At 37.8% G+C, this 227,835-nt stretch overlaps 3 protein-coding genes across 5 annotated transcripts; 2 read left to right on the top strand and 1 right to left on the bottom strand.

The window, feature by feature from the left end:
• Positions 1-3,735: 3,735 nt before the first annotated feature.
• On the top strand, positions 3,736-39,871 carry SNAPC3 (small nuclear RNA activating complex polypeptide 3). 2 transcript variants are annotated; one of them, XM_066180821.1, is made up of 9 exons: positions 3,736-3,973; positions 9,977-10,054; positions 11,276-11,360; positions 13,788-13,892; positions 14,406-14,555; positions 17,072-17,154; positions 18,384-18,548; positions 20,219-20,326; positions 39,779-39,871. In XM_066180821.1, exons 1-9 carry the CDS (start codon positions 3,738-3,740, stop codon positions 39,786-39,788), a joined length of 1,020 nt encoding a protein of 339 aa, XP_066036918.1. In that variant the 5' UTR covers positions 3,736-3,737; the 3' UTR covers positions 39,789-39,871. The 2 variants fall into 2 exon arrangements, with proteins under 2 accessions (XP_066036918.1, XP_066036917.1); XM_066180820.1 differs by lacking the exon at positions 39,779-39,871 and adding an exon at positions 22,061-23,413.
• Positions 27,955-62,875, bottom strand: PSIP1 (PC4 and SRSF1 interacting protein 1). 2 transcript variants are annotated; one of them, XM_066180818.1, is made up of 17 exons: positions 62,809-62,875; positions 62,121-62,307; positions 61,089-61,165; positions 56,842-56,980; positions 50,585-50,701; positions 47,711-47,818; positions 46,813-46,875; positions 45,819-45,918; positions 44,110-44,185; positions 43,083-43,308; positions 42,370-42,488; positions 40,031-40,086; positions 38,471-38,541; positions 34,632-34,733; positions 33,725-33,944; positions 30,806-30,917; positions 27,955-28,713 (listed from the first exon to the last, which is right to left on the bottom strand). In XM_066180818.1, the coding sequence occupies exons 2-17, from the start codon at positions 62,190-62,192 to the stop codon at positions 28,650-28,652; spliced, it is 1,722 nt and encodes a 573-aa protein (XP_066036915.1). In that variant the 5' UTR covers positions 62,193-62,307; positions 62,809-62,875; the 3' UTR covers positions 27,955-28,649. The 2 variants fall into 2 exon arrangements, with proteins under 2 accessions (XP_066036915.1, XP_066036916.1); XM_066180819.1 differs by lacking the exon at positions 50,585-50,701.
• Positions 62,876-69,683: 6,808 nt separating this feature from the next.
• CCDC171 (coiled-coil domain containing 171) lies at positions 69,684-222,861 on the top strand. The gene is made up of 24 exons (XM_066180817.1): positions 69,684-69,787; positions 76,125-76,257; positions 79,146-79,320; positions 81,812-81,993; positions 86,910-87,056; positions 99,027-99,119; positions 100,466-100,626; positions 107,695-107,833; positions 115,716-115,818; positions 121,584-121,687; positions 124,467-124,556; positions 126,394-126,594; positions 128,480-128,647; positions 130,486-130,674; positions 143,611-144,115; positions 144,866-144,982; positions 149,134-149,360; positions 150,074-150,253; positions 151,894-152,079; positions 167,067-167,212; positions 169,827-169,881; positions 181,914-182,045; positions 200,594-200,744; positions 222,745-222,861. The coding sequence occupies exons 1-24, from the start codon at positions 69,741-69,743 to the stop codon at positions 222,756-222,758; spliced, it is 3,645 nt and encodes a 1,214-aa protein (XP_066036914.1). The 5' UTR covers positions 69,684-69,740; the 3' UTR covers positions 222,759-222,861.
• Positions 222,862-227,835: the final 4,974 nt, after the last annotated feature.

The raw sequence follows: 227,835 nt of genomic DNA, 5'->3' as shown, positions 1-227,835 counted from the left end.
ATTTGGAGTTTTTTCAAGTCAGTCTCTATTCAGAACCTTTTCTTTCCTTTTCTTCCATTAATTTTTTAAATTATGCCAAAGTGTACAGATTAATATCTGGTGACTATAGCATAAAATAACTATAGAAATTACCCAGATGGTGCATTGAAATACCTTTTTGAAGTCAAAGATGGAAGGATATTATCTACTAAATTTCTAGGCTACTAAAATTTCAAGGCAAGTTTGTTGAAATTAGCTCGTTTCTTTAGGTTTCATGAATAAACTAAAACAGTTCAAAACACGGTATTTTTTTAGATAGACAAAGTCTTCTGTATTTCCAAGATAATGAAACTTACACTGATAACAAATGCATCTTTACTTTTCTTTGGAAGATAAACTTCTTTTTCCCGGCGAAGTATTGAGTACTTTTGTAATCAGCCCTGCAAACCTATAAAACAGAAATTAAACACTCCAGCAATCAGTTATAGATTTGTGTGAGGTTTTCTCCATAGTCTTCAAAAGGAAAGTTCAGAATTGGAGGGGACAGTTGCACATTGTGCAAATGAAAGATTTGCAAATGATAGATTATTACTGAGTCTTCAGCCCAAGGGAGAAGATGGATCAGGTAAGACACCTCGCAGAAGCTCAGAGGTTTGGTCTTAATCTTAGACTCACTGGACCATTTAGGATTGGCTTTTCAAAGTTGTTATATAGCCACAGTGTTTACTGACTGTAGCTGAAATTGTGAACATGGAAGCTCCGAAAATTAGCCTTTCAAACTCACAGGATCCCACAATACTACAAAATACAGGCTACCTGATTACATTAGGAGCACATTAGTTACAAATTTTCTTGATTCTTCTTGCAAGTGCAATACCTTTATTAGCTTGTTTTCCAGGTATCTTTTGTACTATCTTCACTTCTCTAACTCAGTGTACTTTCAATGCTCTTTGGATTTCAGCACTTATTAAAGACTTCAGCCTAATTCCTGTAAAGTTTATACTCCTTGAGTTGTTCATACATCCTTCATTGCTTTGTTGTTGAATTATTAAAGTCTTTCCAGCAGAGAAAAGTAAATACTTCTTGGAAAACTTGAAATGCCCATGTGCCTTATGCCTAATATATAAAGGGCAGATTAATTCCAAGCTATAAAAATAAACAGCTCTCTTTGTTCTTAAGAGGATTTGGATTGAGTGGAATGGCTTTATAAGTATATGATTGCTTAATACTGGAGTTTGGAAACAAAACAGAAAACCTATTATCCATTCACGGTTAAAAATTACCAGCTTCTGTATTTTCCACTTAGCTGTTCCTTGAGCTTCTCATTCAGTCTTCCTGCTTGAGGTCTGTGTACCTTACAGGTTTGGATTTTTTGAATGAATACAGAAAAACTCCAGCATCAAACCCACCATGAGGAGAAGGAAGAGAGCCAGTGAGGAAAATTCATATATTTAACTGAAAAGCCCACAAGATTATGCCAAAAAGCATGAATAATTACAGTACAGCAGCCTCTAGCTCTTTCCAAACCTCGTTCCCCTCTGTGACAGTCCTGTGGTTTGCAGTGACCACCCTTGTGCTGGGGAATTCTGTGATGTCATTTTCACATGGACTTACAAAAAAACCCTGCCCACAGATTTCCACAGTGTTTGGTTTTCTGAGGAAGGTTTTTGAAACAAGTATATTATTTCCTTTCTATGAACACTAAAATCCGTGATAGATTTCTGGAAGAGCAGGGTTTACTCCTGCAACTCTTAGCTGAAATTCCTCCCATCTGTTTATGTCAACACTGCGCTTAAATCAGTAGAGCCTGTCACTTCCACCCTAGATGCGGCTAATCAGATAAGTGATGGGGTGTTTTCAAACTTCAGGTAATGTTGCAAGTGAAAAGGTATGTTCATAAAATAAACAGACCATAGGCAGTACCAACAAACACATAACAAGGCAGGCAAATTGGAATGAGAATCCTCATGGGACAACTCATAAGTTTCAGGGAGGATACAACAGGAAGTGAGGGCAACAGCCCTAAATGAAGAGCTTCTTTCAGAGCCGAGAAGCGTCATGAAGCACAAAGGTGATGGATGAAGAAAGCAGAGGGTGTAACTGAGGAAGGAAACAGAGAGTGTCTATACTTACAGGAAAAATGAAGCTTAGTAAAACTTTCATAATGAGGAATAATAACTACAGTTAAGAGGCAGAGGTTAATGAGAGTTAATTAAAAAATTCAGCATTGAAATGCAATGCAAGTCTAAATATAACTGGGGGAAATATAAAGGCTTTAGGCCACATTGTTATTGCTAAGCAAAGCAATAACAATGCTTTCTTACATTCTTAACTTCCCCTATATTACTTTGCTTTGTGAAACTAGCAGGCAAATCTCATAACCTTCCACATTCTGCCCATTCCATACAGCATGCAAAAACCCAGTCTCCTTTCTTGAACTTTTTCAGGTCTTATCTTCAACACCATCTGGTAATATGGCTTTTTTTCTCAGCATTATTTTTCTAGTTAGTGAAGAACAAGAAACAGTTGAGAGAGCTGGAATTTTTCAGCATGGAGAAGAGAAGTCTTCAGGGAGATTTCACTATGGCCTTCCAGTACATCAAAGGAACTGAAATGGGAAAAGAGTTTTTAAAAAGGCAGATAGTGACAAAAGGTAATGGCTTTAAATTGAAAGAAGGCAAGTTTAGATTAGATGTTAGGATGAAATTCTTTACTGTGAGGGTCAGGCACTGGAGCAGGATGCCCAGAAATGTTGTGGATGCCCCATCCCTGGCACTGTCCAAGACCACCAGCCTGGACAGGGCTTTGAGCAACCTGTTCTACTAGAAAGTATCCCTGTTCTCAGCAGTGAGGGTTGTAAATAGAAGATCTTTGAGTCCCTTAGAACTCAAACCATACTTTAATTCTCTGATTCCATCAGTATTTTGTCTCTAAGCAAGTGCAAAGGCTATTGTTCAATGGGTATGGGCATCAGGTATAAAGGTTAGGGCTATCCAGAATTACTTCTGTTGTCTTCCTTAACAGGTTGTGCTCATGTTAGCTTTGTCACACTACTTCAGTGGGGAATTTCCAAATGGTTGGCACATATATATCCTCTTTAAGTGTTGGAATGAGCACTGTTAGGTAAAAGTTAATGTATCGCATTAGCCTTGTACATTGTACCAATGCATTAAGTTTTCACGTTGGGAGGAGAATAAGCATATTAAAGGCGCTTGTAGCCAGGTGGGGATTGGTCTTTTTCCTCAGATAACAAGCGGCAGAATGAGAGGATGGTCTTAAGCTGTGCCAGAGGAGGTCTGGTTGGACATTAGAAAGAATTCTCCACAGAAAGGCTGATTGGGCTTTGGAATGGGCTGCCCAGGGAAGTGGGAGAGTCACTATCCGTGGTGGTGTTTAAGGAAAGACTGGATGTGGCACTTAGTTTTGGCGGTCTAGATGACAAGGTTCGACCATAGGTTGGACTCAATGACCTCACAGGTCTTTTCCAACCTAGATTCTGTGATTCTGTGTGAAAGAGTTTGTACCGCTCTAGAACAGTGGACGCGGTGCGTTTTTTAATTAACTGAGAAGTTATTTTGGGGGTAGCGTACGTTTTGTTTCTTTGGTTTCTGTTTGCTTGTTTTGCGATTTTTTCCCGCCCAGCGAACGCGGCCCGGCCGTTCCGGCCTACCGGCACAGGTGACGCGGCACGCCGCCCGCCCCGCCCGCGGCCCGTGACGCGTTGGGCGGGGCCGGGCGGAGGGCGGGCCCCGGCGGTCATGGCGGTGGCCATGGCGGAGGCGGCGGCCGTGGCGGAGGCAGCGGCGCCCGACTACGAGTCGGAGCAGTACACGCGTGCGTTCCGCGTGGGCGCCCTGAGCCTGGGCTGGCGGCGGCTGCTGGGTCCGCCCGACCTCTCACTGGCGGCGGAGGCGGCGGAGGAGTCGGATGCTGCCGTGGCGGCGGCGCTGGGCTGCGCGCCGGGCACGGCGGCCGAGCTATTCGCCGTCTGCAGGTGGGGGAGCGCGGCTGTCTCCAGACCGGGATTTGCGGCTCCGGTGCGAGGGGGATGTCGGTGGCTTCCCTTGGCGCTGGTGCGGGGGAGGTGGCTGGCGCTGTCGGTAGACACCGCGGCGGTCTCTCAACAGAGGCGGAAGGTGCTCGGACAAAACCGCTTCGGAGGAGCCTCTTCCGGGCCTGCGGCGCGCGTTTGTTTCTATTTCCCGAGTAAATACAGAATCATAGACTGTCAGGGGGTTGGAATGGACCTTAAAGACCGTGTATATAGCTCCATGTCATGTCCAGGGGCACGTTCCACTACACCAAATAGCTTAGAGCTCCATCCAGCCTGGCCTTGAACACTGCCAGAGTTCCAGCATCCACGGCTACTCTGGACAACCTGTTTCAGTGCCTCACCACCCTCGCAGTAAAGAATTTTTTCCTGATGCCGAATCTAAATTTGCCCCTTTTTCATTTTTACTGAATGCTCCTTATCCTATAGTACAGTTCCCTATGAAGAATTGGTCACCAACATCTCTGTAGGCCAAATATACTGTAATGGCAAACGGTTTTTCTGGAGGGTAGTGCTCCGGTGGTGGAAACCTTGTTACATCTGTGAACTTGAACAGTTTGGTGCTTAAAGTTACATGGGTAAACATTTAGCAACGTGGTACTGGTTAAGTCCTTAAAAGTACCTGAACATCTTCATGGTTTTAGGAGACCCCAGTTGCACAATGAGACATATATCTTATATGAAGAGATAAGCCAGGCATCTGTTTGTATTAATGAAGAATCATAAAATCACAGAATGGTTTGGTTTAAAGATTATCTTGTTCCAATCTCCCTGCCATGGGGAGGCACCTTTCTCTAGAGCGGGTTGCTCAAAGCCCCATCCAGCCTAGCCTTGAACACTGCCAGGGTGGGCATCCACAGCTTCTCTGGGCGATCTGTTCCAGCCACTCAACACCTCACAGCAGAGAACTTCTTCCTAATACTAATCTAAGCCTACTCTCTTTTAGTTTCAATCCCTGAAAAACATCATTTAAAGTAGTTCAGGTAGCTGGCAGCATACTGTACCTGTTGAGCATCTCTTGGTCCTTAGCCTCCACTGACTTGTTTTCCTCAGGGTGGTGGTGAAATCAGAGCTATGTAAGCGCTTTGTGGGTATCGAAGCAGCAGCAGCATCTAACACACTATAGCTGAAAGGCTTTCAGGTCATGTGTATAGTGAGAATTTTCCTTCACCTGTAGAAAAGGCCTTATTTCAGGCAGTGATTCCTGTAGAAAGCATCACAGTTGATAATTTATCTGTAGTCCCTCCGTGAGGAAGACATGCCAGAGTTCTGATCCTGTCTGCATAGCTTTGTGCTTCAGCTGTCACAGTTCTGGTAACTAGCATAAATTTTTACCGTTACTAGACTTAGTAAAAATAGAGGATGGTGTTGGTTTAAAAAAATGTATTCTGGTGTGGCAGAAACTGTGACAATTACTCTGTAAGCTCTTCCAGTGTAGATGGTCCCTGATTGCTCCTCTGCTCCTTCTTCTCTGTGGCAACTCTGTTGCTGTTATCATTTGAATTCCAAGGAGTTTTTCCTGTGGTTTCTTTATTTTTCCCCACATTCCTTCTTCTTTTTTTCTTCTGTTCTGCTTTCTTCAATTTACAGCTGCTGCATGTCACTTGCTGTCTGCATTTGCTGGTGTTACAGAGCAATGCTGTCTGTTTCAAGCTGAGTACTGTGAACGGCAGGCATTTGGGAAAGAGAAAACGACTGGTGATCTAAGACACGGGGAGAGAACTGATCATCTGGCAGCCTTTTGTTGGCTTTGCAGGAGAATGAAACTACACATCCTGGTGTGACCTTTTCCCCTGTTCAGGCTGGAAATCCCAATCCGTAATCTCCATGTGCTTTTGCTCTTAAATTAAATAGCCCTAGCCTCTTGAGTCTCTCCTTAACAGTGACCAATCTCAAACTGATATCTTTGATCACTCTCACTCTCCTGCTCTGAGCTGCTCGTATTCCTCTGTTGAGGAGAGATGAGAGCACTGGGCTACACCCAGATCTGTCCTGTGATATCCTGGGATCACATTTATTACTGGTGGAAATAAAACTTTATAAAGTGAAATGCACACATAATGGAAATAAATACAGATTTTTCTGACTCTAATATACTTTTAAGGAAACTTTTTGACAAATTAAGTAGGTTTTTTGGGGGAGTAGAAGAGAGATAGGAAGATGTGGATGTTTCTACATCTATTTTTAAAATAGTGTTAGATTAAAACAATCTGTCATGGATTCAGGATGAAGTTTTTCAATAGCAATCATTAAATCTTTTTTAGAGTAGTGATATAGTGTACATTTAAGTATTTCTGACAATGTAGAGTCTTCTGGGGAATAGAAATGGTATCATGTTTAAATGCTGTTTAACTTTTTGGGCACCCCAGCGCAAGTGGTCATTGTGGGGTTTTTTCTGGTTGGTTGGTTGGTTTGGGTTTTGTTTTTTTTGGTTTTTCTTGGTTGTTTTGGGGTTTTTTTTAAATTTTGTTTTGTTGGTTTTTTTGCTGTTGTTTTGCTTGATTGTTTTTGTTTTATTATTATTATTTTATTCTGCTTTCTTCCTGTAATACATTCCTGCAAACAGAATGCTGGAAAAAATTTGTGTCTTCACTCACTTGCATTTGACTCAGTAAGAATGCCTTGCATATTGCTCAAGTTGTATGCTGGTAATCGTTATAGAGATTGCTCCTATTTTCATCAGATCTTAAAACAGGTGTAAAATTGTGTCTTTATCTGGAAGATTCCATCAGTAATTCTCTTAAATAACCAAGGTGTCATAAGAGTAAAATTCTAGGTTTTGTTCAAATGCCTCAGGGGTCTGTAAACAAAGAAGTGCTGGCATTCGTAATTGGTGCCCGGGTGACTGGAGTCCTTGAAGGCTGGAGATGTCAGTCTGTTGGAGCTGTGTTACTCTGTTTTGTTTTCTGTGTGTTTTGTTGCGTGCATGTACAGGGCAGCCTAAGCCTCAAATCACTGTGGGTTTTAGGTTGGTCAGGAGAGGTAAGGCTTGCAGGTACCTTATTCAACTTCAGCCCTAATTCACCTTATTGTTTTATTGGAAGGGGTAGTTGTAAATATCTCCTGGGATGTATTATAAAGCTGCATTAAGCTAGCATTAATGTATTAACATACCAGTATTTAGTGTCTTGTGGTATTAGTGTCTCAAAGGTGATGAAAGTACTACCTTTAAAATATGTGCAATATAAAGAATAATATGAACTCTGTATCTGCTTATTATAATTTTTCCAGCAAAATACTAAATTATCTTTGAATTTCTAAAAGAGAAAACTCATTGTTCTGCTAGAATATTCTAGGAAAAGTAAAGTCACAGTGATTAAAGGCTTCATTGGTAGTCTGTTTCTGCATTTCCAGAGAGTTCTCTTTGGCCTTTTTATTTCTGATGACCTTAAAATATCTTCATAGGGGATGTGAATTCATGTAACACTTTGCATTTAGCTTTTTTCAAGTGACACTTTCACCTATTGTTCCTTATTACTGTCCTGCACTTCACCTTGGTTTCCATTAAACAGCATGGCCAGTGTTTTCCCCTCTGTTTTAACGTGTGCACTGAGTGAATTTGTCATGCATGCAGGGAATAGTAATAGTCTCTGTTGGGACACAGTAGGATCCCAAGCTTGTGGCAGTCAGGAGTGGGGTGTTCCTAGTGCAAACTCTGTCCTGCATGTACTTCCTGTGTCTTAGGTGTCTGACATTGACTTAGCCTTTGTTTCTGGAGGGTTCAGCATATATTTCCTGTTTGTAAAACCTGGTTTCCTCAGGACCGTGGACCAAGTATTGCTTTTGTGGTTCCACTGGCAGCAGTGGAGTTACACAGGGGGAGCTCCAGCATGGCCCATGTGTAAGGCCACACAACAAAACCTTTTGAGACTTCAGTGCATGTGATACAATGACATATGTAATTAGCCTGATTTTTAATACTAAAAAAGGTGCTCTGCTTTTCCTTTAGAAATTGACAGTTTCTGACTTTTCAGGAGTGAGAAGAGGCAGTACCAGTGCTTGCAAGGTTCCATGGAACTTGTCAGGGGTTCACTTTACCCCGGCTACCTTTCAGTCCTTACAAGGAAAAAGAGGAAGCGGTTTTAATGTCAATTATTTTACATAGTGTCTGCTTGTAGCAGCTTTTCTGGGGATGTTAGCTTTTTCCCTGAAGCAGGCAGTTAAATGGTCATGGTGTGAATAGCCCAGCCAGAGATCCCACCTAGGGCTGTGGGAAGGAAGAAAAGCAGAAGTGTTGTTAGTTAAGTTCTGACATACTGTTGGTGGGTTCTGGCACAGAAGGAAAATGGGAAGCTGTCATCTTTGATGCAAGTGAAACTTCACAATGGCAGGTAATAGACATTTTCAGATCCTGCAAAAAGTACCTGTGATGTTCAAAGAACTGAGTACAAAGTCATTTCCTCAAAATGGTACATATTCAAGTGACTTGTGCTCTTTGGTAAATGGGATCACCAATCCATGTGCCAGAAGACTTTGGATGAATAATTTGGTCATATTATCAGTTTTACAGAAAGGGTCAGTTGTGAGTTGATTTATCTGTCAGGCGATATCTTTTACTTGATTATGTGGGCTGCTCATAACATAGCTGTATGCTGCCTGGAGAATAGCCCATCTAAAAGGCTAATGGTTGAACTGTGTTCTCCAAAGTGCTGCTCTCCATCTTTCTGTTAATTAAATTTCTGTTTCTCAGCTGTGTTTCAGTCTACATATGACACAGGATTCACTTGGTTTGTCTCTGCCTCCACTTCCTCATGTAGGAATCTAAGGATAAAGTTCATTCTGTTTCCAGGAGGTTGTGGCTCATTACTGCAAAGTTCCTTTTAAAACGGTGCGTCTGAAAGAATCACATTTTCTCAGTAACTTAAAAAAAAAAAAAAAAATCTGTTTGAGATGTGAAAAGTGTGAAACAGAAAGTTCAAAACTGTATGTTGCTGAATGGTAAGTAACTAAACAATAGTGAATTCATATTACTGTCAATACAGGGTGACTTTATATGGCTCATCAGAACAAAGCCATCTGTCCACAATCAAAATTTTGTCTCTGACTTTTGCTTATTGTCAGCTGATAACAGTTGATTCCAGACTTCTATTTCTCAATTACTTTGTATTCCTATGCAGTTCCACTCCAAAGGGTTATTCATTATTGCAGTGACATTATTGTTGACATGGGGAATGTTTTAAGATTATAATTAAAAAGAATATAATGAAATCATAGATATTATTGAGGATAAATGGTACAGTCCAACAGGTTTGCCTGGACTTCACCAGTGGTAGTTTTGTCCCATAAAGAGATGGGTTTGCACAAGAGTTTGCTGGGATTCAAACCGCAGGTGGACTTAGGCATTGGAGTAAGCCCTGCCTTTACAGAGTCCACAAAAGTGGACAGATAAAAGTAATCAAGTCTGATTCAAAGCAGGTTCTCTGTTTTAAATATTTTTTCCTCAGACTATCTTTAATCTGGATAAAATTCTATTGTGATTTATGCACAATGCTTCTGGGAAGGACTGCAGAGGAAGGGATGTGCATATGATGATTCCTCTGAATCTGGTGTGCTGTAGTGCACAACCTGAAATGGGAATTCGTAAATGGGACCAAGTGGTGAAAGCACCTCCAGGTTGCTGCCTCTTACACTTCTTCACAGACTATGAGAAATCACTGCCATGTCCAAAGAGGATAGCTGTAGATTTATATTAGATATCAGGAAGAAATTGTTTACTGTGTAGAGTGGTGAGGCAGTGGAACAGTTTGCCCAGAGAATTTGTGGATGTTCCACCCCTGGAAGTGTTCAAGACCAGGTTGGATGTGCCCCTGAGCAACCTGGGCCAGTGAAAGGTGACCCTGCCAATGCTGCTTGGGGGAATGGAACTAGATGATCTTTTAAGGTCCCTTCCAACCCAAACTGTTCTATGATTCTGTGATTCTATCTGTTATTTTTTTATTGTTCTAGCATTGATATGTTAATGCCTTCTGAAAAAGAAGAAGACCCAGATGTTATTCCTGAAGACAGCAGTCTGCTTACTCTTCGGTATGCTGTTACAGTGCTCTCACAGTACCCTAATTCGAGGTGGCGGGGAGAATCAGCATGGAAGTATGGCTGGCTGCTTGCTCCAGGCGATGCTTTCTGAAGCACCATACAAAAATACCGTAAAGGCAGAAACACTGGCTTATGATGGGGTCATTGGTATGGGTCTTCTGCTTGAATGTTGCTTAGGAATTTTTTATTAAGATATACAGAATGTGCCATCTTTCTTACCGGAAAAGGATTTCTGAACCTAGGTGCTTCTAAAGTAGTGCCTAAGTTTGGAGTGTGCAGGAGCCTTCTGATAATCATGTGTGTGAGGTTCCTCCAAAAACCTGTCTCATACATCTACTAACTCGCAATCATACTGTTACAACCAGAGTGTAAGTACTGATGCTGTACCCAGATAACCTTTTTATCTGAACCTACTCTGTTGTGTTGAATTTTGTTTTGTTCATGGAATTCATTGACACCACTGGTGCATTTCAGAGGTTAACCAATATATGTATGGTTTCTATCAGTTGGCGAACTTGACCAGTTAGGCCTTTGCTGTACTTTACATAGCTCTGTAAAGAAATGTGTTTAGGCTGTGATCAGTGTTAAGCCTGATTTTTACTAAAGATCCTTGGGGAGGTCTGGAGGATAGGTAAACTTGTCCTGGATGTTAAGGATTGGGTGTTCATGCAGTGGTTAAATACTTGTATTTTAGTAGGTATTCTACTTATGATGCTCTTTCTTCTACAAATGATAATGTAGGTTTTTTGGGGGGTTTTTCTAAAGTGTCTATGTTGTAGGGCTGAGAAAGAATATATGTGGGTTGCTTTTTCCTTGTGTTTTGCTTGAACATGAATTCAATTTTTTTGAAGCAGAAAAAATTGTTGAAACAGCTTCTTCAAAGATCACAAAGTGTTTTGTCCTAGGACAGCCTCTTCAAACAACATTTTGCTGTTTTTTATTGTGGGTGTAAAATTGCTCACAACCAACCTGTCATTTGCACAAAAGGGGGGAAAAGCCCACAAGCTGAAATCCACAAGCTGGCCTCTGCCCTATCAGGTTTTATGAGAATCAGGAGATGAGTATTTTAAGTTACTCTGTCCCACTAAGACAGACAGGAATCCTGCTCTTTGAAAGCTGTTCTGTAGTAGCTTGTGTCATTTAAAAATATGAAATGCTTGAAATTCTGCATGGAAATTGTTGAATGAAATTTTGTGTGTTTCTGCCCCTCAGAATTAGAAAGAAGGCCTTAGAGAAGAGAGAAGAAACAATTATTGTGGATCGGGCTTGTAGACAAGAAACTCTTACCTATGAGATGGTAAGTTGCCTGTCATCTTATAGGCTCTCAAGACACCTGAAATCCAGCTTCTGGTTGCTTTTTTATTCACTGCTATGAAATGTACCCTGTAAATGTTTGCAGATACAAGTTTGCAGGTAATTGTTAAGGACAGAGACATTTTATAGAAAGATAGGACAGAAAGTCTTCTCTTAACTGTCTGTTAATACTGGATGTAGTTAAGGAGGAACTCTAGCTCGTTACCACTGTATGACTGCTTTTTTTAAGTGCTGTGAACTTACAGCTAGACATAGCTATAGAAAAAATGTCTAGTGGTTTTGCTCCTTGAGTCCAGTGTTGAAAACTAAGCTTCAGTGTGTGAATGATTGTGAGCTAATTTCAGTAGGGCTGAAAGAAGAAAACTGTAGCAGCACAGTGATGGTAAATTCCTAATTCTGAGCTTTATAACCCAAGTTTTTCAGCCATTCTGAACTGCTGGGAACTAAGAGTGTAGTCATCAGCCCCTCAAAAGCCTTATTGGAATTTTTTAACTATGCTTAATATTTTTTTTTTTAATGATTTCTTTACAAACATTGAAGTCCTAAACAGCAAAACCTCATTTCATAAATGTTCATAAAATCATTAAGGCTAAAAGACCTTTAGGATCATTGAGCCCAACCATTACCTTTAACACTGCCAGATCCACCACTAAACTGTGTCCCTAAGCACCACATATACACATTTTTTGAACTCTTTCAGGGACACTGAAGTGCTGGAGTCCATGGCTTGAACAAGCCACGAACTGTTGTAAAAATTAGAGACAGAAGTGTTGTGAGGAGGGAACCTCATGTGACTATTAGACTTGTTTTTCCCCTTGGGGTTTCCTGGTCTGTCCTTAGTTATGTTTCAGCTGTTCAGAGACCTAGGCACATTATGTAAACAACATGATACAGTTACTCTGCTGGGCTCTTAGCCTGGGGAGAATCTGAGAAAATATTAGCAACAGAAACCTTCATAAAGGGTTTCAATGAGTGGAGTCTTACTGCTGTTTCTGAAGAATGAGCACATGGTCATTATTGCATTCTTTAAGCAAGCTGTGTCAGAGCTGTGATTCTGTGGTTGGGACCATGATGCCTTCATACAGGAGGAGAGCAAGAAGAAATGTGAGTTTGGAATGTGTCATGTGATGAAGGGAGATGCAAGGCAGAGAGCACAAGTATCTCTTGAGTGTCACAGAAGTACAAGTTTCTGCTACTAAATCTGAGGAATACTCCATGCTGATGGGAGGTGTTTGTGCAGGAAGTATTCTCTCTTGATTTATTGTGGCGCCTTGGGAAGGGTGGCCTGAAACAGAGACAGGACAGAGCTAGAGAATAAAGTAGGTATTTATTGAAAAGCCTCTAGGATACACCTTGGGCAGGACAAGAGCCTGACCAGGGCTACACCCAAGGTGGACTTAGAATAGTCACAAAATTGCTGTCTGGTCACGAGGTCTTACACTTTTATAAGTTTTGATTCATTTGCATATTGGGGTTTAATTGTCCAATTACAGCTACAGGTTGTGAGGTCTCATCCTTCTTGTTCCTCCCTTCAGTCCACTTGTTTATGCTGTTGGGCCTTGGTTGTCCTTGGTTCTCAGCAGGAAAAAGATTTGTTTTTTCTACATACTCTGTGAAGAGAACTTACTGGCACTTAGTATGAGGCTCAGAACTACGGCCCTAGGCAGCACAGAATCTGAAAAGCAGGAAAGCTAAAACTTAAAGCGTCAGTTGGAAAAGGAGGAAACCATCACAGAGAAGTATCCTCCCTCATTTTCACAGCTGGGCTGTGTCTTACAAATAAAGCAGGATGGAAATGTAGGGGTCCATTTAGTTATTTTCTAAAACCCAGTACTGTGGCAAGGGCATTGCTGGGTTTTGGGTTTGGATTTTGGAGAAATTGTGGCCTCCAGCTATGTCTAGCTTCTCTAATAAGAGGAAGTGTTGCACTGACTGTAATTTTCATATATTTCATTCTGTGTATATTTTCTAGGTTAGTGTTTCCCACTATTTTCTAGGTAAGTGTAAGGGTTGCAATTCCCCTTGACATATGACAGCATTCAAAGAGCATTTCAAAGCATTAAGTGGTAAAAGTTGGTAGCAGCTGGGTTCAATGAGGGCAGAATGACAGCAGCTTCTAATTCCTTTATGCAGGGGCTCTCAATACCAAGGAGCAGCCAGCTGTCTTGCAACAAAGCTGAGAAATGGAGGAACATGCTTGAAATCAGTAGCTGGAGCAGTTTATCACCTTTCTACCTTGGAGAAAGTAGGCTGTTTTCAATTCAGAATGCTACATAGTCAAAAATGAGTTAGAATTTCTCAGCATTTCTTGGACTGTTACCCAGTGTTTTTATATATATATATGTGTGTGTGTGTGTATTTATACACACCAATAGAATATATACATGTGTGTGTTTGTATGTTTTTCCAGGAGTCACATGCAACTGGAAGGAGGCCAGACAATACAAGAGATTTAACTGAGGAGGGAGAACTACTTTTAACTCTGAACATCTTTTATCCTATTATATTTCAGAAGGTTGGTATGAAATTCTCTGGGTTGTATTCTTATTTTTTCCTGTTCAGGTAATATCTTGCTCTCCCAAGCAGTTAAAATCAGTGAGTCTACTGAAGACATGTGGTAAACTCTTCAACACTGGTAATTTCTTAAGGCTCTTTTAGAATCTGGTTTTCATTCTGTTAGTTGTTTACATAATAAAACTTTTACAATAATTACGCAGTAGTTAATTTATTTTATAGAAAGCTCAAAACCTGAAACTAAATACATGAAACCTAAAGTATTCTGTCTGGATTTGGGATAAGTGAGCTCAGACTTTCTGTCTTTACTGCACTGTCTGGTGGAAAATGTAACTTTTGAATTTCTGAAAAAAATTATTAAGTGTCAGTCTTAGGAGAGGCTATGGCAAGATGCTGTTCAGAGAAGTGATGTGCCAGATGCTGCCAGTAATGGCCTTAAGGTGTCTAAGGAAGAGCAGTGCTGATGCTGACACGTTATAATTTATCTGAAGTTTGCATGCTGTGTTCTTTGTAGCATAAAGATCACAAACCCTACCAAACAGTCCTTGTGCTGGGCAGCCAGAAGCTCACTGAGCTGAGAGACTCAATTTCCTGCGTCAGTGACCTCCAGAAAGGTGGTGAGTTCAGCAGTCAGCCAGATCAAGCACCAGAACACATCAGCAAGGTAAAACTTTCTATGTGGAGCCCTCTACATGTATAGGAGTCTTGAAAACATAGAGAGGGAGGCATAGTTTTGTTTTGTTTTTTCTTCAGGACTAAATTCAGCTGCATTGTTTCTAACTGTTGGTTACGCTGCAAGTAAATACTTCATAGTAAATATCTAGATGATCTGTTTTGTGCAATATCAAGAAAAACATTATCATTGCTACTTCTAGGTAATAAAAACACAAGCAGTATATTTTGTGTAGATATATTCCTGTGAACTGATTTGATTTTGAGCTGTATTCTGAAACATCAGAGGAAACAGCTTAATCCCACTAATAATAATAAACTAGATCATCCCACTATGCTGTGTTGTTTGCAACTGGATGCTGATCAAATGTAGGGATGAAGATTATTCTTCTCTCCTGAAGTTGCTACATGTTCTCTGGATATGGGCAAAACAAGTTATCTGGTTGAAAATACTGAAGTTGAATCACTTTGATTGTACATTGTATGACATATAATATATGTCATATCATAGCATGGTTGAGGTTGAAAGGGGCGTGTGGGGTTTTTCTGGTCGACTCCCTCTGCTCAATCAGGGCCACCTACAGCCAGTTGTCCATGACCATGTCCAGATGTTTTTTGCCTGTCTCCAAGGATGGAGGTTGCACAACCTCCCTGGACAGCCTGTGTCAGTAAAGAAGTGTTTCTTGAGGTTCATGGGGAACTGTGTGTGTTTTAGTTTGTGCTTACTGATTCTGATCCTGTCACTCAGGACTGCTAAAATGAGCCTGGCTTCATCCTCTTTGCACCCTCCTTAGAGGTATTGTGTATGTTAGTTTTGAGCTTTTTTTGAGTTTACCTGAGCTTTCTCTTCAGGGTGTGAACTCACAGCTCTCTGAGCCACTCCTTTTAGGAAAGATGCTGCTGTCCCTTCATCTTCATGGCCCTTATGGGACTCTTTCTCCAGTATGTCCATGTCTCTCTTACACTGAGCAGCCAAGGACTGAACACAGGCCTTTAGGTATGGCCTTACAAGTGCTGAGGAGAACTGAAGGATCGTCTCCCTTGACCTGCTGGTGGTGCTTTATATAACGCAGCACAGGATCCCATCTTCTCCATCTGCTGTCTTTGCTGCAAGGACACCTTGTTCGCTCATGTTCAATTTGGGATCTTCCAGGATCCTAGGCCATTTGCCTAGCTGCTCTCCGGCTGAGTGGCCCTCAGCATACAGTGGAGCATCAACTTGTTTATCCCCAGGGGCAAGACCTTGCACTTCTCCTTGCTCAACCTCACCACGTTCTTTTTGGCCCATTTCTCTGGGCTGTTAAGATCCCTCTGGCTGGCAGCAGGATCATCTGGTGTATCAGCCGTTCCTTCCAGTTTGGTGTCAGCAGCAGAGAAGGTAACGGTAACAGACAGAAGTGAATCAAAGAGTCTGAATGTGAAACATGTTCCTACCACTGTGTCTTCATGCAGGTCATCTGAGAAGTTCTGTCTTTGGTCCTGGGGTCTGCTTTTCCTGTGTTTTGACAGCCTAGAGTTAATAGCTCAAAGAGACCTCTAGGCACATGGTCTCCATGTAGATGGCTTGATGTCCAAGTGGAGAGCAGTCATCAACCAGGAACTGATATTGGGACCAGTGCTTTTTGCCGTTTTTGTCAGTGACATGGACAGTGGCATCAAGTCCACACCTACAGCAAGTCTGCTGACAACACTGAGCTGTGTGGGGCAGTTGACACACTGGAGGGCAGGGATGGCATTCAGGGGGACCTTGACGGGAAGCTCAAGGGAGACATCATCACTCTCTACAACTGTCTGAAAGGAGGGTGAGGTGGGTGTAGCCATGTAGGGGGTCAGTTCTCCTGGGTAACAAGAGACAGGATGAGAGGAAATGGCCTTCAAAATGCACCAAAGAAGGTTTAGGTTGGATATTAGGAAACATTTCTTCACTTCAAGGGTGGTCAGGTGGCAAATAGGGAATAAATCTCCATTTTTTGCTTTGCTTCTGCATGCAACCTTTGCTTTTTCTCATTAAACTGCCTTTATCTGAACCCATGAGCTTGCCTGTCATATTTTGTTTCCCCAGTCCTGTTAATAAAGAGGAGCAGCTGGATAGGTATCTGGTACCTACCCAAAGTAAACACACTGCATCTTGCTAATTTTTAAAAATATTATTTTTTAAAGTCAGTGCCTTGCAATTAATGAATTTGTGCAGTGATGCCTATGTTCTTTTTCTGTGTTTTTGTAGAAGTCCATAACTGCTATGATGGGGACAGAATAAGAGAAAAGCATTAAAGTAACCTGTAATGACTTGAGAACAATATCAGCAAAGTAGCTGTGTAGATGGCAATCATAGGAGCCTAGTTGTCACATCAGTATCTACAGTCAGAGCAGAACTTTTCTTAGGCACCTGTAGAATGAGGTCTCTTAATGTAATTTAGATTCCTAAAATGTCTAGAGTTTTGGCATGTTCTTGTTTAAGGTGTTTATTCTCTCATGAGACTAATGGAGACTTTTCTCTCTGTCTCTCAGGATCACTATAAATCTGCCTTCTTCTATTTTGAAGGAGTCTTCTATAATGATAAAAGATACCCAGAGTGCAGAGATCTGAGCAGGTACAATATTTGTAGATGTTGACTTAAGGAAAACCTTAAGGAGCATGAAATTTGTTTCATTTTGTTTATGACTTGTGGTGTTACAGATACTGCAATGTCTAGAGTATTAAGCTGGAATGGACTTCTCCTACTGTTTTTCCATGATGAATTGGTTTTTACAGAGAAGTTTAACTTTACTTGCTCTACTTATTCCTTCCATTTGCTTCCCTTTTGAGAAGAGTACAACTCCATTTTTTAACCTGCAAATCCTGTTTTGCACCGTTGAGGTGGGATTTCTGTGTAAAGTGACAGGTGCCATTTCGTACTGGATTTTTAGATACCTTCTCTACTTGTGATGGCAATCAAAAGACTGTGAGGTAGAATATGGGTCAGAAAAACAATAAGCTCAGCTGTGTGGCAGTGGTTGTCCTGCTCAGTCTTGAAAATATGCTGAAGGCCTTCATTGTAAAGTCAACATGGGGTCTGTCTGACTGATCAGAAAAGATATCTGATATTTTAAGGAATTGTGGTCTTACTGATACACTAGTGAGATTTAGGAGATCAAAATGTTTTAAATGGCTGGTATGGAAGACCTGACTGTTGGACCCTGTTGTTTTGCTAGACTTTGTATGTGACTTCAGGGAAATTAATATTTTACTCCTTGTCTTTCTGTCTGTGAATAACAATGGTCTTCACAGAAGGGTTTGTTATAGCCTACACAGCTTGTAGAGTTAGATGCTTTGTGTGTAGGAGTGTGCTGAAAAGCCAAAAAGAAATTTACAGTGGCCAGTGCCCTTCCAGTGCTAAATTTTGAAAATGTAACTGCACTTGTCAGCTTTATGTTTCTCCTTGACAATTAAAAAAAAAAAAAAAAAAAAAAAAAGGTGTTTTGTAATACTTTAAAATGAAGTAATTGACCAAGGGGGCAAAATGACCTGCTAGTAACTTGAATTATTGGACTACTTAAGAAATATTGTGCTGTCACCTGGATGGGTGCCATCAGGAGCATACACTGACTAAAACTCCTCAGGAAGGACTGAAAGACAGATGTTCCACAAGAGCAGTGAACAGCTCTATAGTGTTGTAGTATTGCTGTGAAATCACCTAAAATTTTTACAAAATGTTGTGAACTGTTTTGATTTTCATAATTTAACTGTGTCTCAATAAAGAATTTTGCATATCCCCAAGGCATCTTTTCTCTGCATTCACAGTTCATAGCTTTGCCATGCTGATGGCCTTTCTGTTTTCAGAACAATTATAGAGTGGTCAGAATCTCATGACAGAGGCTATGAAAATCTTCAGTCTGTTAAGATGGAGGACTATGTATTTAATGATTTATCCCTCAAAATTGGCTTTCCATACCTTTACTGCCACCAAGGGGACTGCGAACACATCATTATAATCACAGATATAAGGTAAGTTATTATTCTTTGGCCGTCTTTAGGCAAATGGAAGTAAGCCTTCTCTGGACAAACTTCAGACATTAAATGCTGAATGTTTGTTAGACTAACTTACTTGCTTTAAGATTATTCTGCTGCCTTCTGCAGAGCTTAAATTTTTCTTCCATATACATGGGAGTATCTCTGAAAGAAGGTGATTAATCTTCCTTGCTTTTTTTCCTTTAAGTTTGCATACAAGGACTGCTTTGTAATTAGTGTGCTATGACTGCTGTATAACAGGAATGGCAACCACAGTGTCAGGATCTTTCTATGTCGAGCTAGTGTGTGGCAGATCTACATTCTGATTCTGGAGCATCAGGGAGCAGAATGTTGTAGGCTGTGGCTGGACTCAGCTGGACTATCAGTTTGAACTTGAAGCTAAGGGGCAGGAACTGAAAAGAGAATAGAGGAATGGAAATGGTGGGCTGAGTTGGATAGGCCAGAAAGAGAAGGTGAAAGTGACCATGAGGTGGCAACTACATCAACAGCAGAACTATTGTGTAGTCTTTACTCAGTGCATAACTAGAGAGAGCACTCATGTGGTTGTCTGTAGTGGATGACATTTTCTGTTCCCAGGAGCCTGATGTATCAAAGTATTGATAATAGGTGGTGGCTCCCAAAAGGAACATAACCCAGAGAAAAGCATAGATGTTGCACATGGATCTGAAGATTCACCTGGCAATACCTTGTTAGGAGATAAATAGCTCTGTATAGGAGATAAAAGCTTTAAAAAGACTACAGAAAGGAGATGGTCTGAAGATTTCTGAGTTACTGCACTGTCCTGGTTTAGGGCAAATTTGGGAGAAAAGGTCCAAAGGGGCCCCTCTAGAAAGCAAATTCAAGTGGCCCCTCCCCTAGCTGATTCTGGAAAAGATTTCCTTGGAGAAAAGTGGAAAAAACTGTTTATTTAACAAGCAAAGTGTTCACAAGCATAAAAAATGAATAATATTAAACAATAAAACCTCTCACTGTTCTGAAGAGATTGTAAATTCAGACAGCCCTTGTCATGGGTTGTAGCTTGGCCCACTCAGTCTCTTATCAGTCCCTCCTGCACTGGGAAATTCCACGTCCGAGGCCCTGGTCGGTCACAGGTGAGCTCTGGTGTTTTTCTCCATTTTCAGTCCAGAGCAGGCTGATCAGTTCCTAGAACAAGAAAAGCCACAGTCTGGGGAACTTCTCTACCTCAACTAGCTAAAACCTAACAAAAAGCAAAGGAGAGCTCTCTCCTGTTGTGCATGCTGCAGACAGCACAGTCCATGAGAAGGATGCAGGGGAGCAAGTGCAGTTTCTGAAAGCAAACTGCACACTTCTTCTCCCCACCTTCGCTCTCAGAACCAGCCATAAGGGTGCAGAACTTAATATCCAGCATAAACAGAACAGACAGCTGGGGATGCAGGTATCATAAAGTTGCCCCAGGACACTGGACAAACTGAATTTACTTGTGACCATAAAATCCACAGATGGTGCAACTAGTAGTCCATCTCCAGATCCTCACCTGTGTTAAAAAATGTTAAGCAGAAATCTGGTCATAGTGTACATGGGAATTTAAATCATACTTTATCTTCAATGTCCATGCTAATGTTCAAATAAATTTCAATATGACAGCATCTTTTTTGTATGTGTTGTATTTATTTATTTCCCTCAAGGCTTATTCATCATGATGACTGCCTGGATAGGAATCTATATCCCTTGCTAGTCAAGAAACATTGGCTATGTACCAGAAAATGCTTTGTGTGCAAGATGTATACAGCAAGGTATGCTACATTTTTGATCCTATTGTTGTCTTAATTAAGTCTTTCTAGGTGCTGCTACTAACTTTAAAAAATAGTAAAAATCAAAACTCTATATATGTATAATAATAATAATAATAATAATAATAATAATAATAATAATAATAATAATAATCTTCACTCTTCAAGCAGTTGACCTCTCTCTAACCAGGAAAAGGCTTCCTGCAAATAGTGTTCATTTGGAATTGATTCAGAAGCTTCAAAAGAACTAAATTAGTAAGAGATTAATTATTTGACTCATGTTCTTTTGCATATCTAGAGCTTGGATATCTTGTCAATTACTTTTGAAAATCCTGCTTTTGGGAGAAATGCTGCATCTTCCTCCTTTGCAAGATACGTGTTTCAAATTCACCAGAAATCACAGCACTTTTGTTTAATCTAGCATCTCCGCAGAATCTAGCATCTCTGCCGAACTCTAATATAATAAAATCTAGAGGTTTTTAAAAAGCATTCAACTTTCCCCACAGGAAACTCCTAACCTCTACCTGAAAACTGTGCTCTGCAGCTGTTCTTCAAGGAACTCTGTGATTTTCTGCACTTAAAAGAGCAGAACATGAATTTGGTGCTCTTTATACACTTTAGTGATGTTAATTTCTGTACAAGACAGACTTCCAATTAACAGTAGAATTTTCTCTAAAGACTAGGCTTAGAATTTTCTCTAAAGACTGGGCTAGATTCCCTGATTTTATAGATCTGAATGATTTATTTGCAAAAACACTGGTTGCCTTTTTTTCCCTCAGGACAGTTTATGCTCTCAGCCTGTTTGACGCAGCAACTATGTCTCTATTGTCTTGCTTGTTTGGCCTTAGACTTCCTAGAATCAGGCAAAAAGCCAATTCCCCGTGAGATGGGAGTCCATCCTAGTGTTCCTAGGAGAGCCCTGAGGATGCCTTCACAAGGGCCTATAATCTGTGAGGCATTTGGCCATAAGGGGAGGTGGAGCCAAAGGGCCAGTATGTGGGAAAGATGGGATGGGGGGGGCATTACCAGAGGTGATGTAAATGCATTAAATTAAAACCAGGATTAAGCACTAAGCTTAAGTGGGGACATGCTATACCACAGACAGCAGAGCTGCTTTGGCTAGCTGTCCAGTGTGTTCTAATCTGTGCAGATAGCATCTGTAATCACCAGAGGCCTTCAGCTGTCGTGACCTCTTGAGTGCTATTATAAATTCTTAGTGACATGGCAGGCCCTCCTTGTACATGTTAACTTGTATTCATGTTAACTTCAGTGCTTGCTGGAGTGTGCTGCAGTCCTCACCTTGTCTTGTGTGCATCATTTGGGTCCCGCTACTCCTAAATGGTTTTGATTACTCAGAGGAGCTTGGGTCAGTACATGTCTGCTCCATTTCAGTTTCTTGCATTAAGGGAAAAAAAGATTTTTTTTTTATGACTTAGATGGCCACAGGGTGGACAGAAGATTGTTGTTATTTTTTTTTATGCACAGTACCAGCTACGCAGGTTTGAGGAGTTTTTCAGGAAGTGCTGCTGTAGCTGCTGGGATTGACACGGAATGGGTGTGGAGTTTGGAAATGAGCTGTATGCATGGGATGGGAGATATACAATATAGGTAGCACCTTGTGTATATAAAATTATTACTGATGTTTGTTGTTGCCATCCCCAGTCCTGAGTAAAATGTTGAGATGTTTGCCACAAGTGTGTTGCACTGGTGAAAGAAATTGTGTTTTGTAACCTGCAGGTGGGTAACCAACAGAGACAGTCTGGCACCAGGGGATCCTTGTTTCTTCTGTGATGTTTGTTTTCGGATGCTCCATTATGATGCAGAAGGCAATAAACTGGGGGAGTTTCTTGCATATCCTTATGTTGATCCTGGGATTTTCAACTGAAACTGACATGCGCCAGGATTAATTTAGTGAATGACATTATGGAATCTGTTGTTCTGGCTGTTTAAACCACTGGAAAGCTTGAGGTTTGAGCATACGGCTGGGTTTCAGGTTAGGTGGGTAATCATTTCCTCTTTGCACACCAGAAGTCTATCTGGTGTGTTCTTCTGAGTAAGTAAGAACGATTTTACAGATAAGTTGGCATGGAAAATATAATACACTTTTACAACATCACAGTAGTTTGCATGCTATGGACTGTAAAATATGGATGTTTGACGATACCTGGGAAAAGAAACCCTGATCTTAAGAAGCTCTGTAAACCTCTGAGGATGAGAACATGGTCTGTATATATCTTGCCTTGAAAACTCAGGCAGTTGCCATATTTCAACAAGGGTGGATGGCACTTCATTTGTAGGGAGGAGAATGCTTTCTGAGAGAGAAGCTCAGATACTGGTTAAACTCTTGAGTCTTTCCTACAAATGAAAGCTTGCATCTGAAGGCTTCTGCTGTCCCTGGTTTCTGACTCTGAGGACTGATTCTGTGGAGAGGAAACTACATTTCACCATTACTGAATTGTAGCCTGCCTTTTAAATAATTCTGTCAACTGTTTACACTGTATGCAGTGTTCATTGTGCACCTTTTTAATACTAGTATCATTCTGTTATTATAAGTTTTTTTTTTAATTAAAATGTAATTTGTAATTAAAATGTAAATTGCCAGCACAAGCAAATTTGTAGTTTCTAGTCTCTTGTTAAACTGAAACTCTGTCAAGACAGGATATTCTTTTTATTCTAAGTCTTCTGGAATTAAGAGGATGTTAGTGGAGATCTTTGTTGTTTAGGCAAGTTAGCACTAACTGCTTTTCTTTTAAAACCGTCAGCTACTTCTGGTTGGGAGAAGATAGCCTATTCTGACAATCTCCATACAGACATGTGACAAACTGAATCCTGTTCAGGTCCTGTAGCTGCAGGTTGATTATCTTAGATGCCTTGAAACAAAGGTGTATGAAGCACTTGCAGGACGCCATTGATCACTCCCATATCTTACTGCTTTCTGGTGGTGTATTAAGTCATATGAATATAAATCTGTGCTTTTTTAAGGAACAACAATAACAAAAAAAAGTGGGTTGGTTTTTTTTTTCCTGTCTTGTAAACCAGCCAGCTGTTGACATGTGTATTTTAATGAGCTAACCACTTGTAAGAGCAGGAGGTGATAGTTCTCTTAACCTTCAGGAATCTGCTGAAAAGGGAGTGCCCTGCTCATCACAACTTTGACAAATGCAGCTGCTGGGGTTGGGCTGCTTTGTGGTGCAGCAGCAGCTGCTTTAAAGGTCCTCTACTATACAACTCTTGTTGCAACTTCAGCATTTGCCTCACAAGTTGCTACTCCTCATCTTTTCCCTATGTCCTCCTCTATCAACTGTCTCCCATAAATATACAGGCTTTCCAGTCCTCTTCGGTATTGGATTGGGGATCATATAGAGAGTTAGCTCAAGTTCTAAAGCAGCAATCGGTAGGTTTTTTTGTGGGAGCATTTTTTTATTCTTTCTTTAGCCATAGAGAGAAGGGAGTGGTAAAATGTGAGTTTACTCTCATTACATTAGTTTACCTCACATATGCAGTCTCTCACACAACGCATTTATCTTCTTAATTAAAAGTTAACATCAAATGTATTTCAAAATCAGTGCCCCTGCAGATTAAAAAATTTTAGTGGGCCAGTCCCATACTTTCAGTAAAGCCACAGTCTAGGTGTGGGAGTTGAGAGCATTCAACTTAACTACAACTTAACTACAAAACAGAAAAGAATTACATTAGAAGCTTCCTGTTTGTATGACACGGTCCTATTTAATATTCAGTAATTCTTTCAAATGACAAATGTAACAAAAAGGTTACACTAAGTTGTAGGTTTTAAAGATCCCAGAAGCTGTCACAGGAAAATTGTGTCTGGTCTTGATTTGATAAGTCTTTCTGAATGAGTCCTCTGAGTGAAATCCAGCATTGCATACAGTGCCCATTTGTAGCTAAAACTCTATGGCACCAGTTGGATATTGGTTTTAGCAACATATTAATTCCTGTGAGTGTTCTGATGATGAAAATGTCCAAGTAGGTTTATTACTTCATGACAAAAAATTAGAAAAAAATTCTTTTTAATAATCCCTTGTCTATGTGTTGCTAGTTGAATCTCAAAAACATTAGCCTGAATCTGTGGTTGGCTTTTGGATTTGATGTTTTTTATTAAACACTCAACGATTAGGCAGTATGGTCCTTTACAACTTATTTCAAACTTCCCAAATGTCTTGCAGATTCTCTCCCTAATGAAAGTTTTTGCCTTGCTGACAAGGTGATACATAACTGTTTTTTGTACTGACAAAGAGGAGAGGTCCCTCTGATTTGACTGTTAGTAGGAAGTTCCAAAGCAAAACATGATTCATATAGACAGTGCTATAGCACTTCCCAGTGCCATCCAGCCACTTGTAACATTACCACAAGAGTCCTCTACGTACTTGAATGATGAGCAACTCAACAGGGCTGCACAGTATTTTAAGCTGTAGTAAACAACATTCTTGAAGTAGGGGTGCTATTATTAAATTTAAATTTTGTGCATAGCTGTGTTTTCTTTATTAGGAAAAAATCAGCCTTACTCCTTGTGAGACTTCAAATGACTGTCTAGTCAGTCTCAGCTCTTATGTTTGTATCTTTCAAGAGATACAGTTTACGGCCACTCAGGCATCTTTGAAGGTGAGATGTCAGACTTTGTGAATTTAGGTTATTTCTCTTTGGAAATGGGCAGTAAATTTAGGCCGCAAAAGCCCAAGCAGCTGCATGTACAGAGTGATTGCATCACACAATCAGGACCTTCATCTCTGCGTCCAATCTCAATTAAGTCTTTGAAGCAGTGGCACAGTGACCCATTATCTCTGAAACAGTTGTGACAGATAAGTTAGCTTATCAATACTTGTGTGAAAACTAGGTGGATTTGGCAATTCAGCATCCTTGTGAAATATACAATACTTTTTTTTTCCTTTCTTTCTTTTAATAATGTTTGATAAAAAGGGATGATCAAAATTGAGAAATGCTTTATGTGAGGATTTCCAGTAACATCTTTACAGAAATACTTGCAAGGGTAAAAGTGGAAGTTGTTTGAGTTTCTTGAGGTTTCAGTAAAGTACATTTTATGACTAGCTGGAATGTGGAAATCCACAAAATCCAGCATATAGTAACTAACCTCTATTTATAAGCTAAATGAGAATGCTGCTATCTGATGGTCAAGCTGTACGGCCGTAACATCAGTCTTTTGTGCAGTGCTAGCAATTCCCAAAAGTCACAGTCTGTGGAGGCCAATCATTGTGGCCATCTGCCCAAGACAGTTCTATACTGGAGCTGCCATGGTAACTGAACTTGCAAGTTTAACTTTAAGTATTGTCTTGAAGATCTGAAAGCTGTTGAAATGCAGGAGCAGGCAACCTCAAAATGTCAGAAGCCAACCTGGCAAAGCAGGAGGCCAGGTTAGCTGAGTAGGGAGTCCAGGCAGACCAAGGTGTGTCCTTAGTGAAGCAAGGACAGGGGACATGGGAGGAATACGGAGATGGTGCTCCCCACTGTAGGGAGAACATTCATGTGGTCAAAGCTCAACTGGGGTTGAAGCTCCAGAACTGTGCGCAAAATAAAAAGAGGGCGGGTTTTTTAATATATCAGTAATGAAAGGCAGTGCAGAAAAGACATTGGTCCTCACCTACAGGATAAGGATGGTCACCTCACCAACAGGGACATAGACAAGTCAGAGATGTTAATGCTTTCTTTGCCTCTGTCTTCAACATGGATTATGGGGCATGGGGGTCCCACTGTCTTGAGCTGGAGGATCAGAACTGTGAGAATTATCAATTCACAGTGGACCCTGAATTTGTGCAGGATCTGCTGGATCCCTTTTAAGTCTTTGGGGCTTTATGGGATTCATCCAGCAGTACCCTAAAGAGCTGTCTGATGTCACTGCAAGGTCTCTAAATTATTTTTGAATGGTTTTGGGACTTTGGAGAGGTCCCAGTAAACTGAAACCTGGCTAACATTGTCCCAGTTTTCAAGAAGGGCAAGAAGGATGACCCTGAAAACTACAGACCTGTCAGTCTCACTTCAGTGACTGGTAAAATTATGGAGCAGATTATGCTGTGAGTTCTTGAAAACACCTGAAGGTTGTTGACAATGCGGGTTTCAGTCAGAACAAGCGCAGCTTTATGATGGGGAAGTCCTGTTTATCAAATCTAATTTTATGACAGGGTAACACACCTAGTTAATCAAGAAGAGCCAGAACATGTAACTTTTTGGCTTTCAGTAAAGCTTTCAATACAGTTTTTCCACAATATCCTCCTGGCAAAAAATGTCCTGTGCACAATGCAATAAATGCCTCCTGAAATGGGCGAGCAACTGGATCATGGGCCAGGCACAGGGGGTTTCAGTGAGGGGTGACAGCACACTGGTGACCTGTCACTACTGGGGTTCCACAGGGCTTCACCCTTGGCTCTTTGCTCTTCATCCTCTTCATTAACAACCCAGATGCGAGACTTGAAGGAATACTAAGTTTGCCAATGGTATTAAACTGGGAGGAGCTGTTGACTCCCTTATGGGCAGGGAGGCCCTACAGAGGGACCTTCATAAAGTGGGAAGGCTGGGAAATCACCAACCATATTAAGTTCAGCAAGGGAAAGTGCCAGATTCTGAGGTGTACCAGAGGTGGGACAGCCCTGGATGTATGGACAGACTGTGAAATGAGATGGTGGAAAGCAGTGCCATGGAAAGGGACCTGGGGGTCCTGGTCTGTGGCAAGTTGAACATGAGCCAGCAGTGCCCTGGCAGCCAGGAGGGCCAAACCTGTCCTGGGGTGCATCAGGCACCAGCATCACCAGCCAGGCAAGGGAGAGGATTGTCCTGTTCTGCTCTGAGCTGGGGTCTCTTCACCTCCAGTGCTGGGGGCAGTTTTGGGCACCTCAGTATGAGAAAGACATGAAACCATTAGAGAGTGTCTAAAGGAGAGCAATGAGGATGGTGAAGAGCCTTGAGTTAAAGCTGTATGAGGAGTGGCTGTGGTCACTTGGTCTGTTCAGCCTGGAGGAGACTGAGGGGAGACTTCATCAGAGTCTTCAACTTACTCATGAGGGGAAAAGGAGAGGCAGGCACTGATCTCTTCTCTGTGACCAGTGACAGGACCCAGGGGAATGGCCTTAAGCTGTGTGAGGGGAGGTTTACATTGGATATTCAGAAAAGAATATTACAACCACCAGAGGGTGGGTGGGCACCAGAACAGCTCCCCAGAGCAGTGGTTGCAGCACCAGTGTGAGAGAGTTAAAGAACTGTTTGGACAGTGCTCTCAGGCACGTGGTGTGACTCTTCAGGTGTCTGGTGCAGGCCCAGGAGCTGGGACGCTGATGATCCTTGTGGGTCCCCTTCAACTCAGCATTGTTCTATGTATAGTCTCAGGATTTTCAAACACTAATTTTTAACCTCTCCTCTGTCAAATACCACATACAAGTTGTTCTAGTATTGGGCAAAGCTTGTGTTTCAAGAAACTATTCAGAGAGATTTGTACCCGTTCTATTCCCTTTCATGCCTCCAGGAATTAAAACACCTTACCAGTGTTTCTGTTAAAATTGTAGTTAGGGGTCCCCAAGTTAATGCCAAAAGCAGTAAAATCAAAATAGTACTAAAACCAGACTCATGTTTTGCCTATGAATGGTTCTGTCTATAAAAGGATGTCTTAATCAGTTCAAAATTCTTTAATTTCATAAATTGTTCAAGACAGCATTTTCCAGCCATTCTGCATCAACAGGTTTTGTGAGAACACCACACTTTTCAGTATACTTACTATACCCAATAGCAGACCATAAAAGTCACATTGCAGTAAATTGGCACGACGTGTTTTGCAAGAACAGAACTAAACCAAACAATTAAGTAAACTCATACATTAGCATTGTAACAGCTATAAAAATGCCGCTTTCAACTCCTACAAAACACAGTGAAAAGACATCCCCAACAAGAGTTGAAAAACTGCACAAACAGAGGTCAGTATCATAGGAGGAGAGGAAGTTTTATACAAAGGAAGCAACTGAAGAGTTAGAAGTATTTACACTTTTTCCTGCTATTAACTAGACAAACATACAGTAGTAAGTTAAAAATAGACTAAAGCTCTAAGTCCCGTAACATGTAAGCATTTTCTAACTAGGATTTTCATCTTTTGAAATGTGTTACCTGTTAATACAGGATGTAACTATTGGCAAAAGTGTTTAAATACTTGAAAACCAAGATTAAAAGGGCCTTTATTCCACAAAATTTAACTTCAAAATACTATGCTTATAAAATTATTTAGAATTTCAGCAGTCTATAGATTTAAAATGCAAAACTTAACAATCCTCTTTAATCTGTAATTGAAAAAAAAACCAACAAAACTCCAGTGATGTCATTTGTTTTCAAAGGCGGAATCATCCGCTGGTTTTTCAAGCTCGCTCTCTTCACCACACATCCTAGAAACAAAATAAAGCCATGTTATTGACCACATACAAAGGCAGCAAGCAAGACTTATTCCAGGTGATTGTACAATCTGGAGCAAGTGATGCTGATGAACACTCATGAAGTCTGGAGAACTGAGGCTGTTAGCGATGCCAGCGCTTATGTTAGCCCAACGCCCTCAGATCTGAAGCTGAGCTGGCAATGAGTGGCATCACTGTTGATGTATGAGATGGGCTGTGAAGAGCAATCATTCAGAGCTCTGTTTGTATCTGTACGGTATGTCAGTTTAGGTGGAAAAGTGCTCTAGCTTAACATGCCTTACCTCCTGCCACTGGAATCCACTGTATCCCTGAACACTGAGGTAAACCTCATGCAGCAGTATGTACTTTCACCAAAAACACTATGAAAAATGTTCTTACGTGCCAGTCAGATCAGAAATTTTAAGTTACAGAACTTTTTCCAAAACTTCTGAATTACATCTTCAGAAAGGTACAGATATGTCTTGCCTCTAGCTGAGGAAGAAATGTTCAGAACTGAACATAGTCCTATGATTTAAGAGGTTTACCAGCTCTTTGCTTAAACTGAGCCACACAGGTGTTTTGGAAATTATTTATTTTGTTTACTTGTTTCTCACTTCTAAGAAACCAAATATTGCAAATACAAATGTTCAAAAAATACTGAATGAAAGGAAGTTTGTATGCTGTGGAGAGTCTGGAACTTGAATTTAGACACGTGGATGCATTTCTCAACACGCACTGTAATTGCAAGGGGTTTATTTAAAAATCTGCTTTGTTGCTGTTAGTTAACAGTCAGTTCACAGACCCTGTGTCCAAGTAGTTATACAGTATTTTTTTTTGGCAAATGGGTTTCTTTCTTTATCAGTCAAAGATCATTGGAGTGTAGAGTTCACAGCCACAGCAAACACCACACACATACTTGATAAAAATGTTGATTTAGTTTGTTTAGGCAGAGGGCTAGAATATAACCCCTATGAGAACCTACACTTGTAACTTCACTATGTTCCTGTGAACAAGCATGCTGCTTGTTCAGACCAAATGAGTATTTGGCCTAAGTGGTTGAAAACTTCCAAATCCACTTCAGTACCTCTGAGGCTGCCTCACAGTAAATACCAGATAAATTTTCATATTAAGGGTTTTTTTTGTCATTTTCTTGTGTTTGTGGTTTCCTTACTGTAAATAACAGTCAATATTCCACTCTTTTATTTTATTTCACTCAATTTTAACTTGGCAGATAGCCAAAAGATTGCCAGGCAGCTGCATTTTCTCCTGATATGCATGAAGACAGTGATGAAAGGAGCTTGCTCCAATATTTGCTGCTAAACAAAAATAATCTCTGTGAGCAAGGTGCGGAGTGGCGGAAGAAAACACACTTCAACAAAACAATTCAACTCTAAGACAATTCTGGGCCTCTTCCACACTTGTTACTAAATTCTAGTAAGTGTTTCTATTTCTATAAGAGATTCATTGCTTGTTGTTTCTGTTTACGAAACACATTTTTCACTGAAACCAAGTTTAAATAGTTAGTGCAAGACAAATTCAAGTAGTCTTATGGCTTCGTGTTTAAAATGGTAAGTGCATCCACCTCTAAAGCATTCAGACTTCTGGAATTTCACAGGTTTAAGTTCTAGCCTGCAGTTTACCCGCATTTGAGTGATTCTATAGCCAAATTGCAGAAAATTATCTAAAATGGCTTGTCTATGGATGACAATTCAAGAATTCACCAAAAAAAACCACCTCTTTAGTTGCTGTAAGACTTGGTTCAGGCCTCCTCTGCTTCCAACTCAATAGCCTAAAACACAGGAAAAAGCTTTTACTTTGCCTTGGTCTATCTCATGCTGATTCTCTCCAGTAGCAGGACATCCTGTAATGTTTTTTAAGTCTCCACCACAGCAGCGAGTGAAATAACATTTTAAATATTCATTCAAAACTTAAACAGAAGATTTGCACACTGTTACTCTCCAAAGCTGAGAGCAAACTGTGAAGAAAACAGTACCTCAACAAGATTAAGTAACTTCAATCTATATTCTATGTTACACGATGAAGCTAGAGCAGAACAGATTGTCTGTTAATAATGTTATTAACTCACTTTTTCTTACTTCCAGCTTCATGCCTATCTTTCTTTTCTTCAGCAGTTTCTCCATTGTGTTGTGACTGGTTGGTGTCCTGGGCTTCAGACCCTCCATTCAGAATCTTTGAACCTTTAAAATGAAAGAGTGGAAATGTGGTACTCGCAGGGGATAAAACTGTACGGTAACAGCCCCTGATAATTTCTTTACCTTGATCAAATAAAACATTATAAATATTTTCCCCTCACCTTGATACCCAGGTAGCTGAAACAATATAAAAGACACTAACTGTTATGGCTTCAAGCTTCTGATCATTTCATGCAATGTGCTTCTTCCCATGGTTTTAGCAATGGGAATTGAACAGTTTGTATTTTTCATGCAATTTCAAGTTCTTCCTGTGCTTGCTAGCCTACAGGTCATAGGCCTAATGCTTGTTTGTATTCTGAGCAGTGAGAAAATTATACTTCGGTGGTAAATTCTTTTTATTGCTCTAACCAGGTCAGATAATCTTTGGAGATTCTTGTTACTTTAACTGTAGAAGTTAATAGTTCCATCACATCTAATTTACTCTTGACTACAACAAATTACGTAAAATCAAAATACAAGTTATATAAATAGAAGTGTTTAATGATAACCTGGATTTTTCAAGCAGGAAAACAGCACTAGCTAGAAGGTGTATTTAGAGGAGTCAGTGCAGAAATATTTAACATGTTTCAGAATTTCTGTGATGACTATATGTTTTGCTATGGTATTATGGGCCAGTGAATTTTGTGTGAATTGTTGAGGAATGTCACTCTCTAACTGATGATCCATTTTACTTGAAGTTGTAGATTTACATAAGAACTCCTCTATTAAACTACTGAGCTACAGTAAGAAAAAAAATTACTCTTCTGAATTTTTACAGTTTATCTGTTTATACTCTCAGAATCAGTTCTGAACTCAAAGGTCACAGGAGGAATTTGATAAAACAGTAAATGCTATATTCCCTTGTTACAAAGCAGATAATCTGATGCTGTACATTAAGTACCATCAATTACAGCATCATTCTTTACTGACTATCATTGTGAAGATAGTCAGGGTTCAGCAGTTCAGTTTTTAAAAAGGCAAAAGAATGCCTGTAAGGATCAGATTTTCTTTTTACAGCAAGTAAAAAACCTACTTCCATAAAATATCTTTCTACTCTGACAGACTTTCTTCCCATTTTCCACGTGACTGGGCAACAACATGGTATTTCGCTGTGTTCTGCTGAAGTTGTGTTTACCTTATCTTCAGTGGCTTCGCTAGCCAGACTATGCCCAGGAAGTCTCTCAGTGTAGCTGCTTTGTTAGAAGTATTAGTTGTCCTGATCACTGGTTTGGGGAAAGATCTGTATGGAACCTCTACTTCATCATACATTCTCTCACCAGAAAATGGTTGGATTTTAAAATCATCCTTGTTTTCTTAGCAATTACAAGTAGTGACATTCTTCCTATAGTTGTCTTGAATCCTTCGCACCTCAGTTACAGTAATTTGTTTAGTCTTGATCTGGGTGGTGTTTTAAATTGTTTTCTGAAAAAAACCCTGCAGGTCCTGCTTCCGGAATTCAATTTCAAAGTAAATGTAGTTTCGGTGAGGTGCTTGTGGAGATCAAGGATCTAAATAATTTGAATAGATGGGTAGAACTCTTAATTGCAACATAGCTTTCCAGTGTGTCTGTCTCATTTTGTTCCTCTGTTTAAAACTGTATCTATTTTAGAACTGATTTAAAGTTATTACTGAGCACACTTACTACAGAAAGCTTTTGATACTCTGTTGTACAAGCGCTCATGATTGATGTGGAACTGTACTGTTAAGAACATTAATACATTCTTTTGTCACATATGATTATTTCTTTACTGTTAGGCTGAACTACTGAAGTTGCATGAGGGACAAAACACAGAAGTAGGTTAAAAGTTGCTGCTACACATTGTAGAGCACGCATGATATATAAAGAGGCTAATGAAGGAAACTAAGCAGTGTCAAGTTGTCCCTCAGTGGCAGAAGCTTAGGTACCAAGAAGCTCCTGGAAGAATAGAAGATTGTGTTGGTTTTGGCTGGGGTAGAGATAATGTTCTTCAAGGTGGTGAATATAGGACTGTGTTCTGGATTTGTGCTGAATGCAAAGTTGATAATACAGAGATGTTTTTGTTACTTCTGAGTAGGGCTTACACAGAGCCAAGGCCTTTTCATGTTCCCACACTGGGGAAGAAGTTGGGGTTGCATGGGAAGTGACACAGCTGAGACAGGTGACCCAAACTGACATTCCAGACCACATGGCATCATGTACACTAAGTGAAGTGGGGAGGAAGGATGGGGGAATATATTTGAGCGATGGTGTTTGTTTTCCTTTTATGTGTGAGGGGGCCCTGCTCTTCTGGGGATAGTGGAACACCTGCCTGCCCAAGAGAAGCACTGGATTAACTCCTTGGTTTGCCTTTATGTGCACAGCTTTTGCTTTCCCCATTAAACTGTCTTTATCTCAACCCATAATTTTTTTTCCTTTTACAATTCTGATTCTATCCCTGATCTACTGGTGAAGGAGTGAGCAAGTGGCTGAGGGGCTTGGCTGCCGGCTTGGGCTGAAGTGCAACAATGGTAGTATGTCATTCTACCTCACATTTAATGTTCTGGGTTTTTAAAAAATTCTATAACATTATCAAGGTAGGTAATTTACAGAAGTAAAATTTGCACGGCTTGATTTTTGCAAAAGCCATTTAGCAAATTGAGATAAAACTGCCATGGTAAATGTTACATTGAATTTGAAAGTTATTTGTAGCAGTACTGTCCTTGACAACTTCAGATATGAAAAGGTTTTCATAGACAGGTGAAACTCCTACATCAAGGATATTTTGCAGCTGGCTCAAAAATTAATGGAGACTAAGTCTTTTATGTGACAAGAAAGTAAAGCCACTGTGACTTACCTGTTTGGTCTTTCTCCTTTTCAGTTTTTTTGTTTGCTCCTTTCTTCCCCTGTTCTTTGGTTTTATTAGCTTCTTCATGCTGCTTTTGCTCAGCAAGTGATTTATTTAGTACTTGGGAAAGAACAGAATCTCCTTCCCCAACCAGAAACATGGTCTTGAACTTGTTATATAGCATTGTAGATTTCTCCATGATAACTTGGCTAATTTTGAATTTCCGTATCTGAAATCAAAGTAATAAAACAGGCTCCAATTAGGTCCTTAAATTTCTGTGTAATTTCATTACACACTAGCTTAAATTCTTCATTTAAGATACAATGAGATATAATAGACTTTTGCACTTGAAGTGTCACAGAAACACAGAACTGCCAGGTTGCGAGGGACCTCAAAAGCTCTCCCAGTCCTACCCTTCATGGGAAAGGGAGCCTGGGCCACATTATCAAGCACCCTTGATCCCATCGCATCTTGAAAACCTCCAGCAATGGAATTACACCACATCCCTGAGGAGGTTGTTACAGTAAAACAATTGTTCTTACTTAAAAAAGTTCTTTAGTATAAAAATAAAGCCTTTCCCAGTGCAACTTGTACCCATTGCCCCTCATCTTCGCATATGACTTCTGGTGAAGACAAAAGTCTCAACCCACTCTTTGCAGCAACCCTTAAAACTGCTGGAATAACTTGATGACTTTTCCAGGAAGGAAGTAATGAAACCCTTTAGTCTTTGGTTATAGGGCGGGTTCTGCAGCCCTTTGATCTTCTTGCGGGCCCTCCTCTGGGCCCTTTCCAGTCTGTCTGCATCATTCTTGATCTGTAGGGATCCAGACTGGACAGAGTACTCCCAATAGTAAATAAAGCTGGTGTCAATTTAAGAAAACATACACCTTACTTTAACTAACATTGAAAATCTCACCTTCTTGAGAGTTAAGATCATCTCCGTATGTTTCTGAGCTTGTTGCATTGTGACTTGAAGGGATGCAAGCTCATCAAGAGCCTCAATACACCTGTTTACATCCTGTATATAAACAAGAAATTAGTCTGAAGATTAGATGTAATCTAAGATTAAAGTAATCTTTAATTAGCCATACTAATCTAAATTCTGTGCTCAGTGACACCTTCCACAATATCCTTAATTAGACTATGTACTTAATTTTAGAACAATCTATATAGTCAACTTGCCAACAAAAATTTAATACCAGTTGTCTCTTAGCTACTCCCATAAAAGGCAGATTATATTTGACTAAGTTGTAAGATTTAACAATAATTTTATGCTTTCAGCATACATAAAGCAAGTTTTAGGCTGCTTTCGTGAGTCTCGTACTTCTATGCTTGAAGCTGATAGTCAGGCTTTACCATGCACAATTTTTCACAAGTGATGAACCACTGAGAAGGGAGGAAAGCACCTTAAGTGGATCATAGTTAATACAGAGAACTGTCCTTATACACTCCCTTTTCCCCAGTATGCTTTGCCCTTTTTAAAATAAGTTTTCACAGATGCACCACCATCCAGTCTGAGGGGCTCAGTCATGCCCTGCAGTGGTTCCTCCACTGGAGCAGGCTGGAACGGATTAAGTCTAGCACAAGGCAGTCCCTGCCACTCATTACCAGGACCTTGCCTCCAAGACCCAGAACAACTCTGTGTTTCCCTAGCTGGAACAGCTTGCTGCTCCTCATGCTGCCATACTTCTTCATTCACACTTATTTTCTTATCTTTGTATTTCATCCAGACTAAACACCCCCAGCTCTCTTGGCCTCCTCTGTTTCAACACATGCTCCAAGCCCTTAATCCATCTTTGTGGCCCTTTACTGGGCCTACTACAGTAGGTCCGTATCTCTATTGTTCTAGGGAGCCCAAAATACAGTCCAATGTCTCATCAGAGCCAAGTAGAGGGCAACCACCACATTACTTCCACTCTCTCTCTCTGCAGCCCAGAAAGCTGCTGGCCATTTCAGCTGCAGAAGTGTACTGGTGGCTCATGCTAAGCTTGGTTTCCATCAATACCCCCAGGTCATTTTCTGACCTGGAGGTACTGATGGACAAGCTGCTGCTATTCAGCCACTCAGTCCCCAGCCTGTGCTGGAGGCATGGGGTTATTGCTCCACAGGCTGTAGTACTGGAATTGAAGTTGATGAAGTTCCTGTCGGTCCACTTCTCCAGACTGTTCAAGTGTGTCCAGATGGCAATACTCCCATCAAGCCTTTGATTTCAGTTTTGTATCATTTGAAAATTGGCTATAGGTGTGGTTTGTATCATCATTCCAGTCTTCAATGTCATATTTTAATAGTATTGACTACTAGTGACTGGCCTGTTGCTGGACTCCACCACTGTTTAGTTTTTTGTGCCCTGCTGTTCAGCCAGTTTTCAATCCACCTTTCTATCTGCATTTTTAGTTCAGACTTTGTAAGTCTGTCTTTGAAGCTGTCCTGAGAGACAGTGTCAAAAGCCTTTTTAGTCTTAACAGAAACAATATCCACTCTTTCATCCATCAAACCAGTCATCTCACAAAAAGACATCATTTTAGTCAAGCATAATTTCATCTTCGTTAACCCATGCTGACAACTCTCAGAGCTCTTACTGTACTTCATATCATTGGAAACAATTTCCAGGAGGATTTGTCCCATCACATTTCAAGGGATTGGTGTGAGATCAACTGGCCTGTAGTAACCTAGATCCTCCTCCTGCAAGATGAATGTAACATTTCCTTTCTTCTAGTCCCTAGGAACCAGCCCTTCATCACCATGATTTTTCAAAAACAAAATGCAGTGGATGGACAATGACATCATCCAGCTCCTCCAGCACTCTTCCACTTATTCTGTATTGGGTCTCTGTCTAAATGTTCTCCAATTTGATCTTTGTCCTCTGAGCATCAATCTTTGTTTTAATCCCCCTATTGTCTCAGGGACCTAGGATTCCTGAACAGACTTATACAAGCAAACTGAGGTCAAGATGACACTGGTTACCATAGTCATCTCCTTTTTAACTAGAACACCTATCCACCTATCCTATTCAGCAGCAGGTCCACATTTTCCTAGACATTAAGATGAATCAACCTGGAGAAGGGGGTAACCCCTAAAAGTGAGCCAGATCTCCTTGTCCTGTCCTCCCTCTAGCATGCGCTCTCAATCCTTCCAAGCAGATCCCTGTAGAGGTCAAAGTCTGCTCTCTTGAGTCCAGTGCTGTGATCTTTTTCATCCTGCTCCCTTCTCCCTGAACTTCACTATCAGAGTCAGTGCAGCCAAGGTTGCCCAGGTTTACATCATATGATATGATGTAAATATGATTTACATGATGTTCATATGATTTACATCATATGCCTGACCAGATCTTTGCTGTCTGGAGGATCAAGTCTAACAGGGTGTCTTGCCATATCAGATCCTCATCATCTGTGTTAGGCAATTACCAAACTCCAGAAGCTTCCTGCACTGCTATGTTATCCCCACGTCCCTTCAGCAAATACCAGGATGTTTTAAGCTTCCAGCTAGTATCAAAGGTGTCTCCCCATTGTCTTAAGATGACTTAATTCTCTACTTCTCTTTAATCACGTGATCTGCAGTGGACATTCTCAGGAATGTCACTCATTTTGGTTGGCCCATTAATCCTGACCCGTAAGCTCCCAGCTGGCTTTTCAGCTGTCCCAATGCAAAGCTCCACACATTTCAACTGGTCTCCCACATAAAGTTATCCTTCATCCTGTCAACCCATCTTTCTTAAATAGCCTGTAAACGTATAAGGCAAGGCTCACCTCACTTCTGCCTGAATCTCTGATACCAGTGAAACCACAGCCCTGCAACTGCAGAGATGCCCAGTTCCCCATGGTTGCTCCTCACACTATATGGATTAGTGTACAGCCATCCCTAAGGAGAAACACAGTTGTGCTGGCATTCCAGAATGGTTATGAGAGTTTTCCTGATTATGCTGGGCTGCCAACAGTTCCTTATTCAATGTGCTGATGTTTGTGGTCATGCCACTTCAGTCCTGTTCTGCAAAGAAATTCTGTTGATTTACATCACCCTGCTGACATCTGTTTACATCTGATTGCCATCCTGTCCCACCATTTCCTCCTCTGCCACTATTCCTAGTGTGATGCTCTAACCAGGCTGGCCAAATCCCTTGGCAATACTACTTTTGGATGGTTCCTGCCACCTCCTAGCACACCTATCCATTCCTTTGGGGGACTTTTTCCTCAATAAAGGGATCACCACCTGAGTCCCCATACCTTTAGCATTACCCTCAGAGTCACACAGTCATGCTTGATACTTCCCAAGTGTCCCCTGACTGAATCACTGCTGCTCAACCTGAAAACCTGCAGCACCAAACAAATGCACATAAGGCCAGAAAGCCTCAAACATCTGTCAGTAATATTCCAAATCCAAAACCCTGACAAGCAGCAGATTTCCCTTGACAGTGAGTGGAGTCAGTGGACTGGAGCCCTAATCGCTTGCATCCTGCTACTGCATCCAATGTCCTGGTGTTTCCACGTAGCTCAGCAAGCTGATCTAGTACCAGATGTTGTATTTGACATAATTCTAGCTCTATGTTTCTGGTAAATAATTTATTATGTAGTATTTTCAAACAAAACATTTCATTTTCTGACACTCATCTTTCACTGCCCATAGTAACTGCATTTAAGCAGCAGTTCTCTCTCATATGGAAAAAATTAATTTTCAGAGTATTAATTAAAAACAAGAACACATGCCAAGTATTTCCTGCTGGAATTTGAAACATGAATCAGTTTAAAAAAATATACTTACAAGATTGTCAATTTTCAGGGAATTCTTTATTTCTGCATGTATCCTTTGAAGCCTAGAATCCACTGAAGTTTCTGAAGATTAAAAATAATACTCATGAATATTTGTTAATCATATTAGGTTTGCTTTTGCAGAAATGATTCCACAAGTATGAACCTCATACAGAATGCAGAAGAAAACAGGCAGGCATTCTACATGCAGATGCACACATAAATACAATCAGAACAAAAGTACACAGCTTTTTAAAACTGAACATTATTGGCAACCCACACAATTTTTTCCTTAGAAGTTACAGCTGAAAAGAATTTTCTATTTCAAAATACAGCTGTCACCCTCTAATTGTAGGCCAGCTTAACGTGAAGTTTTAATAAATATTAAGAGTTACAAAGCTGGAAGGCCTTCCATGACAGGACACCTGGATATTGACGGTTTGTTTTCAGTAAACTGGATTCAAGTCACAGTCTGTGGGAACCGACAGTGGTCAGACCATGGATTCTTAGGATCCAGGCAGAAGCCTGAAGCCTGTGGGAAAGCCAAGGTCAGAACTCTCCCAGTCTGGCCTGGGAAAACAAAGACAACCCAAAACAACCTTGTAGATACCATCCTCCTGACACTTGGTGTTTCTCTAACTTGTTTACTGGTAGAGATGTTTACAAAAAGGTGGTGCCCTAAAGGACCAATCCTATTCATTGTACCGAAACACTGTATAAAAGAATCTGTCTTTCAATAAACTCGGAGTTCTACATATTGTTACATGAGCTTTCCTGAATTGTAACAGTAACAGTCTAAATCCATCCAAACAAAATGTTCCCAGTACACATGCTTCAGATGTGTGAAGGATGAATGGACACTGCATTCCATAATTCACATCTGAATGCCTGCTTGGATTTGGTATGTATTCTGAACAATAATGTGAGCAATTTCCTTTAAGTCAAACCCATCTTGGATAGATTTGCGGTTTTTATTTGCTCTCTTGCTGCAACTTTGGGTTGGGGGGAGTCCATGCCACTGGATTTGTACTATACTACAAATTACAGATTACAGACAGTGGTTTGGATTGCCCTCAAAGATGGGAATACTGAAAAAGGAATTACTTATCCCCATGAAGGCCAGTCTGCGGGCATGGGTTAGCAGACAAGACCACAGAAATCTGAATCTAAGCCTCCTACTTAGTGAGAGGTAGTATCTAAATAGTTTCAAGAGGTCCCTCAGAGTACTGTGTTATAAGAAGATACAAAGGAAAAAAATGATGGAGTAACGGAAGTGATTTATGTTGAAGAATAAAAGCTTTTTTCTTGTGTTCATAAACAGAAGAGACTGAGGTTTAAAAGCTCAAATGACAGTGAAGTCAGAACAGCAAAGACCTGTTCTACAGCACTGCAGAAAGAACACAGAAGGACAAAAGTGCACCGTTTCACAGATGTGAAAGAAGAATCATGGATCAAACTTCTCAGACTCAGATCTCGCACAGCCACCCTCAGCAGTACACTATCTTATCCAGGAAGAAATTCCATTGAAAATATAAAATGACCAAAAAGTACTGTTTAGATTCTTTTAACTAACCTCTCTTCTTCTCAATCTTCTTAACTTCTGTTTTCTTGCCTTCTTCTTTATTCTGCCTATCAAAAATGTTGAAATGTTTTTACAATGTTGTAAAGCCTGTATTTTTTCCCCCAGTTTCTGGATGAGATGCAATATTATGAGGTATTATCTCACTAGAACATTAGTGTGCAAAAACCACAAAGAGCCTAACCCTGGTTTTCAAGGACAAACAATTTAACAAAAATTAATTATCTAAGATACTGCTGATAAATCCTCCATACTCAGAGCTGTATTCTTCTGGAAGCTGCAAATTAAAGGATTTTAAAAACAAATAATTTCCAAATTGCATTTTGGTTTTTGTTGCATATTAACATAACATATTAACTGGTAAAATGGCATTATACAGAACTAACTTATGGAAAGAAAATATTATAATTATCATGACAAAAGGAGTAAAATTATTTACCATTACCACAGGGAATTTATGGATAGATCAATTAATCATAATCGGTTCCCATACGACTATTTTATCAAATAATTAATTGTAATGGTATACATATTTTACAACTGGCCATAAATGCATCAGTAATAATTTTAAAGTTCTTGAAAGGAGTAGTAATACAGAAAAAAAAGATTTATTACAAGTGCAGTGAAACCTCCTTGATCTTTTCCCAATTGTATCACTGAAAATAAAGCTGAGACTCAAGACAAACTAAAAAATTGGTTTACATTTCAGTTATTGGATGAAGACAGGCAGAAATCTTTGAAACAAGCTTTTGAGCTCTTAATGCAAAGATCATGAACTTCTGTTTACCAATCCCTCAGTTTTGTCTGACTGAGGAATTTAAAAGGCTACTTTTATAATTTGTGTATTTCAGCATATCATGACTAAATGTCCTGTGACTAGTTTTCTTCCTGTCATACTAATGTGCCTTCATAAAACATGTAGGCCTTCCTACATCTCCCATGTTTCTTTCATATAGAATACAAAACTTGTCTGCTTCAACTGGCAGCACAATCTCAACAATAGATAAACTTTGTATATGTACTGAATGGTGTATAAAGCACATTAACTAAATACAAATGAAGTAGCTACCAGGAAATGGAAACTACACAGATAAGCAAAACAATCAAAACATGTATCAGCCTATACTAGTTTTACTTTTTGTCAGTATTGAGTTTTGTGGTATTAGTCATCAACTGTAATTAAATTCATTATGCATTCACTACTTCTCCTTTATCTCACTGAAATAAAACACTATCTACCCTCCAATTCATAAAATATGCCAGCTATTTTAGAGTAGAAATTTGGTTGTTATAACTAAACCAACATATGACAGTTTGATTCCCAAAATCAAATCAGCATGTGTTAAATAGTGATACATTAAAAGCTGCTAAGATGCTAAGGCAATTTAGTATCTCCGAAACTGGAAATGCTCAGGTTTGCACAAGTAGGTAAAGTACTTATGTCAGGTCCCCAGAGGAGTGACAGGAAGGATGAGGAAAAATGGCTGGAGCATGAGAAAAGAAATACCCAAACAAACTACATTTTTGTTAGTGAATGTGAAAATGACAGGATTTTTTTGTAACCAGTAAAGGGGACTTTTATTCTCTTTCTTTCCTCCAAATACCTTTTTCTCTCCCTTTCTTCTGCCCTCTCACCAATGGTGGGGATGAGAACACCAAGCTCTTGTGGTGCAGCTTCTTCACTCATTTGCAGAATAGCAAATGAGTCAGATTTCTTCCTATTGTCCTACTCTCCAAGTTCCTGGTGAGATCTTCTCTCAATTCTTATGTTTGATTCGAGTAATCTTCTATCTGTTCTTGGTATCAGGCTTTGCAATACTAGAGTAATTATTTTTATCTTATTCTGTTTGACAGCATGTGCTCCTACTGTCAGACAGAAAAGGAAATGCTTTCCTGATAACTTATGCATTCCATACATCATCAAACATCCATAACCATGGATTAATATCAGGTCTTAACAATTTAATCTAAAAACTTTTAGAAAAATATATGGCTGTCCTGAACAGTTTTTCACACTGATCCCTTTTCACATGGATATTCTTAAGTTAGTTATAAAAAGAACATACCAGCTGTCCCCTGCTAGAGATTGTACATCACTGAAAGACTGACATCACTTAATTTCTGTGTTCCATTCTTCCTATTCTCCCACAACAGAACATTTTGGTTCAAGAAGCTTTCCACCCTCCCCTCAAAGAGAAGTTAAGATAGAAAACCAAAATGGGCAGGGGGAGAGAACAGTAGAACACAGTGCAAACCAGTTTGGAAGTTTCACCTCCTGTTAGGTTCAAAATATTCCTACAACTTGTGGGCATCACATGTTAAAATATACTCACGATTCAGATTCTGTCTGTTCCTCTTGCTTACGCTTTCTTTCTGTTACTTCTCTCTCATGCTGGCTTCTCACCATGTTTCTTCTGTGAGCTGCCGGAAAGCTTCTTCCCCCTTTTTTCTTCTGTTTTCATTTGGCATTTAATGGAATTTGGAATGAAAACAGTAACATTATTATTGTTTCTGTAAACAGATGAAACTAAGTATCTTTCAAAGAACTTTACTCCACTGAGCAACCTGACAAACACCGGCTTTCCCTGTAGCTAAACACAATTTCATTAGTCCTTTCTCCTTTATTTCTTTTCAATACTAAGCACCAGAGGACAATGCTAAGTGAAATACTAAGCACCAGAAAAATGACAACATTACAAATTGTTGGCTAGTGAGAGTTTTGTACCTTTCAAAAATGTGATTTCAAGCCACCTGTTCTCCAGATACACCCAAGGAAAACAACATCTGTCTTCCAAGGAACATAGATTAAAAAAACCCCATAAGCCTCTTGACATTTAAATACTTTGTTAAAGGGTGTCTTAGAAAACACTAGAAGTTCCTGAAAGAATTATTTGAGAAAAATAGTTCTGAAACTTTTATTCTATATATCTATGTACTAGGCACACCAGACTCCTATCATCAGTAAGATCTAGCATTAACTTGAAGAAAGATCTCCAGTGATACTACTTTCCTCTATAGTAAATTTATCAGGAAAGCAAAATTATACCTTGTCCCCTTCTTGTTCTTCTCCTTCATCTTCAGAATCAGAAGCCGATGCAGAACCCACTTTTGCAACATTTTTCCTTTTTGCTTCAGCTTCTTTCTTTCCTTCCTTTTTATCAAATTCCTTCTTTGATTTCTCCTCTTCCTTCTGACTTTCCTCTTCTTTTTTCCCTTGCTTTTTGGGCTTTTCTTCTGGTCCTTTTTTCTTTGACTTCTCCTCCTCATTAACACTACAACAAAAAAAGTATTTAGGCATCACATGCATTATCTACAGCGACTTAAAAGAACAACATTCAAACTCAGGAAGCTGGATCTTTTTAACCACATAATAAAATGATGAAGATAATTCACTTAACTACTCTTCAAAAACACTCTTTCTCTGAAATTAAAACCCATTACCGGTGGGGGGAAAAGCACAGCAAATAAATATCAGTATGGAGGGCTTAATGAAGGTAACATTAAATAGGAGTGTGTAGATCCTAATCCAAGAAGTTCATTTTCAGTGAATGAAAATTTATAAAGTATACTTATTTAAGTTGTTCCTATTTCGAAACTGTCCATCTGCCAATTTATAGAAAACTAAACCTATGTTCAGCTTTTCCTTGAGTTACTAGAAGCACTAGATCTGACATAAGAACTTAAGATGGCAAACCCAAAATTCAGGTAACTAACAGTGTAGCAATTCCATCAGAAGAGATTTCAAACAAAAATATATGAAAAGGAAGACACTATTTTATTTTTGTGTGATGTTGTATTTTCTCTTAATAAATACCTTTCCTCTTCATTCAGCATACAGTGTTGTAAGGAATTTTGTACAGATTAGACAAGTTCAGAATATTAAGATCTTCTCTCTCCTGTTTCAGAAATGTCTTTCCTTGAATTACTCTGTATTATAAAAACATCTACACAAATAGTAACTTATACTGAACTCTAAAGGGGCAAAAACCTGTCAGGAGTAATAATCTTCAAGTCTTAACATAAGGAGCAACACAACTGACAGTGAAGAACCTTTATATTAAGAAAAAACTCACAAGTCACCCTCTGAAAGACACGATGGTTTCACCAACTTGGGTCTTCCTCTTGGTTTTGGAACTTTTACTTCAGAAGCTAGTAGTTATACAGAAGTAACAGGTTAGTCCACAGCCACCATCTGTTCCTTGTCTATGTGTCAAGATACTTACTCAACATAAGCCATGCTTAAATCAAAATATACACCCTAACTTTGTTACTGTATAGAATTCAAGTTGAGCACCAAACTTAATCAAGATCTCTTTGAAAAGTTAAAGAGTTGGCAGCGTTTTTAGCTGATTCCAGTGCTTTTTGCAATCTATGCAGTTGCAATTTGTTTTACATGTTGCGTAACTAAGATGAGTCTTAAATTAGATAATGGGAATTATCTAATTATATTAGATATGACATTAGAGAATGAAAAGCAGTTACTTATGTCTAAATTTGTTTTGTTGTCCACTAGTTTTACTCGTATCTTGGAGTTTCCATCACTTTTCAGGCTAACAAACAACTGTCAAGGAGCTTCCACCACCGCACTACAGTGTAGATCAAACCTCTTTGTTTCCTCAGATTGACCATATTGTTAGAAGTAAGGCAATTATATATCTCAAATGTTTGTCCAGTACCACAGTAACTATGCTGTCAGGAAACCTAATATTCAGTGTTTAAACCCCTGTTGGTCTTAGCACAGAGCACTTTTAAGCATCCTATGAACAACAGAGAAGGCTGCATATATTTTCCAAAAAGGTTTTTATATAGGAGGCAGAAGCATCTCTAACAGATCCCTTCCTGCTCTAGGAGTAGTTAGTGAAAAACATCAAAATTTTTAAAGATAAACCCACAAATATTAAAAATGCATATTTAGTAAATGTAATGAAATGGCAGGGGGGATGAATTAATACTTCATTTCCTCACAGCTTCCATGGCAAAAGTAATTAAAGTCTATTTAATTCTGATTCCACTGTTTTTATATTGTCAGCAAATACAGAGGACTGTAAATTACTCGTTTCCCTGACTAGGTGCCTATACAATGTACTTAACTGCTCCAAGAACTGTCTTCCAAAGCAGTAATTAGTGATCAAGAATACCTGCAAGCTTGCTATTGAAGTGAAAAAACATCATTGCTAATTTGAAAGAAACAAGGCACTACAGAATTATCACCAAATGGTTCTAACAGAAGATGCCAAAAATATTAGTTATATTTTCTTTTTATTTGCCCATCAATCAACACAGACCACCTTAAACATCTTTTTGAACAAGTCTCTTCAGCTCTTATTTTATTTTTCTTGTCCTCTGAACTCCACCTACGGGCTCCTTGTTCCCCCAATTCCCATCTTTGATAAAGTTAGAAGAAGCATAAGACACAAAGTATTTTACAGACCTTTAATGAATACAAACTTTTATGCAGGAAACCCGCCAGAGAGCTCCTATCATATATCTACACTTAAGCAGTATTCTGCAAAGAAGACTGACCTATTCTAAAAGGTAGTAATTGTACCCCAAACCAACCAGGCTTTAATTTAGGAGACTAAGCATTAATATAACAATTTAAATCCATTTATGTCCTGAACTCATCAGTCTGAGATGTTTTCTCACTACAATCTACTAGCAAAATCTGCCTTTAGTATGCAAAAATGCTCTGCAGTACTTCAGGGGAAGGAGACAACTCCCTGACTAATTCTACTAAAATATTTCTCTGGTGAAAAAAATTAAATCACTCTTCTGAAGTTACCTGCTGGTCTTCCTCTTTTGGGGCTTACTTTTGGAGACACTGGCCCAGTAGCTGCTGCTGCCCCTGCTGCTGCTTCCTCAGCTTCAGCTTGTTTCTGAGACTAATTTAAAGAATGAATTTCACCAGTGAAAAAAACACATGGCACCAATACCTCAATTACTTTCTCAAACGAACACCTTTAAACTTCTGGAAATATGTTATTATGTGATTGCTTGTACACACAAAAAGTCTCTGAACTTAGTAATAGGTTATACTTGAGTATTACTAATTTTACCCTCTCCAATCCCTAATGGAGAAAACAGTCAATAACTTAGTGTCCAGAATAAAGGACTACTAGAGTGCAGATACAGCATGCTACTTTTCTGTGACAAATATACTAAGGTCACAGATACTTCATACTCATCTCCATTGTTGGCTGAAACTTTGGAAGGTAAGGTTTCAAACATAAAATTAAGATCTGCTCTACTTAATTCTAGTTTTCAGTTGGGTCAGTGCCCTGATCTGGCTTGCTGTATGACCACAAGAACATTAAGGCTAGCGTACGCTGAGCAAGCAGCTGGAACTGTCTCTTTCAAAGCAACTGTATTCTCCCAGATTGTAGAGACCACAAAAAAATCATGGATTTGTGAAAAAGGGGAGTATTTCAGGTATTAGTTCAATAGGATGAAGATGTTAAAAATTTTTTTTCAGAGCTTCAACATATGCTATTTTATTAGCAGTTTACCAACACTTTATGTCTTATTTTTTCTTATTTGTAATGAGCTGTTTGGCAAATATAGGGACTCCATATTTAACATCAAGTTAAAAAATAATTGAGACTTGTAAAACACTCTGGGAAAACTTTTATTCCTGAAAATTTTTCAGACACTTGAAAAGGGGGAGTAGAGTGTCAAACACTTAAATTTATGCATAATCTTTTATTAAAGGAAATAACATCCAGTATTATTACATCCAAAAAATTCCAGTAATGTGAAGTAATTCAACGTGGTGTTACCTTTCTTTTTCTTCCTCTTCTGGCAGCTTTAGGAATAGAAGCATCATTTGTTTTCACCACATCCTGTGAAGATTAAGAATGTTCCTAAGAATCTTAATAAAACAAAGATATATTCCATTTATTCTATTTTTTTTTACACAACTGAAGCCTCTGACACACAATCTAGACAAGAATCTTATTATGTACATGAAGACACTGCATGCTTTTAAATTAATAAAATCCAAAATTAATAGACATAAGGAAAAAATTCTTTACTGTGAAGGTGGTGAGGCACTGGAACAAGTTGCCCACAGAGGTTGTGTCTGCCCCATCCCTGGCAGTGTTCCAGGCATGACAGGATGGGGCTTTGAGCAACCTGGTCTAGGAAAAGGTGTACTTGTCAATGACAAGGGGATTGGAGCCAAGTAATTTTTAAGGTCTGTTCCAACCCAAACCATTCTATGATTATGTGATTATCTGATACTTAGGATTTCTCCTGAGAGATAAGAAATAAGTACTAAATAATATTCTGTTCCAAATAAAAATGCTATGTAGTGATGTTTTGAATGTTAGTGATGTTAGTCTGTCTGGACTCTACCTAGTCTTTAAAAGAGGTACATTTGCAATACAGTAAGTGTAAATGGTAAGGGATAACATACACAGACTTCCAACTATTTTAATTGAACTTATAGACAAATCAGACTAGAAGTTTCCTCTCTGATGAAAACTTCCATTTCTGGGAGTTTCAGTAGAGAGGTATAAATGTGAGTGAACACACAGAAAGTTTTAGATAATTAAACACCTCCTGAAACTGCCACAATAGTAATAACTGTAGTGTTTTAATACTCAGTAATAGATTTACACCAATAAACAGAATATTACAATATTCTCTGTTACATAGAAAAAAATTCTCACATACTTCTTTACTGGTTTTGTCAGAAGGTAGATCATGTTCCTTTGAAGTATCCATCTCCTTTTGTTCTGTTTCAGCTTCTGTAGGTAAGTTATTATCCCCTTTAGGCGATAACTGCAAAGCAAGTCAACAGAGGATAAAAAAATGCATTAAAAAGTACTGCATAGTGAAAAGAGAACATGCTAATTACCATCAGGCTGCTCTTCACTTTAAGTAGTTTAAATCTGTAGGTACACGCATTTCTTAGGTACCCATTCAAAGCCTAATCATACTGGACTACTTCCTCTTATGAGAAGGGCCAAGGGAGCTGGGCTTGTTCAGCCTCAAAAAGAGATAACTGAGAGGAGCCCTCATCAATGTGTAGAAGTGTCTGGGGAGTGGGTGCAAAGAGGATGGACCCAGGTTCTGCTCTGTGGTGCCAAGCAACAGCACAAGAGGCACTGGGCACAAACCGATGCACAGAATTTTCACCTCAACGTGAGGAGAGCTTCTTCACTGTGCAATGACCAAGCACTGCTAAAAATTGCTCAGAGAGGTTGCAGAGTCTCCCTACCTGCAGATCTGGAGAACAATCTGCAGACAACCCTATCCAGTGTCCTCTGGGATGACTCTGCTTGAACAGAAAGGTGATCTAGACTAGGTTTCTTCCAGCCTGATGCACTCTGTAATTCTGTGTGAATAACCCTTCAGCCAGTTATTAAAGATACCAGTCATGGCTGTGTTTCCACTGTGGTTCTTGTGCACCTGCTCACTGACAGGGCGTGGGAAACTGAAAAGTCCTTGGTTTAGGATAAACACTACTTGACAAAAGCTAAAACACAGCACTGAGCCAGCTACTAAGAAGAAAACCAATCCTATCCTAGCTGAAACCAAGCCAAATAATAAACAAACCACAAGCAAGTTGTTCTATCATTTGTGAGATTGTAATTTGTGCACTTTTTCTTGTTTTGTTGGGTTTTTTTTTAACCTTTAAAATAATTGCTTTGGTTTGGTTTTGGTCTTGAAAAATCAAGAGTTTGTAATTATTTACTTGAAAATAATCAACATTTCCTTGCAACCTATATATCTGCATGTCTTTAAGATTACCAGTTCTTTCAATTTGACTACTATTGGTTTGTCCCACTTTCACATACCTTTTTTAAAATTCTGTTTTTAAGTAACTATCATCAATTAGGCAAATCTATACAAAAGGACCCAATCAGGATCTTCCATTTCATCATTACGTTTAAATGCTTCTGTATCTTCCTGTTTCTCTTACACTGTGCCAGCATTGAACAGCCTAAAAGCACTTTTGATGAGAAACATTAAGCTTAAATCATCGGCATCCCCACTAGCACATGCTGCTTGAGGCATAAATTCAGAATGAAGCAAACTGATTAAACTATCAGCCCAGTTTAAAATAAGTTTCCCTCTCACAGTAGCAAATCCTAAGAACAAATGTTTTTATAGGCAGCATGCATAGGCAACAGCAGCACTGGTTTGCAAACACTCTCTGGAAATTACATGTTTCAAAGCCCTGCTAAGGTACAGCAAATAGAACCCAAATCACCCTCACATTCCACACCTGCAAGTACTAAAATAAGGAACTCTAGGCAATAAGACATTGGGAGAAATAATCCATGAATAATTCTGCAGGCTCCAACTCACCAAAACCATTCACAACATCATCTATCAGTATACTACCAGTAGACTAATTTTTTTCCCCTCCAATCAAAGGACTTTTTTCCTCTTGAATAAACAGTTACTGGACACTAATCCTATTTGCCATGTACTTGATACATTGCAAATTCCTCAGTTGCAACTGTGAATCAGTGCTGAAGGACACGCAGCAACACCTACAAAAAAACTACATGGAATCTTGGCAAATAATCAAAATGGAAACGGAGGTCAAGAATAAAGGCAAGTCTATTCAAAATAGTCTGACATTTAATTTAAGGGCACTGCTCATCCTGTTGAGTAGTAATTTCCAGTAATGAGTTACAAATAAATGAGGTACCATAAATGTCAATCCCGCCTGCATGATAACGTTTGTCATTTTAGAATTCTACTCTTAAAACCACTGAGAAGGGTTGACAACACACACTATCTCTCCTATACCATATGAGAACTATCCCTATATGAACAAAACATTCAAGAATAAAGTTCAAAGCAGCGTACTACTGCTTTGAATCATTAAATGTGCTGTAAGCTAGGAAGCTTCACTTCTCACAGTATAAACAACGTACTGCACCAGCAAATTGAAACAAACATGTTTCAGACTGAAATGAATTTTTTGAAAGGTTTCTAAGGTATGCACACATTTACAAAGCAAAGAAGCTAAACTCTGTATAAACTACATACTGTTTCTACAGCTATGAGATTCTCTATATCCTAAGTAGTTCATTAAGGGTATGGTCTAATTCAAGCTGATTGTTATAAACTTTCTCTGGCAAACACACTTAAGTACCCTTTCACCCATGACAGACACTAATGCTCTGTTCTGCTTTTCAATATAAATGATCACAACTGAAAGTGGGTTATACCTGTCTATAATATGAAAAAGTCTTCAAAAACTGAAAGGGAAAAGTTAACCTAATTCTTGATGATAATTATAATTTCCAACTTCTCCTGCTTTGGAAGTAATGTATCAATTTAGTTTAAGTGTATTATCATATAGAAATACAGGCTGATAAAGAAATTCATTTTCAAAAAACATATAGCACCGTAAAAAGAAAACAGAAGGACAAAAGTGTTACTGTAAGTATACCTGAAAAGAAGAAAATGCAGGCAAGTTACAACACAAATACTTTAAACTAACAGTGGTTTAAAGTAAACACTTGGCAATATAGTTTTGACTTTAAAATGTTTCTGGCAGAACAAAGCAGAAATTCAGTCACTTACTTTTGGGACAGAACACTTTTTTCTTTTGGTTCCTGCTTTTTCTTCACTCCCCTCAGCAGGCTCTTGACTGCTTTCTTCAACAGTTTCATTGATAGCAGTGTTAATGGCTGGATGGGGCTTCAATTAAAAAAAAAATCAAAAAGGAGATCTAAATCCCCTCCTCACCTGAGATGTATTCTCCCAAATACAATACTGAAGAAAGTGTCATGTCAAGGAACCCCTTACTAGAAGAACAACAATATTAAATACATCTTATTTCAATAATTTCCAATTAAATTTTCAAACTCTAATGAGTTGCTGTAACAACTCATTTTCACATTACCATACTGCAATGTAAGTCTTTTTTATGTATAATATAACATATCTTAACATATCTGAAAGATTAAAAAAAAGAAAAAAAAAGTTTTGGTCAAATACAACATCTGGTGCTACTATAAAGAAGTGCATTTTTAAATACGCTATCAATCCTAACTGATTCAACTACTTGTTCCTAAAACATAAGCAGAAAAAGGACTACAGTAAGATTTAATGAGCTAAAAGTTATAACTATAGTAACAGAGGAGATAAAGCCTAAATTACTCTTTTTTCTTCCATTACATTGTGTCTGGCTTTCTCCCTCTTACATACTAGCTACTTCACATAAAGCTGGCAAAACTCCCCTGACTTTTTTTCCCCACTGGGGAAGTGGGTTTGGGTTTAAGCCCAACCTACAATCTCCTTTCTGCCCTCCAACTCCCTTCCTAGCAGTTACAAGCAACATCTGCAAAGTATCAATACTGTTCTTAGAACATTCCAGTTCTGGCAATGAAACAGAAAATACGGCTCTCAGAAGGCCTTACTGAGATAAAAAAATGCAGTGAACTGCTAGTAAACAATCCATTTTGACACTGCTTGGGTCCATCAGAGGGAACAGTGGCATTTACAAAGCAGAAGGAGACTGCAGCTTCTCGAGCCTAAACTGTTGACAGCGCAAACCAGGACACCCAGGTGCCGGAATGCTCTGCAGCCGAAAACGTGGTGCAGCAACAGGCCACTGCCAGGGACAGGGGTATCCCAGGAATGTCATGAACTTCAATGCATGTGCCATTATCATGGCCCCCACACTGCAGTGAAACTGCTGAGTCAGTGCCACAAAGCGCCACCGAGCCAAGACAGAAATGATAGAAATGAGTGGGCACCAAGTCCCAGCAGAGCTCTTCCCACCAACAGAGGAAAGGAGGATCTTCACAGGATGCTGCAGATTCCTGGTGGTGACTACCTTTCTCACTTTTTGTAATTCTTTCCTTTTCCCTACTTTTCTATTTTCTTCCTTGCTCAGTTCTTTGACGGTGAATAAAAGTGGATTACTATTTTGATCACCATCATTTGACCTCTTTTGTCACTTAATCTCACTCCTGGTATATTTGAATTTCCCAACCTCCATGTTAGGGTGGTGGATGGCTTAGGGCACACTCTCAGCTTGAGACATATGCCCAGTAAAAGGACAAAAAAAAGAGGAAAAAATTGCAAGTGAATGCCTCTATACGAAGAGCTGACAAGTCTGCCCCTTTAATATCATCTTGTATCCAGATTAAAAGCGCAATTTTGCCCAAACAGTCACGTGATCACCCACTTCTCTCTGACCATACCCGCTGCATGCCCAAACACAAAATTGCCTACTCATCCTGAATTTTTAAGCTCTGACTCCCAACTGTCTTCCCTGCTGCGTTTTTTTAAGTGTATAACTTAGCTCTAAGAATCTTTAAAATTGAGGAGTTGTATGAAGATAAAACATACAGATCAAAGAATATCTTAAGATACATTCATATCCAAGACTGCAGCTAAAGAAATGTGTCCATTCACTGAATAGTACAACATATAAGCAGATCATAATACATTATTCCACTTTAAAATATTGTTGGGAAAACAGTGTATTTACTCATCAGTACCTAGGTTAACTTTCCTTTTGGTTTTCATAAGCAGCTAGTTGCCATCACTTTCAAGATCCCTCATGCTTGTGGGCAGGTGCCGGTGACATGGGGAACTAAGTCCATCACTGCCCTGAGCTGATCACAATTGGTCCAGGGGAGGTGGCTGGCAAGGGATGAACTGAGCCACTTCAACATCCCACCTCACCTGGGAACAGATGGTGCCTTCACCCACATAGCAATAGGAGAAGGGGAAGAGGGGATAGAAGGACAGTCATGCACAGAATAAGATGCCTGCACAGAGCACATGGGGTTCTGAAGCAAAAGAGATGTCAGCATCAAGGAGGGACACTGAAAGAGGAGACACATAAACCATTGCCCAAGCCAAGCTCCAGCCCAGAGGAGTTCCCTCCTGTTGAGGAGTACATTTAATGAAACTAGCTCATGTCATTGCAGACTGAGCTGTGTATGGCAGGAGCTGGAGGCAAGAGATCTTGAACTTTGCATATAAAGGGATACAGTACCCAGCCAGGTAAGTGGACACTCAGAGACATCAGGAGCCAAGGACTCAACTGGAAGATCCAACAGTTTCCAAGCTTAGCCTCTAAGGGTATAAATGACCAGGGCTTCCTTTTCCAGGGTCCCTCCCAGGAAGTTATCTAGCTAAAACTGTTATTCTGTGATTGCATCAGAATTAAATTATTTTATGGACCCAGCTGAGACTGCTAAACAAAACTCAGGGTCCAGCCAGAAAGGAAACCTTGTCTGACTCTGAGTGTGGTGTGTGTGGAGGGAGCCAGCAGAGCACCCAAAAGGATCCCTGCAGCTGTCCACTGCAAAGGGCATCAGCCCCAGCTCAGGTGGTGCTGAGTGTGACTGTCACAGCGGCTCCTGGATGGTCACACCTGGATGCTCCCTTAACACCAAGAACTGGCAGAGGGGAGACAGAAGGTACCTGTCAGGATAGGGCTGCAGGCCACGAAAGAGCCCACACTGCACCTGCTGAGTAAGAAATAAGGAACTGTGAGAACAAAGTAACCACTTCACACCCAGGGGGCACACTGAAATGTGCAGAGGACACTGGGGACCAACAAAGCCAGAGCAAAGGTGGCTGGAGGGAGGCATGTTTCTCCAACTCTATTTTTTTGGTCTTTGTTTCTTGTTACCAGAACTAGTAACATAAAGTGTATGTCAACTGACTAAGCTGCACCAAATTGAATATTTTGTTGTGTATACCATACCCCTTTTTGGCAAAGATAGTGGAGCCTCAGAAACTGATTTCAAGTGTTGCATATAGTTAAAACCTTACCAAAAAAAGGCCTTCTAAAATCATGGCTCAGGCCTGCACATCAGTCTGTATTTGTGAGAATCAGCCTGCATATCAGCACGTTCCTGTGGGAACCAATTTGCACCTGTGTGAAAAGGGACTTGCACCTGTGAGAACTGATTCTGTACCCATGAGACAAGAATGTAAACATCTATAAAAAAGAAAAACTTTAGCAAGCACCTACAAGAGCAACTACCTACCAATGAACTGAATAGCAAAAAGTTACTAACCAATTAGAATTAAATACGATGCTTTTAGAAACCATATAAACTGTGAACAATAAAGTGGAGCTATTTATTGCATGAGGAAAAGGTATCTTCTCTGTCTCTACTGCAACTTTCAAGCACTCTGCCACCCTTAAAACAAATACCAGCTCCCTATAAACTCTCCAGAAGTCCCAGGTTCAGCTGAGATCGGGGTAATTCTCTTCTTATTAGCTGGTACAGTGCTGTGTTTTGGAATTAGTATTAGAATTATGTTCAAAACTTACAGATTTTGTAGTTGTTGCTAAATACTGTTTAAACCAAGGAAAACACTACATAGTAAAAACCAAAACAATGTTATCAACACGATTCTCATCCTAAAGAAAAAAACTAACTCTATTCCAAGGGAAATCAGGACATTACACGCTTAAACATCCATTCCTTCCCAGACTAAAATATCCAGAAGTCCTGTTCCTCAAAAAACGGTTAGCTGTTAAATGAAGCCTTTTGCAGATGTACTCTATTAGCATCAACAAGGACTATTCACAAGTAAAAACAAAAGCTGGCTAAAGGGCTTGATTTGCTCCAGCTAAAATTTGCTTTTACTAATGCCTAGCACAGAGTAGAAGACTATCAAAATGAAAGCTTTCTACAGTTAATGGATAAATTCAGGAACAAATTTGCATGAATCTATTGCTTAACTTCATTCTTTCTGTAACTGAAACTGATCCAACCACCTTCCTGGTCGAGCAGGGAAACCCACAGCTGGCTGACCAGGACCATAGCCAGATGACTTCTAGGAATCTGCAAGAATGGAGACTCCTCACTGAGCAACCTATAGCATTGCTTGGTGACCCTCACAGAAAAACAAACAAACAAACAAACAAACAAACAAACCCCAACCACCAAAAAGCTTCCTTTTATTTAGAGGGAACATCCTGTGATTCAGTTTGTGCTCTTTGCCTCTGATCCTGCCACTGGAAACCCCTAAAAAGGGTCTGACCCAGTCTCTTTGTACTCTTGCTTCACATATTTGTATAAATTGAGGAGATTTCACATAAGCCCACCAGGGCTGAGTAGTCCCAGCTGTCTGAGCCTCTCCTCACAGCAGAAATACTTCAGTGCATCACATCCATGGGCTTTCATGGGTCTTTCTGTTCAGTATGTCCATATTCCTCAATTTGTATTGAGCAGCCCAGAACTGGATCTAGGACTCTAGTTAGAATATCCCTACTAAGAAAAGTTTCTTCTTCCAGTAATTTTATGGCACACTTAAAGAAACAGGACTTAAACACGACCTGTGGGGAAAAAAAAACCTTTTTCTTTCTTTCCAGCAAAGAAATAGGGAAAAAAATGCAAAGAACAACCCAATAGCTCTAGACAGAACCAGACAAAGAAAGACAGTGCGAAAAGTGCTGAAGCTGAAGAACCTAAATGGAACTCAAAAGGTAAAAGGACTATCTTGCAGAAAAGCTGTTACACTAAGAAAACAGTCTGCATCTACCTCTTGGCAACATGTTTTGTGTCTTTTCCCAACTTGAGATGTATCTAGGAATGTCTCAAATGCTACTGAAAGCACTGCTTAACTGAAGTGACTGATTTCTGCAGTGAAACAAAATATTAGACAAACTTTTTACTGTTGATTATTTATACCCAGATTTTAACCTAGTTAGAATGACTGGTATAGCTCACAACCGCCTCAGGTATCCACAGAGCATCTCTTCTCAAATGTCACAATAAGGACAGTGAAAAAGTGTATCAATTTGTATCTTACAGTAGCAGAAAGAATCTGTCTCTTATTACTACAGTCCTTCCCTCTGGGATGTAGGGATTGTCTCTTTACTACAGTCCTTCCCACTGGGATGTGGGGATTAGTATCTCTCCATGTCGCAAAGAAGAAAGTGTACATCTGGAATACATCACCTTCTGACAATACTTTAGGAACTCTTTAAATCTTTATTCATGTTCCCCTTCAAACTAGAAATACAGTATGTGGGATATCTTACGAAGCAGGAATTAACTGGTACTGAAATGGGAACGTAGGATGCTGCGCAAAAATGGCAGATAAAAACAGAAGACAGCAATTCTGTTTATTATTGCAGCATTGCCTACAAGACCCAATGTCACCAAGGTCAGTATACATCCAGTGTACATACCAAAACCAAAAGCTTACATAATGTCCAGAGCAAACAAAGACAAAATGAGCAAGAGAATTTATTTGTCTTCATTTTAAATTTGGGTCCTTTTATGGGTAGCATTGCATAGCTCTTAAACTTGCATAGCTTCTCTTAAACTTAGAAGTCCTACAAAAAAGCAAGAAACTAGGAACTACTAATGGACAAAAACTGAACATGTCAAAAACATCACATGAACCAAGTCATGTGACCGGGGCTAAAAGGCAAACATCCCGTTGCTTCCAACGGCTAGAATGAAAATAGTGCACACTAAGAGACCATGCACTGAAATCTTACAAGGGTACGTGTGGACATAGGTATTTGGTTTTAGAATATGTAGGGCAGAGTGACACATGCCAAAAAATCCACCACTTTTCAAGCACAGTCACACAATTACAAAAGCATATTAGGAATATACACATAGTTGAAAGTATGTATCTATCTACAGTTAAACAATCCCCATCACAACTTATGCTATCCATACTAGACACCAGTAATAAACAGGATTTAAATTTTTTAAAATATATGGAATCTTGCCTAAACTGTAGTTAAACAGTAGCAATAAGTCATTACCCTGCGTCAGGGTAATGCATTTTCCCTCCTCCCCCCCAAAATAACAAAGATTCGTAGAGTCTGCATAGCTTACCTGCTGATGAGAGAATTTCACTTTGGGATTATTGTCAATTTCCCATAACCCTTCATTAAAACCCTTTCTTTTATTTGGTTTGCCGTATTTATCTTTATTTTCTGAGTAAGGGAATATGTCCTTTGGCCCCAAAAATGCCCTTAAGGAAAGAAAGAACAAAATTCACATTTTAATTGGTTAGTCATTTCAAAGAAGTAAGCACCAAGTGTTATTAAATATTAAATTCATTAGTACAGTAACCACTATTCTACTAGAGTCCTTAGTTTTCTAAACTTTGGCCTGCAACAGCCTAAGGTTCCCATTACTACCACCACACATAGAGAATTCCCTCCTTCCCAGAGATTGTGTATCTGGGCAAGAAACGCTCATCACTGCATCTTAAGATTGCAGCTAACAAGTCAACCAGGTACTGTGAACCAGTTCAATTAAAGACTAAGAAGCTTACAAACAGAAAGAGCAATTGCTTCCTTGTGGACGAAAACCATGCTTAAATGTTAAGAATAAAGCAGCCTTGAATATTTTTATTGTGTTGGATGTGAAAAAGCATCATCTGAATACACTGGCTGCCCACATATTTTTAAGAATGCTGTGTAAGAATGTAATTAATTCAGCATTAATTCAGTAGATTTTCAGCGTCTGACAATAGAACCTCACCACTTGATTTATGAAATTTAAAGAGTAAAGACTTTCTTAATTTAAGTTTATCCTCCAGTCATTTTCTTGATGAAGTAAACATGACAATTATATTAAAGACACTCTTGGAACATTCTTGCTGCTGCCTGTGTATCTCCTCCAGACAAACAAAAAAAATCTCCTATCCCTACTGTAAGCTGTCAAACGAAAGGTTTTACCTATTAGCTTTTCTCATATGACAAAATTACAGTATTCACTACTAGCACCTCCAAGTAAAAGATTTGGGAAAATGAGGTACCATGTTACTGAGAACCAATATTATGTTTTTTGCTGAAGAGCATCAAAGACTATTTAATTTCTGCCCTACCTTCATGGCCTTTTGAAGTTAGGATTTCACTGTAGCAATCTACCCACTGCTAACAGAAAAATGAACACTTCAGTGGTACACTCTCAGTTTCAACCCATGCCTAGACTTTGTATTATTGCAATTATATTACATCCAACTATTTAAAAAGTTACAGATACTTGCTTTCTGAAGTACCAGCTCATGGCAAAGTTAAACAGATACTTCTAAGCTCCACTATTTCCTTCATTATCCTTAAAAATAAAAGCAGCTACTTCAGACTTACAACCCACTAAAAGGAGGAGAAAAAAAAAGAAAAAACATAGAATCTCATGAAAGCTTAAGCATTTTCTCCTCCAGCAGTAAACACTCATCTATGTGCACGAAGTATTAAGTAAGCCATTGTCAGCTTAGACTGCAAACCACCCACCTCTTGGCAAGTCACAGTAAGAAGGATTCAGCCAGGGTGGGAAACATGCACCAGCAAAGCTTATTTACCCAGACCAAAAAGATGAGGAGGGAGACAGAGCAACTGGGAGAGACAAAAATAGGAAAAATATTGCCTCTTCTTCTCTATTCTCTGAAAGGAAGCATTTTTCCACTCTCTAAGCCTTTGCCCATATTGTCAGGCATTGAAAAACACCCAAAAACAGCTACTGTGAAAAGGTTATGAGGCTTACTAGGCTGCTGCAGTTTAATCCCCATGTACCAATAAAGAAAAAGGAACAAGAATAACTGAATGAAAAGAGAACCCTAATACAGAAAGTCCAGAAACTAGCGTTCAGTGTGACCTGTTTGTCTGTGACCACACAAAATTTGGACTGATATGACCTACTGCCACAACATATCCAAAAAGAATGTTTATTAAAATAGTATTCATTATATTACTTTCCCTAGGTAGTAACACATTCAATTGGGGTTTGTAACAAAACTTAAGAGAAAACAAAAAACTACGAAGTACAGGTTAATACTTATTTACAGTAATTTCATAAACTCAATTAATATTATTTCTAAAAGTGAAGTAAAAATTACTCCCAAGCCAGTCTTGCTTTCCTTTTCCCCCATGGTTCCTTTTTCCTGCTGTAACCATCCATGTAGCATGAAATACAGTCATCATTTATACTTTTAGAACTATAAACTGATTATGTGGATTTTCAGAGTTGCTACTATTTACAGGAAGACAGACTGTACATATACACCCTACAAAAATGCTGAAGGTAGAGTGTCTAACTTTGCACAATGTGTAAGTCTTAACTGTGAGAAGCACAGCACATAACAAGTTTACCAAATTTACTTTAATTCCCATGAAAAAGTACATGAAATTGTTAACTCTTCATAATTCCTGATGGATCACTGAAGTCACTATTTACAGCTAAAAACCCTAAACAAAATTACAGGCCATGGAACATCAGTCTCCTTCATCACCTGCTCAGTTCCTTTCTATTGTAATTTACAGATATCTGCTGTAAGGAGTAAGTGAGACAAAGAATTATAAAAGTTTCACCTATTATCACTCTACAGATCTTAAGATAAGCAACATGCTTAACAAACACCAGGAGAAAGCTGCATCATGGAACACCCTGTACATTGCAACACGTGTGAAACAGAAGCAAGAGGCTTCTCTGGTATTCTATGCGGTTCTGAGAAGTAATAAACTGGAACCTAGAGCCTAACAAAAACCAGATCACAGCAAAACTTTAATTTTTAACTACACCAGAGTGAGGAACAAACATTTCATATTACTCAGGCAAACTAGAAAAAAGCTCCCAATTATCAAACCTTTCAAACCCAAACATCTCTTAAGAGCTCTAAGCTAAATCTGAAGTAGGACATATAACTTCTCAAAACTTGCACAAGTGTTTTAAAAGCTTTAGATGAGGAGTTATTTCTGTCTCCCTTATATTCTACCTGCACTCCCAAACTTATTTACAACTGTACAAAACCCAAGTGCAATCGAGAATGACACATACCAAGAGCAGAACCAAAGCAGTACTGAGTTACAGTTGCCAAAGTTCAGCTGGGTGAAAAATTTAAGAAAAGAAAGGTAATCTAACACAATTGAAATGATAAAATAATGGACAAGACAAACCTTGCAACCTTGAATTGACTTCCAGAAATTCTTCTTTACCCACAAAATTATACCAAAAACTCCAACCAAAGTAAAAAAATTTAGTTATTGAAAGATTTATTGAAAGATGAGATTAGCTAAAAAAAAAAAATACGCAGGCCAAGCATATAGGTATCTTTTTCATCACAGAAATCACTTTTTACGGAAAGTAATAGCAAGTAATGCCAACAGTAGGAGATGCTTACTCTTTAACGTAACAAGACAATGTATCTTGTCATATCAAGGCTTACTAAAAGATAGATGCAAAGTACCAGATTAAAGAAATTTCAATAGATTTAATAATAAGAAAAAAAAGCAAGATTCTTTCACAAAACGCGAGACATGGACAACTTCCGCACACAACTTCAACCTGCCATTTTTATTAATAAAAATGTAAGAATTAAAAGCACCCCAATACAGATTTAAATTGCCTGGATTTCTTTTAGCAGCTCAAACAACAAATGGAGCACTGAATCTGATGATGTGTTAAATCTAACCTAACTCAACAAGTCAGGCTAAAAAGCAATACAGTAATTTTCAAAACCACAGAACTACATAAACCTCAGAATATTTTCTATTAAATTCAGCTGTGGAAAGTATACAGTCTCTCAAAGCAAATACTTTATCACCACAAAACACCACTCAAAGTACCCAAAGATCAGTATTTTGCAGGTTGATAGATACGAAGCTAACTGCACTTCCTCATCTCTCTCCAGATCTCATAAACATATCACTCACAATCCAAAACCTTGTCAGAAAAAAAACCAAAAAACTCAAACAATAAAAACAACCCGGGTACATGATTATCTGCCCATCTCTCAAATTTTGCCTATTTCACTTTTTTGAGAATATAGTATTGAGAATTTTGACGATATACAGGGCTATAATTCATTACAGAAAAGAAGAAAAACTAATCAGCCACATCACTGTGGATACAATTTTTTTCTTCTGATGAATGAAGTGTACATGTCATCATTATGGTCTACCATTCACTTAAACAGCTTAAATTAATGTTAGAGAAGCATGTCTTGACAAAAGAGAGCAATTTAGGAAGATGTGCTACTAAAGACAATAGTTTGAAATACACTACATTCAGAGAAGGTAATGTTTTGTCACAGCATTTTAAAATAAAAAAAATACAATCCTGAAATATAAAAGACTTACGTCTCATGGGTGCCAAAAAAGAAAATAGGCATTTTATTCATAGGTGGTTTTACTGCTCCATCAGGAATTTCATCCACCTAAGAAAAACACAGCTTATTATAATTCGAATCAAGTAATAGTCAAAAAGAGTTTAGGGGGAAATATGTAAAAATTAAGCATTTAAATGGGAATAAAAAAGCTACAGAGAAGTAAAGCAGAAACTGAGATATCTTTTTAACAGTATGTAAAAAAAAAATATACCAGAAACAAAACCAGTATTAGCAACAACAGAAAATTACATTATTTTCAGTTTACAGAGATACTTTTCACATGACCACTTCTTTTAAAAGAAGAGATTATAATGCATTACAGATAAAAAGCATAATTCAATTTCATCCACATACTGCCCTTCCTTATGGAAAGGCAGCAGCAAGACTTCCTACCCTTATGCTGACCTGATAACTTGTGGAAGCCCAAATGTGAAGCACTACCATAAGGATAATAAACTTTAAAAGAAGCCAAATTCCTAAGTCAGCACCTTAGCTCAACACTTTTTTACCTCCATTCCCACACCCAACAAATGACCTACAGCAGTCCCAGAACTTGGCATGCCTTTTCCACGGGAGCACAGAGAACACCAAAAAGGACTGGACAATTTACCACGTACACTTAGCCTGTTTAACAGAAAGCACAGTAGACATAGCCCACTTAGGAGTAATCTTGCCATAAATTCGTGTTTTTCCTTTGCCAAGGGCAGTTATTTGGGGACATAATTTTTGTACAGCTCCAGGGGCCTCCACAAGCTCCGGTGTCGCGCTGCCATACAGCAGCAGTCTTCATTCCCTAAAGCCGCGTTACACAAATTAGGACAACTAATGACTACTTGAGAGGGCTACTTTTTACGGATCTGCAATGTGACTGCAAAGCCATTTCTTCACCCGGGAGCCCAGCCGTGTCCTTCCTCACAAGAGGCGAAGCTGAAGGCGCTGCTCAGCTCAGATGTGTGAGCGCACCCGGCAAAGAAGGAGGCCGGGGGAGGAGGGAAAGCCTTACCCTGGCCGGCCAATGGGGGTAACCTTTCATCTTGGCGAAGATCAAGTCTCCAGGTTTGAAATCTCGGCTCATATTTTCTCGCCGACCTGACGCCCTGTTGCGGCCAGGCAAGCCGGGTTGAGAGAAGCAAAGGCTCTGCGCCTCCAGCAGCCACCGCGGCACTGCCAGCCACACGAGGTGCCACTCGCTGCCGGGATAAGCACACCGGGGCGGGGGAGCGCAGAGAGAGCAACACGAGGAGGCACGTCAGCAAGGGCAGGCGGCCCCTGGCTGGGGCGCGCTGCGCCGTGCCCGCCCTTCACCTCTGCAAAGAGACCACCCCGGGCACTCCGCAGCCTCAACCCCCACCCAGGGGCAGGGCCAGGCCGCCCCCGGCCAGGAGAGCCACTCGCCACCTTGACCCGATCTCCCCGTCCTCGACCGGCCACGCGCCCCCTCACGCACACGGGCACGACGGCGCGCGAGCGCTCCAGGGGGGCAGGGAGGGAGGGGCGCGCGGAAAAGAAACTCCGCCCGCCCGCCCTCCTCCATCCATTCCTCCATCCCTTTTTCTCTCTATCCCTCTTCCCCCTGACCCCCCTTCCCTTCCCCTCTCTCTCTCTCTCTCTCTCCCCCTCTCCCCCCCCCCAGCCCGCTCGCCCGCCCGCCCGCCGCTTCACCAGCAGCGGTGCAGCTCCCCGCTACCAACCGCACTGGCGCCCGGCCCGCCGCCCGCCGCGGGAAACACAGCCGCGCTGCCTCCTCCCGCCAGCGGGCCGGTACCACCCGGCACGCCGCGCCGGGGCAGCGGGGGAGCTCCGGAGTGCCTGCGGGGACTCGGCGAGCGTCCGCCGTAAGACAGACGGCTCGGCTCCCGTCTCCACGCCTGGGAAATGCGGGAAGCCACGAGCGGAAAGAGCCTGCCGGACCCGAAGCAGAGTTGAAGAAAGGAATAGGAAAAGCCTCGTTCGCTCCCTCTCCCCGCGGTCGGAAAAGTGGTTCGTTCCTCCTCCGGTGGGGGCGGAGCGGGCGCGGCGCCGCTGGAAGGAGCCGAGGTGGGCGGGGAGCAAGAAAAGAGGCGGAGAGGGAGGAGCCGCCGCGGCGGTAGGGCTGTGGGACCGTCGTCAGCGGCGGCGGGAGCCGAACTGGGTCCGCCCACGCGAACGGGCGGATGGGCCCTGCTCAGCCGCTGACCGGCTGCCGTGGTTAACGAGCGCCATCCTCCTTTGCAAACCGGGCCAGTGCTACTGTCCCCGCGGGGCGCTTTGTGTGTTTCAGGCCCCACGAGCTCTGTTAAAGAGCCATCCCCTTGCGCGCTTCTCATTCCTTTTTGCTGCCGGCCCCAAAGCTGCCCGTGTTGCTCGGGTACTCCCCATCCACTTGCTTGACGTCTTGACTTCCCTCAGCTTACAGCAACAACGGTAGTTTTATTTTCTTGAATCTGTAACAGAGTCCTTGCCTACTACTTAGTCGCCATTAACACCTGGTGTACTAGTCTGAAATCAAACCAGTGAGAGATCGTAAGTCAGAATTATAATTTTATAGGGAAAAAATTAAATAAATAAATGCAGTAGTACAAGAACACTGACAAAGACAAAATATAACCTGACACCCTGTGGTGGTAGCAGTCCAAGCAGAATGGTTCTGTTGAAGCGGTGATCCTGTAGAAATAATGGATCTGAACATCCAGCAGTAGCTCTTGTCCTCTGGGAGTCCAGTAGGTAAGCACTGCTCTGGTGTTCAGAATCTCAGCTTATATCCAGGTTGGAATGCTTGGTTCCTCCCTCCGGGCAGAGCATCTCACAATGGGATGGTGAGTCATGTGATAAGGCCTGATGGGCCCATTAACAGAAGATAATCCAGAGTGGGGGAGGTAGGGAGCACTGCCTCACCTGGTTTCAACAGTTCATTAAGATGGTGATAGAATATACTTAAACTCAGGACACCTGGTTTGGCGGAGGTTTTGTTTTGTTTGGTTGATTAGTTTTGCATTCCAACTAGGATCGCTACTAATTCAGACTGTGTTACTCCCCTTGTCCTCTGCATATCTGCTGCCTCCTGGCTTGTTTACCAATCCACATTAAGCTTCGTCCTGACCAAGCATTTCAAGCCACTGCGCTCTCCTCTCCTGTTTCCGTCAGCTGATCTCCCTAATGAGTGCATCAGCCACTGCCAGCCTCCCCACAAATACCCTTCTTCAAATTGAAGACCTCAAAACCAGGTATAAACCCACTACCTTCTTTCTTATGGCCTGCCTGTCCTGTTGTACCTAATTTTAATTCTGCATCAAAAATTAGCTTGCCTGTCAGCTCTCTGTGGCTTTAGTCTTATGTGATGGCCCCACACAGCACCACCTGCAAGTCATGGTATGTCTGTGCCATACAATGGGTGCCCAAACCAGTAGAAAGCTGTAAGACTGGCAGAAAAAAATTACTCCTTACACTGTTTCACAGGGACAGACCTAACCATTTTGTGCTCAAGTTTTCATCCTTGGTGTGTGGCTTGACGCACAAGTTTTACAGCTTAGTTTTCTGCCAGCTGCCCTCTTTGCTACTTGAACATAAAGGTAAGTCCTTCTGAGAAGAATAATCTTACTCCATTCAGTTTTGATACTGGAACTCAAGTCAGGCCCAAAACATCCACCGCAGCTGCCATGGAGCAAGTTGTCATTTGTTCTAGACTCTCTCTTTCCTAAATGCAAAATGTTGCTTTATAAACGTTTACTATAAAATTTCACACCATCTGTGTTAAGCAAGAACAAACTTCAATTTTCTGATGGCTTAAACAAGTCAAATCTGTTTGATTTTCTTGGAGGTGGCAAAATTCAAATCCCTGACATCAACTTTCTCATAAAAAATAGAAAATCATCAATATATTAAGACAGATAAAAAACTTTCTTCCTATGTAAAAATGAATGACCACTTGGGGAAAAAGTCCCCATCCCTGGTGGTATTTAAAAGACATATATATGCAGCACTCAAGGACATGGTTCCAGTGGTTGCCTTGGCACTGCTGGGCCTATGGTAGGACTCGATGATCTTAGACGTCTTTTTCAACCTAAATAATTCTATGGTTCTGCATGTGAGGTGTATTTTTCAGTGTGGGAGGAAGGAAAGGTGTTTGTTTAACTACATGCATGGAGCAAAAGTATAGTGTCTAAAGTAATTTTTGTCAATCAATGTAAAAAACAGTATGTGGGACATTTTGGGCAGATAAACTAATATTACTGGTTCAGAATTTTCCAAGTGTTTATACTGCTGAAACCTATCACATCACTCAAATATGATGCTAAGTCTCTGTCTCCTTTCATATTATCACATAATTTATATTTTTTCATTAGCCGAGGCCATTTTTCATCTTAATTTTTGACTGCTCATCAGACAACAGTGGAGAGGACATCCTCTTCGCCCAATCTTTTTGATCAGAAAAAACCCCAACCATGCCATTATTAAGAACTGCAACATAATGAAATCTAATTTTGTGAACCTGGGCAAGGAACTTATTTCATTTGGCAGAAGACATTCAGAATAATTGCATGATGGAGAAACAGAAAAACCACTGGTAAAAGCCAATTACTGAAATCAAGTCAGAAAATAGAAATTAAGTTTTGAGTCTGTCTGGGAGGGTGAAAATATTATGGAACTTTTTTCTTTTTATTAGAACTTCAATTTGTACCTTGAAGGATATAGCACTGACATGTTACTGCTATTGTCCACTTTTATAGGATATGGTGGGTGGATTTTATTCACTCCTTCGTGCTGTTGTTATTTGATATCAAATATGTTTACATCTTGAAATCAAGTGAAATCTCTCACTTGAGATGTTTCAAAGAACCCTTCCCTTTGTGCAGTGAGGCGACCAGAAGAGGAATGGTAACCTTGTTACCACTCTACCTCATCCACCCTGCTGTGATTTTTGTTCACGGTCTCTCAAAATCCTGTTTGTTTCTCTTGATGATCTGAGTGGAGAATGTGCCGCCCCGAACCTGAGGACACGCACATCTCCATCTTGCTCTCATTTCTGTCGGTCATTGTCATGTCCTGCACGCATATTATAATTTGGGGCTCAGACCGCTCAGGAGGTGTCTGGGGCAGGCTGCGGCCGGCCCGGGGGCCGTGCGCTGGTCTGCCTGCGCTGCCGCACCGCCCCTTGATGACGTGTCGCCGCGCCCGGAAGTTGCCGTTGGGAAGGCGCTGCGCGCCGGCCGCGTCCCTGCTGGCGGGACCTGGAAACGGCGAGACGCTTCCCGGCGCTTCCCGGCTGCCCGGAGTGGCCTCGGGGTGCTGCTGGTGGAGCTCTGTTCTGACTTGTTCCCTCAGTCCTTCCTGCCAGGTAAAGTGCCAAAGCCGCCGGCACGGCGTGCGCTCAGCCAGCGCCGCTCCGGGGCCAGCGGAACGAAGGGATGTTGCTGCTTTGGTTTTTAGCTTGCTTAAAATTTTTCAGCCTGCGTTAGTGAAAAGCTAGTGGTTCGTTCAGCTGGAACTGGTGAGCTTTTATAGGTTGCCGCACAGATGCGGTAGTTTCGCCTGGCTTTGTGTCTTTTAAATTAGTACATCTTGGTTAGATTTAGTTTGCTGGGGGGGACCTTAGTGATCCTCCAGTTCCATTTCTTTGCCGTGGGCAGGGACACCTCATACTAGACCAGATTGCTCAGAGCTCCGTCCAGCCTGGTCATGAACACTTCCGGCGGTGGGGCATCCATAGCTTTTCTGGGCAACCTGTTCCAGTGCCTCACCACTCTCAGAATAAAAAATTTCTTCACCACATCCAGTCTAAATTAATGGCCTTCATAAACTTAGCTAAGCATATTCGGAAGTTCTTGAGGAGAATATGGCACAAGTTCTGTAGGTAACATCCACTGAATGTATTATTTCCTTGAGCAAAAATTTCTTTACTGTTTGATTGAGGGGCTCTTATGAGCCACTCCATGCCCCTTGAATTTTTTTTTTTTCCCTAATTGAAATAGCGTGCTTTTGGAGTGGATCCATTTGTGTGCTAATGAGCTATGGATGTGCATCTTAAAGAAATATTGTATATTCAAAATTATTAGCATTCCCAGAAAACAGTCATTAGGTATTCCCTGTTTCCCTCCCCCACCAAAGTAATTAAAAGACTTAAAAGTAATTTCAGAAGGTTCTAAAACTTCAAGGTGGTGTGGATGTGTCAGAGGAGATTTTGCTTATGTTTTGAGACAGATTTTTTTTCTGTTGCATCTATTTGGTTGCACCATTATTTTTTTTTTCCTTTTCTACTGTTCAGATTTTGGTATAAAGCCAAATATGTAATTTTTGGCAATAAATATTAAGAAAAGGGTGATATGAAAAACTAATTTCTTAGTGTTCAGAGCTATGTCTTAATGTAAAAATTTGGCACAATTGATAGAGGTATAGTTTCCTCTATCAGGATACCTCATTTTCTTTTTTATTGAAGTGATTAATCTTTGTTGAGTACAGTACTACAAGTACTTTGTCAAGATTTTCTTTCACGTCAAGTTAAAGTTTTCAGTGCGCAAGCCACCAGTAATTTAATGGAACTTAACATGTGCCTAGAAATTATATTATGGTCTATACTTTGAAAATGAGGTTTTCAACTGTTTTCTCATTTGAGTTGGAAAGAAAGCTTATGTTGTTTTCTCTAGGAGTATGAGTGACTGTGTGGCAGTTACGGTGTTTTTAGTCTTATGAGCACATGCATCAAGGTGCCTGTGTAGATGCTAAAATCACAAAGGATACATCTTGCCATTCTATACAAATATACTGCTTTTCTGTAAAAACAAAACAAATAAACAAAAAACCCCAAACCAAAACTCAGGTGCTTTTAGAAATTTTTTGCTGCATTTTCTGTTAAAATTGTAGATTATTGTGGGAAATAGTAAAGGTAAGAAGACTTTTAGAAGCCTTGAAAGCAGGCCTCAGGAAGAGAAAGCAGAGAACTTTGAGTTAGCTGCAGATGTACAGCTTGAAAGTAGAGAAGATACTATAATACAGCAAGCAAGGATATGAAATAACAGTTAACTGTTAACTGCAGTAACAGTAGCAGCTGCAGCTAGCTCTAAGTTCTCTGCTCTGTTTCTAAAGCCTGCTTTCACAGCTTCTAAAAGTCTTCTTACCTTTAGTATTTCCCACAATTGAAGCAGAAATGCATTTTTTTTGCCATATTTCTTGTGCAGCAACTGAAATGAATAAAATCCCTTTATATTAATATATTACACCAACTGCTGCCATTGAAGACCACAATAGAAAAAATACATTAAAGTAGTAGAGAGCATTGAAAGGAGGGCAACAAGGTTGGTGAAAGCCTTATGAGGTATGGCTGAGGTCACTTGATCTGTTCAGCCTGCAGGAGGCTGAAGTGAGATCTTATTGCAATTACAGCTTCCTCACAAGGGGAAGTGGAGGGGCAGGCACTGATCCTTTTTCTCTGCTGACTGTGGCAGGACTTGAGGGAATGTCCTGAAGTTGTGTCAAGGGAAGTTTAGGTTTGATTTTCAGAAAAGTTTCTTCACCCAGACGGTGGTTGGACACTGGAACAGACTCCCAGGGCAGTGGTCACAGCATCAGCCTGGCAGAGTTCAAGAAGCATTTGGATAGTGCTCTCAGGCACGTGGTGTATCTCTTGGGGTGTCCTGTGCAGGGCCAGGAGTGGGAATCAATGATTCTAATGGATGTCTTCCAACTCAGCTTGTTCTATGATTCTGTGAACATGTGACTGCAAACAAGGGATGGTAAAAATGGAGTCCAGGTGAGTTTCCTGTTTTGGACTTTAATATGGATGTCCGTCTGCTATCATGTTCAAAAACAAACCTTAATGGCTCATTGACTGTTGAGTACAGCTTATATTTCATGTTACCTTGCTTTAATTAATAAAAAGATGTTATTAATGAGCTTGCTGTACAACTTGACGTAAATAATGGATTTTTTTAAGGTCTGCGTTGTAAATATGTTGTCTCTATTGATTTCTTTTTTATTGTAACACTAAATAATCTTTTTTCTAAAGGTGAGTGGAGTTACAGTTCAATTTAGTATTCCTCCTGTATAATCGTAACTAATTTTGATTTATCTAATACAATAAAAATATGCTCAAATAAAAGATTCCAGGTTTGTAAAACACTTGGAAGACTTGCTGTGTTAAAGGCTTTTATCAGGCAGCAAACCTAGTACATGCGATCATGGTATATGCATTTATCTTCAATAGAATAACTTTGAAGAGAAAGGGAGTTTGTAATATTCTTACGAGATAGAGGATCTATGTATGTGAACAAAATATTTTTTACTGATATTCTGAAAACCTTGGCAGGGATATTCTGCTATGTTACTATATATGTATATAATAATCTACAGTATTTAAGCTTAGAGGACTAAAAGTGCAATTCTCATAGCTGTCTGAAACTGTGGAATTGTAGTTGTAATTGTTCACATGATGTAGTAGTAACACTGCTTTCTAACTGCTTTTGAGTATTTAGAAATTATTCTTTCATTGTTTTGTCAAATAAACTAAAGCATGTCTCTGTTACAGATTTTAATGTTTTTATGATATAGAAGAATCATCTTGGAAGCTTGTTAAGTAAATGTATATACAGTCAATGATTCATTCTCCAGCATTTATAGTTTATGCTGCTTAAAAAGCTGCCTATTTGCCATCATGAGTTCATCCTGTCCTGTCACCTACTCTGTCACAGATGCTAGAAGGTGAGCTTAATTTCTGTATTCTTAAGTCTAGTAATATAATTTCTGTTTTTGTGGTTTGTTTGCTAGATCCCTGAAATTATGTAATTCAGACTGACTAAGAACCAGTTAAAGTGTGATATATGCAAACTATGCCATAATAATACCCTTATTAGATCTTAGAATTGTGAAATGGCCAGGGTTGGAACAGACCTCAAAGATCATTGGATTCCAACCCTCTGCTCTGGACAAGGACACCTTTCACTAGATGAGATTGCTCAGAACCCCATTCACCTTGGCCTTGAGCAAACTGCCAGAAATGTGGCATCCCTATCTTCTCTGGGCAACCTGTTCCAGTGCCTCACCACTCTCACAGTAAAGAATTTTTATAATATCTAATCTAAACCTACTCTCCTTCTGTTTAAAGCCATTCTCTCTTGTCCTGTCACTACATGCACTTGTAAAGAGTGTCTCTCCATCTTGTAGGCTCCCTTCAGGTACTGGAAGGCTGCAATTAGGTTACCCTTCACCAGGGTGAACAAACACAGTTCCCTCGGCCTTTCACCAGTGCACTTCAGGAAAGGTGCTCTGTCCCTCCTAATCAATTTCTTGGGCCTCCTCTGGACGTGCTCCATCAGAGCCATGTCTTTCCTCTACTGGGACCCCAGAGCTGGATTCAGCACTGCAGGTGGGTCTCAACAGGGCAGAGGAGAGGGGCAGAATCCCCTCCCTGGCCCTGCTGCCCATGGTGCTCTGGATGCAGCCCAGGACATGTTTGGCTTTCTGGGCTGTGAATGCCCATGGCTGGGTCATGTCCAGCCTCTCATCCCCCAGGACCCCCAGGTCCTTCTGGGCCAGGCTACTCTCCATCTGTTCATCCCCCAGCCAATGTTAGTACTGGGGCTTGCCCTGACCCAGGTGCAGCACCTTGTACTTGGTCTTGGTAAGCCTCCTGAGATTCCCATGGGCACACTTCTTGAGATTGTTCAGATCTCCCTGGAAGCCATCCTATCCTTCAGGTGTGGCAAACAGCATCACTCAGCTCAGTGTCATGTGCAAACTTATTCAGAGAACAGTCGATCTCTTTGTCTGTCATTAATGAAGATACTAAATAACACTCTTCCCAGTGTGGATCCTGAGGGACACCACTTGCCACTGATGTCCTTTGGGACTCTTAGCCACTAATCACTATCCTCTGGATGCTACTGTTCAACTATTCTTATATCCACCAGCCATGAATCCATTCATCAAATCTATCTTTCCAATTTAGAGAGAAGGATGTTTTAAAGGGGATCATTTTAAAGGCTTTACAGAAGCCCAGATAAATGCCATCTGTAGCCATTCCTTTGTCCATTGATGTTGTCATGTTACCAGATGATAAATTTCCTACAGCTGGTGAGCTGACACAATGCTTGTTCTCCTAAAACCATTGGCCTCTGGAACTGCACAATGCCCATTGTGTAGGAAGGAGAACTGGAAGTTCACCAGCCTCAGTGCCCTGCCAGCTTGTCTATGTCAGCTGTAACACTGGGGTCCCTGACCACTATGGACTACCAGAGACACCACTAGGACAGAAGAATACATACGTAAAGGAGAGTGAAAACACTTAAATGATAGTGGGGAAATGATTGCCGTGTATTTTTATTCTGGGACAATCAATGCATATGTATGTAAAATACAGTATAGAAACAAAGCTACCGCCCTGTGCATCTGGCTGAGTAAAGAATGCCCACTTCTTAATGCTACATTGCTGGTAAGGAGGTTTTTTTTAATTGAATTTTTGGTGGCAGTCACTCCATCATTACAGGTGTGCATACTGGCCATACTGATGTGCAAGAATTCTCACATGGGCATAGGGGACACGACAGAGGTAGTTTCTGTCTCCATTTGGGAACAATGTCATGGAGTTCCAGAAGGATTTTCTGCAATAGCTGTGGGGTAGAGGTTGGTTTTAGGTCTTGCACATCCCTCTTATTTCTTTTTAATCTGATATGTGTTTGATCTTTGGCACAATTAAAGTAAATTTTAATTCATTCTTTTTATCTTAACTGTGAGAGCTAGTTGTCACTATTTAAAATCTGATTGTAAAAACCTGCTGGTCATATAGAATTTGGGAAATTCAGTAAATAGGTACTTTTGTTAGTACCTAGGTACTAACTTATGACTAATGTCAGGCTAGAGACTGCTTCTTCAGCTGCTGAAGTTTAGCATAATTACTCTTCTACATAGTGAATGAAAGAAAGTTTCTCTAAAACAAAATTACTCTACATTTTTGGCCAAATATGGAAGAAAAGCTAGTGAAAACTATTTTCTCTGTGATGTTTTTTGTTGACTGTAATTAGCTGACTTATGAAGTGAATGTGAATTTCTGAGCGTTCTGTGATGTAGAACTCAAAAGCTGTTTCACCTACTCATATGCTTTCTTAAAGAGTCTTAAAGTACTACCAAAAATGGTGTCTTAGATAAAAGCTTTAAGTTGATAAAATATGTATTTTCATTCAAAACCAATGATCAATGAACCATTAAAATGTGAAAATGGAAGTGCAAAGCAATCTCTGAATTCCTCTTAGACTGCAAATCATAGATGATTTGAAACTTTCCAGGGATTTTGCCTGAATCTGTGGCTTAAGCTGCCAAGAACTTTATGCTTGTAGCAGTTTTACTGGTAAATAAATATGGAAGGAAGACTCTTCTACAGTAGGTAGTATGAAGCTTTCATAAAGTACTTACTGCATGTGCTGATGATGCTGTGAGGATTAAAGAAAATGCCGCAGAAATAAGGTGGCTAATTAAGGATAATTCCTATTTTATTTGAAAATGTTTAAGTAGACAAATAAAATAGTGAAATAGTAACCTAGTAATATTCTGTCTGTTTTCTTGTCCTTTTATTTTTTTTTAAGTTGCTGCAGTAGTTTGAAGGCAAAACAAATGAGAGGCTCCAAGTCAGAGATACAATTTAATAGAAAAAAAAAAGAAAGAAAGTAAACTAGAATAGATGCAATAATACAAAAGACCACTGACAGAGTCAGAATACAACCTGAGTGTAGTGATGGAAGCAGTCCAGATGAGGTGGTCTTCCTGAAGCAGTGATCCTGTAGAAAGGTCTGGTAGCTCGGGTCCTCTGGGAATCCAGTGGGTAAGCGCCCCCCTGGTGTTCAGAGTCTCAGCTTATATCCAGGCTGGAATGCTTGGTTCCTCCCTCTGGGAGGAGCATCTCACAATGGGATGGTGAGTCATGTGATAAGGCCTGATGGGCCCATTAACAGGAGGTAGTCCAGGAGGGGGTCATCTGGGAGCTGTGTAGCAAAGGTGCTGATGGGCCCATTAACAGAAGATAAGCCAGAGTGGAGGAGGCAGGGAGCACTGCCTCACCTGGCTTCAACAGTTCATGAAGATGGTGATAGAATATACTTCAACCCAGGACAGTTGCTGATTTGGTTCTATACTAAGAACAAAAATAAGCTTTTCTGCTTTATATTTTTAAGTTCTTACTAATAATATCATAAGTTTATAAGCTATGCATAAAAAGTTATTTTTAATGCTTTTTTCCCTTCACTACTTACTGTTGTGCTATTTGTCTTCATGCTCTTAGGCACATTTTTCATTTCTATAATGTCCCTAATTTGCTATTACATGTGGTGTCACGTAACTTGTTTGTGGTGGTTTTTTTTCCGCTACTGGTCCAGTTAAGCACATAGTAAAATTTTTCTCTGCTTAAGTTTTATTGTGCAGGTATCTCCAGTGTGCTTTTTGTTGTTGTTGTTGTTGTTGTTGTTTTGGGTTTTTTTGTTGTTGTAGTTTTTTTTTTTTTTCTGGATAATTAATAGAAGAGTTGAAAGGAAGAGCTTTATTTAAAGCTGATTGTCATAAAGCCCAAGGTAATTTCCTTAAAGATTTGAAGGTGTTTCTTTTAAATTACTTTACAAAAAGTAATTGTTCCCTTGCTTACATTCCATCTGCTCTCCTTGCAAGAAGTATTAAATATCATCAGGCTTAAGTAAGCAGAATGACCTCTCTGCTGCCCACACACTATCAAAACGGTTACCCATTTCTTAATTCTTGTTTTTCTCCCTAACTTGTGCTTTGTTAACCTCGGTGCCACCAGGTTTTTGGGTGTCTTTAGTTGAGACAGATACTTCTTGTATCATCTTTGAATAAGACAACCTGCCTTTCATCTCTGTTTTCCCTAGCCATGGGAGAATAAAGGCATACCAAACCTATTATGTCATGTCCACAAGCAATCATTTGTACAGTTTACAGGTGCTCTTGATGCTGAATTGAGTTTTACCTTTTTTTTCTTTTATGTATTTTCTATATTCTTTGCAGATATATTTGTAGCTCTGTAGCCTATCATAGTATTCATAGCTAATATTTTACCTACTTTGTTAGACAGAAAGACAAAATAAATTCCCCAGTGGCTCCAGCCTGGGGATCCAAGGTTAGATTTTTGGGGACACCAAGGTTGAAATTAGCTGTCTAAGACACATTTTCATAAACAAAGTTTAGTTCCTATCTAAATGGGGGGGATTCAGAGAGGTTGAACTGGGAGGAAATACCTTACCATTTATGTCTCTTAATTGGGAATTTTTGTCAGATATGCTAATTTGCTAAACACAGAAATTGTATATGTGTTATGCTATGTGTGCATCTTCAATGTTTTCCACCTGGCAAATTGTGCATCTAAGGATCCTTATAAAGATAGCCCCTTTCTGTCACCTAACTCTGTCTGGCTCATGATTTTAGGGCGAGTGAAAAGGCATCACTCACTTTTCAGATTCTTCTTACTTCCTTCATGACTTAGCACCATATTTTCTTATTGCATTAGCTAAGAGTTGCTTAAAATAAAATGTGATTTTACTTACCTGGTTGCTGATTGTTTGCTCTTTGAGACATGTTGATTCCTCTGGGTATGGGTTTCATAGTAAATACTGGAAGCTAATAATATGCCAGTGGTTTTCTTGCAGTACATGTGGGTTTTGATGATCTTTATCTCCTACATTTTTAAAAAATATAAAATGTGTTAAGTACATGGCACCCTGTGGAACTATTACTGATGATACACAATTGTTCTGATCACACAGATGAAATCCATCTTGTTTTGAAATGAAGATTTGACAGAATTCATTAAATTATAAAATATTTATAGGCTGCAGCTAAAAACCTGAAATTTCATCGTTTGTTGTTAATAATATCTTTAAAGGCTACATTTAATCTAGAATACTGTTCCCCTTGTTGATGACATTTGTGTTAATCAGCTTTTGTGAGAAAACGTGTGTCATCAGGTAAAGGTTTTAGTTGTGGAAAATGTTAATGGTACCTGTGCATAAATCTAGGAGTAAAGTGATAATCCTTTCTTTTATTTAGAAAAACCCAGTATACTGGCATTCATTAAACTCTTCTTTCTGTAATTAATACCTAAGACTTTATGTAGACCAAGGTAAGCTATTTTAGTATTTTCAGCTCTGCATGAAATGATGCCAATTTTCATGCCAATTTTCATGCCAATGCCATGTTTCTTTTTACAGTTCAATTCATATTTAGTGGCCCTGATGACTTTCACTTTTGTGTGGAGTGACTGATTATTACAGCCATTCTTACACAGTTTTAATAATTTGAAAAACAACTTAAATAATGTGAACACTGAGTTTCAGCTCCTGAAATACTTTGACTTGCCCACTTTGAAGTTAAAATAATTGATTGTAAGATTATTAATCTAGTTAATTAAATATGTATTTTTATATGATTTTTTCACTCTCTACATAAAGGCTTGTTTTGATTACTTTGATAATGCTTGTGATGGTCAGCAGCAAATCCTGTTACCTGGCAAGTAGACTTTTTTTTGGCTGAAAAAGTAGTGGAAATAACATAACTGACTAGACCTTTAGTTTGTATTTTGTTTGTGATCAACTGTTTATCTGTAGTTTAGATGTATATATTTTTGAAAACAAATGTGAAAGAGTAAGATTTATTCCTTATTTATGTGTTTTATGATGTGTTTTTGAGACAGTAATCCATGTTAAAAAATGAGCCTTACTGAAGAGACAAACAGAAACTTGCCAGTCATTTTAATATATGTTATTGGAATTATGTTTTTAAGCATCCGGGAAGTTTATTGGATCATTTATAAAAATAATGAAAAATAATTAAAAGCATGCTTCAATTGACTTAGAGAAATTACAAGTGCATATCTGATATAAATTCCTGCTTCTACATCTCTCATAGTTTGCATAATAAGCAACAGTAGGTGTAGTTTTATTTAAGTGAATGTATACAGCTTTGGACCCACAATCTGATAATTGACATAAGGAAGCATTAAAACTTAAAAGAAATGCTTATGATTTTTTAAAACAATATTTTGCAGCTTATACAATGAGGAATGTGAGTTACTACAGAAGAGCAATGAATCAGAATTGGATGCTGGTTTAGGTCTAAGATGGAAACTTCTTCAAGCTAAAAAAGAAAATTTGGACTTAACTATTCAACACAATCAAGAAGTAAGGACTTCTTTTTCATTTGTCTTATTTTACCCTTGAAATAAATAATACTCACATATTTGATCAAAAGCATAGTCAGCTGGAAAATATCAAGAAAGGTGTCACTGTACAGACTTTTCATACCTGTTCATAGATACTGTTAGTACCTCTGCTCTCATTGTTAATATTTAAAGATGTGGTAGGTAACTTGAGCATTTCTCAACAGCAAAATGCAGAAGAATCTTGTGCACCCCAAGCTCAATGTAAGAGATGGTTTGTTTGTTTTTTATTTTAATCTAGATGGTTCCATGTACCCATTTTTTGCAATCACACCACAGTTGGTAAGCCAATTGGAAAATAAGTGTAACTGAAGCACAAGAGCAAGTCACCGTGGGAGAAGCAGTCATCTCTTAATTTGGGTACATACCCAGATAATAAATCTTACTAACAGTACTTCTTCAGCAGCATAGTTTAAACCAGATAATCAACTGCCAGATTGGCATTAGCAAATGTGGGAAGTGTGCCTAGCAGTAATATACTGATTACAACTCAGCATCCCCCTTCTCCTGTGTTTATTAGTGGGAAAACTGATATTCAAAGTAAAGAAAAGACTAATTGAGTATATTCTTAATGCTACTTCATTTCAGTACTTGTTTGCTACAACATGAAGGAAATCCTTTGTAATGTGGGTGAATTCCCATGTATGAAGTTCTCATTAACCAGAATGTTGCTACTTTGTAGATTTTCTGAAGGAATATGTATTTTACTTTCTGCTTTCTTGTGTTGAAATATCTTAAACTAGATTTTCAAATGCTAGTTTTTGGCAGCAAAGATTATTTCTCAGCCTGTATAAGATCCTTTTTGGAAGTGTTTTCTATTCTTAGTTTATTGTATGTTAGCATTAATGGCATCTGTTTCATTACTGAGCATTACTGGAATGAATTTTATGCTTGTATATATATTTGTGAGTTACTAGATTGTTGGGGAAGATGAATCAGGGAAACCTTATAAATATGATTGTTTAGCAAAAGATTCTGAAAATATGAAACCTATAATCAAAATAGAAATGGAAGCTTACTTTGAGTTGTAGGATGCCGAGTCTTAGTTACTATATAACGTGAAAACAATAGCCTAGCCAGCTGAAGGAGAATCCCGTTTTGAGTGAACAGTACCCTTCTGCTGGCTAAGAATCCAAAGGTCAACGTAGCCACACAGAAAAGTCTAAAGAGTACTTTTTAGAGTTTAAAATATAACACAGTATGGTAATGAAGTAGTTTTTATAGGCTATATGTAGATTCTATAGGATTTTGTCTCTTGTATTGGTTGGTCACTGTAAATTACAATATTCATCTCAAAAGAAGATATAATGCATTGTAAGAAGGACCTTGCTCTCTTGCTTCTTCGCTTTTGCCTCTTTTCGCCTCTCCTCTTCCCCCTTCTCTTATCCCTTCTCCGCTCTTCTCCCCACTCTTGCTCTTAGCGCTCTTACCTCTTCTCTTTGCTCTTGCTTCTTCGCCTCTCTGCCCCCTACTCTTGCTCTTACCTCTTCCCCCTGCTCTCTGACCCCTGCCATCTAGCTCCCTCGCTCCCTTCTCTCTTAATTCTTACCCCCTTGTTCTTTCTCCCGCTCTCTCTGGGACTTTCCTTCAGCCGAGGCTGGTGGCTGAAGGCAAGGCCCTTTTTACTCACGACCCTTGCAATAAAACCACGCATTCTAGAATAACTCAGGTCAGCAGAGTTCCTTCTCCCTGCTGTCCATGGATCTACCTACACTAGATGTCTGATAGTCTAGTATCCCAGTATGACTGATTTTCTGAATGTTGCCAGAAAATCGTCTGGAATATGTTTCTTTTATGGCATTTTTTCTCTGAGGTGCAGGAAGATGAGAGTAATTGTCATGGGTTTTGTAAAGAGCATATTATTCTATTCCATCTGGGTGGAGCAGAATTGCTTATCTTTGCCCAAATGGGTCAGTGTCGCTTATCACATGGTGGAGTGCTACTTATCTCTCTTCATTGTTTCACTACTTCCATGGGAATGTCTTCTGCTAATGGACCATTAAGAGCTCATCAGTGACATGACACATTACACTGTACTATTGTAAGATGCTCCACGCAGGGAGGAGGAGCCAAACCATCTTAACCTAGATAAAAAGGAGCCACAGTCCCACTAAGTATTCCAGTTTTTCCACCGGATCCCTGGCGGAAGACCGGACCCATCTCACTGTTACTAGACCCTTTTTTTTCCAACAGAACCGTCTCTACTCCAACAGAACCACATCTGCCACTTCAGGAGGGCTTACTGTGGACTGCTTCCAACATCCTGACTAACAGGGTGTCAGGCTGTATTTCCGACTCTGTCAGGGTTTTTCTAGGATTTCTTGTTTGTTTATTTGCTTGCTTATTCTTCTGTACTACAACATCTGTATTTTTCTTCTGTACTACAACATCTGTATTTTTATATCCCTAGTAAGGAACTGCTATACCTATTCCCAAAATCTTTGCCTGACAGCCTTTTAATTGCAAATTTATGATAATTTGGAAAAAGGGAGGAGGGGCTTACATTTCAAGGGAGACTCCAACCCTCCCTGGCAGATACCTGTCTATCTAAACCAAGACAGTAATATATGGTTTATTTTTTAAGGTAGCATATTTTTTGAAAAATGGAGGGGTATGCTAAAGGTACATGAAATTCATCTAGGAAAAGGATCAATTTGCAAAAGACAGTGAAGTATCAAAATATGCATAAACATGCAGTTGCAAGATTGTATTTCAAATTCAAATGGAATAATGGCAGTTGTGAATGTGATTCCAAATATCTTTGAAAAATATTCTGTTGTTGTGTTTCTGTAACTTGTTGGACTTTTTCAAGGGAAAATTGTTAGCAGTTTTGTGAAATTTATTTTCTAGGTGTCCAACTATGAGAAACAGATAATCAAATTACGGTCAGAATTTGAGAGAGGAGAGGCTGTTCGACAAGGTCTGGAGTATGAATTGGCAATTGCCAGAAAAGGTGCCCATCTGAAAATGTGTACTGCAGAGGAAGAATTAAGTGATGCAAAAAACAAACTTGTGGAACTGCAAGGTAGGTTTCAAAGACGTGAAGATGGAATAAAGGCTAACTCTGTTTCGTGTCACTAAGGTAAGTTGGAAGCGGGGACATAATTACATTTTCTAGTTACTGCTGTTTTTCTTGAATCTGTCTTATCTTCCCATCTCTTATCCGTCTGCTTTTGAAAACTCATAAGAGTTCACAAAACTCTTACTATATCATGTGTGTATTAGAACTAACTGGCTAAACATTCCAATCCTTCTTTCCTTTTGCCCATTACCTTCTGTTATTTCTTCCTTCATTGCTGTTTGTGTACGGAATTGTAATCATCGTGGCCATCTTTACATCAGGGTTATCTCTGTGTCCAGTAGTTCTTCATTTTCCTTTTCAGAGGGAAAAAGAAAAGAAGAAAAAAGAACAGAAAAAAATTAATTCCCGCTCATTTGTTTGTACTGTTTCCAGCAGTGTTTTTCCAGAAGTTCTCTAAAAGATATGTCTATTTTTTTTCATCTTCTCAAATGTTTCAAGCTTTTCATTGTTCATGTCTGGTTTATTTTCTTCTCATTGTTTTTGGTTTTTTTTTATAGTAATGTGTGTTGTGACAGTAGTATGTGGAAAGGAAGTTTTTTACCTTGACTTTCTATTTCCTACTACTTTTGTATGAAGAAACTCAGATTTTCTTTATATACTCCTCAAACAGAGAGATTTCTCATTCTTACAAGGAAGTGAGGTGCATTTTTAGTCACCTAAACTAGCATATCCATTTAATCAGGAGATGCGTCTGTGGTTTTGATGAGCCATTGGTATTCAATGAAAGGTTTGGAGTACTCCTTGTAGATTTTAACCTTCCAAGAACTGAAACAGTACAAGTACTTAAAGTAACAAGTATTTTTAAGATATTTGGAAAGTTGAACTTTCACTCCTTTGGAGAACACATGAATAATCAAAAATCTTAGGAATTGCAAACATATGAAAAGTAACAAATCTTATGTATTGCAATCTGGAAAAAGGCATTTTTTTTTCTCTTTGGAAATTTTGCTGTGGTTACAAATGGAAGATTTGAACTGCTAGTTTCTCACTTAGAACAGTTAAGTTTCTTTCCATGTGTGCTAGTTTCCTTGCCGGTATAAGAGTCATGCCATGCAGGTACCGAGAGGCAGGACTCAGGAGGGACTGATGTTGCTGGAACCCCAGCACGGTGAACGCAGTCTGCTGGGCTGCCTGTCACTTTCCTGAATGGACTGGGCTAACGTGGTGAGGGGACTGGAGAACTAAAAGAGGCTTTGCAGAGTCAAGGGATATCTTCTTAAATGCATGTGTTAGTTTCTTTCAATACCATAGTCAATAATTAGTAGTCTGTCAATTGACAATAAATTCCATTGGCTGAAATTTCTCAAACTTTTTATGTCTGTGACAGGTGCCAAAGCAACCAAATCATAATTTTGCTGCTTAATTTTTAGCAATTAATAATTTTCTGCTTCTTTTCCTTTGCCACTTGGAGCCTTTCTCACCTCACCTCACCTCACCTGGTGCTTTGATATGACCCCAGCATATCTCCTCAGACAGAATACTTCATTTTGCTTTCTACTCTTCAGTGTTTTCTCCAGAGTTTTTGATGTTTTTATTCAGGGTTGATTTTCTGCCGTCTGACAGTCCTTTCCTATCATTGTGTCCACTGATTCTCTGTGTCATCTTAATGTGTTCTCTTAATTTCATTCTTTTTTGACTAGGAAGAAATGTCAGAAAACCAGATGGGTTTGAAATAAAATCCTGTTCCAAAGTGGTGATGACTTAAATGCCAGTGCAGCTAGTTGTATTCAGTAAAATGAAAAGCCATTGTAAATTATTTTCTCCGATTAAGCTGCTTACAGGTTATGAAGGTTTTTGTGGCATTTAAGCTTTCATAGAAGAGTGTGTACAATGTTACCCTTCTCAGGTCATTTGTGGGCTGAAGATTTAAATCTCTTGAGGAACAGTTAAGATTCCTTGGAAAAGTTAAATCTTTGCCTAGTAACCCAACCTGCCTTAGGTGTTTGTCTACAGTCTCTTTCATGGAACAGGTGCCTATCTTTACTGTCATTTAAACTGAGCTCAAATTTAATTGATACAGACTAATACATATATCAAAAATGACATTTAGAAATAAACTGGCAAAATGTAGAAATCTGAAAATAAGTCCTTCATTCCATAAAAATTTCACAGAATCATTTCACAGAATCACAGAATATGCTGATTCGTGAGGGGCCCACAAAGAGTTATCTCAGGTTTTTATGCGTTTCCAAGAGAAAAAAGTGTTGTTTTAATTTTTAAAAATCTCTCAAGCATTCCTGTGTTCTTGTGGGAAAGATGCAATAGGGACACAAAATTTGCTAGTTTGTTCTTACTGAACATGGTGCTCTCCAGTGCTGGAGAGTTAATGTTGTAGTGTTCCTCAGCATATAAAAGTATACAGAAGAACTGATGATCATTATGTTTGGGCATGCTGCTTCTACCTTTTTTCTTTTTCTTTTTCTGTAAACAATAGCATTCAATGAAAACCTTCAGCAGAAAGTAACAGAGACTGAGAAAACGTTTCATAATGCTCAACAGAAGTGGGAAGAAGAACAGCAAAGACTTGCAAGGGCGAAGGATGATATCAGCAGAATTTATAGCAATGAATATATAGTCCTTCTTAAGGAAAGAAACAAAGTAGAAACGATTTTACTGGTATGGTGTATTAATAGTTGGAAAGTTGCATGAGATAATGGCTGGAAATTTTTTGGTGTGAAGTGTGTAGTGGGTTAAGGTCTTTCTAATTTGGGAGAAAATCCCCCAAGTAGCTAAGTGCTGCAGACTATTTCTGAAGAATGTAGCCTTATTAAGTTACACTTGATGTATCACAGTCTTTCTTGCTTTGATGAAATGTGTTACAGCTAATTTTGGTGGTAAATGTCTAAATCAAGTTACCAGTGCAGAGTCCATTTGCACTATCATGTAATACTGAGCTAGTAAAATCAGGGACACTTAAAACCCACTGATTCAATTTCCCTGTTACTTCCCCCAGTCTGACATCCAATAGCCTGTGTATATGAAAATAGTTTGTATAATATGAAGACCACATACTTTCAGGGAATCTGAACAGTGATGATGGGATTTCCAGCCGAGCATTGTATGTCACTCACTCCATAACATATACGAAAAGTAAGCATTGTTGAAAGTTCTGTCATTTGGTTAGATGAAAATAACCTAATACTAAGAGAAGGCCTTATAATCTGTTTTAGAGTGTGGGGTTTGGTTTTTTAGTAATTCATTTCATCATGTTTCCTGATATATACTGATATTTATATATCCTTTGGGTGTTAAATGTCTAAAAAGTAATGAGAGTACAAACTTGTTTTTACACCTTTTTTAGACAGTCAAGTTATTCAGTGTTTAGAAATACATTTAGAAGCAATCATGTAGCATTATGGTGTGGAAGTGCTGAGTGAACATAGCTAACTTTTGCCTGCTCCACAAGGACACAAACAATTACACCACTGTACTTCAATTATACTTTTGCCTTTTTAAATGACAAGTTACGTATGTTGTGTCTTAGCTATGTAAGAGCACTATTTGATGGAAAACCAGCATGTATTCAGCAGTAGTTATTCTTCATAAAAACAAGTGTATGCGTAAGGCTAATATTAGCATTGAATGATGTATGCTGAAAACAGATTGCTGCTAAAAGATTAGCTTTTAAATATATTTTCTTCCTTTGTAGTCCCTTCTAAGATGTGACAGACTTGTCTCAGTTGGGACAGGCATTGGTCAAGCAGTAGAAAATTTTCTGGTTACTTTCTGCCCATTGGCACTGTCCCAGTGCCAAGCCTGGGACAGTGCCAGTCTTCCCAAATGACACTAAACTTAACCTGGCAGCTTGATAGCCAAATTCTGACACCAAACCTACCTGTTGTACTATATTATGGTACTGTTGGTCAGATTCTATTATAGCACCTGTAGAAGCAGCTCACAAAACAAAACAGGGCAGAGACACTCCCTTAATTATGTGTATTTCAAAAGTACTGTGTACTGATTCTTCAGCTGTTTGAAGGCAAGATCTGGAAGGAGTGGTGCAGTAATGCACCTTTAGTAAAAATCAGGTACTGTGTGGATAAATTGTGTTTCTGTGCATAGACTGCAAAAGGAGTTGCATAGTGTTGTTTATCTTAACAATGAAGAGACCTGATGGTGGGAAAGGATCCCACTGATTTGAATTTTCTCTGAATGAAGGATAAAAAAGAAATTCCCTCATCCCCTCAGTAATTTTGTGGATATGTTGAGCAGTACTTTGAGAGACTAATTGGGAGAACTGTAAATAAAGAGAAAGAGAAGGTTTCAGAGAAAAGTATGTGAGTTTATTGACAGGTGATACCCTAAGGTCCTTCTCAAATCAACAGAAACCTGAGTCTGTTTTTATTCAAAGTCAATGCTTAAAAAACTAAGGTTTGGTTTAGGCTATGAGGAAACTTACTCTTAAATGCAGTTTTCTTATTAAGTTGCCAGGTAAAGCAGGTTAAAAAGTGGTGCTTTGGCTCTGTGTTCTGACCAAGAGTAGACTTGAGCTAAGTTGAGGATGGTTTGGAATGCACTTGTCATTTCTTGTATATAGTGTTTAGAAGTGTTTATTCAGTGTGTTTAATACTGTATGAAAAGAATGATGTTTTAAGTAGTATTCTATACTCTTAGAAGTAATGTTTATCCCCAGATCTAAAGAACAGTGGATTGCTTGGGTCATTGTGTTCTCTGTCAATGTATGTTGGTTCAGAAGAGGAAGGTGATTTGTAGAAGCAGGGGTTTGGTTGGAAGAGTGTACTAAAGCTACATAGTTGTTTGCTCCTAAAGTAAATGTGATTCACTACTAGGTGTCAACAACTAGCGTGCTTTGAATAGTAGAATTTTCAAATTTAGTTCAATTGCAAATACTTCAGTTTTTCTGCTTTGTTTTTGTAGTGTTCCCTTGCCCATTGCCCTAGTTATAGTTACATATAAAATTCTGGGAAATAAAAAATATATACATAAATTTTAAATCTGGACTTGACTATCTTGGTTGTTGTTTGAAAGCTTAATTGATCTAACGTGGCAGATAAATATCAGATGGGTTTAGGTTTGTAAACTAAAACTTCAAATGTGTTCCAGTCTTTTGTGTCGTGTATTTACAGTCCTGTTTTAAATAATATATAGTTATTTTGAGTTATGAGATGAAAACTAAATAAAGTGGTCTTAATATGTACATAGAAGCAAGAGTCTAAGCATGTATGGCAAACCCTGGGTTCCAAATCTGCACTTTGTGAACTACAGGTCTGAACTTAGCTATGAAAATGCTGATGTAGGCATAGAAGTGAAGTCAGTTCAATCTACTAAAATGTCTCTTTATGATATAGAGTAAAATTAATCCTTTCTGCTTTCTAACAGAGAAAGGTTTGTATTGTGCTATATTGAGTGTGCTTAGCATAGTGTTTGGTACATGGTATAAGACGTTGGAGTTCAATAGTAAATGCAATAGCATCATCTTGTGGTGAGTCAGAATATAGTATTCCTTCACAGAAGCACTCCGTTTTTCCTTAGGCTATTTGTGAAATTATGTTGTTTATACACACTTTAAACCACCTGACCAGCCATGTTTTCGGTATGCAAATATGTATAGTGAGTGTGTATATGACATGTAGATACACATGTATATATAAAAGTGTTTTCTTTTTTAGCATGGTGATGTTTCTTTCTGAACCTTCCAAGTGCAGGTAACAGCTGAAACACTCTGACACAGTCATACCATGTCTGAAAAGCTCAGAGACTTCAAGATTCTGAAGTCATGTTGACTTGTTTAATAAGCTTGATGTATTATTCATGTCAGTTTTTGTCTGCCAGTGCTATCTACATTTCCAGCATAAAATATTTTGAAATCTTGAAGTAGTATTTTGCAGGAAACTATGTATTACTTATTTCATTTACACTTTTCACAGCTCATTTCTGTTAATATGTGGAAGATAAATCTGAAGAGAAATATTTCTATATCTTTCCAGTATGGAGAAGATGAGAGTAGTTGTAAATTTGAGTAAAAGTAATGTTTTTTTGCATGCTGATGGGAAGGAACTTCTTCATTGTCTTGGTTTACATGCAAAGTTAAAGGATTACCTTTAAATTTAGTCCATATCCATGTAGAGTGTTTTTGCAATATTTTGATTTGGGGTTCCTGTTTTTCAATTCACTTGTTTCACAGGCATGCTCCTTGTTACCTTTTCAGAGAATGGCAAAAAATTGTGTCATAGTGCCTCCACATGAAAAAAAGAGAAAATTAATTATTGTTTTCTGTTACTAGTTGGTAATAATGGAGTGCCACTAGGTGTTAATAAGGGAGTCATGAATCCCTTAGTGTCAAGTTTAAGTGGCCAAAAACTTCTACCTTCAGTCATGAAGAACTTCTAAAATTTGTTTTAAACTTTGGAAAAAACTCATATTTCTTTGATCTTCATGTGTAAACATAGTTCAGTCAAATTTCAGTCTTCTGAAGAATCAGTCTTCATTTATAATTCATTTTCTTTCCCTTCTCCTCCCTGCTCTGCAGATGCCTTATGATTAGTAATTTTCAGTAATTAAGAATATGTGATGTAAGCATAATAGCAGAATTTGTAGACCAGGTTAATTTTCACAAAATGTCACAAAATGTCTCTTGCCACAATAAACGATAGGAATAAATGAACTGGAGGACTTAAGGTAATCTTTCTGTGTTTTGTGCAGAAAGTAATTGGCTCTCCAAAGGTCCTCCAGCTAAGTCACTGGATTTGTAACTTGTTTCTGGTGCTAGTTATGGAAAAGCTTACTTCTAGTCCACTAGTCCACTTACTCTAGTCCACTATACCAAAGCTATTCTTTTTTGACACTTCTGGAATCTCCAGCTTAAAAATGAACTAGGCTACTGGGGGCTCATTATATGGCTACTTTCCTTCATGTCTGGTGTGCCATGAGTGAGGATTTTATAGTTGTGACTCCACAGAGCTGCTGAGTCCAATAGTATTAGTAATTACACCAACCTTTAGCTTAGGTCAACTTCCAAAAGCAGAAATTGTGGTGGGGAACAGCTTAGTTATTTTATCTTGCCAAGAACTTCATGGTTCATGTAGCTAATTTTTAAATTCAGTTTCTAGACAGAAAAGTCCTCAGAATAGTAGAAATTAAGAATATTTAATCTATGGGAGTAATTTTCAACAAATGCCTGGTTATTTGATTTGAAATTCTAACAGTTAAAATAATAACAAAGTAAAACTTCTATGTATGATTTCATCAAGTGCACTTAACTCTTTCCACCACTGCCATTGAGGTGCGAGACAGAACAGATTGGAGGAGCAGCCTCGTACTTCTTTAGAGAAATATTTCTTGTGGAGAATTGGCTCTGATTTTAGTATTACTGCAGAAGGTCATGTTTGTAGTGAGTTGTGAGTCAACGCATTATCTGGTGGTGAATGGAGAACGTGTTTGTTTTTGGGTAAAGGGTTGACATGTGCTGATATATTAGATTTTAATAATCTGTTCGGATGCAGTCTTTCCTCTTTTGATCCCTCTACTTTACCTTAGCAAAAGCAACCCTTAATGCCTTATTTTTTTTCTAGGAGCTAAATAATGAACTGCAAAATATACGCAAGAAATTGAGAGATCTGGAGGTGGAACACAGTGGCTGTAATGAGGTGCTGAGGTGCCAGGCCAATGAACTTAAATGCAGCACTGAACGAGAGAAGAAACTTAAACAGGAACTTGAAGTAAGGCTTTTTGACTATTGCTATTAGTCTCAACAAGCATTGACACGGAGGAATTTCATTTTTGAAGGGTGGAACCTTCCAGTTGGGCTGGAATTCTGTGTACTTGATGAACAAAATATTGAACACCTGTTTTGCAGAAAAGGTTGAACAGGTGAATGCCACTTCTATTGTGAGCGTGTCTTGAGACTCATGTTTAAACAACAGATCGGAAAGGGTTTATGTAAGTGTGAAAACAAAGCTAACTTTACTTTGGGAAATCTAAAGTCTTAATTTGTTCTATCTTCTTATATTTTTGGCTTGTTGGAATTCTGGTGGAGAATCTGCTGGAGCTGCAAAAAACCTAGCACAGATGTTGTGCTAGGTGAGGAAGTAGAATATTGGAAGATCACAATGGTTTTATAGGAGCCCCCTCCTGTCTGGAGTTAGTTACTGCAGGTTTGGTTTTCCTCTCTGTTGAGTGACACTCATAGTTCAGAAGTCTCTAGTCTTTGAGAGTAATACCTTGTAAATATGCTCTTTACACTAAAGAGCTAGTTCCCTCCTTAATTTCAATATTTTATTTGTCTACTGATAGGCTTTGTAGTAGTTATGTTATCTGTTAGTACAGTCTGGACCAAGATTTTCTTGGTAGAACATTTGTCGTTGCAGAAAAGCATAGTGAGTGGACAATTCTTACAATGCTTTATCCTGATGTATGTTTTCCACCAAAGGCATCTTTAAATACTTCCTGAAATGAATTTAAAAGAACTATCACTTTTAAATATTGTGAAACCCTAAAGGACGAAGTGACATAGTTTTCAGCTGTGGGTTTTTTTCTGTTTTTTTTTTTTTTTTCTTTTCTTTTAAAGGCAAAAGAAATGTTTTAAGTGTTGATTTTTAGGTAGGTAGAGTCCTGCATTAAAGATGAAGTACAAAAGAAAATTCCTACAGGGAAGATCAAAGCTCATCAGCTAAAACCACTGACTTATTGACCAACAAGGTAGACCTTTGTGCCCTCAAAGAATTCTACAGGAAATCTATTGTCATTTATTTTGAGCTGCACTTATTGGCCTAGGTGGATTTGCCTTCAATTGGAAAGTGTTGCATACTGTGAAGTTCCAATAGCCCTTTAAAAAAACACCAAGTTCTGCTTCCCAGTACTTGAATAAGGACTCTTCTTGTGACTTCATGGCTTTTTGTGTACTAACAGAGACATCAGAAGCTGAAAGGAGGAGGAGCAAGGCAGCATATCATTTTAAATATTTTGATTGAATATACCCACCATCTGTAATTGAAAAGAAAGGACGCTGTCCCTTGAAAATGCAAGATTGCTTTACCCTAATGATGATCTTGTCAGGAAAATGCTACCTACTAACCACAATCAGAAAAAATAATTTTTGCTTCTAAATTTTTATTTAACTATTTTCTGCATATCTTAATAATACATATTCAAGAAAACACATTCAATCTACAGAAAAATGAGTCTCGTGGTACTTATTGATATGGATAGCTATTTAAGCAGTGATTAAGGAAAAGTATGTGATGAAACCTGTTGCTTTTGAACATTAAACAAAATTGGCACAAGTCTTTGAATCAAAAAAACCAAACTAGGTTAGACTTCAATACATATCCTGTTGGCACCTTGCATCACACTCTGCCTTAAAAGTACTGTCACTCTGCTTAAAAGTAAATTGCATATGTGTAATTATCTGAAAGGGCCTACAATAACCTTGTAGATGGTGATTTTGCCACTTCCCTGGGCAGCCTCCTCCTATGGTTTGCAAGCCTTGCTGTGAGAAATTTTTTTCTCATATCCAGTCTAAACTTCCACTGGTACAAGTGAGGCCATTTCCTCTCATTCTGTCACGTGCTACCTGCACAAGGAGACTGACCCTGACCTGGCTATAGCCTCCTTTCAGGCAGTTGTAGAGAGTGATAAGGTGACCCCTGAGCCTCCTTTTCTTCAGGCTAAATACTCCCAGCTCTCTCAGCCACTCCTCACAGGACTGGTGCGCCAGACCCTTCACCAGTTTTGTTGATCTTGTCTGGACATGCCCCAGCACTTTGTTCTTCCTGAATTGAGAGCCTTAGAACTGAACACAGAATTGGAGGTGTGGTTTCACCAGTGCTGGGTACAGGGGGACAATCTCTGCCCTGATCCTGCTGACCACACTATTGCTGGTACAGGCCAGGATGCCATTGGCCTTCTTGGCAACTTAGGCACAGCTGGCTCATGTTCAGCCACTGTCGGCAGCACCCCCAGGTCCTCTTCTGCTGGGCCAATTTTCACCCAGCCTGTGGCGCTGCCTGGGCTTGTTGTGGCCAAAGTGCAGGACCCAGAACTTGGCCTTGTTGAATGTCATGGCACTGGTCTTGGCCCATCTCTCCAGCCATTCCACCTCCCTCTGCAGAGCTTTTCTACCCTCTAGCAGTTAAACACTTCTGCCCAGCTTGGTGTCATCTGCAAATGGAGGTGCATTCAATCCCCTCATCCAGATCACCAATATAGTAAAAAAGACTGGCCCCAATACTGAGTCCTGGGGAGCCTCACTGGTGCCAGCTGGATGTACCTCCACTCCCACCACTCTCTGGGTGTGGCCATCCAGCTAGTTCTTTACCTAGCAAACAGTGTACACGTTTACACCATAAGCAGCAAGTTTCTCCAGGAGTACACTGCAGGAAAGGGTGTCAAAGCCTTCATTAAAGACTAGATGTATAACATCCACAACTTCCTTCATCCACTAAGTGAATCATGATATTAGTATCCAAGATGAATTTCCATTCAAATATAGAAGCCTTGGAGTAGTACACCCCAGACAGAATGGTTTAAATTTTTTCATGAAGTAGATCTGTATTTTTTAATCTCTTCATAGAAGTTTATCTTATAGATTGAAGTTGATGGATATAGATACATATCTTCAATTTCCATGCTGAGTACCTCATGTTAATGATAATTTGGTTAGCAAATGTGTACTTAAGTTCTTGAAGATGAGAAGAAAATTCTTAAGATAATTGTGTGAGGATTAGTGTAATTCTACTTAAACCCAATCTTAAAATATTGTATTATATGCTACTTCTTGAAAAGCAATGGAGATGAACATTTTTCTGGAGTTCACAAATGTGTTCTTTTGATATCCTCTGTTGGACGTAAAGGAGAAATCCATGGGAAAATACTTGTGTTTGGTAATGGAAGGAAACACTAAATTTAATTTTTTTTCTTTTAGTACAATGACACTTGTATGAATAATTACATCTGACAGACTGTTACAAAGAAAAGAATGTGCAAAAAATCTGCCTGCTTTTTTTTTTTTTTTCTTTTTTTTTTTTTTTTTTCCCTACAAATATTGGTCTGGTTTTATCCTTCAGTGATTACTCTGATCATGGTCAAAAAGAGAAAATTTCTAGTTTCCAGAGTTAGAAATTAAGAGAAAGAATAATGGTAAGTTTCTGTGGATTTTAAGTTGAAAGAAGTCTGTTGCTGCACTGTAACCTGCTAGCTTTCCAATTTGCAGTGATACCAATATGTTGCATAGATCTGGAGTGCTTCCGAAGTAGAAAACACACTGCACCAGAAAAACTGAGATTGAGAACCTCAGGTATCATTCTGCCTCTTTAGTCTGAGACTCAGTAGCCAATTAAATTATTGATCTATTGCTATTGAGCTCATCAAGATAATAGTATTTATGATAATCAGTTTTCCAGAGCAGTTTTGACTTGTTAAACTGTTTGTCTTCTGTGACTACACACTTTTTGACAGCTTACCCCTACTTAAACTTCTGCTTCCTAGAGTCTCCACAATGCATAACTGTCATCCAGGAATTCTAGTTGCTGTGACTGTCATATATTAATTACTATATGCTTAGTACGTAGTATACTTATGTGTATATGTATGTATATATCTAAAGAGGTATACTTTCTCTCGGTAAAAATATATAGTACCACATACTTAGAGGATTCTAAGTACCACAGGTTTTTTAATGGGAGCTCTCTGGTGGCTCCTAAGTTATATTTCTTGAGTGACAAGCTCACTACACAATGACTTCTGCAAGGCATTTGGCTGTCTCATTCAGCATCATCTCTAAAATGGAGAGACATGGATTTGATGACTGCAATACTTGGTACATAAGGAACTGGCTGGATGGTTGCCCTCAAAAGGTTATGGTTGATGACTTGATGTCCAAGTGGAGAGCAGTCGTCAACCAGGAATTGATATTGGAACCAGTGCTTTTTACCGTTGGCATCAAGCGCACACCCACAGCAAGTCTGCTGACAACACTGAGCTGTGTGGGGCAGTTGACACGCTGGAGGGCAGGGATGGCGCTCAGGGGGACCTTGACAGGCTTGAGAGGTGGGTCTGAGGCAACTTCTTGAAGTTCAGCAAGGCCAAGTAAAGGGTTCTGTGCCTGCCCCAGGGAAATCCCAAGCACAAATACAGGCTGGGCAGAGAACGGAGTGAGAGCCCTGTGAGGTGGTGATGGGCATGAGAGGCTGGACATGACCCAGCCATGACAATGAGCACTCGCAGCCCAGAGACCATCTGCATCCTGGGCTGCACTCAGAGCACTGTGTGCAGCAGGGCGAGGGAGGGGATTTTGCCCCTCTGCTCTGGTGAAACCCCACCTGCAGTGCTGCATCCAGCAATAGGGTCCCAGCATAAGAAGCACATGGACCTGTTGGAGTGAGTCTGTGGGAGGAAGAGTCACAAAGATGACCAGGGGACTGGAGCACCTGTCTAGTAAAGACCGACTGAGGGATTTGGGACTGTTCAGCCTGGAGAAGGCTCTGGGGTCATCTTATAGCAGCCTTCCAAAAGGAAGTACCAAAAGGAGCCTACAAAAAATCTGGAGAAAGACCTTTTACAAGGTCATGTAGTGATAGAACAAGGGGGAATGGCTTTAAACTGAGAGTAGGTTTAGATTAGATATTATGAAGAATTTCCCTACTAGGAGGGTGGTGAGGCGCTGAAACTAGTTGCCCATAGAAGTTGTAGGCACAGTTCAAGGCCATGTTGGATGGGGCTTTGGGTGAGATGGCTTAGTGAAAGGTGATGTTAGCATTCTTCCACACACAGACTGTTTTATGATTCTATGCTAATGGACTTCATCTCAGAGAGGAGCTTCCTCTTTATAATCTTCTGTGTCATGATATTATTGAAGTCCAATTTGAAGACTGGTTAGTCTTATATTACTTTCAGACCAAAGTTGTTTCAGTAGTGTTTTATGTAGCTCTCAGGAGGAGTTAGCAACAAGTCATGAGTCTTGTCTATGTGCTTGCTTAGAGTAACAGTGTTGGTTTATGTAAAGGTCTTGGCTATCTACTGAGCACCAGAGCCAAAAGAGGTATCTTTCCCCCACAAGGGACTTCAGAAAGGGAGTGCAGCTCAGATGGCTTCTCCAGCTGCAACTCAGTAGCAGATTGGAATGGACTTGGACTTTATCCAAAGGCAGCCAAACTGCATCAGTTTAGCAGGCCTGGTTGTTTTTACCCTTTCTTTAACCTGAAGTCAAGTATATGGCTTATCTTGTAGCTCCTATGCTAGTGTAATTGTTTATCCAGTGTCATGCAAGTCAAGTGTGGCTATTCTGTCACTAACACATGTTTCTCTAGACTTTAAGTACAGGAAGTATGTAGTTAATAATTGAGGGTTAGCGACATTGTCAGGCTGAAAGAACATTTACTTCAGTGGTTAAGGATTGTTTGTATTTAAGTAACTTTATGGTTACTAAAGGTTGTTTATTTTCTGGACAGGAGATGGCTCCACCTCACCATGATCAAGAGGTATCAGCATTTCTAACACTAGGTGGAAGTGGTTAGCACATCTCCCATAGAAGTGTTTAGACCCCCCTGTCTGAGCTTTGAGCCATAGGGAAATGCTTTTAAGTGGGAAAAAGATCTGAGTCTGAATATAGAAACACACAGACAGAATGGTTGAATGGTGATCCAGATATGAGGTGCATGTGTGTCCTCTTCACTTAAAACTGTCTTGCCTGACCCTTTCACATAGTGGTTGGACGTAAGCTTTCAATAAGTATAAGTATCCTGATAACTAAAACATCTTGCCAGAATGGGTTTAAATAGAAGCAGAAAAGAGAAAAATTACTTCCATTGCTGTATCTAAGCTTAGTAAGTGTTGCTCCTACTCTTTGCTGATCTGATAAAGGGTATTTTTTGTAAATGTAAATGTCAGACAGGAAACGTGGTGTTGCACAATGTGTCATGTAGGATACTAAATTAAGGCCTTCAGTTTGGAGTACACCAGTACTCACAAATACTGCAGTACTTCAAGTGTGAGGGACAAAAAAGTGAAATCACAAATGGAAAATGGTATTGCAAACTGTAAGCATGCAGAAAATGTCTCCACATTATCATTGATATGTAATATGACTGAAAAAAGTGACTGAATCTTAAGAGAGTAAACATAAAGCATGTTCGCCCACAAGTTAATATGCTGGCATTGAATTTTTCTTAGTCACTTTTATTTACTGTTTCTCAAAAGTCAAAATTCTCTCTGTACTATCATGGAAACTGATCCCAGCTATCTTTGTTCTTTAAATTAAGGCTGAAATCAATCAGCTTGAATATCTAAGGAAACTTCAGAAATTCCATGAGTTTGTCTGCTATCTTAAGTAAGATGTCTGCCTTCATATGTCTTGTTAAGTGCACATGGAAGTAACAAGTGAATGAATCTTTTTGAATAACCAATGTTTTCTATGTTGGATGAGTAAACACTTTGTAATCAGTAGAGAATTTGTTTTTTGGTCCATCTTTGAGATGGATTTGGACCTGACAAGCAGCTTTCCATGTTAAACCAGTATGTATTTCCAGTATTGATTCACAGATACAAGCCTATGATCTGGATATCTGTGGCCTGCAAGCCTACTCTACATGGTTTTCACACAGCTTTTTTTTTGTAGAAAGGCATTGTGTAAAATTTTCAGACACATGATTCAGTAAGGATACTGATTCTCACCTTTAATTTGATTCTAAGAGGTTTGCCTGTCTAATGTGTTTCTGATGCCAGTATCTTTCCTTTTGTCAGACAGGAAAACAAAACTCCTTCCTGTTTCTCTTTTTGGAACTTTTACCATGGTTTTACAGGTTAGACTCATCCCTGACATTTTTCTTCTCACAGGATGTGTAATAGATTGCTCTCACTGGTGGAGTATGCAGCTTCTCACTGTGAAGGGAGGTGCACATATGAGTATCATTAGAGCCTGTTTGAACCTTTATCAGCAAAATAGAATAGATTTTCTCTATGGCATTTTGTTGCAGCTGTGTTCTTCCTTACTGAGTCTTCAGGCTCAGCTTCGAATACAGGTGCAAATTCTATGGTTGATGAATAGTTTGATAGACTGAAATACCAAGATTCTTTTCCTTAGAGCAATCTGAGGAAATCTGAATTTCTTTTCATTAATAACTCTGTATTGATTAGTCACGCTTAAGCAGTAGTGGCTGGTTTGATGTCTTTCATTAAGTTTGGGGTTTTTTCTGACTAGTTTCTCAATGATTTGCTGGCATCTGACTTGGTTTAAATGTGCTAGAGGTATGGTGAGCCATAAGCTTTAGGAAGGTAGTCATAGAGTAGAGGGAAAAGAATATTCAGTGCTCCACAGTCAGCATATACATGACTTCCTCAATTCACATCTATAGTTTTTCTGCAAGCTTTTTTAAGTGTTCAATCTTCTGGGTATAGTATATAGACTGGTAAAATAAGATTAAGGTGTGCCTGAGTGATTATCTTGGGTTGCAGTATGTAACTAAAAGTGTGTATTCTATTTTCCATCTGTTGAAACCAGTTGGGGAGGTGTTTTCTTTATCTCTTGTGTAACCCATTCCTCATAACTTCTGGGGGGAGGGGGCGGGTGCCTTCTGCTAATAGGCCAGCTGTTAAAAACAGGCTGGGCAGTGTTCTTTATCTCTTCCACGACCCATCCTCCCTCCGGGGGATATCTTCTTTTAATGGGCCATTAAGGCTCACCACATAACTGATAAAATTATATCATACCATTGTGAGATGCTCCACCCAGTGAGAGGAGCCAAGCATTCCTACCTGGATAAAACCTGCAATTCAGAACACCAAGTAGCCTGTTTTCCACTGGATTCCCAGAGGAAGACCCGACCCATCTCTCCACCACTGCACCCTTCTACAGGATCATCTCTACTCCAATAGAACCACATGTGTCACTCCAGAAGGACTTGTTTTGGATTGCTCCTAATACCCTGTTGGTCAGGGTATAAGAACTGTTATTCCCATATATTTGTCTGAAAAGCCTCCTTAATTGCAAAATTATAATAATTTGGAGGGAGGGGGCTTACATTCTCCATTCCAAGGGAAGCTCCAGCTTTCCCTGGCAGACACCTGTCTTTTCAAACCAAGACAGTAATATTCTGAGACTTTTGGAAAGAACGCAACTTACTCTTCATCTTTGGCTAATAATAATGCAAAAAACTAATGGTAGTTCTGTCAGATCCCTGACAGTGACTTATCTTTAATAAAAAGATTAATTTCTTTCCCTGGCTCTTTGTATTTGGAGTTACAGTGAACTAGTTTAAACAAGATTGTAAAAATCAAAATTATAACAAACTTCTGAGGCAAAGCTTTAAAGAATCGAACTCTAGAACAGGCACTTCAAAAGCAAGAATAGGGCATTGATGTGTTTTACTTTATGAAGAAACACCAGTTTTGAAAAAGTTACTTTTTTCATGCCTTTATATGATCTGTAAGATGATACTTATATGTCAGAGTTTGATTTCTAGTTTCTAATACAGTTTGGTGGGGTTTTTTGTGCATACTTTCTTGAATCTATTTGAATGCTTTACATTGGATATCTGTCAGGTACATCTGGCTCTTCTTTGGTTATGAAGATCATAACTTTTTTCCAATAGGCTAGATACTCTGTCTAGTTTGTAAAAAGGAGCTGTTTCTTTTATTCTGGAGTTCATAAGAGAGATATCTGTGTCTAAAATGCCAATTTTTGCCAGTGCTTTTTTTTTTTTTTTTTTTTTTTTTTTTTTTTTTTTTTTTTTTGATAGGCATGCTAGTTCTGCAGGTTAATTCTTCAGTGACGTGGCAATGCAAGAAAAGGCAACATCTATAAATGTTACTGTTTAAATGGGATTACTCCTACTTCAGACATCAAAAGAGTAAATATATTGACTCTTTTTATGGATGTCTTCCTGGTCCTGCCTTCTTCACTTACCATCCCAGAGTTTTCTTAGGACCGAGGCTTTTATTTTTCTGGGAGTTTGTGTTTCCTTTGGACCACGTGGTGTGTCCTTGCATCTAGTGTCCAACGTGTTAGCTCCAGAAGACAGACTTTTGTTTTAAAGAACTATACCAAGAACTGATATGTTTATTTTCTGTTTGGGAGAATCTTGTTGCTCCACTTTGTAATTCTTGCAGATGCTATTGTTCAAGCTATTATTTTTTATTTCAGCTTTTATTTTTCATCTTGACACTGAAAAAATCTAACTGTTTTAGGGGCTTCCATGTGAGAGGATAAGTTAACCATTTTGATGGTATTTCTCATCTCTGGTTTCAGCTGGAGTGAGGCTGAGATGAAGGCATAGTTAGGTACTCAGGAAATTAAATAAGACTTAGAAGTCAAATTCAGGACAGAGCTTGTGAATTAGTATGTTGTGCCTGAAAACTTTAATCTCAGAATCATTTTTTTTTATTTCACTGTTTGCTGTTAGAATAGGCACTTAAACAAGCCAGCCAAAGACAGAAGAGTGGTATTGCTCTTTAGGATATGCAGTGAAATAGTCTCAGTGAAGTTCCCATTTCTTAATTTAATTTTTTAAAAAATATATTTTCCACTCTGAATCCTTCATCATGTTTTCTTTGTCTTCTGTCAAACTTAAAATGGAATTATTTCAGACAGACTTTTAAAATGCTTTTTAGAAAAGTGAAAAAGTAAAAATCCATATCACTTGTGTTTATTATTGATTTTTAGTAGACTAACGGTATTTTTCAGTAAAACTATGCTATTAACAGATGTTCATCTGTGGGAGGATGCTAAGGAGTCCTTTGAAACTGAAGAAGGACATAGTTTTCCAATTCTCTGTTAATGGCAAAGAGGATTAGGAACTGATGTTTGGAAGGAATAATAACTAGAGAATATAAAATGTCTAAATCAAGCTATTTTTCACAGAGTCAGAATGGATAAGGTTGGAAGGGACCACAGAGGGTCATCTGGTCCAACTTCCCTGCGCAAGCAGGGTCATCCCAGAGCTCGTGGCACAGAATCATGTCCAGATGGTTCTTGAATATCCTCAGTGAGAGAGACTCCACACCCTCTCTGGGCAATCTGTTCCAGTGCTTGGTCACTGCACAGCCAAAAAGTTCTTCCTCGTGTTCAGGTGGAACTTCCTGTGTGTCAGCTTGTGCCCATTGTCTCTTGTCCTATTGCTTGACACCACTGAGCAGAGCCTGTATCCATGTACTGACACCCTCCGTTCAGCTATTCACAGATATTGATGAGGTCCCCTCTCAGTCATCTCTGCTCAGGGCTGAACTGGCCCAGTTCCCTCAGGCTTTCCTTCCAAGAGAGATGCTCCTGTCCTTTCATCATCTTTGTCACCCGCCTCAGGACCAGCTCCAGCAGCTCTGTGTCTCTCTGGTCCTGAGGACCCAGAACTGGACACAGCACTCCTGATGTGTCTCACCAGGGCTGAGTAGAGGGGCAGGATCACCCCCCCCGTCGTGCTGGCAATGCTCTTCCTGATGCACCCCAGGACACCATTGACCTTTTTGGTCATAAGGCCACACTGCTGGCTCATGGGCAGCTTGCTGTCCACCAGGAACCCCAGGTCCTTCCCCTCAGTGCTGCTTCCCAGCAGATCAGCCCCCAGCCTGTGCTGGTGGCTGGGGTTATTCCTCCCCAGGTGCAGGACCCTCCATTTGCCTTTGTTGAATTTCAGACAGCTCCTCTCTGCCCACCTCTCCACCATGTCAAAGCCCTTCTGAAGGGCTGCACGGCCCTCTGGGGTATCGGCCACTGCTCCCAGCTCTGTGTCATCAGTGAACTTGCTGAGGAGGCATCTGCTCCTTCATCTAAGTCACTGGTGGAGATTTTAAACAATACCAGGCCCACTACTGAATGGGGGTTCACTAACCTCTGGTCAAAACTTTGAGACAGTTTTCAGTCCACCTCACTGTCCCCTCATCCAGGCCACACTTCTGGTTTGTCCACAGGATGTTGTGGAAGACAGTGCCAAAAGCCTTGCTGAAGTCCAAGTAGACAGTACCCACTGCTCTTCCCTCATCCATCCATGTAGTTGTCCCATCACAGAAGGCAATCAGACTAAGCATGATTTCTCTTTGCTGAATCCATGCCAACTCCTCTGATCACTTTCTTGTTCTCCATCTTGATAGAGATGGTATCCAGAAGGAGGCACACTTTTCCAGGGACTGAGGTGAGGCCTGACTGGCCAGTAGTTCCCTGGGTTTCCCTGGGTCCTTATTACCCTTTTCAAAGATATTCTTAATTATGAGAATAATCTTAGCAATATGAAAGTACAGTGGCAGTATTTGTGATTTTTTTAAAATTAGTATGTTAAGCAGATAAATTTTTGAAGAATCTTCTCTGTGCATCATGTCTCACAATTATGAAATTGTAGATGCTCTATTGATATACCTCAGTGTATTTCAGAACATACAGAGGATAGTTATGTTGCCTCAAGTGAGCAAATAGTGGGGCAATAGGAAGAATTATTTAACTTGGTTTATTTGCTTTCTGACCCTCGCTGATCATAAAAAATGAACCAATAACAATGCTACATCAATTTACTTAACTAAATAGAAAATACTGTAATAATAATCTATATACGTAAAAAATGTTGTTATATGTATTTCTTGGTATGAGTTGCCACAGTTCCAGAGTAGTTCAGATATATCAGGTTGGTGTATGGAGTACTTAATGAGTTGAATAAACTTGGTGCTATATTATCATCTCTCTGAACCTAAATATCATCAAAATGTACTTTTAGGCAGCTGCAGTGAGAACAAAGAAACTGGAAGAAGACGTTGAAGCCGAGAGAGCAGCACATTTAGCGTCCAATTTTACTTCAGAAATCATTCAGGTAAACTTTTTTGTTTAATATTTCATAGAAGCTTACAGTAAAACATTTGAGGAAGTTGTGAAGGTGCTCCAAAAATATGAAGAACACTTGCTCTAGTGAAAAACCTAAACAGATTTATTACAATAAGTGTCAAAATCATAAAAACAAATATATAAAAAGCCAGAATAGAAGAGTATCTACTTTTCAGGGAATTTTAAAGTTATTAGAATAAATAAGAAAATAAGATGTCACATTTTGTGAGTTTGAGAATTCCCACTAGGTTTAAACAGGGAAAAGGTAATGTTTCACAATAGTTAAACACTGTACTACTGTTTAAATATCCTGCCCTGTGTCTTCTGAATGGCTACTTACGGCAATTTGGAGATACAATGCATACATCCAGCTTGTCTGGAAGTGAGACCATAATGTATCCTGAAACTGCAGTTCCAAACACAGTTTCTCAGAGTATATGTCAGATCCAAAATTATGATACTTGAGTTACCAGTAAAGATTGATTATATGAATAAACCTAGTATATATACTTGAACATTAAACTTTTGTATTCCTAAACTGTATCACACAGTGTTGGACTCAGTAAAATAATTATGGTTTATTAAAAAAAAAGTTAGGAAAAACTAAATGATAATTGCTTACTATGAGTTAACAAACTTACTGGACTACAGAAAAATAAACAAGAAAAAGGGAATTTGATATCTTTCTTTTCCCATTTTCTGAGTAGAAAAAAAAGCATTGCCATTCTTCTTGCAATTGCCAGAAAATTGCCAAGTCAGCAATTTTCTTACTTTCATGATCTTCTGTAAGTGCAGATACTTAAATTTTAAAAATTATAATTAAACTAGTAGAAAAGATCTAGTTTGCCTCATTTCCTCTCTATTTCTGTAACAAACAAAGGGACTGGGAGGATAACATTCCTTAAACTTAGAGACTTGGGATTTATGGGTGAATAACTGATAAAGTATTTTTCCTTGTTTATATACATGAACAAGCTAGAAGTGTGCTTTGTTCTGAAAGAAAGTGTAGCCTTTGTTAGTCCCACACTTCATGAGTCTATTAAAAAACTAGAATTTCCCTGGAAAGCTTCAGTATTAATAAGAACTGAAAATGTTCAGACACCTCCAAATCAGAACAGAAGGTACTTTTCATCATCATATCTATTTGTCTCTGGTTTGAACTTTATGTATTCTTGCATTTTTACATATGTTCGATGTTTTTACATAAGTAAATGCTTTTATACTGAATTAATAGAATACACTCTACTGTAAAGCAGAACAGACCATAGAATAGCACTAAAGATCATATTAGTGTTTCCTGACTTGCTTTAATTGCTTTTTTATCACTTGGTGTAGTTAAGAATTCGAGAACTTGAAGAAGCTGTGCATGTGGAAAACGACAGACGAGAAGAAGCTCTTTCAGATTTAGAAATTATCAAGAAAGAGTTCAAAGGGTTAGAATATGCATATGAGAGAGAAAAACACAATGCCCAAGAGAACTTGGAAAAACTCAATGTGTAAGTTTCCCTTTAAATTCTTTGTAAAATGGCAGTAGATAGCTTGATTACCACTTATAGTTTACATTTATATAGTTTTCAGTCAGTATAAAATAACTAAATCTGATGAAATTTCCCAGACCAACCGGAAGTTCAGAACCTGGTGTTCCATTAATAACAGGTCCATATTAGTAATCATATGGGTGGGTCAAGAAAATAACTGATCTGTTACTGATTATTTGCTAAAGCAAAAATGTTGGAAATTATACTTATGGCATGATCCTGTCTGCTGTGTGTTTGGGAGAAGTGTAGGAAAGCACACATGGCAGGGTTAGAACAGATTTTTTTTCTTCTGTATACACTTACATTATTATGAAAATATTATTTTTCACTTCAGTGAGCTAGATCAATCTTTAGGATTCCTGTTGAGAAGTTTAGTATCATTTATAGTGGTAAATCTTCATTTTCATCTTTTGAATGATTGTAGAAAGTGTTAACTAGCTAATGAAAATAGAAGAAGGGGTAAAGTATATGAGAGCAGATGAAATCACCACAGATTCCTTTTCTGCTCAGCACAATCTACTGTGTCCGTGGTAACAGATTTTTTTGGAAGAAAGGCTTTGCTGTATTCCCTGGGCAGATATAGGATACACTGTACTGAGTCGTCTTTCTTGGCTGAATGAAGTTTATATTGGGGTGAGAAAATGTCAGGAAGAATGGTGTTGGAAGACAGAGAAGTGAGGTGAAATAAAGAATAGATAGTAGTTTGTGAAATTTAGGGGAAAAGGGGGTTTAAGATGACATAAAATGGGTGGCACACAGTGGAGTTGTGGGGAGAAACTCAAGGTAGTAGAATGGGTTGGAAAAGGCAGAGTTTGCATCTCTCAGTCCAGGATTATGGAGGTCTGTACATAAAAGTAGTTGTGGTGACTTGCTCATGCAAGCAGTAGAGTGCAGCATGGTGTAGCTACAGAGTCCATCATGTCCAGGGAGGGTTTAGCTGCTGGTGCCGGCAGGGGAACAGAAAAGACAGGTCTCTGTTCTGTTAAGCTCGAGAGTCCATATATTTCCCCTGAAGACCAGAAGGGGGATGCGGACGAAAGAGCCCGCAAAGGCAGGGTAGTGCGGTTTTTATAGGGTATTGCAGGTTAGAGTTTAGGGTTTGGGTCAAGGGAGGAGTTAACACAAAGAGGGAGTAACATCAAGTTCCCGCCTCCTCAGAACAGGAGCACTTCACAGTAGAGGGGAAAAAAGAAACTGATTTCCCTACAAAAAGGCATTTTATGGCTTAAGTCTTCCTATATTCATGCTTACAGAGATGTTTTTAGTAATATAGTTAAAACTTGTGCTGTATTATAAACATCATGGAGCTCTTTGTTAAAAGAAGGGTCAAAAGAGGTGGTTGTTCATTTAGGTAAACCAGAGTTACATTACAAAGTGCAAACTTATTTCTCAAAGAAAAATATGTAACTTTTATGATAAAAATTTGTAAAATACATTATGATAATAATCTAAAATGATTCTTCAGGAAGACTGCAGTCTTCACAGTTGTGAAATGGAGTAAGTATATTTCAAGATTGTCTACAGTTCTGAAATAACATCAGTTAATTAAACTGTAATCTCATCCTGCCTGTTTTTTTTTGCTGTGAGCATGGGTTCTCTGTCAGTAAATACATGACACTAAACTGATACTAAGTTCTTGCCTTTCCTTGAGCTGGAGAAGGTCTAGACCATTGATTTGACATTTTTTTCCATTTTTATTGTTTTGTTTTAAAAAGGCTCCTTTGTTTGCAAACCAGCCTCTTTTTTTTTTGAGGATTGGTTGTTTGATCAGTAGTTCTGCATAACAGGCAGACTTTCTACTGTCTGAGTTTTTCTTGTATATAACTATGTAACTTTTTATTCTTACAGACCATATGGACTATGGTTCTTTTTTTTTTTAGTCTTGGTTTGGTTATTTTCTTAGTTTTTAATTTAGTGTAGTGGGGTTTTTTCTTTTCCCTCTGGTAGGTTCCCATATTTGAGTGGCCCAGAAAATATGGAAAAATTCATGTTACAAAAGTTTTCTTGAGCTAGTGTTCTTCCAGTGTTTATTCTTGAACCATTTCTTCACTTGTTCCAACACCTAATATTCTAAAGTTCTTTGTATTAACGTTAGACCACAAAAATTAATCATCCTCAGTGAAATATGGGGCTTTTTAATTTGGAGGGTTTTTTTGTTTAATGCTTATTAAGGCATTGTAGTTTTCAGTCTAGAAGAAGCTATCCTGTCTTGTCAACACGGCTGCCATAATATGGTTTTCTGTAATCAGTCAGAGACTTGTTAGTATGAATGTGTTCTGGGAACCAATAGATGATAATAAAATATTAGCTAATTAGCAGCATTTTTAATGTAACTTAAACATCTGTTTAGGTATTTTCTAAACCATTAGAATTTTACAAGTTTTGCCACAAGATCTGGTTTTAAATTTTGAGATTTGTAAATTTGTTTAAAAATATAAACATCTATAGGTAGAAGCTTTCCAGTTATGTCTCTGAGAAACACTTAAAGATAGTTTTCTGTATTAGATTACTTGGACCAACATAATGATGGTTAGATGTTGAATTGTATTGTGCATTCAAGAATGTTTTGTTCCTTGTGAGAATCGTTTATCTGGATGTATGAAGATATTTCTTTGAGAATTGAAGGGGTTTATGTCTAGGATATTTTGATCAACATAATCTACATCTTTGAAAAATGTTATCATCAAAAAAGAAAAATAAGAGTTCTTTTAGAGAGTGTGTTTTTTTGTTTGAAATTACTGAAGGAAATACCTGAATAAATATATTTTTTTGTACTTAAGGCTATGAAATACAGTTTTTACGGATGTGGTACCATTTGCCTTTGGAATTTCAATAGTAGTGCTTACTGAGAAGTAAATTCTTATGTTACTAAAATGCAAGATGAACCTTAAAAAGCCTTCTCTTTTTGCTCTAAACTGGACAATTATGTTCAGTGTTTCTTTTTCAGGAAGGCTATTTGCCCTATCCTAGAGTTTTTTTGGGATAAAACAGAATTTATGTCTGCTTGAGGCATCTGTTCTGTGTGTTAATTGAATATGAAAATAAATATTGTCTAATATCCAAAGAGTGCTTTTCACTGCTTGCAATCATGTGTTGATTCAGTCAATTACTTCTAGCAGCTTCTGCCAGCTGAGTTTTTTGAAAGCAAATTGTCTTTTGTGATTTCAGAGAATGCATACCTTTCCATGGAAGTTAAGACAGTTAAAACAGTTGGTGGTTTTTTTAAGAGATGTTGAAGAAACATGAACAGGCTATCCTCACAATTTTGTTAGTCCAGACAAATAAATTTCCAGACCTCTATTAAGATAAGTAGCGAAGATCAAGTTTTTTCCGAGGTGGACATCAGTCTACTCAGTTCCCTTGAGGTGATTACATGGGCTGGGCAGGTACTGCCTCATCTATTTCCTGTGCCCTTTCTATTCTTTGAAGCATAAAAGTGTCAGTAACATTGGTGAATATCAGTGATTGCTTTCACTGGACACCTTCTGAGAGAATACAACAGCCTTTGATCTACTTAGCTTTGAAGGGTCTGGTCCTTGGACTTCAGACAATGTCAGGATCTTGGCTCTTTTTTTTTTTTTTTTTTTTTAAGACATAGATTGGCATCCAAACATATTTTCTCTTTTTCTGGAGGACTTACATGAGTTTGTCTTTAAGCCCTAGCCAAATGAAAGTCTTAGAGACTTTCATTTGTTGTGCTAGAACACTTGTATGTCTCCTTAGCTGGACTTGATGTAGGTAAATAATGCCAAAGCTGGAAGCTGTATAATGCTGTAAGAATTTGTTTTCTCAGAAAAAAAAATGTAGTTATAATAACTGAAACCAAGCAAACAGGCTTTTCCGGGTGGCATTTTTTTTCTTTCCTTAGAAAAAATGTAGTTGTAATAACCAAAACCAAGCTAACAGGCTTTTCTGGGTTGCATAATTTATTAATTAGCTCTGAACCCAGTAGCACTGTGTAAATTGGAAGCAACATGGAATGTGGGTCTCTGTGTGAATTTACTTTTCTTGAAGAGTGAGAATATGACATATTATAATTTGGAACCTCTTTTGCTGTGTTTCTGAAAGCTGTGAGAGTAGATGCTACTTTGGGGGACTGAAACAGGCAGGTTTTGAAGAACAAGAAGTAAACATCTGCAGCTACAGCAAAAAATCAGCCAGGCTGATGCAAAAGCATATAGGTATTTGGAGGACTGCTGAATTATTCCTTCAACTGAAAAGGTACAGTAATCTTTAACAAATGAATTAAAAGTCCTAAAGTGACAATATTGATTCAAAAGCTTCAAAATTGGAAGAACTTTGAGCCCTTTGCACTACTTTCAGTTCCAGGGAGACAGAAGTGCTAGGAGAAGAAGCAAAGGGATGAGCAACACCTGGACGTTTCTACTGCTGAGAGCTACATCAAAGAATAATTCCGGTTGAAAGGAATTGCAGGAGATCTGTGGTCCAACTTGCTGCTCAAACCAATATAAGTTTTGAGATCAGGCTCTTCAGGGTTTCATCCAGCTAGGTCTTGAAAACGTGAAGAATGGAGATGGCACAACCTCTCTGGGAACCTGTTCCATAAAGCTGGAAAACATTTTTCCTTATCGAAACCTCTTTGGATACACTACTTGTCTTGTAGACAAACACTGCTGTGAAGTGATTGACTGCATTTCTTTGATAGCCTCCTTTTAGATACTGGGAGGCCTGTTATACACTGTGGAATTCTCTCTTCTCCAGCTTGAACATGCCAAGTTTCCTCAGTTCTTATATGTGTTTCTGTTGCCTACCATGGTGGTGACCATTCCCATAGCCCACCCCAGCTTGGTTACCCAGTTCTTTTTGAGCATAGCTTCTACCCAGCCAGTTACGAGCCACATCACTTTAGGGTGGTCTTGCTTCCTAAATTAAGGTCTTTGCACATGTCACTGTTGAATCTCAGGAGGTCCATTCTGGCCCATTCTTCCTCCGTGACTAGAGAATGGCAGCTCTTCTGTTGAGTGTATCAATTGTATTGTGTCATGATCTACCCACACCGAGTTCACTGTTCACTGCAAGTATTATGAAACTGCACTCTTGGCTTATTCCAAGTGATGGATGAAGCTGTTAAACAGATCTTATACAGAACTCTACAGTATTACAGCCATTCCAGCTACTACCATCTGGGCTTTACTATTAAACCACTTTTATCCATGTTATAATTCACATATGTAGACGTAAGTTTTAACAGCTATAAAAATACTGTGTGACAAAGTGCTAAAATTCTTGCTAGAATTGTTATATTTGATCTACTTGCCCTCCTTTTGTTCACAGCCCTGATAATTTTATCATGGAATATAACTGGGTTGGTCAGATATGATTAAGCTTTGGTAAATCCTCTCTGAGTGTTCCTGATCACCTTTGTCTCTTTCATGAGCCCAGAAAATGGTTCTAGAAGGATTTGCTTCGTAACCTTCCAGGGCTGAAGTGAATCTCAGTAGTTTATAGTTCCTTGATTTCTCCTTTTGACCTTTGACAAATATAAGTGTGACATTTGCCTTTCTTCATTTGCCAAGGACTTCCCCAGTTTTTGTGACCTTTCATGATGATAATGAGCAATGTCACTTTGACATTGACCAGCTTTACCAGAACCTTTGGGTGTAGGTGGGCTGACCTGTTCAATTCTATGGGTTGTGTTCTCACAGGTTATCTCAGACTCAATCCTCACCTATTGCTAGCAATTTTTCTCCTTTTTGTGGCCTTTTACTGACCATAGAGGCTTGGGACTAGACCTTGTCAGGGCAGATGGAGGACAAAAAGGCAGGGAGTATGGTGACCTCCCCTCTCTGCCGTTGATAAAATAGCTATTTTGTGTAGAAGTCTGTATACGTTTTCTTTCCTGCCATAACAGTGGTAAAATCCCTTCTCGTCTTTGTCATCTTTTGTGAATGTTAATTCTAGCTTTTCCTGAGGCGCCTCCTTTCCATCCCTATATACTTAGGCAATCCTTCAAAATTTTTCCTTGACTTCCTGTCTCTGAATGTGTCTCCTATTTGCTGTTGTTTGGTCTCATGACCCACCTTTTTTATCCATGCCAGACTTTCTATATATTTGTTTTCTTGAATACCAGGAGGACTGATGTAGTACAAGAGCTGTTTGAAATTTTGAATTGTCTGCTATTGAAATCATGCTGTTCTGAGTAGAATCATCATTGTTTAAGAATGGTGTTCCCCAATATAGTGTTCCTGCGGAAACACTCCAAACCATGTGCTGCTTGATCATTCACCCCTCCTCTTCTGCCTCCTTCTGTGACGGGCTGGAGAGGAGAATTGGAGTCACCAAAAGTAAAGATCATGAGCTGACATAAGGACACTTAACTGGACACAATGATGAAATAAGACAATGAACTGTAACAGCAACAATACTAATGACAGAGTGTATGAGGAAAAAAAAAAGTGGTCGATTCACCTGTGATTGCACACTGTGGAAACCCCCAGCCATACCCAGTCCCTCTGCCACACTACCCATAAGGGAGCCCTTCCCCAGTCCCCAGAAAATTACATGAGGTGGTATAGAATAACCTCTAGGTCCTAGCCATGCCCACTCCTGGCTACTGCAAAAATTAACCCTTTTCTGGCCAAAACCAGGGTAAGAATATAGTCAGGTATGTGGAAACTCGAGGAGCAAGCTTTGTACTTGAAATCAATGTTAATGATGCAAGATGTGATGTATTTCTGAAGAGAACTAATGTATTAATTAAAATATGATGACTTCTGCTTATTACATGTAGTGCAGAGTCCATATCCAAATGATCAAATTTATGTTTAATTTATGGCTGGAATTCTAACATAAGCCTTGGTAATGGAAAAGAATATAATCATAATGGAGAAGTTTTTCTTAGAAGGAATATATAAGTTTCTTCACTTAAAAAAAAATGAGGAAAACAACTTCATAAGTCATATGATGTTCTAACATGATTTGATACCCAGATTGTCTTTTAAAAATATGTAGAATATTTGATGTAAGTGTTTTTGATTAAAATGTTCTAATGTTGAAACTTTCCAGATTAGAAAGAGAGTGTTTCTCCTCAAACAATCAAATGGAAGAAGTGATTGAGGAAAAGAAGAAGGTAATTACAGACCTCTCTGCGAGACTAAGGGATGCTGAAAAATGCTGCAGAGAGCTACAGAGTGAACTTGCAATGGTAAGACAAAAAGCCTGTGACACTCATTGTTTAGGATTTTTAAACATACTCTGAACATAACCTGCATTTGCTGTGCTGAGTTGTGGAATAAATCTGACCTTGCATTACTTTGATTTTTATTTATATTACTTTGTTTTGTGAAACAGAGATATTGGAGAAGCTAATTGCAAAATTAGCACCCCCAAGCTAAGTTGTTTGCAAAAAACAACTATTTCAAAAGTGTGGCTACGAGTCAAGAGTAACCAGTCTTTGCATTTCTAAAGAAGAAGGCAGTTTGTGGATATGGATTATAATTTTGTGTGAAGAATGTTCTCTCTTCCTATCCAAGGTTTTTTTCCTCCAGCTTGCCTAGTTACTATTGTAGACTTGCATATTCCTATTTCATATAATGCTTTTAGTGTAAGCATTTGACTACAAAAATTGTTTGAAAATGTCTTCTTTGAAGGTGACAAACTTTTTAGTTGATTTGGGTTTTTTTTTAATTTTTTTTTATTTTTGGTGTGCATTTGTCGTATTGGATGTATTTTACAAGATTGTTTTCTGAAATATTTTTCCTTTTAAATGACCAGTTGGTGCCTTCCCACTGTCTCTACACACCCCAACTTTTAATATCAATTTTGCCATCCTCTTTAATAGCAGGAGGGTCAAAGCAAAAAGCTTAGGATATCAATGATACAGATAAAGGGATGGGAGAGCACCCTCAGCAAATTTGCTGATGATGCCAAGCTGAGTCGTGTGGTTGACGCACCTGAAGGACAGGATGCCATCCAGAAAGACCTACACAAACTGGAGAAGTGGGCACATGAAAATCTTACATTATTTATCAAGACCAGGTACAAGGTGCTGCACCTGGATCAGGGCAACCCCCAGTGTCAACACAGGCTGGGGGATGAACAGATGGAGAGCAGCCTGGCCAGAAGGGCTTGAGGGTGCTGGGTGCTGGTGGATGAGGGGCTGGACGTGACCCTGCAGAGAGAAAGAAAGCCAAATGCATCCTGGGCTGCATCCAAAGCAGAGCGGCCAGCAGGGCAGGGAAGGGATTCTACCCCTCTACTCTGCTCTGCTCTGGTGAGACCCCACCTGCAGTGCTACATCCAGCTCTGGGGTCCGCAGCACAGGATGGACATGGACTTGTTGCAGCACGTCCAGAGGAGGTCACCAGATTATTACAGGGATGGAGCGACTCTGCTATGAGGCAGCCTGGAGAAGAGAAGGCTTTGGGATGGCGTAACTGTGACCTTCCAGTACCTGAAAGGCGCTTACAAGAAAGATGAATAGAGACTTTTCAGAAGTGCATGGCTTTTCAGAAGGGGAATGGCTCCAAGCTGAAAGAAGGTTTTCATCATATATTTGGAAAGAAATCTTTATTATGAGAGTTGTGAGGCACTTAAACAAGTTGTTCTCATAACAGAGAAGTTGTGGATGCCCTGTTTTTGGAAGAGTTCAAGGCTGGGTTGGAGGGGGCTCTGAGCAACCTGGTCTAGCATTAGAACTAGATGAACTTTGAGGTTCCTTCCCAACCAAGCTCTTCTATGATTCTATGATCTAGAAAACCTTTTTTCTCTTCATTGTATAGTAGCATTTACAGTATTTCTATACTTAGCCAATTTTTTTTTCTCTAAGGTTATAAATTTCTGTTCTTGCTTTCTCTTGGACCTATGAGTGTAGGAGAATACTGTGATCTCTTCCTTTCTTCTGGCAGACACTGTGCTATTCAGCATATAGGAGCAGAGATCTGCATCAGAGAATCTTCAGATTTGTTGGTGTCGCCTCTTCAGCTAATGAAGTTATTCCAAACATTGTCTTAGTGTTATCCACTTCCCAGGTAGATTGGTTATTAATAAATTGAAGAAAAATAAAATTTAAAAAAGTTTTTCCTTTAGGAAGACACAGCTTCTTCGATGCAAGCAGTAAAGTATTAAAAGACATTTGCTGTCTTAGTCAACCTGAAAAAATAATTTTATCAGGCACAAAAAGAATACAAAGAAAAATTCCATAGTAAAATGTATGCTATGCCTGACAAGAATTCAGGACAAAATTCTATTCATGCTTGAGATTTTTTGGTAAAGACAACAGTATTAAATGATGTACTCAAACCATTGTTTGTTGTGTTACTGAAAGAAGAGAATAGATTACCCCCACTTGAAAGAACTGTCTTATTCATATAGCAGGTTTTTAAAATTGTTTTACTGGATTGATTTCAAGGCACAAGACTGTCTTGAACAGGTAATAAAAATACTCACTTTCTGAAGATGTGTATTAGTGGTCCCCTGTGGGATTAAATTTTTATCACCTTTGATGGCTTTGTATTTTTCTTGAAGACGTTTGTTATTTGATTGGGAAGCAGGAGTGCCCCTTTTTATAGATTCTATCAGAACTAGCATTATTTGTATATAAGTTGCATAGCAGATTACACACAGCTTGCCTTTTCCCCCATGTCCTGTAAATCTTACTCTTACATCCATGCCTGAAGTCAAGCTCTGTTTGCATCTCAGCTGTCCATAAAAGCCTTGTAGGTTATCGTATGCTGAATGTCAGAACAGAAATGTTTGAGAATCTAGTTCCAGGTCGTACACATTAAGCATTGTTCTTTAACAGAAGTTGCCTAGGTATTGACTGAACAGACAGTGAAGCACCCTGAGGATTATGATTCTGTTCTGCAACTTCTGTGGAGTAGTACACAATGGCAAAGATGTAAATATCTTCTAGGAAATTTAATGTGAACAGTTTCTTTCAGTTAAAAAAAAAATACCAGTCCTGATACACATTCTTAATTAATTTTGTGCTAATGATTGTCAAGTGTTGTTTTACCTTGATTGTTTTTTTCTTGCCTTAACATTGTGGGGGGGAGTGTTTTTTTCCTAGATGTTACTTCTGTCATTGTCCTAATGTAAGAAGACTGGTTAGTCTGAAGCATATGCTGAAATGATCTTCTGCAAACAAACTAATTTTGTAATTTATTTGGGAAGTGCAGAGGTCACTCAAGCGATGATGTCCTGGTGTTGGAAGACAAGCATCTAAAATTTAAAGTTGCAGTTCTCAAAAAACTTTCTTTGACTTGGAAAAAAAAAATAAACCTCAAAACCCAAAGAGATACTTCATAACATTCTCTCCCACCAAAAGTTGTTACAAATCTCTTTTCATGGGAGAAGAATGATTTCAATAAAACTTTAGCATTTTGATTAATTTGTAAGTCTAAGATACTACATATCTTGAGAGATTGTGTTTAATTTACATGTGGCCAGACTCTTCTATAGATTTTTGAATATTCCAGCTAATGTAGGAAAATAAAACTATTCAATAGTTTGATAACTTGAACAAAAATAATTAGTAGCCCAAGGAGAGAGTTTGTCAGTGATAGTTTGGTTTTGTTTCATTTCTTATAATACAATTTATGCCTGTTTGTTGAAAAATTTGTGCCACTTTTCTGCTTTACAAAGCATCACTTGAGTAAAACCAGTGTTTTGTAAAATATGGAACAGTCTTTTGTATTTCTGTAAATGCTTTGATTTGCTGCCCCCAAGGTTGTGCCTGGTAAACATTCTGATATTTTTGTAAAGAATTTACATCAGCACTTTTCAAGGAGTATCTGAACATGCTGCTCCTTGGTGGCTATGTGGATAGTTCTGGATTTGGCTCTTACTCTGCTATCACCAGTTGGAATTTGTACTGCCGACTGAGTAGGTGAATTAGTCCCTGTGCAACAGAGCCCCCCCCCAGGACACCCTTGTAGCTGTAAACAAAATTGAGAAAATTCCTCAGGAATTAAGGCAGTTCATTGTATAGCTGGACCCCAACTCCCTGCATACTACTGCAGTGGTTTTGTTATGGAATGGCTTCAAAGTCCTGCCCACATGTTTACTTTTTAGAAGTTACTGAACTGGAGATAGAGATGCACATTTGCAGCATCAGGTTCTGTGGCCTGTGCATAGAGTTTACATTTATTTTAGTCAACCATGGCTTTTACAAAAATGCTGGAAAAACAATGGGGCATCATTTCTGTATTGGTACGGGAACAAAAATTAAATCCTGGTAGTTCAGGAAAATATGTCTACAACCAAGGTTGTAGGAACTTGTCCAGATGAATAAAAATATCCTTCTGGAGGATTGATGCAAGTCTGACAGTGAGTGGAAGAACTTTATAGCAGTCGGTTTTCTGAATAGTTCAAGTTATCCCTACAGATAAGGATAGAAAGTATTTGGAAAAAAGATTTTCTCCTCATTGGTGTCTACAGTATTTTTAATGAAAAATATTTGGCTTCTCTTTAATGTCTTTCAAAGTTCAATTGTGTTTTGAAATTGGTGATTAAATAAATATCTTGCAAACTACATTTTCTTTGTCCTCAAGAGCTGTTTTATGATAATAGGAGCCTTTTTTAAGGATATGAAGTTTGTTTCAAGAAAGTATTTTATATGTTAAAATTCAGCATATATTCTGAGTTCAGAAAGTATGATTTTTTCTCCCATGTTGTTAGGTTTTTAGCCTTCAGTTTGGAATATATTGTGAAAAAGGGAATTGTCTTTTGGGGAGTGTGGGAAATACTTCTAGTATATTTTGAGAACTTAAAATATACTTTATAAAATATACTAGAAGTTCTCCTGTTCATGGAAATTTCACTGATCTCAGAGACCTGGAATTCCCAAAGGCAGGTTCTTCCAGTGAAGACTGAGGTGAAAAAAGCAATAAGAAGGCTTTTTCTCTCTCTTAGTCATCAGATCACTGCCTCATTAGCAGTGGGCCCACCCCACATTTTGCCTAGTCCTTTTGCAGGTGAAGTGCTTCAGAAATCTTTTTCTTTTGCTTTTCCTATCCCATGCCAGATTCAACTTTAGCTGGATTTTGGCATTCCAAAACATATCCCTCTAGGCTTTAACAATGTATCTGTATTTTTCCAAGTTTACTATGTCTGAACAACCTTCTATATGCTTCCTATTAATACTTGATACTTTAGTCAGGAGTTCCCTGCATATCCATATTGTCCTTGCCTTTGATTTTCAAGGTTGTTTCCAAGGACCACTGTCTCGGTCAAGAATGGTCCATTCTGGTTTACAGGGAGTCAAGCAAAGTCAGCAGAAGACTTACTTTACAAATATTCTTCTACCTGTTTCTCGTAATGTGGTCTGTGAAGCAAACTCTCTTTACGTAAAGGCTTTAGCAATTTTCTCAACTGATTCCCCTTTTGAAATAGCCTAGGAAACAATTACACCTTTATTTCTCCAACAGTTCAACAGGAATGGCAAAACATGTTGATGGACGGAGTTGTTAAGGATTGTAATTGCATCTCCTGGAACAGCTGAATCTGTCAGCTGCAATTGATTGTGTTTGACTCTGTAGTCGTGTACGCCATTTTCCTTTTCAATGTAAAGCATTATGCATACTCCCTCTGTTTGTTCAGACTGAAGAAAACTAGGGAGATAATAGCTACTGCTGTAAACTATCAACTGGGTGCTTGTGGAGATGATGGAGCTTACGCCCTTCTTAGATCTGTGCATTAGAAGTATAAGAGAAAACGGGGAAGTTGTAATTTCGTGTAAGGGGAAAACAGAAAACTTCAAAATGCGGATTGTGAGATACTGGAACGGGATTTATTGAAACGTCATCTTTGAGGATGCTCAAAACTTGACTGAACCATTTCAGATCTGCCTAGCCTGACTTTGACCATACCATGCTCTGAGTGGGGAGTGGGACTAGATGACCTCCACAGATCCTGTCAGCTTAAATTCATGAGTTTATGACTGTATGCATTCTTACTAGATAACTGTCAGTGAGACATAAGAAATCAGATCAATAGTAGAACCTTTTGGACTGTGCCTGGATTTTTAGCAGAGTAATTTACAGTATTTTTTTCCTTCAATTTCTGATAATGGAGACAGTGATTGAAAATAAAAGTTAGAAAGGAAAGATGCTAAATATTTTGCAGTTTAAGTGTAGAGAGACTGGCTAGTCTAAGTAATTTCCTTTTGATCTTTATTGCTGTTGAAAAAGGGACTAAAATTGACTTCAGAAGTGTAGATGCAGTTAGCAAATGAAGCACAGAGAAGTGGTGAAGGCTGAATAGACTGGAATACACTGACTAAATTATGGTAAATGAATGAAACAAAATGGAAAAATTGCATAAGATTGAAAAAAATTCTCATATTTGACTTTTCCATAGGAAAATGTTTTTCTGGGGAGCTTTAGTCTCACCTTCTCTGTGCTGGAATATTTTATGATAAAAAGAGTACTTATTTTTTTGTGATGTTTTCATATTTTTATATTTTCTTATTTTTAATTTGCGAGGTCTTTGAGATGATGTCACTATGCGAACCTAAATGACTTTAATGTGCTTGCATCCCACAAAATATTTTTACTGAATCTCAACATTTACAAGCTCTATTTATATAGATAAGTTTATGGAATAGGAATTAAACCTTGGTTATTTTTCAATATATAGAAGTGATTTGGAAATTCTTTATGAAGCGTAGTACAAACTCTCACACAAGGAAAAGAGTGTAAATGCTACAAGGGACCTAACACTGAAATATACATATGAATAATATATTAGTTGATATGCAGTACATATAATTAAAATTGAAAGAGTAAAGCAAATTTATAAAATATTTAAACTGAATAGTGAAGAGGACTGCAGAGAATTAAATGCATTTCTTTTTTTTTTTTATCCTGACAGTTATATGTTACCCGTATGTAGCAGTTTTCCTGGGGAGGATGTTTCCCACACATAAGAAATTGCCTGGGTTCTTTGACATGCAGTGAAGCATAACTAAAGCAACAGTTTCTAGATATGATAAAAACCAGTAGAATTTTGCTCAGTAAAAAAGATTAACTCTCCATTACCAAGTAGAAATGGAAATTACGCAAATATATGTTACAATTTAGAATGAAAATAAATTGAGCAGTTAAAAGTCATGTGACGTCTTTGACCATAACCTTTGTCATAAGAAAATTGTGAAGTTATTTAAATCTAGTTTCCTCTTGAATTGGGGTGGGGGGGTAGGGGTGGTTGCTCTTCATTTATTTTTGCTGCTTTTAGATTTTCTAAATTGGTGTGGTATATTACTTTTTGTCAGTCAGCAGCTAAAATCATACATTTCCTTGAGAAGTCAAAACTACATATACCCAAAAGGACCTTGGTCTTATCTGGAATTATGGATGCATGTCTTTGAAAACTGCAGGTTATAATATCAGATATAAATTGAAGGAGTTATTTGGTGTAGTCTTTCTACTGTAGTGATTTAAAAGATTTGCTGTAGAACTTTTCTGGCCTCGAAAAATTTGGTGTCTTGATTTGAACAATAGACTGCACTCAGTGAACAACTTTATTTAAGAAAATTCAGTGATAGGGTCTAAGAACTCTGTAGCTTTATGTTCCATACATAAGGATGAAGTTTTGGTATTGAAGAAATCCCTATATAGCATGGAACATATTAACAATTGAAGTAGGCAGGTTTGCAATGAGAATAGGTGTGGGATTTGACTGAGTGCCAAATCATGGATTGCTAGCCTGTCTGCCAGTAGTTTGGTGTCTTTCTGGATGCCCTTGTAGGGTGTAACAACAGATTTCACTGCTTGCATAGATGGGCGGAATTTAATGTCCGTTAAGATACTTCTAAAGCCGAAGATGATGAAGGCTGAGTTTTTGTACAACCGTCTTTTGTTTTGCTTTTGAAATCCATTAGTTTTATATTGTGTGTTACAGGGTTCTTATTTGTTATGTCAGATTAGGTCTCTTAGCTTGAGAAAAGACATAAACATAGCAGAAATTTAATTTTAAAGAGGAACAAATATATCATTGTGATATGTATTTCTTCTGTTTACTTATTTTAATGGGTTCTTTCCCCACCCCCTCTTGTCTTGTCTGTCTGTTCCTCCTGTCAAATAAAGGCCAAGAAACACCAGGTCTTTCTAACAGAGACGTATGAAAACAACATGAGAGAGCTGGAGTTACTCTTGGACAGCTTTGCTATGTCAGGCCAGCAGACAGCAGGTTAGTTGAAGGTATAAAATGACAGATGCATCTGTCAATGTTCCAAAGTCACTACATTGTGGGAATTCTGCAGATGCCTCTTGCATTCCCTCTTCTCAACATGCTTTGATTTGATGACATGATAAGAGCAGTTCTCACAGCAGTCAAATGGCCTTGCTAGCTGAGAAAGGGTGACGGATTGTGGACCTGCTGTTGTCAGCCCAGAGCTTGATTTACAAATGCTGAGGTGTATATGATCGGTCAGAAAAGGGCTCACTTGCTGTGCTCTAAATCCAACTGAGAAAAAAGTCCTTACAGTATACCTGCAAAGGGAACAGATGTTTTGCCTGAACTGAGCCAAATTCTGAGGCAACCTTCAGCAACTTAAAGGTCATATATTCAAAAAGGTTGTGTAGGACACATGATGTAACACAATACTTTTTACAATTGATTGTGGACCAGTATTATGTTGCATTAATTTAATCTGATATAGAACAAATTCTTCTCTGTTTTCATAAAAATTAATCGTAAGTCAGCGGTTGTCACTCTGCTACTTGGCTTTATATATAATTATTGTATCAGACTTAACAAACTGCTGCCTAGTTAGACATTTGAAATAGTGGCTGACATAAGCTGAACTTTAACATCAAGACAGTGATTTTTTTAAAGCTGAAAACTGAACACATTTTAAGATCTTCATTTAAAATTGTAATTCCTGTTAGAAAAATTGCGTACTAGACACAAAGTGCTTCCAATTTACAGTGAAAGTAAACAGGAAGAAAACTTGTTAAATGTGGCTTACAGAGGAAAGGGGTTTATTTTATGTATATCATGATATGTTTTTGCACTTTTTAGCAATGATATACATAAATGGGTTGTTAAAAACACTTTTAAATGAAGATACATTTTTTTTGTATCTTCACAAAATCATTTTTTTAGGGCCTGGTGCTGTTAAATTTCAATAAAGAAACAACCTCTTGGGATTTCTCTTGTCCTTAAAAGGTGAGCTTGGATTCTGTGATGCATTGATTTCCTTGCATAGGCTATATGCTTTTTTGCTTTGGAACTGTTTTTATTCTGTAATTATAAATGTAATTACCATGATAATACCTGTAGGTTTACAGTTGAAAAGCTCTTTAAGACTGTATGTTTTCCATAGTTTTGTGAAGTTCCACATGCACAGGACTTAGGTAACTCTCAGGGGGGCTGGATGTTGCTGCCAAAGTGCAGTTTCCAAAGCAGCAATTGTCTTTTGGATAGTTTACCTTGCTGAGAGCAGCTTTGACTTGTTTCTATAATAATAGAAATTCAATAACAATACCTTCAGTATTAATTTGTTTTGAGATAAAATCTTAAACTAATTTAAATAGATCTTTTTTTTTCAAGCTTTAGCATCTCTGAAGAGGCTCTTGAGGCAGATAGTAGAATTTAGTTTTGCAGTGGATTGACTGAGTCTTTACAGTCAATTACAGTCTTTTAATATTAAAATAGACATTGACTAAGACATTTGTTCTACATAGTTGCTATGCTTCTAAGTTTGAAACTTATTTTTTAATGCTTTTGCAATATTATATTATCACTCTGGTGTACTTAGAAATTTTTGTATCTAATAATATTTATTCAATTTTTTTAAAAAAATTATTGTTATTATATTTGAAATGGGAATGCCTAGGTGCCAATAAAGGTAAAAATCTTAAATGAATCTTTGTAGTCTCATTATTTGATTATGGCCTGCATCAGCCACAGCTGATGGGGAAATCTTTCTTCTTGTGGTCAACATTGAACTCAAGGTATTGAGAAATCTACTTAAAAATCTGTCAGTATTAAAGGTCCAACACGAAAGATCCAGCCCCTTAATTCAAGTTCTCATTAGTCTGTGATTATTAGCCTATACAGTAAAGAGAAAATAATACTGTATTTTTAAGATTATGTCATAGGTTGACGCTGGGCCGATGCCAAGCACCCTTGAAAGGTGCTAACTCATGCAGCTGGACAGAGGAGAGAAAATTTAATTAAGTTCATGGGTTGTGGTTAGGACCAGGAGAGTTCACTTATCAAATACCATCACAGGTAAAACACACTCAACTTACAGATATGAAGTGAACTTACTACTAACAAAATCAGAGCAGGATAGAGACAAGGAAAACAAACCCTTTTAAAATCACCTTCCCCCACCCTTCCCTCCTTGCCAGCTCCACCTCCTACCCCATCGGCACAAGGAGACAGGGAATGGGTGTTATGGTCAGTTGATCACCCATGGCTTCTCCTGCTGCTCAGGGAGAGGAGCCATTCCCCTCCTGCACCGTAGGGTCCCTCCCACAGGATACAGTTCACTAAGAACTTCTCCAACCTGGCTCTGTCTTATGAGCAACAGCTCCCTGCAAACTGCAGCAGTGTGAGTGCATCCCACAGGCAATACTCCTCCCAAAACTGCTGTGGCGTGGGTCACTCTTCATGGAGTGCAGTCCTTCAGGAACAGGCTGCTCCAGCCTGGGAGCAGGGCCTCCTCTCCACAGGGCTTCCCACAGGATCACAGCCTGCCCCGGAGCGAGGCTTCTCTATGGGCTGTGGGTGGGTCTTTGCATCCTTGTGGAACTCTGTGGAATGCAGGAGCACAGCTACTTCACCATGGACTGCAGAGGAATCTCAGCTCTGGTGCCCAAAGCATCTCCTTCCCCTCCTTCTGCACTCACCTTGGTGTCTGCAGAGTTGTTCCTGTCACTTGTTCTCACTCCACTCTTCTCTGGTCACAGTTACAACTGCACAACAACTTTTGTTTTGATTTCTTCTTAAACCTGTTATCCCAGGGGCATTACCACCATTTCTAATTGGCCCAGGCTTGGCCAGTGGCACATCCATCTTTGAAGCCACCATGGACTGGCTCTGCCGGACATGGTGGAAGCTCCTAGCACTTTCTCACAGAAGCCATTCCTGAAGCCCCATCCACTACCAAAAACCAGCCCATGCAAACCCAATACAGATTAAAATCTAAATAGTTTTAGAAAACTTTTTTTTCTTTATGAAAAAAGAAAAAATATTCTATATTTCTATATTCTCAAAATAACAAGCATAAATCCATGTCTTCTTTTCCAATGACCTTTATGAATTTTCCAGAGCACTGTTATTATTTGCAAGAATTCACTTTGTATCTTCACAGTTTATCTCATTTTCAAGTTATTCAGCAACAGGATATGTTCTTAGGGATGTTTGTCTTCAGGAAAAAATGTAATTGTGGTTGTAGTAATCTGAAAAAAAAGTGAAATGAGTGCAAAGTTCTAAGAGCATTAGCTGCTTTGAGTCAGCATCACATTTTAATATAGGTCACCAGTGCTGTTTTGGTCAAAAATCTAAAACACAGCATCATATGAGCTGATATGAAGAAAATTGACTCTTTCCTAGCCTGGTCCAGTACAGCTAGCAGAAAGTCTGAAACAGCAGGTTTAAGAGTTTATTAATTTCTATACTTATATAAGACTCATATGGAACTTGGCATTTCCCCCAGATTCTTCCCTCAAACTCTTAGGCAATTGTGGGCATACACTACACAAATACTGGTATTGTGCACTCATTAGCTCATGGTGCCTCTGCCACAAGAGTGTATTTAGATTATGTTGCGTGTCTCCTGCACAGTTGTATGAAGATAGACAACACTTGGGCAGCATTAAAGCCATAGGTTTGATTTCAGCTAATGCAGGTAGGCTGAATGTGGTATTTCTGTTGCAGATTGAGCTGCCTTAGAAGTAGGGTTACAGCAAAGGCAAGGAATGACAGTGTGGAATGTTTACTGGCAAAATTCAGATTTTAGCAAACATGATATTAATAACACCATTGCAGGTTGGGACTTAAAATATGAAAATGCATCATTTAGGCAGTTTGACATAGACTATGGCATGAAAGATAACTCTTGGATTGACTTAATAGGTGTGGTTTTAAACTGAATGAGAATTGTGTGTTACCACTTTGCTAGAGCTACAAGTATGAAAAAATAGTTTTTATTTTTTTTTTGTGCAACAAGATCAATGCAGAATGTTCCTGCAATGGGTAGTAGTGAAAAGTTGGTCTTGTAACTGAGAAGACTGGACTGGAGTTCTGTGCATAGCTATAGCTGTGGTTATATGATTAGAAATTATAGTAAGGTGACACTTGTCACTTTCTTCAATGTGAAGTCTTCTCAAAAAAGGTCAGATTTTATGAATTCTTCTTAGATTGGTTTTCAGTGTAACATTGTTGTTTGGGATATTTCTAGGATTCACAGGGCACTGAAGTGTCATTAAGAAACTCCTGCTTTTCCCTGACTCTGTAGACTTATAGAAACTGTGGCAAGTAGGTGGAGTGGCTGATATGACAAAGCAGGGGTCTGTCACTGGGATGTGTGTGCTGTAGAGCAGATCTTGCTCCTGTAGTTACAGGAGTTACTTAGTTACTCCTAAGTTCTGACTTGTGCACTTAAGTAAGTTTTCTACTGAGTTCTATTGATGCGTTATGTGTAGCCTACAGGAGAAATGTCATCATTTTTATACAGTGCATTAGTGGAATATTGTGCTTATTAGATGATACTAATTACAGAATTCTTAAAAGTTCTGCAAGTATGTAAGAGCACCTCCTCTAGCTGGTAAAATTTTATGGAGAGCCAAAGAAAAGGCTCAGACTTTAGTATCTGATTTGACTTTATGAGCCACTCTGTGTAAATTGCTTAATGATACTGGTGATAAACACCTGTATCATTTAGTTGTGATAGGAGTAGGATGATTTAGCCTTCCTGAATTTAAAATGCCACAGATATTTTCACTTTTGCAAAACAGGGCTGCTGTTGGAGTCAGTAAAGATAGTTTTGCATATAGAACATGTTAAAACTTGTTGAAAAGTTGATACTATAATGTGCTACAAAATAAGTGACAAATGCTTCTTAGGAATATAAATAATGCTGGGAGGAATGATCGATCAATAACCTTGTATTGTGGTGTAACATCAGGAAAAAAAGAAAAGTTTGTTCTTGGAAACTGAATATCAGCTGACATCTTGTGACCTCTCAATCAATACAGTATTGTTTTGCTTTCTTGGCACATTGTTCTATGCATTTTGGAATGGTCAGACTTGTTCATATGTCCCTAATTAAGGCAACAAGATCAGAAGTCTCAATATAAAAGGTTAATAAATAAGTTTAGTGTATATATAATGGATATATTATATTTATAATTGAACTGTTCTGTAGGTCTCTGCAGACAGACAATATTTTTTGTAATTTCCTTTACAATACTATTCAAGATAATTTAAAATGTTTTTAAGTCCTCTCCAAGCATAACATAATCATATGATCTTTGGCTCAGTAAGGCTTTAAGTAAATGAAGTACTGCATTACTATATGCATGCTTAGTCACAACACCAAAATAATGTCAGGAAAAGTGTAACATTCTTAACTTTCAGACTTTATGTTTTTCAAAGTATATAATTGTGTGGTTTCGAAGTTGGCTTGTCTGACTGAATGACACAGGCTTGACCACAGTAGAAATAATATGTGAGACTGCATACCAAATGCATTAGGTATAAACGTAATCCAGTATTTACAGTTCTGTATCTTGTATTAAAGCTTTTATACAAGTGTCTTTCAGCTATATTTGTTGTGAAAGCAGGGCTATACAGCTGAATCTCTCATGGCAAACAAGGCTGCTCTTCAGTGTTCTGTATTGTCACTGAAGCCCTAACTAATTCTAGTACCTGGCATCCAGGGTGAGTAGTTTTCTCTCTGTGGCTTTAAGGTTTAATTTTCATTCCATGTTTTCCTTCAGGCACTTGTGAGGACAAAGATAAACCTCTGAGCTGCTCTGTCGTTGCGACTTTGAGGTACACCTTGACAGCTTACCAGAACAAGCTGGAAGATATGTCTAATGAGGTAGCACCTGCAGTGTTTGACTCTATATGTATTGCATTTGGCCTGCAGCAGTACATAAACTTCACTTGTAAAAAATGGCAGAAGAGTGGGAATCTTGAGTTGACAGCTTCAAGTATGCCCAAAGAAAAAGTCTCTGTCGTTACTGTTTCTCTAAGCTTGTCTTGCAGTGAAGTTTCACATTTATGGGGATAGGGAGAACAGTTTTTTGTCCTTCTAGTTTAATTTGGTTTTCTTGTTCATTCTTTTGAGGTTATTTTCAAAAAACATGTAGGATAACCAGCCATTCATATATAGGATTGTAGTTAAAAGATAATGATCTAAGAGGGCAGCTGCATATACTGCAGTGTTCCTAAATACACAGTGGTTGAGCCTCAGCAGTCACTGCTACCAGTTATGTAAATGATCATGCTCCCCTGTACTTCTAAAACTGGTATAATTTTCTGAGGAGAGTGTGTTTTCAATGGATTCTCTTTGGGAGCTGTTTTGTTGTCATTTCAATTAAAATAGGACTGTTAGAATACTGTCTTTAAGTTATCTAAGAAAGTAATGGAAATATTTTAATTTTGGGAATCTTACCTTCGAAAAAAATTAGATGTTTTCCATGCTGTCCTACTGTCCTTTTACATCACTGACTGAGAAGTTACAGTTTTGCATTTATTTTGTGGTATGTTTTGCTAGTCTGACTAAATAACTCCTCTTGGGTGTAAATGTTTTATTAATTTATGGCTTTAAAGGCTGTAGAAAGAAGTTAACTGTATAATTGAAACTTTTTGTACAAACTTGTGATTAGTCTTTGAATAAAATTGGCAAATACAGAAAGGCAAGGTGTGGTAAGGTTGTAAAAGTGCCAGCACTCTATTTCACATCTAGGTTTTGTTTTTTGTTTTGACAAATGCATAGTCTAGCCAGTCGCTCAACGCATTAAAAAAAATTAAAAAGTAAAAAAAAAAAAAAGAAAAGTGTATCAGCTTTCCCCCTTTTATTGGGAAAAGAATGGTCTCCCACAAGACCTTTGAGTTTGTTCAAGGGGCACAAAAATGAGTGACCATGGAAACAATTATACTTTCTAAACAGCAAGCACTGTTAAATCTTTCCCAGGAAGATAAGAGAACTGATGTGTGTAGTCATTATGAAACTCTTCTGAGACCCAAGTCTGGAAGCTGAAGAGTAACTAGGAACATATGACCCACAGCGAATTGTTATTTGGGAGGAGGAGCATCACGTGATAGGCAACACAGTTGAAAAGTCGACTCAGCAGGCTTTGGCTTAGTGATGTGCTTTGTTGTGAAACTGTGCCAGAGACAGCAGTGGGGAGACCAAGGGGGTGGCTTCTAAGAAAGCAAAGAGAGTGTTCTGACAGAAAGAAGAATGAACTGTCAAGGAAAATAAATTGCAAATAGAGCAGGACCAACAGATGACCTGCCACAAGACTTCCCAGTAGGACTGTGTGTGACTGACCCTGAAGTTGTCATATGGAGCCAGAGATCACTGAGCACCTTCGTGGTGCACAGAAAGGGCAGTGCTCTGTCCTTCTTGATTACCCCCGCCCCCACAGAGAGTGCTGCTTTTGGCTTTTTATGTGTGAGATATGTTTAATAATAAAACTTTTTAATAATGCAATAATGCACAAGGGGACTGTGAAGGGCACTGTGCAATAAAACTAGCATGTTCTAATATATAATAAGGAAGGGTTTTAGTAAGCAACACAACAGTAAGCAAATTTTAGTGATTCTCTTTATAAAAAGGTTTTCAACAAGATCTCACATACTGATGAATTTATTAATGTACGTGTGTACCTGTATGTATATATGAAATATGAAGGTAAACCTGTCATGTGTCATCTTTAACTTACTGTCTTAAACATTAGATTAAAAGATCTAGTTAGTTTTTGTGACTGAAAGGTGTAGAAGTGTTTTGGGTTTTGTTGATAACTTTCTTCTGATTTTCTGTATAGTGCAGACACCACAGAATATATTTGAAGAGAGGGAAAAGACTAGTAAACCAATAAAAAGACTGGAAATATGCCAGTAGCATTTTTTAATTTACTGTAATTATTTTGAAGGGTTCTGCCAGGTTTCCTGACATCAAAATATAAAAATAAGCATTTTAAAAAGTAATTAATAAATTTTGTAAATCGGGTATTCTGTTTCTGAGTTGCTCCTTAAATGGCAGCATCATCATATAAACAAAGATACAGATTATTTTGATAAGTTGTTATCCTTTTTGAAAATGGACAATGAAGCTAGTATCCATGATGGTACCTCAGTACACATTAAGCAACCTCTGAGATGGTTGCTTTTAACCCTACAGTAGTCACTGTGCCTCTTTGGAACATTAGTGCTTTTTACAGTATGTGAGTATTGTCCAGTGCTGCGTAAAGTATCATGCTTGTAGCTGGGCAACTTCTGCAAATGGCCACTGACTTGAAAATTTGTTTTCTCAAACCACTCTCCAGATCATTATCTGAATTTACTACACTTTCAAGTGCATTGCAGGATCTGTGTTTTTGTCAGATATTTTGAGAGTTAATAGGATAGGTGAGAGTGGTCTCAGTTTGGGATTCTGCCACTACTCTTTATTTTAAATCATTATAAAGGAGTTATTTAGTGGTTTTGTAACAGCATATTATTTAGATTGTATGGAGTACAAAAGCTCTTCAAGGAATTGAAATAAATTTTGGTTTTTTACTTTCATATACAAAATTCTTCTTTTGTATTATATTGAATAGATCATTGCAGCCTTTCTGTAAAAGCCTGTTTGACTTTCATATTTTTCACAGCTTGAGAAAACCAAGGCTTTGTGTAAAAAGATAACAAAAGAACTTGATGTATCTGAGGAAAAAATGTGTGCTTTAAGACAAGACCTGAAGGTATGGTTTAATGAATTTAGCATAAAATTTGAACATTCTGCAAAAGGTATATTTCTGGATTAAATGTAACTTTTTTTCTTATCAGAGTAAGTCTTTATATTGTATTCTGTTGAGCAAACTAGTTTACCTTTTAAGTTTGTGTGAAACCATGCTGCTTTATTCTGGTTACCACTATAAAGGACGTAATTTCAAGGATTGCACTTCTGAAATAATTAAAATACATTCATAAATTATTGTTTTATATCGAAATTGGTATCAGTAATCTTTTTTGTTTAACTTCTTCTGAAGAAAAGGGAAAGAGAATTTAATTATCTCTGTGCATATGAAGGTATATTTTATTAAAGAATGTCCATTCTTTCGTTTAATGTTTTTTTTGGTTGTGTTTATCAGAAAGGTCAATGCATGTGATGCATCAAGTTGTCTTTAACAGCTGTAAAGTGTGTGGCCTGAAATTTCTTGAACTAAAAGTTACCTGAGATAAAAACACTTGAGGCCTCTTTCCTTTAGTTTTGGAACAATTTTTTTGTTGTTGTTTTTGGCTGACACTAGTTTTGTAATGTCCTGTCTGGTTAAATCAATAGCCAAGGGAGTGAGCAGGTCCTGAGGTTGTGTTTTAACTTAATCTCCCAACTAACAGTGTATTGAATTACTGCCAAAATAGAATGTCTGTAAACCCAGCATTTTTCAGATTCTTTTGCTGAGGATATGCTGCTTTATTTTTATGCAGTGTTTTTCTGTAACCTTCATTGAATCTTCACATTAATGGATACTTGCACATGATGTGTTGTGAACTTTCTTTACTGATTTATGTTCAGAAGATTTAGGACTTCTGCTTTTATTATAGCACCTTTTTAAGTCATCTAAAATGATTTCAACCCTTTGCACGAGATACTTGTATTCTTCATGCACAAACTGAGCTTGCTACACACACAGGGTACCTATTTTTATGCAATATGCTGGTTTTCAGTCTCTCTAAATTTATGGTAATATTATTGTATAGATGATCAAAATCTAGATCCAGTCTGAAAGCATTTGTATTAGAAATCTAAAATTACTTTAATATTTTAATGTTTTTGTTTAGAAGAATAAAAATTTTTCTGATGTCATTTTCTGATGAATTTGGTAGTATCTTTTGTATGATTTTATGGTCTATGAAGCTATGATTTTATGCAAAATAAACAATACTTTCAGTCTGACCTTTTCCAAACTTTAGCAGTGCTGGAAATCCTGTGTAACTGCACAATATTTTGGCTCAAAAGGGACAGTGTATTAAGTTCTTTGTTTACCTGGTGACATTTTGGTGCTGGTAACATAATGGTATTTATGACCATTTCTGATTCTTACTTACTTCCCGTGGTCAAGCCTTCAAAGAGAGTCCTCACTTTTTTTTTAACTTGCATGTGAAGAATACAGTGGACAACAGCAGCTGTGTTGCTTGCAGGCTCAGCTCTAACACATCAGAAAGAAAATACTTAAGAAAATAATGTATCTTTTCAATATCTCTGAGAGCTTTGTACTCTGCAGAGGATAAGTTGTGTCCCTGTGTTCTACATCTCATTTGTGGGGGTAAAGGGGACTGTGAAGATCACCACATCATGGAGCCTTTACCTGTCAGAGATCGATTTCCAGTGCTGTCTAGTTGCAGGCTGTGGAAGAGTCCTATTGTCAATTTTGAAATTCTGTTCTTGAAAGATGATGTCCACCTAGCCTGGAGTCTTGTGAATACATGTGATTATGTGACTGTTTTTTTTCCTCAGGTGATGAGCACTTGACTAAGGTAGCATTTTATAGAGTAAAATTTATACCAGCCTTTCTTTTACATTTCTCTGTTTTACAGGAAGCTCAGGATACCGTGGCTGATGCCAATAAAGAGTTAAACCACCTGCACGTTAAGTGTGCAGACAGAGAGACTTTAATAGAAACTTTAAAAATGGAACTGCAGGATGTACAGCAATGCTGGGAGAAAGAGCAAGTACGTGCCACAGAATCTGAAAATGAAATCCAGAAGCTTACCAGGGCTTACCAGAAGGATATGGAGGTATTACTAGAGACAAGATGACTGTCAAAGAGTCTTTATTTAATCTCAGCTTTATACATTTACATACATCAGATGGTTATTCTTAGTCTTAACAGATTTATACCTAAAATATGATTTTAAGATATGTATTTTGAAATATGTGTTTAACATCTACAGGACCTCAGGACATATTGGTTCTACTTTCTTCTATATTTGAACAAATAGCTTAATCATTCCAGTATTTTGAATTTTTGAAAAAGAGAGTTTATTTAAAAAGCTATGCCTGACAAACAATTCTTTCTTTCTTTCAAATTAAAAGTTAACAGAAATGTTTTACTACTGAAACATATAATACTGTCATTATCATGTGTTAATTACTGATCCACATGGCAATTGATAGCAAATATGGAATTGAGATAGTTTTGCATGCATGCCACAAAACCTAGAAATTCTTATTTTTATCTATTAGCTAATTGTGATGTGCTATATGTGGGAATGGGTCCACAATATCTTATTTCAGAACTGTTATCTCTCTCTCCTTACATGTATTAACACATGTTAATTTTGTTGCTTTTTCTGCCCAATGAAGTGGTTCTGTACTAGCAATGGCAGTGATATACTTGTGCATATTGAGCTCATTACTTCCACAAATTTGGACATGGATGCCAACTGAGTAAAAAGGAAACATTCTTTCCACCTCTTTTACAGTCTGGTATTTAAATGGGGTCCACATGAAGCAGCTGGAATTGTTACATACATCAGATAATGATTAAAGTGGAGGAAACTAGAGGTCTGGCTATATTGTAAAGTCAGCATGTCTACAACCCTGTGGTTGCAGTCAACATGTATGAATTGATTTGGGGTCTTAGAATCCTGTTTCTCAAGCCAAATGGATAATTATCATCCTAGTTTTATCACAGCTCAAACAAAAAAATGTAATGATGGCACACTGTGTTTTCCTTGGGGAATTTGTAGATCTGTTAGAAACAAAGCTAAACTAAACTACAATTTCTTTTTAATTGCCTAAAATGCCATGAAATAGTTGTGAGAAAATGCACCCAAGTGTAGTGGAAAGGGCTCAGAAAAACCCTAGTTTCCCATCTCAACAATCCATAATTTCTTAATGTAAAACTTCAACCAAGGCCTCAGGAAAACAATGAGAACTTTTGCAATAGTTTACAGACTTTGCGCTTGTGACTTTTAAGGTACAGCTTGCTATTGTTGTCTTAATCAAAGTTGCTAAGTTGCATATATGTACTAAAAGCATTAAGGATAGAATTTCTATGGCATACTATTGTTGCTAAAGTTTATTCATAACTTGCATCAATTTATTATATTACTGACTAAAATAAGTGTAAAAGAATGAAGCATAGCTTGTGGAATTTAACTGATGAACCTATTTTGTGTGGCCATTTAGTGTCATATATAATCCATACAAAAACAATTTTAAAAAGACTTTAGAGTGATAGTTGTATAAATGGTGTGTTGAGCTGCCAAGCCAATCAGTGAATTTTCTGCAGCTTTGCAATTGTTGCAAGTGGGTACAGTTTGAATATAACTGAAAGTTTTACCATAAATAATTAAATTACATGTACTAATGGCATGGAATTTTTTATCTGTAGTGGTTGTGATGAAAGCAGGACTGTTCAGTAATAAATAACTGTTCTTATAAGTTATTTATATATTATGTCTGAATGGACACATTTTGTAAAGACTGTTTTATTACGTTTGCTTCAATATGTATGACTGCAAATATTAGCAATTGTGGAATTTTGAAAAAGATTTGAGAATGAGCTGTGTGGGCTTTTTTTCACTTGCATGTAGTTTGTATTACTGCCCATGTGATGCACATTTTTCAATTCTAACATTGTTCAGATACAACATGTAATTTTTCCTTTTGTTTCAGGAGAAACTAACCTTCCTTCATAGCTTATACCAGCATTTGACAGCAGGCTGTGTGCTTATAAAACAACCAGAAGGCATTCTAGATAGGTTCTCTTGGCCTGAGCTTTGTGTAGTCTTGCAGGAGAATGTTGATGCCCTGATCTCAGACCTCAGCAGGGCTAATGAGAAGGTAAGTGTCCTTAGGCACCAGCTACCTCTATTAAATTCAGTGACATTTGTCCACATCGCAGTATCATTAAAAAGGACTGACATTCATCTTATTTCAAAAAGAATTTGGACGTTAATAATTCAATACCATTAATTATGGCTTGTCTACAACTCAGTTTGATGCCATTGCTGTGGGCATGTAAATGTGACTGAAGTCTGTATGAAGTCTCTAAGCTACACTTCCAGTGCAGGACATGCTAATAGTACTAGCCAATATTAGCCACAGGGACCTAATTAAAAGAAAATAAATTAATCTTACTGATGAAGCAATTCAAAGATCTTAGTCATTTACACTAATAAAGCAAGTCTTTATTTTACCATAAAACTGAAACAAAATGCACTTACTCAAGGAATATCATCTTTAAATTATATGTTTATTATTCAGAGGTACTATTTGAAAGAATGACGGTGTATTTTTTTCATTTAATTGTAACTCATGGATTATAGAATTATATTCAGAAACACGAATAGAAAATACCTGTTTTTATAAAACATGTCAATATTTGCTATAGGCAAGAGCTATACTTTTTGGGATTTAAGTAAGCTTATGTGGCCTTTCTATCCAGAAATCCCTGCATTTTTAGGAAAGAAAAGACCTCCTTATAAATAAATTAAACTGACTCCACAGACTAACATATGACAGTCTTTAGGATTTCAGTTCATTTTCTGGCTCTATTGATGAGGTCAATCCTAAGACTAGTACAGCAACTCCAGAACTTGTCTGTCCTGACATTTTTTGAAACATAGTGAGGGAAAAATCGTCTTTTGACATTTCTCATCTCAGAAGTGACCACTCTTCTGGCCTGAGTAAGATGCAGGGCTGGTTACACTGAATTGTTTTAACTCTGCCCATCAGAGATAAAGCAATTATTAATTGCAAGTTATACCCCAGCAGTCAGTTGGACATACCCCCTTACTAAAGGGGTAGGATAAAATATGGATTATGAACATTTGATGTACTTTTCTATTTTACTTTCAAAGTAAAGGAGGAAAGGGAGTAGAAGAGAAGGGAATGAACATCATTGGCAGTGTTTGGGGAAGTTGTGTCATATTGTTTCTTGCATTTTAATTTAGTATGGTTATTGATATTGACTGTGAGGTCTCTAGGGCTCTTTTCATGTACTTACCAGCTTTTCAGGGATTTTGAACAGTATGTCACTTGTGTTGTACGTGTTTTCTTGTGAACAAAATTTTTCTCTTGCATTTCTGTGTGATGTATTTGAAAAGTAGCTTCCTGATACTCTCTAGTAATAAAGTGTAGGTGTGTGTATTTAAAGATTATTGTTACCTTGATTCATTCCTCCATTTAGTTTGCATGGGAGTTCCAAAGTTATTCACATAGTGAATCCATTTGTGCTTGTTGAAAACAACTTCTGTATGCTAAAATGTCCTGAAATTCTTTTAATGCTTAATAGTATCTGGATATTTTGGGTTTCCACTAAAACAAAAATTAAATTAAGGACTGCTTTTTTACATATTATTTACAATTCTTATTTGCAAATAATATACCAGTCTTCTAAGGGACTGGTATACTCAGATTGGTACTTTAGCAACACAAGATTTAATGCACTTGGGGGGAAAAAAAAAGGAAAAAAAAAAAGTAAAAGTGTCCAGTTCAAGTTTTCAACAAAGAAGGCAATAAATGCCTGCAAGGCTTTTACTTAGTTTTAATGAATATATTGAAGAAATTACAGTTTAGATTTTATGCTGGGATTGTTTGTGGTTAAACTGATGTGCACAATAAAGTAAAAAGGTGTTTAGAGAAGTAAAAGAATTTCTTTTAAAATGCTTGTCACACAGATATCTCACCTGGAATATGTTTGTAAAAACAAGTCCAATACTATGAAGGAGCTTCAGCAGAGCCAGGAAGATGCTTTTAACAAAATGGCTGAACAGATGAAAGCACAGGCAAGCTGTTGGCAGAATGAAAAAAAGTATCTGGAACAGCAGTACTCAGGTCTCCTTGGGGAAGTTCATGCAAGGGCACAGGTATGGTGCTATGGACTTCTGATTTTTTTTTTCTTGTAAATATTTAATGGATTATTTCAGTAGTTTGAACCTCTAACCAGTTTAAGGTTGTTCAAAATCAAAAAAACCTGCAAACTCCATGCTAGTATTAACTTCATTTATAATAAGGAATAAATGTCTTTGTTAAAACATTCTAGAAGTGAATCGCTTAAGTTGGCTTACAGTTGCTACTGATTTTTTTTTTTTGAAACGTTAATGCTGTAAGATTGAATTTGCTTGGTTTATGAATTATATAGGGCAGCAGTGATTTTTTTCCAGTGTCATGCTTTGCAGAGACTGTAGAGTTACAGTAAAATGGTTTCATCTGGGGATAAATTTAGGTATATACATTCTGACCCTAAAAACCAAGTAGCAGTGGTAGATTTCAGCAGTATTAAAGGACGCTCTTACACAGATGATACAGTGAGCAGTGGGTCAAAAGTGTGAAACTTTTGGCACTGATTGTTAGACAAGTTATTTGTAATTTAAAATGTTCATTATTATTCTACCACCATCATTCACCATCTTTTCAATCACATTCACTTGCATGTGTTTCAGTTAGAAGTTTTGTGAAATTGAGGAAATAAGGTATGCCTTGTTTCTTGTCACTGCCACCTGCTACTTAGTTCATCTGAAGAATGCTATATTTGACTCAGATTTTAGTCTTGGAAGTCTTTGTGTGCTGAAAAATACATTTATTAAGTATGCTTTTTACAGAGCATTTATGGTGAGTTCTTAGGATTGAGTTACAATTTTTTTTGATTTTTTTGCTTGATATTTACATTTCACTTTGGATATTGACAAGGCTAAAAACATCACTATGGGTGGAATAAGTGGCATTCAGATTTTTATTAAATTTCCCCAACACAGTGTAGTTTCAGCTGATGGCTTTCATTTGCCAACAAAAAGGATGATGGAATAAGGAAGCTTAATTTTAATTTTAAAAATTAAATTTCCTTCCTAAAAAAAAAGAAGTGGAGTTACACAATTTAGATTTCTTCCTGCTATGGATGAAGGGTCATCCATGTTCTTTAGAAAATCTAGAGTTTTGTGAAAAATAGGTGCTCTGCAGTACTGCAGCATTCTTTGGGATGGTGTTGAACCTCCCAGTCTCTGCAGCTGGATTGTATAGACAGCATGTAAAGCATGTACTGAACGTGTGTCACTTTTTTTTTTGAGAGCATATTAGGCATGTCTTTTGGAAAAAACTTCATCTGTCAGCTTGCTGTACAGGACTACTGAACTGCTAAAAGGGAAATATTTTCCGTTAGAAACATCTCAGCATGTTTTCTAACACAAATTAGGTAATGTTGGAGCGCGAGCTGGTAGTTTTGTAATCTAGGTAGTGCAATGTCTACATACATTTAGATGATTCAACAATCTCTTTTCCATCTTGTGTTCCAGTTTGTCTTCCTTACCATTCAATGTCAAACTATCAAGAAGATAGTCTAATTTCTTCTTGATTTCTAATTTGTGACTGACTTTCAATTTGCAAATATCAAATTAAGCCTTTGATTTCCTGGCATCTGTAGGGCTCATAAATGTCTACTGTTAGAGCTGGCCTAGTCCTGATTGCCCATTTTTCCTGGCTTAACTGTATTTTACCTATTGCATTTTGAGCCAGTTAGCCATATTTGTCTGCAAGATCAGTGCTTTGTTTGAATCAGAGGTGTGCAGACTACTATCACAGCCTTATTTCCAGAGGAAACAAGGAAAAATGTGCGACAAGTTACAGAATGTCTTTGAAGGATGTTTAAGATTTACTGACTGCCAGCGATTACATAAAGATGCAGAATGCAATATTTAAATTTAATTATTTTAGCAAGCTTTATTCATTAAATTTTATAGGAAACATATAAACAGTGCAAGTGGAATATAATTTGCTAGTATTTCATTGTACAGCTGGGGGTCTCCTCACTCTAGGACACTTATTCTAGCACTACAAGGGAAGTGTAGCAATTTGCTACAATTTCCATCCAAAGATCTGAGTGTTAATTGCAAGCACTTTAGTGAAATAACCCCTTGTAGGGTTTAGTTCCATTCTGAAAAGGGAAGATGAGTGATTTTCGCTGCCTTGCTCCAACCTAATGGTACATTATAGGATGCTTCCTTTTATTTGCAACTTCATCTTCAACCAGTGTTCCATGACTACTTCTAGATGTTTTCTCTTCAGAAGTCCTGTGTTGAGACTTCTTTAGTTTTTCAAATTGTTGACATGTGTGTGAAAGGAAACCATAGAGTGTTAATAGAGTTAACAAGAGTTAATCGAGAGCTCTAACTGCACAGCAGTATAAGTAATATGTCTTGAAAATTATTGGTTTGGTTTATTAGAACTGCAGTGGAGAGTTAGGGCTTTTCAGAGTGGTCTCCTTATAATTAAAATGCTGCAAAATCTGGAGGCTTTAGTGGCAGTGACACCTGCTACTGCTTCTGTCCCCAGCCAGTACTGTTCAGGATCCCTGGTTCCATAATAGGATCTGTGAATGTTAATAGGTAGTACTTCACAGCTGGTACTGTAGGTCAGATGGATGGTGTAATCAGAAAGCAGTTTTACTGTTTTTCTCTAGGACAGAAATTCCCAGGGTAGCCTTATCACAGATCAGCAATAAACAAGGCATTCTGTAGATACCACTCTTTGTCAGTGATCTCCATGTTTGGAGAGTCAATGTAGCTTAAAATGCATATCCTTTTTCTTTGCCTTTTGTAGCAGGAGTCTAGTCCTCTTGATTTGATAGTGTGCCATTTTGAAAATGTTACTATGCCTGTTCCTTAGCCTCACACAAATTATTTATTGTTTATACTCCCATAGGAAATGTCCTCTGAATTTTAACTACTGGCTGTTGTTCGTTTATTATATAGACATGTATTAATCTGGCCCCATTTTTTGTGGCAACTGCTTAAAATAGAAGAGTTTTGTTCTGATATGCAAAAACATTTTGTAAGAGAAAAATACTGTAACTACTTTTAAAATTTCAGTTTCAATAGGAAAATAAAAGGTTTGCTAAACAGGAAAAGGAAAATGTCCCCCACGGAGAAAAAAAAAAAAGCTGTTTGTTTTTTTTTCTTAGTTGGAGGCCTTTTACAGCAAGGCAGGTGAATTAAAGGATGGGGTTAAAGGATTAAAGGATATTACAATTTTATGAAAAGTCACTGCAATTGGTGCAAAGGGAAGAAGAGAAGTGTGTGTAACTGTACTGGTCTTGGCCTTCCACGTGTCTGGTAGGCATGTCTGGCCCATGTACTTAAAACACAGCAAAAGGGAGATTGTTGATGTCTTTTAAAAGTATAGCTGTATATATGTATTTTTTTTTTTGAAAAATAAAACAGCTGAACAACAGGAATCACTGACTCACAGAATGGGTCAGGGTGCAAGGGACCACAGTAGGTCATCTGGTCCAACCCCCCTGCTCAAGGGGGTCATCCTAGAGCACATTGCACAGAATTGTGTCCAGATTGTTCTTAAATATCCCCAGTGAGGGAGACTCTACAACCTCTTTGGGCAGTCTGTGCAAGTGCTTTGTCACTGCACAGGAAAGAAGTTCCTCCTCTTGTTCAGGTGGAACTTCATGTGTGTCAGGTTGTACCCATTGCCTTTTGTCCTATTTCTTGGCACCACTGAGAAGAGCTTGGCTCCATCCACTAACACCCTTCCTTTAGATACTTGTAGACACTGATGAGAATCACAGAATTGTTAGGTTTGGAAGGGACCTCTGAAGATGATCTAGATCAAGCCCTCTGCAAAGGCAAAGTCATCTAAGGCAGGCTACACAGGAATGCATCCAGGAGGTTTTTGAATGTCTCCAGAGAGGGAGACTCCACCATCTTCCTGGGTAGCCTGTTCTAGTGCTCTGCCACCCTCAGTGTAAGGAAGTTTTTCCTTATGTTGAGATAGAATTTCTTGTGCTTCAGTTTTTGGCCGTTGCTCCTCATCCAACATCAGTGTTGGGCACCATTGAAAAGAGTCTAGCCCCATGCTCCTGGCACCTGCCTTTGAGATGTTTCTATGTATTGATGAGATCCCCTCTCAGTCTTGTCTGCTCCAGACCAAACAGGCCCAGCTCCTGCAGTCTCTCCTCATAAGAGAGAAGCTCCAGACCCGCAAACATCCTTGTGGCTCTCCCCTGGACCCTCTCCAGCAGCTCCTTGTCTCTCTTGTGCTGAGGAGCCCAGAACTGGGCACAGCACTCCAGCTGTGGCCTCACTAGGGCTGAGTACAGGGGAAGAGTCACCTCCCTCGACCTGCTGGCCACACTCTTCCCAGTTTATCCCATGATTCCATTGGCCCTCCTGGCCACAGGGGTACTGATGGCTCATGGACAACTTGTGATCCACCAGGAGTCCCAGGCCCTTTTCCATAGAGCTGCTCTTTAGGAGGTCAGCCCCAGCCTGTGCTGGCACTTGGGGCTGTTCCTCCCCAAGTGCAGGACCCGGCACTTGCCCTTGTTGAGCCTCATTAGGTTTCTCTCTGCCCAACCCTCCAGCTGATCAAGGTCCCAGAGAATGGCAGCAGAGCCTTCAGGTGGATCAGCCACTGCCCCCCGTTCAGGGTCACCAGCAAACCTGCTGAGGGTGCATTTGATCCCTTCCTCCAGGTCATTGATAAGCAATTTCAAGGAGACTGGACCCTTGGAAACACCGGGCCTCCAGCTGGATTCTGGCCCACTGATCACGACCCACTAAGCTCTGCAATTGTCAATTCTTGATTCACCCCAGGGTCCATTCCTCTAACCCACATTTCCTGACCTTACTGGCAAGGATGTTGTGGGAAACAATATATATGAGGTCCCCTCTCAGTCATTTCTTCTTGAGGCTGAACAGGCCTAGTTCCCTCATTCTGTTGTGAGAAAGATGCTTCAGTCCCTTTGTCACCCTCTGTTGGACCTGCACCAGGACCTCCATGTCTCTCTTATAATGATGAGCCCAGAACTGAAGAAAGTACTCCAGATGTTTCCTCACTAAGGCTGAGTAGAGGGGCAGGATCACCTCCCTTGTCCTTGACATGCTTGGCCACATTTAATTCCAGATGCACCTTGACCTGTGTCTTGGTTTAGATAGACAGGTATCTGCCAGGGAGGGTTGGAGTCTCCCTTGAAATGTAAGCCCTTCTTCCCCTTTTTCAAATTATCATAAATTTGCAATTAAAAGGCTGTCAGGCAAAGATTTTGGGAATACTAGGGTTATAAAAATACAGATGTTGTAGTACAGAAGAATAAGCAAACAAATAAACAAACAAGAAATCCTAGAAAAAACCCTGACAGAGTCAGAAATACAACCTGACACCCTGTTAGTCAGGGTGTTGGAAGCAGTCCACAGTAAGCCCTCCTGAAGTGGCAGATGTGGTTCTGTTGGAGTAGAGATGGTCCTGTTGGAAAAAAAAGGGTCTAGTAACGGTGAGATGGGTCCGGTCTTCCGCCAGGGATCCGGTGGAAAAACTGGATACTTAGTGGGACTGTGGCTTCTTTTTATCTAGGTTAAGATGGTTTGGCTCTTCCTCCCTGCGTGGAGCATCTTACAATAGTACAGTGTAATGTGTCATGTCATTGGTGAGCTCTTAGTGGTCTATTAGCAGAAGACATTCCCATGGAAGTAGTGAAACAATGAAGAGAGATAAGTAGCACTCCACCATGTGATAAGCGACACTGACCCATTTGGGCAAAGATAAGCAATTCTGCTCCACCCAGATGGAATAGAATAATATGGTCTTTACAAAACCTATGACAACCTTCCTTGTCTCACATCTACTTACTCTAACAACCTCTCTGTCTTCATTCCAAGTGGCCTGACCCTGTTTCCATCTCCTGTGTATTTCCTGCCTGGGTAACGAGAGTTTTTCATTTGATCATGCAAGTCTCTTACCCCCTTTGTCTGACTTCTTGCGCATTGGGATGTGTTGTTCTTGAGCCTGGAGGAACTTATCCTTGAGTGTGAACCAAATCTTTTGCACCCCTCTTCCCTACAGGGGCTCTTCCTGTGGTATTCTTCCAAGAAGATCCCCAAAGATGCTAAAGTTAGCTCTCCTGAAATCCATAGTGACCATTTTACTTATTGCTCTTCTTCCTCCTCCCCTGGTGCTGAAGCCCCCAACCTTCACATCCCCAACAAGGCCTTCCCTTGTCAAGCAGCACAATATTCCTTGTGGGATCCTCCACTACCCGTGACAGGAAGTTGTCATCACTGCTTTTCAATGTAGGATATAGGGTTATAATTGTAAAGGTGTTTAAGGCTTATTCTCACCAGAAGGCCCTATGGGAAAGGCACAGCTGCAGGCTGGATGGTTTGAAGTTGTTTGAGGGGTGTGGTGGTTTCACGTTCGCCTATCTCTGTTGGCCAAATTTAGTATAGTGGTTTAAGTGTTTACTCTCTTTTTTCTCTCTGTGAGATAGGATCAGGGGAAGCAAAGCAGACCTAAGTTAAAGGTAAATAGATTTATTAACACACACTAAGAAGAAAATAAGAATCAAAATGAAACTTTCAAAACACTCTTCCTCCCCCTTACAATACTGTTCACCTTTCTACAAACAACATGAAGAGACAAAACCTGTGAATTTCAGTCAGCTTCACTATTTAAAAGTAATCTTTCATCAGTTCTTTGGGAGAGGAGTCTCTTTTAGAACTTCTATGGAGATTCCTTACTGACAACATAGAACAGTTTTCTTGTGGGTCTCAATTCCCACAAAAACAGCTGTCCAGGAACTTGCTTTTGTGAAGTCCCTCCCATCAGCAGGTTCCCAAGCTGCTTATGGGCTATGTCTGCTTATTTAGGGTACTGTTTAAGGATGCCTCTTCTAGTATAAAACAAAGATTCTCTTCTTCCATCTCCAAAATCATCTTTATCTCAAAATTAGAGATCTCTTTTTTCCTTAGGAGCAAAGGGCTTCATATCACTTTTCCTTCTCTGTTCAAAATTCTCCTTTAAATCGTAATTATATCAGACAATAAGTGAGAGCCATGCATCCTTCCAAACAGAATTTATATGTTACAGGAAATAGTCTATTCTCTATGGTTTCACAAGAAAAGTCCAGCTCACTGGGCAACTCTTCTATCCTTCCTCCAATTAGCCTTTTACTGTCTGTCCAATTTGTCTTATGCCATGTTTTCTTTATGTTTCACTCTGTCCTTTTCTTTTTACTTAAAATGAGGATTAGAGTTTTAAAAAGTCTTATCTGTACTAGGAAAGAATTAACATTCTCACCCAGGCCTGCAGATGGTCCCATGATCTCTGCTGGGCAGCAGTCTTTAGGATTTTCAAGAGCTGTGGGGATGGGGGAAGAGAACTTCACCACGAGGAATCTTGGAGTGGCCTGGCTGGTGGATGCCTCCCGCCCCCCACTCCTCGGTGACCACTGGGGCGGGCCCGACCCAACCAGGCCTGTAGGAGTTATCAGGGGTGCCCAGCGGACATCTCCCTTGGCTTGGCTGGCTTGGATAGGCTTTACAATTAGCTGATGTTGAGTTGCAGCCTCCTCCTTCCCCACTGGCAGCCAATGGGGCCCGACCAGGACAGGGCCGACTGCTCCTCCCAACAAGGGGGAGTGGCGAGGCCTGGCTGGCTTGGGCCACTCCACAAAGTGGCCCTTATTTGGTGTTACTTCTTGGTAAGCCAAAAAGAAAAAGGAGTGGCTTAGACACAATCATGATTTATATAGGTATTGCCAAAGTCGCATTCAGCATCTTCAGTAGTCAAACAATATATTGGTATCTAAAAGTGGCTTCTGATAGGTGCCTGTCCTTTCCAAAACAATTCTAAAGTCCTGACAGGCAGTATTCCATATTCCTCATTAACTAGAAACCAAACTGTATTAACCTGTGACAAGGGGTGAGAGGTAGTTAGGAGTCAGGAGAGAGGCAGTTGAGTGGCAGTTGGAAGTGTGATTCTGATTGGCTGGAAGAATGCGTGGACAGTGTATGAGCAGAAAGGTGATTGGATGGTAGAACGCATGGACAGCAGCACTGCAGCTGGGCCAGTCAATGGGTGCCTTCTTCCTCTTAAGTTGTGTTAGGCCTTGGTTTGGTTTCAGTTATGTCGGGCAGAGATTAAAGGTGTAAAAAGGGTGCGATTTTTACAATAATCATCTCCTTCAGATGCATAAGGGGGTCCCTGTTGCTTTGTGTTTCATGGTGCTGGTTCTGCAGCAGGTGTCAGGGTAGTTAAAGTACCCCACAAGAACCAGTGTCTGTGACTCTGAGGCTGCTTTATGCTGCCTGTAGAAGATGTCATCCACCTTCTCCTGCTGCTCAGGTGGACTGTAGCAAAAACCCACTAGTGTCACCCCTACTGATATGCCTTTTTATCCCGAGCCATAAGCTCTTGACTCACTCATTACCTACCCCAAGACAGAGATCTGTACATTCCAGGCGTTGCCTCAAGAGGGGGTAACTCCACCACCTTGCCTGCTTGGTCAGCCCCTCCTAAATAGCATTTCCTCTGTTACAGCCTTCCAGTCACATGAGCTCTCCCACCGCATCTCTAATTGCAAAGGTCAAAGTCCTTTGACTGCACACAGATCTCTAGTTCCTCCTGTTTGTTCTCTGTTCTGTGTGCATTGGTGTATATGCACTTCATGGAAGTGTTTGATTGCGTCGATATCCCAGTGGCGCTGCACAGTTTGTCTTCTGGTTATGTCTTTGGATGCTAGTACACTCTGGAGGCATCCCCTCTTGAGCTTCCTTTTGCTGCTTAGGTGGTCACTTTAGTTCTCTCCTTCCCAAACCTTTTCTTTGTCAAGCCTGGCCCTGTCCCTGTCCTGCTTTAAATCTAGTTTAAAGCTCTTTGAGTGAACCCTGCTAAGATTGTTTTCCTTATTTGAGACAGGAGAATCTCATTTGTTGTCAGCAGATTCAGTGTGATATAAACTGACCCATGATCAAAACCTCACAAATTCTGATGGTAACACCACTCTTGAAGCCATGTGTTCCTCTGTGGGATTTTTCTGGGTTTTGCCCTATTATCCTCTGCAACTGGGAGGACAGAAGAGAACACAGCTTGTGCTCCAGATGCCTTGGCCAGTTATCCCAAAACCCTGAGGTCCCTCTTCATAATTCACAGCCTTTTTATTGGGACTTCATCGCTACCCACCTAGTAAACATAGGTAATGGATAGTGATCAGTTGGCTATACCACTGGGAAGTTTCTTGGTGATGTCCCTATCTGGGCTGCATGGAGGCAACATACTTCTGTATAGGTTAATTCTGGTCAGCATATTGGACTCCCCATTTCTCTAAAAAGGGAGTCACCAATTGCTACCGTTATGAATAAGGTGTGGTGATTGGCTTGTGCAAATGAGGAAGAGTTGTTGAGTTTGCTGGGGAGAAGTTTTATTTGGGTTTACAGTTCTTTTGACATGTAGTTTTGTTGTTCCAGTATAATTTTTAACCCTTTTCTGTTCTCCCTTCAAAACTCCCGTCCCCTTTTGTGGTTACTGCCTGGCAGCTCTGGCTGACAGGGCTGTAAAAACATGTTGGGGAGGAAGTGTATTTGCCCTTGTAAGAGGTGGGAAGGTAACATTGCACCACCAGTCAAGATAGGAGAAGAACTCCACCAATGAAAGGCACGGATGGACTGATTGATAGGCCTTGGGAGGAGCCAAGTATACATATATGGCAAAGCAGACTGTGGGAGGAGCCAGCAGGATATATAAGGATTATCATGGATATTAATGAGCTGATGCAATCACAGAGTGTAAGAGGTGGAGATGCCATTTTGTGAGCCAAACCTCTGGTGGGCAAAAGGAGTCCCATCAAGTTCTCAGTGTTGTTCCCTGCTTAGCTTTGTAATTTTAATGAGTTCTAAGTAAATATTATTTACTCATTCCCGCCTGGGTTTTGAGTCATTTATAACAATTTTTACTTCTTTTGTTGTTGTTGTTGTTGTTTTTTTGTTGTTGTTGGGGTTTTTTTTGTTTGTTTTGTTTTGTTTTGTTTTTTGTTTTTATTTTTAATTTTTTTTGAGGCGGAGGTCATGATTTACAGGGTAGGCTGCTCTGTCCTAGACAATCGGTCCAGCCTAGATGGACTTTCATCCACATTCTCATTTCACTGATTCTGAGATTCCAGGGTTCTATACCTGTTATATAAGGGCCCCTGGGAAGCGAAGTAGTTTGGGAGGGGATTCACCTGTCCCCCCACCAAGGAGAAACCTGTTTCCACTCACCTCTGTCTCTAAGGTCCGCAGCTGCCTGGTGGTGAGAGCATGGGGGATCCATTGCTTCATATGAAGTGCACAGCAGGTGCATTTGTCTGAAGTGTAGTAGAGTGTGGCTCCACCACTCAGTCTATTCCTCAGATTCCCTAATACTTCTTAATATTTCTACTTTGTCTCTCAGCTCCAGCATTAGGCTTTGTAAGTCATCTGCCTGATCACAACTCACACAGCTGTTGTCTCTGCTGCCCTGAAAGCAGTGCCAGGCTCCGTCATTCCCTGCTGCCTGAAACCCAGACTTCTGCATGGTTTCATGGGCACTCCATCTGGGTTGCTCCATCCTTTCTGGTGTGCACAAAGGAAGTAACTTTTGTCCAAACAAACCACACCTGAGCTCTATCACCGAGAGTGAAGATCACCAACTGAGCTAAGTGCTTGAGTTGGCAGTGCCTCCCTGCCCTGCCTGTGCAACCTGTCATGGTGCCCTGGCTCATGGCTTATGTCTCATGCCCTGTTTGCCCTCTCTGTTCATTGTGTCCCTGCTCATTCTTGCTTGCCCGTCCTGAGGACAGCTTTAGTACATGTAGAGGTGGGCCCTGCCCCTTCTACTGCCATCTGTGTTCAGAGCTCCAAAAGAAAAACCTTCTGAAGTCTCTGTGTCATTATATTTCTAGTTTTCAGTTCTGTTTCCATGCCAGAATAAAGGGTAAAGGTGTAGTAAGAAGTGGGATAAAAGAGTTTTGCTAGTAGCACTTGGTTTTTTGTTAAGGTTTCTTGGAATTAATGAAGCTCTGCAACTCGGTGAGGTGCCCCTCAAAGCTCAAACACCAAAGGAAACCAGCTTGCAAGTGTTTAGGAAGAAAAGTCCATGTTCTTTCAAGAACTGTGCTTATAAGCTTTAAAGAAAACTCTAGAAACAGTGTCTGGTATAGCAAAAGAAATTATTTGCCAGTAAAAGAAAGAAGGTCTATTTTCTTGCAAAACTTACGTTTCTCAAGTCATAGGTTGTCTAATTTACTTTTATATATTACCATATCACAAAAAGCATTAAAAAAGCGCTTTAATTAGCAAGAGCACTGAATACTGGTATTGCTGTCCAGCACCCCTGTAGGGATCACAGTTTGTTTACTTAGATATTGGCCTTTCACCTGTGATGGCCAGAAACCATAGGTTGTTTTCTAAATTTGGCTTACCTTTTTGGTTCCTTCCAGTCATGCTATCAGGGATTTTATCTATAAAAATCAAACGCTGTAAATAATGCAGTAGCACTGAAAGTGTTGTCCATGTTCATACTGTTATTTCAGCATAGTAAAGTGACATATGTGGCCTGTAAATTGCATTTTGAAATTAAATCTTTTAGTGGCCTACTCTATTTTTGTATCACTTGGAGTATTTTAATAGCATTACAAATTTTTTCCCTTCCAAAAAATTATAAAATATTTATTTGGTCAAAGACATTTTTAACTGACTAGGGTACATCCTCTATAGAAGCATGGAATGTTCTATTTTCATTCTAGGGATAGCTGTATGTATTTTTTTTCCTTCTGTGCTTGCACAATGGAGGAGGGAAAATAAACTAGGACCCTGCTCACCACTTGTTTGGGACCTGTACTGAATAGAACACAGAAGAATATGGCTGGATGATGCCATTTCACTCCTTTTTAGACCACTGCTAACAGGAACAATGTCACTCCATGTGACAACGAAATTGTCTATAGCTCTAAGAGAGGTATCTGAAACTTAACACAAACCTCAGTTTTCTTCATCATATGGGCTTGTAATTCCACCCATCTTTGCCCTTTTTTGACCATGTTTTGTAGCAGAAGCATTAGCATTTAACTTGAGCTTGAACGGTTTTTGTGAACAGTGCCTAAAATTTATTATCTCCCTATACCAGTGGAGCCTGTTGAAACTTAGTCCCTGTTTCAATCACAGCAGGCTCTCAGGCATCAGTTTAAGTCTCTGAGGTCACTTAGAGCTCCAAGCATAGTGTCTTGATTCCAGTACTGCAGTCTGCATCCTCTAACTGTAGTCCTACCATTTCCTGACTTGTTACCATCGTAATTTCTCTATATCAGTTTGCTATTTTAAATCTCCCTCTTTCCTATTTCAGGGTATTTAGAGGAAAAAAAATATTCTGCGACCTAAAAAAACTTACAAAATAGGCAAAATAGGCACTAGGCAAAATAAAAACATTTGTATCACACTGTTCTTTTGAAAACTCAGTTCGGTATGAGACCTAATTAATCTGTGAATATATAAGTAGGGGGTTGATTACAAAGTAATTAAGAGATCACCTTTACTTCCCCTTTTCCAGCTGCTGCCAATCTGTCTATGTTTATGTTCCAGAGCCTTCCTTATTTTTTTCCTCTCCCTTATACTAAGTTTATTTCTGCTTTGTAGAACAATGTTCATTCTGAAATTGGAGCATGTAATTGCTTACTGCTGAGTCAACTCATAAAACTGCATTGTGGACAACCAGGTGCAGGCTATTGGAGTACTAAGGATTATCATCAGGTGCCAGGAATCCATTTATAACTGAAGACTGTGAAAGCTTGACTAATACTGTTTGTTTTCATATATCTGGTTGTTGAACTGTTTAGGAGAGATACTTTCATCGTCATTACTAATAATATTTGTTTCTTTAGTGTGTTACTTGAATCTGAAGGAAAAAAAGTGTTTTTTCTTTTGTCTAGGTAAAAATTATTTTGTTAAGTAAAGAAAACTTGTTAATATTTCTTCTGGTTTCGTTTGGCTGTGTTTTTTTTCCTCTTACCCCAGGAATACCAAGAAGCAGCAGAGAAAAATAAAGAAAAAATTTATGTCCTTGAAAAAAGTCAAGAGAAATTGGCTCTTGAGAGCATATCTGTGAAAAAGATGTTAACACAGTTTCAGAAGGAGCATTCCTCGCTCCTGGCGGCCTGTGCACTATTGGCAGGTGCCCTGTTTCCTCTGTATGGCCGATTGTGTGCTATGTCTTCCCAAAGAGACCTTCTCCAGGATCAGGTGAACATTTATGAATTAGTGAACTGGAAGATTAGGACCCTAGTTCATGCTCTCTCCGATGTTAAGGAAAACAATCAAGATGAAGCAAAACTAAAGAAAAGAAAATCCCAAGGCCTGATTTATATATTCCGAAGAGCTGTGATTGCAATTTTGGCAGCCAACAGACTTCAAGTTTTAGCACAGTATTCTCGTTCCCTCTTCACCTGGACAAATAGCTGTAAAGAAGGCATTAGAATTCCAGTTTGTGTAGGAGAATCCAAAGGCAAGCGTAATCTGTCAAGTAAGCTGATTTTTTTCTTTCATAAATGTTGTGTGAAATGACATGGTTAATGAATAACAAAAAGTAATATTATTTATAATAGAGTGTAAATACAAATTTAATGACATTTTAACAAATGTAATTTCTGAATTTCTAATTTTTAGATAACTTGATAAATATAATTTCCCCTGAAAGGAAATGCTTATTCTGTTTAGCAATGCAAGTAAAGTTGGAATTACACATGTGACCTGCCATTGTTTGATATCCTCAATATTTGCATTGTAGATTTCAAAACTAGGTGCTATTGCATCTGCTCTTATGTGATAAATTTCTTGAAGTGTTCATACATAATTTGCCACCAATGTAATTTTGAAAAGGTATATTCTCTTCTTTTATTAATAACTTGTAGTACTTATTTCCTACTGAAAAATGCAAAAAAGTTTCTTAGTGATTCAGGTAAAATGTTAGTGTAGGATTTCTGGATTTCCTTTAGAGGTTAGGTAATCTTCTTGTCCCTTTCTGTTACCATACCTGCTCATGCATCCCCTTACAAGGAAAAATGGTATAAAAAATGCTTTCTAAACAATTACAAGATTCATCTATTTTTCTAGTTTAGTGCCTGTGGAAGCATGTTTAATAGTCTAAATTGTCCTGGAAATAGTCTGTAGCTTATATACTTTTAGCTTTAGTCAATTTCTGAAAGAGAAAGTAGTGTGACTAAATACTTATTTAGTCATCTAAGTTATTCAGTTATTCAGATCTGTTTCACAGGTCGTGAAGAGGAAGAGCTTGACTCTGTGGAAGCACTCAACTGGTTTGCTAGTTCCAACCTCCTCGCTGCAATAATCAGTTCTGTCACTGAATTGCAGGATGTTGTTAACAAACCAGGTAATTTTAAAAGTATATTCTTGTAGTTGAAGATTAAAAAAATAATCAGGGTGGTCACATTATCTCCATTTTTAGGATTTATCTAAACTATTCTGGATCAAATCTCCTGAGAGCTGTATTGATGGAACAGATTTAATTTTCTCTAATTGGTGCTATGATACTTTATCCTTTTGGTAAAGTCATTGGAACAGAAGACTGAAGACTGCTTTTAGAAAGCATATATATATAAAAATATATAAAAATATAAATAAAAATAAATAAATAAATAAATAAATAAATTTTGCCTATTTGACTGTGAGATATTAAAAATAATCTATGCCACACAATTACATATTTGGCTAACCTGTTTTTAAAAGCTTCCAATGAAGTAACTCTTACAAGGTTCCTAGTTATCTTGTTGCACTGGTCTAATATTCAAGAAGTGTTTTCCTGGAGCTCAACCTAATATTTTTCCATAAAGAAAATCTATCAAGTGTTCCTATGTACAGAGTATTGTGTAGGAACAGGAAGATGAAGAATTGAGAGAAATGCAGCAGCAGCATGGATGTGCTGAATGACTGGTTAGAATGCTGTAAACATCACGATGTTTTGCCAGTTTGAGGTATATGAGAATTCTGCTGATCTCTTTTTACTAGAGATGTCTACACTCAACACAGGCTTGTTTTTGAGAACTAGGAATGTTATGGCCAGAGTCAGTTCAGTGATTCTTTCATATCTTACCTCTATTTTAAGTAATTTCCACAGAACCTCAAGGTCTAACTGCTCATGTATTACTTGGAATTCTGTTGCTCATGAGATCAAGTCTCCTAAGAATCTTTGGTTCAAAGAATAGTAATAAATAATTTAAAGCTTGACATGAAATTTCTGGAAGTATTGAAATAATTAGGCTTTGAAGGAATATAGTTGAAAGCTTCCACACTTAGAAAATTACATTATGTTCTATAATAATATTTTAAATAGGACTTAAATCTTTAAACTGACTTCAATGATGTTGAATTTTGTAAAAAATTGTAAATAGGCAATCTTTTCATATCTTTAAATTATGGCAGTTCTGGATTAGACTACACGTCACAGGAAAGAGTACTCCAAGAATGTGCTCTCTGGATTATCAAGATGGAACAATTCAGTGTCTTCGAAATTATATTTAAAGATAGCTAGGTTCGGGGGATCCATTTGAGGCAGCTGAAAAAAAGCAAACACAGATCACTCAGATGAAACTGGAACATTTAGGTTTGTGCACTCTGATTTGAGGCACCTTTCTTGATCTTTTAAATAAGTGATTTTGTTTTGACATTGATGATCATTTCCCTTCATAGTGTTAGTTAGTTTGGGTCTCATTCCATCATGTCTTGGAATGATCTCTTTGCTCCACTTTCAGTTCAAGTTCATTACAGTATTGGAGTTTTTTTGTTTGCTTTGGGTTTTCTTGTAAGGTTAGATTTTAGGTTTGTTTTAACAAAATCTGTACTGTGATAAACCAGAGATGTTAACAGCCAGTGTTTTCAATATAAATATCACCAATTTTTAAATATACAAAGTTTTAAAAGTATGACATGAACATTTTAGTCTTGCATAGTAGAAAGTTAATCCTGCTGACTTGGGGTTCAATTTCACCAAAAGAGAATAAACAAGAATTGTTTTTCCATCTTCCAGCAAAGTAATATTTGACACTTTTTTTCATTTGCTTAATGTAAGACTTAATTGCTGTTTGTTGTATACCTGTATTTGTGTTAATAATTTCTTAGATGCATCATGATGTACATAATATAATGCTTTTATTCTAATTCTTTCATTCTTCATGGCAGGTACTTAAGATACATATATATACACTTACAAAGTCTATTCTTCTCTCAGTTATTATAGATACAGTTCCTTGTGGAATTGATTTATGTTTTCATTTTAGCTCTCAAGCAATCGGTAACTTACTTCAAAATTTTTTTGTCTATTTATTCAAAGCTACTCTTAGTAAAAACAATGGAGGATGTGAATATTTATTGCTATCCCAAGAAAATGCCTTAAGTTGCTGAACTTTACTGATTAAGGGGAGTGCTTGTTCTGAAGTGGAATGATCATTTGAAAATTCTACAACACAACTGTTTGAATTAATGTTTTAAATTTACTTTTGATACAGTTAAACATGAGATTGTAGACATAGGGAAAGGGGTTGCCATGCTAGGTACTCCACATGTGGAGAAACATAGTTTCCTTACAGATAAACAATCTCAAAAGCTGAGATAGCAAGTGGAAATGCTGGGAAAAGTGTAGGAACAGTAGCTCATTGAGGGTATCTTTTTTTTGGATATATACCAAAAATCATGACAGAGGACAGTTTTTGAGAAGGTTTTGGCATGATCTGACACAGAAGGCTATTAAAATGTTGTAGTTTTAATTTTAGATTAATTTAACTAAACATTCAATTAGTGAATGCATTCTGATGAGAGAAAAGAGAGGATCTTTGAAGCTAAAAGACAAGTATGACAGGATAATTTGTGTTAAGAGTTAAACTGATGAAGGTAGATTTTTCTTTTATGTGATCAGTAATCGAGAACCAGCAAAGGAAAAGAGATTATCCTTTGCCAAAGAAGACGGAGCATTGCAATAGCAGGTTTTTTCTGGTTATGAAAAGAACAATTTTTTTTATTGCAAAGTGTGTTTAGTTAGTTGAAGTGCAAGATAAAAATGCCTCATAAGATTTTTAACATTAAAGATGTTATCTTAGTAATGAAGAAAAGGAGATCTACTAGATCGTTGAGGTTATGGAGAGCATGTACTCAAAAATGATTCTCCTGATCAGCACTGGAATCATTGGAGTGGTGCTATTTCAAAACCAAGCAGGAAAATGGCTTTGAAAATAAAATATTTGATTTTATCATGTGCTTTTTTGTTATTGCTCACAGATAAATCTCAACCTCACATGTAAATGATCTTCTTTAAAATGAGAACTGTAATAAAAATGTATCAATAATCATGTTCTGTTTGCCCTGTACCTCTGGCTTTTCCCCCTCACAGTCTATAAAAAGAAATTCTTTAACTTAAGCCAGGGGGGTTTTTTTCTGTTTATACTCTTAAGTAAATATTTTAGTTCACTGCAGCAACAGGAGATCTGCTGTACTACTGAATGTAAATAAGCTCTTCCATGCTTGTCATCTTACACTGATAGTATCATAAGACAAGTAATGACAGATTAAGACCTGCCTAGCAAAGGGAAAACTAAATTACAAGACTTTTATTAAGGCATAAATAAACCTATTAACTGTTATCTGGAATACCAATTAGTGGAAGGAGCACTGACAATTTTATTTATCAACATTAAACACAATTATTAATTACAGACCTGACGAATCTAGCGGTAAGCAGGACATGTTGGGTGTGCTGGGGCCTTAAGTCCATTATATGAGAAGGATGATTACCAAAATCCTGTGGGGAAATACGTAATTGTAGCTGTAAAATTTTAATTGCCTTGGAATAAGGTAAATTATATTCTCTTGTCTCAGAATATAAATAGTATGGCATTAAGGTACCAAGTCTCACTAATTTTGAACAGCAAATGATTTAGACATCTGTAGAGGGGAGGGAAGAGAAACCAGGAAACCCTCAGAAATTTGCATTGTAAATATTACAATAAAGGGATTTCCCATGTGCTATCACTTCTGACTTACTTGACCTGACTTCCATTTGCTTGCATCTGTCTTGCATGTTTTCTGAGTTATAAAACTAGAACACTAAAGAAAGTCTTCAGAAAGTGTGGTATTGCAGAACATGATAACAACTGGACAAGTAGTCTTTGACAAACAAATCCTGTTCTTTAGAATCTTATCCTACTCTCCCATTCATAAATTGATAGCAGTATTTTCATTACTAAGTACTCAATTTGTCTTAAAGTCTCTCTCTGAGATATGCCTTTGAACTTAATCTTCCAGTCTTTAATGGAAAAATTCTGTTGAGTATCTTACAGATGTTGTTTGTTGTGGTTTTTTTAACTGAAAAAAACTGAAACTGATAACCTACTTGATGTTTCTTTTCTGTGTTTTGGTTTGTGTTTTCTTGTTGTTGTGAGGGATTTTTTGTTTGATTGTTTGTTTGGGGATTTTGTCTTTGTTTTTGTGGGGGTTTTTTGTTTGTTTTTGTTTTTGTTTTTGTTTTTTTTGAAGGTACCAAGTCATGGCTTTCTGGAACGTTACTTTTAAGTGCAGCCAGGAATTCGTTTTCAAAACTTATGGACAAGCTGAATGTTATAATGGTGGCAGTTCCATTACACCACAGCAAGTACAGTACTTGTCTGGAGAAAGACTCCTTGGTACAGAACCTGGCTCATGGACTTAATAAAATAAATACCCAGGCCCTGCAAGCTGGATTGTGTGACAGAGTATCTAGTATGGTATGCATAATTTTAGTCCTACTTCATGTAAGCAGTACGTTCATGGCCTAAGTGTTAGATGAAGCTCTCTTGATAGTACCATTAATTCTGTCTCAGTTTATAAGACTGTTATGTTGAAGTCAACTATGTGGACATCAGAAGTTGATTCCTAACACCCAGAAGCATTAGAGCATGAATACATTTTTTTCTTTTATGTCAAAGAATTTTAAGAAGTGATTTGATGTATCCAAGAGAAAGGATTTTTTAAAGTTCTGTCAAAGTTGTATTTGCTTTGTAGGAACTAACTTGCTTTTGGCTTCTACTAAATATTATGGAGTTGTTTTTTTGTTGGGGGGGGCGGTGGTGTGGAATTATTTGTTTCATTTTGGGTTTGGTTTGGGGTTGTTTTTTTTTTCAGTTTTCTCATGCTTTTTTGTTCTATCTTTCAGTAAAGATAGCCTTCTTCCTTATATATAATCAGAGGGGAAGGAGAAGCCTTCTGAAATAATTGGTCTTTTATTTTGGGCCTTACATTAAAATGGTACTTCCTTGAAAACAGAATTTTCAGTTACCCTCAAGAGCAGGCGAAACAGGTTAACTTTTTGTACTCATGCATCTTAGAGATGATGGACAAAATGAGAGCTTTGTCTAACTTGCTTGGGTATTACATGTGACTCTTTATTGCTAAAATAGTTCATGTTAAAGCACACAAATTTGTTTCTGACTGTTAACAGAAAAACATAGAGTCCTTGCAGAAGCAAATATTTGAATTTACACAAAGGCTTCATACAGCAGAAGTGGAACGCCGCTCACTGCGCCTGCAACTTACAGAATTCAAATCAAATTTCAGGGAAATGAAAAAAGAAGCAGACAAAGCCCAGAGCCTGCAAGAGCAATTAAATATGCTTAAGCAAGTAAGTATATTTGATTTAGAAGTGACTGCTTGTAAGATGTGTTTTTATGTGTTCTTTTGAAAAATAAGTATAAAATCATTCTAATATTAAAAGAATTTTCCAGAAGATTTGCATTGTAAATGTCACTAAAATAGAAGTCAGATATGTTTAGAAAGGCTTCTCTTCTACAAGAGTTCCTTTCTGATTTGTACAATGAGGTGTTCTTGTAAATTACATGTTTGGTCTTCAGCAACCAAGGTTTCCGCTGTATGTTGAAAATGCTGATGTGATTTGTATACCCAAAAAGCATTTATAGATTTCACTTTAGCAGAGTAAAGTCAGCTGCCATGAGGGTATTGAATGAGTATGTTCATGAGAACTTCAAGAAGCTTAAACTCTGTGTGAATGTTGCTGTATATTATGATAAACATTTTACAGTATCTTTGATGCTTGATTATACCCTGAGCTAGTCAATGCAAATTTTAGTGTGGCTGTTCCCATCAAACCTTAAGTTTATGGAAGCCCCTCTTCTACATACCTGCTAGCATATATGCACCAAATTCCTCTGATCAATTTACTTAAACACTGGGCATTCACTAACCTGTAAATAGCATTGTCTGATAGGAACAAGAAGGCACAACAAAAAGGTTCCTTGACTGCTTGAAACCACAGTATTGTGACTAATGGACATAGTGTTTAAGGGGTTGATGCCATTTGGTGAGTTCTCTGTGAGACCCCTATTATATGTACAGAACTGTCCCTTCAGTCCTTGGAGGGGAAGAAACTTGCCTTGCTTTAGCTTGCTGGAGGTTCACTAAGCACCTTTCCTACTATGCTTATTTCTTGTAGGTTGCATTCAGAATTGAACATATGTTTGAACTATTTGAATTAGTGAATGGTTAAGAATTCCTATACATGCTCAACAGGTACACAGTACAGCTAAAACAGTTGTGGCCCAGAAGAAGCAGTGTTCTCTGTGGCTGTGACCAGCACTGATACTGAAGTCTAGTTGGCAGACCTGTCAGTGTTCCAATCAGCACACTTCCAAGCAGAGACTATTTAACAGATGGTGTCAAATCCATTCTTTTTCCTGTTCCTAGCTGATAAAATATTGGGGTTTTTTACTCAAACAGGCAAAATTATATCTTATCATCTTCTTTTGCTCATACTGGGTTTCATTGCTTACGGTTCTGGGGAAACTGGAAGAAATTATCACAGTTTAGATTGCCATTCAAATGTAGACAATTATTTTCCTTGAAGAACTACTTGGTAACTCTGGAACACTTTGGAAAGGGAGAAAGAGTTCAGGAAGACATTTGCACGGGTTAACAAGATAGGCACTAAAATTGGGGACATTTTTCTGCATATTTCCCTGTAAATATTGGTTCTTTGCAATCCAAGGTGTTAATTTGAATAGAATAGCAAATGCATACTGTTTAGAGTAGCCTGAATGCTGGTTTGAAAAAATACAGTGAATAAAGTTGTCTGGCCCTTTTATTGCTTGGTAGTCTGTCTCTGAGTTAAAAAACCGAAATAAATAATAACCTTTAGCATGCTTTTGTTTTAGAATTTAATATGTTTGGAAGTGGAGCTTAGGAACTCAAGTATGTAAACAGGTGAGCATAGTTACATAATCAAACACAATTTATTTCTCTTATCAGAAATTAATCACCCATGAGAGGTTCGAAAGTGTATGTGAAGAATTAAATAATGCATTACATCGGGAGCATCAGGCACAATTGCTTTTGAATGAACAAGCACAACAGCTACATGAGTTAAATAATACACTAGAATTGCAATCCAGTGAAGAAGCGGATAAAACCCAAGTCTTAAGTGAATCTGTAAAGGTAAGACAATTTTTGCTCTGAATTAGGCACCTGAAATGTATTTTTTGGTGAATAAGCCAAATGTCATAGTTCTTGTGCAAATAAAATGTAAATGCACACATACTGCATAGTCCATTGAAATTTTAGAGTACTCAGAAACACTTTCAAGATTCTTCAAGATATAACATCACTTTTCTGCACTTGGAACTGGGAAGTGTACACTAATATATGTGAAGTGTCTGAAATTTATTGGGGACATAAGTGACAGCAGATCTAACTATCACAAGGTGTTTGCAATTTATAGAAAAAATAATTGAAAAAGTACAGGGATACTTTGACTTTTGATAGAGGTCACAATAATATTTTAGAACCTGGATTGTCTGTTTCCTGAATATAATCTTAGGATGGAGAATACATTTGTCAGTTTGGAGTATGCAAGGTGATGATAGAGAGAAATCCTTTTTCATCAGAATTTAGAATTTTCTGTAGACATAATGAAGGAAATGATGATGTTACCAGAATTTCTGATAACAAAGGAACAGAGAGAGTATTAGAGGTTTGAAACCAGGTGGATCTCTAATATGGAAGGAGAGAAAACTTTGTGATGGCAGGCCAGTAATGGGTGGTGACCTGAGCTCTGCAGCTTTTATTTATTTTTGGTTTAAAGCTAGCTTTGCTGCTTTTGTCTGCTTTTTAGACCTGCTACTGTCTTTCCATCTCCCAGTATTCTTCTGTGAATTGACAGCTGAGCAAAAGAGACTGCTTCACCAGTATTTTGAGAAACAGAAGCACTTGTAATTTTGAGAGAAGAAGTGTCAAGCAGGAGAAGAACCAAAATGATTCAAGCTAAAAAACTAGTAGAAATGTCAGAAATATTGAAAATATAACAATGAAAATAGATGTCAAGGAGGATGAGTTGCAGCAAGTAGAGATTTGAAGTGAAGTATAGTGGAGAATGCTGAAGGATGTTTTTGAATTTATTAAATAGGGTTTTCACTAGTGGTATTTACTAAAAATGCCTTACCTCACAAAGGGTAAAAGACAGTGACATTTCCAGTTTACCTGCTGGTTTTTGTGGGTTTTTTCCTCCCTCAAAATTCCCTAGTTTTAGATGTTTCATTTAAATAGAAGAATAAACTTGCTAGTGTTTTCAGTCAGGTTGCTTGTTAATACTATTGCTACTTTCTTTCTGATATAACTGCAGTGTATATATAAGCTGTTAGTACTGTGTTTGATTTATTTGAGAAAGGCTTGCTTCAAAATTTTTAAATAGCTATTAGGAATATAAAGAAGGGAAGGACTAGAAGACAAATCCTATTTGAAATCTTCATTTGTGTCTACTTTTTATACATTAATACATTTTTTTCATGTTTTACTTTGTCTAAAACACACCTTTTCATTTATTTAGAGAAAATCAATTGTAGGCAATTAAAATATAGGGGGATCTATTAAACAAATATGTTACGTAGATTATTGGATACTGAATTACATTTCAAATATTCTGGTTTTCATTAATTGAAGGTGACATACAAATTTTTGAGACAGTCATGACCCTAAAATGCATCCTAATTCTGCAGTCCTTTAACAGTTGTTTGCTACTGGAACAACTTCATTTAGTGTAAAATGCCTGGTTATTGCTGAAAACTTTAAAGATACAATGCAGTGTAATAATATAGGTGATAGGATGGAGGCAAAGAGCATTGACAAAATAAACCTTAGGGCTGAAGTCTACTACTTACACGTGGTTTGGTTTATTACTTTGTAAGTCTCAATCCTTCCCACTGAGGAGTTGGACCAAATTTAAATTGTAGGCTTGTTGCTGTGTACTGTCCCTCAACTTAGAAGATGGATATCTCTTAATTTCTTTATGATATTTACTATGAACGGTAGGACAGAATTGCATTTTGGTTGTAAGAACATGTATCTGTGACTGGATCAAAAAAGGAGAAAAGAATAGTTGTGGTACTTTGTCAACACATGTCAGTGATCTAGTGCTCCTTGATTTTTTTTTTTAGTCATGCAGATACAATTTTATAATGTATGCATCCTAAATCATAATTTAATCTTTACTTTTTATCATTGTTTTTACAGTTCCAAACCTGTGTTGAATAAGTACTTTTGAAATTCAAGTGGCAGTCTAATATAATACTTGGATGCCAAGTAGTAAAAATGCTTCTTAAATTTTGAGGCATGTATGTTTTGGTTTTTAAAATTTAAGAAAAAGTCTCTTTGCTCTCCCATCGTTAACCACAATCCAACCTTGTTCATGCCTTTATTCACAACAGGAAGAAATGGTCTCTGCCTTTGCCATGGCATCTTAATTGACAGACCCTTTTCTTCAGCTTAATTGGGGTTTATGACTTAAAATGTTTGTGGGTTTTGTGGGGCTTTTTGTAGCTCTCATTTTGCAGTACAGTGAAGCAATCTCATCTTCATTATGATCAACCTTCCCCTTGTAAAACAGTGTTCTTACAGTTGTATAGGTTTTTAGGCACTTAAATAATGCAGAAAAAAAAAGAAAATAATTTTTACTGCTACACTGTAAAATATGAAATAGAAAAAAAAATGCCTCCATCTTCATCTTAAGATACAAAATAATATTACTTGTATAGACCTAAGTGTATATAAAAATTTGGTGAGTGTAGTGGCATACAAGTAACATCAGGTAGAGCAGAATGACATGGAGTGAAAAAAAATAGACATGCTTTGAATTCTTTATTCATAATTTTTAAACAGGTAAGAAGAAAATTAAAATATTAGATACTTTCACTTCTGATAGCTTATTTTTAAATTTATTCACAGTTCAACAGCAATCAGTAACGAGGTATTTTGGTATTCACGTACTTTCATAAAGTAGGCTTATTAAAGGAGTAACACTTAATTTCTTAGCTTTATCAGTTCAGATTTTAATCCTGTATATTTTTATCTTCTTAGTGGCATATACCACAGAGACATCCCAAGTAGCCAATTACGTTCAAGGTCAGCTGGAACTAAGCAACTCTAACACCACTTCTTTTTATTAGATGAGGTGAATCATTTGCTCTGATTCCTCATTCTTTGAAGTGAAACTTTTATACAAATGCTAAACAAATATCAATAACTGGCATATTTTTAATTCCTGATACCAGCTGGTCTTAATGAAGTAAAGCATTTTTGTTTCCTATTGATATGCACAGTCTATATATTTACTTCCTTTTAGGTATGTTAATGCCTGTAATAAAATAATGTATTTTAAAGGTTCTATTTATGGAACAAGTTCTATAAATTATTAATTAATATCTCCAGTGCAATAGATGTTAAATCATATAACTTGATACTGACATGCCTCAAGATAGACTTCAATACTTATTTTAGAAGAAGGTACCCTAAATTTTGTGTTTATCTGTTGAGTTTAGTGAAGCTGCCATTAATTTATGACAGAGTAAGCGAAGAAAAAAAAATCTCATCCAAATGCTTTGGCAATACTCACAAAAAGATGTTTTCTGGTGGGAAGATTTGGAGTGTTTATTTTCAATACCTATGTCATTCAAATCATACATACATATTCTCTGTTCAGAGTAGCCTTCACTAAGCAGGCGTATCTGAATTTATTAGATTTAGGTGAAGGTTGGGATTTCTCTGTTTGTTAGAAGTGGATTTTTTCCCCTCAGAAGGCTCTCAGTTCAGCTTTCTGGAAAATATGTAAGTAATGATCAGAATGGGAGGAAGAATAAAGTTAAAATTTGTGATTATGAACTCATTATTTTTTTGCATTAATATGAAGGCCAATGCAAAATGCAAAATACTATCGTTTAAGTCACACGACCATAATCTAATAGAAAGTTCTTATTTTGAAAGGATATCTTCATTACTGTTGTGTTTCTCTTTCATTTCTTTGCATTTCCTCTTTTGTCTAATTTTACAAGTTGAATGTCAGTAATAGTTTATTTTTCAGCAATGTTAAGGTTTTACATTGGAATTTGAACTTGTATTTACACCAGGTGAACAATTTTTTTTCCTAAATTATGGCCCTATATAATATTTTATTGGTTGGCATTAAGAATATTATTCAGATATATTATTTACTACCTTAATGTAGCAAGAAAATGATAAAATTGAATCCAAATTGCTGCTATTTTAGATTGGAAGAAAGTAATTGGCAATTTATTACATTTATGTTCAGTCTAATCAGATGTAAACATTATTTGTCTAATAAGTAAGAAAAAGAATCCCTAAGTAATAAAAATTCATACTTTATTTTTAATTTGCTGAAAAAGTTAAGGTAACTCTGAGGAATGCTCTCACCATTAAATCAATTTGTACATAACTTAGACACTGAGATAGACCCTGGAATAAGTCATGATTATGTAACATCACTTTAGTTCATCTTTGAAGGCTAATTATGACCAGGAGTTAAATTTCAGGTAAGAATAGGTTTACCCTTCTCCAAAAAATTATGGAGTAAGTTTGTTCATGCTGGTCTGATTCAGTAGTCTCATTTCAACCGTCAATTTTTGAGTCATGCACTTCAATGCCCTTCTGGTGGTTTGTGGAATAAGGCAACTAACCAAGACAGATAGATTGGTGCCTAGGAATATTTGGAATTGTGGAAACAAGAGTCCACAAATTTGGACTTCAAGTTACTTCTTGACAGATGGCTGAGACCTTGGGATTTTTGGTCCAATATATGACTTGACTGACACACAGTGAAATCCAGAGTGCTTTAGTGTTAATAGTGTAGTAACATTGCCTACTTCAGAGAATACTTTTGATCCTGAGTTTGTTTGCTGCACTAAAATATTAAAAAATAAGGTAAATCTGACATTCTGTCAAAGTTTAGATAACGAGAAAAGATAACTTAAACAAAACAATTGCATGAACCAGCACATTTCTAGTCTTTTAAAAGTAGCTTCCAATATTTTCTGGGTATTTCATTTTTAGGAAGTATCTACTTCCCCCTTAGGGAAAGACAAAAATAAATGGAATATCAGGATCTAAAAGCTTAATGTTTTTATTTCTGCATTTTAATTATACTAATAAATACCTCTGTCCATGACCTTGGAATTTATAGTGCAGTGAGAAAGATTTATTGACAGGTAATTTGGAAGAAAAATGGGATTATTGTGTAATTACAGCATGTGGTTATTAAGCATATGTACTTACATACCATTTATCCCTGTTATTTCAAGACCTTCAATTATCTTTCAGTTTTCACTGAAAAATACTGAAAGACTTCTTGGTAAATCCAGTGCCTGGGAGATTTTTGTTACATTATTGGACCAACTACAAAGTAACCATCTTACCTTGAAATGTGCAAAGGGGATCAATAGATCTTTAAAACAGCATGTGATTTTTTTTAAAAGAAGGTGTTCTATATTCTATTTTTCCTGGTAGAATAGATATCTATGTGTAGGACTTCCTACTACACATGTTCTAAATCTTGATGTAGAAGTCCTTTATATGTAGATTTGGGTTTTGCTGCTGTTTATTTAGGATATCTCTAGGGCCTCATCACTTTTCACCTTAGTCACGTTTTCCCATGTTCTCCCTTTCTCTTTGTGTGCAACTAATTCTGCAAGTATCTTTATATCTTCTTGTCAAACCATAAGTAAAATCTTTCAAATTGCTATTGAAATATAATTAAACTCTTGGAATATAATTAAGTATGTATCTAACTGGCATGAGACTAAAACAAGAGATGCATTTCTTTGCACCTGTATTCCCTTGGCTGTATGCTATGACAGCAGCCGGGCCTATCCTTCGTATAATTTGATCTTTTAATTTAATTTGACACTCCATTAGGTATTCAATGATTTTCAAGGGGAAGGTTTTTCAAAATTTATACCAATTTCAGCTTCCAAAATCTGTACCTATGCTGTCCTCTATTAGAGCATGGAAGCTCTTCAAGATTATAGCAGGGCAACAAACTCAAAACAGATATTATATTTTATGCTGCCTAATTTGTTGTGTTGTCTTTTACAATATGTATTTATGAAAAATCTTGTTGTTGCATCTTTTTGCTTCTCAGTTAAAAAAACTTTAAAATATTTCTAGTTCTTTCTAGTTAAAGTAAAACCACCTTAAATGTTGTTGTATTTGGGGGGTTTTGTTTGTTAGTATTTTGGTTTTTTTGTCTGAGGACTTTTCAATAAAAATTAAATGATTTTAAAATATGACATTAAGATTCTCAATTCTAAGTAGCAGTCCTCATATTTTATTTATAAATACTACTTCACTGTTATACATAAAAAATTCTCAGGTGTGAGAATGAAGAAATCAGTGTTCTTAGAAAAACTTAATCATAATTTACTAAAATAATTGGTTGTGTGGGATCACCTAGTGATAGGCATATTTGTTACTGTCATTTGCATAGGTGAATGAAGCAGGTGCCTTTCCAAGTTTTGTACCATCATGGTGCCATTTTGTCTTATAGTTAAGAAATGTACCAAAAGAGAAAAATATAAATAATAATTCAGTTCTACAGTTGCAGTGATTTATCACTGTCGCTGTTTAACTTCCCTGTTTCAGGATCTGTATTTGCCATGCTCAGGGAAACTCACTCCTTTTTTAAGCTTTGTGTTCTCATTTGGCACTTGGTATGACTCAAAGCATATCCAGAAGGAAGTGAGACATATAATCAATATGTCTTTATAGCACTTTGATCTCCTTAGTGAATATTGGGATGTAATATATATTTGATGCTTTTTCAATAGAATGATTTAAAAGTTGCCTTTTCTGTAAGTTAAATTTTGTTTTACTATATCTGTTTTTTTCTGCTAAGGTGACTACTCTCCAGTTTTTAATGAATGGAAATATAGGGTTGACCTGTATTGAAGAACAGACATTTTAATATAAAATTACATATTTATCAGTTTTTTCTTACTTTATTGAGGTTTAAAAAGTAAAAGGGATAATCAAGTATGTGTGTTTTCTCCCTGCAAGTATGTCATACAGGATATGGCTGGACTGATATTCAAATAAAACATTCATGCACTAAATAACATTTGGGGTTCTGTGGAAACACTTATACTTTGCACATATGGCTTGGTCAGAACTCTTCTGAAGGGGAATGCCGTATTGAATGTAAACTATACAAAGTGATAAATCTTGTGAAGCCACATTAATGTTAGTGCCATGCTAAAAAAAGATATTTGTCTAATTAATTAATTAAAGAAAATCAAAAACTATTTTTTGAAGCAAGATCAAACCTTTTTGTGGCACTAATTGACATTCTTGGCATTGCCCCTAACTCCTCAATGTGATGGCTCACATTAATGAACTTGTGTCTGGTGGAATTGTGCAGCAGCCTCTTCCAAGAACGGGCCGCAGAATAAGCTGCGGCAGTAAAAATCTTAGCTGGGATCACCTGTTTATTGAGGTTATGGACAGTATAATTTGTACTCAGAACTGAACCTTAAGTTGTATTTAGAAGTTTTCTTGAAACTGTCCTGAAGATTCCTAGTATTCCCATTTTTTGAACCAGTGTCTGAAGAGAAGACAGAGGCAGGGTACCATAATACTTGTTTCTCAAATTTAGTTCTGAAGCAGAATGCTGTGTCATTTAACATGACTCAGATGACTTTTTTTCTGTGTCAAGATGCCCCCTGACTTCAGATTGTATTCCTTTTTAAATAAACAATGTCAATTAAATTGTGTTTGTTTACTTCGTAAATAAATTTGTTATCACTGTTAATATTTTATTGTTGTTATTTCTTCTTCTTCTTGAATTGTTTTAACTGACTGTTACCATACAGAAATATTCTAAGCAAATTTTGATACAAATCTAATGGAAAAGTATTTCTTGAGAACTTAAAATAGTCTCTTCCAGGGTTTAAAAATGTCACTGGTAATGCAAGATCATTGAGACCAGTAGGACATGATCAGAGAGAGATGGTTTGAGGCTGTGACAGATGAGAGAGACTACAATGAAATGCAAGAAATTGTTGCAGTATGTTGTGTCCTCGTAGATACACAACTAAATATTTGTATTATGAACATGTGATAAATTACCCCTTTTAAAGTGAAGATGAAGTCTAAATACTGGTTCTGTTTTTGTCTTGCATTGTGTGTGCTAATGTGCACAAGTATATAATGTGTAGCAAACAGTGTTGCAGAGAGCAGTGCTACAAGCAGCATCAGAGTTTGCTTGTTATATTAGTGCCTCATTTACAGGTACATGGCAGTTATGAAAAGTCATCTTTTGCAATGTAATCCAGGTGTAAACCATCTTTTTCAAACCTTGGAACTGTACCACCTGTAAGGCTGAGAGTCTACCAGGGTAGAAAGTGTAACAGTGAAAAACCCCACTTTTTGATGGCACATAAGTATCTGATTTAAAGGCATGACATTGCCAAAGCACAGAAAATCTGCTACAAATGGAGGGCTGGGTGTGCCTCTGTCTGTGACTGCAAAGGGCTGATTGCTGTGGAGGGGGAGAAATTTACATTTCTAAGGAGAAAAAAGAAACATCAGTCCTGAGGTAGTATGTCAGAAATTGAAAAAGGGAATGATCATGTATTCATGTCACCATACATGTGATTCCAAAAATTTATTCTCACTTAACTTCAAGAATTATTTTTGAAACTCATAGCGATAAAGCCTGAGTATTTATAAAATTGTATTTGTTCTATTAAGTGGTATAATCCCTCTCTGCAGCTTTCCAGTAATACAAACATAATTCACTTAGCTTAGAAGATGATTAAAATTTCTAAATTTTAATGTGCATAAATTTTATCATGTACTTTATCATTCTCCAAAACAAAGTTTAAAAGTAGGTCTCAATTATTCTCTGTTTGGATTAGTGTATGTCTGAAAGGCCCAGTGCATCTTCTTAATCAAAAGGGTCTCCCTCAACAGTCCATGAGGATCTAGGCTGTGTGTGGGCAGTTTATATTTTGTAATTACTTCACTTTAAAAGTTTTGTTTAGTTTTACTTTGAAGCTGAATGAGCATATGATGTGTCCTCTGGAAGAGATTTTATTGTGTGAAATTATTAAGAAAAAGCTACTGTGTTTAAATTACTAAACTCTTTTAATTCACAACTTTAAAACATCCACAACTCAATGGCTTCACAAAGCATTTTCAGTCATACTTTGCTAAACATCTTGAGCTAATGAAGTTGAAAGATAGATTCCTTTCTTGTTGATCAGAATATATTTTCTATTGAGAAATGTTTGCACTATAGCAAGAAGATATTAAATGTAGCTGTAAGTCTTTGAGGGACTGTAATCCAGCCTGAATCACTGCAGCTGAGATGTTTGAGGTACCTAAGCTTGGATGTCTACGGGCTATGTTTCTGTCAATAAATGAACTGCTGTCTACACATCAGTAGATAATGAATGTCATTTGCTTTCATGACATGAGTGCCTCAAACTTCAAGTGACTTCTGTAAGAAAAATCTCTTGCAAAATCGAAGTGTGTCCATTTTCCCTACCTCATCTATTGAGTGACTCTCAAATAAAATTTCATTTAAATGTTTCTCAATACTTGGGCTCTAGATCTTGTACAGTTGCCATATATCACAACTGTTTTTAGAGCTACATGTACTGACGTTTAACTCATAATCATCTTTCGATGTTTGCTTGACAGTTTTGGTACTGATTTGGATAAACCATAGTTTGTACTCCAATATCATGAGGGTTTTCCATATAAAACAAACACAAGCAATTATATCTGACATTGTGTTAGAAATGTGAAGATATGCCTGCAAATAATCTTGTCATTCACCAGTATTTTGTTAGTTATTTATTAAAATGATTGTGCTGGTTTGTATTTGTTTTGCTTAGTAGACACACATAAGGCTCTATAACAAAGACATGAAGTGCATTTTACACCTTGTTAGATATACTGAGATGTATAAACTATTTTTAACTGCTTCCATGCTGTATCAAATACTCCAGAGACAAGTCATAAGGTATGTTTTTTCTCTCAATGCCAGCACATAAAAAAAAGTTCTTTGTCAGGATGAAGGTCCAGTAGCAAAGAGGTTGAAAAAAATCGCTGTTTTTTTCTGCAATGCAGATACAGCTCATTCAAGTGTCCTTTTGAGCACTCACATTTTTTTTCTTAGCAAAATTTAAAGGGCATAGGAAAGCATTTGTTTTTGAAAGGATGTCATGGGTGGTCAGCTTCCGTTCTGCTTTGCAAGAGCAGATCAGCCACATGGAGTTCATTTCAAACTGTTTTAAGATACTGCTGCAGACACTGTGAAACACACAGTGAATCCAGATATAGTATCTTGATAGTTTCTATGTGAGAAGTGTAAATCCATCTTACTTCTTGACATAGATCTCAATGTACTTCTTAGATGTATTTAATGTTTTTTAAATATTGATGAGAAGTCTCAGTTATGAATCTTTTTTTTGTCACAGAAATTTTTTTCCCTAAGAAAAACCCACTCTTTTGATAGAAGAAGCATAATTTTTATTTCTTCTTGATAAAATAAAGATTTTTTTCAAAAAACATCCTGTGCATTTCAGCTATATTGTTTGAGCTGATGTATTGGGTTTGCATTGCAGTGGTGCACACTAAAAATATGATAAGCATTAAATATTAATGTAGCTTGTTGTACCTGTTGGATTTGAACCATTTGAAACTGCAGACTTCTGTAGGTTACTTGTAGAATTCTGAGGGGCACTCAGAGATCATTGTTTCCTAACAAGGATAATGGGAAATGTGTTTAAACTGGTGAAGAAATGGATGCTGGCTAAACTTTCTATACTTTTATATTGTGAAATTTTATTAGTTGTGAGTGTAGCACAGCTTTCAGAATGTATTTTTATAAAGTAATATTTTGCATCTAAATAGAGAATATACATATGAAACTTCATCTGAAAGAGAAAATCTTCAATTTCACAAATTAGTTTATTATACACATACTGCAGTGTATTTGCATATTTTGTACTGCTGTTGTGTGTGTGTAATTTAAATCTAATTTACTAAGCAGTTTGATCTAGCTTTAGTTGATCTTGGAAAAAACCATCTTAGAATAAATGTGTCACACATGCTTTGCATGAATTTAAACTGTATGACTGTCATTGTTCATCTAGAGTGATTGTCCATCTGTTATCTTTTGAATAGATTCCTTTTTATGTGTAAAGACTGACAATATTAAACTTTGATTTCTTTTTATAAAGGGTTTTGAATAAAAAGATTCTTCAGTGCAAAACCTAAACTTCTTAAGGAACCTTGTGAAAGGACCAAACCAACAGAGAGCCAATGATGTTTTCTTTCAGTGTTATCAGTTGCTTGCTGTTCTCTCCAACAAATTTTTCATGCTTAATTTGTGAGGGAAAAAAGGTCTAAATCTAAATGTCTCTAAAGGAAACTCCTTCTAAAGATTCTGATGAAAACTCAACTGATCTATGAGATTTTGGCAGACTGGAGGGGAAGGAATGCAGTGATATCTGAATCAGCACCTGAATGCCTAAAAACCTGAGAAAGACAGGTAACTGGCATTGGACAGAATGTTAATAAATTGGAGTTTATCTTCTAAGTTGGTTCAGAATCACTTGTACTTGAAAGTGAAAGCTCAGCATCTTCACAGAACTATGTGCAAACATACTAGGTTTTTAAAACCTTCATTCTTATTATCATAGTTAGCCTCAACTTTCTAACAGTTGTAATTGTCCACAGAAAACATTTCAAGATAAATGCATTATCAGGTTTTGAAATTTTCTTATTTTTGTAAATACTAAGACCTGGGGGGCAAAATAAGGGCTATATTGTGGATTAAGTGAAATATCTCAAGGCTGTGCTTTTCTGATAACTGAACCTGAAGTGACCTTTCTCAGACACAATTACAGAGCTGTATGTTTTTCCTTTAATTTCATCAGGGGTTTAATTAGTATACAAATAAAACTTCCCTTATCTTCCTTTCTACCTAATTGGCTTGTCTTTGCTTATATATGAAGAATGTGAAAATGGGCTGTAATTAGGGTGACCGTGTTAACCTTTTTTTCTCAAATGTACGGTTGCCTAAAGGCCTCAAAGCCTAAAACCAGTGCTTTGGATTATTGCTTTGCAATCACTATGGCTCTCCCATAGGTTTTCTCATGAGCAGAAGGGCTTTGGGTGCTGCAGGTTCCCACTGCTTTACGGGATCTTCATTCTTCTCCCCACTAAATGTTTATTGATTATCTCACTGCTCCACACTCAGCCTCTAACAACTTAATATCAGGTGACAGTCAGGAGAGTTCTCCAAGTAATTAGAGTGGAGCATTGAGGGAACAATTAGGAGCAGAGTTATTAAACTTGATTTATCCTATTCTCTCCTGAACACTTTCTTGGATATCAGAACATCACACTTTCACAATCTACCCTAGCTGAGAAATTAGTGGCTAACCTGCTGCTTATCATTGTTGCCTTGCTGCCTTGAGACACACCCTCTTGGTTTCAGTCACTCAGCTGGAAATATTAGAGTCCATAAAGTTTATCAAGGGTTTTAATTAGATCAATCTGAAGAAGCAAAAAAAGAGGCTTACCAGACATTATTTTATAATACACCACACTGTATTTGAACATTTCCCAGGCTTGACTTTAACCCATAGTAGCAAGAAGCTTCATATAATTGCTGAAACTGCTTTCAGTGTGCTAAAATCAGTTTCTGTTTTGCTTAGATATTGCAATATTACTAGTAGATAAAGTCTGAATCCTTTAGAGATTTCTGTAAATAATGGGGTTCCTTTTGAATATAATAGAGCAGCTTTTCAGTGAGATACTTGTTTTAACCATTTCTATATTGCTTCATCACCAGCTAGCGTGGATTGCTGACTATGCCCCTTAAAAAACTAAGCCCTGCTATTGCCTCATTAATAGTCATGTGCTTGCCATGAGTAACCTAAATTAGTTAGCAGCTCACAGAAGATTTTAACTAGTGGATCTTTTCACTGTTCATGGTCAGCAATTAAAGATTTATGTGGGAGCCAACAAGTCTTCAACCTCTGCAGATGGATGGCTATAATAAAAATGAAATAAATATGCATAATGTTCCTATTATCCCGTCTTTCTATATTCTTTTAGACTGCTAGGATCCTGGGGCCAAAATCCATTCAACAGCATCTACATAAAAAATTACTTGCATCAAAATACTAGCAGAAACTACTTTAAACCATTTTTTTTCAGTCAGGTGGGAAACTGGGTTGGACCAAATAGTGGTAACAGAGACCTTGTTCTGTGTTCAAATATAGTCTATTTGTCAAAGTTGGGAATATGGGTAGGGCGTTACTTGACTTGTTTTTAGGACTCTTTCCTCAATGTTGAAAGCATACAGTAAATACAATAATTGGAAGAAGATTATGCTTTTTTTTTTTGCCTTTTTTTTTGCCTTTTTTTTTTTTAAATTAGAGATGGATCATATTATCCATGCTAATTCACATTTGGGTTCTTGGAAATAAAATTTCTGAAAATCTGATAATTCACAAAGTCGTCTGTTAGACAGGGCTTTGATAGCTGCCAGTGGCTTTAGGGTAGCATTTTGAAAGCAAGACTTCTGGTTTTGAATATCCTTGTGCAGTGGATGAATGCTAGCTGTGTGTTTATCTTTTCTTGGGGGAAATAAATCAATTGTTTATTGAAAATAAGGACATAAGAGTAAAAATAAAATTATTCAACCTGGAGTCATTTGAACAAGAATAATATTAACATTTCTGGGTTTAAAGTTTCTTAAATAAACTCCAAGAATTTTTTTGTACAGTTGTGATTAATTTGAGCCTAGATTTTGTAAATTCCTGAACAATTCTTGAACCATTCAAGTAATGGTGCTGTGCCTTCAAAATACACCACCACTGAAGTAACTGGTTGCCTTTTCTCTTTAGGAGTGTTAGAAGATTTATGCCAGTCCACAGATAACAGTTTATTTTGCAGGACTATGCAGTCCCATGCTGTAGATTGCTATTTTATGGGCATTTTCTCTACCATAATGCTTTTTGAAGTGCCTCTGACTCTTAAGGTGGTCTGAAACTTCTTCAGATTAGTTAAATTTTCAGCACCCTCCATATTCTTATCAGCATTTTGTATATCCTGTTCTTCATACTCATCCACAGTATAGTATATCCCCCTGTTCCACAGTCAAGGACAAGTATTGAGTACAAATTATGGGGAGCATTCTTAGAACTTAAGCAAAAAATATACCCATAAATTTTGAAAAAAAAGGTGTACAAGAGCTCAGTCTTGCTATGGAGCCTTCTCTTCTGTATTTTACAATCTATCACAATGTGTAAAAGAATGTTTGTAACCATCCATTATAATTTCTTTCTAAAAAGGCAGTTAACAGTGGTAAGTAAAATGAAACATGTAACAAATTAGGAAATCAAATTATTAATAGTCCAGTCTATAAATGTATTGATTTATCCCAGCAGAAAGGAGTAGCAACCAGCCAGGTTCTGTATTAAATAGTCCTGTGTGCTATTTTTCATCTGTTGGATTAATCTGAATTGATTAAAGCATGTTGTGTTAATTCTAAGCCAGAGAGAAATGTTTAAAAAATACATATACTATTTTGCATATTGGGAACCTAATGTTAAAATAGTGAAAGCGCCATAAAATAGATTCTATTTGATGCCCTAACAGAGAAAATGAGATTATTTATTCTACCAAAATTTCTGAACAGTGCAGATATTTAAATAAAAGCTTCTGTGTTTATCCCCTTCCTTTGTGAATTCCTTTCTTTAATGTTTATTTTAAATTAAGTTTTGAGAATATTCTGTGTTCTTTAAAGCTGTACTCTTGATTATTTCCTTCATGTTTAGATCTGGTATTTGTAAATATAGTACTTGTAGCATACTGTATCTACCTGCTTGATAAAAAAATCTTTTTATTTTATGAATATATTTGTACACAGTCAATATACTATTAACTGGGGGGTTCTAAGTCGGTAATGGTTTTGCTAGAGAATTCATAAAACCTTAGTATGCAATGGTCCAAATCTACTACACAGTCAGTCTGTTTTCCACTTTGTTTAATAGCCTATGGCATAAACTGAAGTTAATTATTTGGGCTGACAAGTAACTCTGCTTTCTGTCTGCTTGCAGAGTCTCTCCGAGGCAACGGTGGAGCTGAGAAGAAGAGATCGATTTCTGCGTCAGCAAAATAGACTTCTTACCCAGCTGGAGCAGGACAAGTGTCGACTGAGTGAGAGCATCCGTGATGCAGAGACTGCCCTCTGCATGGCAGCAAAGTGAGCACTGAGACCTTGGGGAGATCACTTAAAACGGACAAAAGATCAATTCTTACTTTCATGCACAGGGTTTTAGCCTTGACTAATGTAATGCTAGAAAACAAAAGTACATCTGCCTCTCTTTGAAATTCAGTGATAGTCTTCAAAAAAGGAGACTGTTAGTTCATGATACTACATATTATGTTTTCTGTAGCTATCCCATAATAGTGCTACAAATTCTTGGTCCAAAATGCGTAAGCATTTTATCTGCAAATTACCTTACTGATTTGACAACATCTCTTTGGTAAATCCTTCATATTCTGTTTGTTTCAGAAATGATTGTTCTAAAGGGGCTGAAACCCATTTTGGACCTAGGTTTATCTGTGGAATAGTGTAGATATTTCTGCTGATTTCAGAGAATTTTGGATTTAGATGTAAGCCCCATGTCTTTTTGTACTATAACTTGAAGAGTGGAAGAAAATGTTCAGGGACCATTTTTGAAAGTATTGGTAGTCGAAAGCTGTTCCATTGACTTGAATAAGATTATTCCTAACCTCTTAGAGTTATATAGTCAGATAAAATTATAAATCCTTTCAGACTTTGTTATCTATTACTGTTACAGTAGTATGCACTTTGAATATTATTGGTCCATGGCTAAGATTTTAAAAAGGTTCAATTTAAAATTTCTCATTATACCTGGGGTAGATTTGACCTCTGAAGAACAATACCTTAGAAGCTATAAGGGGCGTATACACCAGCAAAATAATGTAATTAATATAGTCATCAATGATATGTTTAACAAGCTAATTAAAATGACAAATATTATTTGGTGTAAGTGTATCAAAGCTGACTATGACCCGAAGAAGGATGTGTTCTCAAAAGCCTTCTCCTTTTCACCCTGCCTCAACCTATTTTATGCACTCCAGTAAGGATCATTCCCCTAAGGCCATTCCCATATTCAGAAAAGGTTTTTTTAATGGTAAAACTCCCAAACCAGTCATGGTTCTACCAACTCTTCATAGCAAGTGCAAGTGTAATTTTCTTCATTTGGAACATGTAAGCAAAGTAGGTAAATAGACTTTGGTCTTATCTGGAAAATCTTATTTTAGTATCTATTCCATGACCTAAGTGATTGTAGGCAATGCATGGGTGTCTTTCAATTTCTTTCCTAAATTTTTGTAGATCTGTAAAAGACAGCAAGATGTCTAGCTTGTTCTGAGAATGGCTGTCTTGATTTTCTTTTAGTGGTGGCTAGCAGTTCATTCCACTTTCCTCCTGAGTAAGAAGCAATATTAATCAAAGTGTCAGAAACAGTGAACCTGGCAAAAATACAGTGGTCTTTTGTTAATTTCTCTGTATTGTGGTTTAACTCCAGCCAGGAACGAAGTACCCTGTCAGTCTAGTCCAAAGAAAGGTGGGATCCTGAAAAAAGAAAAGTCTATGTGGTTTTATTAGGAATGTAAAAGCCAATCCTATTCTTCTGGCCACCTTCCTGTATTTCCTGTTATATTAGTATGAATCAAGTAATGAGAAAGCAGCCGTTATTCCATGGGGAAGAATGCCATGATTTTGACTGGAGAAAAAGAGACTGAGGGAAAACCTTACTGCTCTCTGTAGCTACCTGAAAGGAGGCTGTAGTGAAGTGGCGCTTGGTCTGTTCTCCCAAGTAAAAAGTGATAGGACAAGAGGAAACGGCCTCAGCTTGTGCTAAGAGAGGTTTATATTGAATATTAGGAAATGATTCTCTCCTGAGAGGGTTGTCAAGCATTGGAACAGGCTGCCCAGGGAAATTGTAGTCTGGAAATATTTAAAAAATGTGTAGAAGTGGCCCTTGGGGACACGGTTTAGTGTGTGGGCTGGGCAGTGCTGAGATGGACTCAGTGATCTTAAGGATCCTTTCTAACCTAAATCATGCTGATTCTATGGATTCTGACTTAGGTATTGTGGAAGCTCAAACAAAATATACACATAGCTGGCAAAATAGGAGACAGTCCTGGAATGTTGAAACAAATTAACTTTTCTAATTTTCTGGTATGGATTCCATTTGACTTCCTATGGTATTTTGTCCATGCTGTCCTTTCTCCTTAGTCATATGGTGTAATGTAACTTCAATTCTACTTCTGTCAGTCGTGAGTTGAAGCCAAGGTTTTTCATGACAGCACAGCTGATGAGAACTGTCTTTCTTACTAAATCACTAATCTACAAAAGGACGTTAGAGAATTGTTTCATTTTCCAAACTTCCCTATTGCAAGGATAGGGTCCCTGGCTGAACTTCTTTTGGAAATGTATGAGCATGTATTCTCTTGCTGGTAGAAGACTCCATTCAACGTGCCTTTACATCTAAAACTCTCCAAGAACATGCCACTTGTTCATTAATATGCCTGTAATTACAGCTGGTATAATTGATAGTCCACAACAGAAGCAAATTTCATTCGGAATTATGCCAAATAGTGGTACATGAATTATTTTTTAAGGTTTGCATTGGGAATATAAAAAGGAGAGGCAAAAAAATAATACTTTGAGTTACTAACAATTATTTGAAAAGACATGATAGTTAAAAAGTAGCAGAAAATTAATTTCTAAATCAGGTGAGTTTCAGTTCTATGATCTACCTCTTTATTTTCTCTTGTAATAGAGACAGAGAATTGATCATTAGTCATATGAAAGCTGTGGAAGACACTCTTCATAAGGTAAGAATTTAAATTGCTTCCTCTGATTGCTATTTCTAAACATATCAAAGTTTTACCACTGCTTTTGCTTAGGGAAGGAGAGGAATAGAAATTGTAAGGTGGTTTCCTTATCTTAGAGTTTATTTCCACCTTCAACTTCTCTTATCCTAAAAAACTTCATTTTTAGTGAAATAAGATCCAATTTTTATGGCCACAATAAGTGGCCATAAAACATGGCTTTGTGCATACTCCTTTAGACTTTGATACATGATAAAGCATAAGGAAAAGTCAGTAAGTTGTAACCTGTAGTCAGAAACTTTGATGATATTTTTAGAACATTTTTTAAATTGAATAATTATCTTAAATAGTCTCTTTGACTTACACAATTTTGCCCTGGTATAGCATTATTTGAAAGTCCAACAAAGCTTGTATATTAATTATTTAGGCAAAAAGGAGTGTTTTTAACTGTAGCTCGAGTTGTTGATTGTTTTATAACTGTTTTTAATCTAGAGCAACACAGAGCAAAATAAGTGTTTTTATTACCTTGGAGTGTTAATTTCCCTTATCACACCTTACATTCACAGCAACATGGGAACCTATTCTTCATTTTAGTTTCTGTGTTCACCAAAACTAATTTAATTTTAAGATACTTTTTTCAAGTCTTTCTTTCCCATAGTGTTCAAGAAAGTGACAGAACATAAAACTATGTTTTTTAGCTACAGCAAACTGTGCTGGTAGAGACTGTCTTGCTTTTTGCCCCCACCTTTTTCATACTGGTTTCTTTTAAGCTTAAAAATTTAAGTCATGCAGAAAGTGTTGTGTTTTTGCTGGAAGAGATACATGTAATATCCTTGGCATTCAGAATTTACTGTTCTGGATTACAAGGTTACATTTTGGTTTTGAAAGCAATGCCTTTATATGCACAAGGATTGAAGTGTTTGGGGAAAGGCTGTAGAGAAGGTCACATGTTTAGTACTGATTAACCTGATGCAGTGAATGAATGAGAAACAGCCATCTTATTTTTAAAAATCTTAGTTACCATATTGCTTCTTAATTCTTAATGTACATAGTTGTTAGGCCCACATAGCACATTAGTGATTAGCAAAATAATTTATCTTTTCTGATTTGTCAACCTAAAGAATGAGGAAAACATAACAATTAGAAATGTCAGGATGCTCCTTTCAGCAGGAACTAAAAAAATTAGTTGTAAATCATTCAAAAGTTGACATACTATTTCTCCTAGAAGAATGAAGGGAAATTATTGATTTTATTTGGGAAGTATCTGATATGTAAACCCTACATCATAATGGTAACTAATTACCTAGCATTAGTAGACATGGCTTATGTGTAAACTATAAAGTTTACGCTGTTGTTCTTAAAGGGTTTCTCACACAGTAAAAAATAAGAACATGAAGAAATGGATTACATACTAGTAAAGGAACCATAAGCCTTTCATTCTCCACTAGAAATTCTGGGAATTACTTTTGTTTTAAGAAAAAAAATAAAAAGAAAACGGGTAAAGTTCAGAATCAATTGAAGTTAAAGTACTGCTTTTAGCTGCAACTTTACTTACGGGAGTGTGAAATTGAATGTTTTGATATTTCCGTGTTGATGTATTCATGAACAAATATCCACAAAATTCCACTGCATCACTTCAAGACCTGTATTATTGATGCATAATGCTAAATTTTTACCTATAGATCTCAGAGGGATTTTACAGACATCCTTAGTAATCTTAGACTCAGGAATAAGACACTATATGCTCTGATCCATTAAAGTGGCCTCATTCCTCTCCATATTCTATCCCTACAAGAATTCCAGAAGTCAGCAATGTAGATACTAGATCAGCTGCCTTTGGGTATACTGAGATGTAACATTCAGCAAACGAAAGTAAGAGAAATCAGAGCCAAGGGAAACGATCTTAGTGCATGTTTCTAATATACCACTAGACCAGGGATCATTTACACCACTTTCTGCCCCACATTGTGACTGGATGGAACATCTAGTATCATACATTTGACTTTGACAAAAAGTGCTTGGGCATGCTTGTGTCTAGAATGATTCTTTCAAGACAACTGTGGAGCTACCTTTTTAATCTTAATGAATATTTATGAAGCATAACTGTTGAAGAACTTGAGCACTGAATATGCTAAAAGAGAAAATATTTTTAGCAACTAGTTTCATGTCCTTCATAAATTACAAGATGTTCTTTAGAAAGTTGTTTTTTGTCTTACCCTGGGTCATGTCACATTAGCTACCTTTGTCTTACTCCTGGAGCTGAATTATTTCCACAAAAGTTCCTGATAAAATAAGAGATCTTTCTTTATCTTATACCATCTAAATATAATGGACAAATATTAAATGCAAAGTGGATGTTTTGACAAATAAAAAAAATCAAACCAGAATATTACCAAGGACAAACAGAAACCTCAGGAAGATTATGGTTTGGTTGAGTTTTATTCTTAAAATACTGAAGATGACCAAAAAGTAATAGCAAAATGATAAAAGAAATAAATAAAATTTTACTGAGTGATGAAAAGATATTCCATCTACTTGAAATTCAAACACGAAGAATTTCTTAAAAAGTCTTCTAATAAAAAGAAAAATCATTTAAGAACATGTCTTATTTTAAAAGCCATGAACAGTCCTTTTTTCTGTATGAAAAATAAATTACTTTTTGAAACACTTTCCCCTCAAAAAGTTGAGGTTATTTTTGTTATGAATAAACCCTTGTTATGCTTGCTGATAAACTGTATTCTGTTTCTAATTTCTTCTTTATTTCTTAATATTCTGGTTGTATAAACTGTGTAAGAGACATTAGATCTATTAATTTTCTGCAACTGGATTCTTTATTATGTGTTGTTAATCATCTGTCAGTTACAGTAATAATGCCAAGGTTGTGGGTTCAATCCCTGTATGGGATTTTATAATACACCACATCCCTGTATGGGCCAGTCATTTAAGAGTGGACTTCATGATCTTCATGGGTGCCTTCCAGCTCAGAATATTCTGTGATCTGTAATCCCGTCAGAGGAAGAAATAATTTTACACTATCTCAAAATCTTCGGCCTTCCCCTTGTATTGCTCCTCAGTTTGAGTGCTTTTTTTAGGTTAGTCTTGGCCAGTAGCCAGAGGCCCACCCATGTTTTGTCTCAGTCCTCCTCAAGAGGAGAGAGGGACAAAACAGAATGAGAAAGCTCATGTGTTGAGATCTAGATAGAGACATTGCATAGTAGTTATCATCACAGGTAAAACTTGGGGAAATTATTTTAATTTCTTTTTTGAAGTAGATTTGGAGGGTTAGAAACAATTTTAAAATTAGCATTACCCTGCCTTTTAATCTCAGCTTCACTTGTGACTGCTCTGCTCATACCGTGAGGCACAGGGATTTGCAGTCAGTCCACAGCGACTCCTCTCTGCTGCTCCTACCTCCTTATGCTGTTTCCCTGCATCACTGTGGGCTCTCCATGTGGGCTGCCATCTTTCAAGAGTATCTTCTTCAGCATGGACTCTCCATGGACTTCAATTCCTTTGGGAACTATCCTGAAGGATTTCCTGGAACTGCTCTGACATGGGATCCTGCATAGAATATGTGAATATATGCTCCAGCATAGTCCTCTCTCTGTGCTATGGGGAAATAACTAATCCAGTGCCTTAAGTGTTTCTGCCCCACTTCTTCTCTTTGATATTCAGTGTTTTTCTTCCCTCATTCTCTCCCTGCATGGTGGGTTTTTCTCATTCTTAAATTGATTTTCACAGAGGGGCTGCCAGCAGGGCTGTGGGGCTTAGCTATGACCTGTGATGGGTCTGGAACCAGAAGGTATCTGGAACCAACTTTGTCCTGCACTCATTTGTCCTCACAGGGGCTGCACCTGGTACACTGCTATAGCTCCCTCCTTTTCAGACTGCCTAAATCCCTGTTCTCTACATTTAGCCTGCTACACACCACCATAGGAAGTCATTCTAGTGAGCCAGCCTTCACAGTGACAGAAAATTGTTTGTTTCTCCTTGTACTCATAACTATCAAAATCTTGACAAGCTTAGTCCATCATAGTTTTCAACCTGTCCTGGCTGCTTACAATTTGGCTGTTTTAGCAGGTAAATAAAATACAACATACTCACTTTTTTTCCCAATACCAGTTAGCAACCGACTCATTCTGACACTTTGGGACACGCCAGGTATCAAAGCAGCTATCCAGTGTGCTCCTTTCCTTCTGCACTTGGTCAGAAAAACTACTCTTTGACCACTTCTGTAGCACCCTTCATTTCTGCTGATTGAAAGGTTCATATGCTAGCTAGCAAAACAACTTCCATGCAGACCTGTCAGCAATCGTGCCTTGAATTCCTTCCACTGCTGTTCATTGCCTTGCTGCCACCCCTGTTGTCTCCTCTGAAATGCCCCTATACTGTCTGTTTATGAGATCTTGGTCCCATGATTCTATCAGTTGAAAAAAAAAATTAACACTATATCATCCACTCCATTACATATTTGTAAAAAATACAAAGACAGAACTATCTTTCTTTATCTAATTTAATAATTTGGATTTTTATAATACAGCACATATAATACAGTTATATAATACAGCTGGAGATGGGTAGGGCCATTGAATACTTGAGGATTAGTAAGGCTGTAGCAGTAGATTGCTGCTGCGGTCCATAGCAATCAAATGCATTTCCTTATGATGACAGTTTTATGGCCTGCAAGGAATTAATTTACAATGGGTTTAAATCCATATACAAGTTGACTACATCGGTAAAAACACTCAGTGTAAGTGCCAATAATTGTTAGTTGCAGCAAGGAGACCACAAATTGATCAGGTCCTGGAAGAAGAGAACAGTTATGAGACTTAAGTTAGCTGTCTCAGTCAGACTCCAGTAGATATGACCTGACACATTCAGGTATACCGATCAGCCGTATTTCTCTCATTTAACTGGGATCTGTAGTCCATCATATTATTTAGTTATCTCAATAATGATTTAAAAGCCCTTGTTTTAGAGATCTCAAAAATTTTTTTGGCCTAACCTTTGAAATAATGAAACTCTCAATTGTTTTTCTGTGTGTTAGACACATTAAGATTAAGAGTGAAGACTGCTTGTGTGTGTGCTCAAAGTCCGTCCATCACTGTGGTCCAGGGTTGTTCTCAACTGATCCTAGTACAAGCCTATTGAAACAATGAGTATGTGTACATGCAAAAAAAATCACAAAAAAACCCCAATTAGAATGTTAAAATTCTAAATAACTCTTGTAAGAAGTTTACAATAGGAAACCAGCTATTATTTCTCTGTGGTAAGAAAAAAATGAAATAAAAATAATACTTTTTCTCCCCCTCCATCTCAAATGAGTGCTTCTTAATTTTACTGTTTGATGAATGACTTTTGTTTCCCCTCCTAGCAATCTGACTTTCTTGATCCATGTTCTTAAAGATCAGTTGTGCAGGACATACAGGTGTTAGCACAGCTGGCTTGCTGATGACAACTCTGTCCATATAGCTGTCTAGTGTGTCATCACTCATATTGTTCAGTGTCATTCTGACCTAGCCAAGCTAAAAATGGTACTCCAGCTCAAGAGGGATTTAAACACCTTCACAAAGTAAAGATAAGACATTGCTGAATGTCATATCCATGTGCTTAACTGTTTTCAGTTTGGACATATCTAAATAATTCATTTCAGGATTCATTTGTCTTTATCTTTTGGTGGTTTGGGGTTTTTTTATTTTTTATTTGGGGGATTGTTTGTTTTGGTTGTTTGAGGTGGGGTTTCTGTTTTTCTGGTTTTTGGATTTTGGTTTTTTTTTTAAAGGCTGAATACTTGTGTATAGTTTGCCTTCAGTAAGGAGAAATCCTTGTTTGGAGAATTGTGCAATTATTGAATACATAACTGTTATTTTCTCCAGACGTAGGTTCATTTTCAGCCCAAGGTGACTGAATTCTTTTCATAGGGGATGCATTTTAGTGTACATCTTGCAGTTACAGAGAAGCTTAGGTGCTGTGGTCAACATTTGAAAAAAAAAACTCTGGATCAAATTAAAATCTTATTCAGCAGACCATGTAGTGTGTGTATGTAGAAATATGAGAAACCTTGAATTAATCATATAAGTAAGTCTGGGAGGGTACTCTGCTCTGAAAATTAATTTCCATAATCTTGACTAGTCTTGAAGGGGAAAAGAAAAAGGAAAAGAGAAAAAAAAAACCAAAAAAACAAACAAAAAACCCAAAACCAACCAACCAACCAAAAAAAACCAACAAAAAAACCCCCCACCAAACACATCCAAAGCATAAGTTTTATGAGATATGTCTCCTTACACAAACACTGTTATGTAGTAATTAATGCTTTCATAGGAACGACGTGTGAAATAGCTTGTTTTTAAATTAAATACAGATTTTTATGGCAGTAATCAGAAATGATAGTCACTGAATCAGTATGCTAATACAGATTTTTTCAGTAGTTTTTCTTTTGAGGTAAATATTCAGTATAACTAATTGCAATAATGTATGGCCACCTACACTAAGGTATGTCAAAATGCTATTTAATGCTGTCCACTATCTACAGAAGTCAGACCCTTAGATTTGAGGATGTATGTCTTCTTTTGATAAATGAACGTGCAATGATCTGATGGCTTTTAATGACTACTCAAACCTAACTGTGATGGCCATGTAACAAGTATCCATTCAACTGTTTCCCTTTCCCTCCTAGAAGACACTCTTGTCTAAGCAAAATATGTTGTGTGATTTGGTATAGTTTGTTTTTTATCTCTCTGTGGAGGGGGCGTGGAGAGAAAGGTTTGATGGGGTGTTTCTGCACTTCAATTGACTAATTTGGTTCCAAATACCATTTCTCACCTAATTTTCTCTCTAATTGTATCCATAATTCCCCAGCTTTTAGGTTCTTGATTTAAAGTGCCTTCAGTTTAAGATACACAGTCTCACCACAAGTAGTCTCTTTACTTCAGGAGTGCTGAAATCCTTGACTGCTGAAACATTCTGATGGAAAAATATTGCATCTGAAATTATATAGGCCCTCATTCAATAAGATGAATATACACTTTTTGTACTAATTTCCTTACTTTCAGAGCAGACTCCTGTGTTTGTGTTAAGTGCAACCAATATTAACAGATGGACTGTATGATCTGACAGGGTGCTGTGGGATGTATTCTTTTGGATATTACTTGTGCCAAATCCTGCAGCAAATAATTTGGGGTCTGTATTCCGTTAAACAGATAACACTTAAGTTGATCACTGTTTTCTAGAGAGCCCAAAGTATATGAATGTATCATGAGGAAAATAATCTGAATTACTGTTATCAAGACTATTCAGTATTATTGCTGGTGCAAATTCCTTCCTGTATATTCACTTGTGTAAGAAAACTGAAAGAATTCATACTAAACATGAAAAAAATAGAAAGTGTTCATGAAGGTTTAATTCTATCCATCAATATATATAATTTTTTATTCTTCTTCTTAGTTCCATGATCATTTGTATAGCACCATAACAAAGACTTGCCCATTCAAAGCAGTTGCTATGGAACTTATTTCTGTTAAAATGGCTTCCCATGGCAAAGGACTGTGTCTGGTACACGTGCATGTTCTTAACCTGTGTAATATGGCCCCCACTCTCAATGCTGCCTTGGAGGTACAGACACTATGCAGCTAAACAAGAGACATACTTGCAAGACTGTGGTTAAGACTAAGATTTGCATTCGAACTGCTTTCTTCTACTTTAAAAAGTTCTAAACTCATTTTTGTCTGCTGTCTGTCACATGCAGAACACATAGCAGTGTGATAGAAACCATTTTGCTTGTACTCTTTTAGAATGATTTCTGTATTTGCAGCTTCTGTTATATCAGCAATATGGTCATCTCAAAGACAAACAGATTATGTCACTGTTTTCCACCTGCTTATCACCAAATCACTGTAGATCTTTAGATCTGTAGTTCTGCTCTTTAAATTGCAGATGATGTGCGATTTTAAAAGTAGTAGGAAATCTAAGAAAAATAAGGGACTTTTTTTTAATGTTGAGTTTGTGAACTTTGAACTTAAAAGATGTTCTCATATATTGCTTACATTATGAAGTTTATTTCGACAAATAATTTTATTTTACCATAAGAAAGCATTGAATTAAGAGCAAAATAAAAACTAAAATCTCAGGTTGGTTGTACCAGTCAGATAGAAGCAGGGAAAAGACATTAGGAAGGGCTGAGCACATTCTAATACCATTTAAGACTTGCTAGCTTTTAGTACCATGTCTCTATGGGCATAACTGGATATACCACATCAAACTGTGCATAGAAAAACCAAAGGGAGCACTGGAGAGGACTGTAGACAAAACTATTATTATCTTGAGCAGCAGAAAATTTTAGAGTTCATTTTTGGTCATGTAGAATTAGTCCATCAAAATCTGCACTTTGACTCAGTCAATAACGTAACTTCAGTTTATTATTCAGTTTCAGCTTTGATCTGAATTAATGAGTACTTTATTGATTTTAAATTGAGCAGCTATAGTGTTGTCTTCTTTGTTGCTCTCCTAATTAATTAAAAAGTTAAACACTGTCATAAGTCACTCTTCTTTATTTTAAAATGCTATGAGTATTGTAGTAGAGTGTGGTCCCATTTGTGATTTGGCCTGTTTTCAGATAGTATTTACGTATGTCTAAACTGAAAAATGTTATGATCATATTTAGAAGCATGCTCTCACAATACTTAACTGTACTCTGTATAAAATCACTCTTAGAATTTTTCACAGTTTCAGCTGAAGTTATGTTTACCAAAATCAGCAATGGCCAAAACTTTCACTAACATAGGATAAATATAAATTTATATAATTTTTCTTTATATTAATTTTAGACTATAGGGAAATAAAACTAGTTTTACACATTTTTAATCATTGCAATAATCCTGATTAGCTGATTCGCTGTTTTAGATTTTAACATAAAGCTCTCTAGCCTTGGGAGACCTTTCAGATAAAACGGTCTTGCTTTAGATTTCATATGGAGGAAAAAATGTTATTAAATACAAAAAAACTCTGAAAATTGCATTTTAAAGCTTAACTGCATAGGATGGATTCTTCTGCGTGTTGAGCTTCCAAAAAATCCCCTCTTTTAAAAAAGAAATGAAATTACCCATTTTATCTTTGCCTTGTGGTTCTGTAATGTAAGTTTGTATGAGCATATTGTTTTTACTGCATTAGAGAATGAGGAAATAAATACAGTTTCCCAAATCCTGTTGTTTTGTTTCTGGATATCAAAAAGCCAATAGACGTAAGTTATTAAATTAGTTCTTTACTAAGATTCCATACAGATCTGACCTCTCCAATGATTGTATGCAGGCATGGTCATTATAGCTTTCCAGTCCTTGAATAGGGAGGCAACTTAGAATGTTTTCACATCTAGTGATACAATATAGTGATATTTGTACAGAACACATCCAGTCTTTTGTTCTTACAATTTTTCTTGAACCCTCATGAGTATTTTTCAAAGGAAAAATCTTTCTTAATTTTCAGTTTCTCAGTATGCATACTGTTAATGAGATCTACTGTCTACAGTCTAAGTATTTACAAACACAAGAAAATGTTTGGTTTTTGTTTGTTTAAATTGCGAATCCTCATATCAAAAATCATACTCTTTAAGAAGCTAATACATACTTTTCTGATTCAGTGGTATTATTGGCATCTGTTTATCACAATGCAGCCATTTAAAAAATGGGATTTATATTTTATTGTTGAGTGAGTGTCGGACCCCAATACTGAAATAGAGAGTTTGAAACTAATAGGGTTAAAAGGACTTCTGCTGTCTGTATTGTGTATATATTATACCTACATTGCTTATACATTGTTTTTTTCCCCTTAGTATTAGCAATCTGCTTTTGTACTTTGACATAGGGATTTCCCTTGTGAATTTTGTCACAGAAAAAAGAGAATCATCAATATCGCAGTTAAACTTGACTTTCAAAGCTAATAGTATCTCATTTGGGGGCTGAAATTTAATAAATTTTCTTTGATTCTGTTTGAGTTTTTAAACATCAAACAATGAATTGGCCAGGGTGCAGTAAAATATTTAGATCTATTGACTACGGTTCAGAAGGGTAGAAGGCAAAACACTGGTGGTTTGATGTTGATAAATTCTTAGTACCTTAATCCACATTAATGTTTTCTTTTATCTGTGTGCATACTGGCAGCAAAGACACTGAAAAGTTGGTGTATATATAAGCTATAAAAATGTAAATCAAGTGTGTGCACGTGTGTGTATTTAAAGCAATGTATTTTGTTATATTCAGCAAGGTTAACATCTGACCAGAATTGCACATGCTGACAGAACACTCTAGAGAGTATGTTTGTTCCATAGGACTGTATATCCTGAACCTAGTGCACTATGTGTGCAAAAAATGTGTAGAGGACCTTTCCTGTTATAAAAATTGCATCATAGTGCATATGTTTGGCAGCCACAGGTATTGACAGGAATTCTTTAGGTCAACTTGGGAAATGTAGGGCTCCCTATTCCCACAGAACAGAGGAACAAATAAAATCAAATCTCTTTTTCTTTGTATCAGTAGATTTGCACATACTTCTTTCAATCACAGCAGATTTCAAAGGCTCTGCTATTATTTGAAATCTGTTCACTCATAATCAACATTTTACAACAAGAATCTAATTTTGTAAGGGGTTACAGAAAAGTAATCTGGGATTTAAAGTGAATAGATTTATTTTTTAATTCATGTTCAGTGCATTCTTGTGCGGAAGGCAGCCTCTAACAAAAACTGAAATTTATTAAAATACTACTTAGTAAATGGTATATGTATTGATTTACATGTATTTAGAATATATCCGGTATATGTTTTAGTATATATTCAGTAAATGTTTTAGTATTAGAGTCTGTATTAGGTCATTAAAACAGTAAATTATTTTTAGCAGTACTCACTATTGCTACTCAACAGATGCAGCGTATGCCAAATGAGTGGATTTAATCTATTTGTTTGTACGAACATATATTTGTATGTGTGTCTATCCGTCTGTATTAGAACGTAATCTGGCTACTGGGATCTCCTGGAGGCAGACATTGTAAATTTTGTATTAAATAGAATGAGAAATGGATGGCGGCGTCATATAGTGTGTGTGAACCTAAGTGGTGTGGCCGTGGAAGGTGCGGGTTAAATTCGTACAATGGCCCGTCCCTGCTGGTAGATAGACGCACGACATGTTGCGATACGCGTCGCAGCCCCGCGCTTCCAGGAGCGGTCCGGCCTTCCCGCCGGGCCGCGCCGTTCCCGAGGACAAAAGCGCGGGCGGTGCTGCGGCGCGCGGCCGGCAGGTGGCACTGCGACACCAACGGCGCTCGGGTCCCCGGGCTGCCGGGGCTGAGCGCGCGCGGCCGCCCGACACCGCCCGGCCATCGGCGGCCCGCGCTTTGTGCAAGTGCTGGCCCGCCCGCGCCTCGGGAGCTGCGCTAAAGTCCATTAATGCCACTGAGCGCCTTATGTCTTACACACAGTCCGCAAAAAGCAAGCATTTCTTTCTTCCTCACATTCTTTCCCCCCTTAATAATTGGAAAGCTACAGGTTAGCCCGTTTTGCTTTATTTGTGGATTATTCATTTTATTCTGACTTTTGACTGAGTTGTTTCTAAATGAACCTTATTCTGGAGGACTGATACCAGAGTACGCGGAACTCACATGCCAGCTTCTCATTGATGTGATCACATGAACTTTTTAATTCCACAGCTCCTGTTTATTTCAGTTAGAAGTACAATTACCCTTTCTTTTCTTACGAGGTCTTTACAGGCGACACATCTGTGAAATGTATATGCTAGCTGGGCTACAGAGCCCTTAGTGTCTTTTCTTCTCATTTCAGACCAGGGGAAGATGCCTTTTCTTCTTAACATTCTCTCTCAGCACTCTGAATTAGAGATTTATTTGCAATGAAAAAATCAATTAGTCCTAAATTTATTCATGGATTTCAGGTCCAGCGATCAATGCAAGTCCACTCAGTGGGCTCAAGGGGACCCAGTTCATCCCAGTTAATGTGTCTGAAGGGGAATTACCATTGATGCTGTTTTCTTCCCTTTAGGTCAGAGATCAGGCCTTGCTGCCGTGTTCTGCAACAGCCACGAATGACTTCACCCTGGAGCTACCCAAACTGCACCTGGAGACCTTTTCAGAGGAAGGGCTGAAGGGCAGGCCAGAGGCTGCAGCATTTCAGGTTAGAGTCTAAAATAATCCTGTTTCTTGTTTTCATTTTTTGCAACTGAGAACAAGAAGCTAGACTGCTCTGAATGTGTGGAGAAGAAAATGCTTCAAAACTATTGTAGTCAACAGTTGAAAGAGAAATAATTTTCATACATACTGTTGGATGTAGTATTTCAGAGATGATGTGAACTTTTAATTTTGCCGGTATAATGTTAAATAACTGACAGGGATATGACCGTGGAAAAAGGCAAATTCTATATAAAAATTAATGTCACTTTATCCCACTCCCCTTTCCTCTGCTTAAATTAAGCAAGACAAATAGAAATTAAAAAGGGGTGGGGGGAGGGGGGGGTGAAAGAAGATATTTATGCTGCTACTTGGTCAGTACCAGATTTTTTCATATTTCAGTTTTAGAATTAACAATGATCTTTAGCACTCATAATTTAAAAGAATCTGCTATTTGGAATATTTTAGAATAGGAGCTATTTTGTTTATATACGTTTAAATACTTATAAATTTCAAAATACTAATTTTATTAGGAGGAAACTGGGGAAAAGAAGAGAAATCAACTGAAAATTTAAATGTCTTCAACACTGAAAATGGATTTGGTGCAATGCCTCCTTATTGTTTCTAAGTTTATTATGTCTTCTTCTATACAAACTATGCCTTAGTCTTTATAGCTATGCAGAATACGTTTTTGTTAAAAGCAGAATATTTTGTTTTCCCAATGAGAGATAAAAGGCAGAAAGAATACATACTTCTTTCATTGTGCCCTTCTATCTGAATCAGAGAGAGTAAAGGTAGTCAAAGTGCAAGGATGTTAGGAAATGCAAATATTGCACAATATATATACTTTTCTGTAGTAACCTTTTTTCATTTATTGTAGATTTTCAGTTCTAGACACAGGATATAATTGCAGGAACAGCGTCACAAAACCAAACATTCAAGAAAGGCAGATTCTAAACTGGAAATTTCTCACTGTTGCCCTTTTGCATGCATGGCTTTCAATATGAAAAATATTAAAATTATATGTGTATTATCATATTTCCATAATAAAGTAGTAATATGTAACACCGTGAGATTCCCATGCACCATAGTAAGCACAGCTGTATCTCTGGAAGAGAGTAGGTTGCAAATGCTTCCCCATACAGTGATGATCACTTTTAAAGCTGAACAAAAAGTGCCACAGGTGCATTTTTTTTCTAAGAATCTGTCATAGAAATCACCAGCTTTTAAATACTACTCTTCTAATTTGGGAGTCTATTTGGTGATATGTGCTTCTGGTTTTTTGTCTTATTCCAACTTTCATTCTTTTTTGACCTTCCAGTGATTGCAGAAGCGCTTCCAAGACAGCCTATTCTGTCATTATTTCTAAGAACAGAAACAGCAGTATAAAAAGTTGCATTTCAAATTTCCACCGACTACTTACTTGTGCTATAGCTAACCCATAGTAATGTATGTGCTGCACTGGTAGTGCAGTGATGTAAACCTACTTTTTGTTTAGCTTCAGTTACACTTGGTTACTGCGTGCATACACAAACAGCTCCAATGGTTCAGTTTGTATCTCTGTGAAGTTCCTTTCTTCCTTCCCTTTCTCCTTTTCTCTTTTCCGTCTCTTCCTTCCCCTTCTCTCCCTCTTCCTCTCCCTACCTCTATTTACCATAGTGGTTTTTTGATAAGTTTCTAAGCACATTGTAGAGATTTTTCTTATGACATTTTCCTTTTTATAGCTGCGAGTCAACTAATTGATTTAAATTTCATGCAAAACTACATTAAGAGCAATCCTGTAATCTTGAATGAGGTAAACTGTGAGTAATCACTTTATGGATGCTTCTCTTTAAAACCAGTGGAATTGTTTGCCTGCATGTTCTCTAGAACTGCTGTAGTTAGTCTATGATAAGTATGACTCATTTAAAGGCCTTATCTGCAAGTGTTAGACATCAGGAGTTTTTTTCCCAAGTCTAAATTTATTGGTATTTGATTGTATATTGTTAAAAATTGCATGAAAAATTAAGATCTTAAATTAGACAGTGTGATATGGATGAAGCACTGGCTATCAGAACACTTGAATACTGAGAGAAGATGACATTGTTCTATTTTTATTATTCATGCATCTAGTTTGTAGTAGGTGGCTGACATCAGTAATTAATTATATATCCACTGGTCTGAGCATGTCATTTCTTCATTATATGGAAGTGGTGTGTTTCTTTCAAAGAATTGTACATAGTTTTGACCTTTAGGTAATGAAATGAAATATCTGGACACACCATTCTGTGTATCTCCTCCAAAGCCTACGTTTTATGAAATAGCTCGTAAATTGCAAAGTTATGTAGTAGGTTGAAATGTTAAGTTATTCAACAAGCATATCCTTGCACTAAGCATCTTCTAAAGCCCCATGCAAGTAGTGAAAGTGTGACTTAATTTGTAGGTATTTGTTAAAGTCTTGAGGACTGCAGCAGAAGTAGTTTGAAAATGTCACTTCAGTTGGATAAATAATGAAAAAGGTGTAATATATCTAAGATTAAAATATGATTGCTGTACCTTTGAAAAAGTCTCACTTTGCATTTAATTGCTGTGAAGAATGTTATGTCACAAAATTGTGCTATTTGTTACTTAAGTTTGAAAGTGGAAAATTATAGTATTGTTTTCAAGCACCTGGAACGCAATGAACACAGCATTTAAGGTGTGCTGTTCTGGCCATGCCCTCATGTTCCTACTGGAGACAAAAAGTGGAACCATATGTGAAGCCTCCTATGAATATAGGATATAGGGTTCAAAAGGGAACTAAAATGACATGGTATTGCCAATTCTAATTGTCTTGCTTGGCAGATGACTATTTAAATTAGCCAGTAAAGGTTATCAGCTCGTTATGAAATACAAAGTTCAATTGTGTTATATGTTTAGAATGAGGATAAGGTTACTTAATAATCTTAACACTCTCTTCTGAAATAGTTTTTTGGCTCACAGAAAGTGGGCATTCAGAAAACTAATTCTGAATTGTCTTGAGTACTTTTACGTCAAATATGTAATTGATACTAATGCCAAGCATTTTTACTAAAGACAACTCATAAAGCCCCAAATAAATCTGATGAGATTTAAATGCTTCTATAGAAGTTATTAAGCATTGGTATATTATCATTTTAGGTTTCTTTTGTTTTGAGAAGTAGACACAGAAAGGAAGGAAACTTCTTGAAGCAAATTTAGGTAACTCAGACACATGTGTTACTGTTATGTTTTAAAGGAATTATAGTTGATTTATGCTAAAATGATTTCTGAGTATTTATTTGCGTGATCCAACTTATCTGAAGACATTACTCCAGATACTAGTTGAGCATAGAAAAGGAAGCTGAAAAGTATCCGGGGGTGCTGGTTGACAGTGAGTTCACATGAGCCCTCTGTGCCCAGCTGGCCAAGAAGGCCACTGGCATCCTGGCCTGAATCAGCAATAGTGTGGCCAGCAGGACCAGGGCAGGGATTGTCCCCCTCTATTCAGCACTGGTGGAAGCCACACTTCAAATGCTGTGTCCAGTTCTGGGCCCTTCCTTCACCCATTATAGGGCAGACATTGAGGGGCTGGATTATGTCCAGAGAAGGGCAACAGAACCAGGGAAGGATCTGGACCATAACTCCTGTGATGAGTGGCTGAAGGAGCCGGTGTTGTTTAGCTTGAGGAAAAGGAGGCTTGGGGGACACCTGTCCAGGTTTAAAGGACAGGTGACAGCCAAGGAAGGCAGGGACCTCCCTTGGAATGGAAAATGTAATCCCCTTCCCTCCAAATTATTACAACTTTGAAATTACAGGGCTTTCAGGCAAAGATATGGGAAAAGGAATAACAGTTCTTTATTATTATATATGTATATGTTTAACAAGGCATGGAACCAACACCAGCTCTGGCATTAACGGCAAACAGGACCACAAACCCAGTTACCCCTTCTCGGCCGCAGACACTTTCCCTATCGGTGCAGTTCCGGTCACAGCCAGCTGTGGCGCTGGCGGCTCCTGACGGGCGAGGCGGGTGCGATGATTGCCCGCGGCGGCAGGGGGCGCTGTGGGGCGAGTCCTGCCACCGCCTTCCTGTGGGAAATGGCGGAAGGGCCGGCAGACGGGATGGGAAAGGGGCTTCCTTTACAAACCCCCAGTGGCAGCCGAGCACAGTGCCCTCTGGATACCAAAATGGACTGCAGTAGGAACCTTGGAGCAGCCGGCTGGAACAGCAGAGGCGGGCACACCCCGGGTGGCCAACAAACTCCAGAGCCCTGCCAGGACCCGCAGGAGTCCAGGTGGGCACGGGGTGTCAGGTTAAAGTGTAGCAAAAACCCCAAGCAGCGGCAGAAAACTGCGGGGCTGTGCAGCTGCAGGTGGGTTGCTGCAGGCGGCTGCAACAACAGCCAGGAGAATCTCCCTCCAGGAAAGGATCAGGGGTCGGAGTCCCCTTCCCAGTGAGGCTGGGTGTTGGAAAGGCCCAGTTCAACGCTGCTGTTGCAAGCGGATGCTCACCCTTGATAAGGAAATGGAGTTGAAGGACGAAAGCTCTGCAGTGGCAGCAAATCCTCTGGCCTCAGCAGTCTGGCACCAAAACCACACCTGTTCACTCAGATCCTGGGGGGGAGAGAGCAAGGGCGAGGCACAGGCCCAGCCCCTCACCCCCAGCCAAAATTTCGTGGCATCTCTGCATTTCCAAAGAGAAGGCCCCTCAGCCAAGAGATAGCAGCGAACTGCACCCTTCCCCCTTCTCCTCCTCCCAGCCACATCCTTTAGCTCTTAAGTATTGCCATTGCCATCTCTTAGGCAACAAATGGGAGAAAATCTCCTGAGAGAAAGAAAAAAACCCGGAAAATCCTAATCTCCAACAACACCTTATTCCTCTCTAGCAGCTACCTGAAAGGAGGTTGTAGTCAGGTTGTACTCAGTCTCTTCTCCCAAGCAATTAGCAACAGGTCAAGAGGACATAGGCTCAAACTGTGCCTGGGGAGTTTCATGTTGAACATCCAAAAGGTGGTAAGGCATTGGAATGGACTTAACAGGAATATGGTGGAGTCACCATCCTTGGAAGTGTTCAAGGAACAACTGGATGTGGCACTTAGTGGTATGGTTTGTTTGTGTGGTGGTGTTCAGTCAAGGGTTGATGATCTTGGAGGTCTTTTCCAACAATAATGATTTTGTGATTCTCTCCTCCATGTGGGTTTGAGATGGTTAACTTTTCAGTTTGTCTTGCCTGTCTCTGCCTCCCTCTGTTTTTGTCTCTCTCTGCCACATGCTGTCATGCTCTGCTGCCTGTCTGTGTGTCCTCCTGGCTGTGCACTTGCTGCCATGTGCACACTGACCACATGCACCCTGCTCTCTGGTTCTCTTTCTTTCCCACTCCCTGTGTGCCTGCTCTCTCTGCCCTACATACTCTTGAGCTTTCCTTCAGTCAGTCTCTGCCTGCTACTCTGCCTGGGTCTCGCTCTCTTCTGCTTCCTGTGTCTCTATCCCACTCTATCATGCTTGATCTGAATCAGTCTTTCTGTCCCTGCTATCCCTCTGCCTCTCCCTTCCACCTGCCCCATCTTGCTCCCTCTATCTTCAGCATGTATCCATCTGTTCATGCAGGTTTAGGAAGTCCACACAGGATTTATATGTACTTCCTTGCTGTTCTTAGGTGTTCTGAGGTAATTTAAAATGAAAAGTGGAGTAATAAAATGAAGACTTATAGTTGTCTTATAGTAATATAGTCAAGTACTGATGTAACTTCAGTGTTAGCATATCGTCATTATAAATTTATGACGAAGTAGGTTCTTACCATTTATGCATTCATGCATGATTTAGTCATGCATTATCTAATTGTGCTGTAGGTCCACTTTTTCTAATTAATTGGACAAACATAAATGTAGTTTTAGGAGCTTCCTAATTTGTATTTATTTTCACTTGTTTATTAATTTTAGATTTATGCTTGATAGATTAGATGGTGAAAGATACACATAATTCTACTGATAATTTTCCTCAAAATAATAAAGACTTTCTCATTTCTGTGTTCACTTGTCAATAAAAAAGTTCTTACCAAATTGAGGAAGCAAGTGATTTCAAAGGTAACATTATAATTCTGTCATCAGATCTTCTGCATAGGGCTTGTCTTTCAAACGTAAATCAGTTCTGGTAAGAGGACTCAATGACAAGAATTAATCATGGAGCAGCTGCTTTAAAACTGTATTACTAGAATTTTAAATCTTATACTTCTGTTTTAAAGCTGTTTTTCTTTTATCAACATGGCTATTAAAAGAAAAAAATATTTTTTTTTCTCTTAACACTTCAGAAAAAATAAATGCTTTTTAGAGGGTCTTAAAGATGCATGATGCATATTCTTGTAGTGTTTTATTTTTACTTACACTGTTTCAGAGAAGGAACTATCAATTGTACTATAGGGGCCAGAATGCTGCCTCCTCTGGAATCAGATTGCTGTTTCTTGTCAGGTCAAACTGGGTCTTCATTGTCCGGGAGTTCAGCAGCAGAGTTCAGCAGCTGCTATCAATAGTGGCTGGACTGCCCTCCCACCTCCAAAAGGGTTAATTTCTTCTGCTCTCCAAAAGGACTAATTTCTTACCTAGTGTCAAAATGTGGTACTTCTGGACTGACCACAAGCCTGTCTAAAATACACTGTTTAAAGAGAGAAGTGATTCTTTATTACTCTGCTGCCAGTTTACACTAGCATTTTGAGTTGAAATACTCATAAATAAGTTAATGTTTCAAAAGCATTAGAGTGGGGCAACACCTCTTGCAAACCTGACCTTTTGCAGACTTCAATATATCAAATATAAATTTGGTGTAGGACTTTAGCAATAATTGACAACTAAGTAAAGTCTGAAGAACCAGATTGAAGAGATGTAAAGTGGAGAACTCTAATTTAACTGTCTAGAAAGTGTTCAACTGGTATCTGGAGTCATGTCTCCAGATATGTTGTGTCATGCTGCTAAATATTTAGAAGCAATTTCAGCTTAATTCAACATAATTACCATAAAACATAAGATTAATGGATATTGGAAAAATATTGTTTAAAACTTTAAAAAACGAGACATCTAAATGCCAGTGATGTCGTAAATTTGCCTTCTATAATTCAGATTTCACACTGCTTCTCATTTCCGCCACTTAATTGCTCAGCTTTTTTCCTCTTCACAGCATTTCTGTTAGCTCTCTTTTCCTCCCTTTCTCGTACAGGCCCTCTCTCCTTTCCTGATTTCTCTACTCCTTATCATTACCCTTTTTCCCTCACTTTTTCAGCCACCCTTGCAGTTCTTTATTTCTTCACTCACCTGTCTTCATCCTACTAAATTAGGACAGATTATATGAAGAACCTTCTCAGAGGACGTTGTAGTTAACTGGGCACTCTTGCAGTCCAGTCATGCAAAGTCTTGGCCTTATGGACCATAAATATCAAAATCAGTGTCTGTAATCACCAACTAATAAATTACTGAAAGCTCTCTTTGTGCCTGTGACACTACTAACACTTGTCCAGCTCGTTTTGTAAACGCTGTCAGTTTTGTAAAACTTTTCAGCTAAGATGATTATTATCTTGATTATCTTGAATGCCAAAGTTAGTATATAATCATTTAACCTTTCAATAACCTTTTTCAATGGGAAGTTGGGTTTTTTTTGGCCCTATCAAGCAATCATGTAGTTATCTGTCCACTTAGACTTTTTCATATATTTGTATCTGTTGCTTGTCGGTGATGTCTTAGGAATTATCTGTGCTAACATGCAAGAAATTCACTAAGTTTATTTATTTAGTTTTGCTTCTGTTTGTAATCCTGGGATTTTTTTTCACCTGGTTACTAGGTGCATTTTATAGCAGGAAGCATCTTTCCTGTTTGCTACTCACTATCCTTTCATGAGAAAATTTACTCTAGAGTCTTGGTGAACTCAATATGTATCCAAAGCTGCCTCAGTCAATAAGAGCAGACTCCTAATACCTGTATTTGAAAAATAAAGCATTATGTAATCACAGAAGATATCAAATATAGTTCTCACAGCACCTTTTTAGGCAGATATTTTTACTTCAGAAATCCCATCTTTCAGAACTGCTTGGCTTTGTCTTTGCACAACATCTTCAGAAAAAGAGTAGTTTTTAAATATAGCAACTGTAAATTTGTGACTATATTTTAGAGCATGTGCAGTGTGTACCATTGTAACACAGACAAATCCATTAAGAAGCATACATGTTTAATTGTTGGCAATCATGTGGCTTACAATTTAAATTCATGAAGTGAAAACCATGAAAGATTGGAATTGTCTGGAGTCTTACATTTTTTGTACCGGTTCTTTTAATTTCAAAAACTAAAAAAAAAAAAATGCTGAGCAAGTGAGCCTAAGCAATAGAAGTTAATAAGGCAGTAGACTTTATTACACAAATGTTTAAGTAGCAGAAACAGAATCAGACTATTGTCTATCCTTATATTTAGAAAAAAAACCCAACTTCTTCCAATTCTGAAACTTCTGTTTAGTCTTTCTTTTGCTTAACTGCTTAGTAATCCATTATTATAAAACAGATCTCCTTGTTATTCCTATCAATCGCTTACAGAGTAAGAAAAAACTATTAAATATTACACTATGTAAGTAGAAGAATTTTGTAATGGAATGATGGGAGACATTTCTGCCGAGATACTGCATTTTGGTGGGCCTTGTAGTTAAAGACCTGGAAGAGGAAGGGTTATCTACAATTTGAGTGAGTTTATTATGGCTTTGTGATTTGCTGATTGATTTAATTTGCTGTCAGTTAAGGCTCTCTTAATGTCAAGCTTTCTTTGCATAATGCCTTGAAATAAAGACTGATGAAGATTTTTCAGATTGATGCTGTTTATATAAACTGACCCTGATTTGCCCTTCTGCTTGACAATGTAAGTGACAACAGCTAGACAAAAATACAGCAATGAATATGCAACTTACGGATTAAGAAAAATACAGTAAACCTTTCAGAATATAAAACTAGGCATAAAAAACAGGTTGTTCTCTTATTTCCACATTTACCATGTATTGAAGAAGTAGACTGGGATGGCATCTCAAATGCTATACTGCTGAGGTGAATTTCAAAGAGGATAAGTTTTGAAGGGATTAAAAGTTAAACTGTTTTGGTTTACCAGATTCTAACAATTGGTCATTTATTGATTTTGGTGGGCAGTTTTGTTGGGTTTTTTTGGTGGTGTTTTGTTGTTAGTGGGTTTTTTGATTTTTCTTTTTGGTGGAAAGGATTGTATAAATTTTGGCTTATAAATCCACATATGTTATTACCTGCAAATATTATTTTTTTACATTGGTATTTTGCAGGAATCATAGCAAGTTATTTTGAAGCTGTTGTCTTGATTTTTCATTTACTGTATTGATTGCTTGTCTAGTGACGTGTTGCTAGCATCCTAGGATCAAAAATTCCAACATTATTTTAGACTGTGAAAAGCACAAATTCTTGGGATTCATAAAATCTTTGCAATAGGTGTCCCAGGACTAATATGCTTTTAGTAGGGCACTTGTCCACTACAGTACTCAATTTCATTATACTATTTTAGAACTCTCCATTCATTATGGTCTCCTCTCATTTTTGATCTCTCCCTATTAGATGCAAAAAGGTGATAAGAAATTAGGGGGTGAGGAGAGAATGGAGACAGCTGGATGGTCCTCAAATTAATGGAAATAGGATGAATGTGGAACTGTTGTGTAAACCTGATTAATAAGGATACACAGCCTGCATGGTGGCAAGTTTATATGCAAAGGATTGAATCTTCTGTGGCTTTTAAGAAGATAATATCCATGGATTGACAAAAATTTATTTATCCTTGTGGAACTTTGATAGAACTGGAGATTCCTCTGGAATGCTTCAACATCAGGATCTTGTTTTGAAAAAAGGGTAGTTCTAAACTAAAGATCAAGTGGATCCCTTCCGCCTGCGTGGGCAAAATTATCATGTACATTTAATGCCTGAAGACTGTATTTTAATTCTCATTTCTCTCTGGTAAGGGGCAGATTGTTTATTCTTTTCCAATATCAGCACCCGTTGATGGATTCCTCCTCTTTCTGCTCCATCTTAATTGACGAATACTAAAGGGACAGATCAGAGAACAAAGCCTCTTGCCATTGCCATAGTGTATAATGCCAAACTTCCCCTCCATACAGTTTTCCAATCTCAAATATTTTTGTTTTTTGGTTAATATTGTGCAAGCGAAAAATTACAAGTTGAAGTTTAAATTCTCAAATTTTTACACATGCTTGCAAAGACCACAGGGCCGGGTTTTGAGCAGATTCCTCTATATGTCAAAATGCGATGTTTGCCTGTACCTTGGCAAAGGTCACTGTCCTAGATGCTTGATTTTTTTCTGCCTTATTCCAAGTGAGACTTGCTGCAAATTTTACTCCTTTGGGAAATAGACTGTGGGACTAAAACATTTAATGCCTAGAGGGCACATAGAATAGCAGTAAACTGGTTGTCCCTGCTTAAAAACAGATTGGGGAGGGAAAAGGACAAAAAAAAAAAAGCAAAAGAAACAGTGCTAAAATGTCTCCAGAATTTTCCCCAGCCTTCACCATTTTAATTGACAAGTCTTCTGAAAAAAAATAATATTTTTGAGTTCAGCACCTATTTATTGTCCCATTCCTCTTTGAACCCATGTAAAGGTAAGCATTTTCACATGACTTGTGTAAAAGACTTCTGCAGCCTAACTACACTTCGGAAAAACTGGTTTTTAGGTTTGTTTTGAAAATGGATTCTATTTCACTTAATGTTAATATGTTAATATTAATAAATATTCCCAGTTTACCTTCTTTGTAGTAGTCATGTTTTGGCATTGACTGGCCTAGTCACCTTTCATTCTTGGACACTCCATCAGAAGTTTCTTTTCAGGTTGCTTTCATCATTTCTGAACTACAAGATGAAAACAGTAGAAATCATCTGTAATTTCTAGTGTTTGTAAGCTATGGAAGTGATTTTTCTGTTACCAACATTCATAGGCACAATTACTCATAAATTACCTAACTGCAAGTAGTGGTCCAACCCTGAAAATTGGATAAAGGAAATAGTAATGAATTTACATCAGAGGTAGATTGAAGAATGCTACTCTCTTGAGTCTTTTTAAGTTAGGATGGCCTAAATTAATTTAGGCCTTTCAGTTAGGATTCAAAAGGTAGGCAATTCCCAGCTCCTGATGTGTCTGTCAGTGTCCATTCACCTGGCTGCTGTCACCCATATTCATGCCCCTTGTTATCTTAAAGTTTGGAAGTTCACAGCCTCCTGTCTCAGGCTCCCACCCAGAGCTCGGATTACATCTCAATCTGTGGCTTGCCTATCCAGCTGCCTGGACCAGATGCATTACTCAACTCTTTCAACCTATTGTTCCAAGTGAACAGGATTCTCACTTAGCTTCTTGACTTCTTGCACAGAAGAGGCCATACTTCAGTATAGTGGACTCTCACTCATCCACCAGTTTTTATCTTGTGTTGGTTGGGATTTATGCCTTTCTGAGCTGAGATAATCTCTCATATGACAAATGCCAAAAAGTCAGACCAACACAATCACGTTTTCCCAACAAGAGTTTTCTTCAGCTCTAAATCCATTTTTGTAGAACTAAATATTCAGAGATAATAGGGATCATTTTATTTGATCTTCCTCATATTATGGTGGTTAAAAGCAAACTTTGTGAAAAAATATTTTATTTATATAATACTAACCTTTAAGGATAGCAAATTGTCAAGCTCAGTGATGATGCCTCTTCTGTCAGACATTTGCTTTAGAGAGACGGATGCTAATTTATGTGCTCATTGTGAGACTTGGTATTAGGTGCACTTTGTTCTTTAAATTTCCTCCTCATATTTTGGAACAAAAGCTGTTGTCACTGAAAGTTCTAATGAAACACTTTCATAGCATAAATTAAGTCTTGAAAGCAAGTCTGATTGAAAATCTAGCCATTTGCATGTTGTTGGGGTTTTTTAAAATATTGTTTAAGAATGCATGAAGCGAATTAGATATTTTATTAACATCTGAGTTTAGGCAGAATGAAGGGAGGACACCTGTCCATCCTATATTTGGCGGTTAACGTTAGACACATAAAGATTCAGACAACTTGTACTTCACTTAACATTTCACCTGAATTTTGATAAGGAGTTTTACTGTCTTCTTTGTCCCCAAGACTGAACGTGTGGTGGGATACTATCAGGTTTTGTAGTAAGACTGTATCATGACTTTTCTGTAGTGACTGCTGCTGTTGCATTCTTCTCATCAGTGAGCATTGTGCTTGCATCAGGTAGATTTTCACTCTCACTTAAATGTAGGCTTTGTAGTAGTGTCAGTGTCTACCCTTCTCTCTCTCTTTCATCCCTGTCTGGAATATACACTGCAAAAGAAGCTGATATACACTGAAGACAGGATACCAGCCTGAAACTTCTTTCAGTTTCCCTTTCTTTCTCACTAAAACCACTTACCTGAAAAATTCTAACCCTTCCTCACAAACTTAAATATTCATTTTCAGTAAAGATTGTGTAAGAGGATGGGAAGAGTACAGTGGGTAACATTTTCCCCATTTGTAGCTTAAACTACGAACTGTTTGGGGCAGGAATTGTTTCTTCTTTACATTTTGCAGCTATGCTTGACTTTGTGCAATAGACAGTGAGAATGGGCTTTGCATATAAATATTATTGGCCTATAAAAAACTCTATTTCCTTAATTTTGTTAAGTGACAATTTTCTTGCATAGTCCAGAGCTATTCCTGAATAGTCAAGGTTGCAGGTAGCTAGCTCCTTTGCTATAACATCCTCAGGATGCTTTCTGCCTGGTCATACCAATTAAACACATTTGTCCTAATTTATCAGTTTCTAAAATATTGAGGTAATTTCTGAAAGCCTTACACTTCATAATAATTTTCATGGCAATTGTTGTTATGCCCATCCACTGTGGTTTCCAGTAGAAGCACTTTCTCTTCCGTCGCTGTCAATTTCAATGCTCCCTTTTCTATTTTCTTGTAGGAAGTCATGTCATTACCTCTTGCAGAGAATCTAGCCTTTTATTTAGAGCTTCATTCCCTTGGGCTATCTGCTGAGACCTACAGGGTAAAGCAATTGTTATTGAAGCGGAGGGGATAGAGTTGGGCCCGGTGTGTGGCACTGAGTCAGCTTTCGTTGGAGAAAAAAAAAGGTTGTAACAAAACTGACCTGCTTTTTGGTACATTTAAATTCTGCATGCCATGCTTGAATGGAACTGAACAAAAAGTTTAGTGTTGCAATGAGATACAAGGAGAATAGATCATTAAAGAAGTGCCAAACAGCTGCAAAAGCGCAATTTTGCTGAATACGGTTTCCCTTGGGTTTTTTCCCCTATGCCAGAGAAGCTGCTGTATTTATATCCTTCACTGATGCCACTAGACATTTTGGACTATGGGTCAAGGCAGCCAGGATGGGTTTTCAAATGCTCAAATGTATGGGGGAAATTAATTGTAATAATTTCTTCTCCAAATGCAGCTCTTTTGACAATATAATGATTATCCTGCAATCTTGTTTCTGAAAGCAAAATGTAATTGATATATGTTTTGTTTTCTGGACTCATTTTAATGAATCTTATTTATGCCAGTTCAAAGCAAGGCAGCAATGACAGGCATACAGAACTCCACTCCATAGACTTTGCTTTCATACCCTTAGTTTTTGCCTGAATTCCACTTCAGCCAAACTCTGTACCATAAATGAAATTCTCAGTCTTTTCAGATTCTAATGTAAGCAGTTTGTTAATTTAGTTAACCAGTGTTTATCTTTCATTCTTCTGAAGTTCATTCATTATTCCTTCTCTTATTCTTTTTTTATCTTTTTTGTATATGTAGTCCTGGGGTAATTTGCTACGTGCTAGCACTGTGTTTAGTTGAAGGATTCCTGAAGGAAGAACCAAGCAGTCAAATATGAATTTCAACTTTTCTGTACATCTTTGGTTTTTAAAGTATGTTGTGTAAAGTAGATGGTCTTGTTACTCTGACTGCTCCATCTGATGTTACAAAGTCAATACATATATTGTCAGGCTGTTAGTTTTTTTGACACCTTTTAATAAGCATCATTTCAGCATAAGTCTCCTTCCTTTAGATTTATTCCTTCCAAACATGAGATGCAGTTCTATGATAACAGCAGACCAAAAAAGTCCTGAGATAACGTAATAGCATTGATATAAAAATAAGCTGATTTTTAGTAATTTGGTATCTTATTTGTAACTTTGGAATAGCGTAAAACTTTAGATGGAAATTTTCATTCATTACAATTTGTAACTCTAATCCAAATAATTTTTTAAACTGTTCTCAATGGCCAAGCACTAAGGACAAGGGAGACAGCATGTATAGTGTTTTAAGCAGGAATTTAAAAGGACTTTTTTATAATGTGTGATAAATAAACACTTTGATGAGAGATCTGCTGCTAATTTACATATGCTGATCTGTGTATTTCTTGTTGTATGCTTCTACTGTAACGTCAATGAGAACAGCTGAAGTTTGAATAACATTTGGATTTCATAAACTAATTTTTAAAAAATATTGGTTTTCTTCTTTTTCAAATTTTTTGAAGATTGTTATTTGTCAGTATTAGCCATTTTTCACTCTAAATAAAGTACTCCTGCCGATTGAAGTCTTTCAGTCTTGTAGATTTACAGGCAGTAAATGTAGTTTTACCTCATCTATAGCACTATCCACCTGAAATTACAGATTATAAAAATGGTGTACAGAACTAGACAATGACTGGTCATTCAAAAGTGCAGGGGATGTTTTAAAAAAATGGGTTTACATGTTCCCTGTAGAGCTGTCCTAAGCTTAAGTGTTCTCAGTCCTTTTAAAGATTAATATGGGGAAAGAAAGTGTGGCTTAAATGTTGCTCTTTTGCTCTGATGTTCACTGGTTTGTGGTTTATAAACAGCATCAACTTAGTTCAATTTATTTCTACTCTCAACTTTGGTTTCTCATTTTCACCAACCTGTAGCCAAAGCCAAAACTTTTTATGCATACCCTCATATTACAGATGAGACATTTCTGAACAGGCCATAAAGACCTTCTTTCACTCCCACTCAAAATCTTCAGAGGCCATTTTTCTAATTGAATAAAAATCTAAAGTTTAAAATACCTAGTTCCCTTATGATATGAGTAACACCTGATTTTTAAAAAAAAATTCTGATTTTGCACTCAAAGACTGCTAAAGTGCTCTTAAAGTGCTCTGGGATTTTCTAGATAGGGATACTGTTTTAAATGTTCAATAGCTGTAAAAAAGAGATTGTTAGAAGTATTTAGGCTTATAATAATCTGTACATTGAAGGATAAATTTCAAAATAGAATTCGGGCACTCTTGCACATTTTCTTCCTAGTTCAACTTCAGCCTAAAAGCATCCTTTTTCCATGCCAATTGTAGGAATATATTTTTATCTGGTGAGTTGTAGCCAGTTATTTGGAATTCTTGCATCTGAAGTTTTCATGAAGCTGCCTGTGTCTTGTCTTAGTGGTGGAGCAGGGTTTCATCTCACAGACACTTTTGGATTAAAAGAACTCCTACCATTTGCTTCTGCCCTATCAGTAGTATATTCTGTAAAATGTTGATGTCATAAATAATAGTGACATCCTCTATACGTTAAAGTATTGTGTAGAGTGAATAGAAAGAGGTCACTGTAAGAAAAAGCAGCACCTCATTATTCTTTTTGTTTTTGATTATTGTGGACCAATTTGTGCTCTTAAAATTGTCAATTCTAGGTAAATTTCAACCACTGGATTTGTGTTACATCCCTAGGATGACTTTGTAATCACTGAATTAGATTGAGGTTGGAGGGGACCTCTGATGGTCCTTTGGTCCAAGCCCCTTGCTCAAGCAGGGAGGAACACCTAGAGCTCCAGTATACATGCAGTATTCTTCAGCTCCAACATTTTGTGGCCTCCTTGATAAGTCTTCTCCCCACTAACCTTCCTACAATACTCATATGTCTAAAAATGTTTTAGATTTTTGAAATTAGTTAAAATAATACTGAGTCCTATAAGGTTTGGGGATCGTGCTTTTCTGAACAGAAGTAATTTTCTGGTGTGTATTCTTGAAACATTTTTTGTGTAACTGAAGACAAACTTTTATTGTTTTATGGTCTGTTCCAATTTTAATGTCACACTATTACCAGCACATTCAAAATGAGAAGTGCTTGCTTAAATGCAGACCATGTGGATGTGTATAAATGCCACCCAAATTTTATGTTATAAAAAATAATCATGAGTTTCGCTGAAACATCTTATTGTTGTGTATATAACAATAATAGATAATATATAACAACCATATATAATATATATTGTTAAAAACTATATATCCATCTTGCTTCTGTGTGTATTTTAAAACAAAAGAAAGCACTCATTAAGAAGAAGTGGAAAAAATTTCTGCAGAGCTAGATTTGCATTCTGGGAAATTCTGTCAGCTGACTTGCTTGATCACAGAACAGTTTCCAGAGCTGCAGATGAAGTTCTGAACTCCTTTTCAGAAGCATTTAATAATTAGATGACAGAAATGATAACTTGCAAGTGGCCGGGTTCGATGCCCATTCCTTGTGTATCAGGCTTTCTAGTAAGTGGAACTTTTGTGTTGTTGACGACAGATCCATCATCCAATCTGTGACTGACATAAGTTTCTTAAAATCATTTGTGCCTTCCAGTGGCACATCTAAGAACCGAATATATTTGCCCTTCCCCAGATGTCATTTAGAATAAGTATTCATGCTCTTGCCACTCCCTGGAAGATCCAAAACTAATGTTTGTCCCAACCTGCTCCTGAGCAAGAGAGACCTAAACTAACTCTGACTCTTTGCTAAGGAGTTGGGATTTACTGAAAGGAATGTGTACGTATGGATGCATAAATGCAACCTTCCACATTTGTAAGAAAACATTAGTAACTGCAAAACTACTTTCTTCTGGACTAAAGAGAAATCTAAATTAGTCAAGAAAACAGTTGTGATGTGTGAAAATAAAGGTTTGTGAATACATTTTTCCTAGATTTAAAATTTTCAAATTCATTAAAATGAGAGAATAAATTAAATATCTGAGTAGGTCAGGAAGGAATTAGAAAATGCTGTTTCAGATAACTGCGTGGATGTAGAATGCCTGTGGAGATGTAGGATGAAGCTGTATAGTTAGTGGCTTCACTAGATTTGTAGTAGCAGAGGTAAAAGGAAGAAGTTAAAGAAATGTCTACATTCTAGTTTGGTGAAACCTTTAAATATCATGTGTGAAGTAGCTAAAGGAACACATGAGATTTTTAGTGTGAGATTTGAGACACAGCTTGTTATGCAATGGGGTAATCCTTGTTTATGGGTCACAGGCCCAGGTAATAGTCCTATTTCAACAGGTCTCATTTTTGACATGTGGGCTGTTGCCATCTGAAGACTCTCAGGCATTATTATGTGGGATATGAGATATATCCCCATTCCATCTTGGTATTGTTTCTAAATACATGCAGCATTTTAGTCAGGTTGAATGTGAAATAAAAAAAACTTCAAAAGCAGGATTAGAACTGGCAGTGGCAGGCTTACAGAGCTATGTGAATACACTATTAGGGTTAGCACCATAGTATTTAAAACATTTTGGATATTTTTTTTGGTAAGAGAAGGTATGTTGGTGTTGACTTGCCATGGCAGTTTTCTACATGTCACAATAAAATAACCTGATTGATTTCAGTGGTGTTACCTTTATTCTGAAAAGCAGCAGTGTGTTCGAGAACAAAGAAAAGAAGACAGTTAAACCCTTAGTGAATGCCTGTACATGGTAGTAAGTTTATAAGTCTGTACTACAGACATATTCAGAAGGCCAATTTCATATTATCTGTAATATGTTCTTACAGCTGCAACATGCTACAGTGCATTTCGAAGGCGAAAACTGTAACTTTATAAAATGTGATTAACCCATTGTAAAGAAGACCAATAATCTCAAAAGTTAGACTATTTAGGGTATATATAAAGATACCACTAATGTCAAATCATGTGTTCTCTCTTGTGCTGCTAACTTTATTATCAGTCTGATGGATATTACACAACTGGGACATTCTTACACTATAGTGTAAGAAAAGTGTATGAAAACAATTATATTTTCCCAGCTATACTGTAATCAGATTATTTACTTCCAGGGATTTGTAGCTTTACTGTATTTCTTTTGTTTCTGACAAATTAATTTTCTTAACATGAAGTGGGAGGACTCATTTTAAAACTATGAAAATTCACCTAAAATTGTGTAGGGATTTTTTAGAAACATAAATTGAATGCGCACTGAATTTTGTTAATAAATTAAAAAACAGTATCAACTCTTCAATGCAGTACTGCATGTTTGAAAACAGGTCACTTTGTAATTGGGGTCCTCAGTCATTTGGTTTTCCTTGAAGCTATCAATATTTCAGATTTTTGAAGAAGTACAAAATCTTACGTTAGACTTTTGGTTACATCTTGACTTACAACCTAAGTGCCTGGTTTACAACCTTTGTTTGATTTTTCCAATTAATAAAAATTAGATCTTCTGTAATGATGTATGCTACTTGGCATTGAAGTATAGCTTGTCTGGCGCTGATGATTTACTTTACTTTTTAAAGGCTGTGATTCAAAGTTTCATGGAAGTCTACCAACTTGCAGTTTCCAGAGTTGAAATATTAGTGAGAGAAACAAAATCCCTTCAGCTTCACATTGCAGCCCTAAAGTCCAGGCTCCAAACAGCTAGTCTTCATGAAAGTGACCTTACAAATGGTAAGTCTGCTTTTCAAATAATTTTTGTCATTTGAATGTTGTTTCTTACCCAGCATCTCCCCTCATGCTGTATAGTTTCTGTAGGGAAATAAAATATTTTTCTATTAACATAATAGAGCAATAAAACCAGTGTCAACAGAAAGTTTTTTATGAAGAGAAAAGAAATGGTAAAAGTTAACACAAGGTTTAATTTTTACTAATATATCTTCTACAAGGGTCTCTTCATTGCTGCTGGAAAAGTATACATTGTGAATTTTTTTAGTTTTACCAGTACAGTAAATAGTTGAACTTTGGACCTGAAGAATTTTACATCTAGAGATGTATGTTAAACCAGAATGTTATTAGCTTCATGTAAACTAAGTGTTTTTTAGGAAATCTGAATTATTTTTAGACAACTGTGATTATGAATAATACTTCTCAGTAAACTTAGAAGGTTAAAACTAAATTTCAGGAATAATTTCTGAAAATAAAAATATTGTTGCCCACAAAGGTACTTGGATTTGTTTAGGATAATAAGGTGAGTCTTCAGATTTAAAATCTCTCTCTAGGGGAATTACTAAATGCAGATTTATTTGTGTCATACAGGCAGGAGGCCAGACACATAAACTGTCTTAAATATATAGCAAGTATCTCTAGAATGAGACTGTGTAGGATGTTCAACTTGCATGCACTCTGTGTATTTCTCCTCCATCTCTTCTTACTTTTCCACAGAGGGTAAAGGAGGAATCTTTGAAGTTCATTTTATTGGTGGTGGATGTTGTTCTTCTTCTTCCCTTCCCACTGTCTTTTCTTTCAGTCTTATGTTGTAAATTACCATAAAGAAAATGAAAATTGTTTGTCTTTCTTTTTGAAACAGAAGATCTGTCGGAAGAGAGCTGTCACAGTGCAAATGACATAAACATACTAGTAAACATATATTCAAAGGCTGTGACTATGGCTTTGGCTTTGCTTTTTTCCAACAGAATTACATTTATTTCTTATCCTGCATCTAACAGCACAATGGAAAATTAGTGCAAATATAAACTATATTAATCAGTGCTGAATTTGAGTTTTAACATCTTGAAGTTACAATTGTTGAATGAAAAGTTTGTTTTATTTGTAACTACACAACTTTTCTAAGAAATGAAATTACTTCACTGAAATTGCTTTATTTCCTACTCCACCCAGACTCTTTTGATGTCTTCTGCTAGGTTGATGTATGTCCTAGTGAGCCTGTGCCCGATGTAATTGGACTGCTTCTTTTCCTGTTATGATTGTTTTTGTTGTTCAAATCAAGGCGACTACTTGTTTACTAAAGATTGGGAAGTCTGCCAGACTTGCAGGAAGGTTTGCTTTCATTTGGATTGAGAGAACTTTCAACAAAGATTATGCTAGTCCTGTCTGTGAAGGGCTATGCAGTGATCTGATACATTACAGTGAAAACCAGTTCTCCAATATTAGTGATTAAATGCCATGTTTTTAAACTAGTTTGTATCTGCATGCAGTGTCAATGTAAAGATGATCCTATTTGCATTGTGTTGGGATCACTTAGCCCTATGGAGAGAACAGTAGTTCTTCCTCTAGATACAGTTTAATTTGAATCTAGGCCTAAGAATTAAGTGTTTTAAAATTTTAATGTAAAAGTGAAAACATTCAGAATGAGAGTCTCAAGCTGCCATGAAAAAGTGATTATGGTATATTTTGTAGTATTTGGGTTTTCTGTAAATCCATCCCTAGTCTGTCCCTAGTATTTTTGAAAGTTGTATTAAGCTTGAATTTTAATAACTTCAGGCATCACAGCTTTGCAGTGTGACTTAGATTTTAACATTCTAGTTGATACTATTTTGGTTTGATTTTGAGGAAGAAGTTCTGCACTGAATTGCTTTCTCTAGCAAAAAAAGTAGAACAGATTTTTTTAACTTATTTTAAATGAAAGGGATCAATGACTTCTGGAGTACATATTTGGTTTCAAAATTAGACAAGCTTTGTTAGTTTTAATTCACTGTCTTCAATCATATATCCATTGCAGACAAAATTTTATGTGGTGGTGACAAACACTGCACTTGGACTGTGTTTGTTGCAGGCCTTCATATGACATATGTTTGTGCTTTCTGAGCAGTAACTACTGCTCAGTGCTGAAATACATTTCTGAAGTCTTCCACTTGTGTATCATGTGTGGACTCTTACCTTATACTCAGTCTTATAAGAGAGTGTTGTGGCTGTTTCTTGATATCTTTTATGCTGGCTGCTTAAGGATCTTGCCCTGCCAACAGCCCATTGCATGCAAGTGTGGGCTCTTTATCAGTATTGATATTTTCCTTGTTTAGATGGTATTGCTTTCCTAATTGACCTGTTTCTACTGAAATTTCATAACTATGTCACCTTTCTATTCACACCACTTCTCTCTTCTGCAGCTTTGGGTTTTGCTAATAATTGTAAAAAGAAAGCTGATGCCGTGAGGCAAAATTGGTGATTCTGACTCCTCATCTTTTATCTCAGACTCTGAATTGTCATCTCCATGCTCCAGTGTGTTTCTAGTCTAAGCACTTTCCTTCTAGTCAATAGAGTTTAGAATCTGAGACTGGTATATGTGGTCATGCTAATGCCAACAGAGAGGAAGAGGAATGTATATAATTGTGGTGGACAGAGGTAGATGAACCCTGTAAACACTACTTTTAGAGAAGAGAATTACGTGGGGAGAAGTGAAGTCAGTGGCAGAATGTCTCTGTAGTCTTCATTAGTGCCAAGCTATCTATCTGTTGTACTGGTCTCTGGTGATTCTTACTCTGTGGAAAAAAAGGACCCTGTGCATTTTTAATTCTCGCAACTCTTTAAATTTCAGTATGGCTGAAAAACACCTTAGGTTTTCTACCTGTTATCTTTTCTTCTTCTTTTTGTCTTTCTGCTCCTGCCCGCTTCCCCCCCCCCCCCCCCCCCAATATTCTCTATTCCTGTATCTCTTTTCTGTTGGTTGGGAGGGTTCCTGGTTGGCTGATTACAGTTTTTTTAACAACTTCTGGTTTTTCTGTTCTTTACCAACTGCTTCTGAATTTTGCCTTACATGTCTAAAATATCCTATTGTTTTTTTTTATTCTTCTATTACGAAACCATCAACATTTTGTAATAGCCCTTCCTGCCTATTTCTTGTTCAGGAACATTCACCATTATAAATATCGTGAACTGAACTGTGTTGAATTCTGCTGCTTTTATTAATTTTTATTAATCTTCAGATAGATTAGTTTATTATTATGCCTACACATTCATTCAGAGTTGCAGTAATAAGTAGACCTTGAACTGAGGGCTTAGAAGTTCCGTATTGTGCTGCAGTATAGTCATAAGCAGTTTCTTTGTGGATGCTGCAGGGCAATTTGTTGTCATATTTAGTCACATGCCAACTATGTGAATCCATGGTGTCCAAAGGGTTTTTGCTGCAAATGTAGTGTTGCAGGGTATGGATGCAGTTACACTGTTTTCCAGTGTGACCAGACACATAGGAGGAATAGTGAGCAGAATTCAGTTCATTATAGAATATTTTCATAAAGTCTTCTTGTAGCTTCCAGCCCTAAGAGTTTATACCTGATGTCAGTACTGCTGTCAGAGGTTTAAGAATGTAAAATAATCTGGTATCAGTTCTGGCAAACAAAAGAAGCCACTTTTGTTTGCTATGACAAGTGCTGCTTCTCTGAACCTGCAGGTGCACTGGTCTGGTGGCACTCCTTCCTTTTTCTGCTTTCACCTCAGAATTAAAGGACAATAAAAAATGAAGAGGAAAATACAGTAATTTCTGAAGATTATGAAGATAGAAAAGCTTTTTGTGTACTGGAGAAATGGAAATTGGGGCACCCAAAAGGACAACGTTATCTAAAAGGGGGAGAAAGTGAGTTTCAGATGGATGAGAATGTAGCAGAATTCTCTAAATGTGAAAAAAACTGTTGTCTTTTGATGCTTGTAGCTGAGGTGAAAGTAAAGTCACTCATTGGTTTATGTGGCTTTGTGTCATCTCTTTTTCACCACAGTTGTGTCTGTGTCTGTCCTTTGTCTGGAAATGTCTAGTGATACTACTTAAAGTATTGAAAATACAGAAATGGTGTGTTTTATTGAGGTGAGAGAAGCAAGTAGAATGATCTTTTGCATGAAAATTATGTATTTGTTCTTGAGAATACAAGTGATTTGACATAAGGTCTCATACTTCTGTGTTGAAAAACTGCATTAAGCAAGATGTACACTTTTTTCGCTACCCAAAGCAGTGAGCTCTCAGTTTTCATGATCTACATGATGCCGTTCATAGGGGGTAGAGAGAAAAGAAATATTTATAACTTAAACTTACCAGTTAACTATTTCCCTGACATTTTCTTCCTACTTAACCAGGCTGATCAGGACAGTGGTTTTACATGTGTTTGCCCCATAGGCTTTGTTTCCTTGTCACCAGTTCAATCTGTGTTTTATGGCAAAGACTTGCATCTAACAGGGATGCATTGTCCTAAATTTAGAATTATGAGAATGGAACCAGAGAGAAAGAAAAGATCTTAACTATTTGCCTGTTCTCTTGCTGCATAAGGGAAAGGCATTTATTGGTGTCATGTTAAATGTCAGAGAGTGTCTTTCATGGGCCAGAGACCTATCTCTGATATTGCTGGAGGAATTCTTCCCAGATGTTGCAAGAAGCAGGTATGTCCTGAATGAAAACTCTCTGTTGTGGTTTGACACTGGCCTAATGCCAGGTGCCCAAAAAAGTCACTCACACACCCTCCCCTACTGCAGCTGGGTACAGGAGAGTAAAATTAACAAAGGCTTCATGAGTTGAAATAAGGACTGGGAGAAAACACTCCAAGGGCAAAACAGGCTCACCTGAAAGGTAAAATGTGAATTTATTACTAACAGAGTCAGAGGAGGATAATGAGAAGTAAAATAAGCCCTTCAAACCACATTTTCTTCCCCCAGCCCCCCCTCCTTCCTACTGACAGCACAGGGAGACAGGGCATGGGAGTTTTGGACATTCCATCATCCAAGATCTTCCACTGCTCAGGGAGAGGAGTCCATCCCCTGTGAGACTGTGGGGTCCCTCCCACAGGAGAAAGTTCTCCACTAGTCCTCCAACATGGCTCCTATTTCATGAGCAGCAGCCCTTACCAAAGTTGCTGGAATGTGAGTCCCTCCCATGGGCACACAGTCCTCCCAAAACTGCTGTGGTGTGGGTCACTTTTCTACCAGGTGCAGTCCTCCAAGGACAGGCTGCTCCAGCCTGGAAACAGGGGCCCCCTCTCTCCTACTGGGTCTCCCACAGGATCACAGCCTTCTGCAGACATCCACCTGCTTCAGCCAGAGCACCTCCCCCATGGGCTATGGGTGGATCTCTTCATCCCCCATGGATCCCCACGGGCTGTGGGTGAGTCTCTGCATTCCCCGTGGATCCCCACAGGCTGTGGGTGGATCTCTGCATTCCCCATGGATCCCCACAGGTTGTGGGTGGAGCTCTGCATCTCCCGTGGATCCCCACAGGCTGTGTGTGGATTTCTGCATCCCCCATGGAGCCCCATGGCTGCAGGGGCACAGCTGCTTCACCATGGTCTCACCACGGCCTGCAGAGGAATCTCAGCTCCGGCGCCTGGAACACCTCCTGCCCTCCTTCTTCACTGACCTTGGTGTTGTGCTGTTTCCCTCTTGTGTTCTCACCGCCTCCTCTTCTCTGACTAGAAAAAAATCTGTGCCCCACTTCATTTTGATTTTCTTCTCAAATACATTATCACAGATATGTTGCCAACCTCTCTCATTGGCCCAGCTTTGCCAGCAGCTTGTCCATCTTCAGACCCATCAGGCTCTGCTGGACATGGTGGAAGCTTCAGCAGCTACTCACAGAAGCCACCTCTGTGGCCCTCCCACTAAAAAAAACAGGCTTTGCAAAATCAACACATTCTCCTTGGCTTTTTCAATACCTCGTGTAGTCTTACGCATATTTGAATTTGTTTTGTGAAAGATTTGGAGATACTGGTTCTTAAATTGCCTTGCAAGAAGTAATTAGACTTGCTATTTTTATTGTAACTCTGTTTTGATGTGTTTTCCTGGAAATAGTCTTGGGCAGAAATCAGTAAATATGGACCTCAACAGTTATATAGTCGCTGTGGAACATGGGAATGTTCCTGAAGTGATAGTAAGTAAAGAAAAACATGACAGGCCCACAAGGAAAATTTCCCAACTATTGAGATGGTCATAGAAATGAAATTTTGGAAATACCGGACAAGTCAAAATAGAAAACTCTATTCATAAGATTTACTAAGTTTAATATCTCTGTAAGACTGAATCCACTAAGCAGTAATATCTTCCTGAAATTATATTTTTATTGAGTTATTTGCATTTCTTTCCTGACTTCAGGTAATTGGGCATCACTTGCCAGCCTTACTGCACAGCCAAGGAATGCTCATATCCTAATCCAAATGGTCACTTGCTCGTGTGGTGTTGCTTGCACAAATAATAGTTGTAACCAAACAGTATAAATCATATAGTTTAGAATAATACTAATGTGGCTACTACTAATAATAACAGCAGCCTCTGTTATAAATCACATTCTGCATTCTGCAACTTCGGGTAACGTCATGAAAAGCACTTACAGTAATCCAACAACATATTTGCTATTTTCTAAAGAATGCTTCCTTTTCAATGCAAAAATTTTTTGATACTCAATGCTCTACGTATGTGAACTTTAAACTTGTCAGACTGTTGTAACATATTTGAAAATTGTAGTAATTTGATTAAAATGTTGCCTTTAAGGCAAAAGGTTCAGTTAATAGAATCCATATGTAATTAAAGAGGAGAACCAAATGTAATCAGACCCCAGTGACTGGTGCCTTCATATTGATAGTTTTGCAGTGGCCTCTGGGGTTGAAAGTTTATTGTAAAGTTACCAATCCAGCTGTGGTCAAGAAAAAAAGCAAGACAGTCTTTTGAAGCAGTTATGACAATGTCCCAAACTGATAATCGTACAACTAAAGTAGATGACAGTCTGAATTTTGGGGGTCTCTTCCACTTGGCAGATGGAAGAAGCACAAGACCGCTGTATTGTACTAGTCAGAAAGTTGCATTCTGTAGCAGCACTGTTATATAAACATTCCTAAATGAGGGAAATATGCCCAATGAGAGCAAGTAACTGTGTTTTTAGAATAATATAGTTGCTTGATGTGTGTGAATTCATGTTTGAGTCATCTGAAAGTTATAGACACAGCACTATGTACCAAGCCACAAAAGAAGTTTAAAAAAATTTCCTGAACTTAAAAAAAAATAAAAATTTCTCTGGACAGTTTTAAGAGTTGACATCCTGTGTTAGAGTTCTCTAATCATCACCAGCACAATTTACAATCAGAACACACAGAGAGCCAGTTCAGACCAGCTCATCTGTTGACTTTGGCAGAAGCCCTTAATCTCACTGTGTGTAGCTGCCACTTGAGAGCTGGGGACTTGGCAGAGAGCCAAAGGAGGGTGGGATACAGGGTTGGTCAAGGCATGAACACATAGGCCTGCTTCATTTCAACAGCCATACACTGCTTTTTTTTAATACTCTTTTCATTTTACAGCCTTTTTTTTTTTTTAAAACCTGAAATTAAATGAGGACCTCTCATGAGCCACTGCGCTCCAGGCATAAGAAATTGTAATGTCTGGCTTCCAGAAACTGTCCCGTCAAAATGTGCTTCTGATTAGGTGGCTTAATTACAGCTGTGAAAACAATGTTGATTTAGGCCTCAAGATTCCAGTGCGTGTCAGCCGTTATTAGCTAGCCTTGGACTGAAGCCACCATTTTAAAACTCTGTACCACTAAAGTCACACACTGCCTGACAACTTTTTATTTAGGCAGAAATGTTGCCAGAAGCAACACATTTTATGCAAAATATTTTTCATTGCGCAAATTTCAAATGTGACACAGTTGATGGACATAAAATGGGTAGTTATGGGTGGACTTCACCAAGTCCAGAATCTAACTTTTGCAAAAGAAACCCTACCCCAACACATACCCCTCCCCCATTTCAAATAGTTTTTTCTAAAGTTTGACTGACATAATGCTTAATTTTAATTCCTTTAATTCAGTTTTATTCCAAATCCAGCATGTTGGTTTAACCACCCAATTTTATTGCATCTAAATTTTCCTGACAGTTTCATTTGCTGTTGGGAAATAAAATTGCCATTTTTGCAACATGGGAAATAATGGCTAGTTTCAAAACCAATATGTTTGAAACTTCCTTTGCCTGAAGCAGGTTAAGGCACACACTCAATTTACTTTAGGGGGAAAAAGCTCATTAAATAGTTTTTAATATTTTAATATAATTTAAGTAACTGCTTTCACAGTGGGAAGGCTTATTAGGCCCATGTATTTACACCTGCAGAGAGGTAACGTTTGGGTAGTTAGGTGGTTTCCAATAATTGAGTTTTTCAGTTGCAGGGTTAATGCTGTAAACACTGTAGATGGACAGAAAGAGTGCTGCATTTAAACATTTCATTTCCACTTGTAGCATTTTCCTTTCAAGTGCTTAAGAAAGAGGCTTAAGCACTTGAAAGTGGGATTGGTTTGGGTTTTGTGGGATTTTTTTGTTGTTTTGGTTTGGTTTGGTTTTTTTTCTTTGTTTGGTCTGTTCTTCAGCTCTCTTTAATGACATGAATTGGCTAAGCAATGTGAGAGAATGTGTGTGGGTGTTAACTCTCAGCAGAGGTCGGTACTTTGGAAAAGTAAGATCTACATTCTCACTTCACTGTTGCTGTAAAATTCCAAATATCCAGGCTGTGTGGTTTAATGGAAACCATGAAGTTCTTAAATGACCACGGGTTTGTTCCGCTGTTAAGCACAAAACAAATCTTTCAAGTCATTGGCTAGGTCACAAAAAAGGAGGGTCCTGTTTTCAGGAAGGTAGTCTCCTTTCCTTTTTTCCTTCGTGGTTTCCTTCTATGGCTTTAGAAATATGTTTTTAGTGAGGTACTGGAACTACTAGCTCACAAACAAGGATCCTCAACTCCCGGGGCTGAAAACAAGACACTTGGAAGCTAGAGCTGTATCCATCTCTTACCCTAAATGCAGGCCAGTGCAACAATTGTACCTCCAGGAGCAACTAATTGGAAATGGATTTCAACCAACTAATGATTTGGATAAGGAAGCAATTCTAAAGTGTAAGTTCAAATTTGTCCTGTAAAAAAATCATCATGCATTCATTCTCTGCCTGCAGCAGATTAGTGGAGAGCAAGGCAGTGGTTGCCTACACTTTATTTTGTTCAGTTTTCAAAGGAGGAATACGGCAATGAACTAGTCTTCTATTTTCTTTGCAAATACTAGGTGGGGTTTCCTGAAAAAGAATGTTTCAGGAATGCCCCAGTTGCTGTGGTGGGAGTTAGTGTGCTGTGGTGTAAGTCAGGAGACAACCATGTGATGGCTTTTTCCTGATTAGACACCTTTACACTAGTCTTCTGAAATGTGTTTAATTGGTAATATGCAATGAGTTCTATACATCAGTCACATATATTTGCTTCCTGTTGGCTACACACTGCTGTTTCTTTTGCCTTCTTCCCATACCTATTAAAGGAGTATTTCCAGGACATCAGATTAAAAGAAACATTCATGTATTATTACATATATTGTTAATGCTGCAGTAGAAATGAAAGTATTGGGAGTGCTAGGCTGTTATTTTGAGAACTGGATATTATAGACCAGGACATTTAACCCTGGGAAACAGTTTTTACAAAAGAACAGAGCCAAGGACACAATTTTACTGTCTTTATAGAAGAAAAGGAATATTATCTACAAAGGCAGACAAATTCACTTCTTTCCAGACTCAAGGACTTTTACTCAGGCCAGAAGGTGCTTCCTCCTCCCTTTTGAAGAAGTTATTTCAAGAAAGAGAGCTGGGAAGCTTCTATTATTCCCTGCTAAACTGTGGGTTAAGCATAAAGGGAATGTCTGTTCATTCTGAGACTCTGAATTTGCTGAGAATTTTTTGGAGGGGATTAAAGCATAGCTGTGCCTGAATGAGTCTAGCATAGATGCTTAAATGGTGAGTTAATCCATGCAATTCAGTCTGTCATCTTCCTGATATTTTCTTGACATTTTAAATTTAGATCCTACAAGTTAAACTGTTGTGAATAATTGTTTTCTTGTTTTCACACCTGTTTGGTTTTATGTTTCAAGCTAAGTATGTAAAACACTGTTTATAAGAAGAAAATTCAGTGCTGATCTTCAGATATTAACTCTGATAAAGAGGTGCACCCTCTGGATTGCAGTTCACTTGATGAGGATGATGGATAATAGAATGACAATTTTTGTTGTTATTTTGCTCTTCTTGTTTACTTTATAGTGCCAGCTCACTGCCTGGATCACAGGGGAAAAAAACAGATTAGAGTATGACCTAGGGCAGTGTTGCCAGGAACCTGTCTCTTTTTCAGCTGGCTTCAGAAATGCGTGTATGTGCAGCATGTGCTTGTAATGTAGCATGGCTAATACTCCATGCACCCATTGAGAAAAATAATAATTAAAAAATACGTATGTACACACACACACTCTCTCTCTCTCTAACTTTTGTAAAGCAAAATCTCAGGTTAAGAGATTTGTGTTTCCCCCTTGGTGGCAGAGAGGCAGTCTCTTCCACCAGAGAGTGTTAGTTCCCACCACCAGATCATTCAGTGCCAGCTAGCAGTCAACCTTCCCTCCACAGGAGATGACTGTCTCTGATGCTTTGTGTCTTAGTTTCTGCTTATGGTGCACAGACTGAGGGGAAGGTCATGGGAGCGCAAGGCTGGGTATTGTCTCTATCCTAAATCCCTCTGCAGATTTTACTGTCAGAACTAACCTCACTATTCCACACAGGGGAGAGTGGGTCCTCTTCAGGCCGAAGGAAGATAGTGAGTGTGGTAAAGAAAGGAAGCTGCAAACTACAGCAGTTTATTTTCACCTTTGTAGAATTTGTGAAATCAGATTGTTTTCCTGTTGGCTTGTTAATGCTCTTTTCACCTGCCTTCTCCTACAATTGTGCATGTTTCCATTCTTTTCAACTGTGAAAAAATAACTTTGCATTCCTCTCTGTGACATGTTTGCAGTAGAGTAACATATTTGTTGTAAAAGTAAATGTATTTGCCTACTTCCATTTGCTTGCATTTTGTACTTTTAGCATAAAAGTTAATGTGAGAAATAAAGAAAAAACAAACCTTTGAAATCTATTAGAGAGTATGACGTGCAGAGATAGAAAGACAGAAAATTCAATTAGTGCACAAAGCATAATATTGTTCTTTACACATAATTTTTTATTTCTGTTATGTTGGCATGATTTAAGGGAATGCAGATAGCAAGTTGCGTCTTCATCTTTTTTTTTGTTCAGTCTTACATATTTAAGGCACTGTTTAATATTTACCCATCATGGTTATATTTATTTATTTGTTTGTTTGTTTATTTTTGTTTCTAAGTTATGTATAATTTTTTTTCCTTGAATTCTGTGAAACCCACATTATGTAGAGAAGGCACATGTTCTTCTAGTTGATCATAGTGAGGAGTTGTTTTCTCCAGAGACTGAACTCTGTGCAGCAGTTTGACCTACTGAATAAACTAACCATTGAACAAATTTTTAAAATGGGAAATGGGCACTCCGTAAGGTAAAGTGCTTTATTGTCAGCTAAAAGGATGTTATTATGATAATGATCTCCATTATTCAAATAACATTTGTTTTCTTCAGTTTACAGTTAAAGAAAGGGATTTAGAAAGAATGTGCTTCTTAAACTGTAATTTCACTTCCTTATTTTGCAAGAATTTGTGTGGAAGGGAGGGTACTTTTAAAATGAACAGTGAGTAATAAAATTTACTAAAAATATTGTCACAAATAATGTAGTTAATCACGAACAGAGTTTCCATGATACATGTGCTGATATTAGCAAAACAGTGACATTGTGAGGATGCAATGATTTCATTTAATTCCTTTCAGATGATGTAACTCCTTGAATTCCTAAAGGAATTCCTATTTTCATAGAGGCACCTATAGAACTCTTAAAGCCACACTGACTTAAGACACCACATGTTTGGATCTGGTTCTCAACTGAAATTGGCCCATGAACTCAAAGTTGACTCAGTAAATGTTGCCAGAAAGCTGACATTGCAATACTTGCCTCTTAAATTTGTATATTTACCATTACTTTGAAAGACTTTTTTCCTATCTAGGTGATGCAGATGATTTGACATATGCAGTTTCTGAAGGCCAGAACCACAATAATAAAATAATTCACTAATTTTTCAGCTTTTGTTAGTACTGAGGGTCTCCTTTGATCACAGAAGGATCATCTTGTATGGCGCTTGTATGCTTATGGTCAGGAGCCTATTAGTCTTTCAAAGCCTGTGTGACATCAAGTTTCCTTTCACAAGGTCTATTAAATCCATTGCAGTCACTTGGGAGTCTGAGCATTAAACATTGTAACTTCACTAGGGCTTTGCAAAGTTTCCTGACATGTCAAGTCATACAGTTTAATTTTAGTTTGTATATGTCAAAACATCCTATTGCTTTAAATATTTTGAGTTTAATTTAATGACTCACTGAAATTTACTGTACTTTAAATATGAGATGTTTTAGAAGACTGTAATCTCAATGGGGACACTGAGTAAATGAATTTAAGATATAATTCTGGAGTGTACAAGACACACCAACTTACTGGAACATCCCTGTTTTGGGGTTTTGGTTGGGTTGTTTTAGAAAACCTAATTTTCTGGTTTTACAAACTAAAAAGCTGAAAAACACTTTCCTGAATCTTCCTTTCTGTTCTTCATGACTCTTAGAAGTTTTTCATACCTGATGAAAGTTTGGAGTGTTGTACGTATTCGTGGTTTCTGGGTTTTGGGTTGTTTTTATTTGTTTGTTTGTAGTAGGTGGTGGTGGTGGTGTCTGTTTTTGTTTGTTTTGGGGTTTTTTGTTGTTTTTAACTTTGCTTTCAGAACACACAGTTGGCTTACATATATATGAAAAGATGAAATTCCATTAGCTTTTTTTAATGTTTATTCATCTAAAATATTATTGGTATGCAGGAAATATTAGTTCCCTTTGCCTAGTGGAGTCACTTGAACTGCATATTCAGCCTTACAGAAAGAGATGATCTAGTACCTGAGCTAAGAACAATTCTTGGAGGCTATGCTCAGGAGTCTACTAAGTGTAAAAAGTTATGTTCAAGTAATTATTAGATTTTTTAATTTCATTTCAATCTGAAATATAATTGTATATGTGGATTTGGCCAAAACCAATAGAGACAGTAAACCTAGCTCACCCACACTCAAGTTGTTTATAACTGATAAGCTTGATTCCTTGCCCAGTTAATATAACTTGGATCTTGAATTTACAGAAGACCTACGTATTAGCCGTCAACTGAAACAGAGCCTGAAATATTTTTTCTAGGCTATTCAGATATCAATACTGCTGGACAGTCAACTGTTTTCCCTGAGCATTACTGTTATAAAACTGCCCTTTAGAACTCTGTTGAAGACACACTGCTTCAAATATTGCATGTAATCTGTAGGAGAAGGAATAATTCCCTCTTGAAGTTACTTCAGCTAAGTTTTACTGGGGATCAATGAACATTAAAGTACTTGCCTTGAATAAGCAAACAAATCTTAGAAAACTATACTAAAGCTATAGGGAGCCAAATGTGCCTCTTCCTGGTGAATCTTTATGTAATCTAATTTATGGTGGAGTGGGATGGAGCCCTTATCAGGATTTTGGCTAGGAGGTAGAATCATACACATCCACAGTGGGCTATCCAGAAAATCTATATGCATTGGCCAGTGCTAAAAGGATGGAACCCTTTGTTCTTCTAATACCTTGATGATTTTAATAATAAACCTTCATTTTGAGAAAATTAAATTGGCAGTAACACTAGTTCACTTCTAAACACGTGGTATAAGTCAGTCATTCCTTGTTACATCACCAGAGGATTTTTTTAGAGACTACTCAGTTCAATACAGTTATTTAGATTAACTGAGATTCAGATTAGCCTGTAGGCTAATGCATCTGTGCAGGTGTTCTGACTCAAAATGCAAATGTTTGTATTTTGTATATGAAACTCCAATCAGTCTGTTTTTCAAACTGCAGATAGTTTGCATAAACCATGTCTGTATCCAGTTTATGGTCCTAATTCCATTGTCTCCAAAGAGTGAACTTTCATCTACTCCTTGGTAGTGGATAGTAAAGGCTGTCAAATCTTGACATCAGTATTTCCCTTGTCATTTCAGGATAAAGAGCAACAGCAGATTATAATCTCAGTACCAAAATAACTCAGTAAGCCAAAATAACATTTATTCACTTACAAGATCTGCAGTAATATTATTCACTATGAGGCCATGTATGTCCCTGACACTTCATTTTAATTCTGAGTAATGCCGTTTTCCTACATCGAATCTGATTGAGGTGTTCACTATATTTTTTCATTGCTGCAAAACTATCCACTTCTGCATTAACAGCCTCTTCCAGAGGTATGTGAGTTCCAATTCCTTATAATTTTCTGCTTTTCACCACCTTTCATAAAGACAAGTTGGTTCTGTGTTCTTCTCATAACTTCCTGTCATGAGAGGAGTCTGCTTTTCATCTGAATCAATGCATTTCCTTTCTTGTTTTCCTTTTCATGCTTAGGACTTCTCTTGAGCTTCTACTTTCTACGGTCTTGATGCCTGCTTCTCTTTGTTAAAATAGAATTTCTTGTGCAGAAAAAATGCCATTTCAAAGATTTTAAAAGAGAACTGCAAGGAGACTTTTCCCTGTAGATATGCTTGGAAAGAAAATAAATTACATAACCTATGTGAGCTTGCTGTAGTTTAGCAAACCAGAATCTTAAATGGTTTGTGTGGATAGTCTTTTGAGCCTCGTCTTGTTTGAATTGTGGTAGTTGAAACCCATAAGGCCACTAGAAGGTATTGCCCATAGTGGTTTTCATAATTTTACTGTCCAGACACCAGTGTTCGGTCCAGACTCTTCCACCCTCTTCAGCAAAAAGCATTTGAGCATCATCAGGGCTTATTACCTACATATCAACATTTTAAGGAACTTTTCTGACCTACTTCTTATTTTTATATAGAAATGTACTTGAGAGTACTAGTGAGTAAATTGTAGTATGCTCAAGGCGTCTGTCAGCAAAGCAACAGTGAGTTGCATGTTTGGTCTTGTTTTTCTATAAGCTATCAAATGAATCCTAAAATGTTGATTTCCATATTTTTAATAGATAATTTGTTTTATTAGCTACATAGATCCATATTTCTAAAAATATTTCTAAAAAATATTGTGTATTTGGCAGAAATGCATAAAAAAATTAATCTTCTGAATACCTAAAGATTTTTTAATGCAAGAAAGCTGAGTCATGAAGACACTTTCATTGTTAGCAGACCTTCCTCCTCTGTGTTCTTAAGTGCTACTATTGTAAATAAATTACTTTTTCCCCTCCTTCTCATTGAAACCAAATTACTGTTACAGTATATTTTTGTTAAGTGTAAAGTGGTTGAAGTATTTTACTGAATCAGTGTAATTTCTTTTTTTTTTTTTTTCCCAAAATTGCTGTGTTTATTACCTCTAGGATAGTTTTTGGTAAGAGATAAATAAGTGCACTGCTGGCAAACATCCACCATCCTTGTTCCATTTAGTAGAAGAATGCTTAAATTGTAGTCGTGCCGGTTCGTCGCAAACAGACAGAAAGGAAGGTAGCATTTCACTGTGCGTGAGCAGTTAGAGGGCAAGCAGAAACCGTGCACCTTGACCACCTATTATGAAGCTTTTTGCTGCAATGTCAAGTGAAAGCGAGTTAATTGGGTGAAGCTGTAGAGCATGTTAGGGGCATGGTAAAGGGTTGCTGTCTGACAGCTGAATGTCAGCAGAAGCTAGTGAAGTGTGGCTGAGAGACAGAGACCTGTCACAAAGTTCATGTGGACTGTAGCACAGTTAGGGAGATGAAACGTGGTTCTGTCTCACTTTCTCCCTCATTGCATTCAAGCACCTTAAGATTTCACACTGTATGTGTCAACCCTTGTTCTCTAAGCTGTTTTCTCCTAACACTTCTGCATTCAAATGATTGGACAGAAGATGCTAATGTTTGGCAAAATGAATGTAAATATACTTCTTTCCTTTTTCTGCTAGAGCAGCAGTATGTATGCGACTCAGATGAAACTTTGAAGGCTTACGTCAGACAGTCACACTGGATAGGAATTCAGATGATGGCTGAATATATATCTCTCAAGAATATGAAGTTTGACACTTCAACTAGTGGAATAGGGACTGTTTTCCCAGAAGAAAAGGCTGAGTAAGAGGGGACTACTTTGTCAGCTGGTGGTGCCTAAGCATGGTGTTGTGAGTCTTTTAGTCTCTGATTGTCATCGTCTTCTCCCCTTCTTGCTAGAAAGAAATGGAGTGCCAGACACACTGATCTAAGGCAATGAGAAGCTGGGGGGAAAGTCACATACTAGGAAAACCTTCCTTAGAAGCAAGAGAGGCATCAGTTAAATGCAGGGATGATCCTACACACTGCTTTGAAATGTAGAATGGTGTCATAATAGTAAATGTAGTGTGCCTTTCAGTGTTGTTTGCAGCATGCAACACAAGATAAAACCCATTTGGGTTGGTCATCCTGATTCAAAATAAATAAATGAGTAAAATTTGCGTCCATTCTTGTGAAAGTGGAAAGACAGTGGGAAGTATCATGGGCGAAAGGTACTAAGAACTAAAGTTCTAAAGTACTAAAAGTTCTGAAAGTACTAAGTACTCAGGAATTTGGAAACTTTGGTTGGAATTAAAACAGACCAATTATTTCATCATGAAAAAAGAACAGTTTTGTTTGTGTATTATTTTGGTATTAACAGTGCAATGCAGAGAGTTTGACCTAAAAATGGGAACTTTCCTGTGTATTTCAGTGAAACATCTGGAACAAAGGCTTTCAGTATAGGCTCTGTGTGGAATTTGGCCAAAACTTTTAGAAAACATCAAAATTAGGAATGTAGAACCAAGTTATTTGTCTTTAAGCCAGAAAAACATTGACGTGTTCATCTGGCGTGATAATCCATGCGGTCCTGTGTGTTCTTCAAACATACCAGGTTTAGGTGTGTTTGAATGAAACAAGGTTTTCTTTTAGAGAAACAAATACAATATATAATGAAATCTTTCTCTTAATTGAGCCTCCAGACTGTGATTTCACTGAGTGAATTAAATATAAGAGCATTAGGAAAGTAAGAAAAAATTGTAATTTTCCAATATTACAGACTCACATTTGTTTAAAAATTCCTGAAAGTAGAAGAGGGAATTCTTGATAATGAAAAAAGCCATTTGTATTGTTGGCTAGCAGCACCCAAAGCGTGTTGTGTGTCTACCTTTCTGACTTAATATAGAGTGAGTTGGCAGCCCATTGAATTATTCTCTGATAGCAAATTGTTTGCACAATCCAGGCAGGATTGCTGACAATTAAAATTTATACTGAATGTTGCCATTTTCTTACATTGTGTCAGAGCACCAATTTAATCCTACTGGCTCAGCATACAGAATTGCAAGATCATTGACACAGGAAGCAAACTTTCCAGTTCTGGTCACACAATTCCTGCTTTGAAAAAGTTTGTAACTAGCACTGTATTGCACTGACATCCATCCACAATTAATATTTTCCATTTTAAATACCAGTTTGTGGTATTTCATTTTATTATTTCACTGATAGTAAGAAATTGCTCTTGGAGCAACTTTTAACAGGAAAAAAAAAGAAAAAAAAGAAAAAAGAGCAGCATACTGGAAGTCCCTTGACATTGTCTGGCAAAAGGCAACTCAGTTTTGGAAAAAGCAGTCTGAGTAGGAGGTTGTGAATGATCCGACAATGTACATCTTTCCCTATAGGGAAATAGGGTTTCCACATAAGTGCTGCAAAATGGTTATTGAAGACAGTGCTTCTTTTTTTAACACTTACTGGAATTGCAAGCAGTGAAATAATGCAAGCTGTGAGGATAGCATAGGTGGGAGAAGCTGAAAAACATATTACTGGCCATTTGATTTGCTGTCTACTGGTATTAGTATGTATTTGTATGTTCTGGAGTTGGGCTGAGCGGAGTGAGTACCAGAAATCAATTGTGGAGAAATATATTGACTGTTTCCCACTTTCCCCCCCTCATTCTCTGCATCTGTGCTTATTTTAAAATTCTTCATACTCTTGAGAAAATATGCTACTGCCTTTCCAGTTGTTTTAGGGGTCGCAAGATTTCTGAAGAAACTACAGCCTACTCCTCCCTTTGCATTTCTGTTTACCGACACACATCCTCACACACCTAAGTGTCCTCTATTCTGGTGAATTACAGATCAGATTTTAGCCTTGTAATTCAACTATTTTGTTTAATTTACACTGAGATATAACACTGAACTTATTATTACACCTACATCATCACACAGGTAGAGAACTGTCATAATTTGTATTCACTATTAACCTTCATAACCTTCTGTCTCTTATTTGGTCTCTTCTGATCTAAGCAGTTTCATGGCTTTTTTTTTACCTCAGTTGAAGCCAGTTGTTACTGCATGGATAACCCAGAAGCCTTAATGCACAAAATCTTACCACTGTTTATTATTCTGATTTTCTAATAATATATATATTTTAATAGGGTAGCATGTTACATGTCAGAAGAAAGCAGAAGAGAAGTTTGGACTACTGTGTATTGAAATTGAGTATTTGAAAGCAGTTTGAAGAGACAAAAATTAGTGGTGGGAAACCTGAGAAGTGGAAGAAGTTTTTGTAATAACACAGATTTTCCTCCTAGATGAGGGAAATTGAAAAGCTGTGAAAATTGTCCAGTAAAATTACCTTTGTGTAGATTTTGACAGCTGAAACTGTTCTAATTTCTGACTAATAACTGACTAATTTCCAGCTTCAGCTCTAGATTTTTCTCCTACAGTTGAAGATAAACAGTATACTTATAAATGTTTATTTCCTTATGTAATTATCTGTACCACTGTCATAGCACATGCATAATCTTCTAATTTCAAGTGTCCAACTGTGCATATTATTCCACTAATATGAATATACAAAAGCAAAATGGGCATCTTTGATCACAACATGATGCTTTTGGGTAGGCTGACATTGCAATAAAAACATAAGGATATAATAAATGATGGTATGAAAATATTCCATCACAATATCATCATAATAAAGCAACCCACTATAAATGAGTTTTAAGTGTGGTAAAACGGCTCGTATATCATGAGACAACCTTTAAACTAGGTCCTAAATGCCACAGAGCACCCATAGAGAAGAACTGTTTTAGAAATCTTTTCCACGTCTAATAAAAAATTACTTGAGTTAACTAAGGTTTAGAAAATAATTATTCCATAATATTGACTACTTTTCATATTTTATCTTCGAGAAAATCTGTTTTATAAAGTTAGGCAATCAAACTTAGAAAAATATGCACAGGTCATGACCAACTACTGTATTATATAAATATTTTGAAAGCATATTTTTGCTAGATGTATGTGTCCTCGATATCTATTTACCTGGTGAAATGTAACAGTTCAGATGGAGTCATGTATGGCTTACAGGGTAAATAAAATGCTGTGCTAAAGATTTACCAAACAGACACCTTATTTCAGATAAATAATTCCTCTTTTAAAAATCACCTAAATGCATATTTTTATGATGGATTATCACCACAGCTCTGGCATAGTCATTTGAGTTTATCAATTTAAAACATGTTTTAGAAAGGTATCTAAATACAATAATGATGAATGAGGTCTGTTGGGGAAATTATATCGTCCTTTAAAATTCCTCTGTTAAAAGCATGTGTTCAGAAAATGAATATTATAACAGTTCTGAGTATTTTTTCTTCTAACCTCTGGAATACTATTTTTTTATTCATCTTGAGGATATATAAAGATACTGGATTAAAGCAGTTCTTAGGAGTAAGAGCCAAAAATTGTTTTTTGCATCAATCACATTGCTATTAAATCAGATTTCCCTTTTGTTCAATGACTTGTCTTCTGTTCTTTGTCAGAGGTACAGCACAGGCTCTAGATAACTAAACCAGAGCTTTTTTCCCCCCCCCCCCCCCAACAGTGAAGATTTTCCTGTAACATAGTCTATCGACTTGCTGCCAATCATTAAGTTTCATACTTTTTTTTTTTTTTTTTGCAACTCTCAAAGGATCTGATTTCTTATCTCTTTACTGGGATTTTGATGCCATATTTAAAAAAAAAAACAACTCTCACTACAGTTTGGAAAAGAGTAATATGTGAGTGTAATCATAGCATGAGATTTTTTATTCATTGTGGTATGCTGATTGAGGTGTTGAAAGCAGTACAAACCAATATGTTTACATTTTCCTCAATATTTGTTATCCAGAATGAAACCCATTTGTAGCTTGCAGCTTATTGATTTAATAATCTTTTTTACATGTGGAAGATTTTTAGAACATCAAAAGTTGTTTGCATACTTCAATACTGTTGTAATAGTTTTAATGAATGGTTCTTATTTTAGAGAGAATTTTGTGTGTGATCAGCTGATTAAAGTGTACAATGAACAGGCTGTTAATTGGTGTATTAGCCTTCACAGAGAACTCATTTCACGTCTGTTGGTACACTGAGATCTCATTTGTGCATTGGCTTCTTAGTGGTTCTTATTTGGTAGAGTTGAGCCCAGAAGGACTGAAAAACTAGAGTGTTACAAATCTTAATTGCTAGTCCTGCTGGTTATCTCATCCTCATCAGACCTATAATTTAGAAAAACTTGGCACTACCTCATTTTGGCACTACCTCATTCAAGACTACGTACTTGAAACATTCATCCAAATTTGCTACTGAATGAAGGTCTAACATAACCTAGTGTTTTACAGTGGCTGCAATATAGCTTGTGGTGAATCAGGAAATCAAAAGAGTCCATATCAAAGGGAACTGTTGAAGTACGTGTTAGAGGCATCAACTGATTTTTCTTTAGCAGTGGTAACAGAGGAAAGGGAAATCTTTCATGAATGTATCTTTATACATATGACTGAGACTGGATTTGTTGAAATATGAATATACATGCATCCTTCAGCCTCTCTCCAGATATATATGAGTTTGGGCTGCCAACTGTATATCTGGATTTATGCCTCAGTGTATGTGTGTTTACATATGCATGTGTTTATATAAGCACTCTTCCTTAAGTGCTGAAGAGAGTGTTCTAAACCTCAAAGATACTGTAATGGTTATTCAGTGTGTTAATTTTTAATTCAATAATTATGTTTTTCATGTGATGCTTTCACATATTATAAGACCTGATGAATTTTTTTGTTATTTTCACACCATATAGTGCTCTGGTAAAGGGCAGAAGAGCAACATGACATTGAGTTTTCTTTTATTTATTTAGGGGAATGCAGAATGTTCTTTCTTTACCACTTTTTAAGGAATTGTTAGTACTGGTATACTGATATTATCCATAATCTTTCAGAGTATGATGCCTGATGTTTTGTTGCTGGAAGTTCTTTAATGTTGAATTTTAACTAGTGTAACCTTTATATCTGTTTGACTGAATGTTGAGACACATTGAAGTATGAATCATGTTCCCATCATTGTACATTCAGTGTATCTTTTCTGGCCATTTTCTTACAGGCTAATTTGAAGAGTATTAAGTGCTTGATTTCAAATGATGATAAAATATATTTAAAAAATAAACAAATACCTTCCATGGTTAGCATGGCATGTGTTTCCTAGTAGCAGTGACAGAGAGACTGTGGACAAAGCTTGTTTATGTTTATAAAAAGAAATCTGGTAATTGTAATGAAGAGGGGGCTAAAAGTTCTCTGTAAGTATTTGTAGCGCTTCAAATACAGTAGGTTATTTTTTTCTAACACTTACTCGGCCTAACACCTTGAGAAAATGTCCTTTGTTTCTTTTTATTAAATATTACTATTGGTTTTCAGGCACCAATGTAAGCATTTAAAACAAGAAGCAAACACTTGCAAATATTTCATATATGTACCCTTGTGAAAGGAATTTAACAGTAAATGTAGATTCTTTTCTTGCTTTGTTTTTTTATTCTTTATTTATCATTGCAGGAAACCGGGAGTAGTTCAACCATCAGCATGGCTCCAAGATAGAAATTCAGCCTGACCAGAGTTCTATCCCAGACTTTTTGGAATTGTATGCTGAACCTGACACATCCTACAGTGTTATGCAAAAGAGAGACAGTTCTCTGTCTTCAATCTGTTTCTTCAGCCTGAATGTCACATCCAATCCCAGAAGAACAATGGAAAATGGATTTTCAGATTCTAAGTATCAATGATCTTCTAGAAGGGAAAAATTATATTAATGTAAAATGATGCAATTAAAGTGTAATTTTTTGCTATCTTTGAATTGTCGTTCAGCATTTGTACTTTTTGACATTAATTTTATGGTTTTATGAAAATGTGCATTTGTATGTTCACATTTCTGCACTTGTCAGGTTTTGCATACTGAAGCAGTTATTTCTTTAAACTTTCATTTATTGCAGTTGTTCATTTTTTTATGTAGTATATTTTTAAATGTTAAAGAATGACACATTTTGGGTAATTTTCCACAGTCTTAAAAAAAAAAATCAATAAGCCATTTTAGTCTCTATCTATCAAAGTTGTTTCATACTTGTCTATTTTAAAGCAGGACTGCAATACTTTAATAGGATTGAGAGAGCTATTTGAAATGTATGCCAATGATTCCTGTCATTTCATGGCAGCCCTGCCATGGTTCACTGAGCCCCCTCTTTTCTCTTGTCAGCTCAACTGAAGACAAGCATTTAGTTGCAAACTTTAAGCAGGTTGTGCAAAACAGAAATGATGTGACTGCTTCTCTTCCTGCACAATAATGTCACTGCTGGTCAATGTGAGAAGGTCAGGTTGCTCCTTGTAAAGCTACATAATACCACTTGCCTATTTGAACAAGTTGAGTTAACCACTGAATCTGATCCCTGCAGGCGCTGAAAACTCACCCTTTTATCAAGTCTGCATTTCATAAGAAAGAGGAACAATTGTGGAGGGAGGATTTCTGATGATATGTTTATATACTTTATAAGGACAGTTCCCAAACCAGTGTTGCAGGTAATGTATTTAGTTTAAACTGAAAGACTAAGAAGTAATGGCTGTTTTGACCTTCAAATAGACTCCTTTTTTGTTGTTGTTGGTAGGACCCAAGAGTGATGCCCATCTTTGATGCTGACAGAATTTAAAGCAAGGCCATTGCCCTGCATTTTCTGCCTTGTAGCACACAAAAGTAAAATTGTATGTCAGGCCGAGATGTCGGGGAGCTGACAAGATGCCCCAGTGACATTTCAGCTGGAAAGAGCAAGTGTCTTGCAACCAAGTGGTCAAATATCAAATAATAGGTCAAGCAGGAAGGAGCTGAGTTCTAACCACAAAGAGGTTTCTGGTAACTTACTTGACAAGCTTTTGGGCGCTTTGTGGCTTGACAAAGTGATGTTCTGTTGGGTATCGCTAGACAGACTGTTCTTTATCACCTTCAGAAGATCAGACATTGACATTGATTAAACTCTTTAACCCTTAAAGGTTAAATCCTAGCATTTTCACCATTGTGAATGAAGAACAAAAGAAATTTTTTAATATACCATTTGTTTTCATGTTAATCACAGAACTCCCTAGTGCTGTTAACTTTTGATATGCTTTGTAGTTTTTGACAAAGAAATTGAATGCAAAATCTATATAATAGATTGTTTCTCAGTGTGGGCCAGTGATACATTAGAAAAACAATATTACGCATTATAGAATTTGTAATTTCTTCTAATATGTCCAATGTGGGATTTGATTTTAAAGCTTCATGACTACTACTGGAATTCCATTTTGGATGGAAAAGAATATTTGCATAAGTGATGTATCACTTCAAGTGAAATAATCTTCCAACAATCCTTGAGTTCAAGTACTCTAGAATCATAGAATATCCTGAGTATGAAGAGACCCACAATGATCATCAAGTCCAAATCCTAGCCCTGCACAGGACAATCCGATGAGTCGCATCATGTGCCTGAGCACTGTCCAAATGCTTCTTGAACTCTTTTAGGCTGGTGCTTTGTCTGCTTCCCAGGGGAGCCTGTACCAGTGCCTAACCATCCTCTGGGTGAAAATCCTTTCCTTCCTTTCCTTGATGTCCAGCTTAAATCTCCCCTGTCACAACTTCAGGCCATTCTCTTGGGTCCTGTCACTGGTCACTACAGAGAAGACATCAGTGCCTGCCCCTCCTCTTTCCCTCTTGAGGAAGTTATAGACTACAATGAGGTCTCCTCTCAGTCTTCTCTTCTCCAGGCTGAACAAACCAAGCCACTCCTAATACGCCTTTAAATTTTCAACAGAAGACCTTTAAGGGAGCATCAATTTTTCAGGTATTCCTATTGTGCAGCCCATTGCTCACAGCCTTGATGTGCATGTATGTGTGTGTAATAATGCAGAGCTGTGAAATGCCAAATAATAAATCCTGAAGAACTTACATGTAAGAGTGAGAACATTAATGACCGAGGAAAAACATTCCTTTATGTATTTAGTCTCGAACACTGAAGAAAGAAGTTTTTGTTTTCCTCCAAGTGTCTTGGCTCCACACTTTCATGACAGTAACTATTCTTAAAGGCACCACAAGATTCTGCTCTTCCAAATTTAATGTCAAAGATCTATTATATTAATATGAAGGGTGAAAGAATGTATCTCACTGATCATTTTCCTTTCTACTGTGTATAGATGCATTTAAGCACTTTTTATATATTCTCATGGTGCTCTATAGTTTGAGAGAGAAAGTGCCTATTTTTTGCTATGTGGTCTCAAACTGCTGAAGATTTGCAGCCTACTTGTCCCTTTCCCATCATTGCCAGTTTATGTGGTAATGTGCATGTAGAGACAGAAAAAAGATTTCTTTCTGAAATCTGTATCTTACTGAGGGTAGGAGTATCTCCTCCAGTTAGTCCAGTTACAGCTCCAAGCATGGGTTTATGTATTTTCACAGGGACCGTAACAAATTGACTATAGTTAATAGGAATGATCTAACAAGCTATCATTTCTCACAAGAACTAGTTTGTAAGTTTTCATTGAAGGACAACATCTACCTCATTCACTCTGTTTAAATATTGACTAACTGTGAATTACATACCATTTTTGTTAAAGCTATCCAATTGGAAGAGACTTTGAAATATCTTTTATTGGGCTATCAGATTTGTAATCAAAATCTCTTCTTTCTTACATTGTGAAGAAACTGGGAGTAGTAAACTGGATTATTTTTAGTGTGATACTCCTGAGTTGCTTTTCCTTGCATTTGAGAAAGTGAAATTTGAGATAAATTCCAAATAAGTAGAAGGTCCCCTCTTAGTAGTTTACAAATGCAGGTGGTAGTTTACCAAAGCATATTTTTTGCTATCTTGTGGGGACACAATAAAAGTCATGTTTTTGTAGAATGTGGCAAGACAGTACAGTAGCAGTAGCTCTCAAAAAAGCATCCTGTTTTATACCATCTGCTCTGTCTTGCTTTGAAAATTGCAGAACTTGAGACCTTGATCCTTACTTTCAAAGCTTTTCATTTTTAGGGCCTGGAATTTGAAGAGGACTAGTTCCACTTGTATAATATCAGCTTCATTTCAGCACTCTTCCAGGAGACCAGCTAGTTTCCTTAGAAGAAACACTATATTTAGTGGGGCTAAAATACTCTCCGTGGTTTTTGAATGTGGTACAACAAATGATTTGCTTTCTGGTTGGTCTCAAAATTAATATTTATTTATCCACCAAGCAATGCATCTCGGAAAAGAGACTATGTAATACACTATTTTTTCCCTGTACTGGGTTTTATAGCTGTTAGTGCAAGTTGTGTTTGTGCCTGTGTGCACACGTATATGTCTTTCTCAGCAAAGAGTTTGGTAATTGGATGGACTGTATTATTACTCCACGTACTCCAAGCAATTCCTACTACAGTAGTAGTACAGAGGGGGGTTTTGGCTCCTGTCTCCCACAACTATTTTCAAATTCAGCAGAATTCAATGCCTGTCGAGTTGGATGAACATTTACGGGAGTATCCTCCATTGTAAAAGATCTTGAATGCCTTTACCAAGTCAAACCAAGCGAACTGAGGTTTAAAGGCTCTGAAGATCATCTATTCCAGCACTCTTGCTTAGAATACAGTCAGCTACAATAGGTTGCTGAACATTGCCTTTTCTCCTGTCACTAGACTCCACAGAGGATAGTGTGGCTCCATATTCTTTACTTTACAGGTATTTACACAAGATAATACAATCTTCCTTAACCTTCTCTTCTACAAGCTGAAAAAATCACAGCTCTCTCAGCCTCATCTCTTTTGAGAAGAGATGATGCTCAAGTGATTTTATTAGTCACCTTTTTGGTCCTTCACTGGACTTGTTCCTATATTTCCATTTCTCTTGTGCTAGGAAGCCATTACTCCAGATACAGATTCACCAATGCCGAATAGAGGGGTATGATTGCCTCCCTTGACTTGCTGCAGCTCTCTTCTGATGCAGCCCAAAGGGGCTATTGGCCTGTTTTGCTGCCAGGGCATATTTCTGCCTCACAGTAAACAGGAAGATCAAGAACCTCCAGGTACTTTTCTGCCAAACTGCTCCCCAGACAGCTGGTCCCCAGTCAGTCGTGGATCCCTGTTCTGTCCTGGTGCCAGAGGTGATTCTCCCCAGGCAGAGCAGCCCTTCTTCTCTTTACTTGAATTTTATTAAGTTCCTATCAGCCCTTCTCCAGCCTGTCAAGACAAAGCCTCTCTGGATGGCAGCACATCCTTCTGATCTGTCAACCCCTTCTCCCAACTTAGAATCATCTGCTAACTTGAGGATTTTGCACTGGGTCCCATCATCTAGGCCATTAACAATGTTTTGAGTCTGTATTGGTCCCTGTATTGACCACTGGGGTACACCACTAGTGGCTGGCCTCCAGGTGGACTTAGTGCCACTGAACACCATCCTTTAAGCTCACCAGTTCAGGCAGTTTTGCAGCTAACTTACTGTCCATGTATCTAGTCCGTAATTCCTCACTCAACAAGTGGGACATTTTATTTTGTAAAGGGCTCTCCAAATTTCCAAACATTACTAAAGCCCTGGATTAGGTGAAAGGCAATATTTTATATAACCTCTGTTGATTAGGTCAGTCTGATCATTTGATCACTTACAA

The sequence above is a fragment of the Chamaea fasciata genome, unplaced genomic scaffold (assembly GCF_029207755.1).
Source record: "Chamaea fasciata isolate MVZ Bird 193981 ecotype frontalis unplaced genomic scaffold, bChaFas1.0.hap1 SCAF_4, whole genome shotgun sequence".
Lineage (NCBI taxonomy): Eukaryota > Metazoa > Chordata > Aves > Passeriformes > Sylviidae > Chamaea > Chamaea fasciata.
This window is presented reverse-complemented; position numbering and strand designations above follow the sequence as displayed.

What these genes read in the sequence shown, in the direction of transcription:
- SNAPC3 (XM_066180820.1), top strand. Translation starts at nt 3,738, where the DNA reads ATGGCGGTGGCCATGGCGGAGGCGGCGGCCGTGGCGGAGGCAGCGGCG. An exon ending in GAGCTATTCGCCGTCTGCAG is followed by an intron (nt 3,974 to 9,976) that starts GTGGGGGAGCGC and finishes TTATTGTTCTAG; the next exon opens with CATTGATATGTTAATGCCTT. An exon ending in AAACTCTTACCTATGAGATG is followed by an intron (nt 11,361 to 13,787) that starts GTAAGTTGCCTG and finishes ATGTTTTTCCAG; the next exon opens with GAGTCACATGCAACTGGAAG.
- PSIP1 (XM_066180818.1), bottom strand. Translation starts at nt 62,192, where the DNA reads ATGAGCCGAGATTTCAAACCTGGAGACTTGATCTTCGCCAAGATGAAA. An exon ending in ACCCCCATTGGCCGGCCAGG is followed by an intron (nt 61,166 to 62,120) that starts GTAAGGCTTTCC and finishes TGTTTTTCTTAG; the next exon opens with GTGGATGAAATTCCTGATGG. An exon ending in TGTCTTTCAGAGGGTGACTT is followed by an intron (nt 43,309 to 44,109) that starts GTGAGTTTTTTC and finishes TTTTTGTTGTAG; the next exon opens with TGTTAATGAGGAGGAGAAGT.
- CCDC171 (XM_066180817.1), top strand. Translation starts at nt 69,741, where the DNA reads ATGAGTTCATCCTGTCCTGTCACCTACTCTGTCACAGATGCTAGAAG. An exon ending in AAGTAGAAACGATTTTACTG is followed by an intron (nt 81,994 to 86,909) that starts GTATGGTGTATT and finishes TTTTTTTTCTAG; the next exon opens with GAGCTAAATAATGAACTGCA. An exon ending in AACTTGGAAAAACTCAATGT is followed by an intron (nt 100,627 to 107,694) that starts GTAAGTTTCCCT and finishes GAAACTTTCCAG; the next exon opens with ATTAGAAAGAGAGTGTTTCT.